General features: G+C 45.7%; 2 protein-coding genes and 1 long non-coding RNA gene across 7 annotated transcripts; 2 read left to right on the forward strand and 1 right to left on the reverse strand.

The window, feature by feature from the left end:
* Positions 1–8,636: 8,636 nt before the first annotated feature.
* CTNNA1 (catenin alpha 1) lies at positions 8,637–128,379 on the reverse strand. Of its 3 annotated transcripts, none has more exons than XM_064458886.1 (18): positions 128,222–128,379; positions 111,953–112,059; positions 109,451–109,646; positions 101,573–101,739; positions 100,653–100,772; positions 98,366–98,632; positions 95,504–95,707; positions 58,189–58,269; positions 57,182–57,334; positions 42,023–42,115; positions 31,040–31,196; positions 25,386–25,586; positions 24,177–24,328; positions 21,248–21,358; positions 19,528–19,709; positions 18,662–18,767; positions 12,387–12,521; positions 8,637–9,839 (listed from the first exon to the last, which is right to left on the reverse strand). In XM_064458886.1, exons 2-18 carry the CDS (start codon positions 112,055–112,057, stop codon positions 9,552–9,554), a joined length of 2,718 nt encoding a protein of 905 aa, XP_064314956.1. In that variant the 5' UTR covers positions 112,058–112,059; positions 128,222–128,379; the 3' UTR covers positions 8,637–9,551. The 3 variants fall into 3 exon arrangements, with proteins under 3 accessions (XP_064314956.1, XP_064314958.1, XP_064314957.1); XM_064458888.1 differs by having other exon boundaries at positions 128,201–128,377; XM_064458887.1 differs by lacking the exon at positions 128,222–128,379 and adding an exon at positions 128,155–128,176.
* Positions 66,805–68,862, forward strand: LRRTM2 (leucine rich repeat transmembrane neuronal 2). The gene is made up of 2 exons (XM_009503467.2): positions 66,805–66,837; positions 67,172–68,862. Exons 1-2 carry the CDS (start codon positions 66,834–66,836, stop codon positions 68,716–68,718), a joined length of 1,551 nt encoding a protein of 516 aa, XP_009501762.1. The 5' UTR covers positions 66,805–66,833; the 3' UTR covers positions 68,719–68,862.
* LOC135314727 (uncharacterized) lies at positions 127,381–148,348 on the forward strand. 3 transcript variants are annotated; one of them, XR_010374190.1, is made up of 5 exons: positions 127,381–127,514; positions 129,504–129,601; positions 130,469–130,536; positions 147,007–147,141; positions 148,192–148,348. It is a non-coding gene; the product is annotated as an uncharacterized LOC135314727 (long non-coding RNA). The 3 variants fall into 3 exon arrangements; XR_010374192.1 differs by having other exon boundaries at positions 147,010–147,141; XR_010374191.1 differs by lacking the exons at positions 147,007–147,141; positions 148,192–148,348 and adding an exon at positions 137,064–137,369.
* Positions 148,349–251,486: the final 103,138 nt, after the last annotated feature.

Raw genomic sequence — 251,486 nt, forward strand, 5'->3', positions numbered from 1 at the left:
CAACAAACCATTGAGTCTTCCCACTTGCGTTCTTCTTGCCCTTGGAGATGGCTTCCAAGATCATGATCCCTAGGGACTGAGGTTGGCCAGCCAAGAATTTTTCCTTGCTGGGCTGGGCTGGGCATCTCCCTTCACACGCCTCTTCCGGTTGCAGCTTCTCCTCTCTTTCCTCTAGGCTCAGGTCCCCTTCCCCCATGAACCTCCTTTGAGGTCCTACTCACGCTGGATGGTCCATTGGAGGAGATGTTCTGCCCTCTCCTCATTGGGCTGATACTGTCTCTTCCCACATCGCCCTTCTTCAGGTGAGGAAGAAACCAAAGTCTTGCCCAAGCCTCTGGCAGCCCAGCCCTGGCCTGGCGATGACTGCCTCCTCCCCTGCCATCAGCAATGATGATGATAAAAGCTAAATTTTTTTCATTAATTTGGCTGTTTAATTTCAGTCCAAACCCCCTCCTTGTTCTGCATCCTTTTTTGGGGAGGGTTTAGTTGGTTTTTTTTATTAATAGAGAGAGATCAATTCTGATTCTCATAAGTCCCCCTGAGAGAGGTGCAGGGTGGGACGCTGCGGTGTGCCCAGCGAGCTCCACGGTGCTGCCCTGCGCCTGGGGCCGGGCATGTGCCCCCCCGGCCACCCTGCCTGAGGCTGTCCCCTGTGCAAGGACAGGCTCACCCGGGCCAGCACCGGGGCTTCGGCATTGCAGAGAAATGGGCACTAAAGGCTAGGTGGTGGCCACTGATTTGAGAGAAGAGGTGAGGAAGAGGAGAGGAGAGTTCTACACTACTGTCCTCTCCTGGTGCAATGAGCATGAGGGGACCCTTTCATACCAGGCTTTTATTGTCTCTTGGTCCACACAGCTGGGATGACCAGTGCCCTACATGGGGACTGTCCTTGATCCTCCACAGGGGGAGCCCCACCCCACCCATGTCCTTGGGGCAGCTGGTGGCAGAGGTCAACTCCACCGGGATTTGGGATCTGCAGAAATGTAGCAAGCACCATGGTGGTCTGGGGATCTCTTGTCTTGCTCCCACCCTGCAGCAGTTGTTTTCCTACAAGGGGACACCGACACAGTTCTGAAATTAAGCAGCAGCTGGGTGCTGGCCACTGGCTTGGGCAGCTTCCAGCGGTTTTCCTGCTGACCCCTCTTCAAGGGCAGCTTTTGGGGGCGCGGGGGTGAAGACGGGGCAGCAGCTCTTTCTCCATGGGCTTTGCCCAGCAGCGCGACAAAAGGTGAAGACAGAGCAAGTGTTGGGGCGTCCCGGTGCCAGACTCCAAAGCTTTCAGCCACAGAGTGATGCTGTGGCCGCCCCTGCACCGGCCAGCAAGGGCGGCCGTCGGACCACGCTGAGCACGCCCTGCTCCCAGCGCGGCAACGAGGGGGTTATTTATAATTCCTGTATTCGCTTTCAGGATTGCTTTCTGGCAATAACAGGTATTTCAATCACCACCCCTCCTGCCGCTGGCTTAATGGGACCTGGAGGTTGCAGCACCAACATTAGCAACACAAGTGCAGAAAAATAAATTAAGAAAAAAAAAAAAAAAGCCATGTTGGTGCCCCACCACCCCCCTGGCCCTGAGCTGGGGCCGGTGCAGCCTGGCGGGGCTGTGCCGCAGCTGGTGAGGTGCCGGTGCCGCCAAGGCCGCGGGGGCTTTGCAAGGACTGCGTCATTTATCCCCCAGTGCTAACCCAGACAGGCACCTCCCCACGATTGATCGGGCTATTTCAAGGCTATTAGCCCTCCTTGACGCTAAAGTATTTCTGGCTACCGTTTACAGCATGTTGTCACTGTTAAGTATCGGGGCTAATTATAAACATTGAAATTCTTTCGTTTGTTTTGGGCTGTCTTTGAATTTTTCTTTTTATTCAGGCTTTTTTGGGGGGATTTTTTTTTTTTTTTCCTGAACTGTATTTCTGAGCCAGGGTTTTGCCTTGGACTAAAAGAAAAAATAAGTATATGGCCATATGTGATGGCAGCGGCCAGGGCAAGCTTGGGAAGGGGCTTTTCTGCATGAAGCCTGAGCCCTTGGAGCGATGCCTTGGAGAAGCCGGTCTCTAGCCAGGGAGCAGGGCTGGTACATGGGGTATCAGAGCACAGATTTCTTCAGCCCTCCCTGGCCTCGGGGCTGCTCACCGCTGGGTTTGACGAGGTAGGGAAGGTTTAAGGGCTGAGCAGGGAGAAAAACCAGCAGCAGCGACCCAGTTGGACCAACCCCTCCTGTTTAGCCCCTAAAGTCAAAACCCCACTCTCTAATCCTAAAGCATTAAAATGGGGAAGTTTCCGAGCAGCATCTCCTTTGCTGTGGGTGCCCCGTGCTGCCGGCGCGGCTGGTGCCCCCTGCTGTGGGGGTCTCGCAGCAGGGGCTGGCTCTGGGAGGGCAAAATAGCCTGCAGTGGCTTCTGGCGCTCGCCGTTCCGATGCCCCAGGCCGTGCGCAGGCTTCGGCCGTGCCCGCGGTGCTCCCGGCGCTGGGCCCGGCTGCGGTGCTGCGCCCAGGGCTGGCACGTGCAGGCCTTGCTCTGCAGCAGCGAAGTGCCGCGCCGGGGAGGCTGCGGCGCGGGTTCCCGCGCTCTGGCAGGGTAACGCAGCCAGGGAAGGGGTAATAGCGAAAGGAAGCAAAAAAACCAGAAATTTAGAAAAAGAAAAAACAAAAACCTGGTGTTGCTTGTCACAAGCCATTTGGAAGCTCGACGATGACGCTTGCGGTGCAAAGGCTTTCTGAGGTCCTTTGCTACCGCTGATGCTCAGTGACGTTTGAATCCAGCAGTTGTGGCCAAACCCCACATCTTCCCTTCCCAAAGGGCTGCAGGCTCTGTGCCGGAGCTGGGCGGGGGGTAACAGGAGCCCCCCCAACCCCAGGCAGTGCCCCTGCGGGGCCAGCCCCACCCCCAGCCCCTGGCCCAGCCGAGAGGCTAGGAGGTGTCAGGGAGGGCTCTCGCTCCCAATGCAACGAGCAGCCGGGCCGCAGGGGGTCCTGAGCTGGGCAGCCTGCCCCACGGAGAGTAACAGCGCTGGAGGGAGCTGGAATGTCCTTTAGCAAATAACAGCCACCCCCCCACCCCCCACCAAGGCCTTGGTGGGGGGTGGGGGGGTGGCTGTTATTTGCTAAAGGCCATTCCAGCTCCCTCCCAGCGCTGTTACTCTCCGTGGGGCCAGGCTGCCCAGCTCAGGACCCCCTGCGGCCCCGGCTGCTCGTTGCATTGGGAGCGAGAGCCCTCCCTGACACCCATCCTCGCCTCTCGGCTGGGGGGGTGGGGGTGGGGTGGCGAAGGGGGTGGCCCTGCGGCTGGGGTGGGGGTCCCAGCTGGGAGGTGCTGCCCAGAGCTGTGCTGTGCCACTGCAGCCCCCCGGCTGCCAGGCACTAACTGCTGCCTGTGCAATGCCCTTTGGTGGCTGAATACAACAACTTAACATAACTCACCTGCAAATATTGAACACTGAGTGCATTTAGTAAAACATAGACAATTTCCCAGGTGGCTTAGCTCTGGCAAGGTGTCGTGGTTCAGCCCCAGATGGCAACTAAACACCACGCAGCTGCTTGCTCAGTCCCCCCAGCCCGTGGGATGGGGGAGAGAATCAGAAGAGCAAAAGCACAAAAAAAACCCCCCAAACTTGTGGGTTGCGATAAGAACAGTTTAATAATTACAATTAAAAATAATAATTATTATATTATCATATTAATCTGGAAAATGAAAAAAAGGGGGCGGGGAACCAGAAACACAAATGATACAACCGCTCACGACCTGCCACCCTCCGCTGCCCAGCCACGATTGCTGCCTCCTTCCCCGGCCAACTCCCCCAGGTAACATCCTGGGCATGACGTTACATGATATGGAATATCCCTTTGGCCAGTTTGAAGCCGCTCCCTCAGCTGTGCCCCCTCCCCTCCCGGCTTCTTGTGCACCCGGCAGAGCATGGGAACCTGGGAAAGTCCTTGACTAGCACAAGCCCTACCCAGCAACAACCAAAACATCGGTGTGTTATCAACGTTGTTGTCATACTACGGCCAAAGCACAGCACCGTGCCAGCTGCAGTGAAGAAAAGTAACTATCCCAGCTAAAACCATGAGACAAAGCCATGCACAAACATGAATCCAGTAGCAACACCTCTGCCTGCACCCCCCCAGCCCCCCCCCCCCCCCCCCCCCCCCCCGGTGACCCCTTCACACCAGCACAGCCCCCCGTGCCTGCCCCAGGCACTGCACAGGCCCCCGCAATCAGGAGTGGCTGGGCCCGCTGCGCAGGCATCGCGCCTCATCTGTTTGCCCACTGGTACTCCACATTTTGGGAGGTGCTTTTGTCTGCCTCCCGCCCTCCTCTGTGGCAGCACAGGCAGCTGGATGGTCACCCTCTCAGGCCTGACCTGCTCATTACAGGTCACCAGCAGGACAGGGTGCAGAGGGAGGCCCCCAAAAGCTGTTCAGCCACCCCATGATGCCGCTGGGGAGCAGGGAGCTGCCAGGATGCTCCGACAAATGCCACCTCACAGCCAGGTCCTGTGCTGGGGCCATGCTCGTGCCAGGCACAGGAGTGTCATGGTGCTGGGCTGGCGTGAGCCTCCGGCACCCGCAGTGCAGCCGCTCCCCCTTTCCCAAAGGCCCCCCCACACTCCCACCGGTGCCCGGGTGCCGTGGGGATGGGCATGACCCAGGCAGGAGTGGCGGAGCTGGAGGGGATGGGCGCTACAGGTGACCCCGCTCCATGCAGGGGGTGGCCTCTGCAGGGGCCACCAAGGGCTGTGCCAAGACCAGCAGGGTTCAGCCTTGTGGGGCTGCAGCCTGAAACGGAGGCAACGCGCCTGGCCTGCCACGGTGTGCCTGGCCCTGCCTGGCCCCAGCGGGCGACGGAGAAGCGCAGGCAAGCACTGGGCTGATTTCCCCGTGCATAAAATCATAGAATCATAGACTAATATAACAATAGTATACAGTCATATAATCATAGACTAATAGAATAGTCATCAAATAAATGTCAGCCCAGGCTGGTGTCCCTGATAATGACAGGCTTGTTCCTGAAATGGCATTGCTGGTCCGAAGCCGAGGGTGATGACAGGGCTGCCGCCCTGCTGCCTGCCCCTCCCTTGGCGGCCATGGGCAGGACAGGGATGGGGACAGGGACAGGCCCGTCCTGCCCCCGTTGCTGCCTGTCCCACCCTCGCCGGAGCAGAGCCTCGGGGTGCCGGGGGCACATCCCACTGCAGCAACTCGCATCCCGCTGACCCGAATTCCAGCAGCTTCCTGCGGGGCGACCCGGCACCTCCGCCCGCAGCTGGGACCTGGGGCTGCGGCTCCTCAGCACTGGAACCACGTCCCCAGCACAACCCCAGCATGGAGCAAGCAGGGGGTGGTAGGGTCCTGGGGGTGGTGGGGTCCTGGGGCAGATGGAGACCCCAGGCAGAGATGGGGTAGGGACTTATTTTCATTCTTAGTTTTGGAGCTAGCAGGGTCCCTCCTGCTCCCCACACCCCCAAGGTGGGGCAAGGCATTAAGCAGCAGTCTGTCCAGGCCAGCATCACGCATGTGCCCAGCCCAGCAACAGTGTTATTGCCCTTTGCACCCACAAGAGCATCATCAGGAGGGTGGTGCTGGCTCAGCCTGAGCTCCCCCCAAACACAGATCCTGGCATGCAGCAAGCAGGGAAGGGGCTTGGAGCGGAGGCCATCAGCCTGGCATGGCATGCTCACCAGCCCCCAAGATCTGCATTGCAGGGAAGTCCTGAGCCTTCACAGTATTGGAGCATCTGATGCCCCTTAATGGATTTTTCCTTCCCCACCCCTTTTTTGGGGTTTTGAACCCCTGCACGCCCCACCACCTGCTCTGCCCTCCTGCACAGTTGCACAGCTGAGGAAAGCTGCCTCGGCTTGTTTTGCACCTGGCGCCCACGCCTGCTGCTGCCCGTCCTGCTACTGGAAAATGCAAGTGAGGGTGCTTTGCTCCCCCCTCTGCACCCATCCCGTCCTACCCACCCGGCTGCCGGCTGCTCTGGCCTCGGGGCTGGTCTCTGAGCCAGGCAGCCGCAAAGCTGGTCCAAGCGAAGGGAGAGAGCTGAATGGAAAAGGCATTTGTTAAACGGCTTTAAACCTCATTGCAAAGCCTTCACACACAATTAAAGCAGCATAAATTCAGAGTGGCTTGATTCACCACTGAATTGAATTAAGAGCACTTGAAATTTAGAACACAACTATCTCCTGGGGATTTAACGTGGTTTCACTAATTCACTTTAGAAGATAATGTGGGTTCATCTTCCTGAGCGTCCCTGTACAGCCAGGTCCCTGCTCCCAGGGCAGACAGGAGCGCTGCCGGGCTGGGGCACGGCCTCACCGGGTGCTGCCATCCCACAGCAGTGGAAAAACCACCAAACCCAAATCCTTCCTGCTCAACATTTTGTCGTGTCTGAGCCCGGCTCCCACCCACCCACACTGGCAGGCAGGGAGGTCCCACAGCCCTTCCCTGCCCAAAGCCACCGCGGGTCCCCCCGTCCCCAGGCCCTGAAGCTTGAACGGAGAGCGATGCTGAGCAGCGAGGGAGGGACGGCGGCTCCGCTCGCTGTGTGCCATTGGGGAACGCAGCTGAAGAGCTTTCCCGCCTCATACCCGCACAGCTTTGACAACCTGACACAGTCCCCCTTGCTCCCTCCTGGTAGAGCAGAGCGTTCCCCTCCAGCAGCTGCAGTGGAGACCAACTGCAGGAGCCCTTCCCAGTGCTTAATTACATCAAGCAGTAATTACTGTTAATTCTTTTCAATTGGCTCTCTAGTAAGTTACAGCTTCACTTGCGTCCGGACCCCCTTTGCTGTGCAGCGCAGAACCGCTGCCCTGAAGTGATGCTGCCACTTTCAGACAAGAGGTTTTAGTCAAGATGGAAATTATCTGACACACCAAGATCCGTGTATTTACTTTTTTTTTTTAAAACCACTGAGCCACCCCCTCGCAGGGTCTCGGGTCTGGGGCTGAACAAGCCGGAGGCCCCGCTGCTGCTTTGCTCGTGGCAACACAAGTAGGCGCTGGTGCTGCTCCTGTGCCGGGCTCCTCCTGAGCTACTGGGGCTTTGGGGTTCGCTCTGAAATAACACATTGCCACTCACCAGCCCTTCTCCAGGCCTGCAAGATCAGTCTTTCATCTACACATCCAACTCTCATGCACAGATTTCCAACGCACCATCCATCCCCCGATGTACAGAGTTAAAACTCCCTCGCAGCCGGCCACTCTATCCCTTTAACCAAGCCCAGCCGCTGTGACGGGGCCCGCTTACAGAGGGGCGACGCAGGAACGCTCCCTGGGTCGAGGAGCAGATCTTTGCTAAGCCAACGTCCGCAGCGCCCGCGCACAGCCATGGCGCGCAGCAGAAGCGCAAGTATCAACAACCACGCACCCAGCCAGTTATACCGCAGCACAGGAACTGAAAATTTGGTAGAATATGACACTAAATCCTCCCTCTGCTTTGGGGAGACAAGGTTTTGCTTTCCCCTCAGTCACCGCTGATGCATTCCTAAACAGAACAATTAAATAAATTACAGCCGTTAATGACCTACCTCTGCAAACCCAAATGCAATTCTCGGAGGAGGAGCGGGGCGAGCTGGGGCTTCCGGGCCCCTGCTCCCCCCAGCCTCCCGCTTCCCAGCTGGGTCTTCAAGTCAGCTGTCACCGGCTGGAACCATATTTTAATGTGCTGCCAATGTTTGCAGCGTAAAATAACATTTATTTAAAAAGTAAATGCGTATAAATTTGTCTGTACATCTTAATATATGGGTTGTTTTTTAAAGCTCATTAACAGATTGCGTTTTGGGGGGAGCAATGTATGTATTTTGAAGACAGCCACTGAACAGCCCAGGGAATGCAACCTTTAATATAATTATATTAATACCAGGAGAGAAAAAAACCCCAAAACATATTGTGTAAAAGCAGTTAATAGTTATATATAAGACAAGATCTGCAGCTTATCTATTTCATTAACTCTTAGGTGTCAGCGGAACAAGCACGTCAGCTTACCCTCCCAGCAGATGCCTGCTTAGATGTTACAGGCGTATGAAAACTAGTATATAATTCAGCTGTTTATTATCTGTACTCAAGAGGCTAAAATGTCTGAAAATATAATAATTTGAAAACATAATAAATAATAAAAATATCCCAAGAACTATTTAGCTTAATTCTGATCAGCGTTTTGGTAACATGACAGCAATAACCTTGATATAGTAAATTATAAGCTGATCAAGATAAATAAAATTATAACATAACACTGCCAAGGATCGGCTCTAAAATTTAGATGCTGTTTAAAACATTAACTACAGAACAGGCTGCTTTCCATTTTAATGGATGCTTTATAGAAACAGCAAAAGCGACTTTGACCCTGTGCAGGCGCTTCTTCTTGAATACTGGACTTTATTGGTACGTGTAAAACACACTGAAATTCATAAAATTTAAATAAGACAGCGAAATTATACCTTGTAGCTATAGTTATCACAAATAATGTATAGTCTAAATTGCAGCCTGAATAAACATTATTTGCTGGGTGCCTTTGGAAGCCCAAGGCGGGATGCAGAGCAATTATGAGAAATGAGTACAAAGCTGATTTGCATCTGAATGCCGGGGAGGGGGAGCAGGGGCGGGCTGGGAGCCGCTCCATTCACAGCACCACAATACACCGGCTGGTAAAAGCAACTTTATTAGTGTCCCGCAGCAAAATACATTAGTAATTTGTAACCAGGCTTTAAAATTCCCGTCCGGTGTCACACAGAAGTAACCAGCCGCCTTCACAACCGTGTGTTTCACTGGATTTGCTCTGCCCCAGCAGAGCTGCCTGTGAAACCCCCCCGGACAGGCCGGCCGCCAGGTAACCCGCGGGTGCCCGTACGCCCGGCGTGCGTGGCAGCGACCCGCAGCGCGTCGGCTCCAACGCGGCGTCGCACAGCCGGGCACCGCCACGGTCTCCAGACACCAGCCCCTCCCGCCACCACCCCCAGCAAAGCCCAACCCAGGCAAGGGTTTATAGTTTTTCCAGCTGTTTTCCAGTCGCGGTCACACTGCTGTGGCAGTGCAGCTAGCGCTTGCTGTATTTTCATGCTCCTTTGAGCGTACAAAGCTTGCTCCCTCTCCACCCCAACAGCAGGAATACACTAATACATACAATACTTTAACTGATTTTTTTTTTTTAGAGTGAAAAGATCTAATTTACCTCTCTTGATCACGATGAAAAACTGCAGTCTCTGAGTAGCATGATTCAGCTATTAGTGTTAACTGTTAGTGTTACTGTAAAATCCTCTTTGGTTATAGAATATTTTATTTAAAGCAAGATTATACAAAATAATTTTCTGCTAGAAATACACCCCTGAAATCTAAAAGCAATCTAAATAAACACACTTCCGCAGGCTGAAGCTATATTGATACGACTTATAAATTTGAGTATTTCCCCACGTAATCTAAACAAAGTTATCAAAATTATATTAAGTAAATACATTCTGAGGAATAGTTAACTTTTGAAAAATCCTTAGAATATTAAAAGTAGAGTTCTTGAAGTAGCAGTAGTGGGCTAGAGAAAAAAATTACCGAGAGGGAGACCTCTCTTTAAATACTCTCCATTGCCTTGAATTCACTGAGAGCCTGCACCGGGTTAACATGTTTCTTCTGGGACGCCCTCTTGATTTTAGTTTGGGTTTCGTCTTGTTTCTCCCTCTTGACCAGGGGTTTCTTCTCTGGAGCCTTCATCTTCCAAGAGACGGCAGGAAGATTGAGCGATGCCATGCCCTGGGACTTCTGGTACTTGGTCGACGCCACGTAGGAAGCCTTCACGGTTTGCACCACTGCGTTCATCAGGTTCTTGGCTGCTTGGATAAGAGACATGGCACTGTCCACCTGCCAGAGACACACACGCAAGCATTATACGCCATAAAACCCACAAAAATACAGGATTCCAGAAAACAGAACAGTCCAGGGGTGTAAAAGCATTCGAAAACAGATTTTTTTCTGTGCTTTCTTTTGAAATCTGAGGTTCCAAATTCAAGGCGGTATTTTCCTTTGGACACTAAATGGTAAAAACCTGGCTTGTGCCACCATAAAAAGCGCAAGGTTTGCCCATGATCTGTGCCTCTTCCATATTAATGGCAATCAAAAAGATGTGTATGTTGCTGTTTGCTTTTGTGACTAAGCTTTAACAGTAGCTTATTCTCTAATGAAATTAATAAAGCTGTCGTAATACCTTAATCACAGATAACAAATATTTAAATCACCCTAGAATATTAAGTTGTATTGGAAAGGAAGGAACGCAACTGCACCTTAGCCAGGCATAGAGCCCTGTCCCAGGTGGTTCCTGATTTACAAGAGCACTAAAATGGGGGGGGGGGGGGGAAGCATTTGCCAAAGCTTTAGCACATGGCAGAGGTGAAGAGCCAAAAGTAGGGCGGGGTGGAAGAGAGGGGAGGACCTCTGTGGTGACACCAGCTGGAACCCCACTCCTCCGGGTGCCAGTGCCCTGCTTTGGGTGGGACCTCCAGCCTGTGAATGCCCAACAGCCTGGGCAGGGTTTCGGTGTTGGGCAGGATTTCTGCATCTCTGCTAAGCTTCACAAGTGCTCAACTACCTCCACACACTTAAATGACAGCATTGTAGACATCTGAAGAAGGTTTTGGGAAAAACCTTGAAGCCGTTGCTTATCTAGCAGCAAAATAAACTGAGCAGGAGGTTGGTTGCTTTTCTTATGGTGCTGGTACCTTCCTTTCCATCGCACTGTGCTCCGAGTACCACCACAGCAGATCTGATCTGCGCCCTCCAGCAAACCAGGGTTGTCTGCTTTCCTCACCCCAGTCATGACGCTGGAAAACACTTTCATTGCATTTGACTATTTCCATGAATCTTCACAGCAGGAAGAATCATATCAAATGCAAGGAAAGCAAGGACGTACTCTGCTAAATGAATTGTCAGATTGCTTAGGGTACAAGCTCTTACTGCCCCGGTTATAGCTCTGCTTTCACAAAATTTCTGTGGTATATGGATGGGGGAGGATGTTGACATTGAAGGGAATTTTTACTTTTAGACAGATGAAGTCCCTGGACTGGCCGAGGTCTTTGCCTGGGAATCTGATAGAAGCTACTGCTGGCAATATTCAGCCCCAGTGGACACACTCATGGAGAACATATAAAACCAGGAGATTAGACTACAGATGCTAGCCTGTTCATATAACTAATTTATGGCAGAAGGGTATGTAAATTCTGAAGACACTGAATAACTGCAGTAAAGCCCTGGAGCACGTATTATTGCATAATGACACATCTACTACTTGGACGGCACGATGCCTTCAGCCTTCCAGCTAATAGGACATCAGGCATGCAACAGAGATGCACAGCAACACATGTTTCATTACATCTCATCACTCAGCTCCGCTGTGCTGGAAATCTGAGCGTGTGGGACTGGCGGCAGTAGGAGGTGCAGCAGAGGAACCCACCTCCCCTGCGAAGGGACTGAGCTTATGCACGTGTGGTCCATCAGCACTGCTGCTTCTGCAGCGGGTTGCTGCAGACCCCCCCTCAGCTGTGGCTGTCCCGGAGCGCTCATTCTACAATTCTAGCTTGTTCGTGAGAAAAAACATGTGCTAGTAAGTTTAAGCATTTGAAATATCTACATGGCAGAAGGTGGTAACTGTTTTTCCATTTGCTTTTAACAATTTGGGTAGCAATATTGGACTATCAGCCACTTCTGTCCCTTCTTCAAACATGACATGGATGGGCAAAACACCAGTGATCAAACATACCCATCTAGGGCAAGGGAGAATATGCCAGAATAAATTAAGAATTTAGCTCTACTTCCCTCCCTCCAAATATCCATCATATAGATTCCTCTTAGGAGGAAGCATTTCATGAACTACAGTGAAAAAAATTATTTGCTAAGTAATGGCTAGAATAAGGAAGCAGGCTGGCATACGGCAGCTTTCAGCTGTCATAAAACAGAGCAGCCACTAAAAATCCCTGCACTCTTCAGGGCACAGCTATTTTGAAATATTAACATCTCTGGAGCATTGCAGGACCCCAGCATGTTCCAAGGCTGTGCAGAGACATCGGGTGGGTTTAGCTACACTGATTAAAGTGATTTAACTCCACTAAGAGTGAAAAACGGTCTGGAAAAACAGTAGATTACACAGAGGTGAAGTGAATCTGTCTACAAACACAGCTGAGTAAGGAAAAATGAAGTCTATTTGTATTTTTCCCCCTTTTCAAACAGTGTTTCCTCCAAGAACAATGAGGCACTGCAGGCAGTATTATGAACTCTGCATACATTAAAACTTCGAATGAATGCTCCAAAATCTCTTGTCTATATTCTATATTGTTTAGCACAAAAGCTTAGCTTGGAATAATTGTTACTCCTGGAAGAAAAACCGCATGAAGTGGACATGTCATAGCTCATACGTACCCCAGATACAACCAGCTCCCCTCCGAGGTTTTGAACTTCAGCCTTCACTTTGCTACAGATATTCAGCTGATGGCAATACAGCGCGATGCGCTGCAGGTAGGCTAGGAGGTCCTGCTTGCACGCAGAATCGGGGCACTGGAAAAAACAAAGGTCAAGTTTTACTTTGCAGTCACAAAAATTGGAACAGAAATGATTTAGGGAGAAGGCAGGCAACACCATTCTGAAATAGCAAATGTGCTTCAGAGATTATTCCAGTTTCCGCTGAGCTTTGGTTTTCAAAATACAACTGAGCAATAAATGGACATCACTAAATACATATAAAAAACCAGAAGCAATAAACACGGGCTATCAGAACACAGGGGCAGCTGCTAGACAAAACTGCTGGGATCATTTCAGCTGCACAGCTGCCCCTGAGGTCCCTGCGAGGAGGAGGAGGAGGAAGGCTACCTAACTTTTCTAGAGCAGGTTTGTTAACAAAAGGTCCTTCCTGTACACTGTACAGGACACAGAAGCAATGATATGACATCCAAGATCTCAAACTGCAACTAGCAGATGCTACCAAATCCAGTCTCAACTTCCAATCTTAAGTATTTTAAGCTAGGAAATGATAAACCCAACAGTTACTCAATTATATCCAACAAAGTAGATAAAGATATTTCTGACTTCTGCTCCCATTTCTTCGCAGTGTGGAAACTAGATTCCTCACCAGCCATGAAATAAAATTTTTAAAGTGCTTGCTGAAGCACTCATCCGTAAGATAAAAGCAACTTTTTCAGCTTTCGAATTGAAAGACTATGTAGGTACCAGAGACTGCAGTGCAGTTCAGAAAGCTGTTTTCTCGGACAGAAATGAAGGGACATCCCTTGCTTTGCAGAGCTCGGTGGCGAGATGATTAATGAGCCAGTCTCGCGCTGGATTTCAAAACAAGAGGAGCCCTGCTGAGGGGGCGGCCACGGTCCAAAATGGGATCTGCAAGTACAAGGCAAAAAGGCTACAGGAAGCCTTTTGCTACGCATGCCAGTCCTGCAGTCTCTTTAAAAATGGCAGTGAGCATGGTAGCCAGCATTGCTTCTCCAAAGAATAACGGGGCATCTCAGATCTATTGGCACGCTCTGGCTGCATGAAGACTAGTGAATAAAGCAGCTGGCACGTGCTGAACTCCACAAGCCCTTTGCCCACCAGCCTCTCATGCTGCTAATAAACAAACCCCAGGGCATGCATGCCACGCTCTTGCCCTGTGCACACAGCGCTAGCGGGGCACCGAGGGCTGCCTGCACCCCATCACGGGGCACCAAACATCTTGCGACTGAGTAAATAAATACTTGGGCTGTTGGACAGCTCTGACCTCCAGGTGTCACTGGCTGTGCCTCAAGCAGTGCCCAAGACAACAGATTTTAAACCAGTCTGGATACATTCATGATGGCAGAAGCTATTGCAATAGGGGTGTGCTGGGGATATTATGGTTCGACAGATCATGCTCTGGTAGACCAAAGGCAGACCCTGCAGTGATCTCCATCATTCCTAGTGGGCTGCATCCCATCCAGAAACTCCTTAAATCTCCAGCATCCAGGGTTTGGTGCACAATCCCCCATCACTAAATGCAGGCTCCCCAGCACCCCGTACACACATGCACTCGCACAAAATCCAAATGCTTTTCCCTGGCCCTGCAGCTTAGCTTGACTCAACAGCGAGCAGGGCACACCATCCTCCACTTCTCCCCTCCAGGCAGCGTGTTAGCTGCAGGTTTGCCCGACCAGCCACTTGTCCCAGAGAAGCCTGTCAACAGCTGCCTCCAAACAAGCAAAAAACTCTACAGAAACCAAGAGTGGCCAGAGTGATTTACCAGTGATTAGATGTGACAAAGAAGAGACTCTTGCTCTAAGCAGCATTCGATTCTCTTCACCCAGCACCTGCTTGCTCCTCCCACCAACCAGACCCTGCTGAGATCCAGAGAGCTGCACAGTCTGTGAGAGCTCTTCTCCACACCCCCCTGTTCACAACAAAACCCCATCTCATCTAGTACCCCAATCCTGTACAACAGACTGTCAACTGAAGATTCATAATAGACATGGTATGCTTGGAAGAATAATCTTAAATGTAGCACCAATTTACTACGCTAAGCTTCACTGAAGCTCAGGTGCATTGCTTATGGCCACACAGCCTCTCCTCTCCTTTCAGAGCAAGGTAAAAATCCCCTCCTGGCTGTCAGCAGTAGGGCCTGAGCCCTAATTCTCACTGCAGACCTTCTCTCCTTGCTACGGTTCTAGCTGTACAAGACAGAAACAGGAACCAAAGTTTCCCTCTATATAAAAGGCACAAAAGGAGACTGCACCAGAACAGACCGTCGTGTTGCACAAGCAGTGGTGTGCAAATAGGAGTCACATTCACATGGACCATTTGCTTCCTACACCAGTAACTTATCTGGTGCAACAGCCATTTAGCTCTGAAAGGCAGGTGAGTGTAGGTAATAAATACATTTGTTTCTTCCAGGGCCAGAACACGTGGGGTTTTGAAGCCAATGTGGTATTTCAGCACAGCAGAGAGAAAACAGCTGTACTATATGTTGCATATAGAGATGCCTCTGTATGGCAGGCTGCTGAGCTGTGATCTAAGGCAGCACACACAAACACACACAATGCACACAACAGGATTTTTGGCAAGCTGGGACAGGCAGATCAGACTGTGTAACACAGGGCTATGGATATTTGGATGGCTTTACAGGCATCTGACCCTGTGCGTCCATAAACTACCAGAAATCACTTTCTTATTCCCAAAGAAAGCTAATGAAAACGCCTGAAGTATCTGCAACCCTTCTGTAAGGACATTGCTTCCATCAGTGAAGTGAAAACCATGAATAACAAAGCAGCAAAGCTTGCAGGTTAATTTTTTAAGCTAATCAATATTAGTCAGCAGTACAAGATGTTTTAGAGAAAGTCCACAAATAGTGTCGGCCAAAGAGCTAATGAAAAGCTGAAATTACCATTTTGGAAAATGCTCTCCATCTCCCAAACAGCTCATCTAACAAAGTGAACGAGCAGCACAGCGGCAGATTGAATTGAATGCTGACAAATGCACAATACAGCACGTCAGAAGGACCGCTAAACAATTCAAAGTACTTTATAGGTTGTGAGTTTATGGAAACCATTTAAGGAAAGACACTCTCAAGGAAAGAGGCTGCCACATGTTTACCAATGGCTAAAGGAGGCAGCAAAACATTAATGGGGGAAGCATCGGAACAGGAAATATTATTCAGTTGTATATATCAACATGACGTGAGTTTGAAAACCACGTCCTATACTGTGTGTGCTAGTTCTACGAGCAGAATAGAGAATTCCGTTCAAAGACAGATGATGTTTGAATAGAGATGTTACACAAGATAAAAAAAGAACATCAACAAAAGGTACTGCAGATGCCTGTATGAGCCCTGTCCTTTCCTACACAGGAACACTCAGATAAAAACAAAAAAAACACCAACAGGCAACAATTTCAACACTGATTAAGAAAGATTACATTATCGTATTAACCTGTAACAGCCATAGACACAAAAACCCCGTCTGCAGACTGAGCTCGGGAGGATTCTACAAGACAGTCACAGAGATAGCTGCATCGTAGACAGAAACAAACGCGTGTTGGGGGGCGCCCCCACCTCCCCATGCCCCCCCAGATGAGACTGCCAGCTGGCAAAAGCTAAGCTGGCTGCCCCAAGTCAAATCCAGGATCCATCCTGGACCAAGCAAACATGCGTGCACATTCACTCCCTACCACCCCAGCTGAGCCTGCGGAGAAGCAGAATCACCTTTTTCCTCCCTTATTGCAAAGAAAAGGGTCGGGGAAAGACAGAAGAGCTCTCCTGCAGTGTGTGCTGATTCAGACAAGCACGCAATCCCCATCCTGACATGTCTGGTAGGTGTAAGCAAGCAACCACACGGACTTTTCTTCCTCCCGCTGTTATCTCCAATTTAGGGTGACAATAATTCACAATAAAACGCCCCTGCCAGTCCTATGTAACAGCTGGGCTTGGCACTGTTTGGTTAGAGAAGCTGAAAGCAGGTGTTTAGGGGACATGGTTACCGCGGCAGGACAGGGGCATGGCAATGCATGCCAGCAGCTGTCACCCAGGACAGGAGTCGGCCTGTGCACAGAGCACATCCCTGGGCCACTCTCTGCAGCATCTGGACCAGTCTCGACAGCAAAAGCCTGCTATATTGGGAAGCGGGGCAATCCCTATGCTTTTCCCCCAGCTCTTTTAAATTTAATGATCAGCTACTGATAAAACCTCTCACCACTATCGAAGAGAAAAAGCAACAGAATTTTTCTTTTGCTTTGTAAGTATTTCAACATTAAAAAAAAATACAGAGAATCATTGTATTGCTGCAAATCATTTTCGTTTCTGTTGTACTCGTAACTAGTTCTTATTCCCCCATTCAAAACAAGCAGACTGCTGCTTTGAGTGAAAGATGGAACACCTTTGGGAAAATCTGCCAGCTGATGGCTAGACACTTTTCAAGAGACGTGAAATACCTTGGATAATAGCTTTTATGGTTTCAAAGGAAACGTGCTGTAAAACTGCCTGACGGCAGGAGTTAGGAGTTCCTGACACACTAACACGAGGGGTCATGATTCACCCGGTGTCACATGGTGAACGGGACATAAAAACCCATCCATTTGTTAAAAGCCTATATTAAGCATAGGAAGGCATTAGTGCTCCGCTGAAATGGTTGCATTGTACATCCTCTGTAACTGTCAGATAGTTCTACATTAACAAGTTTCTAAAGAGTATGTAAGCATATCTAATGAAATATGCAAGCTGAAAGTATTAGTAGAGTATGGAGTCGGGGAAAAAAGCTATATTCTTGTCAAAATGACTAACTGTACAGTCCTGCTCATATTTATCTTCAAACATGTGCTTAATCTTTTACATTTTTAAGGACCTTACTTCTACTGAAAGGAGCCATTTAGTTTTCTTCTATATTTTGAAATTGCTTGGTGCAGAAAACTATATACCCAGTTTGTATAAAACATGTGAATCAAGAAAACAAACAAAAAAGCGCATTGTAAACCTTCAGCCCAAGATTCCCCGAGATCTGTAACACAAACTGTTCCATGTTTCAGTTTCCTACAGCAGCAGCACACCCGATTCTTCCAGAAATATGGTTGTCAAAAATGCTATAGCAAGGAGACCCATTTTAAAAAGCACTTTTCAACTTCACCTCCTCAGTGAGCATTCTTCACTGCATCATTAATAAATTAGGGTGAATACAACATCCTCTGGATGCAACATTTAAAGAGATCTGCATTACAAAGATTTACTTCGAAGTGACATGTTTTTTATTTAAAACCTTGCATTATAAATTCACTTTCAGAGAAGGACTGAAAAGCAAGTGACAGCTGTACAAAATAAATTTTGGTCCATGATCTCAGACTTAACCTACCCGTGCTTCAGGGTCTCTCTTGAAGGCAAAATATTATTACTAATGCTGACATTTCTCTGCAATTTGGGTGTGGACCAAGACCAAAGGTGCTTTTGCACCGCCCAACCCAGTTTCTGAAGTGGCTCAGAATGCAGCGCATAAAGGCCCAAGGTGGCCCGTACTTGTTCTACCCCACAGAATTCTTTTCAAATACCTTGGTACATATAGCACAACATGTACAACAGCCTGGGACGGCGTAGAAAATGCTCCGGTCACTATATGCCTTGCTAAAAGTCTTCATCAACTCTGACTAGACAACGAAAAAAATGCTAGAGGGTTTTGACAATCTCACCATTCAGTCCATGGGGCGTTTGAAAATTGCTAATATTAAAAAGCTGCATCAAAAATATTAAAGGTTGTGCAACAGGCCACAGGCAATAATTATGGTGCTGCCTAGGCAGCCTCATCATTGCTTTGGAAAGTATTGGGCATATTCTGAGCATGACACAAACGACACAAAGTCAGTTTCAGGCCTGTTCAGTTAGAGAAAATGGCCTAGATACTCTGTGACATGAAGCAGTGTTGGCATATTGCTCCCTTAAAATGATAGGTGCTTGATTTAAGCCAAGGAGCTGCTGGTGTTACTACTGGACATATTTAGCTGCTTACACTGCTTAGGGTAGCAGCAGAGCAGCCAGAAAGGAAAAGCTAGAATTTTCCAGCAGCAACTCTAAAAAATCAGTTAAAAAAACCCCAAAACCTCAAAACTAAACATATTTTCTTCTGTTCATCATGTCTGCAGTACTTTAAGATCTCCTATTGCCCGTTCGTGCTGGAGGCTTACAAAAATGAGTTGTGACTTACGTGGTCAGCAATAGTCCGTCCCAGCTTGTCCATCCTTGACCCAGCCTCTGCAATCTTCTTGGCTGCACTAATCACATCTGACGTATTTTTCAGTGGACCTTTACCTCTGCAAAACAGAACAGAGTCTACCTTCTAGAACCAGGAAACTGGAAGAGTCAGCTATATATTGTTTTACTCATACTGTTCTATATAGTACTGGAAGTGATTCCTCACCCAAACTGCATGAATAAGGTTGCACAGAAACAGGCAGGTGTAACCATTACAGCACCTTCATTTTCAAGACAGTTTCCCCCCTTCCAGCCACCCCTAATATTTAGATTAAATCTAGGAATATAAATATCTTAAATTTTACTCTCTTAAGCAACCTAATGATGATAAGAGATAACGTTTTAGAAGACAGATTTGCAATTTTCATGGAATGCAACATCAAGTTTAAAAAATAGTGTTGTATAAAATCTGGGAAATTAATTTCAAAAGGCATCAAACCCCCTCTCTTTCTTTTGCAAATAACTGTACTACGAACTATTTCTGCAGTACAGCAATATCAAGAAGCCCATAGAATTTAATGTTGTAAGAAACTGAGCAAATATATATCTATGTTCCTTGGGACAAAAATCACCCTTTGGAAAGAAAGACAGGCAACAACTGCTGTGTATCTATAGATCAATTTAAACAGTTATTATCACCCAGTCACTGCATAGTAATGCATCTCCCAAGTTAATACATAGGTTTTAATAAGGTAACATTTAAAGGAAATTAGAATAAGTAAGGCTCTTATGAGTACTTGCAAAATATTTCACTGAAAGATGAAGCATCCAAGCCAGTTCTGAGAGAAGGTGTTGTATGCACAAATTAAAAAGACTCACCTGGTGAAGTCTGTCATTTCCATCATAATCATACACATTTGTTTTGCCAGAACAATTATATCATTACCGCTGTCATCCCATTTTGATACTTCAGCATCCAATTTACTCTTTTCTTCCTGGAAGCTGGCGACTTGCTCGGCAATCTTAGCTTTTTGCTCTTGAGGGAGCTGAGCCATGATAGCCTGAAAGAGAGAGTTTTCTCACATTGCCTTATGCCGCCGCTTGTAGAAGGCTTTTTGGAACGTTTCACTAATAATCAATTTAAGTCATGTAGATGGGGGATGAAACTTTTATAGCAATCCTCTACCTAGAGGTTTTACAGAACCATTTCCTTCAATTCTAAACTAAAGTTTATGCTCTTTTAAGAAAGAGTGCCCAGAAAGGCAAGTTGACATCTGAAACGTGGGCATTTGCATGATAAAATTTTTAGACACTGAACGAGTTTGCCAGATATTACCATCCATCAAAGAAAAACTGCATGAAGAGGAGGGACTTGCCTTTTCTACAAAATCTAAGATTTTTAAAAAGAAGTTCCACTTCAATGTCTTTCAGTGTTGCAATGTAGAGAAGAAATATTATGAGTCTCTTCCCTGCAAAAAGCTAGATGTACTATTTTGAAACATGCATACTGAGGAGAGAGTAAGTGAAAATAAAGAGTATGTGCTAACTCCAGAATAAAATCTATTAGACTAGGTTTACAGCCTGTATGAGACTCAATGCCCTTGCCTTCATAAATACTAGGAGCGTTCATGCCTCTAGGAGCTGGTGAAAAGGAGTGTCCAGTACGAAAAAAAAAAGCCTCTGGCAGCAGCAGTACTTAAAGGTAAATTAGGAATGTTGGCATTTAAATAAAAGGGGAGAGAGGGATACAGGAATAGAGAATCCCTGTACAAGGAAGGAGAGCATAAAAAAATACTCTCAGTTAGTGTAATTTCAAAGCCAGTGTGGCAGAAGTTTGATAAATAAGGCCTAGCTATGTCTTGCCTGGTTTCAGCCTAGAAGAGCCTTCACAAAAAATCTTTTCTGGCGCTTTCCCAAGAGTGTAAATTGTTATCGATCCAGAAGGGGACATGTCAAATAAAAACAACAGGTAAGGCATGTTTTTCCTTCAATGTACTGATTTTAAGTTTTCACCTATTAATTATTATACATTGCCTATTCAAGCTTTCATTTTTAACAGTCAGAGGAAAGGCAGTTAGTTTAAATTATTTCATTTTTGAGCTCCTCTCACCATTGTCTTGATTAAATGCTCGGTGACCAAACTCACACCAACACGTGCATGAGAAGACATTTTGTAAAAAAATGCATGAATTGCAGTGATCTATTTCTTGCCCACAAACTTAGTATTTGCGTGTTGAAAATAACATTAGTACACTGAAATGATTTGCCCCGTATCTCCCTGCAGGTGCTCACCTAATTAAATGGCAGTGCCTACCACATCTGCAATGTCAAAGTATAAAGTAGTTCATTGGTATTAAAAGGATTTTGATCTTTCAGAACATTGAAAACAAAACACAGATGTTTCCAATGTCCACCAGACCAGCGCATGCTGCATTTCATTTAATCTCATTTTCAGAAGAAAACTGGAAACAATTCATTTGTTTTCTGATCCAACATTTTCACCACCACCCCCAAAAAATTTAACCTCGATTTTCAAAGCAAGTTGAACTATTTCTTGAAGGCAGGTCACAGTTTTATAATGCTCAGATTTCTTCCTTACCCTCGCGCTTTGTCCAGCAATGAGCTGATCGTCTTCAGTCTGAATACTTGTTCTGCTTCGGACATCAAAATCCTCAGTCTCAAAGTCAGAATCATCCAGCTCTTCAGGAGTCTGAGGAAAGAGTAATTCGGTCAAACAACAGGTTTCATGGCTAAAATCAACACCACCACTGTTTTTCAAGCAGAGAGAATGGAAATAAGTGAAGTCAAAAATTATTCCATGTTTTCAACAAAAAGGTAAATATAAGGACTGTGTCATCCAGCTTGTGAACATGTGATTGTATAGGCTTGACTGCTCATGTTAAACACCACAGGGATCCCCAAAATTACATACCAGTAACTAAACGTCTGAGATTTGTCAGGACACTAATGCATTCAGGATTTGAAACATAGAAAAAAGTTTTTGCAAAACTAACAGTATTTTTGTGACTTGGTTAAATGTAAAAGCTTCACTTGAGATTCTGAAGCTAAAATTACACACAGCTTTAAGGCCTGGTACAAAACCGCAGACGTTGTCTTTAGCACAATTATGAATCAAAGCATTGGCTAAATTAACAACAGATAAAATACATCGAAATCTATTCTTATCCCCCAGGAAAAGCAGAAAATTTTTAGCAAGTAAGGGCCAGCTTTTATGCTGTAGGCTAAACACATCTGACCTACTTCCTGCTTGCCTATGATTTATTTTTGCTACTGCCAGTCTATAGCCAGCGAACTTTTTATAAAGCTTATCAAGTTTAAACAGCATGTATGTCAAAATACTACATTGTTGCCTAGAATGGCACTTCATGACTATTTTGCAGAGCAACAAAGAACTTCACTGATAAATGCAATAAATCATGATTAACAGATAAGATGTAAATAAAGTCCCTGTTCTTCATATTTCTTTCCTATGATTTGAATTTCACAAACTTGTTTTCCAAAATAGACATTTTGTGATACAGTTAAAATGCAGATGGATACGGAAAATAGTTGCCAAACAGCAAAGGCCATTATGCTGACAATAAAGACCTAGGGTATTTCAGCCATCTCCTCTCCATGCCTTGAAGAACAGAGTATATTCAGAAAATAAGCATAAGGACATATGCTAATAAGTAGCTCAGTATATCAATATTTTAAAATTAAAAAAAAATTAAAGAAAACAGCTCTGCTGCATCTTTAGAAACTGTTTACAATTCTCAAGACCCCTTTCTTTTCCCCATCCATCCCAAAGCCCAGACAACCTGGGGTATTCAAAGCGTAATTCTGCCTTTCAACCTGTCATCAAGAACAAAAACTCCTCTGAGAGTGATGAAGGATTGCCTGGGGATTAGGGAGGAAAGAGCTTTACTTCAGTAACCTACGGACACAGTAAGATTTTAGTTTTGAAAATACACTGCATAAAAACAAAAATTAGGTGCTTGATTTTTTTCCTTCTGGTTCCTGTAAACAAGTGCTACCGTACAAAGTTTCAAGTGAAGCAGCTTGTTCGCCCCAGCCAAGTTTAGCAGCATCCCCCCTGCAAGTGTGGTTATTCCTGAATTTGAGACAATGCCCTGGAGAACTGGTGGCCTGGCATCTCCATTTGGATGACTCTCTTATCCTAAATACATTCTAGACCTCACAGCCCTTTGGACAACAAATACTAACATCTTAAGTTTTTTAATAGGTCACTAATGTGTCACCATGAGCTGCCGTTAGCTACTGGCAGCTGCAATAATGCCGTGGCACTCTGACATCAGAGATGTGGTACAAGGGGAAACGTCAAGATTCCTGGCATCGTCAGCTCGGCTAATTACTGACGACGTGGAATTGGCAGTCGTGCTTTCATGTCCTGAATAACAAGGACTTTAGTGGGGGGTGAATCAAATTAGTTTGTCTGCACAGCAGGAAAGCACTGATATCTTCATCTATCATTAGCTGTCTATAAATCCCGAGCTTAAATTTGAAGAAAGAAAAAAAAATATTGAGAGCACATATGTGGTTGTCAGCTTTTCTTCTGATTTTCCATCTGATTCTTTGCTTTAAGCAGCAAACAGGGAAGATACTATTGCAATAGTTACTACAATCACATATATTCTGGGGCTGTACATCCTGCATCTGCCATGGGTACTATTCTGAAAGATGAAGACAGTTTCTCTGCAAGGCATTTACATTTGAGTCAGAGGGGTAGAAGGAAAAAAAAATATACCCCCTATATTTGTTTTTGCTGTGTTTGTGTCCTGCCCATTTTTACCATGCTAAGATTCAAGAAATATACCCATAGGTCAGCCTCAAACGCGACTTCTTCTTCTGCATCCCTTCAGTCAACTACAGGAGTCCTTCTGCGTCTTCCCTGCATGTCTCCTACCATTCTAACTAACACTGTCTGACCTACCAAAACTTACAGCTCCCAGTCACACTCACTGCACCTGAAACACACAAGCACAGAAGAGACAAAGCCTCTATGGTCCCTGTTTACTAAGGTTAGCCAATTAATGAATTACCTGCTCTAGGAACTACAGACTTAACTCATCTAAACCTGTTTTTGACTAACTAGCATCAATTCTCAAAATTTATTGAAAAGAGCCGTCAGGTTTTACCTCTAAGCTCTCAAACCATGAAAAAGCATCTATAGTTAAGAAACCACTTGCTGTTCTTAAATCAAAGGTCACTGATTTTAGCACATTAACAAGTAAGGCATTGACATGATGTTACAAAAGATGCATGAAGTATATTTAACATTGCAGCTCTGGCTATCATTGATGCTCAGATCTGTTTCATGAATTTGAATCAAAACATACTCCTGACGTACTCCATGGAGTGATTAGCAGCTTTTAAGACTCAGAATGTTAGTATCAACTAAACAAAAATCTTACGCTGTCTGCTCTCAGCAAAACTGACGCATGTCAGTTCAACAGAGACGGGGGAAAGTGAGCGGAAAAACAGAAAGCTGTTTAAGTTATGCTCACCCGAATCATCAGTACAGCTTTCCTGATATCTCGTATTCCGTCGTACACCAGTCGCGAAGCATCGATAAATTCGTTTTCATCCATTGGCTGAGCAGGGTCTGAACTCAGTGCTTCCACAGCAGCTTCTACTTGCTCAGTAAACCGCGGCATAACTGAATTAAGAACACAAAATAACAGTCAGTCCCCACCCCAGTGCCATTTTCTCTGTGTGCCTCATTGTTAACTATCACTGGAAACACTGCAGCGGTTCCATTTAATTTCAAAACATTTGTTAGAGAAGGACAACCAATGCTGTAGGTCAAGTCTTAAGTTCACTTCAATTTCTGTTTACTGCTATTTGGTTTTTCCCCCTTAGACAGTGAAAAGTGTATCATACCCTTCTAGTGAACAAGAAAACACCTAGGGAAGCAGGTAGAATCTGTGGGATAAAATATTACGCGTTTAATATTCACTGTAGATGTACGTAATTTTTGTGGAAAAAAAATAATACTACCACGAGAAAGCTCAAGTTTAACAAGGCAGGTTGCACTGCTGTACTTCAGTGACTCACTGAGGCCCAGGAAGAACATCACAGAACCATTTACAGTCTGTTTCTTCAGTGTCACCCTTGATTCTTCATCAAAGTTGTAATTAAAGCAAAACCAACAACTAATAGTTGGCACAGCACTCATTGCAGCACGCAGAATCATTCCTTACCCTATATGGATGTTACCAGCCAGTTCACAGGAAACACCTTAACTTATCGTTTAGGGGTAGGTGACTACAACCTACAACGTTTCTTTAACAGTTATAAAGAAATTTTACAAAATTTATGCTAAATTACCCAAAACATATTCTACTGGGCCAATAGGCAGAAATCTTCCTTCTGGATCCTGAACACTGACAGAACCTGGTACAATACTGCAAGACGATCAGCATAACTTTAAAGCCCTGACTCACTGGGACTCATTCCCCACGTTTAGCTTTCTACAGCCCAGTCAGTGACAGCAAGTACGTTCGGGGAGACCTTGTGCACTGCTGCATTTTAAGTCAGTCACAGGAAAAATGACATTCCTCATTTTGCAACAGCTCTGCAAAGAACTCGCACTAATTTTCATTATAGTATGTAAATGGAGTCTTTAATAGATTTCACAGGTACATTAGCACCCGGTTTCCCATGCGGTTGTAAGCAATATGAATTCAGGGATCTTGGGAGTAACCGACTCTTACCTGTGTTGGACAGTAACTTTGTTGCTTCCAACACCTTTTCAGTGTAGACTCCAGGTTCGTAGTTATCCATTTCAGAAGTGACAACATGAATGACTCTAGCAGCACGTCCTCGAATTGCACCAGCTGTGCGGTCTAAACCATCTACATCTTTTTCTTGGAGAGCAATGACACATTTGTTTACATCTTCCAAAATATGATTCTCTGGTGGTAAAAGAAGGAGGATTTAGATGGTACTATCTTCATTTCTGTTGCAGTCATCAGCATTGCAGTTTCTCAGTTTGTGACCTGCTCTATACAACCTCCAGTAAGATGCTGTAAAGCATTAATTCTTAAGCTTGCTATGACCAGTAAACAGCTGACCTTCCCAATCAGGTGTCAAAAAAATCCATCAGTCCATTCACCTACTGACATCCACACTTCTTGCCCGTTGTACTCGATTTTACCAATGGAAAAGCTTAGTCCAGCTGAATTCTCCCCTAATGTGTTTCTTCCCATATTCCTCCCCTTGACTGCCAAAGCCTTTATTCCAAATATTTGCAAGCCACTCCCCTGTCATTCCTTATGTGTGGGGCGATGAGGCACCCTCACCAGCGCCACACCTAATCCACTCAACGCTTTAATAGGCAGGGGCACTTGTTGCACATTTCTAGCTTCCTAAACAGTGTTTTCCTGCAACCACACACATACCATCAGAGAATATTAAACTGTTAGTCCTCCACTCAAATTTAAGACACATAACATATGGGGTGATTTATGAAGAAAGCGTTCCAGCGACAGAGAACTCATTGCCTCTTAAGAAAACAAAAAATAAAGCCAAGCCCTCTGCTTGTAATTTACTTTTAGAACACACATTTTATTTTTTATACAGAGGTATTGTTCCCCATTTATCAAGTCCAAGAAGCCCAAAATGAGTAAAACCCCCTACAAGATTTCTGAAGATACCTGAAGAGGCTGGGATCCTCATTTGGAGAAACCTACACAAAAGGTCTTCTAAACTCTGCTAGAGACCTCTTTAACATATCAGTACCAACGCTTTGACATTGCCATCCAACATCAGCATTTGGGCTGCTTGGGAAGCAACCAACCTGGAAGCATTTCTGCTCTGTCACTTAAAATAGTTGCCAGCGTTCCTTACCATTGACTAATCATGCTACACTGCCAATCCATGCCACCGAAGTGACTTTTTTTCCCTATGCAGGTAGTAGAAGAGCCATTTTGCAAGAGTTTATAGAGACAAGAATGCATATAGTTGACTGATAGAGGATTTGTATAAACTGGCTGAAAGGATTGCTGCTGGAAGAGCTACGCTTAATATACATAAAATTAACAGAGCCAGGTGCAATATTACAAGACTTCTGTAAGCAACCTGCACAAAAATGACACCTGTGAAATACCTCTTAAGCAGCTCAGCCTGAACAAGTTCAGCTGAGGGCAGAATGCGGCCCTAAGAGAGAAGCACAGGTTATCAGTGATTTGACAGTCAGTGAGCAGGCAGCCAAGGTACAAGAGCAGCAGCAAGGAGCACAGAGAGTTTTAGTCTTTAAAAGGAGAGACAGGCACCCCTGCAAGCTGCAACAGTAAAAAGAAAAAGCATCGGCATCAGGCCAAAACACAGACTGTTTATTGCTTGAATTCCTTAATGAATAAATTAAGCCACAGACCATTTAAAAGCCTCTTTGGATTATATGAACTTTAATAAAAGGCATGGACAAAATGAGGATGAATATTTAAATGCCTGCTGATCATTTAATGTCTTTTGCAGATGCAAAGTTGCCAGAATGATGCTTCCACAGCAAGATAATCCCTCACGGGGCAGTCTGCAAGGGGCCCCGGGGAAGTACAGGACTGCCAGGCACATCTACTCTGGTTATACCCTCCAGTTGGATGACAACAAATCACATTGACACTGTTGTATGTGCTTGTATATACACCCACTGCTACCTGTCCTACAGGCATATGGACCACAAGTGTCTGGCACAAAATGCCATCTGCTGAGGCTGGGGTGGCAAAGCCCAAGAAATGCTGATGCACAGGTTCACCATGAGTACCTTTGGGGACATGATAACGCCATCCTGCATCAAAGCTAACAGCCTTCCTGCTGCTGAGCTGGAGAGAAAACTCACAGCAATAGAACATAAAATATAACACAGGCAATGGCAAAGGGGTCTTGTCTTACCGAAATTAACTATGGGGAAAATCTGGTGTGGTTTGGCAACAAGGTAAGAGGAAAGACATTTTTCCAATAAAAATGATTTTTAGAGCAAACAAGGAAATACATAAAACTGAAAAGCTAACAGAGTTAAAAGACTCCCATGGCTGTCAATCCTCAATCCACCCCCACCAAACACCTTTCACCTCAATCCCTTTAATGGGGACGTGGGTGAAGAAATCCTTTTCCAAACATCCCAAGCAGCCTGCGAGGGAGTCTGGGGGCTACAGGAGACTGCAGCCTAAGAGCCACAGCCAGGAGATAAAGCCACAGGTGCATAAATGTAACTCTGCTTCTCTGCTGTGTCCCCCATAGAAGGTCTTAGAACAATTTCCATCCTGGACCCTCCCTTGACAAGGGACACTGGAAGAACCTGGTCAAGCAGCAGTGTCAGTAGATGTGGTTATGGAACAAGTACTTGAATGTTCGTACACATGTAAATACAGTGTTCCTCTTGTAATGAAGGAGGACAATCATCAGACCCAGGCAACATTCATCCGGAGGCTCTTAAGACAAAATAGGTCCGCTGTGATGGGCAGTCTCTTGCATAAACCTCTGTCAGCAGCAGAGGAACAGAAGGCAGCAAATGGAATGATTTTTTTTAGAGGGTTTTAAGGGATATCCAGGTAATTTCAGAACATTGAACTTGACAATTACACAATCTCTGCTCTAAAGCACAGAGACAGTGGGCACACAAACACATTCAGAGTGCTTAGGGAAGGCATTGACAAGAGGGTTAAGAATTACAGAAGGTACAGAAGAGCTCTGGAATGAGGAATAATGAAACAGGCAAAGACTGAGCAGTCAAAAAATACATCATGGACTAAGCGTTCAACAGAAGACTGTACATTTACAAAAAGCATGAAGAAAAAGAGTAGGAAAAAAACCTCTTCACCATCTACTAGAACTAGGGGCATCAAATGAACCAAACAGGCAACACTGCAAAAATGAAGAGGTTCTTTCCAGAGCACAGTTGAGCTGTGACTTTTTCACAGGATGATGGATATGCCAGTGGTTTATAATGGTCAGAAGAGCAACTAACACGAGCTTAAATGAGAAAAATCTGTCAAGGACTGTTCAGCAGATAGCACCTCCGATGCTGGAGTCCTTGAGCTGCAAATCACTCATGGTTGGGAGCATAAAGGAAAGATCTTCAGTCTACAGGACTCCTCTGCGATTAATCTCCCATGCACTGACAATTAGCCACCACCAGACCATTGCCCTAACTCAACAGGGCCTTTCTCATGCTATGTTCTTCATAAAATGTTGTCACCTGCAAGCTCATCTGTTAACACTGTGCATTTAAGTATCCTTATTCTTGTATGATATTCTGCTATTATCTAAACCCAACATCTCTTTCATCAACCTTTTACTTGTGCATAATTAATTAAGTTCTGTTGCACAAGCTGAACAATGAAGCATACATTTCATGATGGACAGCACAACATGTTGCAGAAACATGCTATTATATACACACACAGACCCACAAGGGCACTTCTTAATTCTGCTTACAGCCCAGTTAGCAACTGATAAAACCTTAGTATGCACAAACATCCCAATAGCCCCAAATGGAACATGATGAATATGATTCATACCAGGATTTTATCTAAAGAGATGTTTAGACTTTTAGCAGATGAATTGCAGTTGTGGCGTTTATATGGAAAACATTTATCAAAGTTCACACACGTAATATTTAAAGCAATATTTATTGATTTAATATTTTTCTAACATCTTTTTGATAACACAGCAGATAGGAATAATTGCTGAATGCACTTGAGGATCTGAAGTAGTCTGAAATTACAGCATTTCCACAGCATCATTTTGGGTGGCAAGCACATGCCCGAGGTGAACTCTCTCCCTGAGTCAGCCTGTCACTGCCTCAGAAAACCAGCGTTCCCGGCTTATTGCCAAGCCCCTGAAACTCTTCAGAGCAGCTCAGCAGTGGGCCAACACCATAACCTGTCCCTCAAAAGCAGAGTACCCATTTCCTCAAATGACCTATACGAGGATGGACACCACTCAGTTCCAGTGGCTCGACCCATTTTAAGCCACACCTGTAAGTGAAATACAGTAAGGCAGCTTTATACAGACTGCGTTTTCACAGGCTAGCAGCTCCTTCTCTTGAAAATGTTTTGTGCACTTGTGAGCAAACTCCAAGTGAAGCCGTGAACTTCAGCACACAATTCTCCCTAAATATATTTCCCCAGAAATAGGCTCCTCGCAGCTGTGCAATTTCAACTACTGTTGCAACAACGAGCACACAGGGAGATGCAAAGAACTAGGACATTCAGTTGCCTGGTAAGTTTATGCTAACTCATTGCAAAGAAGATTTTTATTCAGAACCCAGGGAACCACAATAGCTGTATGATAATACAGGTGACTCTGTGTAGAAATATAACTTGGGTTTTTGTTTGTTTTTAATACTAAAAAACCATGGTCTTTTAATTCAGGCTTGCAAGTTTTTGTCTACATTTCCGAGATATGTTCACCTGGCACTTCTGAAGCCACATATCTTCCTGTGAAATCTCTCTTTAAAACCAGAGGTTTTGGGTCACTTGAGATGCCCATGCCTGTTTGCGCCAGGAAAATTAGACCCTCAGTTTGTAGAGGTAATTTATGAACTCTACTGCAGACACAATTCACGTGCTTATATCACCATGTCTTCTGACTATAGCAGAACTAGAGGATGTGAAAATAAAAATGCCCCCTCTACTTCCAGGTCACAGCAGCTAACAGTGGGGCTTTATCAACGATGCTGATAAAATAGATTTTCTTGGCAAGCCCTTTGCCAAATAGAATTATTAATCTATTATAATTATCTAATCTTTTTTTAAAAACTTTTCTAAAGCTAACATGGCTAAAATATGCCCAGAACATTTTCTATAGGAAGTTTTATTTTAATTAACTTGTATGACCATCGTTTGATATTAATTTTTGTTTACATATGAAGAGTCTAAGGTGAATTAAGGGATCATCTTTTTTGCTAGTTCATAACTTGAACATGAACACATTCTATTTCCCCCAATGTTACTGGTGAGGCTTGTCTTCAGTAGCTAGATGGTAATTCATCAGTAGTTCAGCTAGCAATCCAAAATCTTGAGACATAAAGTGTCTTCCGCTATGTTTAAACCGATCTGTCTGCTGACATGTAAATATATATATTTATGCATGCACACACCGTAAGTGCCATGACAGGTTTCTACAGTACCTGCTGAACTAAACTATTGCTGTTTTCACACTATAAAAATACCTCTTCTTGTGCCAAGATCTCCTGCTTTATTTTCACACCTCGCTCAGTAGAAGATGATGCTTGCCAGGTGAAACGTACCAACACCATCCCTTCCAAAAACCCGAGAAGACTCCAGAACACATGTAGAAACCACCCGTTTCTAGGAATAAGCTGACTTACGAGAATGATTATTTCTGAGATTGAATCTCTGATTACCTGATACAGCCAGGAAGTCGTCAATGGAAGTTATGTCATCGACAGCATCTGTTAGCACACGGACTTGCTTCTCCCACTGCTCTTTGAAGAGATCCATGTTTTCTTGAGCCAGCTTGCTTTGGGGTTTAGCAGCCAGAGCCAGTGCAGCATTAATTACCTGTAAAACACCTTTGGATTTTTAAAACTTACCCTTAAAGAAACAATTAGTTTCCATATGTTTATCCAATGAACTCAACAGCAAACAAAGCAAGTTTAATAAGTTTTCAGGAACTTGATGTTTAAACACAGAAGTGTTTATTCTGTTGCTCTCACATACAACTCACACCTGCTTCCACATTTATTATGGTTAGTTATTACAAGCAAAAACACTTGGCAAGTATTCACACAAGCTAGTTTCACCTTTAACAGCTCATGTTAAAAAGGCGTTGCTTTCTGAGCATGAGTTGTGTTAAGTATTTTAGACAGGATGACATTTGGTACACTGGAAGCTGCATTTTCTAAGCTACTTGCTACCTGAGAAAAAAGGCCAAAAAAGGATTTATCTTACACATCCTGAAGTAGAAACAATATGCAAATACAGACTTAAAGATAAATTTCGTATTTATCTTCTTTTCCTTAAATCTTTACTCTGGACCTTGCCAGCAATTGTTATAGCACCTTAAGATTTCTGTTATGGCTGTGGAACAGCTAGATTAGGCAGGGAACGGGAGGAGAGGATACTATTTGATGCTCCTCCTGAACACCCCCTAACTAAATTTCTTCAAACCCTAAGACTGTAATTTATTCCAGGCCCTTGTTTTTCTAAGCAGAACAAATGCTACACATGCTGCTAGGTAACAAAGCTTATGCTGTGCCAACTAATTGGTCAGTTAAATGACCAAAAAAGCCTCTTTGGGTGTGGGAAGAAAGCAATCTCAAAAGCCTACTCCTGTTCTTGCTGCATTATGCTCTAGCAGAATGACCTGGAAACATGCCAGGCATGAGAAACCATCCGCAGTCAGACTGACATGACAATCCCAGCCTTGTTTTCAAGCACCTGAGAGTTAGAGGTAACGAACTTGTAAGTTCAATGCATAATTTTTCTTCTCTACTTTAGGACTGTATTAATTTCACAAAGTTACTGAACAAAATATGCAAGGACCAGATGTTCCTGGTTTTCCAACATCTACTTTCTCTATCTGCTTCTTTTAAGAGTGTTGCAAAGCATTTAAAAAAAAATATATAACTCACTAAACATGGAAATGATGGTGATGTCAAACATATCACAATGGCACTGAATGAATCAGGCAGGAGAAGGAGGCTGATTCATCTGAGGGATGCTAGAAATTAATAGTGACTGAGGAAAATCCACAGAAAAGCTATTACCTCTCCACGCTACCACCCTGCCTCTGGAGATGGAGGCTGAAAGTCTGGGCCACAAATCAAAACAAACTTGACAGGTTTGATAACACAAACAAATGCGAGAAACAATTTGGCATTAGCTGCAATCTGTTCAGGAGACCTGCGGGGATGAAACACGCCTTTGAACTCTGGCAATAAGGACAGTGTCCCCCGTCCTTCATGAAGAACATGGGGTCCTAGGCTGCTCTCCCTTCCTCAGACCAGATGCTGAAGTCACCTCATGTGTAGGCAGCTACAGTAATCAGGACATCCCCTCAGAGAGAGACCTGTTGCCCAGCCACAGTGCACGCTGCTCTGCTACCTTCACACCACCCATTAAGATCATGGTCCTCAAGTCCTGAAACCCCCCAAAAAGTCCTTGCCACACCCAAGAAAATGATGTTTAAAAATTTAAAATCAAACAGAAATAGAGGCTTTAGAAAGGGAAAGCTGTCCTCTGCTCAAGAGCCCTGCTTCTTAAGTCTAGCCAACACCATTTCTTGCCCCAGTCTGATTGATGTAATGAATTACCCACCTACCAGTCAAAACCTAGATAGCCAAAGTTTTATGATGGTGAATCCAAATAAGTCTCCTAGAAACAAAAAAGGTAAACCAGGCAACACTACAGAAACCTGCTCTTGGCTTTTATCCTGCTAATAACCATAACTACTGAGACAGAGAAGGTGATGATACCAAGGATGAGGACACCTTCTCCTGCTCTCTTCTAGCTACCTCTGCTAATATCAGATATGAAAACATCTTTTAAGTGCTGAGACAGGTCAGCATTAATGCTGAAGGAACAGGTGGCCTGTGTACCTGCATGATGTATGTCTGGACAGCAGCATCTGTCTGAACAATTAATCTTTGTCAACAGCACATGTCGAACCCCAGATGCTCATGTCAAGCAACTCTTCACATGTAATAGAAGAACTATCATAGATAGAGGGCACTGCAAGAGCTCAAGAAACTCAAACAACGCATCATCACGAAATCCAAATGCAGGAGACACAAACTGCACCATCATCCTCCCAACAGCCACCTTGTCCAACTGAAAAAAAGGAAATGTTTTTGTACAGTACAACAGCAAAAACACATGGCCAAGGCAAACGTACTTTTAAAAAATGGCCAAGCAAAACTAGCATGTAACATCTCCCTTACAAGCAGACATGTCTTGCATTTGGAAAGCAGCCAGCAGTGCTCGAGATGAGGACAACCTGTGGGGAAATCAAAGGCTATCAAGTGTCACTGTGGAACTAAAGACAAAACTGCAGCTTAGGAAACCCACACAGGTATGTGTGCACTCAGGAAGAAATTCAAGGCAGCAGATGCAGCTCAACAGTCCCTTTTTGTAGCACATATTCCATCTCCATGTGCAAAGTGGTTCCAACATTCTGTTTTAGCAGGGATGATCAGACCTTTCACTCTGCCAAATATGTACAGCTTAGCATTTACGTAGGCAGGTTATCCTGGACATGTCTCACACGTCTGCTTGGGGTAATAACCCAAGGATTACTGACAAAACCCTGCAAATTATTCAAGTAAATATGCTCTTAGATGATGCCTGGTATCCAGTACAGAGTAAGTGATTTATTTTCCAACAGATGCTTAGACATGGGAAAAGGACAGGGATGCTGGCTCATCTGTGTATGTAACAGGACTGTGATTCCTTTATTATCTACAAATGAACACACTGATTAAAGAATAAAATACACTATTGCTTCTCTAAAGAACATGAAGCATTGGCCAGTTATTTTAAAATATGAATAACTCCTACACTCCCCCACCCAAAAAAAATAGGAAGAACATGGCCAGGCTACCTGAAATGTAGCTGCTTCCATGTAAAACATTTGGCGATTTCAGGGAATTATTCTGTATTTCAGAGCTTTTTAAAATGCTGCCAGATCACTGTGATCACAATGAGTCACTGAAGTCGTATGAAGAAAAGAATCAAACAGGAACATTTTGAGACTATCCAGAAGTAAATGAAGCATGGCAAGAAAACACGCTATTTTTATCGGTGCTTTGTTTCATGTAGCAATTGCAACATTCAAGTCAGACAGCCCAACACTCAGTAACGTGGTTCCAGCAAGTTACTTGGAGTCGCTCTCCTCCGCTTTGCAGCTTCCCGTGGCAGCAGCCAGGACTTGGCTCAGTGTGTGCACTGAGATCGGGGAGGCTTAGGATTCAAAAGACTTGCAACTGATATCTCAATCTCTACCTCAAATCCTCTTCACATGTCTTTCATGGGAAGAACCTTTATTATTTCCAATAATAATAATAATAATAATAATAATAGCAATAATAATAAAGCTGAAATAATAATGTTGAAAATAATAATGAAATAATAATGAAATAATAATAATGAATTAATAATAATAATGAAATACTAATAAATTCAGATTGAATGTATAGATTTATACCTTTGCAGGGCACAACTTTCCAAGGTTCCCTGAAGAGTGACTTCTGCCTCAGTTACAAGACTGCAGCTACTTTGCCCAGAAGCTCTCTTAAAAACCACAGCTTTTCCAGGTCAGAAAACACCTTAACCTTAGATACACTTGTGGGTAAATTAAAGGCACTGGGTCACCCAGAATTAATTCTTTTAGGGTTAATTTAGGACGGCTTCCAGCCTCACCTTTATAGTACCCCATCTGAAAGACTAATAGAGCCTAGAAGAAAGCTCTTATACATGATGGTGTTCCTACAAAGTACAGTTTCAAACACTCGGCTGGCATGGCCAAAGAAAGAAACATCACCTGGGAGAAGAAAACTAACTCGTATCTATTTTGCATTGCAATTCCTACCTGCTGTATCTTGACATAGTCTCATCAGTGCATACAATCTCTGTAAGCCACGTAACTCTCCATTTCAATGGCTACAAGCACTTTTTTTTTTTTGCCTCAGTCTTTCTGATAGGTACTTTTTGCTCTTTACAGGAGACTGTTCTTTCTGCAGCTGATTTAACTTTGCCCTGGTTCCTGTAGTATTGCTTTTAGGATGCTACTGTGCCACAAAAAGGAGTTTTTCAGTTTCAAAACCTCTAAAACAAACACCCAGTCCTCTCCCCTCTCCTCATTACACACCTTTTCTTCACAAGCAAAATATCTGCTTTTCCTAAGTAACTCACTTGTTTTTTTGTTTTTAAATAAAGATCTTAATTTACCGGCTTTCTTGTGGCATTTGGGCAATGAGTTGGAAAGTAGCTCCATGACCTTCGAATCCAGGATATTTTGCATTTGTAAAAAAAAGAAAAAAAAAAAAGAAAAAGCTAATACTGCAAGCACCCACCCATCAGATATCCTTACAGGGTCGGAGAAAAAAGGGACATGCACAAACCAAGCCCCATCTGGGATGTGAAAATCAGTTTTATTCTAGAGTGGGTAAAAAAGAACTTGTCAAACAGACAGGAGAGTCACGTTCGCTTTGGGAAGATGATGTGAGAGTGAGCAACGGTAGAAGCAGTGGTCTGAGCTTTGCCTTTTAGAGCAATAGAGCAACCTCAGTGCAAGGCTGAGTGGAAGAAGTCTCTTACTCCACTTGCCAAAACTGGTAATTGCACAATGCAGTGTCTTATATTTGCTGCCTCACAGAGCACTCCTGTGATACAGAGGGCTAGTTGTAAGGTAGAAGCAAAAGCACAAGCATGATTCTCGGATCTCAGCTTTCCAAATGGTCAGCAAATGAATTCATGACCTTACCACCAAAGCTGCCACACCAGCTGAGCCTAGCTGGGACTGCCCTTGCTCAGGTGGATTTTAACACCCACATTTTTCTGTATTAAAGAGAGCATAGCTTGCTTACTGGCAAGCTTGTAAGAAGCTGCTCCTAATTTAATTTTACATATGCCAGATGCTGAAGTTACCTTCAGCATTCACCCTACTCATGTCTCCTTCCCTGCTCCTAATTGCAGTTTCCTCTGCGTGGGGGAAAAAGCATTCATAACAGGACATTTAAGTCACTTCCAGTTACATCCAACCCCAGGTTTGCATCCACGTCTACGTGTGCTAACCCCTCTACGTACTTCAATACAGCAAAAAGCACTCTGCAGACTCTGATGAGCTGAAATGCCTGGAAGCAAAACATACAGAAGATTGTTTTGCACTTTCTCTAGCTGTAATGGCAGTGACCAGCAAGTATACAGAGGCTGATGCACCAGAAGAAGGAGGAAAAGTTTGCTTTGATTTCCAATACTTTGTTCCAAAGTATAAAAGGTACTTTGAGCACTTTCCTTTCCTGCAAGTTACACACAGAGTGACTGCAGGCATCTCTGCAGAGATACTTACTCCTGTTGTTACAGTGCTATAATGGCCCACAGATACAAACTTTTACTGGAATAACAACCTTTTCCAGTTTAGCATATACTGCTGTCGAAATAATTACTATTTGCATATTGTGTATAGATAATTATCCTGTCAACTTCCCCCTATATGGAAAAAGCATTTTCATTTGTAGCTGAGGACTATATTATAGTACCAGTAAACGCAGAAGCTGCAAGAATTTTGGTGTGATTTGTTTTGGTGTCCATTTGTGTTGCTTCATTTTGCATTTCAATGACTCCAAGTGCTGAAGCTTTGGGAGTTTCAGGGGCTCCGTGTCTTTTCTGCAAACTGTTCTGCTACTGCATTCCACAGATCATACTGTGCCTGCGATGAAAACATAGGGTCCTTACACACTAACATACCTCCTTCTACAGAACTGAATCCCTTTCTCCTCTCTTTGCTTCTTTTTATGCATCGGTAACTGCTTGAGTTTCTAATATTGTTTCTTTGATGGTGACCTCCTGTCCTGTGCTGATTCTTCTTCACAGCAAGCCTGCATGATACAAAACTGCAACTCGAGTGTTGTTTTTTTTTTTTGTAAGTATTTCTACTCAATGCCAATAAAATAATTCAAGCACCTGTAATTAACAGTCTGGAGACAGATCTGCTAGTTAGTACATTCAAAAAAATCTGACAGTCTTTCAAAGAGAATAAAAAAGGGGACAATTGTTCGATATTAAGACTTTACTGCAAGAAAAATGAAGTTATCTCCTTTTCCAACAGCCACCAGGGAACTGGCAGTAATTGGGACTCAAGGAAGAAAGTCTGCCAGTCACGTTTGGGTTTGGTTCATTTGAAGGGGTGGATTGGAGGGGGCTTTTTGTTTCTCTAAAATGCTGCAACTTTTAAACAATAGTTTTCATGCTATTTGGAGCCTCTACATGGGATTCCTTATGATTTGGTATTTTGTCTATCTGTATCAGTCAGTGTGATCAGCATATGTAACCATCTGCTTCATCAGAAATCTGTAAGCAGCAAATTGCTTTTGAAGCATTTCAAAATTGGAATGTAAGGATGTGGAACAGCAATTATTAAAACAAGATGTTAATATGAGAAGAGCCAATTTATTTTTATAAAAAATGTAATTTAATCCAAGAATTATCTGGAGTCTGTTTAATGAGCAACACTCACTTGTGCAGGGGACGGTGAGCTATGCCAAGCATGCTGTCTGTGCTAAGGTAGGGAGGGAGGGAGCGAGCATGGGAAGGACAGGCAGTGTTCTCTGCCTGGTGCCCTCGTAAGGTTTCTAAGGACGATGAGCTATTTAGGCAGCAGAGGAGAAAGGCAACCAGCACTGGCTCAGGGCAAGCCCCACCTTACAGATGGGAGAACAGGCCCTGCGTGTCCACAGCAGGGTGGTGCAGGTCTACCCTGCTCCTGCAACCCGCTTCCCAGAAGATGATCAGTCTCAAGGGCAATTGGCTCCAGCTTTTGCTGGCAGAAGCAAACACCCAACCTGATGGAAATTATAATCCATAATTATTTCCTAAAACTCCCAGCCTGGCTGCAATTTGGTTAGAAGTGCACAGATGAACTTCACAGAGGCTTTAAAGAACGAGAAAGTCAACATATAGCTGGTAAAAGCAGCTGCAAGTGACAGCAGACTGTCACATCAAAAGGCTGGAACAACACTCTTTCCTTTCAAGAGCTGTACCGGGGCATTTTCACTGTTGCTTTCTAAACGCCTACAGCTTGTATGATCAGAAACACTATGGTTAAGCTCTCTTCTCAAGACATTTTTAATGCAAAACATTGTTATAAAACAGCTTTGCAGGCTCCCAAAGCAAGTACTTCTTGGAAACAGAACTCAGAAGCCAGCGTTATGAGCAAGGATCCAGGTTTTCGAGTCGAGATAAACAAAATCTTTCACTAATTTACCATTGGCAAGCTCAGTGTTTAGCAAGAAGGCAAAGGAAACTTCCCCCAGCGCTCTGCTAGGCAAATGGAAGCACAGGCAACTATTCAAAGCATTTCACAGCAGTACTTTTCCGTTTCCATTATCAAAGACATCTTAAGCATTTTTTAAAAAAAACATATAACTGTAGTGATGGAGGACTTCTGTTCCTGCATCTTAACCCACCATAGATGGGCCCATTTCCCCCACCACCTAGCAAGGCATGAAGCTGCAGGACTGCAGGTAACTCCTGCGAGATGCTGGACAAAGTTGTTTCACTCTGACGTACAGACCTTCAGCAACGGATGCCCTCAATAAAAAGAATTCAGGCAGGCTTGTAAGTCAAGGCTTCATGAAGAAAAACACCAGTGACCCCCTAATGCTGCCTTTTTTCTCCCCCATAAACCCAGCCTATAGCACAAGTCACCGAGTTTACGCAGCTCTTCCTAGGAGTTCCTTTTGCACCATCAAAAGAGAGCTCTAAATATCACATTAAGTCTTCAACTTCGCATTAATGTCTGTGTTAATTGGCTGGGGACTCGCAAACAGGAAGAATGATGTTGCTCTTGAGGAAGAGCTGGATTTCCAGTAACATAGCCACAATAAACAACTTTAACTGCTTGCTTTCTTCGACACTTTTCAGATGAAAAATTTCCTGCATCTTCTTTTTCCTCAAATAATTAAATTTCAAACCTGAGAATGCCTGAACTTACAGGTGACAGTGGCAATGACTGACTTCTTGTCTGTACCAACAAAATTTCCAAGTTTTCCTTCACCAGTTTGAAGTGCTACATGCTCCTTCCTCCTGTTGCTGGCTCAAAAAGGCTAGTTACGGCACGGGACCAAATAACTTTTTTGTCTGATACAGCTCTTATAATTAACTCTACAGATTGATTTCTGTAGAAATCATACTTTAGCCAGGAGTTCCCTACTCCCAGAATGGCTACTACTCAGCTAAGCTATTTAAGCTTACTCAAGTGCATTAAATTTCAGTCTCATCCTTTCAAACACAGCAAAACCTTGAATTAAATTCCATACATCATACTTTTGTGTGATATTGATACATTCAGTTGAGTTTCAGAGGCTATTGTAATTACTGATTGACTGGACTCATTCCGAATCCAGCATCTTCGGGGGGGTGGGACAAAAAAAAACCCCAAACCACCCTGACAAAACAAAACACCACCAAAAAACTCAGTCCAACAGATAATGTTGGATTAAATCTGTATTTTATGCCCAATTCACACATTTGTTCAGCACAGCCACCTAAAAGGATTCAAGAAGCAGCTGCGAATTGCATCAGGAATAAACTGCAAAACAAACAGATAATTGTCTAAAAAAGGAAACAAAACCTCACTATGCCGTTTTTTATATCTAGAAGCATTTAGAGATTATACAGAATAATCAACGTTTGGGGACTGTTCAGTAATGCAGTTGAGGAGGACGGTAGTGTGCTGTGTCGCTTAGACTGGCATAAGACAAACTTCTGTATTGTTAGGAGAAAACACAGGTGCCATTTGTAAAACAGTTTAGACAAGTGCCCCTAATTATCTCTCAGGATTCCCAACATGTTTAAATACTCTTAGTGCATTAAAGAATCAACCAGAGAACATGTAATGCAATATAAAAGCACTCTTTTAAGTGCTATGAACATCTACAGTGCCATTTACTAATCTCTTGGTGATGACCTTGAAATTAAGGCAAGAACGTGCAGTGGAGCATCTGAACTGCAGGCTTGGAAGTTCAGATGTGTGACCTTTGTAAAGCCAAAATCCATCAGTTACAGCCCTTGCCCATTTATAGATAATCAAAGCTTCCAATGCATGTTAAATGTATTATCCATAATCCCTGAAGTCAAAGATTAACAACTGCACTTCAGAATATGTGACTACACTTTGTGAATTATTTCATGTTGACTATCATGCTGTTTATTTTATAAAGGACTAGGTTTATTTAAATAGGCAGTTGTTGGAAAAGCACAGATAGAAGAGTTAGAAATACACACAATTTCAGCAATGGGGAGGGGAAAAAACACACCCACAAACGTAGACAACTACCAAAAACATTTAGATTTAAAGAAAACCTAACTAAGATTATTGTTTTCAAAAACATCAGCATTGTTTGGAGCAACATGCAGTAGATGCCTATATTCTTGGAGAGAACTTGGAAAAAAATTACATCTAGCCTAGTTGGTTACTTTAGGAAAGAACAAGCCCTTATACCAGATAAGATGTATTTTTAAAAGCTTTTTCTTCCACATGCTTTGTTCCAACTGTAAAAATTGACCTTTGGTTTTAACAAGCCATACACACCACTTGCCCCAGATATAGGAGGCAAAGAGCTGCACAGCCGACGCAGCTTATACACTGGCCCCAGGGTCTGATCCATGAGTGGGAACTACAGAAGTCCACCCCAGGATTAATAGCACTGTTACTTAAAAATAATAGAAAGGGTAAAGTAGTCCTGCTCTTCACAGCATCTTCACCTATTCCCTCAAAATTACACTCCTGCTGAGGTGGGTACAGGTGTACATACCTCCCTTCCTTTTCACTGGTTTTAAAATGACCAATACATATGGGAAAACCTGAGCAAATTCCAAATAATCCTGAGACAATACACCTTATTTTCTTAAAATGCCATTTGACTAATTTGAGAGTACGTATTTTCCATTAGCTCATTACCAACAACAGCTTATTTGTATGTTTTAGACCTGAATTTCCTGTTGCTTTAAAAAAAATGTAAATGACAAGAACTGACAGTGCACTGTAGTCTTCAGGGGTTCATCCAAGTATCTAGTTGTTGACATTTGAAACATCAGGGCTGTAAAAATGGAAGAGGCTAGTCTAGTGCTCATATAAACTTAACTTCCTTGTTTCCATTAAAACGTTATTAATTAAAGGTAGTCTCAGCCAGGTTCAAACCCTTCATGCATAGCAAGCTTCCTCTGATCCTACTCTACTGAGAAGATTTTTTTTGGCATGTTTATATTCTACTCCAGCAAAAACTAAAATATCTGTAATTCGTCTTACAGCACGCACAGGAGCAGTGATAGCATCTTCACAAGACATCTTCCTGCAACATGAACATGCACAGTAAACCACTGCAGCTTCAGCAGTTTAATATCTCATGGGTTACCAGAATACCCTGGCCAAATGGAATTAGAGCTATTACAGATAAAAGACCCATTCATATCACTAATTACTTGGTCATATATTATAAAGTTCTAAGTCTTGACACCTACGCTGCATTTCACTCTCTACATATATTAAGGGAAAAATTAAGTTCTGCAGCAAGTCCGTAGACAGACACTAAGAGGCCAGAACATGTACTAAGCAGGACTAGTTGCCCAACTTACAAGCGTATGTCTTATGTTCTTACACTCTTCATTACCTGGGGACACAAGGCTTCCAGCTGGCTGGCTGACATGCGAACCAATTTCACACCTTCTTCGTTGTTTGAGATGGAACAGGCCAAGTTGGCAACCTGTGTCAGAGGTGGGAGAAAACAAAACACAACTGTTAGAACTGGGTTTTATTTCCTTCTGCAGGAAACTTTTTACATTCCCCAAGTCACCAGTAACCCGTCATGAAATATAAAGCGTCCACACTCATTCAGTTCTAACCAATTTTGAAACCACTAATGATGTGTGTTCCTTCTCCAGCCATAACATCATAACACATCAGATCATAAACCCACAGTCATTTGAACAGAACAGACAGATCATTGTTACCACTAAATTGGTTAAGTTCTCTCCAGTAAATGGTTCAAGAGCATCATTGGCATTACTTGAAGTTACAGTTAAAAAGCCCATTCCCACTTGAGTGAGACAGCAGCAATCACACAATTAAAAAACCAATCCAGTTCCCATGCACCCGAGGATTAAGTCTTCTCATGTCCGTACGCGTAGGGATGCTCCCTTTTCTTGAAACATTTCTACATCCTGCTGCGTGTCAACACAAAAAGAACTTGGAGGCTCATCAAGCAATTCACCTATGCAAGCGGTGCAGTGCTGTTGCAAAGCTCAAGCTGTTTTGCTGGTGTTGAACAGAGCACACTTCTGCAACAGGATACAGGTATTTGAATGCACTGGCTTAAACTGCTTGAGACAGTTATCTAGTCAAAGACTGCAGTATGAGGTATGTGTTCCTCTGGCCCTCAATTTATGCCCCGATTCATCGAGTAAAAGTGCTACCACAGGTGATCTTGAAGATCTATCCACAATTCTCCAAAATTTGAGTAGCATCTTATGATGCTAAAAACTTTACTCCAAAACCTTGACCTGCTGCACAGCAGCATCCTTAACTAGGTCATCTTGAAACAGAGGACCTTTGGTAAACACCTGCCTTTTAAGAGCACACTGGAAGGGGACAGGACAGAATTTTCTGGTAATTGAAGATATTCCTTACATCGGAGCTACTCTCAGGGGAAGGAAGTCTGAAGTAAGTTACATTTCTTAGTTGACAGGTGAATGACAAGCATGTTATTCTGAGCCATTTGAACACAGAAAGCTGTAAAAATAGCACAGTGAACTGAGATGAACACTGAGTACTGTCCTTTCAGAGACAGAGCAACCTGCAAAACCCCTCAGTAAATGTGCTGTAAAAGCACCATCACAAGCTAGCAGATGCTTAGTAACACTGGCGAACCACGTTTCTCCATATACTTTTCTGCACAAGATGGGGAGATTCCAGTCTTCCTTTAATTAAACTATCCTCTGCATTTGTCTACAAGTCATTTTGAAATAGTATCTGCAGCTACATTGTGTGCTTTTCCCCCCTCCCCAAGCCATTCCCTTATGACAGATGTTCCCACACAGAATACATTACTGTCCCACAAACCATCAACGACATGCCAACATACTTGAATGGTGTTTTTCATCAATCCCGTTATTAATTTTGGGACCAAAAAGCAAGTTCCCATTGCAAAGCACACAGCCTCTTCCTCTCTCCAGTTCCAAATGAAGTTACAAAAGATAGAAGGCCATGCACTGTCAAGAAGACAGGTACATTTCCAACAGTGAACCACCAACTAAACATACGCAACTGCATTTATTTGGATGAAAACAAACTGAAATTGAGAAAAAGACTATTCAGCATCAACACGACATAGAAAACTCTGCCAGCTTTCAGGAATATTAGTGTCCTACTCCTCAACTTTCTTTTCCACTAGTCTTATTAGACAAGAGCTACATATTAAAAGGTGGAGTTGCAGCAAGTTTTCAGTTCATTGCAAGGTCATGCAGCTTGCACCCAGCTTAGCCAAGGCTCTTCTCTCCTTTCTTTCTGTTACCTCATTTGCTAGTCTCCAGCTCAGTTCCTCTCTACACAGCACTACCACCAAACAGCTGCACTCTCTATAATGCCCTATCAGAAGGGGATTTTATTTTGAGCATAGGATTTTTTTTCCTGTAGATTTGCCATGTCTTAAATCCCTAGTTCACAGTGAGCTATAGTGTATTATGCTTTTGTTTAGATGCTCAAAAAAAATCAAAAGAAAATAAGATGCCATGATTTAAGAGTCAAGTGAAGATTTTGCTGTTGTTTTAAGCAAGGTCATACTTTTGAGAAACACCAGTTTGCCAATATTTTTTATTGTCCATATTTCCACGTCATTTCTGCCTCCACAGCAGCAGTTACAATCTCTAGGAGTGAGAATAACACAAAGCTCTATTGAGTAGGGGCTGAATAAAAGCGACATTGAAGCACTACAAAATCAGCCTCTCCGATATCTGGAGATGTTGTGCTCTCTCTCAAGCCAAGTGTGATGAATCAAGCACACAGAAACCCCGCTCTGTCTGAATACAGAGAGGCAAAGAAGTTTATAATTGAGTGTCCCCGGCGTGGTACGATGAAATTTTGCTTTTTTGCACAGTCATTTTTGAACAGTCATTTTTCTTCTGAATACCTCACTGATGGCAATTCTTCTTTAGAAATTGCCCAACTGGGCCTGCCAACCTTTATGAAAGAAGTGTGTGTGCTTCCCTCACTGAGGGTCTTTGGCAGTTTAAGACAATCCAACTGTTGGCTGCCACATCCCATCCTACTGCTCCATCTCCAAATCTCGACGTTGCATTTCAGCATGCTTGTCCAAAAGAAAGCTATTCACTCTGGTGGATTAGTTTCTCTGCCAGATTAGCACACAAACTCTCCAGCAAACTATTTGCTGCACATCAGAGTAAAGCAGGGATGTGGCACCAGCAGAGATGACTTTAGAGCGCTGCAGGACATGGCCCTAAATTCACAGCAATCCAGCATTTACTGCACCCATGGGAAGACTCTGTCAAACTGTTAGAAAACACTCACAAACCTCTCAAAATTTGAAATTTAAGAGCAGCTATGTCAACTAATCAAGTTGTAAATGACATTACAATAAGGTACTTTAAATTGTGGTTAATTATCAGATGCTCTATAGCATGGATTTTAAAATTGCATGTAACTGCTGAGATGGATGGTTGTACAATGAAGAAATTTAATTTCAAAAGTACCTGAAAGAACCCATCATCAATAACTGCTGTGTGATATTTTTCAAATAACTTCACACTCCCTGTCTGTAGAGAGGATAGCGTACTGCTGGCCAGTTATTTGACAGGTACACATAATGCATTGGATTTTGTAGCTGAGGTGAAGATCAACTATGGCCAAACTGGTTTCAAAGCATGCAGAGCACTTGGAAATAACACATTTCTAAAACTTCCAAATAAAATAGAGCACTTCAAGCAAACAAAAATTTCCCTTAAATCAAATGTAAATGAAATAGTTTCTCCGTGTCTCCAGCAACGTGGCTGACTGACATAGTAAGTGGTCAGACTTGATTTAGAAAGAACACTTGTGCTTGAGAGCAAAATAGCAATTGAATCCCCGCTGCATTTGTTCATTCTTACTGTTCAATATAATCAAACCCCTTTACATAAGCACTACTGGCACAGGCATCAAAGGAGACAAGAAAAAAAAATTGCAAACAATGTAATCAGCCATAACGAGTCATCTCTTTAAAAAAGTTAAAAATACATAGGGAATGAAGACAGACTAGAGAAATTAGACTGACACAGTTCAGAGATACCTCTTGCAGCACTGACAGATCAATTTAAAAGCATCTTTTTGATGCAGTATTAAGGCTCTCACGGTTCAGAGTACACAACCATCTCCCAGAGATGGTTTCATGTATCCCAAAAGGCAGGACGGACCCAAAGCAGCTACTGATGTTTAGATGAAGGAGCTTAAATTTACCCCTCGTGGCTAATGCTCGGTGCATTAGCGAGAAGTGCACAGACACAGCCATTTCTACAAACTGAACTAATGAACTGGTGCCAAGTAAAAGTCAAAGCTCGATGAGCTGATCTGAAACGTGGGTTTTATGCACTGATCGGTTTTCAAAACTCAAATCTAACTAGTATTAATGATGACAGAGTACTGCAAGATGAGATGTCGTCTTTGGAGGAGGCATTACTTAGCTGGTTCCTTCTAGAGGTAGGCACCATCTCAGAGCAAAGGGTCAACTGACAATACGTTACTAATAGGAAAATATAATTCCTATACAAAAAAAAGATTGTGCCATCTGTCACAGAGTGATTCCATCTCAAACTCTAGTTATTTTGATTCTTCAGATTTACTAATTTTAAATCAGGAAAAATCTTGACATTTCTAAAGCAGTCCTTTCCTCCATTAGTGGCAATTCGTCAGCCTATGTTTGTGTTGTCAGCTGCTGCAGACAACTGCCGCCTTTGACAATAGCCAGTTTCTACCTTTTTCACCTGAAATACATTTTTTAATTTAACTTGAAATTTGTTCAGATAATGCCTAAGGAGCTGCATTTTTCCAGGAATTCAAAAACTATAGCAGGCGCAACTACATGAGCTTGGGGTCATTGCTAGGCTGCTTAAATTACACTGTTGAAAATAATTGAGACATACTGCTACAGCTTTGCACATATTAAACTTCCTCTTTGCACTGACATCCTAGCTTAGGTACAGGAGTTACTTCACATGGAACTGTTTATTAAAGGATTGACAAATTGTTTTTCCAATAAGAAACAAAAAATTCAAGAGAAAAAAAAGGAACTGTAATCTCTAACACATTACACTTTCTTTTACAAGGACTTCAAGGGCTGACACTGAAAGTTTGTATTAAAGTCTTTGCTTTGTGCACCTGGATTGGCTTCTGAGAAGCAACACCAAGTTTTTCCTCCTTGCTTACAGGTCATGTTTTTAGGACAGCTTCTTCAGAAAGTCAAATACACAACACCTTCCTAAATAGGTGCTCAAGCATCCAGCAATGGGGTAATCCAAAGAAGGTTCTGTAATGTGTTTATTACTACAGAATTTAAAATTGTCAGAGCTGTGTCTGCCACACAGCATTGTTAAAAATAAGGATTAAAAACCACTATGCATGAGACAAATATACACTAATTCTGAGTCTGACTACTCTCATTTGCAACTGCAGTTGTAAAAATAGCACTGCAGAAGAGCTTTCAGTCTTCCTACTGAGAAACAATGTTTCAGTTTAACATTAACCAGTATCCTCTCATAACTGATGCTCACAAACCCCTGTGCAAAAATAACAGACACATAGTCATTATACACAGAAAATTTGGGAATTTAAACATGGAAACTCAGCTGTTCAAAGCTGTTCCTGGCATTTCAATTTCTGATTAAACTTCAAGAAATCAGCTTCTTGTTTGATTTTTTTTTTTTAATTTTATATTTTCTCTGGGAATGCAAATTATCCTTTTAAGCACTTTTAAATCCCCTATTAGAAATAAATAATAATAAAAAAAGGACAGGCAGCCAATTCAACATTTTACTCTTGAGGATTTGCTAAAGGAAAGCGTGCATGTGATATTCTCACAAAATTCAATAACAGCACATCTAATTTCTTCCTCCCCCATATTAAGGAAAGAGTCCAGATTCACTTCATGATGGTCAAAATCCATGAAATTAATTTGTCTGCAGAAAGAACTGTTCTGGCAAAACTAAGTGGCAACTAAGGACTCTCAGAAGAGATGTGTTGATTATGTAATTTCCATCCCTCTTAAAAAAAGGCTTCTATTATTCAGTAAGTCCATAGATTTATTAATTCACGTATACACTACAATATTCAAGACAAATGTGACCTATTTTAATGTCTACTCCTAATAGGTACTGCATGAGGGAGAAGTCTGGGTTACAGCTGTAATCTTACAAACTCATAGTTTTGTAGAGGCATAGCCAAATATGAATTATGCAAAACAGTTTCACTTTTTTAATGTGGGTAGGGACAGCAGGAGGATTTTGGTTCAGGTCCATAGGGACCCTGGAGCAAGTTACTGGGAGTCATGCTGTCCACTACTCTGTGATTTTTATATGACTTACGTAGTTGCAAGCGGCTGCAGCTCCACAGAAGGCACTTGCAAGAGCTTGTTACAGGCAATAGAATCCCAATGTATTAACTTAAAATAGTAAAAGTCTTTGAATAAAACAAGCCACACACAGAAAGACTCCTGATCTAAGGCACCAAGGGGAACGATGGACTAAAATTGAGATAACTGCTATTTCCAGAGCTCTGCAACCTCATGCAGATGATGAGAGCAATTTTAATTTGAAGTGTGGTTATGAACACATGGAAGGGAAATTACAGCTAGATTGAACAAAACTGGCAAGCAAAATATATTCATTTTTTATTCAAAAGTTTTAGACAGTGAGAAATGGGGGTTTCAGAGTTTTTTCATTTCAACAGGCTGGCAACTGATTGAAAGAGGAAGGGGAGTATAGATAACATACTGTGTACTTTCTGCTCCCTATAATATTAAGGCAATTTTAGGCAACATAAGGCAGATTCCTTAATATTTTCATGGGTAACCACCCTTGTTTTGGAATCAAATCTCAAAACTTTCACGTTTGAAGTTGTGTCTGTGTGTCTAAAAATCTCATTGAAGAGCAGAGCTTTGCATTTGGTGCTCAGCCTAAGCAAGCTGCCTCCAACTACCTGTCCAGCTACCTGGCACCATTCTGGGTATAGCTGTCCCATGAAAGCTCTGTTCAACACTGGTGAGCACCTTCCACACCCAGAGGAAACGTCTTTCTCCAACAGAGTGCAACCCCATGTGTTGTTAAGGCTTCATGACAAAGGGAAGTTTTTCACGCAGTTGAGCAAACCCACAGTTTGAGCATCATGACGAAACTGGGCTCTAATTACTGAGCATCAAGTGCAGAAGGGAGAGCACTTCTCTCTTGCCAACAGGAAAGTTTTTCAACCCAAGAGGGGGAGGAGGTGTTTGAAAGGAACTAATACATCTGTAGCATAAAACATATCCACAGTAGTAAAGTGCTAGCGGTACAGGAATACCTTTATTTCCAGACTTGTAGATTATCCTTTCTATAGACCTGACAGAGAGCAGAGCTGGTAAAGAAATACCAGTGTGCTACATGGGCACTGTGCCCCTCGTAGATGCAGCTGTAGCAGCAGATGTAACTACTGGCACAGGAACTATTCCTTCCTCAGACAAACAAGCTAAAGTGATAAAATGTTGTTATAAGCACAAAACACATTAGTTACACAAGTGGATCTGAGCTACCATGACAGAAATCACAATGCTGGTATGTAATGCAGATCTGATCCTAAGCTAAAACTTTCAAAGCGAATCCTCACCTTCGATGCTTCTTAACAACACAAATGTTTTTCTTTAAAAGAGAAGTGTTTCTAGTAGTGACATTTGGACAGTACCTGAATAATTATCCTTACCCAAAAAAAGCCTCCCCATTTATCAAAGCAGAAAGCATAATTCTTTCTGATCTCGTTTTGCTTACCACTCAGAGCATACTCATCATGATCTTACCAAAGGCTTCCAACCTGGTGCCTATCATTAGCTGTTTAAACCAGTTTTCCGCTATTCAGGCAACTGTTCATGGCAAGTCTAACTGTAATTATAAGTACATTATGCTCTTGAAGAAGGTGACAAAATAGTAAGCTGAGCTCTACACAGACTTCAGGCAACTCCTTGATGACACTACATGACTAATATTCCAACATCAATGTAATGGTTTTAGCTGGGATAGAGTTAATTTTCTTCACTCTACCTGGCATAGTGCTGTGCTTTGGACGTAGTATGAAAACAACGTTGATAACACACCGATGTTTTGGTTGTTGCTGGGTAGGGCTTGTGCTAGTCAAGGACTTTTCCAGCTTCCCATGCTCTGCTGGGTGCACAAGAAGCCGCGAGGGGAGGGGGCACAGCTGAGGGAGCGGATTCAAACTAGCCAAAGGGATATTCCATATCATGTAACGTCATGCCCAGTATGTTACCTGGGGGGAGTTGGCCGGGGGAAGCAGCAATCATGGCTCGGGGACTGGCATCATCAGTTGGCGGGTGGTGTGTGGCTACATTATTTTCTTACTTTTTTTCCCCCTCTTCCCCCGGGTTTCATTTCTCTCTCTCAATATTTTCCTTTTTATTACATTATCATTATTACCATCATCATAATCATTATCATCATTACCATTATTACTACTACTATTTTAATTATTAAACTGTTCTTATCTCAACCCATAAGTTTTCTTGCTTTTGCTCTTCTGATTCTCTCCCCCATCCCACTGGGGTGGGGGGTGTGAGGCAACAGCTGTGTGGTTCTTAGCTGGTGACTGGGGCTAAATCACAACAATTGCTAATGACTAAGATGATAAAAAAACAGATATGCATTGAGGCTTTTAGTTATACACCAAGATTTAAAGCATTTATGCCACATCTATAAAGTCTGTATCTAAAAAGCTACTTAAAAATGCTGTTAGACTTACGATTCAAATATCTGGAAAATACAATAGGCCAGGACTCTACTGCTTTTTACCTACCTCTGAAGACATCATGTCAACAGCACCTATATTCAGCTGTGCTTATACTTCCTGACCTCTGTTACAGATTTCCCCTTCCCCAAATGCTTCTGTTTCCAAAGAAGAAAAGGAACGCAGTAAAACTGAGGTGTTTCTAGTGGGGTAAAAGGACAATAACACAGTTTTCCAAACCCTAACCTCATTTACCTCCAGCTTCTACACCCTTCACATCTCCCTTGGCCCAACTGCTTAAAGACCATGCCCCACACATTCAACATACTGACTGCCCCTATGGAAAAGGTAGGACAGAAATGCCTCTCCTCCATGTAGCAGCAGCTAACCAGGATGATTTTCAAATAGAAGAATGTCTCCAAACACCCTGATCGCTGTCCAGATATGTGAAGGTTCAAATTCATCTCCGATCACTTCATCTCTCCCATCAGTTTCACTGTCAGATTACTGATTACCTTGCTTCTCCCGTGTGTACTTACAACAAAATCTGGACAGAAAGATTATTCTGAAGTCTCTTATTCCTCTTCCAACATGATTTTTGACCTCTACCAGCATTCTGTAGACCCTTTCATACATAGTTTGGTGTAGCAATTGAAGATTGGCCTCAAAGAAAACCTTACAAGAACAGAAGTTACATAATTAAAAGGTCACTTGCCTTTATGTATGATGTATTAAATTTGTACATCCAGTTTTGCTGGAAAATGGAAGAACTTTTTTCTGCTGAGGCTTTCCTACTTTACTGATTATGAAGGTAAGGAAAGCATGTTCTACAAGTAGAATTTAGTTTATTTGTGAATTAGTTGACTAGTAAAATGAACTTACAAGGAAAGTGCATCTGTTCTTGAAGAGTGTCAGATTTTAAGGGGGCACATCTGAGTTATACTGGTCATTTACTAAACACATTTTGTTTCAAATTGCTGCCAAGATTATCTATAGACAAATTACAGAAAACGTGCCTGTTCTTTGGAAGAGGCATTTTGCTCTTCCTCTTATAATGGGAAATTAGTCTCAAGTTGGACTAACCCTGCCTCTCTTCTCCAGACCATAGCACAAGGACATTTCTCTTGAAATACATGAGTACCTTAAAAATAAAAGCACGTAAAAGACAACCTTGAGTTTGCAGATTTTTTTTTCTCTGTAAATTAGCTTACTGAAGAGGAAAAATAGGTGCTCAGGTACCATGGTAATGACTGATAATGACCCTAGCCTGGAAAGCGCCGAGTTTTGAGAGATTAATATACCCAAAGATTCAGAAAAACATTCCATGTCAATATTTGATTTGGGTGTCAAGTGCTGTGCTTGTCTGCACTTTTCACCCAAGATACATAATCTCTGTCTTTCAGTACGGCTACATACCTTTGACGGCAAGTATGAAGAAAGAATATTTAAAAATGAGCAAACAATTTACTCCAACCTCCAAAGATGCTGGTTTTATAAGCTTTGTATAAACTTGGGAAATCAAGTGGCTAATAGACACAAAGGATAATCTTGTGAGACTAGATTTATTTCTAGATCTGCTGGACACTTCCATTCCATGGGTCATTTCTAACAAACGTGTAAGATGCACAAACACTAAGTGCATACCTTTACCACAAAGGTAACTAGCTATGTCCACGGACAAAGGATAGGCAAGCTTCAGTTTTTCAAAACCTTTGCTGTATCTGAAGTCCAAAAGCTAGCTATTATTTTAAACCCAAGCTATGTTTTACCTACTTCAGTTTTTTTTAAAAGCCTTTCACATGTAAAAAACCTGCAGCTGTTAGACTCTGAGGAATGTATATAGGCTGCGAGTATGGGCAAATCAGGATAAAGTGTAATAAAAATGTTGCAAATGTGCAAGGCTTTGGGCTTTTGGAGAGGGGTATTTTTAGACTGAGGTCTGAAGAATTACTCTAGGACATCAGGCCAGACAGTTAGGGCAACAGAAGGCGAAAATGTCAGTGTAAGAGGCTATGGATAGCTCATGGAGTTGCAAGTGCCCAAATGTTATTCTTTCCAAGCAAATAAATTTGCAGTCTGCATCTGTTCATGGGTTTTCACTGAAGATGAGAAAATCATCTCTCCATATGCAAGATCAACCCAGTGTATTAAAGTGCATAAAAAAGGCACAGAGCAGTCTTTTCAGATAAATTAAAGCAATTTGGGAAAAAAATTGACGCTTATGAAATATCATTGAGAGCTTTCGCCTCCCTGATCTTACCAAAGTTTCTCTCAGAAAGACTTAAAATTATATTTGAGAAAAACATTTGACACAGGGGTACTGAGTTCCAGAATAAGATGAGATTGTTTGCTGTTTTTAAGGAATTACAAACTCTCCCTTTCCAAAATATTCTTCAACAAGCAAACTAATGGAAGACTTTAACCTGGACACTGTCCTCATCTACCTCTTAACTATCCAGCTTCCTACTGTCTAACTTTTCCATTAAAATTACACAGTATAGAAGTGACAAATTGACAGCCTAACTTGTTTTTCTAAAGCATTCAATAGTGTAACAGAAGTTGCTTAACATTTATGGCTTTTTCACTTTTCAGAGAATAGGCAGAAGTGTCACTGCAGTGACTACAGGGAGTGGAACGAAGGCATCTTGTGCAGAAGCACACCTCAGACAGGGACAAACAAAAAAATCAGTGTGGTACTAAGAGCAATCATTAAAAATGAGCACCAAGTTGCAGGACAGCCTAGTTTCTTCTAGGGAGGAACATTAAATCTAACAATGCCAATGCCAAGCTGTCTTTCCTCAAGAGCAAAGTTACAGGTTGAAGAGCCAAGGCTACTTTACCCAGCATCGTAAAAACCGCTGGAACACAAGTACTTTCAATCTGTAAATTAAGATGACTTTCATAGTTCACAAACGAATTTAACTTTCTCTTACACTGGTTCCTGAAATGCCATCTCTTCTGTTATTCTTGTGTGCTGCATTTAAATTGGTTTCTCAATTCCTGAATTAAACTCTAACAAAATTCAGGCAGACTGCTAGCTAGTTAATGGACTGTTAGTACAGAGCAATTTTGAAAGCTATCTTTGAAACGTATTATTCAACTGAGACAAGTCTCATTTTACTATTTTACTGTTATTCAGTTTTCAAAAGGCAGGATAAGGGGGCTAGTATTTTACTATGTGAGAAACAAATTAGATGGAAGTCCTTTGAGGCATGGCTTTGGTATGGTTTCTCTAGAAGATACAGACCCAGCAGGCAAATCAGATTTTTGTGGTTATTGCACCTTTTTTGTCAAATTTGGCTGCCCGGGCTTTAGGAACCACAAAGCAGACAGTGCTCTGCTGCCAAGAAGGGAACATTTCAGAGTAAAATTACCCAAATCATGTGCTTTCAACTCTTTACAGCTATTTGGAGGGCCTGTAAACACCGCTGCACTGCAGGAGCAAGAACTCCCCATGCTAACCCAGGGCAGAACGAGCATTGTCACTCCTCCTATCTAGGCAACAGCTGCAACAGTTTAGTGTCCACAAACAAAAAAAAATTCAGTCCCCTCTAGTGGCTGGTCCACCAGGAGAGCAGCATTGACTCCTCCAGGTCACAGGACAAAGGGGTACTAAATCCAAGGTGCAAAACTTCTCACTAAATCAGATAGGGTTCTGTCGAGTTACCTAGAGCAGAGCAAGTCTCTTATGTGCATTTCTTCCCATCGCTTAGCATTAAAGGAAAGGACACACTCTCTTCTACGTCTAAAACACAGGAGCCTGTCAATCACAGTGTGATACACAACACAGCTCCTTTCTGCACTGCAGCTGTTTTGTCACATTTGATGTCTTGAGTCACTCAGCAGCATTTCTGAGGATAGTTATGATAAACTCCCCAGCACACTTATCTTCCACTGAAAACAGGTGGAAGCAATCACTTCTCATCTCACCAAGTGGATCATCTTCTGTTCTGCTCTTACACAATCTTTTATTGTTTCTCCAGGTACCTGCAGTTGAATTTTCTGCCCAAGAGCAGAATCATATGGGAACTCGTGAACTTGCAAACATCCTTCTCCATTCCGGCAGAGACACAACAAGACATTGTAAGTGCAACCCACCCCAACCTGTCTTCCTTCACAGTAAATTTGACATCGCATACGACACCACAGTGGCTCTCTATCCCCTCGAGACAAGGGCTCTGCAGGAGCACTATTCCCATTCTGTCAAAGCTAAGCGTATATATTAATCCATCTACATTCATGGAAGAGGTTTATAAGCCATCTAGATCATATTACTCTATAGCTATGGTTACATTTTAGACAGCAAAAGCAATAAGCGAGCCTTCAAAAAGTTGTTGCAGCAGCATATCATTTTAGCAGAACCTTTTGATGCCACTCAGAAATATTGTTTAATGCATACTTTCAGGGGAATAGTCTTTCTTGAAAGACAGAGTGTTTGGCTGAATAGAGGTTCTGTAAAATCCATTTGCAGCTTGGCATTTTGCACACAAGGTAAGGTCAGTAAAAAAAATTGCTCTTACATGCCAGTGAGGACAGCCACCCATTGCTTTTCAGACAGCACACGTATTCTGAAGGAGCAGGGAGTAAGGGCTCACCTAGCAAGAGCGGGAGGGAAGCTCGCAGACGGAGCAGCGCAATTACTCCTTTGTAATTATGCCGATAAACTCCATGTGTGGACACCACACATCCAGCTGAAAGAGGTGGCAGAACTACAGCAAGATAGGCACTGCTGTTGTTATGCCAGTCAACTTTTCCTGTAAACAAGCCCTAAAAATAATTCTCTAGATAAATTAGATTTTCAACATGAAGAAGGGAAGCTTTAGACAAAACCTGCTTCAAAGTGTTCCCACTACTGCATGTGGCACAGCTGTATCCTGCTGCCAAGGCAGGGGCACAGCAGCACTGTCTTCCACCTGCTGTTTTGTTGAACAATGTGAGTTACTTAAAATTCAGAATAAAATAACTTTTAAGCTATATGAAGCATTTACACTGAAATGTGGCAGGCCAAAATCAAAGTACAGATACCTTTCAAGAATTAGAGATTTTCACTGCTTAGACAGCAACTCTGAAGAGCTGGACTAACTTGACACACCCCAGACTATGGGGGCAGTTGTGCACTATGCTCAGAGCCCCTAAGGCTTTAAAAAAAGTGAGAAAAATATATCGAGCTAGAGTCAGAAACTGCTTTCACTGATGTTTGATAAGTCTTATTCTTGAGTAATTTAAATCTGTCAAGTTGTGTTGAAAGTATTCCCAATGAGCCTAGGAGACACATGGACTCAATTATCAAACACAGTGATACCAAGAGAGCAAAAAAACATTAACCGGTATCTGACTGTTCCCAGGTAGCTGCTGAGGTTAAGCACACGAGCCAGATGATGCCTCAGTGTCCTGAAGCACACAGGAGGAGTTTATGAAGTTTATTTCTAGTGGCACGTTTCTTCAACGATGCTTATAGATGTTTGCTCCTTGGCATTTACCATCAGCAGGCACAAAACTCTCACGCAAAAACATTGGGAAAAGGACAAGGTTACCAAGATCTATCTGTGAATACAGGGTATGAACTTACGTTGCTCTTTGAAAATGCACTACCTATTGAAAAACTATCACATTTATTAGTAGAGTCATGATTTTTAATGCATTTTAGTTAAGACAGGTCAGTCCCATGTAAGCCGATCTGCCCACAGACTAGCTTTGGTCCGGAGTAACATCAGTTTAAGTGTCTTTGGAGTTTTATTAGAAAAAGATGGCAGAAATCAGTTTTGTTACTACGCATTTTCTGTTTATCCATTGCTTGCTCTTTACACAAGCATAAGGAGGTTTTAATTCTAAAAGTCTTCACATAAAAGGGCTGTTTATATTCACTGGTATTTTGCTGGAAAGAAAAAGCCTCCAGGCTTCAAGGTCAAATTGTACAGCAAGACAGACATGACACAGTCTTCCTTACTCCATATCACCTTTACTTGATTTGTTAATGGGAGATGGTAACAGCATAATATATTCAGTGTATGATATCCAAAACTAAATGGGCTGTTGTGCTGGTTTTGGCTGGGATAGGGTTAATTTTCTTCATGGTAGCTAGCATGGGGCTGTTTTGGATTTATGCTGAAAACAGTGTTGATAACCCAGAGATGTTTTCATTCCTGCTGAGCAGGGCTTAACACAGAGCCAAGGCCTTTCCTGCCCCTCACCCCACCCCACCAGCGAGGGGCTGGGGGGGCACACAGCCAGGACAGCTGACCCCAACTGACCCCAGGGATGTCCCACACCATATGGCGTCACGCTCAGCTTATAGAGCTGGGGGGAAGGAGGAGGAAAGGAGGCACGTTGGGAGTGATGGTGTCTGTCTTCCCAAGTAACTGTTACATGTGATGGAGCCCTGCTTTTCTGGCGATGGCTGAACACCTGCCTGCTGATGGGAAGGAGTGAATGAATTCCTTGTTTTGCTTTGACTGCACGCACAGCTTTTGCTTTACATCTTAAACTGTCTTTATCTCAACCATGAGTTTTCTCACTTTTACCCTTCTAATTCTCTACCCTGGGGGGGACTGAGCAGGCAGCTGCATGGTGCTTAGTTGCTGGCTAGGGTTAAACTGCAAAAGCTACGTATAGTAGCTGCTGCTTTTTGATAAACTAACATTTTAAATTATTTAAATATTGTCTTTAAATTAATTAAAATTTTAGATGCTAATTTATTACAGAATTTGCAATTTGTTTCAACAAAATTGAAAAATGTGTTTTGCCTAGTCTTGCTTTAATTCAACTAGTGATAATGTAATTTTAATTTGTACCATCTTACCTCAATCAATTTGTTGGCGTGTTCACGGAAAACCTGGGCATATTCTTTAACTTCTTTTTCGTTCCCATTCTTGGCAGCTTCAATCAACACTAAGAGAGGAACATTTGTTTCCAGGAAAGAGTCTGATACGTGGTCCATAACAGCTTTGCGGAGCTAAAATAAAAACAGAAGAATGAGACATTTTTCAGTATTGTTCCACTGCTGTTTTCTTTCTACTGTATTAATACGTAAAGCTTAAGTAGCTCTGTCATTGATCCATTTTCCTTTGTGTGGTCAAGGCTTTCCCTGCACTAAGTCTTGCCTATACACTTTTTGCTTCAATTTAAATTAAATCTACTTAAAAAACTGGATTAGTTATGTAAGTGCAAGTCACCAGTTTGGCCACAAATATTGATTTAGCAGCTCATATTGGTTTTGTCTGAGTAAATTTGCTGCTTTCCCTCAGCTGATTAAACAAAATACTGATTTAACTTTATTTTTCTACTAGAACAAAAACATTTTTCAACAAACTTGATCCATATTCACGTTTACTTGAAAAGGGGAATATAGTGCTTTGAAAACTAAACAAACAAGTAATTCATGTTACATAAATACAGTCCTCAAAGAAAACCAGCTCTCTGAGATGAATACTATCAGAATTATAAAACATACCTGATTATGGTCGAAATCCAGAAAATGTGAGGGTGTGGTGTAGTTTTTTTATTGTTGTTTGCTTGGTTGGGGTTTTTTCCTTTGTTTTTTTTTTTTTTTTAAATTTCTCTCACCACAGGCAGGGATTACTAGGAATCCAGCATTTTTATTAGACAGTTAACAGGGGATTACATTTCCACCCCGTGCTTTCTTGTGAAGGAGGCACTGGAAGTTTCTAGCTTTTAATTCACTGAACACAAACTGGCAAGCCCACTGCCCGCTGGAAACAAACCAACCGATGACGTATTTCCAAGAGGGGAAACATACAGGAATGTACTAATTTTTCTCAACAAATATCAACTTAATGTATTAATTACCTGTCTACGCAAGTCTCTGGTCTTTTTGGTCATTTTATCAATTGCAGAGTTCAGTGCATCACTTCTTTCTTTGCGTCCAGCCTGAAGAACAAGAGACAAGGAGGTAAATGGGTATTCAGGGTCTCAAAATAAACCCAGTATTACTCATGTCAAGTACCTTATCAGCCTTTTTTTTTCTTTTTAAAGTGATTATTCACACTAGAAGTGAAGTCTCCACCTCCCTGATAAAGCACACTCTTCCTGACTGGTTTGGGGAGTACAGGAACATCTGAAATCTTAAGATTTTACCTTTAGATCTCGTCAGCTATCTTTTAGAAGAAACGGATGGTTTCATAAATCCAGATATCTTTTTGCTCCTTATCAGCCAGTGACCATATTCAACCTCTGAGCTTTAGATTTCTGTTTTCTGCCAGCTCAGTAAACCACACCACAGCTGGGCACTGCATCGAGCCAGAACAGCCCTGCTTCGATCCTCGGTCTTTATGGCCTCAGCTGTAGAGATCACCCAAGGTCAGTGGATTGCAAGCAAACATCTCACACCTTCAACCTGCATGTACAAGCACCATGCAAGAAGTCCACAGAGCTGTGCGTCCAATACAACAGTGGTCCTTTACACACCTTCACACCTAACTATCACAGAAGTCTGCTTTTGAGCAGTCAGTCAAAAGCCAAAAATCAATTATGTTAAAGGTAAAATCCTTATAAAACATTTATTGGAGATGAAATTCAACATTTCAAGTAAGCATCTAGGCCCACCCGCTGAGAGCTGGATTTCGCCAAGGTTCGATACAGCAAGTTTCGCATTAGCCCTGTTGTTAAAGAGAGGGCAAGGAGCCAAGAAGCAGTGGCAGTTTCTCTCTTTTTAAGCAGGCACTGGGTCAAAAATATCCTAATTTGTACCAGGTTGGGAGTATTAGATAAAACAGTGGCGGTGGTCTCATTTTGCTAGGAGGGTTTTTTTTCTGTATAATATAGTTTATATTAGAATCTTGAAACACACTTTATGCAACCACAATCCAATTTCTGAAGTTCTAAGCCACAATCAATATAATTATCCTGTTGAGAAGAAAAACCATTTAGCAGCAGTAAAGTGAGGGTATGCCAGTTATCAGTTCTCCAGGTAACAGACTGGCCTGAAATACCTGGATGGGCAGCCTTGAATCTAAAACATGGAGTCCACTCTACAGCAGAAAGAAAAATTAAACAAAATCAGGGGGAGGGGGAAATTAGAATGATGTAAAGTCATTATAGTTGAATGAATTATTGAAGATTTGTCACCTCCCTGATCAAGTAATTTGATTCTCATCACAAAACGTAACTGAAAAGTGACCGAAATTAAAACCAGGAGCTCATTCTGACTACGCCACAGCCTTCAGGAGACCCGGCATTGGCCCGTTCTTCACTACACATTCAAAAATCAAAGCTGAAGTCTGTAAATAAAGTGAAGATTAATGCTACTTATTTATTGAAGAGTTTGCTGTTCCCATACTTGGTGGACATGAAAACCCAAACGCAGTTAGGCTAGAAAGTCCCTGTTCAGCTTGCACTGAACATGATCACTTTGTCCCAAGCTGCAGCTCCGAGCATGCTGGTGGCGGTGGGCGCTCCCTGCGCCCTGCAGTGTGCTCCTCTCAGCCAGCGGTTCACCCGAAAATCTGAAGCCTGCCAACTGGCACGGCACAAACTAAAAGCCTGCTCTGAGACATAAACCTGCAATTGCAGCTGCTCTTTCTGATGCTTTCACACCAGTTTACCTATTGCAATGTGACCATTTTACTGAACCCACAGCACATGTGGGCATTTTTTTCCAGGAATATCTTTGGATCTAAGATATATACTCATCTATTATGTAGAAAGCCAAACATTCAGCTATTCCAAGAAATGCCATTTTACTTCTCCCTGGGTGCCCCTAATTTCATTTTAACACGAAGCAGAAGCACGCTTTTGAAGCGAGTCCACCCATCATTTCCACTTTGCTTTCCCTGGCTTCACAACCCAGAACAGCCTTGGTGCACGAGGACCAGATGCCTTTCGGATGAGAGGAAAACCAAGAGATGGCTTCCGCTAATGGACATTCAGTTCATGAGACTACACCCCAGCCAGTCCTCCGTAAATTGCCCTGAATAGCATGCAATGCATAGAGCCTAAGCAGCACCAATTTCATACTGTTGATCCGTTCCTATTAAGCTACACCACATATTAGCACAGAAAAAGCTGTATAATCTAAACCCATTAGATTTTAACAAGGCAGCTCCAGTTTATTTCTACCTTGTTGGCATTCAGAAGTACAGAAGCTCATCAGAAGTATTAACAGGATTTCTTTCTGAAGGTTGCAGCATAAAACACCCTGCTAATTTAGCTGCAGTAATTTAACAATTTAGCACATATGGCTACTAACCCAGCTCCTTTGTTGGGATTGGTGCAGCAGGGCAGAACAGGACAAATGCGATGGATGCCTGCACCTCTGCGGTTACAGAGGCCCTGTTGTCATTAACATCTTAAATCATCGCAGTCAATTCTAACAAAAGTCCTGGCCTGGAGACAAGGATGTCAAGTTTCCCTCACCCAAAGATTCTTGACCTTTTTTTTTTTTTGCATAAAATGAAACATAACACACTAACTGTGGGACCAGTTATGCCCAGTTAGGTCTAAGTAGAGGCAGCTAGTAGGACAGCAGTCACTGGAAGACATGAAGAGCCATACAGCCTGCAGCTGCACAAACCCTCCATGGCACACAAAAATGCTGAAGATCATCTTTGACCACAACAGTCACCTTGTCCAGGCTCCCATGTGCCCCATGAATTTTAACCCATTAGTTCTACTCTACAGCTCAACAAGTCTTGTTTGAGCTAGTCTCTCCCTCTCTCAAAGTAATAAATCATGTTTTAGAGGCTCCATGTGACAGTTTAGCACCGCTGGGTAATTTGTTCCAGTAACCAATTACCCTTACTATTAAAACATTAGTCCTTGTTTCTAGTCTGAACTTCCACTGAGAAACCAACTAATGATCCGGCAGCACAACACATCCCAGCTATCAGATTCTCTTATCCACAGGATTAGGAGGACTCACAATAGCAAATCCTGAATATTCCGATTACTAATAGGATTTTGAGATATTCAGCACAAAACTCTGCTGAGGGAACCACAAGCTCTGCAGTCAGTAAGCAGCTATTAGATGCAGTAGATTTAATAGGGTCATGTTGACCATGTCAGTCATTTTGCAGTATGATACCACAACTCTGCCCAGGATCATGGATAATAAATTTAGCCACAGTGCAAATTTACTTTAAATTAAATCAGATCTTTATCAAAGGGGCTAGAATCGGTGTTAAAAATTGCTCATTTCCCCCACCACCCGTAATCTCTGCTCTTCCACCATCATTGCTACCCTGCTCGGAAAGCAATGCAAGCATTTACTGTCACATCCTTGCTGTTCCAGCTCACACAGCTATCCCCCCACTAGCATTTGTTTTAATGGCTTAAAGCAAAGAAAGGGGATTTGTATACAGGGAGGCAAGTGGAATCACCATCTCTGTCACAAAGCATTCCCTTTTGTAGGCCTGCCATCTGAATTAAAACAGAACAAAACAAAAAACCCTGAACCAAGTTCTTCCTACAGCTACTGGTGTTAAAATCTAACCCCAACTAATTTGTAAGGTGAACAGCACAGTGGTGGCAGTGGGCAAATGCTGTCTTAAAGTCACCAGGATCAGCAGCACACATATTACAATGAGTTACTCACAAAGCCATGTTCTTATAGCTAAACATTAAAAAACTTTAATTGTTAATCTCAATAGTTCATCATCAGTTTAGGTAAGCTAAGACCACAGAGCAATTGAGAGAAATGGTGCCTCCTGCCTGGCACCAGCCCTCACAGCACACCTATCCCTGCAGAGTCCAGCATCCCTCCTCCCCAGACCAGCACCCATATGCGAACCAGATGTGCCACTGCTGTGTGACCAAGAGCCACCACTGCCCTGTCTGTTACCCACCATGCAATTACCTAAAAAGGATGGTTTGCAGAAAGGTTTCTGCTTCAGGTAAACTGTGAATTGTCTTTTGAGTTGTTTGTACAACAGGCAGCACTGTGGTTAATGATGGTGATTTAATAAGTGAAAAATGAGTGTCTGGCATACCTTCCCCTGGGCAGGCAGTGGCAGAAGCAGTTGTACGTCAGTGCGCCACCGCTGAGCGATGCTTCACGGGGAGGCAGGAGATTCAGTGCTCAGATTCAGTTTGTCACATGCTTCATTTTTGCCTTGACACCCAGCCTAACTATACATCTACAAAGCATAACCATCCATACCCCTCTACTATCATGATACAAGGCTGTAAACAAATTCCAGACATAATAGAGCTGATTCAAGACCAGGAAGGATAAGCAGCTAGGTATGACACATGAATTTCAGCAGCAATTTCATATCTGAGGTCTGGTCATTGAGGAAGCAGGACTACACAGTGGTTTGTGGCAGGAAGGTTTCTCCCATGGCAAGCCCACAGCTCTCTGAAGCACAGGGGCTACATGGCATTGTCTAGGGTTCAACAAGAACCTGAATCAGAATAAAGATACCTGCACTCCCCATCTTGCACAGCTTGCCATGCTGTGCTGCTCCACCCCAACACCCCTCCCCACTGCCAGGCTGCAGCCCCAGTAACCTCACGCTCCCCTCAGTGCCCACAGGGAGGGGAAGGCTGGCTCCTGCACTCATCCTGGTACAAATAGGAGTTAAAATGTGCAACCGGTGCCAGGTGCAGAGAGCTGTCAGAGAGGTGGCAGTCACTATGCTATGCCAAAGCACAAGTGTCCTTTGCTCCCAGAAAGAAAATGACACTGGACCTACGGTGCCCTGTCCTGTCCTTCCCACTGCCCTTGCCCAAAGAACCTCTGCAGCTAGCCTGAAGAGCTCGACACGTCTGTTAATGGTGCAGCACCTTGGACATGTCTTTTTCTCATGTGTCATCTTCTCAGGGCTCACTGCTAACTCAGCTCCACAGTAGCGCATCCGAGTGACAGTATGTGCATGGTAACACTACAGCCACACATCTGTGCTCGTCTCCATCTCACAGCCTTATTGACACAGCACAAAGGCTATCTTTTAAGCAAAAAAAAAAGCAGCAAATAACTCCCATGATCCCCAATATGCTAACGTCCAGCAAAAATTATTGTAGTAATTTCTTAGCCAGAAGGGTGAGCTGTCTGTTTGCATGGCACCACGTGCATGGCTGCAAATCCCAGGTGCCCCAGCCTCGCCTGCAACTCCAGGGATTGCCACCCTCAAAGCCCACAGCACAAGAAAGTCATGCCACCCACATCTACATCAAGTAAAATTAGCTTATTTGTTGTTCTTAATACACTAGGAAGGCTTCCACAAGATGTCAGCCTAACTAAATGACAATGCTAGCCTCAGGGTGCAACTCTACTTTTCCAGTACATGCATTTAGCAGGAAAACCAGTTCTTTTGCTGCTTGAGGAATGGGGTAAGGGAGAAGCCCCCCATGAGGGCTATCTGGTCCTAGCAAGCTTATTCCCAGGGCAGACATGCCATCTATCCTCTCCCTGTTGCATGTGACAATTCAGGACGTTACTTTGAAGCGCCCGTTCCAGCAGAAGTCCCCAGATGGCACTTGTATGTGGTTTTCCCTCAGCATGCGAGTTTTCAGTCTCAGGAGAAATGCAATGGCATGAGTTTTGCGGACAGCTGGGGTTTATTCCCAGCCTATTACACCTTGACACCCCAAGCAGCTCCCAAAGAACAGCATGAATATTACCACAGAGTTCCAGACTTAAGAGAATCAGATGAATGCTTTCAGTAATACCTGTTATTTCATGACAAATGCACATTAAAACACATTTTTCTAAGAAAAGCTCCCATAAAGTTCACATTAACAGTTTCCCAAACAGAAAACTTGCTGGCAAGGTGCTAAATAGCCCTTGTTTGGTTATGGGCCAAAGAATGGAGAGCTTTAGAAAGGAAGCAACTTACCATGTCTGAACATTAACTCTTAACTCCGTGCCAAATTACACCATCTTAATGTGGGAGGAACCTACCAACAGATACTGATGCAAAAAGGCAAAACGTTTCCAAAAGATACCTAATTTCAGCCTTCTGGTAACAGTGTAAAGAGGTACCACAGGAGAAAAGTAACATTTGTACTTATAGCCATTGTCATTCTAGTAATTACACCCTTTGGAGTTTTTTTTTTTAAATATTAACATTCAAATCAACTTCAAATCAGGATTTTGCACCAGATGAGCCACTATGAGAAGCACAGCCACAGGTACTTCGGTGCAGCAGTTCCTTCTGACAGCTGGCAACTGACAGCTACGGCTGGATTTCAGCTTCTGTACTTTTTGTACCGTAAACATTAAATGTGAAGAAACACTTTACATAGGGTTATGTAATTTTTTCTGTATGTATTTCTTTCACTCTAGAGCAAATATGAAAATATTTACTAAGGCAGAGCAATTTAAGAAATTTATCTAGCATTTCCTAAGTTGCTTTATCATTAATGACAGTTACTCTCCTGATAGGTCGGGGGTGGAGATTTTCTGGTTCTACTTTGGTTTTAGGGTGGGTTTGAAGTTTTCTTTTTGTTTGTTTGTTTTTAAGGAATTCACCTTCTCCTTCCCTTTACTTTCCACTTCCCTTCAGTCTGCTCTGGACAGGACAGCCCACCTTACTTTCTCAGTGTCACAATCAGTATTACAATTATGCCACAGGACAGCAAAAGGGAGCAGAAGGCGGAAAACATCAAGTCTTAGTTTAAATAAGTACCACTAAGGAACCAAAGCTTAACAAAGGTAAATGGCCATTTTACTTTAAAATCTTCTTTGACACAGTTCATCATCGTCCTCCATCAGCATGGGAACTTTGTTCTTAGCTCATCCCATATCTTGAGATTTTAAGTGATACCTCGCCACTACAGAGCAAACGTTTTCAAGTGCCTTCTGCTTCATTATTGCTTTAATCTCAATGGGAAAACAAAAAAGTTCATCCAAGTTCCTTGGAGCAAGAAGCTAGCACCCCCCTGACTCCCCCACACCAAGGCAAGGCCAGAGCAGCTGCCCTGAAGGCTTTCTTGTACATGCACACAAAAATCCTAAAAAGTTTAAATCAAGTCTGTTCATTTACCATTTACCCTCATAAACCAGCTGCCTCAGAGAACAGTTTGCTCCAGATAGATGGGCAATGAACTTTTAAAGCAAGCAGCCATGACAGCACTCTTGCCTCCTCCATGTTGTGCATGCACACTCCAACCGGAGACAGTCTCAGCTGTAACAGACAGCATTGCAGGGTCACCGTTTCTGCAAATGCAAATTTCTGCAACTCTAAAACATACAGGATAACTGTTTTTGTCCTAACCGACAGCAAGATGCCAATGGAAGTTATGTGCCCCCCATGAAAGGAGGGCATACAACACCAGAATGTAATCCGTGACCACAAGGAAGCCTTCAAACTGTTGAGCCCCGATGGAAAATGCCAACCTCACAACTACTTCTCCTGCATTTCAGTCGCGAGGAAAAAGCAAGTACAAAAGCCACCATTTGGGGGGAAAAAATAGATTTTCTAGTTTCGTAACTGCATGCTGTCAAGCTGGATTCCAATTAAATTTTTCCTGTGCCCTACTGCAAGCTTTGCTGTTTCCAGATATTCCTCATTGCTTGAAACATTCACTCCTGTCCTTTGCTCCCAGGCTGTATGCTGCACTTTCTGACACATCACCTTCATCTAAATGACTGTTCTCTCCCTTTACCACTTTTGCAGGGACCCACAGTCACACACAGTTGTTACATGTAGTTTGAATCTGCCAAATCCCTCTCACCTCCACGAAAAGCTGGTGCTAACCAGCATCCTCTGTTCAAACCGTCCATACTTCACATCTAAAAGTTCCTTTTATGCAGCAATATTTAACAGAAAACAGGCAGCAGCTAGCACTAATGCACTTCCAACTGCAGCTCTGCACTGCTTTTAACGCCAGCTGAATACAGCCAGCACAGATTGGGGGGGGGGGGGAAGCAGCATGGTGCAAGTCTTTCCTATTTCTTCTATCATGGGGATGAAGGACTCCTACCATTGATTTTTTCCCCCTCTATCAGTGGTCTTTAACACCATCACAATATGCACCACAATGCTTTAAAACAGCAAAGCTTCTGGAAAACCCAAACAAAAGGAACGTCACCAGGTGACGTCAGCCTATATACAGCCCTGTGTGGTCGCAGCGCATAAGCAAATCCATTCTTGTACCGCTTCCCTGAAAAGCTTTTCAGTAAATGCACTCATGCTACTACAGGAGCTTCTCTCAGCAATAAGCCACCCATCTGCCATCAACAAGTTAGGACTAAAGGAAGCCACAGCTGTGGAAAAAGGAAACGTGAGCTTCAATTAAACAGCTGAGCAGCCACAGAGGATGAAAACTTGTATTAAGCATTGATTTAAAAATTGCGGACCTGTCAGAGGAGAGCAAGCCAGTGATTTCAAAAGGAATATTCCAAGAGAGCATCGTGGATTCAATTTTGCACTAATATCAAAGGACACTAAACCCCGTAAATTATTCAAAGGCTATCTTACATTAGAGCCTTTTACAGACTCACTGCGTTGAGTCTAAAACTACGACTGAATGCAACCTCCAATGTACTCAAAAGAATGGGTAAGTTCCTACGTTTCTATATACCTTGTATAATGAATGACCGGCTATGCTTTAAAGGAGCAGTTAGGTTCTAAAGCAAATTTTTCTGCACTGAACCTTACAAAAAGATGTTTTCCGATTGTGACACTGTAATCCTCCGTAATAGAGATAAAGACTCATCTTAAGTGTAATATCCAAGTATTCTGTATATCATAGTAAGTTGTTTCTTGAATTTAGAATTAGCTTGTCGGAAATGCATGGCAATGTTATCTGCAGTGAAATCTTCCATCGTGATGTTCAAAGTATACTGATAAGGCTATCCTATCTTGTTGTTTTCCTAAATTATATTCTGCAGGCTTACATTTCAAGTGGCCATTAGGGGCTCGTATGCTGGCAGCACTATATGCAATGAGTATGGTTTTAAAAATGCTGCCTGCCTTGGGCATGGCTTGTCCACCAAAATGTCGCTGTGAGAAGCTGCTCTTTTACTGTGACTCTCAGGGGTTTCACTCAGTGCCAAACACCACTGAAAAGGGCTCGCTAGGTTTGTCACTGAGGCACAATTATATTTCTGAACTTGAAAGGGATCAATTTGCAAGCTTCAGTCAACTTACTTGGCTTCACTTAGATCATAATCAAATTGCAACAGTCAGAGAAGATTCTTTTCAAGGACTGTATAAACTTAAGGAATTAGTCTTAAGTTCCAACAAAATCTTTCATTTGCCAAACACAACTTTTAGCCAGCTGCTTAACCTGCAGAATTTGGACCTCTCTTTTAATCAGTTATCCTCTCTGCACCCCGAGCTCTTCTACGGCCTTCGCAAGCTACAGACCTTGCACTTGCGATCCAACTCCCTGCGGACCATCCCAGTCCGCCTGTTCTGGGACTGTCGTAGCCTGGAGTTCCTGGATTTGAGTACAAACCGCTTACGAAGTTTGGCTCGCAATGGATTTGCGGGATTAATCAAGCTGAGGGAGCTTCACCTAGAGCACAACCAGCTGACAAAGATTAATTTTGCTCACTTCCTCCGGCTGAGCAGCCTGCACACGCTCTTCTTGCAGTGGAACAAAATCAGCAACTTGACATGTGGGATGGAGTGGACCTGGGGCACCTTAGAAAAGCTCGATTTGACTGGAAACGAAATCAAAGCCATCGACCTAACCGTCTTTGAAACTATGCCTAACCTTAAAACCCTCCTAATGGATAACAACAAGCTCACCACTCTGGATTCCAAGATCCTAAGTTCTCTGACATCCCTCACCACTGTGGGCCTCTCCAGCAATCTGTGGGAATGCAGCCCAAAGATCTGCGCCTTGGCCACATGGTTGAGTGGCTTCCAAGGTCGGTGGGAGCACTCCATCCTCTGCCACAGCCCCGACCACACCCAGGGAGAGGATATTCTGGATGCAGTGTATGGTTTTCAGCTTTGCTGGAATTTATCGACTATTGTTACGCCTGTGGCTACGACTTACATAGTTCCAACTACTGAGTACACAAAAAGAATAAGCTCTTCTCATTTCCATATGGGAGACAAAGAGATACCAACTACAGCAGGCATGGTCGTTACCACCGAAGAACATTTCCCTGAGCCAAACAATGCCATCTTCACTCAGAGGGTAATTACAGGAACAATGGCTTTATTGTTTTCTTTCTTTTTTATCATTTTTATAGTGTTCATCTCCAGGAAGTGCTGCCCTCCCACATTAAGAAGAATTAGGCAGTGCTCAATGATTCAAAACCACAGGCAGCTCCGATCCCAAACACGGTTGCACATGGCAAATATATCAGACCAAGGACCCTATAACGAATATGAACCCACCCACGAAGGACCCTTCATCATCATTAATGGCTATGGACAGTGCAAGTGTCAGCAGCTGCCGTATAAAGAATGTGAAGTATAACAACTACATGCCATCAAAAATTAAATCAGATAAGTAACATTTTAAAATTGTAGGGGACCTACATCAAATTCTAATTTTTACAAATGTTGACATAAAGCCTAATTTTCCAAGCTACTTAATGGAAACATTGTTTATGGAGTGGTGCAGTATTTTTAAGTTTTTTAAAAAATAAATCCGTAATATTTTCAGTGTTAAAGAAGCAATGATTACATTAAACTTGCACTCCTAATGTTTAAGAGTCTAAAAAGATGTTCACCTCAAACTATGTAAAATGTTTCATGTTATGTAATTATATGACTGCGTGTAAACATTTATACCCAAATCTCCATATTCTACTTTTTCTAATGAAAGCAGTCCGAGGGAAAGGATACTGGATATCTGTACAGAGATCTGTGAGGGGAACATACGATCCGTTTGTTCCAGTGCAGCTGTAGAATCCCAAAACACTCCAGCTGGCTCCGCTGACTTTAAAGGCAGCCGTGGAGGCAGATTTTCCTCCTCTGATAATTTCAGTACAGTAAAAAAAAGGGGGGAGGGGAAACAAAAAAAAGGGCAAGGAAGGTCTAGGTGGGATTTAAGTGCATTGGGGACTGGTGAATTTATTTTAATACAGTTTTCCTATCTGCATTCATAGTTTGGCTTGCTCAAATGGACCTTGCTAAAGCTCACAACAGATACAGAAAGGAGCAGTTCACATGGTCACAAATTAGCAGGACGACTCTCCAGGCGCTTACGAAGTATGCAGCGTAGCTTATTTAGGAAACCTCAGTACAATGGGATCGATTCTAAATATTAAGTACATTTAATTCTTATCAGCTCAATTCAACACCTTTTCATGTGTAAATACCCTTAATGCAAGTTTTTCTTAATTAAAAGTAAATATCAACCAGGAGGTTGAGGAGAAGAGGGAAGGAAGAAGCCTCTCTTTGTCCCCCCGCTGCCCCCCCCAGCTGAGGCTTCCTCTCAACTGGAAGCTATTTTCATGCACTAACTCCACTGGTTTCTCTGGAGACAGAATTAGCCCCTGTAATATAAGCTCTCACTTGTCCTCCTCTTCCAAAATTCAAGGTAATTACCAGTTCAATAAAAAAAAAAACCACCACAAAAAACCCCAACCCATACCTTCTGATAAGTTAGGAAAATAAAATTAGTTCATAGAATAGTTCACTGAAAAATGTTTTGTTTCTTACTTGATATGGAACAGAATATAAATCAGTATGCCATTTAAAAAATCATATCTAAATATATATACACACATGCACCTCATTCTTAAGGAGCAATTTGACTTCTTTAGCCAGAAGTACCATATTGCTATTTATATTATATTATAAAATTATATGTAAATATTTGCAGATCTATGCAGTGACAGTGGTACTCGGATGCCACAGGGGCAGGGGGTGGGGGTGGGGGTCTGCAAAGGATTACATTATTTTTAAGTCAACTGCTCAAATATTGTAAACATTCTAACCAAAGCTAAAAGGACCAGAGGGACAGAAATTTTATATATATATATATACAGATATGTACGTATAACTAAAAAAGTGTTGTGTCCAATGCTGCAGTGTTAAACAGTTACCAGCACACACAGATGAAGAAATTCCTCAGCGTTCACATACCTTGAACAAATCAGTAATTACAGTATGCTAATTGTATTGTACTAAACTATTCTGCAAACTTTTTTAAACAGGAAAATCACTACATAAAAATCTGTTTGCTATTTCACTCTGCTTTTATATATCTATATTACACCACTTAGTGAGGTATTTAGGGTGCAATTATACAGCAGTTTGATGTTTTACTGTGAAATGAATTTGTCCAAGGCAATTATAGCAAGATAAGTGTGACTTCTGTTAAGATTTTACATAAAGATTTTTCAATTACTGGTTTTAAAGATACTAATTTGCATCATTTTAATTTTACATACAGTGCCCTTATTACAAAACAAATATTTTATTTACTTCCTGAGTCTCTGTACTTTAATGGAAGAGATTCAGTGAAGCTTAATGGTTTTCCACAGAGATACCTCTGAACCCTCGTAACTGTTTGTACTATGATGAGCTGACTTAGACCTGTTCTAGGAAATCAATTACTGCTTTTAACCGAATACAATAAATCCTGCAGGGCAGGTGGACAAAGAACAAATATTCTGTATGATTAAATCTCATGTGAGCCAGATGGCCAGACCTAAGCTGATAAATACAAAAATGTATTGGTATCCAAGGGTATTTAGCTGCTTGTAAAACGACTCGCTTCATTCCTTGCCACGAGTAAGTGCTCACAGCTCTTCCCTTACGTCCAGACTTGCTCTGCACTGGGCAGGCAAGTGTGTGTCAGTGTCTCAGAAGCAACCTGCCCCTGCCTGTGCACCTCCCTTACCTAGTGTTAGCTAAGAGGATGTTCTGCACTGGGGCCAACTGGAAAGCAGACACTTTTGGGAATTATTTTAATGTACAGCTGTAGGATACCAGCAGAGACAAAGTTATAACTGAGCTCATTAATTATATTAGCAGCCAAATAATCTTGCTACACTATCATCAACCATCAGATGTCAATACTGAACTCTGGTGTCCTCAGCTGCATTTGCAAGAAGGAATTCCACCTCTCCTCCACACCCAGCAGAAACCCTTGTTGCAAGACAGTTTAAAGGTACCACATCAGTCTTCCACATAGTAACGAGAAGCGGCCGCTTGACTGAAGCACTGAGGTTCCTTCTGAGGAGGTGCTTTCCCAACACCCCAGCTACACGCAGAAGCCCATTCCATCTTTACTAGCTTATAAGCATGCCCAGGAAGACAGATATTCCAGCAATGCTGGATTTAATCCTCCTCTCCACCCCAGCCACTCACACTTATTTTCCAAGCATTAAAGCACTGTTCCAGTGTCTCTCAAAGCAAACACACCCAGGTGCCCAACTTCTCTCTCCCACCAGTATCCCCAGTTTCCACTGGTCCTGCAGTGTTGCCTTGGCTTGCAGACAGCAAAGCAGGAGGACAGCAGACACAGCCTAGCACAGTACCATTCAATTTTACTTCGACTCTCTGTACACGCTAATACGCAGCCAATCTCCCAAATGCCATGGTTTATGTCTGCCATTTCCAAAACCATTTGTTGCCAGGTTCCAGGCGTAAGCAAAGCAATTCCGCAAACATTACATTTAGGGTAACAGGTATCATAAAACTCGCAGAATGTCAAACACTAGCAGTGAAGTGAACTTGAATTCCCTTAGGAGGGACAGCAAACAGCAGGCAAAGCCATCGCTCTAGACAAGGACACAACCAGAGGCTGTTAATTTTTGTGTTTTGTTTTTTTTCTTTTCCCCAGGTTTTCTTTTTTTTTAAGTTACTGTCTTCCATTCTCAATTGTTTGTGACTCTTCCAGGCAAGGATAGTATTGTAATAATTGCATTACTCAGTAGTGTCTGATTTATTTTATGGAACAAGAACCATGATGACTTGCTTTAAATTCACTGTATTTCAGAATAAGCTGAATGACAAGAGATTGTTAACTTGCTCTCCCCAAACACCATCTCTGCTGCACAGCCTTAGTTTCTACAGATACTGAGTGGCATTATAGGTGCTTCACCACCTCTAAGGACAGCCTCATGCAAGTGTTCAGGGCCTTTTAGAAATAAAAATTTCTTCTACTGCCCTTGAGATCCTTGTCCCATGCAGAGATCTCCTCCAGCCTCACTGATCTCCAGCTAGCTTTTCCTCTTTCCCACCCTTGCATCAGTGAAATACAAACCTAACAGCACAAGTTCGATTTTTGAGTCATTATACTGGAACAGGTCTGAATGCTTTCAAGTTCCCCTCTCGTTAGTTGCTCTGCGTTAGATCATTGTTTAAATGCACACAACTAAAAATTACTCGATAAAGAGTAAAATGGGTTAGCGTTTAGTCTTCGGCTGAAGTGCTCCTCTGCACAGAGCTCCCATTTCCTATCAGACGGAAATATAATTAATGCCACTGTATCAATGTTTGGTTTTGTTTGCTTTTCCCCCAAGCAGAAATAATCTGATTTTTCAGTGATGAGCCTAGCCTGCATGTAAATCTAAGCATCTGACCTTATGTCCCATTACCACCCTTAGAAGACACTGGCCTATTGCTAACATGTAAAATCAGAAATATCCAGTGGCTTTAAACCAGAAATCTGCACTAGATGGTTTTTAATGTGTCTAAGTTAACTTCTGTACTACTTTAATGAAAATAAAGTTGATTTAATTTTGTGATCTGCGTAGCTATCAAAATCCATCTGTTCAGACCTATGAAATCTACCCAGAAGCTGAATTTTGTCTTTCTTATGAAGTTTTCCATAAAAATTAAAAGTTCAGAGGGGTATACAGTATTTCTCCTCCCCCCCAAAAAAGCAAGGAAACAAACAAAAAAAAAAAATCAAAGGCAGTTGCACAGCAGCAGCTCCTCCCTCCCCGCACCTTTCTCCACTGCAAAGAGTCCTGTATGCTAGAACTAGTGCCAGGCTTTGCTTTCTGAGCCATCATGCTAGCAGAATACTTAAAGATTATTTCAGAATCATCTGGAAATTCAGCATTTCACATCTTGTATAAAGAACTTTTGAGAGGTATCTAGGGAAAGGTAACAGAAGCTTTGATGATATCATCAAGCCTCAGACAGGGCAAAACTTGCACTATCCAAGGGCAAAACACGACGCAGCTTGTGCACCTCTGGTGTAAGTCATGAAAAGCTGTACCTGCCATCCTTCAACCACTCCTCTAAAAAAAAAAACCCAAACCCACCCCATTTTTCTTTTTACCATGATGAAAACATTAGTGAGTGAACTATTCTACCACCTTAGCAACCAGAGATTAAAAAGAAGGGAGTCTTAGATGCATTGTACTTAAATTATGTTTCAAGAGCCACTTTCTGGCGGGAGGGGGTGTAAGTAATGGAGTATAACAAAGTGCAGTGTACAGAAAAATTTTGTTATTAAAATTGTGTATACTGGAACACGGAATTTGCCTCTTTCTTCCTCCCTTTTCAAACAGAGGTGTCAAAGGCTCATTCTTTCACAACACGTAAAGACCAATCTACACCCTCTGCAGTTTAATAGTTCATCGACACTACACAAAGCAGATAAGCCAGGTTTGGGCCAGTCCATGTGCCATAATTGTATCAAATACAGCATCTTCTGGTTTACTACAACAAATGACCTGGTCTGCATGGGTTCTTCTAAAACAAGATGTCTCTTGACTAGCAAAAATTGTTTGTACAGGCAAGATGAGGGAGTGAAAACCAAACCAAAGCCAAACTCCCAGCCCTTGAGACTGAACCCCTGTGAGTACCTGCATCAGAAACAGCACAGGCAGTAGCATCCTCTCTCATGTGCTGGCATGAGCCTCGACACGATCCAGCAGAGGCTGCCTGCAGGGCTTCTGAAACCTGGCTCTAACCCTGGGTGTTTTCCATGGGTCACTGGGTTAGACCAACTGTTGATCATGGTGCCAGCCAGGAGCATGGCATTTCCAACAAAACCACCTTGCCAAGAATTTAGCAATGACAAACAACCTGTATCATTTAGATATGTCAAGCTAGCAAGACATCACTTCAGCTCTGAATTACAGCCATCTAGAAAGTGTCAGAAATACATTCCCTGTACAAGAAGTGTTCTTCATATGGACTACTACAACGAACGTAACACTCAAAATCATGGTGCTTCAATAACATGAGAAAGATTTCTGATTTAGAGAAGTGACAAGTTCACGGACAAAACCCAAAAGCCTTGATAAAACAGCTGAACAAAAAAACAAGTTTCAGGATGTTCCAAGACGATTACATGCACTGAACTGCCAGCTAAAAGTCATTTTAGTAACTAAACCTTAGCTGCATGTACTTTTTTGCAAAAGGTTTGGCTGGAACAAGTTCGAGTTTTAAATGTCAGTTGGCTAACTGCCTCTCAAATCCTTCAATTACTTCAAAGCAGCACATGATAAATCTATTTTCTTGAACTCTCAAAGAGACTAATTTTAAGATAAAAAGCATCTCTCAAATGTAAAGCCAATTGTTTTCACAAAGGTAAGATACATAAGAGAAAAAACAGTATTCTGAATATACTGTGCAAAAACCTTTAAATCCAATTAGTAACAAGCAAGTGTCAACATCACTAGCAACTTACTTTTAAGTGTAGGCTGTGTTAAGACAACTGCAAAAAATTGAGACTCAAGAATCTGACCGCAGAGGACTGCGCAAATGAACTGAAAATTGCAGCACATCTGGGAAAGCACCGACTCCCTCCTCTGGTGAGTGCAGAGGCTAAGGGACAGAATTCAGTGCAAGTATTCATCCACCATAAAACCCTAATGTTAACATTTACTGTAATCTGTTCTTAAGGAAAAAAAGCTTTATGAATTCATAGTTACCTAATCAACAATTTAATTACCATGAAGATACTAGGAAAACAATTGTACTATAACGAATTATAGCTCCGTCTGTCATATTTGACATCAGGACCCATGTGCTCCAGGAGCGATTTTAGACGAAATCCTTTATGATGAGGGTGGTGAAACACTGAAACAGGTTGCCCAGAGAGGTGCTAGATGCCCCATCCCTAGAAGCATTCAAGGTCAGGTTGGATGGGGCTTTGAGCAACCTAATCCAGTTGAAGATGTCCCTGCTCACTGCAGGGGGTTGGACTAGATGACCTCTAAAGGTCCCTTCCAACCTAAACTATTCTATGAAACAAAAAAAATTGACTAGTATTGCATCATTAACAAGATTTCACGTTTATTTCTGTGATGCAAACCTCTAAAGAAGTTTGGCTACTAAGGGCATTCAGCAAACACTTCTGGGCTCAGAGGTAACCAAAACATTATTTTAGTTCTTCTGCCAGTTTCAATCAATGAGGTCTAAGAAATTTTACTACTTCTTCTTTCTTATTCTGCTAAATGGGCGAGACCAAAGACAAATATACATAAAAATCATTTGAGATCTTCTGAATTGACAGCATAAGAAACAGCAGCAAGGAGCTGAACAGCGACCAGAGAGGAATGTATCTTGAGGTAAATACAAGGTCTTCTCCGCAGTATGCAACACACACACTTCCAATATACATGGCAAGCAAAACTGAAGTGGTATTCTCTAATACCAACACATCTTAAGAAACTAGTAAACCTTTTTAAAAAAACCAGAGTACTTATTTTAAATGCTGTTCAAGTAACTTACCCATTTTCTCCAGCAGGCTACCTGTGTGTTGAAAACTCAAGCAAACCAGACAGAAAAAAATGCTGTTTTTCTTTTCCACCAATCCTCACGCCTAAAGAGTACGCAGTGCATCCACTGTTCGATATAGATGTATTATGCTTTAATACCAGTTTAAAAAAGCAGCCTTACTTCAAGACTTTTTATGAAATAAGTGGGAAAGGTTCATCCATCAAGAAGGTTCTTAAATAATGAATGGGTCATAATTCTTTACAGTCAAAAGCAATTAATTTTCTGTATTATAATCAGGAGAATAAATCTGAAAAATCCTTTCTAATGCCTCTGAATCTGAAGGTAGTGTTTCAGCTGAATTTTAAATCTTAAAATACAAGAGCAATGATGACTTCGCCTGTTTAAACATACAATCTTCTACCAAACAGAACAGCTTTACTGCATATTTAATAGGTAGAACAGGTTTTGTGAGACCACATGAGATTAAAGACAGCACTAAATGCAGGAAATGCATTTCAAGTAGAAAGGTCCTTCGAAGATACTTCTCAACTGCATAGCTACAAAAATTATTGATATATCCTTTACGAAGTTTACAAAATACTGCAGAAAAGCTTATTGCAAAAGTAGTTTTACTTACATGTTTGCAAAGAGCTAAAAATATTGGGGAGTGTTAATGCGGAATCCAGCTCAACCCCACAGTAAGCATTCTTAAGATGTATTTGCTCTTTTCCCTTTAACTAGTTCCTAAACAATCATTCATGTACCCAGAACTTCTGCCTCAAACGCCACATGCTGCTGTTAACTGGGACTATCAATTTCTGCCCTCAAATAGATTGTGTCAATCCTGATACCATCTTAAGTTTTCCATCTTTCAAAGAAAAAAAACCTGTAAAAACCTGTAAAATTAATACAGCTCTTAGTAAAGCTAATAATGACAAAAATCTGTTAGCAGTGAGAACATGGGAAAGGGGACAGGGACACAGACTATAACCGAGTTTCCATATATAAAGGCACCACACAACAGTTAACAATGGGGAATCACATACGCGTTCCCCTGCGCTGCAGACACTTCACAAGCTTTGTTGACTTACTCAAAGCAGAGATTGTTAAATTTTAGCTACCCAAACAGACTCACCTGACCCAGAAGGGAGTCACACAGCGAACATCCTCAGCACGCACCTATCAAAGGATGCAAGCCAGGGACAAACTACTAAGTCGGGAAAACCACGCGGTGGGCCACTCTGCAAGCCCCCAGGTCTAACCATGTACCTCCCATTTAAAGAGCAAGAGATATTAAAGCATCATCTATGTTGTCCTCAGGATAAGCCAACATGCTTCAGTAAAGACGTGAAACTACTTATTGAGTCTAGCCCCGAAGCATGCCATCCCCAAACAAACAGCAACATCTGTTGTACCAAGGTCTATAGAGACTTAGGATTAACTCCATGCTTGAAATTCTGGTGGAATTATTTAAAGGTTAAGGAATTCCTCCTCAATCCTTCCAGATAGTCCTGAAGGTGGAAATAGCTGTGTGGCTGCTTCCAGGTAGGACAGACACGTAACTCAGCACCTGAGGTAGCACTGCAAGGCAGACTCGGAGTACAGGCAGCCAAGTTTGGTACCTCCTAGTGACCGCTGGAAGCTCTATAGGTATCAAGTGCATATCTTTAGGGTTCAAGCCTTCAAGAATTTAACAGCCACAGGGCAGGCAGGAACAGAAAGCCCTCTCTATTTTATATTCTTCTCTATGGATGACCAGTTTAGCATGATGGCAGCTGTGGAATTTGGAAATAAAAGCTTTGACCACATGACAGATGCCTTTTGTCTGCAATTAGCATCCAGTCCTAAGACACCAGAAACGTCAAAAAAAGCCTAAGGTTAGACATTTGATTAGGATGAACTACAGGAAAAAAAAAAACATGGTAAGCTTTGGCAGGTATTACATCTCTAACACGACACTACGCTCCTGAGCAGAGCAAAAGTAAAGATACTTTCGACAAGTTACTGTAGTCTATACTGACAGTTAACTTTTAGGAGACATCCATACATCCTTTACTGAAACTCCAAAGTAGTATGCTCAACATTCCAGGTGCTTTTGCCAGGTATAACTCTCTGCCTGTCAGTGAAGAGCAAGTTTCTAGACCAGCTAAAATATGTCAGTCCTTTGGATGAGGGACATCCATTGCCCATAGTTAAAATAATTAAACACCTACATAGTCATCACATAACATAATGTAACAATGAAATCAGAACTAAGGCATTTCAGATATTTACAGACCATGCGTGCAACTTCAATATACCTTCATTGCTGGGAACTGCTAAAGTTGCAATGCCTCTTCCACTCCAAGTTTTGGATTTGTCAGCAATGCAGGTATTTGTTGACAAATCTGAGACTTGGATAAAACCATGACTTTGTTCCAAATCTAAGAAGTGTTTATGGAATTAATTAAAAGTTCTCGCTCCCATGCTGCGGAGATATACCCTTACCAGCAGGGACCAGGACAGAAAACACCACCTGACACACAAAAAGGTTCTTGTGCAAAAAGCACTTGCACAAAAGCACTAACATTACATGGAGACCTGTAACATTAAAGTGCTCAGCACCCACCCTCCTCTAACACAGCTTAAGACTACTCCAGAATCTTCCTGTGACTAACAGCTGTCTGACAGCATGCTGTAAAACACAGCGGACAAACGAAAGCACTAACAAAGTGGAGAACGGCTCCAGTGCACCACACAGATAAATTTCAGGGATATTACCCCTTCATATCTACAACTGTCTATGGACAACAATTAACTTGACAAAGCATGCCAATGTGAGTGTCCAGAGACACATAAAGAAGTTTTATAATACATTCAAATGAGCTGATGCTACTAGACTACAGACTTCTTTCTTCTTCTTAGTGGGCACTCAATCATTTGAATATACAACAGTAAAGCTGCATCATCAAAATTGGAACTTTCTGACACCTACTTTTACTGTCCATTTATTCAAGAATAGTAATCTTCATCAGGCAAATCAGTAAGTGATCATCAGCTTTGAACAACAGTTTCAATTGTCTATGCAAACCTATCCACACTGCAGCACATCCTGTTCACTGTAACTCCCCTGACTTCAACCTGTGCTGTAACAGTCAAGAACAAAATTTAGCCTGTACTTGCTGACCATCAGACACCCACTGGGAACCATGAAAATAAGGAAATCACTCCAAAAAGATGAAGTTATATAAAAAACGAACCCAACCACCCCATTCCTCTAAAACAATAATGATGCACACATATGCAATGAATAAAAAAATAATATAGTAGAGATGTGACAGTAAATCCACCAGAAACAATATGAAATATATGCAACCAGTGATTCTGGGGTACTAACTGAAGGCAATATTTAAACAAAATTGAAATCTCAAAAAATTCCCACTCTTGGCAAAGTTTACCTATGGAGGGCAGAAAAACTTCTAAAAATTCAGTTTGAAGAAGGGCTTGGCTCTAAGCAAACGGGAGACTTTGTTCCAAAACCAAGAAGTGTTTATGGAATTAATTAAAAGTTCTCGCTCCCATGCTGCGGAGATATAGATATAGATTTAGACATTATCTTAGTACCAGAATCCCCTGTTATTATGTTAACCAATAACTCAATTTTATCTTTATCTATATAAGAGTACATCGGATCTGATCATTTAATCTTACTCTAAACTTATGTCTGTTAAAAGTGTGTGACTACTACTTTACAACTGCCTTTTTCTGAGCTTTTTACCCATTACCAGCTGCAGGTCATCCATCTTGCACTTCAGGTGTTTCCTGGTTCTCTAAACCTCCAGCTAGTCTAAGTATTGCTCAATTGCCATAAATAAGTGTAAATGGGTAAACTATGCTAAAAATATTACTAACTTTAATCCTGGGTTTTTAATAACTACTATATACTGTTTCCTACATTTGCTTATGCAAGACAAATGTTTTAAACTACTGAAAGAATTAGGACTAAATGACAAGACCACATGCTTGACACAGGTTGTTCATAGACACAAGGTGCAAAATAAGAGAAAGAACAAGAACAGGTTTCAGTGATCTGAGGTGGGGGGTGTGGGATGTATGGGGGAACCCACACCATTCTGAGCTCAAAAGAGGACTTCTTTGTGGTTATTAAACAGCTTCTACCAAGGCCATTACACAGCCTGATTTCTATTTTGACAAGTGGTTTGGTGGTTTATTTTTTTTTATGTAATGCAGTTATAATCAGGTAATGCTTATTTTACCGGTATGTTATCAAAAGCATTCCACTGCCTGTGAAATAGATATTTCAAATTCGTAACATATTTCCAGTATCTTCATTTATACATACATATATATATACACACACACACATATGTATGAAAAAAGCCTCCAGAAGTCTTACTTCCTCACATGAGAGCTGTAATTTGCAATGTCGCCCTTGCAGTCTGTTCCCTAACGAAAAAAGAGCATCAGGACAATATCAGGAATAAGTTAGTCTTCTTTCAAATTTCGTAACATCTTTTACCTTTAATTGTAGCTGACCAAAATCTTCCAGACTACTCCAAGCTAAAACCCATTCCTAAACCCTGTAACTTGTTCCAGGATTCCCACTCGAGGGCAGTGCTGCAAACAGTGGAAAATGCTGGGTCTGATTAGCAGACACTGGGGCTAGTTTGTAAGAAGTTCACATCTTAAGGACAACTAAATCTTGACCATATGAAGCAATAAATTTCATCCCCAGCCCATGCAGGAACCCAGTTACCAACATGTATAAATCCATCCATACACACACCCCTTGTGCTCCAGCTGCAGGGGTAACTAGCAATTTCATTCAAGCATCTTCACAGGCAAGAATAACTGAACCCACTCTCTTTTAAGCAACAGTTAAAATTACTGTCTAGTGCTATCAGCGTATTATTTCAAGGGGAAAGAGTGGTCTTGCAACAGTACAAAGTAATTATTTTTTTTTTAAACTATTATTGTCACCTGTGATGTGGAGGAGGTCGGGAAAGGATGAAAAGAATTGTCTGTCTGGTCTGGAAAACAACAGATTCTCAAACATTTTATCCTACTTTTGTACCACTATCAGGTAATGGAGCTACCTGTGTTCTCTTAAGGCTTATTCTTATATCTAAAGAAGTTAACAGCATAGGTTCTATGATATAGAGCACAAGGTTCTATACCTCTGCAACACGTTTCCACCACTGAGGCAAAAAAAACCCCAAACTATTAATACAGATAAGTGATGGTAGAAAAGCGCCAAGGTGCCAAGAAAATAATCCTCCAATAACATGCATCTGTTCCTTAAGACCTCAAAAGAAAACTGAAATTGGCAATGATACATCATATGCTAAAACTGAGTTTTCACTGAACTGAGTTTTCTTAGCTTCCATTACATCATGATGCTGGGGCAAAGTTAGGACTCTACGAGCCAGACTTGGAGCCTGCATTAACAGAGCAAGCATCCTAAAAACTCTTACAAAATATAAGAGGTTTAAGTTTCTTGTTACCTTGAAACTGTTTTCTAGTTGAGCTCCAAGAGCCAAGCTGAAGGGCCCTAACTTGCACCTGGTTAAGTGAACAAGGTCCCAACCCATCCTTCAAGCAGCACACTTCCCCTCCTTCCTTCCTCCCCCCCCCCCCCCCCCAGTTCATGCCTAGTCAACAGACAAGAGGCAAAAGAGTGCCTGGGGTCTATTTTACACAACTCCAGACGTAAAGAGTTTATTTTGGGGTGGATCTGGCAACCTAATCCTCAGGAGTTTGCTAGCTTATATTATTCTTCTCTTGCCTCCTAACTGTGATCAGGCAAGGTACGTGCCTGCTGGGCAGTGCCTGGGGCAAGGCTGCACCTCAGAGTGCAAGGGCTGACTGGGCAGGTGTCTCCTCCTGGGCCATCCGGACGCACAGCCCCAAGCCCCAGCTCCCGCCCAACCCAGCAGAGAGCAGAAGAAAACATGCAATGGAAAAGCAGCAAGTCAGCACCATGCTGCAACGAACAGTCTCCACAGTCTTACAACTCAGGTCTACACAGACCCTAGGGATGTTATCAGAATTCCTGATAAAAGCTCTGTTTTAAACCTACAGTGTTTCTTCATGCAGCATGCAGGTGAAAACAACACTGGATCACCCAGCTGCTGTGGGACCAGGTAAGGCCTAAGCCAGGATGCTTGTGACTGACAGCTGAGGAGCTCAAGGAGGGCAGCGCAATATTTTGTCAATACTTACAGCTGTTTCCTCACAAGCTATTTTGTTGAACGACAACTAGTTAAGCTTGGCTACAGGTCAATTCATCTCACTTTCAGTATGGCTGGGTAGATGGGAGTAGCAGGATGGATGGGGGAACATCTCAGAATAGCAAATCAGAGGGACGAAATGCTTCTGCAGGAGCCACGAGACGGCTCTGCTGGGGCTGGTGAGTAATCTGCTACTGTGGAGCCACCTTTACAGGCCTGATTTTTCATTTTTATGTTAATTAGTAACCTGATCTAAAGAATCTCAATTTTTTTCCTTTGCAAATTACATGAACTAATAGATATATCCAGAAATATGATAAGCAGGCTGAAGTTTACACCCGCAGTAATTGTAAGAGCCTTGAAATATTTTTATTTTAATCATACTTTAAATGCATGTGAAAGGCTTTAGAAACAGAACAACTAAAATTGGAACACCACAGACCCCTGTAAAACTCAAATTAAAAAGAGTGAGCCAAGACAGCATATGCCCTTTCCAAGAGGAAGGGAATGCATTATAAATCTGGGAATAAAGCCACCTAACTCCTGGCAAGGCAGCTTAGAGAAACAGATAATAAAAAAAATCCTACAAATACAGTCATAAGACATTCAAAGCTAGAATTAATGTATCTTTTATTCATTATTAGAAATATAAATAGCTTTAGTTTGTGACAGATTTCTAAGTATTTCCTGTAGGAAGGGATTCAGCAGCCTTAACCTGCAATATAGCACAAAAAACCCTAGATATGAAGTTGCCTTCGACAGGATGCAAAGGCCATTAAAAAACTGGAAATAGCATCAAAAGCTGTCTGTCAAGGGACTAGCTACAGAGCACCTCTAGCCTTACCAGCACCAAAAAGCAGAAGTATCTCCTCTCCCTCCCGCACGTGCATCTCAGTAACTTCACTTGCCTCCACAGAAGACACAACTGCTTGAAACAAGAACACCCTCACTGACCACGAGGTTCCCACCACTGGTTGCAGTTAAAGAAAGCCAGCAACCTTATTTGCATCACCTCCATTTACCTAAAGCAAGTGACTCACCAAGGAACCATGAAGGATTAAAAAGGCACTAAAGATGTGGCATATATAACATCATTCTTTACAGAGACACTATCAAGCCATTATTTACTAAGCTAACTAATTAGCCAGCCACCCTTGCAGATAATGAGAATGCATTAAAGTATTTAAAATTCCAGCACAAGCCTGACACATACAAAGTGGCTGCCCTTCTTCAAAAGAAAATGAATGTCAAAGGAAACAAACCATTTAGGAACAGTCAGCACATCTGAGGTGGAGCAGGAAGGTAGCATCACCTATGGAAAGCATTCAGAATAAGACAGTAAAGCAAAGCAGAGAGATATGGGATGCAGAGGTATTTCCTATTTTTATTTTATCAGCCTCCAATTGTAAAGAAATCGTTAGACAGATGACTTAAATTAGCATTAGATAGATGATAAAGCAGCAGCTATTCCAAACAAACAGAATTAACGTACAGAACTATACAATCTGGCACAGAAACAACAGGAAAATTGAATGTACTTAACCTGACAGTGATCTGAAAAACCCAGCTGGTTAAATTCAGTGTTACACCAAAAAATAAGCTTTAACCGAATATACATTTTACACTTCATTGCAGTCTAGTACTGAGAGAACCCTTCCCTATACACAGGCACTGCTCCATAAGTGGGTGATATAACCAAAGTCACAGAGTAAGTTTACAAAATGCATAAATTAAATTAATCCAACTACTGGAAATGACACCAGGAAAACTACCAGGGGATACATGTTCCCTGTGTCCTTGATACAGTCCTGCTCTTTCAAAAAGATTTCCTAAACTCCAGCTGAGATTCCCACCCCACCCAGCACATCATGGCTAAGATGTTTCCACAGTACTACTAAACTGACTGAGGATAAAAATTTAAAGGAAGTTTGGAGATTTCAGCTTTCTAAACTTTTTTATTTTTTAAACATTTCAGTTATTTCTACATTAACTTCTCATTTTCTTGGCTTTTTCAATCCAGTGACCTCTAGAATTGGGATTCTTTGACTCCTGGAGAGGCGCCCAAAAATTCATTCTGCCTCCAAGAAAATTCACAATTTGGCATTTAAAGGGAACAGTATCGAGTGATATAGCTGCAGTCTTATTTTGTACTTGACATCAGAGCTCTCATGTCACCTTCTTCCCCCAAAATGACTCAATAAAGACAGTCCTCAAAGGAGAGATTCAAAGGCATAGCAGGGAAGAGCAAGCAATCCCCACATTATAAATTTTTTCCTACACAGTCGAAGAAGCTGACTGGTGAGGTGGGGAAGATACACATGTAAACCCTTTGGAAAAAGGGAAATTAAATTGAAGCCAGACACAGAAGCCACCTGGGCAATATAACATAGCCAGTTGCTCAGCCTCTATACAAGTAGAATTAATTGCTAGGATTTAGGATATTTTGAATAACATTAATGCATAATTCAAAGAAACATGCAGTATTAGGTTAAAAAACTTGGGGATAGCGTGCCAATGGAGGTATAAAACTTGGGCCACCACTGACATTCACATCTGTAATTCAACTGCTGGGAAGCTTGAAAAGGAGAAACATTCATCAAGACCTTCCAACACTAGATACAGGACAGACTGTGTGCTACAAAAAGTCCCAGGGTTATCTTCCTACTCAGGAAATAGGGTTTTTTAAAAGCATCATATATGAATGTTTCTAATTAGCATCTGGAATGAACCTGAAACCTATCAAACAAATGGTCACAAGTTGACATCAGGAAAGAAAAACTTCAAAACATAGGCAGGTCTCAAGCACATTGTGAAGGGTGCCTCAGAGAAGTCGCAAGAAGATACTTGGATCTCCAGCATTCCTTAATATTTCTGTGTGTATTTCTTTAAATTTTGAGAGAAGTTATGCAACTACATTCATACATCAAGACAACATTAAAAAAATGTAACAGTATTGAATTAGTTGAAGTCTTGAATAGTTTAAGATAGTGAATGCCCTGACTCCCCCAAACTGCCCTTATGTGCAGCCTCACACTGCATAGACAAATCTTAATCTGTCATAATTAAAACAAAACACAAACAAAAAAAAACCCAATCTAAAACAAAAAGCTGGCCGCCTCACTAGTAGGTAGGAAGCTTAATCAAAAATTTGATCAACATAACACAAATGCAATAAAAAGTACTTTTTTTAAGGAGTCCATCTTTTAAATACGAGACCAAAATATATTCCCTAAAATGCAGCAGGTGAAAGGCAAGCTAGAAGGAAAATATGGAGCAGGCAAGAAGCAGAAAGGGCCGGGTGGCCAGAGAATCCCCCACCAAGGGCACCTGCCTGCTGCTTGAACACCTTAGCCTAGCAGAGCTAGTAAATTGCTCTGCAGCCACCACGGCTAACTTGTTTGCATCCGCAAGAACTGTACCTCATCTCTCTCCAGTTACTCCACTGCACACTACCACATCACTTGTGATTCCTTAGCTCCACAGAGATACCCAGCTCTCAAGATATCACACCTACAAAGTTAAACAGTTTCTAAACCAAGAATATTTTGTTTTCAAGGTCTTCCCCCCCCCCCCAAAAAAAAGCTACCAGGCTTCATTTTCCAAGTTCTTTCCACAGGTTTCATAAAGTAACTGATAACATCAATTAAAGTTATCATATTCAGTAAGCCAGAGATGACAGCATACAGAAGAGATTCTGAGCTGAGAAGCAAATTTTTTTTCAGGCCACATATGGCAGCAGTACAGCACCCAATGAATGGCAAAAACCTTTTTTCTTGATAGTCAGAGGTTAACGTATATGCAGAATGAGTCAACAATCCATGAGTGCCTGCACATCACACAGCATTTACTTCAGTCTGAAACATACAGATGTTAAAAATACACTCCGTTTATGAAAGGCATAGTTGTTTGGGAAGGCAGGCTCAGAACCATGTGACTTTGCCTTTTCATTGACCACTGTAAATATTGCAAATGCCCTGGTTTCCCCCTTACGGATTTTTTTTTAATTGACACTGAGGAAAACACATCTTTTACACACCTTTGCAAGGAAGTTCTTGCCCCAGGAGCCTATAGGTTTGTTATTGTTATTGTAAGCAAGCATAATTTTTGAGTATACAGTCAAAGTCATGGAATAAGTCTTTTCAAATAGCTTTGAGAAGAAGATTTTTTAACCCTGGCATATACAAGTTGCCTCTGTTCTGTTTCACTTCTGCCCCTTTGCCTCTAACTCCTATTCCTCCTGCTGAACAAACATGTCCCTGTGCAGACCAGAAGGAAGCCACAATTTTCTCCTCTATTTCAACAGCTTTCCCAGATACAGCTTAACCCTCATCCTCTCCTGAGACATGAGAAGGATTAAGTCACTCTTCTGCCTCTATTTACATTCAAGAGGGCCGCTACTACTTGGATAAGCCTCAAATGCTAATTATTCTGTATTGACTCGGTTGACTTTCTAGGACAAAGTAGATGTCTAAAGCTCGGGACACATTATGATCATTGCAGAACATCAGCTTTCTTACACCGGATAAAAACAAGTTAAGCAAAGAGCACCACATCTAGAAGAGAAATTCTGGGTTCCCATCAAGACCTCTATTGCTTGCATCAAGATGTATAAAAAAAGGTGAAGAGATAGAAAACAAAAAAAACCCCAAACAATAGAGCACAACAGGTTTTGCCTATAACTGGAGAGGATGTAAGTGGTACCAGACAGTAACACGGACAGCCACTATCCTCATTCTCTCACTTCGTTATCTTCTGAATCAAACTTGTAGAAAGAGAGGGACTTAACCCAGATCTGTATTAGATTAAGGCTAAAGAAAAGGTGAAGTCCAGAACTTGAGATGCAAGTATTTTGTTGCAATGCAAGAATTGTGGTATTCCAACTTTGTAATAATTCCATCACCCCTTTCCTCCAACAAGAGACATTCAAAAGCCCAGTTGTGTGTGTAATACTTCTGCATGATGAAAGCATGATCCTGCTGGAGGCTAAAAGACTGTTTATCCACAGATCAGTAGTCACTGGGCAAACTTACATGCTCTATTCCATCTATACGCTTTGATTTTGGCTTTGAGGAGTACTCAAGTATCACCAAATGGAGCTTCATTAGGCATGACTATATATTTAACCTTATGTAGGCAGATAGAGTTCAAATATTTTCCTATAAAATGTTAGAATTCAAATTAGATCACAAAACACAATTTTGAAGTAGAATCCATGTATAGCATTATAGCATATTTATGTAGAATGGTTTACAGCTCAAAAGTAAAATGCTAAATGCCAACTGCCATATCATGAACAAGTGTGCACACATTATTTCAGGTCTTCCTTCCACCAATCTTAAATGTTATTTCATCAACACCCAAATAAGAAAGGTCTGGAAAGGTCTGGATTGATAATGTAATATTAGAAGATATTCGATGTGTTAACATTGGAGATAGACATATGTCTAACAAGAAAGGAAAAACATATGTTCCCTCAATACAAACCTAATGGGGTGGGGGAGAAAAGGAGGGATTTGGTAGGATGCAAGGCTCCACTGCCACACAAGGTATCTACAGGACTCAATTCTCAAGTTTAGACATAGCATTACACTTCAATTCTTCTGCACACATGAATGGAGTGAGCATGGTAAGTGAGGGCAGCAACCTTCCTTCTTTCACGTATATTAAGCATCTATAACAAAAATGCTGAAAAGCATGGAGAGACTGCAAGGTTGAGTACTGCTGTACAAGACAGTTTAGACAGTCTCCGCTACTGTCAAACCCATTCAATTTAAGAGTTATTACTAGCAATTTTGTGCCAAACAAGCAGCAAATGCTGAAGGCAGTGGATGGAGAAGAGCAATGATTTAAGATTTCAATAGACTGCTAAGCTTGTGCTGGAACTAGACTTCAGGTGCGTTGGGCTTTGTTGGGATTCTTTAAGTTGGCATTAAGCCATCCACTCGCTTTTTTGAGAAATGCGTTATGATTGCACAGCACAACCACTGCTTTGGGCCTGAAAAAGTCTTCAGGACTTTCAGGTTGTGCCATTGCATAAATGAATTGGTAGCCTCAGCAGAGGCTGGCTGCACTGACATTTACCACCAGCCATGACAAACAACTGGAGCCCAGGCGTGCTGCCCTCCCTCCCCTCTGAGGCTGAGCACCCTCATCGAAGCAGTTTGGGATCTCTAAACCAGTAATTCCACATGCCCTTCAGGATGAGCTCACAGTAACCACTGGGATGACAGAGAGCTCTGAAGAGCTTTAAAACCCAGTGCTCACAAGGCTGATAAAGCTTTGCGTGAGCTGGCTTCTCTTTTTTCCATAGGCCCTTGTATTACTACCTAAGAAATAAAAGTTCCCAGAATGTCTCCTGAAAACGTAACCCATGCTAAGTTCCAAACCCAGATGATGTTGCATAAGCAACCTGGAAGCTCATTTCTGTGGCCTAAAAACGCCCGACTGATGCAGTGTGAAATTCTCATCGTCTATATCAAGCTTCATTCCAAGTATGCTGAATTATTTATTCTATGTCAGCCTGTAAGCATTAAACTTAAACTGTATCACTTCAGAAATGTTTTGTTTTCGAAAGCAGCATCATTGTCAAGCTGATAATGTCTATGGAAATTAGTGCCCAGTGTAAAAGCTGAGCTCTCTACTGAGCAGCAAAGTCCATGATAGGAAAATCCATCCAGGCTTTCAAACTACATCCATCACGTCAGCATTCAAGCACCTTAAACTGACAGAAATAATATTAAAAAAAGAAAGTGTGGATTATCTCAAGGCAGAATTTTTACCAGCATCTTTATCATAAATATGGATCCGTCTGCAATTTTAATTCACATCTATTTCCACAGAAACAGTTACTTTCATTAAAAGGGCTATGCAAGAGCCCTTTCAAATATGTAGGTACTTGCTGTGAGTAAGTTTTACAGTCATGTGAAAATTCAGAAGCATTCCTTTACAAGCTTGGATCCTTGATGGGGATACAAAGCTGTGGATCAACATTATTAATAAGCAAATTCATAATGAAAACATCTCCATTCTGGAAACCGCAAGTGTGTCAGGAGTAGAAATATCCTTCGCTGGTAGTTCTGAAGACAAAATCTCCCAAAAGGTACTGAATAGATAAGCTAGGCACTTTCTTGCCCATTCATTTTCAATTATCAGAGATGCTGGAAGAAGCTTAGGGAAGAAAAGGAAGAAAGTGCAATTAAGATCAAGGAAACAGTACTTGTTTGGACTAGTGCATTTCCATAAGCTCACTGAAGACAGAAACAGGGTGCAAAACAAGCATTTAGCAAGTTATGAGATCACAAAGTCTAAAACCAGAAGCGTTGAGACCTACTTCAGATGTCCTGAGAGCCAAACCACACTGGCCAACATGCAACAGTTCCTACTAGGTACTGCAGTGCACCAATGTGGGGTTCAACCACCTCACTTACCTTCAAGCTGTGCTATATAATTGTAAATTAGATTAAAATCTAACATTAAAAGAAATATAAGCCCCACCCCCAAACACACCCAGCTATGGTACTCAACCACCTGAGGCCAAATGGAAGATGGGGGGAATACAAAAAAAACCAAACCAAAACAAAAAAACAACCAACACCCACCAAAAAACCCACGCTGAAATATTCTGTGCCTGGGATGCCTGCTCTGAAACCAGTCCCCAAATGTTTTTTTCTCCATTTGCTGCCAAGCACCTCTAATGCAATCCAGACAGTCAAGGACACAGTCAGAATGTTAATATCAAAGCATTAAAATTCCCATTGAAATAGGACCTGTCAAGCTACTTTATGTAACATGATTTATCATTTCCAAATGTAGTAACAAGGGATTTTATTGTACAAGAGCATGTTGTACACAATGGGGCTCTGGGTTCGCATTTCACACTAGCCAAACTTGAATTTCTGACAAAGTTTATGCTAGTACATGTCCAAGTTACTGGTGTATGTATGAAAGGGTAGCTGTATACATTAGAAATTGATGCAGTACAGAACAGACTTAAAATGAGAGCTCTCTGCACATTTCTGTGCATACTAAATAGAACTGGACACCTCTGATCACTGCTGCTGAATGGCTCTAAAGCAGTGCTTATGGAAAGAAGCTGAACTGTCCCCATCCCTCAGGGCACTTGCATCAAGCAATAAAAACGGACTGTCAAAAGCTTAAGGAAGTTTTTATTTCCAGTCTTACATGCCAATTGGATAACTGATGTCTTCTGGAAGTTCAATGTAGTCAAACTGAGAGCAGACTGGAAACTTCTGGTTAAGTTTCCAGCAGATGGCCTGCACTTTCTAACCCACTAAACCCCAACCTCAAAAGCCACACTCTCTTATGTTTACCATAGTTAACACAGCAGTTAAAATCAAGGCCAGCTGCCCGTGTTCTGCACTAACACCACCCATGGAGAGTTACAGCACAAGGCACATATCCTGTCACAACTTATAAGTTTGTGGATTTCTGTGTCTGTAGACACATTTTGTTACCTCTCCATTCTACATATCAACTTCTTAGAAATGCAGAAATATTTCAGCTCTATCAGCCCACTTTTTTTTTTACTACATTCACTTTAAGTAGTTTAGATAGTGTAACTGCAACAAAAACTACACATATAAATTTGAGGCAGAGTTGACTAATACAGTACACAAAAGCAGATGTTGAGAAGAATTGTATCTGCTCTCTACACTGGGAGAGGTATCACACCAGCTTCTAGTGCAAAGGCAACACTGGGACAGCAGTGCCAAAAAAATATTCTGCTTCGTACTTTTTATTTGGAGCAAACTGCAACCCATCAACGTCTATCCACACAAGATGATGGAGTTAGACACAAAAGATTTCTGACGTATTTTGTCATATTGCTGCTCTCAGGATCTTAGCTTTCTTACTAACTTCTTCATTGGTGTACTATTTATCTTGAACATCATTCAAGTAGATGCTTTGTTCTGTCTTCTTCCCCTGCCAAGTCTGGTATCTGTGTCCAACTAAAATATGCTTTGAAATTTTTTCATTTAATAAAATACACACCAAGATTGCATGACTGCAACAGATCACACAAAGATCTGGATCTTGTCATCAATTACTTATATTACAAACAGCTACAATTGATGTGGTCGGTTTATTGCATTCCAGGCATTTGATCCCAGATCCAAGACCTTGGACTACTCCGCTTTTACAATACTAGTCAGAATCAATAATTAATTTTTTTAGGCCTTCCCATCCTTGATCTGCCATTCAGCACTAGCAGTAAGAATCAAGCTCACTCCAAGTAATAACAATCAAATGCATACACACATTTGTGTTTGCTATTTCAACCCAGGAGGGATCTGCAATGCTACTTTAAAAAGGAAAACTATTTTCTGTTGGAATCGTGAGGAGTGAGCAAAAGCCATAATATAAGCCAGCTCTCCCTAGGCGAAGCAGAAGATGAAGGGAAAAAGCTAGAATCAGATGCTCCAATTAAGGGATGAACAGCTGGCATTTTAAGGAATGTGGCTTATAAACCAAAAGGCTGCATAATAAAGTGGCAGATGAAGTTCAGTGGACATAGGAAATAAGTAATGCACAAAGGAAAGACCTTCTAAATTAACATTCACAGAAAAAAGGACTCCTACCACTATGACTTGGAAGATAAATCTTCATGGTAGCTGTTTCATTGAGATACTACCTCGGTGCCCAGCAGCTATCAGAAAGCAAATCAAGTGTTTGGCACTGTTAGTACAGGGCTAAAGAACAACACCAGATCATACCATGACACTGCCTGAATTCTGAATGGCAGATGCAGTTCTGGTCCCCAAATCCCAAAGCGAATCTGAAGGACAAGGTGCAGGAGGAGATGACAGAATGTGTTTACACCAGCATTTTGGCTCAGATCAGAAGTGTCCTTTTGAAACTCATCTCCCAGTCACTGCCGCTTTGCACACTGTGATTCTCATCTCAGAGCCTTCTTCGGCCACAAGCTGGATTCTGAGTGAATCTAAACAAGGAGGCAGCCCACTACCACACCAAACACTAACTAGCAACCCGTCCTTAGGGCTAGGCTAAAATCAGCTGATACAAACTTCTGTGAAATGCAGATAAGCACAGGCATCAAGTCCTAATTCACTCTACAAATCCCATCCTAATCCACTACACTATTTGATTATGAGGGCGCAGCCAAAGCTGAGAAGTGGTGTTGAGTATCTTGTTTATGACAAGCATCTAATAAAAGTAGGACACTTCATTCTGGGGAAGATAAGACTGAAGTCTCCTGCATGACATGGCTCTGAAACAATATAAGTGGCATAGAAAAAGGATGAGCAAGGAGTAACTACGCAGAGTCTTCTCCTAAATGAAATGGAAGAAGTGTCCAACAGAAAAGGCTGAAGTTTGTTCTGCTTCAGAACAAAAGGAGATGTTTCTTCACACAGCACCTATTTAAGCAGGAGAGCTCCTTGCTAATGAAGATTATGGATGCCCTAAGTTTATAAGGGTTCAGAAAGAAACTATACAGATTCACTGGGGGAAAGGCCATCAAGAGCCATTAAACACAGTCAGCAATGCTAGCTCTGGAAATATCTCAGCTGCAGACTGCTAGCACTTGGGGGATACTTTGTGCAAGTAAAACTACATACCTCCCTTGTTACTGTCCTCCTTCGTGGAAGCATCCGCTATTGACCACTGTCAAGACAGGATACTGGCCTTGATGTACAAGACCTAGTGTGACCAAGTCAGGCTACTCTTGAAAATGGCAGAATAGGTGTGCCAGATGGAAAACTAATAAAATGCACACCAATCTAAGAAAAAGAGGATACAACCTTCTGTAACAAACTACTGAACAAGCAAGATTTTCCCTTCTTTTCGGGGTACAATCACAGGCTTCATCAGCATGCCAGCAGATGCAGCAGGGGTCAAGAGACCCTACAACTCACTTTATTACTGAATACTGTTATTCAGATAGAAACTTCTGCCACACATTGTAACACAGCCTGCAACAACTGCAGAGTTACAGACCCTTGGGGACAGGTCCAGAGAAACAGTTAAACTATGGGTCCGAAACACTAAACTTTGAGTTACAAACTATCTAGGAAACAGCCTTTTTATTGCCAGAGATTTGAAAGAAAACCCAAAAGCTAGAGGAAGTCACTAAAACAGAAGGTATTAAAAGCAAAATGGAATCTGCCTCAAGCCATTCCCCTGCTTCAACTTTTCCAGTTTATTCCTCATCCAACCTTCTCTCTCTGAATTTTTACACTTGGCCAATAAACACCTCTTATTCTAGCACTCTGATAAGGTATATGATCACTGCAAGTCTCTGCAATTAACAGATTTAATGCCTGATTCATTTCCTTCTTCAAAGGAGAAAAGCACAACAGGAGACGGCTGGATACTGTAGCTGTGGGTATATCATACATATATACATGATGTGACATTTCCTCTACCACTACTGTAAGTCAGCACATCCCCACTCTTCCTGTAGATGCAGCAAACTTTTCACCATTTAGATTCCCAACTATTATTCATTCTTCAGCTTAATCACTGAGGGTTTTTTTTTTCCTACCCTCAGTATGGATTTTTACACACCATCCCACATTTTCACCATAATTTATCAATTGCTTTTTCCAATCCATTTCACTGAATTTCTAATCTCATTTCCCCAACTACACTGCCTACAATCATAACATAGCAGTGACTTTAAAAAAATCAGTATGCTCCACTAATTTCACAATGTGTTAAAAGAGATAACACGGGGAATACATTCTTTCCATCTCAGTGTGATTACTTTAACTTGCCTATCAGAGACAACAGTACACAGCCGAGGGGGAGGACAGGCATTTCTGCAAAAGGAAGTCAGAGCTCTGCAATCTTACACAGGTATTGACCAACTTTCAGTGAGAGAAATGCCACCAACTCTTATATGCAAGACCAAGCATTTACTTCTTCCACATTTTAACTAGCAATTGGTTGATGTTTTACTCTGAATCATGTTGATAGGGCTTCATCCAATCCAGCAGCACATTTGTTAGAGGGATTATTAAAGATGCATCATATACTAATAAAACACCCTGCTCTGAAAAGAATTTTAAGTGGCACAACTTAGTGGCTTGCTTCCCAGCTGCAGTCTTAAGTTCTACATAATGTCAATGCTAAGTGCAAGCTACTTTCACAAACAATTAAGACAGACTACATGAAGCACCTAGCTGAGCCCACAGGCTATATAAGACTCGGCTTTCAGTTTTGTTCAATGACTTTGTCCTTGTGTTTGGTAAACAGAAATCCTTGTTTTACTTTCTCTCTACCACACACCGCCTCTGTTCTCCAAATTATACTACCCTAATCTGCACATGGCAGCCTTTGCACCAGTTTTCCTCTATGCTGAAGTAGATTCCACCAAAAGATTTGAAGGTAAGGTATGTAAGACAGCAGTGTTTCTAAATAAATTCTACTAAGAAAAAAAGTTCTCTGAATTTTTACCTTACACATGCTCTCAAAAGCATAAATAAAGCTTTGCCTCATTCCATTAATATTTAATTTCTTCAGCCAACTTTACCTGTCACAGTGCTACAACCCATCTAGTTGGCTTACGTTGTTGCCATTTCTGCAACTTTTAATCTGAAATCAACTTTAACGGTATTTAGGTTTATAGACTAGACATAGCCTAAATCTTATGATATCCCTACCTCATCTTAACACAGCAAAAGCTATTCAGATTAAAACCCACAGAGGTAAGAACAAAGAGGTAACGGAGGGGAGGGAAGCCCAATATTATATCATGATGCCTTCAAATGCAGAAGCTTATCCACATGACATGACACTTACTCCAACTGTAGAAACACTCTCAAGCTTCAAATACTGTGTGCAAATTAAATGCCTAAACACTGGAAGAAAATGGCTCAGAGTCCAATATTTATACCAAACTGTTCTCACGATTTCTCACTAAATATTTAACTTCATACATCACCTCTACTCAAACTGAGTAGCGACAGCAATTAACTTGATTCTGAAAATCTACGCCTTTAGCTAGAAAGATGACGCAGTTAAACTTTCCAGCTTCAACAGAAGCTAAGAAGTACTACTTCTTTGCCAAGTTACCCAAATAAACCGAGGCAGGAAAAAGACTAATTCTATTGAATTTCTATACAAAGCAGTATTAAGTCATAAGACAAAAACAGTGCTGAGGGGTTAACACTTTATGGTGATAGTTGCTTGGAAGACTGGAGATCAATTTTAAGACGAGTATCATTGCTGATTTAAATATATTTGATCCTGCCCCCTGACAAACCTTTTAGGACTACTGGCTACTGTTCAAATTCTGTTCAGGAACAGAACAAACCAGTGCTGAGACACACCGCTTTGATTCAACATTTTAGATAGTCACATGGAGTTAAAAACCACACAAACTAAACAAACAGAACAGAAGATACTCACATTTCCCATGTATTCTGAAAGTAGATCCTGCAAGGCCTGTCGCACTGCATTACACTCGGCAACTATACGTTCCCGTCGGTCATCACGTGTGCAGGATGAATCAGCCATCAGGGCTGCTCCGCTAATGATGCTCTCCAGGCGCTCTTCCAGGGAAGGCCTAAAACGTTCTTCACTGAAGGTCGATGGATCCACAATAATTTGTTTCTAGTAAAATTAAGGTTTTAGAGATTAGTAATCAGACCAAGCAGTAAGTTGTTAAGTCATCAAGACAACGAACATTTACAGCAGACCCCTAATCAGGCATAAAAGGCGAACACCACACAATTTTGGCACAGAGGATGATTTTCACATGTAGCTTTGTACAATTACTGAAAAGTTCCCCAGCAGATTACGTTGCTAGTCATTTCTTGTACTGCTTTGACAGCTAAACAAAACTTGGCCACAGGAAGCCTCATTACATGAATGGCAAAAATCAAGTGTGCCAGCACAAATAAGGTTCAAAGCACAGAACTCTTCTTAACTACATGTCAATCCAGACATGCCTTCACTAGTTAACTTGTCAGATATAATTATCCCATCAAGAACAAAAAACCCAAAGGAAAACAAATGTCCAAAATTAGCCCTACATATAGTGCTCTGTTGTCCTAGTTTATCCAGTCTTTCTTCTCTTCACATTATGCAGGTAAATACAACAGTATTCTCAAAAATTCTGAAAGTGAAACATCAGCACGAAATGTTTCAAACAGCACAGAAATCAATTTCTTCATGGCAGAAAACTATCACGCATTTATCTTGACAGAGTATTATGAAGCACAGCTCATACTAAGAGACTGAAGGCTGCAAAAGCAGTACTGATTTATCTGCTTTTCCAGGGGTCAAAACCACCACCCACAGAAGTTCACCAAGAAAAAGCAGTGTAGTATTTATCACCTTGCAAGTACTTTCAGGTGGTTTATTTAAGCAGGTTTGCAATTTGTTAAGGAAAAATTATTGGACCATTTCAAGGTTTGATGGTTTGTTTAGGGTTTGAGTGGGTTTTCTTCCCACTACAGGGGCAGAGAAGGATGTTGCTAACTCTTCATAAAGGAAGCCCCGAAGTTTTTTTTTAAATGGGAGTTTTCGCAATCAGCTTGTATGCCAGCTAACTTCAACAGCAACATCATAACCACTGCTTCTTCTGCCAGCCAGCACATTTCAACTCCCTGAGTAGTAACCGTGCAGCCTTTGCAGCAGGGTTAGAACATGGCACATGTTCTTCAACACGCTCCTCGTTTCCTGAAACTTTTAGCTATGCAGGTAGTACAATGGTAGTATGCTACAACTCCAGAACTGCACCATCAAAAACAGATATAATGATTATCTTGTTATCTTCTGGTACCCATTCAATATTTTACCATCACAGTAAAAACACTGGGGTGTTTGGGGGCGTGTGTGCAAAGGCTCTGTTACAAGAGGGCAATAACACTCAAACATTAGCAGGAAATGAAGTACAGGGATAACATCTGCCGAGAACCGGAACACATTTGTTTTGCCAGTCTCCTTTGGCAGGGGTGACATGACAAAGCTATTGCACACAACATGTTTTGAAGCTGGCCTGCTGAACAAGCCCTGCTGCTATTAGAGAGACTCACAAAGCATATCTAGAAGCTCAAAAGCTCCATGTGAACTGCAACACTTGAAAAAAGTCTCCAGCCATACATTACAGAGTCCATATAGTAAAATATGGCTATATCAGAAATCACATTAAATGGTTTGAGCTAGATTAGCCAATTCATGGACCTGAACTGAATTGCTTTTTCAATTCTAAAGTCCCAAGTCAGTCCTTAACATCGTGTGCTGTTACAGGACCTGCCTTCCCCCCCAAATATACCTGCTCAAACCTGCGACACCCCTTGGGTGCTAGCCTGAGGCACACTCTTAAGACTTACATAGATGAGCATACAACTGATGGAATTTAAGAAAAGCAGGCTTAAAACTGAAGTCATAGTCACAGAGATCAAGACAACCATGACATCCATTTGTTACCCAACAGACCACATAGAAAGGCATCACACTGGGCACAGAGAGAACTCATAGTACTTTATCCTGGTAAAAAAACATGGCAGAGAAAGCATTGTGGAAGAAAAGCAAGAGTGGTAAGAGCAAAAAGGAGAAAGTGAGCAATATCTGGAAAAAAGAAAAGTATTAAATTCCTTTTGAGTGATGGCTTTGCAATATTAAATAAAGTTTTAGAGGTGAGTTAGTGCCAAGGTGTTTAAAATTCAGAGGCTGAATCAGTGGTAGACACAGAATACTGGCTTCAAAAGGAAACTGCTCTCAGTAGAAATGCATGGCTATCCTCAGTAACTAACTGAATGCAAAATAAAGAACATGACAGATCAGTGCAACACATCAGTATGAAATTACTTCATTCCCAACCAAAAATCATATTAAACTTCCCACTTCACATTCTTCTCAATAGGTAGTTTGGGCAATTCCAAATACATTATTCACTTTTAATAAGTCATTTCTGTCACCTACAAGAATACATTACATAAATATATTATAAAATAATCAATTTCAAATAAACCAAGTGCTTACATCTAATGTAGCAGTAGGCTAACTGCTATTTGAGAGCTAGTTTAATTTGACAGCCTTCAATCACCAAGAACTGCATATATAACTTCCTATATTCCATCAATCCTAGCTTGGAAGAAGACTTTTTTAAAAATAAAAGCCTACTTCACCTGGCACTTCCTGTATTTCAATAGAAAATAATCTTTCAGGCAATATAAATAAAAGCAAGCTGTTGTTACTAAATCAGGTGAACTAACGTAAGAGTTGGCGTTATTACTTTTTTCACATAAAAGGTTCAAAACTTACATCAAAGTTGTTCAGAGCATAAGCCAGCTCTCCACCTCCACCCTGCTGCTGGGCAGCATCATCTGATGCGGTTGCTTGAGCTGCATTTGAGATGCCTGTGACCGCCTGCTGAAGCTGTTTGTAGATCAAGTCCCTGTTAGCTTTGTAAGCAGCTACATCAGGGTGCTGCAGACAGGCCTGGGATGCTGTATAAAGAATGGGAATGTTCTTCTGCAGGATTCCTCTGGCTGCCGCCATTTGATCACGGTGACCCACATCTTTCAACTCCTATTAGGAAAATTAAAGAAAAAAGCATTTGAGAACACTCCCCACATTTAACATCCATACACTGTCTCCTTACATCTTCAAAAAAGGTAGGTCCTTTGCCTAGTATGATCAAATCTAACTATCTTCTGATTGAGTACCCCTATTCTTAATGGCTCAACTAATTTCAAAACACAACAGCTTCATAAAGACAAAAAAAAAAAAAGTACTGTAGGGCAAGTCACAACTCCACAGTTCAAAAATCTGAGGTTGGAATTTTGCTGCTCACCACAGCAGAGGACCAGCATTTTGAAAGCCGGTAACATCCTTAAGTCAGGCGGACACAGAATTTACACGCACAGACTTTTTTCTCCACTCCTTCCAGTTTGCATTACATCTACAGAATGACAAAGAAATCTAAATCCTCAAAACAGAATACCTTACATTTTTAGATAACTTAAGAACCAAGCTAATTTTTAACTATCAAATGAACAAGAGGCTTCCCCTGCAATCTTGTCTTGTAGTTGTACATGAGAAGCAAGATCTTTAATTTAAACTCCAAGGCTCACAACGAGAATGTTTTCTTTAATCAAGCCTAGAAGATGGAGTTTACTCTCCTCAAGAGACTCAGGTACTTAATTTTAGAAGAACAAATACATCATCTCATTCAACTTCTTGTTCATCTCCAATGAGACAAAATTAATCCAATCACTATAACTACTGCTAATTTAAAATTAGCAAATCCATAGGTCTTTTCCAAACATTCACTGCTGCAATTCTCTAAAGCCCCATCACCTCTGTTTTGGAACAGAAGCGCTATGAATAGATTAAGTTTCTGAGTCTATCATGAGCAGTAAGTTTGTAACAGGAAGAGTGAACACAGTTATTAACAGTATGAACATTTTAAAGTTACCTCTTAAATCTTACAAAGAAGTGAGAAAAATGAAGAAGTGGGCTGCCTTACTGAAAAAGAGGGAAAAAATCTGACAGACTTTTCAAAATGAATGGGTAATATGTGACCTCTAAGACGCACACTAAGCAGGGAGGGCACTCCAAGCAGGCTTACAGATTTAGTACAACCACTTCCCACAGTGTGGAACAATCCATCACAAAGCAGTTTAAGAACATTTATTGCATTGCCATCACAACCCTACTCCCATTTACTGCAATCAGATTCTAGATACATAACCAACTGGCAATTCGTTTTAGACTGTACCAGTTTATTTTCAAAGATGAATCCGTGCAAAAAAAAAAAAAAACAACCAAGCAGTGTCAGAGGTGCATAAGCAGTTTTGGTTTGTACATATCAGCAGAACAAACCAAAATGCTCTACAAGAGCATTGTGCTATTTCTGATAAATGCCCACACCTCTGCTTCCTTTTGAAAACTTACCTACACAAGAATGAGTCATAAAAGTGCTGTTGAACAAAACAAATTTTACACACAATTTAAGGTTAAGCAGAAGCTATCCAAACACAGAACACACACATAACAAACAGGATTTAAACCCCTTCTTGAATGGGCATTTCAGTGCAATACTAGCCAGCATCACCACTCACTTTCTTGGATAGAGTTGTAATTCTGTGCCCAGCCGTGACTTTTGGTCCCTGTTTAAATGGACATGTTCAGTGCATCTGCACGAACTGCAAAGGCAGGGGGGGTCTAGTGGTGAGTGCACCAGGCACCGAGTTACATCGCAGTTCTCTTTCCTTACCCACACCTGCACTCCTTCCAAATGGGAAGTGCAAGTCTTGGGAAGCAGCATTTTATTAAGGTACTAAAGCATTAACATAAACAAAAGCTACCAGAACAAATTCCATCAGAAGCTGTACGCTACAGTTGAGCAGACTTTCTACATACCAGGCAAAATCGAATTTCCTCAACACGGTTGAGTGCAACACAAAGTACCCAGCAATAAAGTTAAAAAAGTTAAAAATAAAAAGTATTAGCAGCAATGGGTACTGTCCAAGAGCAGCAAGGTTGCTTTATTTTCTTATTTTGAAAAAGAAATAATATACAAAAGAAAGAGCTGCCATCACTATACCTGTTGTCTTTTGGCTGCCATTATGTTAAGCTTGTCCACTTCTGGTTTGAGGGCTTTGTACTGGATACCCAAATCTTGCTCTGTGCCAGCATTTCTTAGTTTCAAGATACCTTCTTCCACCTAAAAGAACATATTCACATGTTTTTTCCAAGTAATACAGTCCACAGTTCAGGAAGTAATTCAGAATGTACTTCATAGCAGACACAGAAAGCAATCTTCCTCTGCCCTGTTTTACTTTTTGGAGAGAGATACTTCAAAGGCTAATAGTACTCAAGGCATAGCTACTACTTCATAGTCACCAGCTACCAGAGACAGCCAAGTACAGGCATTTGAAAGAGTATGAAGGAGCCCAGGGTCCTGGCAGAGCTGCGACAGTGGCTGCTCAAGGGCATGAAGAGAGTCCTCAGAGCCTTGCCGCAAAAGTGAGCCCAGTGTTGAATCTTGTTTCATTTCAAATTCTGTACAAACCACCCACCTACCCTCTTGCTCATGGGAAGAAAAGGCTTCTTCAAATACTCCACGTTCATTTTACTTAGTCTACCAAAGCTACTCATTCCTAGTACCTACAAAAGAGTACTGGTAATAAGAAAGCCTAATTATTTCCTTAGGACAAAAAAAAAAAGCTGGTTATCACCTGCAGTTGGAGACCATAGTGCATTTAGTTTCAGTACTAAAAGTTCAGAATAAAGTGGAACACAATGTCAAAAGCTACTGACAATGAGTGTAAAAAAAAGTGACAAACATCCATTGCACATGTTTTGCTCAGAGGAAAAGCCCTAAAAACCTCCCTGCTCCAGAAGCGAGCTGCTGACAGTGCACACACCAGGGTCAGCACACATGCATGAAACTAAGCTACTTAACAGAACATGCCTGGCATGCCAGGCACAGCAAAATGAATCACAGCAAAGAACTACACTTACTACTTTAAGTTGAACAAGCAGCTTGTAGACATCTGCCATGTCAGCCAAAATCAGCAGTCGAGTAACAGCAGAGAGGAGGGCACGTGCTGCTCGGACCATGTTCCCTCGTTTCACAGAAGAGCAGGGGTCATCTGCAAACTCCCCAGAAGCGCTCTTCATCAAGTCACCTGCACAAGGGGAGAAGATGGTCTGACTTTAACATCACACAACATTTCTTAAGGGATTCTAAGGATTCCTGGGCAAGCCAAGCTAGGTCTTGAAAACAAAATGCATTTGCTTCAATACAGCCTTCAATTAAGATTGCACGTAGCTATGTCTAAGTATGGTTACCACATGGTATCAAGATAGAGGAGCTTGTGCAGGGACAAAGGGCGGGGAAATAACACTTCAGTCCTTATTTCCAATTGGACAGGTGTTTTAACATGCCACAATCCTCTGGAGAGGCAAATTCAGCATGCCTTCGCTATTACATGCAGGACTGCAGTTGTTTCAAACTACAATACTTTTAAAGCTTAAGCAAAAGCTTTGATTTGTGTGAATGTAGGAGTTAAGCAGAAAGCAGCAGAAAGTACCGTAAACACACAAGAAAATGCCACAGCTCATGGGACTGTAAACAACTCAGAGCAATGACCTGGGCTGGATATGCCCTGGTTTGCATTCAAAGCAAAGCATGGTTTAGTAATCGTTTCATAGCCTGTGGGTCTGCATCTGGTGTAGGAGGAAAGAATTTGGGTTTCAGATGGTAATAATGCAATTGGTTAACTATGAAAGGCAAAGGCCACTTTACACAGCTAGAGAAATTCCTCCAGAAGGCATTTGGAAAGCCTAAAAGTAACGTCTGCATATAGTCAGAGGAGTCAATTTTGGATTTCTCCCCACTTTTTCTGGGGCAGCATTTTGCTTCCAGTACCATAGTTCCTACACAGCAGCAAGTTTTGAAATCCCCATTATTATTCTTGGATTGCTCTGCATTTCAGAAACACTTGGTGAACAGCTACAATTTAGTTTAGAAAACCTAGGTACTCAAGGCCAAAATTTGCAGGCAGCTGGAGATGACCAGAAAGCAGGCGAACTGTGTTATAGCTAACTGCTGCGTCAGAGGCTTCCCAAACCTGTATGAAAAAGCGTCCATATGGCCAAACAGGCAAACAAAAATAGCACCTCTCAGACAAGAAGAAAAGAACCCCAAATAGTGCTTTGCAAGTGACAGCTGACAGTGACTCCCTTCAAGCTCAACACCAAATGGGGCTGTGCAAGATTTGCATCAAAATCTCAAGATGATGCAGCAGCAGCATCCTGCCGATGGCTTGTCTGCTCCCACAGCCATGCAAATAGTGAGGCGTATCCCCACTATGGGAAGTGTTTCAGTTATAACTACTTGCTTGGGTTTTGGTTTTGTGAGTTGGTTTGTTTTTGTTTTTATTGTGGTTTTTAAAACTACTATTTTAACTACTCAAAAATACCTACAACTGGAGATGCTGGGGTTAACCATCCACATACTTACCATTAAGCAATTAATATCTTGCCCTGAAAGAGTTGCTAGCACCCAAGCACTCTACGCCTTCATAGCTAAATACAGCCCAAACACAGCTGCCAGCCTGTCCAAGCAACTACATCAAGATACTCAATTTTGTTCAAATGCTCCCTCCTATGTAACACCCTTCCATCATCTTAAAGAATATGACGAAGAGTGGCATACAACATATTAAAGATAAAAAATATGCTACCTCAATGCTGTGACATATGAAAAAAGCTTCTGTCCAAGTACAGACCAGCTATAAATACCAATCTAAAGCTATCCCTTACCGAACTTTTTGAGGAACACAAGTCATTATTTTAAGAAATGTTAAGAGCCTTGGATTTCCAGATGGGTGAAAGATGATGCATCTCCAGTGCTGAGAAACTGCAACGAGCCATGAGATTATAAAACCCCTATACAGCTGACATGACCCTTTCTTTATTCCCTCTGGAAGAGGTTAATAGTAGTGAAATCAATGTCACCACCACAAGTATGAAAACTAATCTCAGGATTTAAGGATCTATGCCAGAATCAAAATTCACTACAAATATTTTCTCCCTCATTTACTTACATATAGAATTCCCACACTGCCAACTCCCAAAAGAGAAATATTGTTTTCATTTATTTTCTATTTAAAAACAACTTAGAGAGGTGGCCACTCACCGCATCCATATCTCAGAAATTGCTGACAAGGTTAAAAAATCAAAATTATCCTCTACCCATCTCTTAAATTACAACCTTACAAGCCAGTCCTGGCATAAAATGCTATGCCTCGTGATCAAGAGAGCAGAGTCTGGCTGGAGGCCTGTAACTAGCAGTGTTCCCCAGGAGTGTGTGCCGGGTCCAGTCCTGTTCAATATATTCATCAATGTCCTGGATGAAGGGATGGAGTGTAACCTCAGCAAGTTCACTGATGATACCAAGCTGGAAGGAGGAACATCCTCACACACCAGTACAGGCTGGGGGCTGAACTACTGGAAAGCAGCTCTGCTGAGAAGGACCTAGGAGTGCTGGTAGACATCAAGTTGATCATGAGCCAGCACTGTGCCCTTGTGGATAAGGCGGCCAACGGTATCCTGGGGTGCATTAGGAATGTGGCCAGCAGGTCAAGGGAGGTTATCCTCCCCATCTACTCCACCCTAGCAAGACCACACCTGGAGTACTATGTCCAGTTCTGGGCTCCCCAGTTCAAGACAGACAGGGAACTGCTTGAGCAAGTCCAGCAGAGAGCTACCAAGATGATGAGGGAACTGGAGCATCTCCCTTATGAAGGAAGGCTGAGGGACCTGGGTTTGTTTAGCCTAGACAAGAAAAGACTGAGGGGGGATCTTAATGCTAATAAATATCTAAAGGGTGGGTGTCAAGAGGATGAGACCAAACCCTTTTCAGTAGTACCTGATGACAGGACAAGGGGCAATGGGTACAAGTGGGAACACAGGAAGTTCCACCTCAATATGAGAAAAAACTTCTTTCCTGTGAGGGTGACAGAGCAGTGGCACAGGCTGCCCGGAGAGGTTGTGGAGTCTCCTTCCCTAGAGACATTCAAAACCTGCCTGGATGCGTTCCTGCTCTAGGTGTCCCTGCTCAAGCAGGGGGATTGGACAAGATGATGTCTCAAGGTCCCTTCCAACCCCTACCATTCTGTGATTCCTTCTAACAAGAGACTTTAGAAGATTTAGTGAGTTCCAAACAGCTTGTCAGGGTGTCAAAAGAGAACCAGCTTCCCAGAATTAAAGGAAGACCATATTTAAATTTGTTGCATATATAAAATTTTTTCTTCTGCAAATTAAAGAAAGCTCGCTTTCAGACTTCTTTACAAAGAAAAAGCAACATGGGGTAGTTATTTTAGCTAGATAGCAAGGGAGGGGACTCAGCCCTGGCTTAAGTAAGCAGTTACTGCATTATGTGTGTGCATTAGCAGTTCAAACTGGATCCAGCATTATCGTCTCATTTTCAAATTTGAACCAGAGGTAACACAGCAAGTTTGAAAGCAGAATTTCAAGACTTAAGAAATACACTGCAGAAGGGTCAGACTATGAGTCTCAGATTATACAGCTGGTACAAATTCTTATACAAGTAATCTGTTTTTCCAATATAACCTTAGATTTTCACTAGACATTACAATGGAAAGATAATAAAACAGAGTTGAGAAAAGAAGAGGCAATGGTAGCCACACTATGATCTTGTCAATAAAGCACTAAGAATTCAATTAAATCTAATGGGACAAAGCCCATTTCAGAAATAGTAAGATTGTAGTCCATCAAAAGAAAATTACCATTTTCTAGTCTCATTCCCACCATGCCCACAGGGTCTGACAGCACTTTCAGACAGCACTATTAATCCTCCTCAGCAGCACAGTACACGATGGCCACAACAGAGGCCTTTCTTTATACCAACGCTGACAGAACAGGAAAGTGGCAAAGACAGGCTAGGCAAGGCATGGAAGACCTAAGACACACACAGGCACTGATGCTTTTTTTTCCAGCTAGAAATTTGTGCCGACATCACTGTGTACCATTCAGCACCTTCCAGTTCAAAGCCTGTCTCCAGGCTGCTTTGCTGGCAGTATGAGAAATATAAGGAGTGCCATCAGGCCATACCTCTACCTGCTCTTAACACCCTATTATAGCTTCCTAGAGGGTGCCTATTCCCCACCAAATGGAGGAAAGCAAGAAATCAGAGATTCAAAACTCTACTATTCTGGATACTGAAGTCCTACCTTACCTCTAATGCCACCTTCAATATCCACCATGAGTATCACAAAAGGCCACCCTTGCTTTCTACTATGAAGGGCAAGGCACTGTATCTCCTTTTGCCATAAACATGGAGGTCAATACTTATGGCAACAAAAGCTTCTGTTAATTCCTAACCTTGTCTTCAATTAAATCCATATACTGCCTACAATACTCCTCCCAAGAGTTTGCCAAGAGCCACCTCAGAGCTCCCTGAGGTTACGGCTTTCCAAAGATCTCTAGTCCTTGGCTGCAGGATTACTTCTAATACAAGTGGTATACTCCTAGAACATTTTTCTTGCAGGAACACAGCTGAGAACTCTTTGCACCCTTCCAATAAATAAAGCTAACTGGTCACAACGGAATTTTAAAGTTGAGTTTTCCAAGAAGAATTCAGTGTTTAACTTCAAGTTATTCCACAACTGGCCTCCTTCTGTTCCTTGGAAATCTTTAAGCTATGCAACTTGTGTGAAGCACAGTTGCCTCACCATTCAGTTTTGGAGAAAGCTTCACTCAAACACAAGGCAGAAGGGCACCACGCTGAATCAGCGGGTTCACTCCCCTGCATTTGCAACCATGAAACACAACCGAAGTCCACAGGATTCACAAGACCATTCATCCATTATCTTACCTCTAACCCTATGCACAGGCTTAAGCTTTTTAATTTTAAACTGGTAATTTTCCATAAAAGACCAAAAATTACATAGGAAGAAACACAACAGTACGAGCATCGCTAATACCCTGGATCCTCACACTAGCATACAGATATAAGAGACAGTGAAATATGGTTGTCAGCACTCCAGGAAAACAAGAATAGACTGTCAGCCTGACCCAAAAGAAATTTCCTTCTTGACCCTGGAGTTTTAAAACTGTCTCAGTGCCAAGCACCTGGCAAGAAACTGGTTCAGTTCCAAAACACTTCCCAACAGCACCAAAAGAGCTGACCATTTCAACATACAATCAGTCTTCAATGCTTCATAAGAAGGTAAAACCCTACAAAGAGCTTACAGTGAGACTGTGCAAGACCAATATTGCCCCTTTTATTACCCAACAGAACTCTAATGGCAGAAATTAATGTAACACACACTGTAAGGATGCTGAAATCTGAGATGTTCACATCAAACATTTCCCCAGTACTAAGTCTTTTTTTTTACAGCCACAGCAGGATCTATTCTGAAAAACACTTTGGTACTTTGTCTCCACTGTTCTGTTCAAAATTTTATTTTAAGAAGTTTCACTACTTTAAAAGAAATCAAAAAAGTCCACAGCTTTAAAGAGCCAGGAATCTTACTTTAGGGTATTTCATTAACTTGTTTAATATTTAAAGCAAGTTGTAATTTATTCTTCCATTGTAAAAATCAGGAAGACTTTGAAGCTCCACTTATATTGATTTAGTATGTAGCCATGCTATCATTCATTCTAAATAGCTCTTTTCACTTCTTTGTTTTTACCCCCAACAAATGGGATTTTATGAACAAGCGTACTCACTAAAATCATGTACCCTCTCAATCTTCTTCTTGCTAGGCTAAAAAAAATTTTTTAATTTTCTCTGATGAGACAAGTTATCTATTGTCCTAATCATCTTCATAACCTCTGTCTACATTCATTCATCTTTTTTTATTATGGTAACTAAACTGCTCCCTACTCTAAATAGAGGCATTATTAATTCTATTTTCCTGTCTTCTGCTGAAGATAAATTATGCTACACATCTATAATCCCACTGCTGTCAGACACACAGATGCTGCCAGTTCATGATCACCCTACTGCTGACCAAGACACCCAAATCCTCCTCTCCACTTTTGCTCCCCCATCACAGAAGGCAGATAAAAAGCACCAACACCTGAAAGTTCTGCTACACACATACACATGCTTTGTATTATATTTCCCTCATTTCTCCAGTTCATGAATTCAACTGGTTTACCACAATACTGGAAACGTTTCTGAAGCACACAGACTGTATATAAACACGTACATTGAGAGTTTGTATCTCCTTGCTTTTGTTAGCACTACTGAGAACTGCATTCCTTCCCTGGGCTTTGGCAGCAATAAGGCTTCCCTCTGCTGGATCTCATTTTTCACCATTTACTTCCAACTTCTTCAGAAGTTTGGTTTTTAATTTCCTTATGAAGAGCTGCTCTGCTAAACCTGACTGAACACTGGCACTGTGATGGGGCGGAGGCTTTTGTCCCTGGTCATGCTGCCCCATCAGTCCAGCCCTGCTGCGACTGCATCCCCCACAAACAGTGGTGGGTACCAGTCATATACAGGCAAATCACTCAAGTTTAATGATCATCCACCCAACTTCAGAAAACAGATTGAGCTATCTTCTCCATGCACCAGACTTGACGCAAGCTGCAAACAGTAAAAAAGGAGGAAGAAGTGAAATGACATTAAGGTGGGAAGTTATTTCACTCCAGCACCTCTCAGCTGTGAACTCCACCTCCTCTGTCAAAGATCAACAGAGCAGCAAGATTTTGGCATCAAGTCTATGTGTAGTCGCAAAACAAAGCAGGGGCCAAGAAACAAGTGAAAGGGTCATCCTGAAGGATTTTATGATCGGCCTCTCCTTCCTACCAGCTTCTCACTGTAACTACAAATTCAGCTAATGGAAGTTCTCAATCCCGAGGACTGAGTAAAGCTCCCTTGCTCACGAATATCACTAAGAGTCATTTGTAGGTACTCACAGATGAGCTCTGACTCTCAATTCCAAGCAGCAATCAAGCAAGCACTGAGAATTAAAGACTTCAGGACAAAGGTGTCTTTTTTGCTGTTGTTTGTTGTTGTTAAATTAAGCCAACTCAATTAGCCCCTTATATTGCAGCCTTCTTCTGTTGATCTTTCTCTGGTCTGTTAACCAGGCTCATCCAGAACTTAGAACCATTTTCAACTAATATTTCATCACTGTGCAACTTCATCTACAAGCAAGTAATTAATGCTAATAAGCTTTCCTTTTTTTACAGCAGCAGCCACCATTAATACCAGTTGACTGGGTTTCACTGAAGCATAGAAAAGACTCATGACTGGAAGAATGATAAATGATTTATGAGCAACAATATTTACTAGTGCATATTTTAGAGTAAGCCAGCTCCATAGGCTTTTCTTGCAGGTCTTCTCCAAGAAAGTAAAAAAGAACATGATAAAAATCAACACTAGATGTGGGGGAGGAAGCCTGGAATATTTAATCAAGGTCCTCGCATTCTGTTTGTTGCTGTTTACATTTTGCATACTCAAGACACCCAGCTCTGTCAAGTCAACACTCAGGTCTTCTTCCTACAATGCTGCTTTGAATACATTCAAATACTGAAGAAGTTATTAGCATATTTGAGACTAGTTCCATAACATTTATAGGGGAGACAGGGGAGTTTGCTTTTTAGCCTAAACTGACTTTTAAATGCACTTTGAAGAATCAGCCATTCTGCCTCTCTTCTCAATCTCTACTTGGGACATCCAATTTCCAGATCTGCTAAGTTCATATTATTCCTCCAGGAACCAGGAAGACAAGCCGAGTATCTACGCAAGTGGAGGAGAGCAGAGTTATGAGAAATAACAGCGAAAGAGAAACAGGAACCATTCTACTTACTCTGAAAAACCATAGTTTTACAAGATATCAGATACATAGCTCTTACCTTGCTTACGAACATCTTCCACAGCTGCTACCAGCTCCTCTTTAAGGAACTGGCTCTCTTTCGCAATTTTGTCTCCTTTCTCCAGGAAATTCTCTGTTGCTTGTTCAACTGAAGCAGCCAAAACATGGGCCTTTTTAGAACGCCCTCGCTTTTTATTAGAGGGGCCCTTGTTGCTAGTGTTAACTAGTGTCGTCACCTAAAGGCAAAGATGGAGGGGGAAAAAAAATAAAAAATGTGAAACAAACTAGAAGTTTAACAATTTGACAGCAGGGTCATGTGTATTTTTTTCTAGACAATGTATCACTAATACCTGCACTATTGCCGGTTCAAAAGGTTAAACTCACAAAAAAGTGTTTTTCACATTTCTTTAAACATTACCATGCTGCTTTGTTCCTTAGATGATCGTTACAAATTCAGCTAAACTGCTTAGAGATTTTTCTTAGCAGAAGCCCTGGATATTTAAGAATTGAGATCTATTTGTATTTTTGAGAAACTGCAATCTCGGTAACAGGCCAGAGCTATTTGGCACCACATACAAAGAAACCAAGTTTGAGATAATTAGTTTGGGATTGCTCTCCAAGCATAAGAGACCCCAAACAAGATTGAAGCTATTATCTACAGAAATCTAGCATATCGTTGCAGTCCAAAACACTACTAGAGCCAATAGACTAAATGCAGAGCAAAGGACTTCCTACAGCTCATTATTTCCCTAAACAACCAAGACTGAACTCTCACAATCCTCCTTCAATCAATATTTCCAAGTTTTGTTTTAGACTGAACCCTGCTAGAAGGTGGTCACCGGCAGTGAGGTGACCATGAGGTACTCCATTAGCTCACGATCAGGATCCATCCCCTTCAACCAAATGCAGATAGATGTCACAAAATCCACACAGGCTTTTCTATTTGCCCCCTGCTTTTTTTTGTTAAGTCTAGGAAAATGCATACAAAGCTACTTCAGAGGGACATTAAATTACAACACTCAGACTATTACTATCCTGTAAAGCCCAAGGACAGCTGACAAAGGTCCTCAGAGCTGAATCCATCTTCTCAGTAGGTTGATTCAGAGAAGGAAAACCATCAGCTGGGAATTTTGCTGTCAGTTAATGGGGAGCATTTGTATTGGGTAGTCTCAGTTCATCATGTACTACAAACAAAGAACAAGTTGCAACAAGGCAACTTACTCCACTTTCCTCTCTGTATTTTGCCAGTCACATCATTTACGAAATATGGGATTGCCAACACAGCCTACTGTGGAATAAGTTACAGACACTGATCTTGGACAATCCTACAAACAAGTTTTCTCAGTTAAGTTTACAAAAGTAGGACAATTTCTCTTAAGAAAAGGCTCCATCAGTAACTCCAGCTAAAAAGCTATGTAGTAGATCATCCAGCTGCCCACCTGAATATCTGCGGGTAACAAATGTACAGACAGAAGCTTGGTGACTAAAGGGACGTTAATACTGGAAACAGAATTTGATTGTTGTAATTTTTGCTTAGCAGGAGTTATGTCCAGTTCACAGTGTCATTTTTAAAATTTCATATTTCAGGAAAACAATGCTAAATGAGTTAACCGTCTTCAGTGCACTTTCTCTTCCAGACCTCCTAGAAAGTCTCTTCCAAGAATCTTCAAAATGCTGAATCTGCATAGCTTCCATTTACAAGACTTACTCTAGTTTTCTATATTCGTCAGTGCATTTCAGTGGGCAATACACGACATGCAGAAATAAGCTTTTATTCTAAAATCCAGCATAAAGCATAGCCAGAAATTAAAGGGAAGCATGCATATCTTGTAAAAGATATCCTGAAACAATAACAACATAAAAGCATACTTCTCGGGTAGAACACAGTTAGGAAGGGTCAGTAATCTATTTACAACACAAGGCAGTTCTAGACAGGTTGCAAACATCCCCCACCACATTTCACCATTTATCTGAACCTCCTTCCACAGGGAACTCTAAACACAGGTAATCTCAAAGAAGGAAAAAAAAACCAACAAAACCCACAAAATAAAACACCTAAAACAACAACCAAAACAAAACAAAAAAATAAACCATACAAAACCCACCACACTTATGACACCCACTTCTGGCAAGCACTAATGGCTTTGTTGCAAAGGACTTCTGTCATTACCAACAGTTTTTAAATGATACATAGCACAGCTTTTTAAAGACTCAACAAATAAGCAGCATACCACCCAAAATACAGGTGAGAAACAGCACAGCATCAATGGAACATTAGTTACTAACGTGCATTTCTGCACTTCTAATTGAAATACATTCTTATCAGATGCTGAAGTAGTACAGTCTTTCTAGATTCATGCCCAATAACTCTCTCACAATAAAACCAAACAAAGAAATTGCTTGTACATTTTTTTCCATCTTCAGTTTTGTAATGTTTTTACTTCTGGAATTTAAACTTTGACAATTACTTAACTGAAATAATATATCAAAACAGGTAATCCTCCTTATGAAGGTTTTTTTTGCCCCTTTTTTCCCCCCCTACCTGTGTAACAAGAGGCTCAAGTAGTCTTTCAACCGCCAGTGTTCTTATCTCCAAGCTTTTGGGGTCCCATTTGAAGTTAACGTTGCCTGCAGTAACAGCAGTCATTTCTAGAAGGAAAGAGCTACATGAATACAATTTGGATTTTTTTTTAATTATTAATGCTGTTGGAATGTATTTTTAAAATAAATTAAAATGGAGGCTATTAAACACACAACACATCCATTCAGTTTAAGTTGATATTGTCTCCAGAAATGAGTTTTCGTTCAACTGATGATAGTTTAAAAATTTGCTTATTGTGACAATATACAGACTTTACCTGTATGTTTTGGTTAGAAAATAAAAACAACCAAACAAAACCACACCAAAACTATTCAAAAGCCACAATATTTTATTGGAGCAATGACAAGATAGGCAATGTTTGGTATATTCACCAGTGGTCTTCAAACAATGAAAAAGGACCTCACAAGTTATGGGGGCACTTTATCCACAAAGCTGGAGGCTAAACAAATAACCCTTCCCAATTTCTGCTGCCTCACTGCAGGGCCAGCTGTCCTGTGCTCCCAGACCAACTCTGAGACACACTCCGAGGTCTTGGGGGAGCAGAAGGGAACACCACAACTTCAAGAGCACCTGAAAGCTGCCAGTTCTCAGCTCCACCATGAGTCACTACCCTGAACATTTTGTCAAACCAGGAGACAGGTTCTAACTCAATTCATTCAACGTACCCGTTCATCTGATTCACCTTTTGGAAGTACAAAGATAAAATTGCGAATATAGACCTTATAAAGCCAGAAAATCCAGTTGGTTCATATTTAACACCTTACATATCTACTATACTTCCCCCTAACATTTACATAGGAGGAAAAAGCAGATTTGCATGGAGAGATCTGTTAAAGGCTGTCACTGAGCCATTCCTTCCCATTACAGTTTTATATCGGCATCCCAATGGAACAGCAAATGATTATGAGAAAAGTTTAGTGAAACTGATAAAATAGCTCTGCTTTTGAAACCAGTAGTCTTAAAAAATAAAAATAATTACTACAACAGATCACTAGATAACATTGTGATGCTGTACAGCACAAAGGAACAATCAAACCCATTATTTCAGTAAAAAATGGATTTAAAGTATTTACAGGTCCACAAAACCAGTTCATACCACTTCAGACATAATAGATTCCAGCTCTACCTGCTTTGGGTTGTCCTCAAAACTCAAGACTAGACTAAAACCATGTCTGTAACTTTTTGTTTTAAAAGATCAGGAAGAGACCTTCCTTCTCTTTCCACCCCTTTTCCTAAGCACCTACTGTTGGTTGCTTTAAAGCTGATTAGCCGATATTTTTAAATCTTACCCTGGACAGGCCATTGTCTGCATAGCATCTCAGCAGACAGATTGCTCTGACAGCACCAGATGTCCCCGAGCTGCCAGACAAGCACAATGTCCCATTATTTTTAAGAAGCAGGAGGCAAGGCACTTATTTTGGTAACCAACAATGTTTGCGACACATACCAACAACCAACCGTTTTATACCGACGCTGACAGTTAAACATACAGCAACAGCACAGACGTGGCTGCTTGTTTCCCACTAAACAATAAAATCTCTCAGGCACTTGAGAAGCTCAGCCTGAGAGGGTGTAAAGAAGTCATGGCTTAGCATCACCTGGCTTCAGTCAACAGCACCTTCATGGCAGGCTGACCCCAAGACATTACCTACGCTTTTGCACACCACTGATACAATACAATAGATTAAGTACTCGCTACACTACTGAAAACACATCTTTGCCCTGAAAAGCCTACATGCTGTCATACGCTTAAGTACAACTTCACAAGGTGCAAACCAGGAATATTCACCTAACCTGCATTCAGCTTTCTACTTACACCCACGCTCCAAGTGCCTACACTGCTGGAGAGAAAGAAAACTTAAAGCTGAAAGCTTAGAAAAAAAGAGAATAGGAAGACTGATCCATGCTAACATAAAACATTTCTGTCCATTTTAAATCAAAAAGCATGAGAGTGCAGATGAAGAGTCCCAGCTCCCGCAGCAGAAGGCACACCAGGCTGCGACTCCAGAGACCCACAGTGAGGTGACTGCAGGAGGGCAGAGGATGGCCACCATCAGTTCCTTGCTCTACCTCTGACACTGAACACTAAGTCCTGTGAACTCACTAACTACCCTTCTCTCCCCATCACCCCTTTTCTGTTGTTTTTTTTTTTTTTTTTTTTTTTTTTTGGTTGTCCAGATTTGCACTAGCTTGTGCCACAGCCCAGGCGCTAGCACAGGGCAAGCTGTGAAATGCCCCCTGGTAACACCCTGCCCTCAGCAAGGAATTGCACTGTTTTATTCCCTCCTGATTAGCTCAGCATGAATGCTTCCTAGGTAAGCAGCCAAGAAAAATAAACCAAAAGCCTTTATGGTTTCTGAGAAACATACCCAGGGCTCTGGAAAGCCCATTATGTTTCTAGGTAAAAGCTGTTCTATATATTTAATGCTGTTACGCCTCTTACGGAAACAAAGTGCAGGACGAGGTAACCATGAGAAGATACATTAATTGTATTAGTATGATAATGAAGGCAATTCATCTGAAAACACGTTAGCATGATAGCTCATGAATTGGCCAAAAGTAATGGTCTATAAAACCACTTAGTTTGAACTTTATTGAAATTTATCTAAAAAGCATATGTTGATATCAAATAGACTGTTTGGTAGCAATGACTCGGATATCATTTGTACATCACAGTAAATATGTTTAATCAATTAAATACTTGTGAGGAACACAGTAACAGGCTATAGCTTACAAAGGCACATGTCAGTGGGGTGGGTTTCAGGGATAAAAGGACGATTGCCAGGGCCATGTTAAAGCAGGGCTGCACTCCTGCCACAAGAATGCTCTAATTCTCTGGAACCTGTCTTGTCCCTGTGGCTGCTCAAGCTCTTGCCTCACTGAATTCAAATGTGGTAACAGGTAGTAAACCCAGACAGAGCATATTGTGGCAGGGTGCTTAACTGTTGGCTCTTGGAGAGCACACAATGATTCCCACAATGCCTGCAGTAACTGCAACATCTCGTAAAGAAAGAAGACATCCTCTGGAAGATGGACCCAACTGCAGGCCAGCATAGCACTGGTTTCAGACAGCTGGGATGACCCAGCTGATATGGAAACAGGTTCTCCACACCACAGACCTACCATGCACAGGACATGCAGCAGCACATGAACTCAGAGCAAGGATTTTAAGGACTAAGCAGCACAGACCACACAGCAGAAGAGAGCAAATGATGCTGTATCTGAAGCGCTGGAATATATAGAAAGACCCCACCACAAAAGGAGTTGCAGCTGCCCAGCCTGTAGTTTCATAAGCAGCATAACCAACACTCACCCTCCCACACCCCCTAGGAACTCATTCCCATCTTCACATCACACCCCCTCTGTACTGGCACAGCTTTCCCCACGGCTGAGCAATTAACCAGATAGGGAAGAACTGATTTGGCTGGAGGGAAAGAAACCCATTTTTGTAGAGTACACCAAGATCCCCATCTGGTTCACCATGCCACCACAGATACTGCTGCAAGCAGAACCAGTGACAGCTATGTCAGCTGGCAACATTGGCAAAGCCCTTCAAGTGGAAACATGGGGCAAAGTTGGATATCACAGCTGAGTGGAACCAGGTGCCACTGAAAACAGAACATCAAGCGGAGCCCGCTGCAGAGAGCCAGAACACCATCTCAGCACATCTAATGCTCAGACACACAAAGGCCCAACCTTAAACCATGCTCACAGCCCAGCACATTAACTGTAAACTCTTCAGGGTTACCCCTTCAGGATATTACATGGCCATCATGGTGCTCATTACTGTCAAGAGTAATGCAATTATATCTTCCTGGGGTTTAGTGCACTTGCAAGGACATGAGGGGTGGGGAAAGAACAGGAGTTTAAAGAAGCCACTTCCAGATTTCCCTGTTGCCTCCAGAAACATCACAATTTCCAGCCAGTGAGCAGCTCCGCAAGCAGAGCCATCCCAGGACAACTTGCCTCTTGCTTTATACATGATCTCAGCAATGGCTAAAGCTTAAGCAGGTTCCCATTACACTTTAAGCAACACTGTCACAGTCCTACCGCTGCTTTCACTGCCACAAACCTGCCTCGAACAGGCACCCATGCTGGCACACACTTGCTGCAGTGAGCTACTTCAGGGAACTAAAATAGGTCTCAGAGTAAGCCAGTAGCTATAAAAATTACCTTCCCAGGTCACTATCCTGAAGGAGGAGATGGAGCTGTACCAGGAAGAGGACGGGACTGCAGCAGCACTGAGATGAGCTCTGCCCCCAAGCTGCATGTCGGGGCAGGTCCCAGCCCTGCTTGGGAGAGAGGTGAGAGCATAGACCTGAGCAGAAGGAAGTATTAAAACTGCTGGGGCTGCATTTACATACCACATCGAACGAGGTGGTCTGCCATGAACACACTGAAGGTGATACGTGTACAGTGCTCTTTCCAAAAGCCACAACTAAAGGTTGTAGGATTCTCAAAAACTGGTGATTCAAGGTCTTCAGGATAATCTCAGATACCTATTCCCAGAATACTGGCATGCAAATAATTTCTAGACTTTGGCAAGTGTAGGAATGTAGCTCTGTGGCTTCTTTGCAGAATTGTCCTGAAGGTACCCAAAGCTTTTTCAAAAAGTCAATGAATGAGTACTATTTTAATAGCGAGCTCTGCACACCAACAGAATCACAGAAGGTACTAGTGCTCATGGTCCTGTTTTTCCAGGTGCTGGCTGTACCTCAGGCACTACTGACCTAGTACATTCAACCTGCTCTGTACAAGAAGATCCCACAGCCTCTCAACCTCTGGACGAGAGCCGATCTCTTGGTTCCACAGCAGAAGATTTAACCGCCCATCTCCTGTGCTGCAACGTAAGTCTCACCACCTCTTACTACATGAAGATCTTTTACATGCCATCTTCTATCAGTCTTCAAATTTCAACTAGCCTGACAGGCTGCTTTCTAAAAGCTTTTAACTGCATTCACTATTCTCTTTTGTTTTTTCTTCGGGAAGACAGTATTCAAACAGTGGCCTCACTAGCACAGCAGGGGCTAACCTGGGCCAAGCACAATAGACCACATGCTGAATTCAAGCATTACACTATCAAAAAAAACTAACAGAAGAGTATGGTACAGGAACATTTTATACCTGGGAGGACATTCTCCATTTTAACACCCTTTCTGCTACCCACCTACTTGTTCCCCATTTTGTGCAGCTGATTGTGCCCGGGCACAGTAATATGTATTTGATTGCATTATTTTGCAGCTTGTTTCTTTTACTCTATTTCTTTAAGTAGTCACAGTCATTTTGAATGATAATCCTATCCTCTACCATGCTTGCAGATTGTCTTTGGATATTCTGTCCAATATAATGAGAATAGCCCTTGTTCCATCACCCAAGTCATAAGTATGGACCATGGTGGGATTCATGACACAATGACCCAGCTCATCTTCCAGCCAGAAAGTGAACCAGCTTCCCTGTTCCCAAGGGAATCCTTTTGGTTTTGTTTGGCTTGTTACTTAAGTACCTAACCCATCTGATAACCAGCAGGGATCCTTCACCCCTGCTGAAGGTGTAGGACAAGACAGAGCAGATAAAGATCTATGGGAACTGGGTATCTAGCATACACCATTAACAAAAAAGTCTTATGACCATTTTTGGTTTGAAAAAGGTTATGGCACACTTCATATTAAACCCAGCTCACACGCAGGGGTTTCATCATGCCCCACTGACAGTTCAAAACTGTTTTTCGCGTAACAGAGTATCCAGAAAAAAAAGATTTCGTTCTGTCCTCTTTCCCTTCTCAGTCTCCAAATGAACATGTCTGCCCCATTCCACAAATAAAGCACTACTCCTCTCAGCAGCTAGTCAAGAATGTTTAGTATATGTGACACTTTTCAGGGAGGATTTAAGCAGGTTTGATTTAGGCTGTTTTTATTTAACACCAAGTATACACAACTAAAAACAGATAGTCATCCTCTTCTAACATAGCCTTCAACCTTAACTTTCATGTGCTTAGCTACCAAATCTTCTCCTCCACCAAATATGCCATGAAGGTACTACCTCCTTAGAAATCCTTACTATTAGAATTTCACAATCTGAAACACAAATACAAATTCAGATGTCGCATTGACTATATTCTTTGATTATCAAAATGCTTCTGTCATTCGAGTATATTCAACTTTGCTACACATTTTTACCACAGACCATAGTAACCAGACTAGTCAAAGGAGAATAAATTCTGGTTCAGATACGCCTCTTTCTCGCCAGTACCATCACAGATCCAGCGCTCATAATCTGTTTTCACTTTTTTTTTCTCTCTGTTGCTCTTATGGAAAAGTCCTATAGAGAGGCATTGGAAACTACTCATCAGAAAGCCTTGCACAGCCAGTAATAAACAAATACTTGTCTACTTCTCCATTTGTTTAGCAAATCTTTAGACCTTGCTTCTGAGTTATGAGATGCAACTTGATCTGGTGTTCCTACAAAAAAAAAACCCCACAAACAAAACTATTAATTAGAATTGCTCTGTTTTCTCTTCTACATGGGTGTTACCTGCTGCCTCATTACCAAAGCCAGCAGCATGCCATAGAGAGCCTGTCACCCTTTCCCATCTAGAAGCACAGACCACCCTATACCATACACCATCACATGAAAGCAGGCATGCGGCATAGCACCAGATTAAGATGCAACACACTTGCCAAAGCAGTTATGTGCTATCTCCTAACAGCTTCTCAACTGCTATAGCGCCGTGGATTCAACTAACTTATTTTCATTCCAAGAACATGAATGCACTCAGTAGCAAAAGGTTTTCATGCCTTCATTTTGGTCTAGCTATCATTAAGAGGATGGAAGGCATGCTATGCGCAAGCAGCTTCATCATGGTGTTCCTGGGACCACAGCAGTGATTTCACAACTACAGACAAACCATTTTTTGGATAAACCAGCAGTGAAAACAGCCCTCTTGCCTTCAGTTATGTAAGTGTTCGGCTCTGATCATTTCATTTTTGCCAGGATTGTTTTGCCTCAAAGGAGCTAGAAAAGAAGTGCATGGCAAGCCAATTCACAGCAAGCACTGGCAATTAGTGGCTTATTTGTGTCATACTAAGGCTCCAGTTCACAGATGACGTCCTAAAAGAATGCAAAAACCAAACTCATGCTTATACCCATTTAACTGTCCAGATGGATATCCTGGTATGTCCCAACAAGCGTCCCATTTATTTCTGCAGTCTTCAGTTTCCAAAACTCAAGCAGGATTCCAACTAAATTAAGAAAACCAATGCTTTTTCTAAACATGTATTCTAAAAAACACTTTTTCTAAGAAAAAAAGGTGTCACGAGCAGTGAGCTATTACTATTAATAAATCCACTCATTCAGTCTTCACAATAATGTTGGTGCATTTTATGCTGAAGACCTGCAATACCAACACCATGAAAGCTGACTTCCAAAATCAGAACAAGTAAACACTAGATTTTTAACAGCTATGTTTTAGCTGTATGCTCTTTGGGTCAGGACTGTGACACCCTGGCCATGCAGAAGGGCAACACACTTGCATTTTAAGCAAAAAGCAACAACTTTGAACTAACGTATCCCTGCAGGATTGATAATTTCAAACTCCCAAACCTCAGCCCTCTCTCAGCCATATTTCTCATATTTAATCCGATAAAGATAGCACTTTCAAACAAAACAAGGGGACTCAGCCTGGAGGCAGGGACAGCAGAACCCAGGTGAGACTTGTACAGCTGCTAGACCACTTTGACTCAACTACTGAGAGCCCTTCCAAACTCAGTGTCTTTTCCCACCCTTGAGGCTGAAAACTTGTGTGAAGCTTCCCTAAAGTCATTAGGAACGAATGGAAGAACAGCTTACTGCCACACTCAGAACCACATTACGTACTTCAGACCCTAAGGATACAGTGTCAGTGAAAATATAATAACTAGGCTGTGTCTAAAGAGCATGGCTCTTCGAACCCCAAACTACGCTAGCACAGGTTCCAATTACCAACCTTAAGTTAGCAATGAATGCAAGAAGGGGCAACCTTTTAACAAATTAATTTTTTCCACAAGTATTCCCCAAACAACAAAAAGTTTGTTATAAATTAGCCTACTTTATCAGTTGGCACAAGAATTTGCCAGTGCTGCAAAATTAATTCTTGCTTAGCTTGCAAAAAAACTACTGATGGCTGGCAATAAAAGGAAAAGAAAACCTGGGTATTTTTGTCTGATCATCTTCAGCACTCAATCGGCAATAAGAAGTGCCGTTTAAGCTACAGAGTCAGAAATAACCAGAATCTGACCCCACTCAAACCGCATTTTCATTCTTGAATTGATATGTTGTTATGCAATACCCTTCAGAGCTTTTAGCTGACCCTGTCTTCTAAATCTAGACCTTCATTAACAATTTTAAAACAGTCAGAAGTATACAAATACTGGAGTTGTTTGAGCTGACACACGTTTTGAAAAAAATGAGACTTCTATAATTAAAGGTTTGATAAGAGACAATTTGCTTAAACATGGAGGAAATGGACAATCTTGTATTAACAGAGACTAAATACCATATTCCTTCTCAGTTGCACGTCCAGCATAGTAGCAACTAAAGACTATGTAATACAAATCCAGTGTTACAAGAGGGGAAAAAAGTTCTCCATAGTTTTCTCCATTTGCAAAAGCTACTTAAAGAATAAGACCTACTGAAGCAAAGGAGAACATGAGCATAAAGACTCTTCAAAGTAAAATGTTTTCTAAAGTTTCTAGAAGAAGTTGTTTAGAATTCCTTTTTCAGTCCTTCATTTTGACTCAGGAACACTGTCAGTCTTATCTAAAAATTACAAAATGATTATTTTTTTAAAGAAAAAAGAAATTACATACCCACAAGTGATAAGGCCAAGAATTTCTCTTTATGTTCACGGGAACCTTCAACAACATAGCTATAAACAATGAATTAGTTTCATGGGAAGAATTGCACCATCACTGCACACCCCCAGACAACTCTCAACTTGCAGCTCCACCAACACACACTGCAAGTTAAGAAGGGAAAAACACACACAAAAACAAACCCAGGAAAAAGAGCGAACACGAATGTAGTGCACAAGCATTGTTTGGATGAGTTAAACACCTTCTAAATGACTGCAATTATCTGGAAGAATATGTAAGGTAAGATGCTCTAACAAACACCATCTCCTCTCCCTGCAAACTGTCAACAAGGCTGCAGACACTGAATACAGAGGGCACCGACTGAGGAGAACTTTGCAGCTTCTCCAGAAGAGCAAAGCAGGTAACAATAAAAACACACGAGTGTGGTTAATTTTTGGATATGCTTACCACAGTTAGCTGCAAGGCCATAACACCACCTTCTGTTGAGTACAAACTCACTAAGGGTGCACAGTGGTGCATGACAATCAGAGCTTATAACAATCCTTTCGAGTCAGTGCCTTAGCATATGGATGACCAATTAAAGCAACTTTTGTTTAAAAAGAAGCCACTGACCCACCCAAGTTTCATAAAAGCTACAGGAAGGAACTGGAAGGTTTGAGGAGTCATTGCTTGGCTGGTCTTGCTGGGAAAAAAAAATTTATTTTAAGCTAGTAACAGCCATGAACTGAGTAGAAACCAACTTATATCTGATTAAATACACATTTTTCTCTCTCCACCCCTTCTCCTCATGCCCAGGAACATGAAGCAAGACAAATCTACCAAACAAAAACCAGATGAGCTAAGAAATCCTGTTCAATTGGCTTTGCACCAGCACTTTGCCTCTGGTTCTGCTGAACACTGTGTCTTTCACCAATAACCACTGACTTTTCCCCAGGCCTATGATAATATTCTGTTAAACATAATAAAATTGTCTTAATGAATTCCTGCAAACGAAGTAAAACAGCTTAAAACACCCGATGCATACAGACCAGAAATTAACTTTCTTTCTCGAGGTTATAAGCTTTTAACCCTGCACAACTAATTTGCATTTTTCTGTCTTACTACAAATAAACCTTTTCTTTTTTGCTACTGTTTGTTGCATCTTATGTCATTTTCCTCCTTAACCCCAGCTGAGGGGGAGGGGGGTGGGACACCACCCATACAATCATACTGCACTCTTCACTGTACCCATACAAAATAAGAGTATTGTGACTGAGGACTCCACCAGCAGTGGAAGTGTCATGGAGTAACAACAAGGGATATGCTCGCATCCCTAAAAGCCTTCCCCACACCTCTGCTTTCAGGATTCATTCTTTAATGTTAGTTAGGAAATGCGTTTTGAGCTGTAACGGCAGTGGTTTGTAATTAAACACATCTTCCAAAAGTGGAAGTTGCAGTAAATACAAAGCCATACTTTGTACAGAAATTTAAATCACTCAAGAGTTTTTCATACAGCAAACCAGATCCTTGCTTTTTACTCTCTCAAAAAAATGTCATGGCTCATTTCACTTGTACCTTGTATGAAGCCTTCCAACTCTCAAGCAGGTTTCCAAATTTAAAAGAAATTAAGTCATTGAACTAAGCCTACTGAATACAGCGAAGGGACAGACAGTCTGCACCTGCAGACAAGCCTGCCAGCATCAGAAGCTGAGCAACACTCCTGCCAGCACTGGGCACTGGCCACAAGAGCCACTGGATAAATATACAGAACAGAAGCGAGCCCAGGCTAAGTCCTGGCTCAGGAAGCTCCTGCACTGCAGGAGCTTGGCATAGCAACTTAGGGAAGCAATGCTACTCAACTGTACTTTTCTCATTTAAAGCTTGTTTTATTGCTTGCCTGTTGCTTTCCCTTTTAGGGATGGCTTTATACACTGCCACCACCCAAGAAAAAGGTGTGGGGCAAATACCAGGAAGGGAAGCCAAATGTTGTGGGGGTCAATAAAAAGAAGGTGGCAAGGGTCAAAAATTACAATCAGGGAACCACAGGGGACACCAGACATTGCCCAAGAGGACCCATCGCTTCTCAAAGGCAAAGGAGCCAGAGGATACTGCTCAACAGTGTAACAAGCAGTGGGAATGGAAACAAACCCCAGAGTCCCTGTCTTACTCGCTACTTCTGGTGTTGTTAACAGCCAGCATGGCCAAGGCCAGGCGACAGGCTTGTAGTTTAGGGCCTCGGTCAAGGGCCAGACTAATAAAAAGTTGATGGGAGCAGAACCACCAAAACCTCACGCTGAGGGTCGTGGAGACAGGACCTCTCTGTCAGTAATCAGACCGCACCAAGTTCCCTGTGTGCAACTTCCAGTTCATTGTTCAACTTCTCATCCTTTAAATGAAAACATAATTTAACTTTTAAGATGCTTAGACTCTGAAACACCTGGACTGGACATGAGGTACTGGGTGAAATGATCTTTATGATAAATTGTACATGAGGTTTATATGAGACTTGTCACTTGCATACACACCCATAGTCCATCATGAATTATCCAAGATTTTGAGCAACTCTTCAACATCAAGCAGTGACACTCGCTAGGTCTTTTAAGTCATGCTAAAGGAAATCAGTTTCTAAAGTATACATTACAAGGACATACTTGCAAGAAAGTGAGTACAGAACAGGCAGCTTGTACATCTTGATTAATTGCATTTACACAGTGGAACACCCACTTGCACCTTCTTGCTTCTCAAAGTACCACCAGTTCTGTCCTCTGCTATTCAACAACACTGTTTCTGATTTTGTTATTCTAGTCAATTAAAAAAAAAAGCAGTTACCCTTCTATGGCTTCAGCTGAAGCTGTCAAGAGCACTTTGCAAAGATGAATACTGACCTGCTTGAAGTTATGCAGGTTAAACACTGTTCTGTAGGCACACAGCTCAGCCTTGTTTACATGAAAAATTAAAACTGACCCTTTTGGCTGCGTAAAGCTACATTGCTAGCACAGCCCTTGTACAGACCATTTATTCAAGTGGATCTTCTGGGCTGAGCTTTTATCATCCAGAAAAAGATAAGGAAAGAAGAATCCTGCCTTAGACCTGCATAGATATCATCTATAAAAGTACCCAGAATAAAACAGTGAATGAAAACTCTCTGAAGCCTCAGGGACGTGGGAAAGGCAGTGGAAAGGGGAGAGGAAAAACCACGCGTGCCATCAAAGCCACATGTTCCTGATAGCACTAATTCTTACTGACTTCTTATTAACTGAAAAGAAGCAAATTTAATATTCACCTAAATGTTCTCTTGATCCTGTGCTGAACAACAGTAAGGACAGAAGTAGCTGGCCTACACTTTTTCGTCATTTCCTTCAGTTAATCTCCAGGAAAAGAAAAATTAAAAAAAAATATATCTTATTCTCCTGATCCTTCATCAGCTACCCACAAGCTCACTAGTTTCAGCCTTTCTTAAAGTAGTCATTGAAGGCTACTCCAGAACAGGGTGCACTAGTGGCTTTACAGCATATTCTACTCTAACATCCCCTTACAAATAATTTGCTCCCCAACACCAACTCCCACAGAAACTCTTCTTAAGCATATACAGTCATACACATATCTGTTCCGTAACAGGGCACAGACAGCTTAGAATACTGGGTGTTGTTTGGAAAAAATGCACACTGTGAGCTTAAGTTGTATCTCATATTATCAACAGTGAAATCCTACCTGCCACGCTGCTGCAAGTTCCTTAGCTTATTTGCTCTCTACGCCCTCACTGCCTTGGAAACACTATAGGAGTTTAACTCACTCTTAGATTGTTACATACACCACCACTCCTTCCTCCTTGTGTCATTCCATGTATTAAAACAGATCTACTGGGGAACCAACTGGCATCCAGCTTGGTTTCATGTTCTCAGTACTGTTCCACTCTCTGCCTTGGTAATTGTTATCCCTCTAGCTATAGCTGGCCTCAAATTTTCTTTTTCCATCCATAGATGCCTTTCAAAAGAGATTCTCAGGAGTCTAAATGTTTAGCCAAGTAGCTTTCTTGTAAATTAGAAAAATTATAACATAAGGGAATGTCAATAGATTGGGGGAGAATTTCCCTTTGCAAACTGTGTTAGTTTAGATCTGTGTATTTAATAATTTCTATCACTTCATAAAGCATGGGGGAAAAAAGGTTATTCCTCTCAGATTCCACCAGAGCTATCTATAAACACACGTCAAAGGACTCAGAGATGTTTTCCGTAGCACATCTGGGATTAACAAACAAAAATATGTAATCATGTTTACAGAAAAGGTAGATGGCTCTTTAAATAATAAAAAAAAAGAGTCAAGGAGGAATTATGAATCATATTCAAGTATCAGATTTGCCAGTAGAAGAGTCTATACTAACCGAGGGCACACCAGAAACCAGAGTTAACACCCATTCACACCCTGGCTGGAAGATAAGGAGTCTCAGTCATTCAAGGAAGAAGATCCCACTTACAGTTGCTGTGACGGCATTCCTCCTGAGATTCCTTTACCTCAGTAAATCTATTTACACCCATTTCTGCTTTGTGGCACAGCAGGTCACTCTCAACATTTGTCTTTTCAGTACAGCTCCTCCCTCCAATAAGGGTGCTGGTATAAAATTTTGTGAGTAGGCTCTGTTTTAGGTCTTACACACTGGATTAAAATAGTATGGAGTGAAAAGTAGTAATTATCAAACATTTGCACTTTCTCTAAAGCTGCAACTTTCTTTAACCAACACATGAGCTATAAACTCTCTGAATAGAGCTATTCTGGGTTAGCTATAAAACTAAATTAGGGTGAATTCCCAGAGTAGTAAAGGATCCAAGTCCTCAAGGTTATGTACATCAAAGTTCCACAGCACAAAAATTTGAGTGATTTTCAGTTAAGGCATGATAGTAGAAAACAACAACAGGCATTCATCACCATGTTGGATGACTGTCTTAATAAGGCACTATCCTAACAAAACACTACTCAGTCCTCTTTTATTCATGTTTCCTTTAATCATTGAATCATAGAATTACTAAGGTTGGAAAAAACCTCTAGGATCAAGTCCACATACGTACTCACTCTAGACTAGCCTTACTATCCACCTATGATGAGTAGGCCGCTTCTGCTGCTAAATATTTCTGTAAGCTTAACTAATTTTCTGCAAAAGAAAGGCAATTTAGAAATCAAACAGTAACAGTAGATAAAATTTCAAGGCAGGGCTGACGTCCCACGAAAGTGTATTTCCATCTCAAACATTTCTACTCATGTGGATTTCTTTGCACAATCAGTTTCTTGATCTTACAGCTGCAGAAGGAGGATGTTCATGCTCCTGTAAGAACACAAATTACTTTTCTATTACATCTTTCAGCTAACTTTATCAGACCAATGGAAGCTCTACAAAGAAGCTACACATTAACGTCTGCCATTACATTTGTCAGCACAGAAATGCTGATGTTTCACAAAGCTTGAAAATTTATTGTGAGGTAAATATTTACATTGGTATCTTAAATCACCTGTTTGCGCACAGGATTTCTAATCTCTGCCCACTGTGCTCCCCCCGCCACGCTGCGTAAACTTTTAATCTCTGGTGCAGAGGCCTATTATTAAAGCTGGGTGAAAAAAACCCGAAGACTGAAGGCACATTGTTTATTATGGAAAAGGTATGGGCAAAGCCTTTTTTAAACAAAGCCTAATAAGCCTTTGTCCGTTTCTCCTGAGGAAAATCAAAAAACATTTCCTTGATGTTTTAACAACTGCTTCTCTGTAAATAAAAACAGCTAGTGACTCAAAAGTTTCAGTTCAGCAGGGAGAAACATATCCTACTAAATACTTAATGTGGCCTTAGCACACCATGACAGACCAAAGTGTACCTAGAAGACCGCACGTATGGTAAAGTAAGCTGGGCTTCCACCTCCATTTAAACACAAACCTGCCTACAAACTAACCCAGGAGCTGAAAAAAACTTAAACCAAACCACAGCCTTTAGCTAGGTTTGAAAGTACTCGAAGCCTGGTGCATCCAGCAGGACTGAGGATGTGCATTAGCACAAGAGTGCAGCTAACAGAGCCCCTCCCATCTCCCCCACTCACAGTGCAGGAAAAACGCAGGAAACGAGTAACTCAAGCACCAAGAATACCTTTCACACAACCCCCATCTCAGGAAAAAAAAAAAAAAGACAAAGGGAAATTAAAAAAAAAGGGCGGGTGGCCAGCAAAATGCTCCCAGACTAGTTCAATACAGATAACCCAGACATGCCTCGAGTCATAACTCCGAGAGCTGGAACGAGAACACGGTCACAGAGGCTCCTAGCCCAGCCTGGGCCAGCTAGCGAGCAATCGATCACCCTCGCAAGACGACACCCATCGCCGCCTGGGCAGGGCAGGCAGGCCAAGGGCAGACAGGCGTGCCTTAACCACATCCAATTCTTCAGAGTGCGCCACACACTTCCCTGCCAGCTTTCAGTCTGAAAGATTTCACGTGGTTTGAACTAGTGTGAGTAATGACTAAAAGCCAGCTGATACACACTTACCAGCGACCCCATGACCACAGGGACAAGGGTTGTGCGTGCATAGACAGGAGGCGGAGAGTTGGTATGCTCTCCTTACTGTTTGGCTGTAAAAAGTAGTGCAAAACTTCTTGCCCGGGAAGGAGAAGCGCTCGCCTTACTACACATCAGCAGATTAGAGGTGGGTGCCAGAAACGTGGCAGAGCTAAGCTAAGGAGAGGAGGGTGTTCCCAGGGAAGAGAGGCCGTTTCATGTACCGAAATAGAAACACCGGCGCGGCCGAGGGGGAAGATGCTCACTTCAGCTGCGTCGCCAAGGGACGCTCAGGGGGCCGAAGGGAGCAGGAGGCGCACAGCAGGGCCAAGCCCGGCCCGGTGTCACTACCCAGGCAGGCGGCCCAGCCCTGCCCGGCCCCGGCCACCCTGCCCGGCCCACCGCCGGAGAACGGCGCCGGGGCGGCCCCGCCGGGCTCTGCCCGGCTGAGCGGGGAGGAGCCTCTCCCCGCTGCCACCGAAACTTCTCCAGGAACCAGGCTCGCCCGGCGCTCTTCCTCCGGAAAATAACGCTCACCGACCCAAAACGCAGCCGGCTCCTGCCCGCCCCGAGCCGGCCTCCTCCCCACCCCACACCGGCCGGGCCCAACGCGGCCTCCCAGCGCGGCCCGCCTGGGCCCGGGCCCAGGCCCACGCCCCGCGGGCGGCGGCGGCGCGGCCCGCTCCGGTCCCCTCCCCTGGCGCCGCGCCCCGCTCCGCTCCCCCCGCCGCAGCCTCCCGCCGCCCCTCGCAGAGTCCCGAGGGCCGGCGGGGCCCAGCCCGCCTCACCGCGCAAAACTTTCCAAGTGAGAGTAGCGGGGCGGCGTGGCCGTACCCGAGGGCGCCACAACTTTACCGGGAGCAGGAGGGTCTCGCCTCGCCGCCGCCTCTCACTCCGCTCCGGCCCTCGCCCGCTTTGTCTCCTCGCCCGCTCCCTCCCGAGGCCGCTCCCGTCCCGCTGAGGAAATCGGCTCTTCCGGGCGCCCGGCCTGGCCTCGCCTCCCCGCCCCGGCCCGGCCCGGCCGCTCTTCCCGGCACCGCCCGCCGCGCCGCCCCCGCGCCCTTCCCGGCACCGCCCGCCGGCAGGTGAGGCGGGCGGGAGCCCCGCCGCAGGAGCTCCTCCCGCCGCAAGGCAGGTTCCCCCTGAAACGCACCCCGCCAGCTGAGGGCCTGGAAGCCGGGACGGATGTCAGTTTTTTGAGGTAGAATCCCAAACTTTTAGGTCAAAACCTGGCCTTGTCTTCCCGACGTAGCGCAGCACACGGAAGGTCTGTAGAGATCTGGGAGGTGGTGGATACCGGATTTTTAGGGAGATGGCAGAAAAATCACAGCTTGGTTCCTCTTGGGTTGTGTAAATTGGTGTTTTGATAATTAGTTTTGAAAAACTAATTATCTTAACCTTCCTGAGAGCTGTCGCTTTTAAGAAAAGTCTTGTTTGCACGCAAATGTCTCTAATAACAAGAATTCAGGGGAGAAGAAACCCCAGAGGCACAAGCAGGGCCACCAGAGCCCCTCAGTGAGAGGGAGGTTTGGGGGATCCAACCTCCATCCAGAGGGGTAGGTTTGCAGAGCAGGGGAGAGCCATCTTCAAGTGGTAATTTGTTTCAAAAGTTTCTTTGAAAAGTCTCAGTGAGCCTCATGTGTGAGAGGGACTGGTTTTATTCTATGACAAATTACTCTGGGATTTTTCATGGTCTGTTTTGAAGAAGTTTTTAATACAAATGTCTCTACAGAATTTACACTTGTACTGGGTTGTAAAAACAATTTAATAAATTGAATAGGTTTCATGACTCATTTGCCAGCACTTCTGAGATACCTGAATCTACTGACTCCATCCTTTGATATTAGGTAAAATATAGAGAGATTGGGCAACCTACCAGGGAAGTAGGTTCATTCGAGGTACGTAATTTAGCTGAGGGAGACGGGCAGCCTGTGCCGACTCCTGAGGGTGCTGGCTCCCAGGTCAGTGTCACGGTGGAGACACACCATGGTTCAGGACTGTGACTTTCCTCCAGGTCATGGTTCAATGGCATTAGCAGGGCAGCATTTCCTATTTTTGCCATACTCCTAAAACCCTTTCCCACAGGAAGACAGACGGTGGCCTGCAGCGATTTAGATTGCATTTTTACTTCCTGCAGGTTTAATCCAAGAAGGGGATCCAAGATAAGGAAATAGACGGAGTGCCGTTGTTTTACAGTCCAGAAAGAAAATAGGGATCAAGAGACCAACCTTGTCGGTGAGCAAAGTTAATCAAAAGAAAGTGAGATCTGTAATTATGATACTGACTGAGGTACACATTATTAAAATAATTTAGGCTCTTCAGTGCCTTAACAAACAGGCTCTCCTCTGGAAACCCAGAGCAAACAGATTTGTTAAGCTCTGTATATTTCCTGCTTGTACAAAACTATTAATATTTTGGTGTCAGTTGCACCAGGGATTCAAACTACTCATTTCTGATCTGTAGCATACTCTCAGTAAAATTGAGTTTACACTTCAATAGCTTGCTTTCTTTCATTACTCCTTTTAATATCATGTCTTGGCCTCCTGTGGTGGTTTCCACATTCAGTGGTTCTGCACGTCTCACATCCTTTCAGGACAAAATGTCAGATTTAAAAAAAAAAAATCCCTTTTAAAACTACAAACTCAAAGGTAGAAGGCCTGGAGTTGTGGAGAATCACACATTCTGCACCGCACTGCTGAAAGCGAAGGAAAAAGTAGGAGATCAGCTGGCAGCCCTGTTGGTTTGTGCAGCAAGTTAAAAACAAAAACTAAAATTATGTAAAAATAGAGCCAGCTAGGTTGAGATTGGACTTTGTCTCTTAATTAACAGCTCTGTCTGGAACAGGGTGGCAGGGTCTGTCAACGAGACTAAAATGCAGGGTATTGTTCAGAAAGGCACCCAGGAACAATAGCTAACGCTTCCTATCCAGTAAATGTCATTAAGACAGCATCAGGCTGTGCCAGCAGCTTGAAATGTAATCCATTTTCTGAAATGAGTTAGAAGTTTTCTGCTTGACCCTAAAACTCCCTTTTAACAGTGACTGTGGTTTTGTAATCCCATTTTCCTGTTTTTTTAAGTGTTTCTCTCGCCCCTTTTCGCTAGGTGAAAACCAAACATAAGCCAGGGGAGAGGATGGGCAAGGAGGACAGGCTGCTGCAGCGATACTGCAGGTAGGTCAAATGCATAAAATAAGCAAACGCTTTCAGTCTCACCTCAGTTGGAGCAATCGGAGGTGTAACACGTAAGAGCAGAACGTGGTTGGCGACTGCGCGTTCCTGGCAGCGTATCCACATTACTCAGATGTGTGCACAAGGGCAAACCCTGACTAGTGCCACCTGAAGACACCTGTGTGAGCATAGTCACAGCAGGAAAGCTGCCCTTTCGCTGTTAAATCCTGGGGTAGGTTTGTGTGCCAAAGGGGTCTTGTTTATGCAGCACCTGGTGTAACTACACTGTCTGCTAGTCCCATCATACACGGGGTCTAAATTATATGCTTCAGCTGGAACATTCTATTTCTGTGACATTGCTGAAATGAAGCAGTTGCTCCTTGTGTACATTCATGCCTGTTTCAAAATTTGTGTTTTTTAAAAAGAGCAGTTCGGTTTTATTTGTGAGAAGTGAGTGTTGAAAGAGAAGTGAGGGGTGCAAAGACAGGACTGCTGGGGTGGGAGATGGTAATGGGAGAATAAAGAGGGAATGAGAGAGGGAAGGAAATAAAAGGAATGAGGGAAAGTGGAAAAGATGTAGGCCAGTGTAATAACAGACGGAAGTCGCTGCAGGAGAGGCTGAATGGGCAGTCATCAGCCAATAGAAAGAGGAAAAGCTAAAAATACAATAAAAGAATCTCAGTGCCCAAATACCAGAGGGTTGAGGCTATCTGCAAGCTGATGTCATGCCATGAAGCAAGGACAGCCCCAGGGCAGCTGCGCTGTGCCACCAGCTGCTCTGACTACAGAGGAGCAGTTACAAGGTGCAGTCTTGTCACCTCTGCTTGTCTCTGCAGAGGTGCCCATCCCTGGTCTGCCAGCAAGGGGGCCAGGAGTCGTGTAGGGACCTCGCAAGCTGGGTGAGCTTCACTTACCCCAAAACGTAGCATCCTCTGAGGACTGGTGGTTCTGATGAAATCAGCAATGTAGCAAAGTTACAAAATTGAGGGTCTGGCACAATCATTGTCTCATGTATGCTGTGGCATCAAGTCCAGTTCCCATGCAGCTGGGAGGCATCATTCTGAAGAGGACTTCAGGGCTCGATACATAAAGAAGTACGATTGTCTCCCAAGATCCAGTTAGGAATCAACATCTGCACAGCCAGGAAGCAAATCCTGATGTCCCGGGCCATGCATGCCTCAGGACTGGGTTAGCAGGGTGGAAACGCACATAGGTGTTGCTTTTGGTAGGTGGTGCTTTTGGTGGGACTGCAGCTACGGCACCCAAGCTCTGTGTTGCAGAGGAATAACTAAAACACCCACCTCAATTAAACAAACCTCAGTCAGGAGGAGAATGGATTTACTAGTACAGCTGCATCTATGCTGGGGATCCTTCTGGCACTGCTGGCTGCCCGACGATCAGACCTGGCTGCCCTGATCAGCACTGTAATGCCTCTGAGGATGGCACAGGCTGTGCCAGCCAGAGCTACAGCCACGGGTGCTCATTGCTCCAGGGCTTATGACGGCTTTGTTCACCGTCACTGCCCACCCTCTCCCAGAAAATCTACTAGAAACGTGCCGTGCCCCGGTTTATACTCAGGAAGCCACTGGATCCTAACTGAAACACTGCCTCTTCCTCCGTCACCAAGTTCTCCTGGAGCCTTTGGAAAGGGAAACCCAGAAGCCATCCGTAACACCAGCGTGACCATGAGCACAGGGGCTGTCAGCACCGAGCAGCATCCCCCAACGCACACACACTACAGGGCGGGCATCCTGAAAAAAAACCAGGCAGAAACCATAACGAGGGGAAATGCTGTCCCAAAAGGCTCAGCATGAACTGATTTCACTGGTTGCTGCTTTGCCAACTAGAGAACAGCCTAGCTGGAGTAGTTTGCATTCACCTCCGGTTCACACAGCCTTTGTGTAATAAACTGTCATAGCCTCAGAGAAGGGAACATTCAAAAAAGCACCCTGAGGCAATGCATAGCAGAAGCTTGAGAATCCTACTGCATGAGTCACTGACCTCCACACACTGCATCTATTTCAGCCTTTAATTAATAAGGTTTTACATTTCTATGGCACTTTCCATCTGGAAAGATCCTAAAATGCTGTGAAGACTAGGGGCATACAGCACCATTGAAATGTGGTTCCCGAAGAGGTGGGCCTGTGCAGGGAAGGAAAGCTTAGCCAAGGGCATTGGGGGAAAAAATTGTTAATTTTAAATAGATCCTCTGTTACATCACTGAGTATTTCATATCCATGGAGAATAGACAATAAGGCTTTAGTTTCTAAGGCACTGCTTGAATAAACAGGCATCGTAGATTGCTTTCTTTATCCAGGGGATACAATGCAAAACAAATACTGGGTGATTTTAATTCAGGGTGTTAAAGGACCACAACGTAAGCTACATATTTATACCATCATTGGATCAAGGTTTTCCTCCCTCCTGACGAGTAAGTTATTCCCAAATGCTAGACACAAAGCAGAAACCAGTGGAGGAAACAAATCCCATGTTGACACTACCTGACCCTACGCTTGGAGCACCAAAGTCCCTTTCCAGCTCCCTGGAAGCTCAGCAGTGTCTAGGAGGCTTCAGCAAGGTAAAAGCTGGCCCCAAGCACCAGGCAATTGAGAAAACAATGTGGAAACAGTCCTCCTGTTCCACAGCTGACATGACCCCTGAGGGGAGCTAGGGCTTTGCTAAACTGGCACAAACCCCTTTGTTTCTATTTCAAAGATTAAACTAGTTGAATTGCGCCGCCCAGCTGACTTCCCTTGGAAGAGACTTAGTTCTGCCAATGAGCAGGGCCTGGCTTGTGCTAAACCGAGGGCAGCTGAAACGACTGTCAGCCTCAGCTGGCATCCCTCTTACTAAGTACTTGGCCAAAATGGGCTGGGAGCACTTGGCTGCACTGAGTTTTCAAAGGAATGTCAAAATTCTCTTTTTCTTTGTGCAATTCTGGCCTATTTTTATCTGTCACTTCCTGGAAGAGATACATGGGCATTGCCATGGCTGGTCATAAACTTTCATTGCTTCCCGAGGAGAAATTGCAGGCAAATTACAGACTAGCATGCACTGGTTTTATGTCTCTCCTGCTTGGGGTATGTCAGCACTACTGCATTCCCTTCTACCCCCAACACATTCCTCCCTGCCGCCGTCCTCTCTGTGCTTACTGACAGACATCGACAGTGTGCCTCCATAATTAACACATCTAGCACCACATTCAGCATGACTCCTCAGTGCTGTGTCAACAGGATGCTAAAGAAGTGCACATCCCATGTGTGCAGAGTGGGATCACTCCCAACTTCCATCTCCAGCCAAGCATCTCTCTTGGCCACGCTCCACCTGCCACGTTAACCCAGGGTGAGGGCAGGGCTGTCTGCGTACATTAAGTCTGTGGTTGCACCGTATCTGATATTCCCTTCCCTGTGTGCTCCTGCTAACTTGTATAGGCTGTGCAAAGCTCCACATCCCTCCTCCAGGCACACAAAGAGGTGGTGTCCTCACCTCTCACGCTGCAGGCTGGTGTGGAGGAGCACCCTCAATCTTTCATGTTTCAGCATTTCCAAGGGGAAGGTATTACTAGCAGATATTGATTGTCCCTCTCCCATGAAGAGAGAAATACATGAGTGTTTTTTATACTGTTGTAGTAGCAGGGAAACAGAGGCAGGGGAGGTTAGTGCTCATATCCCCATTCCCAGCCCTGAGTCCAAGACCAGGGCCGTGCTGCCTGCACTGTACCAAAAGGCCCCGAGGCTTGAAATCCCACAACTATGTGGTTTTTTAGGCATTGAAACTTCATCCAAAGGGAGAAATCCTGTCATTGAGGTGAAGCGCATTGCTACTGAAATGTGATCAAAGAGAGAGTTATCAACTTAAGTGTGCTCAGGAGTTTCTGTTCCAGACAAGAGAATTATCAACGAGAAACCAATCTTATAAGGTAGCTGCTATTGACAGGGAAATAAAAGGAATACAGTTCTTACCAGACAGACCTAAGTTGCTCCAAATTGCTGTCAGCTTGAAATATCTTGCTGGTAATTTGTTTTCAAATTCTTTCTCCCTAAATTTGATTTGTTGCTGTACAGTGGATGATCTATTCTGCACAGCATCTTAAAGAGCATTCCCGTTGTCCTCTCACTGATTGTTTGTGAGCTATCACTTCTGGGAATTGGCAGCATTTATTATAGAAAGGGACATCATCACTTGAAAAGCAGATTTTGTCTGAGGATGCAGTATCTGCTGCCGTTACAAATAGCAGCTAAGATTACTGGGAAGAAAGTCATCAGCGAAAAATCACATTTCGTCCCCATCTTTGAGCTTATCTGCATGGGCAAGCAGCCAGGCAGCGTGTCTGTACCCCAGGGTGGGGGAAGAATGGGGCAGCATTTTCTAACAAGACTTGAATAAATTCTTCTACCAGGATCCTTCTAACCAGGAGAAAAATTAGTAGGGTTTCCCACCTCCTGTGGTATTGTAGCAAGAGAATGAGCATCACACCCAGCAATTTTTTCTGCTGATCTCTGGTTTTTCTTGTGTGAGGGTGGATGCTGACTTATGAAGCATCCTGCTGTGCTCAGTGATGTCACCTATGTGGTATGTCTGGGGCTTTCCCATGCCTCTGAATGATCACTCCCAGCTCTTCAGAAACTTGGTCACTGCAGAAGATATGTTTCTGCACACTTGCACAGAGGTAGAAGTGCGAAGCTCAAGTCTCCCTTATTTGTCTGGATCCATCCAGCCTGTGTGCAGTTGCCAATGAGAAGAGCAGTATCCTTGCCCTGGCTTTCTCATTCAAGAACATACATGTTTCTTCTCCTATCCTTGCCCTGCTTATCTCAACTCACTTTGTCCAATAGTTTAAGCAAATTCAGAGAAATTCTAGTTATGGAATGAGGAGCTACCTCAGGTTAGTTACATGGCTTTAAAGTGTGGGCAGAATGGATGGACTTGCCTGAGTCTGGCTCACAGGTCATGAGGTGCCAAAGGGCTGTCTGTGCAGCTTCCCAGAAAATAAAGGGTCTCACCCATCTAGTGTGTATAGCTGTGTTAGATTAGGAAAAAAAAAAAAAAAAAGGAGATAATATATAAAAATACTTGATTATTTCTGGATCTTTCCAGGAAAGTATTGGCAACTTCCACATATTTCTGCTCACCAGCTTGTTGGTGGTACCTGTAGGTGGAATTGCTGTGGAGAAGGCACCGCAGGCGTGATGTCAGGCACTTCACATCACCCTAAGAGCTTGCGCTGCGCTTTGGACAGGTCTTGATGCCATCCAGAACATGGAGAGAACCGGAGAGTTGGCAGCTGGTGGAAGGATCACACTCTATCCACATAGGTGCTAGAAAACTAATAATTGCTGCAAATGATGGAGGGCAGCAGAAAACACAGTGCTAATTCAGCTGGCTGTAATTTTGCCACACAGTTTACCCTGACATCACATCAGGGAAAGCTCCACTTAATCAATTGTAACATCACTGAAATTGTTGAATTAAGAAAAAAGAGAAGAAACATAAACCTCCCACTATTGTTATTTTCAGAAAGCAACAGCAAGAAGAGCCAGTTAAAAGGCGTTGAGGCTCCGAGCTGTTATTCCTCCCTGGAAATCAGCCACATAAGACACAGAAACACCCTGAACCATTGGGGAGGTCTGCTCCATGCCCATGCCAGGGGACATGGGCCTGTTCCCATGGGCAGGTCCCCACAAAGGGCTACCTCACTGCCCTGCCTTCAGCTGCCCTTGGCATTTGCTTTGCCCTGCTGTGGGATGCCCCAGGCAGATGGCTTGATGCTGTGTCCTGTCTGGATCAGCAAATCTCCCAGGTGCCGCTGCCAGGGCTTGGGACACTGCTGTATCCCCAGACACAAGTATCACAGCGGGGCTGCTCAGGAGCCAGCAATTTTTCCTTTTCGCAGGAGCAGGCTGAGCCTTTCTGAGGTGACCGAATGCAGGTGTCAGCTGGGCAGGAGCAGCACAAATCAATCTCTCACTGCTTAAAAATATACCTGTATATCAGATCCCAACCCTTTCCACTAGAGTCTTGTGGCAGAAATGGAGTTTTAAAAAGCTCAATTATTTATAGCTGAAATGCTGGGGAAAAAACCAACCTCATTTGTCCTGCTAGAGCAGAGCATGCCGGTCCCCATCACCCACTGTTTGCACAGTGTGCGAGAGTAATGAGATCGGGACAGGGTAATGAGGAACAATGAGGAAGGAGTAGTGCCCAAAAGCAGGGTGGAAGCACGCCAAAGCAGGGCTAGTTCACCCAGGGACATGGTCAAACCCAAATTACCACAACCCCGAGGTGTGCCAACTGTTCCTTTCATGTCTGGGTGTTAATTATCACCAATTAGGTGGGGTGGGTGGTTCCTTAAGTACAGGCTTCTTCTGGCAGATCAGGGAGAAAGGACAGGTTTTGTAGACCCAGAGATGTTGTGTCAGAGGTATGCTTTGGAGATTTAAGAGCTTTTAGGAGGGAACCTGTGTGAGTTCTTCCAGAGGAGGAGTGTCTCCCTAAACTTGCCTTTTTTTTTTCCTCCCATGTTTTGGAAGAGCTGCCACTGGCCAAGGGCCCAGCATAGGAAGCGGGCATCACAGGTCTCTGCCTGGTGAAGGAAGGGACCATCATCCAAGGTGACGCATAATGTGAGGAATAACAAGAAGAGATGAAAGGGGAGCAAAGATGAGAGGCCAGAGGATGGAAAGACAGCAAGCATTACATGATTGCTAGACAAGGGATAGAAGAATTTTGTGTGGCTTCTGAACATAAATTAACTATTATGGTTGTGCAGAGTCTCTCTTCTTTAGTGAATTCCCCACTGTTTTTGCCTAGTGCTCGTGGGCAGGCAGTGGCATGGAGAGAACAATCTGGAGGGATGGTTTGAAGCAAGGTGAAGTACCTTCACTTGCCTAATTTAGGCCAGAAGAAGAGAACCTCCAACTGGGGTCCCCCTCTTCCTGTTTCCTCCCGAGGAACAGACTCTGTCCTCACCACCCTGACAAACATGGACATTGGGAGCAGTCTGAAATCCTGGCGTCTTTTGCTTGGCTGGTTTGTGGTGCATCACCCTGAACAGTGGTTACAGACATCAAGGATGATGAGGAAAATGCCTGTAACCATGGCAATCCTCTGCAGCTGTATCCTTCCCTGCTGCAGCTCTAGGGCCAGCAAACATGAGGGCCACCCCTTGCCCTGCAGCAAGTGGGGACTGGTCCTGCCACCTGCATTTTCCAGGAAAAAAGGTGCAATCCAAAGGGAACATTCACCCCAGATGACTTAGAGGTGGTCCCAGGGGTTAAGGACAGCCATACTATAACAGAACCTGCCCAGTGCAAATGCCAGCAAGAAGCTCTTTTGGTCCAGTTCTGAGACAAATATTGCTCTGTCCTTGGGTAACGTTGCCCTGCTCCAGCTCCACAGGATCCATCCTTCTTTCACAGCATGACGCTTGGGCGCTCAGGAGATTTTTGGGCCACGTCTTCCAGTGAAACCAATAGGGTTACAGCATTTGGCAGCTGAGAAACTGGTAGTTTAGCTTTCCATTAGGATAAAGCTGTTTAATTCCTTCCCACCTCATCACTGCCTTCCAGCACAGCTCTGTTAACAAGGTCTGCATGCAGAACATTAGGGATTCTGAGACAGGTGATTAAATACAGTTCTGCTTAAATTCAGTCCCGAGAAGGATGGATGTGGAACTGCCCTGATGTAAATTAAGCAGTAAAGTGGGAGAAAGTAGAAATCATGGTGGGGAAGTGGTTCTGTTTTGTTAGCATTCTAATGCCTAATTATCCCAGTGCCTCTGTCCACTTAAGGTGCTATTGCAATGCAATTTTGATAAACCTGTGCAGACTCTGGTCTCGGCTTACCACAGCTGTGCTGCAATCCTCTGCTGCCCCAGCTCCACTGCCACTTGGCCAAAGCCTAGCACAAACGCTCACACAAGGGCTGGCAATGCAATCAGGAGGGGAGAAAAAGGGCAAAACATGACTTTTTGTTAAACTGGTGCCATTTTCTTGTGCTAACACTTGGTTTAAAAATCCCCTCCATACCACATGTTGACCTCCAACACCTTCTCTAAACCACTGTAGCTGTATCAGCTTAGGAGTTGCCACTGGGCATGGATGCAGCCCTGGGGGATAGTGCAACAGGTACCTTGCGGTGCAGAGCAGCAGCACGTGTTTTTAGGGCAGGCAGAGCCCTGCAGTATCTCCTTACATTTGCAGAAACCATCCAAAACCCTGTGCAAGTCTAAAAGTAGGAAAGTTGGGAAGAGCAATTGAAAACCCCTTCCAGTGAGAGGATTTCAAATCCATAGCTCTCAAGGGGCTCATTAATGGTGGCCAGCACCATCATCCCCTTCTTACAGATGGGGAAACGAAGGAAATTATTTGCCCTGTGTAACCCAGGAGAACTGGGATTGCAGCAAATTCCCAGATTAGGGAAATCTCAGCCCTTAGGCCATAAATGAGTTGTCAGATGTCAGCATCAAAGGCTATAAAATCTGAGCCCTGCTGCCCAGCTGGCCTGTGCAGTTGGGGATGTCTTAATGCTGGCATGTCTGAGATGCAGTCAGGACTGCCCAGCCCCATGCCCTCTGCTAGAAGCTTTGGTTTCCTTCCAAGAGACCAGGGTACTAGCTTCCCATGAACATCACTAAAATTGTTGAGAGCAGATAACTCCAAACCATCCATCTGCTTGCAAATCTCCACTGACCAATAGCCACAAGAGCCTGTACAAACTGAGCTCCCTCTATTCAGGGGCAGCAGTGTGGTGCCCACTTAAAACACCTGAGTTTGTGCTCTTCTAAACCTCATGTCCAGATGAAATGGCCCCTCATGCTGATCAGAAATAGGCTGATTCTTGATTGCACAGTTTCTGGGGTTCAAATCCACATTTTCTCCCCGACTGCCTGGCACCAGGGCATTTTATCCACGCCCTGGCTTTTGCTGCCAGCTGTAACACAGGTATAAGGGACTATTGAGTTGCCTGGGAGCAGCTTGGAGCAGCCTGCTTGTAAACTCGATATGACTTGAGGTTTGCTCAGAGTTCATGCTTCAGGCTGCAGTTTGATGGAGTGAGCCAGTCCCAAGTGCTTCTGATGGATATAAAAAGGATATGCAATCAGATGTGCACTTAAGCAAGTATATTACCAAGTTAAATGACTTCAGTTTTACTAAGCTAATTAAAAATGGAACAAAGCAATGATCAGATTAAGGTCATAATTAATAACTCTATAGGTTCAAATTATCCAGTCACCAAATAAATACCACATATAATCAGAGGAAGCCATGTATGGCAGAGGGAATTTGTGTCTTGCTCATAGGTCTTTGGGAGGCAAGAGCTACCTTTTGAGCAGTGACCTCAGCTCACCGAGACCTGTGTTACCCTTGCTGTCAAGGAGTTCCTCTTCCTAAGGCTTGAGTATCTATGTGAGCCCAAGTTGCTACTTTAAAGGCAATCAAGTGGACTCAGGATGAGTGAGAGCCCCTCAATCCCCACCTCCCAGGTAGTGAGAGCAAGAGCCATCACCCACCGGCAGAGATCTGTCCCTCTTCTCTTTCCATGCAGCCATTTCTCCTTTTGGCCATATTAATGCTTTGAAAATTTCTTAAAATATCCCAATTTGTGGGATGGTGGTTGTTTTTTGGGGGGTTTTAATACCAAGAAAGAATCAGGCTATTAAATATGGGCTTCTAAAGTGTTCCAGTAGCTTTAAACCTAAACTATAAAAGTTGATTGCTTCTTTAGGAGCCTGAAGTTAATGAAAAGTTTCCTAGGCCAGTGGTGGGACCCTACTACACCACGCACAGCTGGGATCCGGCAGAGTTGCTTGCCCAGACCAGTAGAACATCCTTAAAACAGCACTCAAATAAGGCACCTTGCCATAGGCAAGGACAGGATGATGATTCTCACAGGACTTTAATCACTTCTGGGCTGTACCAAAACAATCACCAGCAGCTTCAGCTGCATGGTGGAGCCAGGGTGTAGTTCCCAGCTGCCTGCATGCCTACGGCCGCCACAGCACCTGGGGGGAGGCCAGCGTGGTTTGGCTGCAGGCAGCTCAGCTTCAGGCTGGGCTTACCTTGAACTCAGCAAGGCAGGGACCCCTGCGCAGCCCCCAGCAGCTTTCATGGCACCTTGGCTGGCTTCTGCTGCCTCTCACTCCATTTTCTGCTATAAAGCTATTTCTCAGGTTCTGCTTTGATGCAGAAGAGCAGGAAACATGGTTGTCACTCAGCTTGCAAGGGAGGATTTTGGCAGAGCTTTCGGGGAAGCTGCTGTGGCGGGCGGATAAGCCCAAGGGATGTTTAATGTAAGGAGGGGAACTTGCCTGGGTGGGCTCTGAAAGACAGACCCTTTGGGGGTGAAAACCTTCCTCTTCCACTCAAGCAACCAAACCATCAGACTGTGAGCAAAAGGAGGACCTGTTCCAAGTACTGCCAAATTCGGACCTCACAGCCTTATGATCCCTGGAAGCCAAAACCCATCAGTGGGCTCAGAAGGGATGAGACAAATTCAGGGAAGCTTCATTAATGCTCATGAGAACAGGGCTCCAATGCAGCCCCAGCTCTAAAAACCTTCCCCCTCAGTTACAGGTGATAGCGACCCTCAGTTGCTCACTCAGCCTCCCCAGTGACTGCCACACTGCAGGGGGCTTTGGTCTGACACCACATCCTTTACATCAGAATTGCATCCAAATTTAGATAAAAGGAACATAAAATCCTGCATAAAACCTCAAGGTTTTTGTGACTGCCTCTGCGAGGCTGGTGGGCTGGCATGGAGCAGAAGGCATAAGTGCCTGCCCTGGCCCTGGGATTCTCCGATTTCTCCTCCCGGCAGATAGAGAACAGACACAACCATGGATGCACACCCAGAAGAGCCCTCTGCACCAGCCTGGCAGGGCTCTCCCCTGGACTTTTTCTTTAATGATTTTTAAATTTTATATTATTAACAAAAAAAAAAAAAAGATAAATCTGTTGCAAAACTAGCATTTAGCTGCTTGCACTGATGGAGGGACAGGCATAGGGTAGGGATGCACAAGAAGGCCTGGCAGGCAGCAGGACCCTCTCTATTGGGTTCTGCAGTTGCAGAGCTCAGCTCCACACTGATATCCATTGCCAACATGCAGGGAGCCATCCTGGCTCAGGGGACCACATCCTCTCCTCCCGCAAACAGGCTTTCTGCCTTTGGGAAGATACTCCTAAGCTATCCCCAACTCAGCTATGCAATGGCCCAAGCAGTACGATAAGCCACAAATCAATGCCATGAAAAGCCACAACAGTCAGGTCTCCAGGCAAAAAGACCCAGAAACCCATGTCACCAAGCATCTTGGCTCACACAAACCCGCAACCCCCTGAACGGCCCCAATCCTGTCACCCCTGGCCCTGCTGAGCAGCCGAGGCATGGCTGCCTTGCCTGCGCAGGAGCTGCTTTGCTGGCAGACTCGCCTGGCAATGGCCAGGAGATGATCTATTTTTTTCTCCAGGCCAGCCCTTTTCTGCTGGGTTTCCTTCTAGCTCACCAGCCTGGAGGGAAGACAGCACTGATATGCTCACAGCAGCTTTGCAGCATCCTCAGGCTTCTTAATTAAAGCAGACATAAACACCTTTGACACAGGTTGTGAGGTTTCTGTCCTGTTACTGAAGCACCAAACAAACAGGCTTCAAAAGGAGAGATAATAGCTCAACTGGAGCCCCGGAGCCAGCGCTTCCTGATATACTCGCCTTGCATGCACAGCCACAGCCCCTGCAAACCCCATAGGCTCTTTCAGCTCCCCTTGCACCTATCCTATCCTATCCTATCCCATCCACCTCCCACCAGCCCACTGCCACATCACACTGGGCTGTGCAGGGTACAGAGACCTCACAGCACCCCAACACAGAGGGAAGACAGGCAGGAGCATGGCTACATCCATCCTGCACTATCATCTCCCTTGGCTCCGCACAGTTTTGCTGGCTGCAGGCAGAGTACTAGGGTCAGGCAAGCAAAGCACGTGCTCTCCTTGCCTGTGAGCATAAATCACCCCCTCTGTGTCTTTGCTATGGGCTGGGTGCTCTCTCTCTAAGCCATTTGTAGGTAAGCACATGCAGAGGGCTTCTCACCATAGCCACCAGCTGGGGACAATGACCAGCTCTGCCATCCCTTCCACCTCAGCAAGGGGCAGCTGATTTTGGTCCCTTAAAATGTGATGTGGTGAACATCAGCTGAGGACAAGCAGCACGTGGGGATAACCCCTACCTGCTGTTGGGCAGCTGCTCAAAAAGATGCATTATCTGGATTTTATCTCACCATGGGCAGACCAGCAGCTCCTGGCTGGGGCTAGGGAGGTCTCTGTGCTTCCGACAGAGATGTATTTTTTCCAGCTGGCAGAATCTATCCCTGGAGCTGAATCCGGCCGCCCGTCCTTTGCTGCACCTCCGGACTGTGGCCAGGCTCCAGCAGCCAGCCGGGGATGCTCCAAAAAGACTGGCGAGGAGCCATGTTTCCCTGTGTGGCTGAGGCCAGGGGCCGATCTGCCTGGCAAAGCTTGGAGATTATAATCTCCATGCAAAAAGCAATTTATTTTGACAAATTAAAAAAAGGAAGCAATATGATTAGAGGCAACAAAGCTTTTGTGGGAGCACAACAGTAGAAAAATACCCATCCCTTGTCCCGGCTTCAGCAACCAAGGGAGCAAATAAGCTTAACTGCTTTTGTAAATTAAACGTACAGGTGATTTGCTCATGGCATGTGTGAGTTTTGCCCTTTAGTATTGAATGGAAGTTCCTCTTTCTGCTGTTCAGGGCAGATGTTTAATAGATGCACCTCAGGCACAGGCCTGGAAGAAACACCTCATTCAAGGCTCAGACCCAGGCAGGCTGAAAAATCCTGCCAGGAGCAGTCTGCAGAGCTGGCAGCAGCCAGCCCAACCCTCCCCTACCCTTTCCCATTCCTGAGATGGGGAAATCTCACCTTAAAAACATAAAGAACTGCAGGCTGCTTAGTCTGCAGAGTTATTGCTCTTTTAAGAGCTTGGGGCATAGTCAGTACACTGGGACCCCTCAGCGGTGGCAGTGTCCTCCCCCTGCTGTGACCGTCCATCCTGCTGGGCAATGGCTGGGAAATGCCAGCATGCCAACATGCCAACCAACTTCCTAAAATTTAGTTCAATTTAAGTACATTTTATTTAAAAAAAAACCCCAAACAATTCCCTTCCCAATACACTGTTTGAAAATTAGCAATGATTTAAATCCCCCAGCTGCTGTACAAAGGTAGGCAGAGATTATTTTATTGCTGCCGGTGCCTGCATATCCCCCACCTGCATACCCTCACATATACTGGGGCCAAAGCAGCTCAGAGCAATCATGGCTTCTTTCTGATACCTCCATTTCTTCCTGAATTGCACCAAGACCCCCAAGCAGATGCTTTCAAAGTGCCAGAGCAGTCCTGCCTCCTGCCTGAAAGCTGTGCCGCTCCCTGGATGTGACCTCCTGTCCTCCCACACCACTTTTGGGCACACCACAAAATCCCTCCGGCATTTACCGAAGTAGAAACATCCAACTCCACAAAACCATCCTGCTAGAGTGTATCTCCAGCTTTAAACATGGCTGGAGCTTTTTGCAAAGAGACCAGTGTCAGGTTTGTACTATATTTACACTCAGTGATTTTAAGACCCTCCTTCTGGTTGCTATCCAAGTGGCTGAGCTCCTATGTCCCTCTACCAGCTGATGCCAAGCCCCTGGGGTACCCAGCTGCAGGAGGCAGAGGGGGCTGCCTGACATCTCCCCTAACCCCACTCTGCTCCTCCTCATTAGTCATCTGAAATGCCCTGGGTGCTGGGTCTCTGAGCTGGGATTTGCAGTATTTGCATTCTAAATCCTCAGGATCGGGCCAAGTTAATGTTTTAAGAGGGTTGTTGGAGTGATCTGTTAATGTGTATGGGGTGTATTTGTCCTCTTGTTGCTCAGAGCCTGGAGCAGCTGTAAAGAGGAGCCAAGAGCAGGAGGGTTTGCCAATTACATGATCCTATTGTTAATTATCTTAATTATGATGGATACACTGCTAGGTGACATCTCCACCCGAGGCCTATGCTGCAGCATGCAGCTCCTGAAACCCCAGGACTTGTCCAGACCCTTTCTGGGGCTTCCAGGCAATGGGGGACAAGCCCCGAACAGTGCAGGGAAAACCCCATTGCCCAAAGGTCTCCCCAAAGCAAGAGGGAAAGAGGTGGGAGATGGGGGTTCTGGAGGTGCCCAGAGATGAGCGCAGGGATGCATCCAGCACTCCCTTGGGAAGGTGTCCACAACATCCCTGTGCTCAGGGTTTCTGCAGGGCATTTATGGGGAAATTTGAAATGTCCCTTCTGGTTCTCCTCTACCCCCAGCCCTGGGGCAGCTCTGGCTGGTTCAATCCCTTCCCAGACGGTTTCATAGCCTGAAGTCACTGTTTACAAAATGCAAATGTTTTACTGTTAGCTAATCCGGCTTGTTTGCAAAAGCCCCGAAGGCTCATTTTAATAGCAAGTAAATGATTCTTAACAATATAAATCAGACCCAGCTGAGGCTGGGGGTGTTTGTGATATCTTGCACTGTAACCAGGAGTCAAGAAATGAATTAGTCTCAAATTGAAAAGGGGAAGGTTTCCATCTGAAATTGGGCAAATACGAGACTTCATCAAGGAAAGATAATCACTTTGCAGGATAATAATGAGGCTTCAGCTTATCAGTTTTGCATGGAGAATCCTTAATACGCCTGTAGCGGATTTCACTGCCGTGAACAGTGCAAGAGACAACTCAATAAGAGAGCTAATGGAGAGAGAAGAGCCGCAGCAGCTCGCGGCCCCAGCTCTTCCCTGGCCCAGAGTCTCAAATGCACCTGGCTTTGGAGAAGAAAGTCAAGAAAATGAAAACAAATTATATGGATTACAAAGCGTCTGACTAGGGCGGAAGGCCCTGATGTGGTGGGTCTCCACCTTGCTCTGCCAGCACATCCTGTGTCTTAGTGCAGGGGGTAAAGGTGTCCATCCCCAAACGGGGTTCCTGCCTTGCTTTTCACCACCCTACCCAGGGTCCCAACCAGCCTGGCTGGGATCAGCAGGAGTTTTTCACTTGGTTGTAATGCCAGCTGGATTATCCCCAGAGAATAAAAACCTGACCGCAGGTGTGCAAAGGGATGGGGAGATGAAATGGCCCAGGTTTGGTGTGTTCAGGGTGCTGCTCCTCATTCTATTCCTCTCGTCCAGGGAGGGGTCCTCAAGCACAAGGGGTGGATTCAGAAACACAGGCGCTCAGCATCCCCTTCCCTCCCCTTTGCAAGTGAGGAAGCCTCAGCCAGGGCATAACAGGGCTGTTTGGGAAGCAGCTGGCACAGCTGCCGTTGTGGACTGTCCCCAAGGGGAGTGGCAGTCCCCAAAGTTGTCCTCGCCCAGGGGCTCAGCAGGAAACAGTGGCCATCAGGAACCAGGGCTGGCTCCAGTGCCTGCACAGCCCCTGCTCCAGACCTGCCTTCAATCTGGAAACTCACTTGTAATTACTTTATAGTCCTGCTGGTTTCCAATGAAATTAGGCAAAAGCTTAGCTTTGAGCCAGGGACTTTGTTTTCTCAGGAGAAAAATGGAAAAGAAAAAGGGGAACCTGGAACATGTGATTTGGTTTAGCATTCAAGGAGACTTTTTTTTCCCAAACTCAGGCTGAAAATGACTCAGTATTTTCCTCCCCAAATTGCTCCCATTGTTTGCATTAATTTCCACTTGCTGATGCCCGAAGCATCGCTCAGGGAGATGCTGACCCTTTGCATGGCTGCAAGTGTTCCCTTAGAGCAGAAAAAGCCATGTATGCACCAAGCCAGCTCCCTGCCAGGCCTGGGGGCAGCTTCTCCTGCCCCCGTGGGAACACAACCACCCCACGACCAGGGTTGGGTCCTGCGGCTGCTTGAGCTGGCCAGGCTGGGGGCAGAAGAGAACCAGAAGGGACATTTCACATTTCCCCATAAATCCCCCTGCATCACCCCTGAGCACAGGGATGCTGTAGACACCTTCCCAGGGGGGTGCTGGGTGCATCCCCAGGCTCAGCACTGGGGAGCCCCAGCACCCCCATCTCCCACCTCTTTTTCTCCTGCTCTGGGGAGCCCTTTGGGTGATGGGGGCCTCCCCATCAGCTCAGGGCTCATCTCCCGTTGCCTGGGAGCTCTGAAAAGGGTCCAGTTGAATCTCCATGCGCAGCCCCAGGGATGGGGGACCTAGGACCCACTGCAATGTCTGGCAGTGGGTATGGAGGAGCAAGAGTGAAGGGGTGATGCTGGCACTCACAGTGCCAGGCTTGGGGAGAGGCAGGGACCCTACCTGCCTGCTGCAGAGGGGTCCCGGGCAAGGGTCCCATAGGGAGACCAGCCACAGCCCAGAGGTGCCTGGGGAGTGCAAATGGGGCTTTGATGAAGCTTTCAACAACGCTGTGGCTGTGATGTATAATGGAGGGAGGGTTGTGGAGCTGAGCTTAGTGCAGCATCGACTCATCCGCAGCAGATGAAGCGTCCAGACCAAGCACCATATCTGCGTAAATCCTCCATCCATCTGTGCAGCGCAGGACGAGCTGCCTGACCAGGGGATACTGCTGGGATCAGGGCCACATCGGGAGCACTGAGCAGCCCCTGCATGGTGAGTTCCCCATGTGCCAGGAGGGTGACAGCACCAGCATAGGTCCAGAGGACAGGTTACGCTTGTCCTGGCTGGGCCAGCTCCAATATCATCAGCATCACCAGGAGACCCGGGCGGGCAAGGGCATGGGGCACCCATCCTACCATGGCCACACAAGAGGATGTGAGCAGGCGTTGGAACCAGCCAGACACTGAGGGGTGCTGCAACAGGAGATTTTTCACAGCAGAACCGCTGGACCTGTTGGCCAAAGGGCTCATACATCACACTTGGTTTGCGCAAATGGTACCTGGTAACTTGTGTGCAATTAAAAGCGGGCTGTAATTGCCCTGATGGTAATATCTCAGGCTGTCAGGAGGATAAAACTGGGCTGGCCGGCACAGAGAACCCAGCACTGAGCCAGGCGGTGGGTTTTCAGCCACCAGGGACATGCCAGCTCATCATGCTGCGCTCTGACCTCCCCTGCTCAGAGCCCAGAACACAAATGCACTCCCCATGGAGCATCTCCCCTGGCCATGATGGGGTCCCAGCCCCTCCAGGCAGGGGTGCTGGCCCAGGGCAGCCATCTGGGGAGTGGGTGCAGCTGCTGCTGAGTGAAGCTGTGGGTTCATTACCAACCTTTTCAAAACCCATGCTTAAAAATATCTCCCACTCTCATGGGCTGGCTCAGCTGCGTGGCTGGTCTTCATCTCCCTCTCGGGATATAAATAGACGGCGCTGAAAAGCAATGCTGGCCCAGCGCTTTTCACGCTGCTGCACAAGAGGGGACAGTAGCACAAGCCCTGATGGGTGGCCAGGGACGTTGGCTGAGCAGCCCAGCAGTGTCCCACCAAGTTGGGCTGTAGCTCTGGGTGTCCGGATGGAAGCCGCTTCCAGCAAAGATTTCAAAGCAAAATGCAATTAGGGGAACAGCCAGGAACAGAGATAGTGTGGTTCTGGGATGAAGGCTGAGCTTCTGAACAAGCTTGGCTTTCCTCTCACAAGGTTTCACAGGCTTTTGGGGGAAATTTTATGATAAATTTTGTGACAAAATTACAAATTTGCCATTTGCAGAAGGGAGTATTCCTGCATTATGGTCCTTAGTGGCAGTGGAGGAAGATGCTCCCACACCATGTGTCCTCCAGAAACCCCTGATGTCATGGCAGGACAATGTACCCAGGAGGAAAGAAAATAGATGCTGAAACAAAATAAAAATTATTTTTCCTTTTTTATCTTCTGTCAAGAGCCTGGTATTTAATAATGGAGAGTCAAATGCTCAGATATGCCTTTATTTAAACAAAAGGTGTAAATATCTTTGCTTAATCCTGTGCAGCTATCAGACTAAATGCAGGGCAAAAGATTTTAATACATTTTCTGAAAAAGGATGCTCTCATTCTCTAGTGCAGCTGCAACTTCCTCTCTCCAGGAAGCTCCTCAACTGCTTCATCATGGTCCCCCCTGACCCTGACTAACCCCTCTGTCCCACCAGGAATTCGTCATTAGTCTCCACATATCAAGAAGATGATCCATCATGCAAAGGGAAGAGGAGGAAAAGTCCACGTGAAGCCTGCCCTCATTGTGGCAGTGCACTTAGTCCTTGGAAGCAAATTAGTCGCAGTGCCACCAAGAGATGATGTGAAATAATCCTGGGTGCTCAATGGGCTAATCTAAGCAGAAGGAAAAATTCATGCCCAACGGCAAGGTGAAGAGTTCCCTGGCTGTAAAGGATATTTTTGAATTGCTGGTGAAGTCTTTTCTGGGAAGGGGTTGGAAAACCCACTGCAAATTCAGAAAACCCCATATCTCCACCACTGCCTGTCTGGGCTGGAACTTGGTCTCCAAGAGCCACCAGCAATGGTTTTGATGGCACAGGCAGCGGCTGACCTGGAAGGTGATGCTGAAGCAGGGCGTCCCTTTCACCCCACATCCCTCCAAGCCAGCTTCGGTGGCTCTGGCTGTGTCACCGCACAGAGTGGATGGGGACAGCCTCTATGGTGATGGAGCTGATCGCTGCAGCCCTTGGCATTCCTACCACTGTGTGGCGTCTGGGATGTTCGCTCTTGCTCTGTGTCCTATGTATTTCCACCAGCAGCCAAAATCTGCTCCGTGGCCTCCTTCATTTAATCTGGAGGAGAGGGGCGTTTAATCATCGCACGGCCTTTCCTCCATTTCTTGTCTCCCCTTCCAGCGTCTCTGCTGGAGAAAAGGTGATGCTCTGAGCCAGCCTTCTGCTTCAATGGCCAAGGAGATGTCATGCTTGCTTGCAGGCATCCCTGTCATGTTTGGCCATATTACCTCCACCCCTTAAAAAGTATTTTTCAATGAAAAAGAGTCATCTCATAACCAGGAAAACAAGGCAAAGCTCAATTTTGGGGTTTCCTGCCAAGAGAGGGCTGAATCAGTGCTCAGACTGGGAAAGGCTGTCCCAGGGCACAACACTAGGAAGGGCCACAAACCTCTTCATGGCCAGAAATGGCCTTTACCTCTGTCCACAAGCCAAAAAAAAATGTGGCTTAGTATGATTTTGTGAGTTATCCCCAGCGCATGAGTCACTACTGCTCCCCAGTTTATAGTTTCATTGAGAATGGGCTCTTTTTTGTTCCTCTGCCAAGGGCATGGAGAGGTAGGAGCCAGGGCAGGGTAGGAGGCCGGGGCTGGGCTCTGAGGCCACCCCTCTGGAGAAGACATCTCTCTTCCTAGTTAAGGCATTGAGCCAAAATAAGCCCTGCCAGAGTGACTCTCCTTTGAATCTCTAGCTGCTTTCAGGAAACCTGAAACGGTGGCTACGCTCATATCATAAGAAGATTATTTCTTTTCTACACCAGGCTTTTTGCCTGCACACAGTTGGTTACTAATCATATCTTTTTAGCTAGTTAACTTGGGGGTTTATCGGTCTGATCCCTCACCTTTATCAGATCTCAGTCTTGCTGAGCTGACAAGCATCTCTTACACTTCCTGGGCTCCCTGGAAAATCTCTGCTGCCTGTTTCAAATGTGCTGAAATGATGCCAGGCTCAGGGAAACTGCCTCTTCTGAAAATCCCTGCAGCTCTGAGTGACTGGTCCCCAGCCCAGTGTACAATTGGGAGCAAGTGGCACTGAAAAGCCTTGCACCTACCATGCCGCAGCCCCAGGGGGATCCATCCTGGGCAAAACCTGATCCTGGGTAATTCAGGTTCCTTGCCGAGCTTCAGCCAGTGTTAAAACAATCGCAGCAGGAGAGGCCAAAGCTGCTCCTGGAGCCTGGGCTGCTTTGTGCATGGTCCCCATGTGCACACACACATGCACATGCATGTGCACACAGATGAACAAACACACTCTGCATGTTGGGCTCAGAGCTATAGTTTTTCTCACTCATGATGTGCCCTGAATAATGCTCCTGGTGCCCTGAGCAATGAGGAGATGCTGTGGGCAATGCTCCCCTGGCCCCCATGTCCTTGGCAGGGTGAGGGTGAATGGCCCTGCTTCATGGGTGATCCGAGCAGGAGTCACTAAGGAGGAGGGATGGCTGCAGCAGGAGCAACAAAAAGCACAGCCGCACCACAAACCCCCACTGCAAACCTCCTCCAGCCCCAGGGAGTCACAGTGAAGCCACCGTCCCTGCTTCACCCCCTGGAGAGCTTTGCTGTTTCAAGCCCTGGCAGTGCCAGTCAGGAGCTGTGATTTATTTTCCTGGCTCTGTGAGATACTGCTGGCTCCCAGGGCTGCATCTTGCCTCCATGGCTTTTGGCAAAGCCCCAGCACTGCCTATGCTACAGGGTGAAAATGAGCCTGGAGACCAACATGCAGGTACAGCTACACCTGAGCTCCACTTTGAACACAGCCGTGCCAGGGAGTGCTACATCCTCAGACAGCTCCAATGGGGCACAAGCCATGAGCGGCCGTTTTCCCCTTGAACTGCACTGCCTCAATTCCTAGCTTGCAAAATAGAGATGAAAGTACCTCAGTACATGGCAAGGGAGCTGGGAAAATAGATGGGTTTTTTAAGAAGTGCTCAGAGGCTAATGATGAGCTCCACATGGCAGCCCGGGTAGAAATTGTTACCCTCGGCTCCACTGAGAAGTGCAAAACCTGGGTACTGTAGAGATGCTCACTGCCCTGCATCCTTCTGGGCCAGTCCTCGCAGCATGCAGGCAAAGCAATGTGCATGAAGGGCTGGATCGTGCCACAAGCCATGCTCATCCTGGCATTTCTGGGCTTGGCTGCGTTTGTCTCTGCAACCTCAAGAAATCTTTTCAGGTAGGAGATCACACAGCCCTTGAAGATCTCTTTGGGGGCATCATCACCACCAAGCCCAGGATTTAACACACACAAGGGTATTTCCTCAGCTGCCAGCATCGGGCATACCGTGGTACGCAAGGGTTAACAGTGCAGCCAAACTGCTGCTCGGGTTTATTTTTTTAGTTTAAAATAAGCTTTTTTCATGGGAAGCGGCTGGGTGTGTGGAGCGAAACTCATCACTCCAGGGATGCTCAGCGCTGCTGAAGCCAATTTCAGGAGTAAATACGTATTTTTAATATATTTCTTTTTATGAGCCAGAAAGGTGACATGGCTGGATGGTGGAGAACTTACCTGAGCTAATGGCCCAGCTGGAGCTCTTCCAACCACCCTGTTTTAGGAAATGGATAGTTTGGGGCTTTGCTTGCGCTTTAAATGCTTTTAAACAGTTCTGTGCTATTTACCTGTTCTCTCAGTCCCTGCCACAGAGAAGGAGACAGGTTCTGCTGCCAAGACCCACACCTGGGTGGGAGGTGAAGGCCAGAAGATGCTGAAGGTGGACCTGGTCATGGATGTGCTGGCAGAGGGCTCATTCATCTGAGCCTTGCATGATGCACAGCCAGATCCTGGTCCATAGTTTGCCCCAAATGAAACAAGGACTTCCCCTGCTGGGCAGAGACCCACTAGCGTGTCACCCTCTGTGCGGGCCACCTCTGGCACGGGCTGCTTAGAGTGGGACTTCAGCAAGGGACGGCCCTTTAAGCACATGTCTAAAGGTCCTTGCACTTGGATCCAGACTCCCTGTGGATGTTGGGCTTCATCCCACTGCCGGTGATGGACTGTCCAAGAGGTTTGTAGACCCCTTCAAGGCTTCCTACCAGCTCTGTACCTCCACACAGGGGAGGAAACAGCACTGTCAGAGAGCCAAAGTGATAATTAGCCTTTTCGTTTGGGCCCTGCTACTTCTAGGTCAGTCTTTGGATTATCTGATATTCTGTAATTTCTTAAACACATTGGGAGGTTATTCATAAGACAGAGGTGCTCCTGCTCTCCTCTCATCTGGAGAAGAGGGTCTCACCAGCCTGGACTCTCGACCCTGGTCTCCAGGCTCGCATTCCCTCTTCTCTTATCTCACCCAGACCTCTCTCCTCCTGCAACATGTCCTTGCTCCCTGAGAAACTCACGGCAATTCCTTTCTTGAGTACTTTAGTAGAAACCACCAGCTGTCTGCAGCAGGAGAGCTTTGCATCCAATGACAGCCTCATGCCCAAGTGCCAAGGGGTGACCAAGGCATGGGGTGGTTGGCCAGCAACATGCCAAAGCCAGCTTTGATGTGCTTTGCAGGAGGCTGTTGGGCATTTGCTTGGAGAAATCATCTCTCCAAGCACTGCAGAGAGGGTGAAAGTTTCAGAGCCGTGCTTATGGCTCTTAACATCAGGCTGAAATTCAAAGGGGCTCTGAATTTAGACCCTATATATGAGAGCAAGGTTTAGCCTGATGGCAACAGCCTGCCTCTGCTATGCCACCAAGGATTTCCAGATGGAGCTGGTTGCACATGGTGGAAACAGTCACCCATGCCACCCACAGAGAAGAACCCTGCATAGGGACCAGAGCTGCTGGCTCTTGGTTTGGCCATCCTGCAAGGTGGCTTTCAGCAGCACAACGATTAACTTTATCTGAACTGCAGCACTGGTCTGATCACAGAGCCTGGGAGATGAAGGTGCTGGCTTAGAGAAAGTAGGTCTTCAGCTGCATTCCCCTGCGGGACTCTGTCCAAACAGCTTCAATATCATTTTCAGCCCTGCGACAGGCTTGAAAATAAAATTCCAGCAATGGATTTAAGCAAGCGTGTCTTTGTCAGGCCTGGTGATGAAATAGTGGTGTGCTGCTTTCAGCTCCATGTCCCTCACTCTGATGTGGCTTTCAGTTAGCTCTGGTGTAGGTTCAGCTGCTCCCACTGAGCCGGGAATGAAAGAGCCAAGATAAAAGACACTGGCCCCAGGCCAGGTGGGCTGGGAGAGTGTCAGAGAGCCGGTCTGGGGATGGCAGGGGGAGCTCCCTGGGACCCTTGGGGGAGCCCTTGCTGGCAGCTGGGTGCCTCGCAGCCCAACAATGCAAGCAGTGCAATGTTGTGGTGCATGCTCCCCTCTTGCTGGCTAATTGAGGCAACTGTGGATGGCCACCAGCACCCACATCAAGGGACTGGGGTGGGGAAAAGCAGCTTTGCTGTGTGTCAGTGCCAATGCATCCTGGCTTCGTCTTCTGCAGGGTCCACTCTTGGGAAAAGGGCATGGGCAGAGCCTGACGGCAGCAGAGGAGGAATGGTGAGGAAGAGGAGCCAGGAATGTTGTTATGGGTCATGATCTGCCTTCCATGCACAGACCAGTCGGATGCACCAGGACCTTGGGAACCGCTTCAATGTTTTTGCAAGGAGGGCCAGCAGCAGTGTGCTAGGCTCGGGCCAGCATGTTGTGTCCACACATCAGTACCTGAGCAGCTGCCATCCCACTGTGACACTGCATCCCAGCATGGATGTTCAATGGCACAGCTGGGCACCAGCTATGTGGTGCCGGCAGCCTGTCTGGCAAGGACAATGCTCAGGAGAGCAAGCTGGGATGGAGCATCCCAGCCTGCCTTCATCTCCTCCCAATTAGCGGAGGAGACCATGAGCCCAAGACCTTGCCACTGACTGAAAGGATGCACCAAGCGGAGACGCATGCCCTGTGCAAGGCTGTGCTGGGAGCCAAGGAAGTAATAAAACAGCTTATTTACCTCGTAAAAGCTGTTCTCCTCAATGAGATGCTCACCCAGCTCCTCGTTGAGAACTTCTTATTACAGGTTTGGTCAGGAGTCTCTGATGGGCTTAAACACATGGGCACAGTTTAGAGCTGCAGCCTCCCAGCACATCACCCCCTCCCACCACCTGCCCACTCACCAGTGGAGGGTCCACGGAGGCCTCCGGCCCCTTCCCTACACTGGGTGGACATATATATATATGGGTACACACATATATGTGTACATATATACATAAAATGCTTTTTTCACCCATCACAGCCTTATTCTGGCATTTGAAGGGCCATGAGGACTGCAGGGCACAGCAAGGCTGCAGTCCCTTGGGAGGGACGTGGCCCACAGGCAGCCAGAGCCAGAGCCACAAGCCAGTGGGGCTGGCAGGGTTGTCCTCCCCACCACAGCTTTTGTGTCCTTGTTCACCTGCAGACATCCTTACAACCCTGCCCATTCCTACCTCAACAGCCGCTGTCCTGAGGGATAGCTCTGAAGATCTCAGCAAGCAAATGGCCAGGATTTTGCTGCACCTGCCAAAGGGAATCAGGGGAAATGCCCAAAACAGGAAGAGCTTGGGCTTGTGTTTTCCCCCAGATCAACAAAAGGCGATTTTAGTGGGAACACAGAGAGGTGGAACCTCTTGCAGCAAGCAAAGACCCTTACCCCATGGCCCCCATCCCATGGTGCTCTTAGGACCATTGCCCCACCACAGGCACAACCCTGATGGGCACTGCTGAGGATGGGGGACCCACATGGAGGATGTCAGGAAAGGTGAAATACTGCTTGTGCCAAGGGAAATTAATACAGGTGGGCTGAGATTTTTGTCTCCCCACACGGTTTCCAGCTGAGGTAAACCAGCGGCATTCAGCCACATTGGCAGCGCCTGCGCTCAGACACCAGCATGCGCCTCAGCACCTCTCCAGGTCTGCCGGGAGCCCCTCTGCATTTCCCTAAAGGGGCCTGGGGAGAAAAGAAATCACTATTTCCCCCCCTGTAAATGACAAGAAGGACCAAGACAGACCAGCTCAGAAACTCATTGAAAAACAGAGTATTTTATATGTACTTCTATATAAAAGAAATATTTCTATATAATCTATATATATTTCTATAAAAATAATAGATATGTATTTCTATATACAAGAAAGATTATATTTCTATACAATCTATATATATTAAAAAATCATATTGTTTACCATGGTGTGACTTAGAGCCCCTCACCATGCCTTCCAGCTCCAGAGACACGTGTGCTGTACCCACTCTTGCTGCCCACCCAGAGTCATCACAGTTTCTTGACATGCATGTGGGATCATGGGTTTTGGGGGCCTGGCATCTTACCCCATCCTCATGACACCCATCCCTCATACATCATACCAGTGGCATTCCTACCCCAGCCAGCACAAGGTCCTCCCAGGAACAGGGACACTATGGGGCATCTCACCTGCCCCTGATGACCTAAAGGCAGAAGCCAGCTGTGGCCAGTGCACAGCCCAGCTGTGGGGCTGGATACCCCTATGGCAGCTGTGTGGCTGCAGGAGTGGTGGCAATGCAGGAGGGCATTTCACCATCCCAGAGCAGGGATGCTGGCCATCCCACGGGACACCTGGGGGCTCTAGGGACCTAGCAGAGTGGTGACGCTCCTCTCGCAAGCCTGCAATGAGACAGCATTTGGGGGCAGCCCCCATTTCACTGCTGGTTGCAGGGGATTCCAGCCTTGTAGGAACTGGATGTTTCCTTGCAGCCTGTTGAGCTCTGCCAACATCTGCAAAGCTGGAGTTGAAAGAGCTGGGAAAAGCCCCTAAATGCCGGTACATGCCTGAATGGAAAGAAGCAGCATGGCGGCAGCCATCTGAGCAGCTGGAGCCTGGAGGAGAGCGAGGCAAAGGAGCCTGGGGATGCTCCTGTGCTCCCATGCATGCCGCACACAAGGACTTTAATGAGAAACTGCTTGTTAATATGTGCAGTGCTTTGTGATTATTGAGCTACAGTGCGACATACTCTGCTGACACATTACAGGGCTTAGAAATAAATACAGAGACAATTCTTTAGGTTTATGGCATGAGGGGGCTGCTAATCTGCCAGGGGTGTTTTGTCTCGCCAGGCTCCGGCAGGCATGGGCTTTGCGCCTTTTGTGTGCGAATTAAACATCAGCTGCAATGTCATTCTTTCTGTCTGCTAATTTGGCATCAAAGGGTGCCATGTTATTGCCTAGCGTAGCTTGTTTGCTCCTTTTCCCTGCACTCCAGTAAACCCCTTTGCTAGAGCTGTATCTCCCCTCTCCTCCCAGGAGTTGCTGTGCCTGTGCCCATTGTGGAGCACCAAGCACCCCCACCGAGCATTGCTTTTAATGGCACAGCATCAGTTTTGCAGCGCATGAAGCTGGCTGCCATGACATGGTGATGCTGCCACCATCCCCAAACCTTGCCAAACATCCAGTGGGGTCCCCCCGTGCCACCAAAACCCATCAGCTGTGACGGCTCAGTGCAGGCAGGAATACTTGCAGTAACCCAGTCAAGATGCGGAGTTCATAAATTGCTACAGGCACCTCTGAACTCCTCAGGGAGGTTACCCTAATAAACCACAGGTGAACTTCTCTGTAGCTGTGAGTGGGACAAGCCTGGCTGTATGTGCAGAAAGGGTTACTTTGGGGAGGGGGGTGGCAAGAAGACCCTGATGGTTTCATCTGTGCTGAACTGGGAGCCCTGCTGCCTCTGACAGAGCCAGGGCAACATACAACATCCTTGTCCCAAAGCAGGTGGTCTGTCCATGAAGGAATTCCTGGGACAAGCCACGCCCATGTGTGGAAAAGTAGCAAAGAGATGGAGGGAATGAGGGCTTTCCCTCCCCTGGCAGGGGGATGCGTCCAGGCTGGATGCCTCTGCCTGCATCCCCAAATTGCCCTGCCACGCTGCCAATTCTCTTTCCACAGCTCCCTGCTTAATTATCTCATGGCTGCAGGTAATAACTGGGGTGATTTTTCTGTGTTACCCTTTCCCCTGAATGGCATCAGCTGCTGCTCTGTGGCTCTGCCTCTTGGAGGCTGTGACTCGTGTCCCCTCATGTCGCTCTGTGATGAGCACCACTGGTGAGGGTTAGTGCTGTCAGTCCCCTCTAATTGGTGTGGAACACAGTATTTAATCCAACCTGAAGTCTCCGATGCCCTGATGGGACAGGTCCTGCCACATCTCTCAGGGCCTTTGTAAGGGTTTTCGCAGAAGAGAGAGGATGTGAGCTGGTCTGGAAAAGAAGATGCTAACAAAAGGAGCATGCTTACACCTCGTCTGCATGCCCTTTGTAAGGACTGCATGCTATTTTCCCCAAGGTCTCTTTCTTCCTGGACTCTTTGGGGCTGGCATGCAGCAGGCACAGGATCTGCTCCAGGTCACAGCTGGGCACTTGTTCCCATTGCAGTGTGGCTTTGGTCAAGGTTTGTCCCCAGGGCTTAGATTTAGCACCTTAGGAGCCACTTTCTCAGCTGACTGACAGGGCTTGTGTCCCCGCAGTGGGTCATGCCAGGGACCCCATCCAGGCTGGCAGCAGGGGTATGGGCAAGGAGGAGCAGGGTGCCCTGCCTGACCCTGAGCAACCTCAACCAGGGGGTCTGAGCCCTGAGGCTGCTGGAAGAGCACGGGTTTAAGACACAGGGGTGAACAAGGCTATATATGAGACATAAGAGAATGCCCCACCCCCACAGTTTAGGCACATGACTCCTTCCCCTTCAGCCCCATTCACTCCTGCTCACTCATTCCTGGGTGATGTTTTGGTGATTTGCCACCTGCATTTTGGTAGGAGAGCTGAGAAGCCAAACAAGCCAGCATTTCCCGATGGAAGAGGGTCCCATCCCCAAGGGAACTGACCTTAGGAAGCACCCAGCGTGATGTCTAGTGAAGACATTTGCCAAGGGCACGGTAAAAGCTGGGGCAGGGACAGCATGATGCCCTCGGTCCTGCTGGGTCCCCCTCCTCCAAATGGTAACAACCCCAAACCCAATCCCTCAGTGCACATAATCCCACTGCCATGCAGAGGACCCATGCTGGCCCCAGCAAAATTGCTGCCTAAACAGGCAGAGATGCAGATGCTTTGCTACAGAAGGACAGTCCAGAGCCAAGGCTACAAACCTTGGTGTCCAAATGGAGATGCCACCCCTCAGCCTTACGGTCCTGCCCCTGGCTCCATGCAGTGTGGAGCAGTGGGTGATGGAAGCCCCTTGACAGATACTCACCAAAGCCTGTGCCACGCTTCAGTGGGCATGGGATCAAACTCACAGTCCCCAGACTTTACCCAGCCAAAATACACAAGTGATGCTGCTCAAATGCATCTGGGATGCTGCTTGGCTCCCTGCTAGAGATTGTGTTTGAAGTGGTTTATTTAAGAGAAAACCAGAGTTTTGCTGGATGAAGGCAGATTTTTCTCTCTTCACAATAAAAGTAAGTTCCACTTGCTCCCAAGTTGACCTAATAATTGTAATTCTAAATTAAATGTAAATGTATTGGCTGCTGGTAAAGGTCATTCCACAGAAAATGGCTATGTTTGCCTCTTCTTCAGATGCATGAATACTAAACATGTATAATTCACAGGATCATTAGCAGATAAAGATGCTTCCCACCTCTGCTCCCTAATCCTCACACAAACCCATTTTATATGTCAGCAGGCAAAAGGAAAACTGTTCAGTCTTATTTAATGTCTACAGATCAGTCCCTCTGCTATAAAAAAATGCAGGTGCTCAGCATCATTCAGGATCCATCCCTCTGGAAATGAAATTCATATCTTATGAGAGGCAGAATGACTGCAGGCCACCCTTTAGGGCTCTGTGCAATTGGGACATCTGCTCTGCCAGATCATCACCCTGGCTTAAAAAGGATGGATGGCTGTCCTCTGCTAACCACTGGACTTGAGTGAAGGTCTATGAAACCTCCAACCCCACTGTCAGGGGAATTGGGGAATGCGGGTCTGTGGAAGACTGAGTGAAAGGCACAGATTATCTCTGGGGCTCCTTGCGGTGAGCTGGATTCTGCCGTGCCTGCTCAGAGAGCTCCTAAAACTGGGGATTAACTACAAGGTGCTAGCGGCTTGGGGCTTCGAAGCTGATGGGGACCATTCCACCAATTACAACAGATGCAGCAACAAGCACTGGAGAAGGAAAAACCACAACATACAGCAGAAATTGACCCTTGGCAATGGGAAGAGATGGCTGGGTGGCTGCCTCGCGTCAGGCTACAGCAGCAATTCACAGCATCCTCAGAGAATTGAGCCTCTTCTTGTCTGAGAAAATCGTAATTTCCTCAGTTGTGCTTGGGAGCTGAAATTACTCAGTATGTTAAGTTTTCCCCCCCTGCCCTTTGCTGACTGGTTGCAAACAACCTGCCACAGTCTGCTAGAACATGCCACACTCCAGAGGCAGAATTAGCACTGGATGCTCATGCCAATGGTGCAGCTTTGCTCTTACGGACCTGCTGAATGTTCCTGAGCTGGGTGGGGGTCTCACAGCAAATCTCATTCCCTCCCAATCTGCAAGGCATTTCCTCAGAGCAGCCCTTTGCTGGAGGCTGAGCGGCTGCCAGATCAATTGCCTAGATGCAGAGTCTAATTTTCACTTGTCTCAATGGTGCAAATTAATTGCACATGCAGATGGTCTGGTGGAGTTGGCTGATCTGTTAACCTCTGCAACACCACAGATCCTGTTAGCAGCTTGGGGAGCCATCACCATGCAATGACCCTGTTTGCCATGTGCTCATCTGCTGTTGGCCACAGAAACGTGGGCAGGTGGAGGAGGGGGAAGAGCTCTTCTCTGCCACAAGAGCAGGCACAGGACCAGGCAGAGGAATTTCCCTTCCTTAGCACCACCTGTAGATGATAAACATCTCATGAAACCCTGTTTAGCCCAGGGCTCTGTCACTCCTCCTGCTCCAGCACTACACACAGGGACTGGATGTATTTCCCCCCTCCAAAAACTAATCAAAGGTGAAGCCTAGCTCTCCCCTGCCATACACAAGGCTGCTTTAAAGCAGAGCTCTAACCCTGGTATAGGGATGAGGAGGGTCTCCCTCCCCCAAGCAGCTATGCCAGGTCTGTGCTCTCAGGGCAGCAGTGCCACCTGCAATTCACTCCTCTGCAGTTTTGGGGTCCCTGAGGTCCACTCCTCCATCCCCATTGAATGCTCACTCCCAAAACATGCTGTCCTGGGAAAACACACAAAGGTTTCCAGCTCTGTGTACATGAATGCAGCCCCAAATAATAACAAAGTTGGCTTGAAGATGGATATAGAAGCTGCTATTTGCCCTTCCTGCTCATCCAAGACTTTAAGGTTCTACATTGTCAAATTTTGTGGTCAGCCATAGCTATGGTCCCCACATCACCTAGCTCCAGAGGCCACTGACAGCTCTACTCAGGGTAGGGACGGTTTCATGCATGGTGAGAAAAAGGAGCAAGTCCCTTGCAGTCAAGATGCTACCAGCAAGAAAAGGCTTAGGGAACACATCCAAAGTTATAGCTTAGCAGGAAAAGCTGGGCATGCTTCCAGACTCCAGCTCTAGTACCCAGCACATCCTGATACCAGCCTAGGCTAAACTTGGTCCTGCTCCCTCTTCTGTCCCTTAGTACTGTGCTCCACAAGGCTCAGAGAAAGGCTTCTCCAGTGAGGGCACAGCCCTTCCAGTGGGGACCAGGCTATTCCAGCTACATCAGACATGCTAAGAGGTGCTGGGACCAGAAACTATGAGTGTATTAGCTTCAGCCAAAATCCCTCTAATGCCCATGAACCAGAGCCAACAGCCACTTCCCCCTCCCCAGCAAGGCACACAGTGGTACATGATCTCCATTTACAGCATAGAAACCACTCTGACCAAGGAAGATGTGCCAGGCCCTGCTTTTGTTACTGGTCTTAACTGCCCTGACCAGCCCCACCTGGGCCCCAGAGCTCTATATAAGCTCCAGCTCTTCCCTGTTGGCCTGAGCAAGTTTCTAGGGAGTAGTAGGGGCTGGGCTGTTCTGCTTGGGTGCCCCTAGCAGTGTCCTCATCCTATGAGGCTGAACAGAGTGGTGGTGATACCAGGTTCATCAACAGATGTAAGCATGGTGAAATAACAGCAGCAACAACTGAAAGCAAGGCTACAACGCTAGTCTGAAACCATGCAGGAGATGGAGCTGGAGAAAAAGCCACCCACAGCATGTGTCCATAGTCTTGCAGGAGACCAGTCAATAAGTGAGGACAGCAGCATGACCTTAGCTGGGGTGGGTGTTTGGGCCTCAGTGGGATTCCTGCCTGTAGGCAGGGGGCTGGTGGGGTCCTGGGTAGTGCACCCAGGCTGCAGTAGGACTTGGAGCATAGGTGGCTCTCATTGAGTCATTGCTACTCTTCTAGGCATGGCTGTGTTGGTCCCAAGGGCTGTGTACAATGGGGTGCCTTCCTCTGCATATTGAGGAAAAGCCAAGCCTTGGTGGGGTCTCGAGGTGGCCAGGTCCTTCTGGGTGCTGCTCAGGGGTGGTGAGGCACCTGTTGTGATGTGGCGAGCCTGCAGGTGAGGGTTCCTTCATGGAGTCACAAAGCAGATGGTACAGTCCCTGTCCCGCTTGAGCTGTTCTTCCTGCCCTGGCAGCATCTCCCAAAAACATAAGGGAGGCTGGCAGGATCCAGGCACAGCTCCCCCAGGTTGGGCTTCTCCATCCCTCATGTCCTTCAGCTGGCTGCAGAGGTGTGAAGCAAGGAGGGAAGCTGGCAGTCCCTTTCCTGGAATATGTTCATTCATGCACTGACATGTTTATTTGCATAGAGACATTTTAGGCTTTTTTTGTTGTTGGCTGACTTATTGCACAAGTTCTCAAAGCTGTGATATTGAATTATAAATTGAGACACTGTATCCATGAAAGATTGCTCTTTGACTATAGGCAGCCTTATCGAATATGACAGTCACAATAAATGCATGCTATAAAGCCAAACTAAATATGCTCTGCAATCCAAGATGTGCAAATCAAGCAAGTAGAAAAATAACCATAATATTTTTTTTCACAAACGAATCCCAAACCTTAGGTGATGATTTTGTTTAGCTTTATGTCTTGGCTCCTTGGAAAAATACTCAGGCAGCAGATAATGAAATGACCTACTTTTGCTCTCTTTGTTCATGACAACACATAAATTAAGAATTATGCCCTTTCAAATTAAACTTATCATTTTTGCAGAAATTAGAGTCTAAAGCAGGACTGTAGGTTGGAGGTGAGGGAGGGAGCAGCACGTACTGGTCCAGCTTCCGTGGGGGTCCCCCTGCACTGTGCCCCACTTCCAGGAGTAGGGGCTGAGCATCAGGGTGGTCCTGGGCTGGTACCAGCCACCAGCTGGGTCTCTTCTTCCTATCAGCTTATCTGACTCATGAGGCTTTACCTTCTGGTGAACTTCTGGAGGCCTCAGAGGCTAAGCAGTGCCATTTAGCCGATTATTTAAGTAATGCTCTGGGTTTAACCTAAACGCTAACTCAAAAGCTACCATAAATGAGTGTCGTTTAGAGCGAGCGCCCAGGGAGACCCTCCCTCTTGATGGGAATTGTTTTGCCTCCAACTGCATCTGATGTGCAATGTGTTGTAATGCTTTCTGACTGGGTGACAGGAAAATAATGTTTGCTTTAATTGAATTTCAGATTGGGAGCACGGACTGCAGCCTGCAGTGCTGGGGGGGTGGCTGTTGTGCTGGGGGTGTCCAGGCTCCCAGCAAGGGTGGAGGTAATATTGAGGGAAAGCATAATTATTTGTTGAAGTGAGTGTTGTGCGTGTGACCAGTGTTGCCTCAGAATTGGACTGCTGGGTCAGAGCAAGGTTGTTTAATAATGCTGTATAATTTTTTGAGGATGCCAAAGGCATGTAGAAAGGTGGAGCGTGGCCCGGAAGCACAATGCCAGGTGGCCCCACAGCAGCGTGCTGGTGTGGGGTGAGGTGGGCTGCCAAGTCTGGGATAACTTCTGTCCTCTCCAAACACCACAAATGAATTTAATACTCTACAAAATCCATTATGGAAAAAAAAAAAGTATTTCCATAAACAAGAGGCTAAATACAGCCCTTGGAGCTTTTCATTTCTGGGACTTACAGGCATGTTATTAATCTGTGTGTGCTACAGTTGTAGGAGCGGAGCTGGGTGTGACTGTGGGGTCCCTAGGGACCCTGCTGCCTGTCCTAACCATGGTCCCCTCCTGGGCTGCTGACCCAAGAGCCCATCCAGCCTCTCTTACCAAAGGTCACCATTGGGATACAGAGGCGACATCACCTGGTTGGTCTCCATTCCTGGCAGAGACCAGCAGGAGCCTGGGGCAGGATGTAGGGGGATGTGCAGCAACACACCCCTGTGAGATGATCAGGGGCACCTTAAATACATCCCTGCACCCCTGCAAACACCCCTAGCTTGACAGGCAGCTATTGCTTTCTTGCAGAAGCTCGCTCACAGCTTGCAAGTGCTGGACAAGCTGCATTGCCCCATGCAAGGGCTTTGCTGCACTCCCTGACCCCTGCCCTGGCAGACGACTGCTGCCAACAGCAAGGATGCTGGCTTACACCAGCCCTGGATCCAGCCCTGTTTGCATCACTGACATCGCTGTCCAGGCCCTGAAGAGGTTTGTGCCGCAGCTGCTGGAGCACTGCAGCATGACAGGAGGCTGAGGCGCTTACGTGACTTTCTCCTAAATCACAGCACCCTTGTACTCTTGTTTCCCAGCTAGCTGCTTGCCACTGACGATTTCTCAAAGCTCCTGACTCCCACACACTGGCAGAAGGATTTGAGGCTCAGAGGGAGGTCAGGCCGTGCTGCCCAAGCCCTGTGTGTGCAGTAGGGACAAGTGGTGCTTGGAAGCAGAAAAAGACCTGTCACAGAACCCAAACCATAAAGTATCCCATAGTGATTCTCAACAGTGTCTGCAGCAGGGGCTCAGTGTGTGGCATGGGTTTTGGGGATGCTGTGCCAGTCTCAGCCTGGCTTCAAGCTCTTGCGCGGTTTGGGCAGGTGTAACCTTTGCCCTGCTGGAGAAAGAGAGGGGGAGCAGGGCAGACCCTTGGTTGCTGGTGTGGGATACCACAACCTGCAGCAAAGACCCCACAGTGATTGGGCGAGCAGGGATGACAGCTCTGACCCCACACTGGTGGGACCTTCTCTGTCACCTCTTCAGTACTTTGCATCAGTGCTCATCGTGTTCCTAGAGTTTCCCAGGCTGCAGTGCTGCTCCTGGTCTGGGTGTTGGATGGCCCTGGAGGCAGTACCTCTGCTCCCTCTCCAGGCTGGCTCCTACTATTTTTGAGAAGTGGCTGGCAGGATCACTTGTACTTCTTCCTTTCAGACAGTTGTTTCCAGGTTCAGTGAGTAATTCCTGATGAGCTGTAATGTCTAAAATGAAATCCTTAAGATTACAAACAAGAGACCTGAATTAATAGTCCTGTAGCGTGTGGTGCATTAACTCCTTCTGGCATGTCTCACCTGGTGGCTCTGTCTCCCCTGCAAGCCTCACCCTCCTTCCTGGGACCAGCGCTGCTGTGGCCAGTGAGAGCAGGATGGGACACCCTTGGTTTGGACCTAGACCCAGCTGAGGACGAATGTGTTGCTCTGGACCACAGCTGCTCTCCACACTGAAAATCTCTCATCTCCGAAAATATCTTATTTAGGCCAGATTTTTTTTCCAGGCAGATCTTCTGCCAGTTGTTCCTTAATCTGAGCTGTCTAATTGGGGGCCCCTAATTTGGCTTAACATGCTGTTATCCTCGTTGAAGCAGCTCCGGCCTTGTGGCTTGATTTTTCTTTTCCCTTTTTGCAGTGGATTGATTTTCCTGCCAACATGATCTCTCTCCACTGAAGTTCCCATCACCGCAAAGTTCAGGCTCCTCTTTGTTCTAATTATCACTGTCTCCACACAAAGCAAATGAGGCAAACGCTCTGGTCTATTTTAAGGTGTAACTGAGATGATAATCCTGCACAGCTGGGAAGACTGCAGGAAGCTTCTGCTCAGAGGATCGTTTTTCTTTGCCCAGAATCAAAGGAGCAGCTAGTCTTTGCTTGGAACACCCAGGGGAAGACCATGTCTGCCTGGTCAGGCTGTCCTCACCAGGGAGCAGCATTGTTGTCCCGTGGCTCAGGCAGGAGCTGCTTTCTTTCCCCTGTGGAAAAACTGGGACCTGCAGGCTGCCCTAGGGATGCTCCCTGTCGTCCCATGTAACAGGGGCAGAAGATTAGGGAGAGGAGCCCTTGCCTGGGCTGCTCCAGGGGTTGCCCTCGTCCCAGGTTGGAGAGTAGTGCTCTGGTGAGGAGGTCTTTTGTTGCCCTTGCTTAGTTATTGCTAATTCTCTGGTCAAGTCCCCAGAGAATTTGGGGTTCTTCCTCTTACCAGACTGGCAACAACTGCTGCTTCCCATAATAACATCAGGGAGCAGGAGCAATGCAAACTCAGTTGCCCTAACTCCAGGTGAGACACTGGCAAGCTGGCCATGCCCAAGCGATGGGAGTTGTGCAACTCTCTCTCCACCCACACCAACTTTTAACTCTGACCCCCTAAATCATACCAGACCCATCTCCCCATAAGTGAAATGCCTGGGGAGCAAACAGCCCTGGCAGCCTGCGAGTGGTGAACTCTGGCATTGACACTGTGGACATGTCCTCACCCCCAGGTGAACGGGATGCTGATCTGGGGAAGATAAAATGAAAAGGGATGTTTACACATCAGCTATTGATCCTGTTGTGCATGACAGGAGCTAGAAATAGAGCCTGAAATGATGGGGTGACTCATGTGGCTGAGAAACAGTGATACTGTGTGTGCTGAGTGGGTTGGGCTTGGTGTTGGGAGCTCCAAGCTGCTCTGCAGGTGTAGAAGATTTGGGACCAGAGACTCATCATACAGAAGCTGTCTCAATGCAGGCTGCTTGGGGATGGAGGCTGGGAAACAGGACTGCCAGATGCTGCAAATACCCCAAATACCAGGGCAGCCTGTGTCCACCTGGAAAGCCTCTCCAGGGACTCAGCCAGACCCTAACCTGCTTAGTGTGTTGCCATCCCCACTGTATTTTTCTAGCCTGTGTAGACAAGCTTCACATGAAACAGAAGATAAAATTCAACCCTGTCTAATTGCTCAGGATTTTCTCTTTCTAAATGACCTAAGCAGAGGACCACATAATTTTATGGGAAGAGCAGCTAAACTGGGAGCAAGTCACAGCCAAGTTTGATTTGAGTCGGGAGCATATGACGTTACAGAGCCCACTGAGTCCAATTGCATTTTTCAAGTGAAATGCTCTTTCACAGCTAAGATTCAACTGTTGACAAAAAGGCTATTTTTTTGTGAAGGGTCCTCCTGACAAAATATTTTAAAGTGTTTTAAAGTAGTTTGCTTGGAAACCTAGAAAAACTTAGGCTGGAAGGAGCTGTGGAGATCATCTGTTCTGCCCCCCCACCAAAGACAAACCCTACCAGAGCTAGATCCAGCTTTGAATTTATACCTTAGTTTTACATTTTTCAGTGAAAATCTGAATTTTTTATCTTGAAGCAACCTTCAAAATCTCTGTCAAAAGAGCTTATCTGAAAGGTCTATTGAAAGTAGCTGAAATGGTTGGCATGAAAAGAAGTATTTCAAAATAAAAAGTTTAGTGACCTTGTCTGGATTCCTTTTAGTGATTTTTCTTTTATTTATTTTCTATCTGACTTACAGCAGGTAATCTTCAGGCCTGGAGGTGGGCTGAGCCACTGGAGGTGGGCTGTGGCTGAGCCAGCTTTATCTTGCACTCCCACATATCACGCTTTTGCTGTAGTGAGCCCTTTTGGTGACTGTGGGGCAGTGACTGGTCCAGGGACAGTGGCACAAGCAGCCACAAATCTTGCAGATCTCCAGCAGACACAGTAACTGGATGACAGTATTGAGCATCGCCACAGACTCAGCGCAGCCCTGTCCAGACCTGCACAGCAACGGGGATGGGCTGTGGCAGATGTGGAGCTGGGGAGTGGGAGGGGTGCACAGCCAGACCCCTGCTGCTGTGATTTGGGCTGGCTGTGCCTTGCCCCAGTTCCCCCTGCAGAGCATCGCAGCAGGTCACCGGTGCCTTGCAATGCCACTTGCCATTCTGCAGCTCCCGCAAGGTCCTTGCACCCTGGCTGGTAATCTCTACTTTGATTAAAAATGAAAGGAGTTTAAACCTCTTCTTGCTGTGTAGAGTGAGAATGGGACTTCTAAAGGCAAAAAGACCAGTATGTGCACAAAAAGGATCTGCATTTTATTACTCTCATTTTGTTTTGGTTTTTTTTCCCTGTTACTAATCTCATTATGCTTAGGAATATAAATTTAGGTTGGCACAAATCTGTATTGCTAAAATATTTTACCTGAAGTTCTTAGAAGCTCTCTCCATCTGTGAGGATAATACTAAGTATTAATTAACTAGCTAATCCTATGCAGTGCTTGGAAAACATAAAACACGACACAGAAGCAAGTCCAAAATGCGATTCCAACCTAATAAAAGCAAACCTGTTCTTTTTCCAGAGGAGAAGGCTTCAGGATTTCTTTTTTTTTTTTTTTTTTTTTTTTGAGAACAGCACTCAGCTTGCTTCAAATATCTACCTGAAGCTGCAAATCACTTTTTAAATCAGAAAGAGTGAAGCAAAGTGAGACTGAAAGGTGGACAGGAAAATACAAGCATGCTGTTGGGTGCTTCTGCCCAAGTGAGCCCGGCAGCTATTTCTCTGTCCTTGTCGTGGCAGCACGTCTTGCAGGTGAAGGGCTGGAGATCTGAGCTACAGGCTGGTACGTGAGCCCTTGACTGGGCACTGAGTTTTTGCTCACTAGGTCCGCTCCCCCTACACGTATGGCTGTTCCTGGCTCTGTATCTTGGCACATTGCAATCAGAAAAAGCTCTATTTAGCAACAAACCTGGTCCCCTGTCATCTGAGGGAGTTTGTCTTTGCAGCATAGCAAAGCCACTCTAAGGAGAGCTGTGTCCCTGGCTGTGCCATTAGGATTCAGGCAGTGTCTGAGGAGGCCCCATAGTGAACACACATAAATAACGAGCTGGGCTCTGCATTGACGGGCTGGCAGCCTCCCCTCTGCATGTCACCACCTCGGCATCCTCTGCCACATCCTGAGGTTCACAGGTATATATTGCAATAGTGTGGGGCAGTGTGCATGTTACAGAGAAAATGTTTGGGGGAAGCCCTGAAGCCCAAGTGGTGGTGAAGAAGGGTGAAGCTGGGGATGGAGTAGGGCTCTACTCGGGGGAAAGGGCAGCTCAGGCAGGGGTCTGATGCCGTAAGCAGCAGGAGGCTGGATTTCCATAGCATTGCATGCCAGGTGATTGCTCATGCATCTGCAGGTCACGGGCTGGGGTTCTGGAGAGCATTTAGGGGTATCTTGAAAAATTATGGTGGGCTTGCCCTGACATCACATGGGTGTTTTGGAAAGTCCTGCCTCTAGTGCTCATATATTCACAGGCTTTGCAGAAGTCTGGCTCTGTTCACCTCCAGACTGTGCCAAGTGAAATGATTATCTTCTAATATCGTCTCAAAGTGCCAAGCTTGACATGAGCAGGTTCATTGCATTCACGCTATATATTCACAGCTGCTAATCTGGTCCATCCTTTCTCCCTCTGTGTTCAAAAGAGCTGAGTAAGGTGGTGTGGGTGTAACCAGGGCCAGCATTGGTGCCCTGTATCCCCTTAACCTTAGTTCCATTTGCCAGTGCTGCAAAAAGTATCTGTGCAAAATCTTACATTAACTGGAGTGGGGTAATTGAGCTCCCGGTTGCTGATGAAATCTGTCTTCATGCGCCAGCGAGTGTAGCTCAAGTCTGGAGCTGCAGAGGCAACGGCTGCCAGGCTGAGGCAGGGTGGGATTTGCAGCCCTGTCACCATGCTACAGGGTGGTTTTTGTCACATTGGCACAGGCCTGGAGTATGAATCTATCTCCTGTTTCTGCTTTGTATTGTGTTTTCAAAAGCACTTACGCTGAGCCATCCGTTAGGAGATTACAAGATCGGTTGGCTGGACTTTGCAAGGAGATGAAGTTGGGGTGAAGGTTTGGACGTGGCATAGGAAGCTCATCCATGAGGTGGTGGTGTCAGTGTCCTGCAGAGGGAATGGTTGGGGGGAGCACAAAACAAGTCAGATTGTTCTGTATCCATCCAAATACTCCTTCCTGCCCTTTCTAGTTGCCAAGTTATCTTTAACACCTTTCTCATAGCAACACCATGATTCTCCCACGCGCTACCTCAGTCAAGGGCAATCAGGTTACCTGGAGAAGAAGACTATGGATCAGCTCTGTCAGGACTGGTGCAGCAGGCAGGAGGGGCAGGAGCCTGCAGGCTCAAGCGTCCTTTCCCTCCCTTTGCCTCCTGTATGCATGCATCCAGCCTCCCCAGGAGGAGCTGCAGAGTTTGCCTCTTGTGTGCACCATGTTAGCACAACGCAGTGGAAACTCAGTGGCCGCTTTTGTTGTGTTTATTAGGGATTAAAGAGAGTCAATATATTTGTATGTAGCATTTTTCTATTGGGGAAACAAACTCCAGAGCCAACTGGTTAATAAACCTTGTTGCCAGAGCCTCCACCCATCCATGGTGTGGACCCTTGTTACAATGCCCGCTCATGCAGGGGGAAGTAATCCATGCCTCCAAACCCAAATCCACAGCCATGGCTAACCCAACACCATCCCTCTGAAGGCCACATGGATGTGGTGGCCAGGGTATTTCATTGTCACAGCTGATGTAGTGTGTTCTTTTGGTGCTTCCAGCCTGCTGGGGATTTAGCCCATCAGATGCAGATCTGAATGGTGTCTGCTGTCCCCATGTGTTGGATCTATGTGTTGGTTTCAAACTTCCCAAGGACTCCTGGAGACCTGAGCTGTGCTAGTCACCTTGGTGTTGCCCTGGCTGTCCATGAGCAGGTCAGATCTGGAATGAACCTTCACAGCAAGCGAGAGGGGCTCTCCAGGCTGTGCTTCAGAGAGGTGGGGAGAGAAGGGAGCCAGTGATTCTGTGCAAGAAGCTATAAGCACCTGCCAAAATATCAGGCTAGAGCCTGGAGTTTGGCTTGTTCAGGAAGTGATTTGGAGTGGGGACCCTGGCTGAGAAACAGATGCACTTTGCTCCATCCTACCCAGCACAGGAGCTGTTGGACCAGCAGCGTGGTTCCTCCGCTGCTGCTCCAAGGCAGCTTTGCAACCAGCACCTGTTCCACGTAGGAGTGCTGCTGAGATGTAGGCTCTGTGGGTCAATGTATAAGTGAATGTCTCCTGGTCTGTGTGGGAAGTTCCTCAGAAATTCAGGAGCCCACTGCAGCAAATCCCATGGTCAGTGATGGTCTGGCTCAGCCTCATATTCCAGTGATTTTTGCAAAGACATATGATTTATATGTAGAATGTCACTCAGGCCAGCAGACTGATTTTTGTTCCTTGGTTAGCTGAGATGGTGTCAGCCACTGATGTGATGCTTGCCTGGCATGCAAAGCTTGCAGTGCATGAGGGAGCTGCCAGCACTTGTGCCCCTGGGATGCTCCACACCCCTGGAAAATCTGCAGCCCGTGCATGTGCTGTGGGAAGCCTCTGCAGCACAGCAAAGCCCAGGAAGCTCTGTGGTCCAGCTCAAAGCACAGAAGCCCTTTGGGCAGCACGTGGCTGGATCACGACCAGAGCACTGGTGGCATTTGCTCTTCAGAGAGGCAATATTTTTCTGCAATTACAGCAGTTGTGAATGCTGACACCACTTCTGACTTCAAATCAAACTCCCACACTCTCTCCTACTTTCAGTGCTCACTGTTTTTCTTCACTGTTTTCTACCTTGTAAAATGCTGAGTGCAAAATAGGATGTATGGGGTGATAAACTGAGGTTGGGGATGGGGATGGAGATGGAGGTGTGGTGCAAACCATGGCGTCTAGTGGTCAGCACGACATACAGCAAGCCGGGGCACCTACCTTCAGCCCCACCTTGTCAGCAGCCTCTGGCCAGCTGGTTGATCTCCTTGAACCCCTGTGAAACCATACATGAAACCAGCATGGAGGGGTACTGTGGTATACAATCAGTGGGAAACACTGAGGTCCTGCACTGAGGGTGGACAACTGGAGTGCTGACAACTGGGTGCCCAGTCACCCAGTACCAGAAAGCTCTGCTCTTCATTGCAGGAACCTGTCTCTGGAACAACCTGTCTGCTACAAATACTCCTCTGTTGGTCTTGAATCAGTGTTAGTATTTGAAAAACTTGCACTACTATTTGAAAAACCCAGATCAAAAGAAATATTTCAAATAAATCCAGCCAGGTAGAGCAGTGAGTTGGGGAAGGTGCTCCTCAGTAGCATAAACAAGAGGATTATAATGCATGAAGTCAATTTTGGCCCTGAACGTGGAGAGCAGAAAATCGAAGAGTGTGAGGAATTTAAAACGGGATCTGAGGCCAGGTGTTGCCTGTGTGCCAGGAGTTATAAAGCAAGGGACTATTTTATACAGCACTGTGTGAGGAGAGGCTCACTGCCCAAACAAAATGCTCCGGACATTGCTGCAAGCCAGGACCTTGATTTGCCCCTTGTCCTGGGAGCAAGGCTGGGGCAGCGTCCCCATCCAAACTACCCTGTGCTCGGACCAGCTCTTCTCTCCCTCCTGTTTCTGTCATTTGTGTTCAGACTTGGCAAGTGGCACCTGCTTGAAATTCCTCAGCAGAGCTCTGATTATAGCCCAGGATAGTCCTGCACTACATGCCGGGTCCATGGCCACTACCCCTCAGCAGAGTCACTCCTGCCCACCAACAGGCAAGGTCAATGCCAGCAACACATGTGCCAGAAAAGCTGCTGCTTTCAACCTTCAAATTGGTCATCAGAAGAGCCAGGTCTCAGGAGCCCAAGGCTGTTGCTGTTGCTGCTGGATCATGCTTCTCACTGTCTGCATAGGATCTCTGCAGAAATCAAAATAAAGTCCCATGTTTTTGGTGTTGTGATATTTTTTCCTTTCATTTTGAATTATCAGTCCAAGTAGTACGTCTGTTCCTCCTTCATCCAGAGTTGCAGAGCTGTGGGAAGATTATATAATTATTTTAACTCTGTGGTATTGGCAAGGTTTGGGGTGAAGAAATACCAGCACAAGTATGCAGGGTGCCTGGGAAATGTGTTGGGAAAAGACTGTACCAGCCAAGGTGCTGGGAAATGCATCCGCAGCTCTGGGAAAGCAACATCTCCTGGAGATACATGATTTAAATGCTATACCATCCTGTTGCTTTGCTAACCTTCAAGCAGGCATCAGTGGGAGAATTTTGAGGGTAGTTCCCCTTGCTGGGAGCCCTCCACACAGTCTCATTGCAAGTCACTGCTCGTGCAGGCACGTTATAAGTATTTTAGCTTCAAGCTAATCTGATATGACATGCCACATCTGTCCCACTCACAGTGTAAGCATGGCCCATGCTAGACAAGGTAGCACTAGACCTGCAAGCCCTCCTGGCATAGACTCACCTCACACCAGCTGGAGGTACTTTTGTTGCAGGGCTTATGCCAGTTCTCTCCGAGACATAAGCTGGAAGCACTTTTTGCTGCTCTAAATGCATAAGGATTTCTGCCAGTATCATAATGTCACATGGAAATCTGCTCCTGCACACATACCTGTTATTACTGGACAAGCAAATGATCCTAATGTGAACTTGGGCAAACCTCTCCCATTTGAAGGATCGATGCAAAACTGGAGTGCATACTTCCTCAGAAGGCCCAGTTTAAAGAAACCTCTTTCACTTGCAGACTGGCTGTCGTAGGAAAGCATCTCATCCTGGGCTTGGAAATACTGTCTCCAAGCATGGTTGGGCAGCCCATATGAGGCACTGCCTCCCTGCAGAAATACAGGCATCTACTCATGGCCCTAGGGATGTTTTGGCATCCATCTGCAGTCAAATCTGAAAGCATTTAGTCCCCCAGCTCTGCTCTGGCCTTAGTTCATCTTTATCTCATATCTGAGCAATTTCAGTGCTGCAAACTTGGTGCTGAGCATCAATGGGGGATAGTTCCCCTTCCTGGGGCAGGGTGCTGCCCTCCACGCAAGTTTGCCAGTGTGGCACCCCTGGGCTGAGAGGTGTAACATGGCTGGGGGATCATTGCTGTTATATGGAGATGGAAAACCTACACCTTAAACAGGATCCTTGGTGATGGCAAAACACCAGAAGCAGCCCAAATCGGTCACAGGCAGTGACTGTGCCTTGCACTGTACTGGGATGTAAGTGTATGGAGCTGCTTTGGGTGGCTCAGACACGGGTCCAGCTTCTGCCTGCTGGCCTCAAATGCCACCACTCAGCTCCCTGGGTTGAAACCAGGATACAGCCTGTGTTGTCCACGCTCCCCTGAAGAGCTGCTTCAGATCTGTTTATAGACACCTGTGAAATCCTCACTCTGCTGAAGTCAAAGATGAAACTGTTGACTTCAAAGGCAGGAGGATTTTACACTAGGCCTGCATCTCCCATCCCCTCCTCCTCAGATCCTGGACCTTTAGATATCCTTCTCTTTTAACTCTAGATTTGTACCGTCTGGAGCTATATTTGGGTTGGAATAGGCTGTGTTTGCCTCCAACATCATTTGATGAGCAATTTTAAGCTGGGTTTTACATCACTTGTCAAAGGGCTGTGTCATGTGTAGGTGCTGTCGGATATGTTTCCTATAGGTATCTGCTCTGAGAGCAGATGTGTTTGAAAGCATTTGTGCCCTCAGGGTGTTTTTTTCTGGATTTTAGTTTCGTTCTGATATGGTAAAACATCATATTTCTCTCCCTGGAGAGGCATGAAGTTCTGCCCTGGCCCTACGGACCATTGGAGCCTGGGGAATCTGTTTCAAGGGCAGTCCCAATTCTGCCTGTTTCCAGCTGAACTTGATCAGAATCTCCATGGAACTTCCCAGTTTTGACAAATCACTAATTTCTACCAGAAAACTGTTTAGCTCTGATTTTTTCCAGCTACCAGTGACATAGCCAAACTCTAGGAAACAACCAAGAAACACATTCTCCTTTTCCCTCTTGTGTCCTGAAGACACCTGTGAGCTAGCCAGAGATGCTGGGGTGCCTGTGCCAAGCTGGAAAGACAGCCTGTTCCTCTGGAATTATTTTGAATTTACATAGCATCACTGAAATCAGAATCTGAAACACTATCTCTAATTATAAAGAAGTTTTTCTCTGCCACTTCGTATTTTCTCTCAGCTTCACAATATTCTGATAATTGCAGCCTTTTCCACACCCTTCTAGCTTTAATTTGCAGCCCATCACAATGCTGGTTAAGAGAATCAATCTTTAAGGTCATTACCTCAAGCTCTTTCCCAATATGTTCTCCTGTAGTTTGAATAGATTGTGGTGTTCTTCCTTCAGATCTTTATTTTTCTCCTCTGTGGCTGATTGAGACAAATTATCCCGGGGTGAGGAACAAGCCTGATTCTGTGTCCTCAGCACTGAACATCACCAGCGCTGGCCCCAGCAAGCAATAAGTGGCCCCGACAAAAATGTACCCTCTGAAGCATTGCTCACTGAAGATGTCTGGTAATGATATTGCGGAGTTTCTCATTGCAGCTCCACGAAGGAGTTGGTATTTCTGCAGCTGTGATGCTGAAACCCTAAGGCAGACCCTGGAAACAAGTGGTGCTGAGCATTCCTCCATGGGCACTCAATGCACCAGGTTCCTGCTGACACCCAGCCTTGGAGGGACCACCAGTAAACCCACCTCTGCAGCTGGGTTTACACCAGAATTTGCAGTTTTTCCTGCAAAAGCCACCACAATGTGTTCATAGGCAAGTGCTGGAACCCCAGGCTCCAGAGCTGGCCTGAGAGCATCCTTCCCTGCCCACTGTCTTGTGCCCAGGGCTCCAGCAAGGATCTGAGCTGGGGCTGTCTCCTGCTTCGCCAGCTTCTTCCACTCACAAGAAGCCAGACATACCTGCATCCCCGCAGCGACGTGCTTTATCTAATCGGCGTGGTGTGATCCCGTTAGCAAAGCAAACTGGGAGACATTACCTGTCATGGGTCAATTTGATCTCGGGCTTGGTTTGGGCTTGGGCTTCCCAGTGCGGTGCTGTTGCTGCAGCACGTGGGTCTGATGTGGCGTCGGTGCAATGTAAGAGACGGGCAATGTCAGAAAAATGTGATATGGCTTTTCATTTCCTCTGCCCTTCAGTGTGTAGCAAGGGCAGTTCAGTGTAATATATAATTATAGCTGAGCAACAAACAGGGCTGTATATGGAAAGAGTTTTCCCTCCTGTGTGCTGGCTATAAATCACCTCTCGACACTGAGCCCTACCTGTAAAAGCTGAAGCTTTCCTTCGTGCCTCAGCATCCCTGGTGGGCAGTAACGCTGCACGAGGCTCTGTTTGTATTCAGGCAAGCTCTTCAGTAATTCCAGAAGTCATGTATTGGTATTTCTTTTATTTATAAAGGTTCAAGCTAAGTGTTTTGGCCCAAAATTTGACTGTACTGTTACCACTCCTGGGAACCTTGTTGCTCTTCACCCTGCAGCACTCCGTCCCACCTGGGAAGTGGCTGTGGGTCACGATGCTGCTGCTGCACGGGTGCTATTTTTATTTTCCTGATGGCAGGGCTGCAGAGGTGGCTGCGGGTCTGAGGCTCGCTGTTATAGTCATGGCTTTTTATCACAGTCCTTTGGTTTGTGCCAGGGCTGGGAAGCATCTCATGTCCCACAGCTGTGGCAGCATGTGAAGGACAAGTCTGTGGGTCAAGTTAAGCATCCAGTGACAAACTGTCTGTAACCACAAACAATTATTTTGTTAAAATGTGTTGGCCTTTAGCTGGAGATATAGAAAAAGAAGGAAAATCTTTTTAAAGGCTTGAAACATGAAGTCTCAAGTGAAGTATTTATTTTAACATCACCCCCTTATCCCAGTTCCTTTTAAGCAAAGTGAGTTTTTATAACCTTGTTTGGCCACTGTCTAGATGGTGTTAAGGATGGCAATAACTGTCTTTTTGGGGGTGGAAAGAGAAAAAATTAGTCAATATCTGCTGGAGAAATTGCTGCTGTTCTTCTTCTTGGTGTCTGATCCCGTTTCCCTGAGGACAAAGACTGGGACGGGCAGAGCAGGGGAAGGAGCAGCAGAGGCTTCCTGGTCTGACCCATCCTCGCTGCCTGCAGAGACCCCATTCCCACTTCCCGCCGTGGGGCAGGAGCAAGGAGCATTTGGGAGCCAGGGCACTGAAACCCTGGGCGTCTCTGGAGGCAGGGGGTTGCTGCCTCCAGGACAGGTGTCTGCCCTTGATCCCTCTCCACCCTAGGGGAACAGCATTGCTCCCCAGTTTGGCTGCCAGTGCCGCCTCTGGTTTGGTGCCTCTGTTGAAATGTCAAAATTTGGACAAACTAGTAACTTTTCTGCATAATACAAAATCCCAGTGGATCAACAACAAAACCCGCAATAAAGGACACATCCTCCTGGCCTGCTGTCCCTGGTTCTTATTAGTGGGGATTTATTCCTGCAGCTGGCTTGGAGGGTTACCTGCCTACGCTGTGGGCAGTCTGTGCCGCCCCTGCCCTTTACAGTGGGGTGGGCAGCAGTGGGTGACAGTGTGTTGGCTCCATCCCTGGAAACTGTACCTTCCCAGGGATCTGCCTCAGAGCAGCTTCCCGGCTGCATAAGAAATCAAATTTGCAGCTGATGCCCTGTTCCTTACTTAACTTGGATCCAGCAAAAGCAGGACAGCAAGCAACACTTACTCAGTAGCTGTGCTCAGGTGCAAACCTGTGATGTTCACAACCTCTCTTGCATCTGGGACCAGCGTTTGTTTCCTTCCTGTTTTATTATCGCACCACACAGATGCTGCCCCAAAGCTTTTACGACTTCAGGTCCCATCCTGCAAGCTCAAGCATATGATGACTTTTCAGTGGATACACGTGCACAAGGTTATTGCTGGCTCCGACGTGCAGAGCCGGGTGGCAGGGCTGGCCGTGCCAGCAGTGCCAGGAGGCTCCCCAGTATTTGTTTGCTTTCCTTCATTCCTCTTGTTGACTTTGCAGGAGCAATATGTGTGTGCAGGGGACCTGAATACAGATGTCCCCGAGCAGCTGGGAGTTGAATCATGCGTTTCTCCTTTTTTTTCTTCAAACCCAGACCCCGGTGACATTGAATTAAGGGCTTTTATTATCACTTGTGCAGGGATTTTTCTTTTTCTGACTGTTCTCCACAGAGTGGTGGCTGTGCAGCCTTCTACAAGCGAGCTGCCATCCCGACTGCCCCGCTATTAATAGCTGCTTTTCTCTTTCATGTGTGAGGCCCAGCACTTTTGTTGCAGGCAAGAAGCAGCTCTTTGGATGTACTTTAGGTGTTTCCAGTTCTCTCAGCAATGTCTTCTCCTATTTCAAATTCTTGCTGCCTATTTTTATTTCCTTTTATCTCAAATCCTTTTTTTCCCACCCAGAAATGATCCCGCCAGAGGGCGATTTTGTCGGTAATATTGCTTTTGCATTTTAGACTTTTCAAGGACTAATGAACTTTATTAGATTATAATGAACTTATTACTCAGTGCTGCTGACCTGCTTTCTAAAGAACTTGAATTATTATTTGGAGCAGGCCTGTTGAGGGACTGTATTTTTTGCAGAGCAGTGTGGGTATATTAACTATTCAGGGTTAGATTTTTTTTGCTTGATTTTAATTATCTGAGATTTGTGTGAAATATAGCTGCTCTGCGTTGATGGGGAGCCAGAGAGCAGGGATGTGGGCTACTCCATCCTCCAAGCAGGCTGGAGGAGCTGTACCATGATGTGTTATTTGGTTCTTATCTCTGGCCTCCCTCCAGAGCATCATTTTCCATCCCATCCCCAAGGCTCAGCCCCTCTGGCTTCTGGGATCCAGCTGCACCAGCTCCCACCCTCAGCAGCCAAAGGACGTTCTTAGTGTAAATCCCCAGTGGATCTTGCACCCCTGTGCTGGTCCTGAGGGTGCTTTGATGCCAGTTTCTTAGATTTGGGGTGTCCTTAGCTGAGCTTGAGGGCAGGTGGGTGAGCATGGCGCTGGAGGACAACTGCTCCCCACCACCCCATGGGGGCCCAGCCAGCGGGTGGGCATGCGCTGGACAGGAGCACTGGGATAAAACTCAGGGATGTGGCTTGGTGAGTTCCAGCAATCCCACATCCATCAGTGGCAATAAAATGGCACCATCAAATCCTGCATGCTGAGAGCAGGGAAACGCATCTGGCACGGGAGGATGATAAGCCTTTGCAGCCAACAGTGTGAGAAGCGGGGCCCAAAGGTTGATGTTGATTAATGGCAGCTCCCACCCTAGACACTTTCTTGCCCTGGAAGGCAAACTGGTGTCCCCTTCATGAGCATGAGACTGGCTTGTATGAGTCTGACTCCAACATGGACTCCTCCAGACCTGCTGTTCCCAGCCCACCAGCATGTTGGCCATGCACAGCACAGAGGACATGATCCTGGGTTGACAAGGAGACACAGCTGGAGCACGAGCTGTCCATGAGCCCCCATTGCTGTAGCTTTCCATCATTCCTTGTGCTTCTTGGTGTGGATCAGTTGAGCACCTTACCTTCCCCAGCCATGCTCTCACCATCTTCTCTTGCTCGGTGGGTTTTGGTTCCCAATTTTCACCTTTTGCGCCTGCCTTCTGCTGTGTAAATCCTTGATATTGTCTCTGTGTGCTGTGACCCCTCATCAGTCCTGCTGTGCAGCTTGGGTTTGGGTTAGTGTTTTCTTGAACCCTTTTAAAACTCCTGAATGTCTGTGCTCTCTCACAGCACTCCCTCTCTGCTCCGTGGCATGATGGTTTATGAGCGGTGGGGGGGATGTATGCGGAGTGAATGGATGAGTCAGGCGTTGGCAGGGCACCCGTTCATTGCAAATCAATTTTCACCTGCCTGAAGCCTGCGCTGCCAATTCAGAGGAGAAAAGGGAGTGTGTGTGGGAGGGAGGGGTGAGGAAAGATCCTCCTCTACAACAGCCAGCCATCAGGATTTGGCTGCAGCCCTCTCCTGAGCAGCAGAAGAGAGGAACAGCCAGAGCTGGGGAGGGAGAGAGGAAAGAGGTCCTGGCATGAATCCCCAGCCACCAAGCAGCAAGAGGAAACCATGGGCAGAAAAGAACAAGCCTCTCCTTGCTGCATCACTTACATCAAGGCAAGATCCCACAGGAGAGGCAGGAAAAATGCCCAAAATGTGCCCTCTCTGGAGGTGTTTTGCTGGAGGGTGGGGGCTGAGGTTGCTGAGTGCTCCCAGGATCCCACAACTGACCCCAAAAATGCCAGTGAGTGAGGGTATCACCGCAGAGAGGTGTCTGTAGGACACCTTCCTGCAGCACAGCATCTCCACGATGCTTGGGCATCTTCTAACCCCTGTGGCATGGACATCTATGGGCCTGGGGACAACTTCTATGAGACACTGGGAGCATGTGGGCAAGCAGGGGATGAGAGATGCTGCCAGGGGAAGACCTGCAGCCTTTCCCTCCCTTCCCCCTGCAGTGCAGTGCAGAAACCCACTCTCTTCTGGGGAATCAGCAAATGTTGCTGTTGCATGGTATGGCACCCAGGGCAGGGCCAGCTAGAGCCGAAGGCTCTGTGAGGAGCCTTGAAGGTGATGTTAGGAGGGACCTCTCAGTCCAGCTTTGGGATTCAGGTGCTGCCGATGCTCTTGGGATGAGGATGGGCCCTTGGCATCCCTGCCTTTGCCTCATGAGCACGGTACCCTGCTTTGCCCCTGGATGCTGGCTTGTCTTGAGGCAATGCAGTGGGCTCCTTAACTCTTGCAGCATTCCCTGTTTGCCTTGTTTCAGGAGCACTTGACTCCCAAAAGTGCCCTCATGTTGTGCTGGGAGCGGTTTTTCCCTAATGCTGCCCTGGGATATGGAGAGCTGTGACCATGGGGTGGGTGCAGGGCTGGCACATGGGGTCAGAGCAGTGGGGAAGGATTCACCAGTTCCTGGCAAACAGAAGATGCTGCATGGCAGCGGTGGCAGGAGATCCGAGTCCTGTATGGGGAGACAGCCCCCAATAAACCTGCCCTGCCTCCGGGGCAGAGCTCACCCAGAGCACTGCCGTCACCATGGTCTTCAGGGGAGACCCAGTGCTTAACATAAGCCAGAGAGCTGCTCTGCATGGGGTTTCATAGTGCCTCTTCACTGCCTAGGACCCATCAAGTGCAAGTGCCCTTATTGCAAAATCCATGGCAAACAAGGCACCAAATGCCTCTTTCTGAGGCCTTGTCTGGCCCTGTATTCCTGTGCTAACCTTCCTCCCCAGCAAGCCTTGCTGGGTACCCTGCAGAGTCCAGGAGTCATAAATCAGAGGAATGGGTGTTTTCTTCCTTTAGCTGCTAAAGTTACAAAATAAAAAAAACAACCAAGCAAAAAGCCTCCTTGCAGCATCCCTCTGTGCCAGCCTGCTGGTGGGCACCAGCTAAGAGCAGTTGGGAGGGTCTCATCCCTCTGGTTAGCAAATACACCCCTGTGCCCAGGCCAGCAGGATATTGCTTTGTGGTGTTTGGGAGTCATAGGGATAAAATACTTGTGAAACATGTAAGTGGAATCTCAGGGAGCGTTTGGTCAAGGACAGCCCAAATGCTTTTCATGTGCTCGTGGCAGCCCTGAACCAGTCCCCAAGCTGCCTGTGTTTTGATCAGCCAAGACACAATGCAATAAACAGCTTGGATGACCCCTGACAACAGAGCAAAGATAACAGTGACCCTTTCTTCTGTAATTATCTTTTCTCATAAAAACACCGTGCTGAATTTAGTAAAACAGAGGAGAAGGGAAATGACAATTCCATATATGCTGCCAAATAGGAGCCTAATCCAACCCTCCAAACTCAGGGAGATCTGGGACCCCTCTCAGCACTCAGGAGGAGGTAATGCTGGTGGCTGGCTCCAGTTTGCATGTCAGGCTGATGCTGGCTTTCAACATGTTACAGCTCATCTGGACGTAGGGGAGCTGTGAACTGGGCAGGACGTTTGAGCAGCGGACACCTGTATATGTAGGAGAAACATTTTTTGTTTCAATGCAAAGGGCAATTTGGCCATCACCTGACTCCAGGACCTGGGATTTCACACAGGGTCCAAGAGCCCAGGATGCTTTAATGGCATTGCCCACAGCTCTCCTCAGCAAGGGCAAGCAAATGGAGAAGAATTGCTAGGGATGTCATGTGCCTGCCCTGGATTCCCAGCAAGCCGGGTTTGCAGTGCTGGTGGTTTCCAGCCTCTCCCCTGGGTGCAGATGGGGTGTCAGAGTCTGGCCCTGTGCTGCCTGTAACACAGTGTTCAGCACAGCCTGTTTCTGTCGCAGGCACCTGCCTGCAAAGCTCTCCATGCAGGCAGCAAAACGCAGGCAGGACGATAAATAATGTACTGGAGATTTACGTGACCCTGCAGTTATAAAGCCAAGGGGAAGAGTTAGCTCTGGGCCACTCAGAAATTATGGGGCATTGTAAAACCACCCCCTTCCACACTGCTGCTGAGCTCCCGGTGGGGAAGGATGCTGCTTGAGCTCGTGTCCACTCGGAGACTGATGTTGCTTCATCCTGGCTGCAAGCTGCTGGGGATGGGTGCATGGCCAAACTGGTACCTGTGGGAGGGATCACGGATGGGGAGGCAGCCCTGGGAGAAGGAGGGAGCAGAGGAAGAGGCTGGATGGTGCAAGAGGCAGTGTAGGCACCCGCCTACTCTCTGCCCTGGCTGAAGACAAGGGGAGTGGCGCAGCTGGTTGCAGGGATGTCAGCACACAGGGACCAGTGGTCCCGTAGCAGAGTCTGGCCCCGGGCACTGCTCAAAGCAGCTGAGGGCTGAGCCAAATGCTGTCAGAGTGGCCAAGCTGTGGATAGGCACCCAGGGTGGTAGGGCACCAGGGAAGAGGTGCCTGCAATCCTGCTCGACTCGTGAGCCGGGGCTGGGTTATTAATGGCTGTGCCATATTAGCACCTTGCAAAGCAAGTCAGCCAGCATGCTCGCTCCCAGGCTTTTTTCATGTTTTATTTAAACCTTGCGTTTCTTCTTAGCACTGCCAGGGAACGAAGGTGCCTGTGCCTCTCCAAAGGCTGTGTCCTGATCCTGCCTTTCAGATACCATTAGAGCCCACATAATGTTTACTCTGAGGTGGCGACAGCACTGAAAGGTGGAGGCAGGGTGAGGGCAGATGCCCGCAGGCCTGCAGGAACGGCCCCTTTCCAATCACAGCTGCTTTGCTCCGGAGCTATTGCACCTCGCTTGTGTCATTTATATAGAGCAGCTTTAATTTATAGCACGCCCTGTTTATCACTTGATCTCAGACTGTGCTCTACTACTTAAGACCTCTGTCCACTTCAAATGGGATCATCAGATGTGCCGGACAACGTCATATGCAGAGCCGACGGCCCCTTTATATCCATTCCTGTCCATGCAAATGTTGACTGTGAGCACCCACGTGTGGTGCCAGGGACATTGGGGTCCTTCCCATGGCCAGCAATACCTGTGCATACCTGGGACTCAGCACCAGGTGTTTCCCAAAGCAGCTGGGACCTTTGCAAGGAGGAGGGGCAGGTGGGCAGAGGCAACCACTTGGGCAGTGGCAAAAGGAGACTGATGCTGCTGGATGTGCATTTATAGATGGATATCGCTGGCAATTATGATAATGGCTGGGATATCCAAACTTGACATCTTCCTCGTGGATGATGAATAAGCTGTCTGACTCCTGTTCATTTTTTATTCAAAACTTCAATGCTAGCTAATCCAGAGCTCCCGGTGCTAAATGCTAATGAGAAATGCATTGCCTGACTCCCATACTTAACAGCAAAGCAACTCCCGGGATCAAGGGGGTTAAGTATTGAAATTGTCTCCTACATTAAATAATTAGTAGACAAACAGATTGACTTCTCAAGCCATCACTGGCCCCATCTGTTTTCTGAGCATTTGCTCCCTCTCTCTTTGCTTGATCAGATAATTGGGTAGGGCTTCACCGAGCGGCACTTTCCTTTATTTGGGCAGTTGCAGGGTGTCAGGAGGGGAAATACAATGTTGTGGCTCTAATTGAGGCTGGCTGCAAAGCCAGAGTGCGAGCACACTGCAAGTAGATGGTAGCAGTAAAGCCATGGCTGGATGGCTGGCGTTGGCTCTTGGGTTTGATCTGAGGGCTGAGGTGGGAGGTAGTCAGGCAAATGATGTGAGGGGTGAGGGAAGTGGTTGGGCTTGGTTTGAATCTTTGCTGAAAGAAGGTATGAGCCCAAAACTCTGTGCGTGCGTACACATGTGCATGGACACGCATTTGGAGAGAGAAAGCAAGGGCAGAAACCCAGGAGACATAATCCTAACATGCTTCAGTTCAACATACACTGAAACAGCATGAAATACAAATTCCATGGCCCAAACAGAAGGGGATGCTTTGAAAGGCCATTTGCGGCACTGAAATGTTTTTTAAGATGTTTCCAATGGGAGTTTGAAAGCTTTTATTCTTTTATTTCCTTTTCAGTGCTAATGCTTGAAGGTTTCCTGTAATTGCTTCCCTGTTTTCACTGCTCTGTGGCTTTTCTGAAATATTTTTGTTTTAATTACAATATTGATTTAGATACAATGCTAAGGAGACCCCTGAAAAAAAGTAAATGAAAAGCAATTACTAGAGAGTGCTCTAATGGAAAGGAGCCTCACGTGGGGAATCAGCCTAGACCTCAGCAGTTATTATTATTTATAGAGCCCTGGAAACGAGCACTTGGAATGAAGAGTTATAGAAGGGCACGCTGTTTCCATCAATAAAACACCCAGGTGTTCGCCCAGCGCCTGCAGACAGGGACCTGCCTGGTGGTTGCCATCCCAGGCCTGACTCTGTCCACGTCCAGCTCCCAGAGGAAGGCTGCCCGTACCGCTCCTCTGCATGCCTGGAGCAGCGTTTGCACCCCAAATGAGCCATGAACCACCTGGTAAAGCTGTGGCTTTGGCAGAGCACGGTGGATCCCAGCCTGCAGGAGGTCAGGAATGTATCTGCTAAGGGCAGGACATCCAGGTTAACCCTAACAAAGGCAATTTGAGCATGAAGACACTCAGGCAACCTTTTGTGGTGTGTTTTGTTTTGATTTTTTTATTTTAAAGACTCCCATAAGGCTGTTGCCATGACAGATCACTATTCAGCTGGAATGCTGTGTGAGGGTGATGTGGGCTGGGGAAAGAAAGGCAGGCGTTGAGAGAGGAGGTGAACGTTATCTTGTCAAGGTAATAAAAGAAATGAACCTGAGGCGTGCCATAAAGAGGAAGTTGACTTTTTCCTAAAACACGTAAGACATATTGCTGGGAAAACTCTATTAAGGATTTTAAAAGGTGAAAACCTTTCATCCAGTTGACTCTTGAGAAAGGTTCCTCAGCACCGAATAGATAAATAGAGGCTTTTGCCCTTAGCTATTCTAGCATGAAAGGAAAGTCTTATGAATACTTGCCAGATTAATGAGACAGAGGACTCATAAATATGTCAGAAAAACACAATAGTTGGAGATGAAATAGATGCCTCCTTGGGTTGCAGATTAATATTCATGAGGCTGAGGGGTTTGCCAGAGGTCGTCCCCGCCAGGTTGGGCTGTGCCCCTGGCCAGCCATGCCAGGCAGGATGCCTGCTGCTCCATGCCAGGGCTTGGCCTGGAGGAAGGAGCTTACCCTTTGATGAAGGTTTCACCTCTCAAGGGCTTGGCCAGGCAGACAGAGGAGATGGCCTTTGCCATCCCTCCAGGGTGGCAGGGCTCAGCCATCCCACATCAGCAGGGTGCTGTGCAGCTGGGTTTCAGGTCTGCCATAAAAACCTGCTCTTTATGGTGTGTAGATTTGGATGCTCACAGTTTGCCTGGGTAGGAGCAAGTCCAGGCTGCAGAATAAAGAGCAGCAGCCTCCTTGGTGTGTTCCCAAAATGCACTGTAGCCTGTAGTGGACCACTGTCATGGTCCAGCATCCTACAGCAGCCCCGTAGAGACACCCCTTGCAGCTGTCCCAGACGTTGGCAAAACAGATCTGCTGCAGTTCCTCTGCTGCACCGGGCACCTCCACTGAGCATGGCCAGGGCTATGGGGTCCTCTGCTTGAAACAAGGAGTGCAGAACGAAGAAGGAAGCAGGGGACAGTGCCCTCTGTGCTCACTTGGTGGATGCTTGCAGAGTGGCTGCTTTCATGGCAGGGCAGGGAAAATGAGGTTTTTCTCCTCCTGGGTCTTTTAATTTCACAGTTTGGCCAAGGCATTCAAGCCATGGTCTGGTAGGTCACCACCCCCCCCCCCCACACACACACACCCCTACCCCCAGTGACAACTCCCCCAGGCTGCTCCAGGAGCTCCAGGAGCTATGTGCCCCAGGGGTTGCTGGCTACATGTGTTTGGGCTGGGAAATGGAGATGAGGAGCTACCCTGGGCTCCGTAACTTTTTCTCCTGTGGGTTGCACAGAAACCATGTTGTTTCTTGCTGAAAAATGCCCACAGGCTTGTACCAGGGACAATTCTGCCCAGGATCCTGCATGTAGTCCCCTCCAGCCTCCACATCCCCCAGGAAACACGCAGCATCAGGAGCAGGGTCTAACAGCAGCATTAGTCTCATAAATACTGAATCAGGGCTGCCAGGAGGAAAGCGATCCTAAAAGATGTTGTGTATATGACATGGTGAGGTACTTCATATTGTACAAGTGAGGCAGAGCCACAGGGCCACCATGGAAGCACTGCCCGTCCCAGGGAGCAGCCCCACCGTGAGGACTGCACTCAGGTGGGTTATATTTTGCCATGGCCACACCGAGGTATAGTAAGGTGTTTAACAGTATCAGGCTGGATTTTTAAAGTGCAAGTTCAAGGTGGTGCTTGCTGCTGGCCCGAGGCTTGTGGGCATCTTGCCTCCTTACACCCACCACGCAACCTCATAGCTGCAAGGACCAGAAGGCAGGGTCAGCTCTGCCCTTGCATTCACCCTCCTGCCAGCCTCTGTGTGCTCCAGGGGTTTCTGGGAAACTCCCTGGGGATGTCAATTTGCTGCATGACAAAACAGAACAAGTCCCTTCAGTGGTCACTGTGGTCCTTTCAGGGGCAGGGGATGGGCAGAAGGGGAGGTGGCTGAGCATGGGGCACAGGGAGAAGCCATGGCACAGACTGGGGGAGCTGGGCAAAGGCTCCCAAGGGCTTGGGGAGCTCGTCCCCCATGGAAACAGCCCCACATGTAGGTGTTTAATAGGACTATCACATTGCGCAGCACTGCATTAATCGCCATGGTAACACGGCAGTGGTAAACAGTCTGAAATCATCCCGGAAAATATCACGCCAGTGTTCACATCGGCCCTAATACAAATTAACAACCAAGTTGGCAATGACTCATTGTAGCATAAACTGCAGCCATGGTATTGGCGAAGTCCCCCAAAGGGTAATTGCAGAGTGTGTCAGCCGGGGAGCGAGTCCCACACCCACAGAGAGTGGGGTTTGCTGGGTGCTGTCCTGCACAGCCATCCCCTTGCCTGTGGGCAGCTTTGGGAAAGCTTGAGTAAAGCAGTTGGAAATACCCAGGGCAGAGCATCTCCTCCTGCCAGAGCCCCCTGGGAGGTGCTACGGGATGCAGACAGAGCTGCGGGGCTCTGGCAGGACCTGTCACTGGGCTGCTCAGGTGGCCTTGTCCCCCTCAGTGTCACTCATTGTCACTCAGCGTCTCTTGTTCAATCATTTTCTGCAGCAAAATTGTCCCTTCCCATTGCAGCAGCTGAACCTGCAGCTCACTGTGGAGTTCAGCCTGCGACTGGCCTTTGCCAGCCTGTTCCTCCGGCAGTAGCCCCAAAGGATTTACACTGTAAAGTTCCTTCCTAGCATGCTGTCTGCATTTCATCTTTGACCCCAGCTGGATGAGAGTCCACCATGTGCTGTTCCCCCTCTGATGGTCCCAGCAAGTCAGTGCCTCCCTGGCACATCGCATTAGGATCCCTTAGCATCCTGCCCGTGAGCAGCATCCTACCCCCCAGCCACCAGTGAGCAACAGCAGTAGCTGAAATACATCCTCAAGCACAGTGTGTGCTGCTGGTCCCCAAAACCACCTTCCCTGGGGATGTCCCTAAGCTCTTCTGAGAAGTATGCCTTGGCAGAAAGCATTACACGGGCTTCTGAGGCTCTTGGGGTGTCCTGGAGGAAAGCATCTCTGCAAGCCCCCATGGCAAGGATTTGCAGCTGATTGCAGCTTCACCAAATCGGTGCCTCAAGTCTTTTTCTGTTTTCAAACATCGCTGCCTGAAGGCAACGCCTGCCCTGGTATGTACACAAGATTGTTTCCCAAAATTGCTGGCAAAGGGGAGACGAGGGGTCTGCGGGGAGCTGGGTACCAGGCGCAGGGACCTCCGTACAGGGATCAGTGCAGGGTGATCGTAAGGACAGAGGGATCGTGCCTGGGTGAGCAATTTCATCAAGCACCAACAGCAAAATAGGGAGAAGGGAGGCCTTGAAATTTGTGATTGGAATCTAAATGAAGGTGTTGCACCCCAAGCATCCCCCCCGGGCCCTTTCATCATGCAGTGCTAACCCCACCTCTGCTGCCTTGCCAACCCTCCCTGTGTGGGGAGCAGATGATGGTTGCAATACATGGTCAAGCCTTTCACGTGGCCCCTTTGCTCTTTACAGGACCCTTCAGACATCCCTGGAGGCTACAGAGCATCGAGGATGCTCATGACACCTGTGATTGCATCCAGATCTAGCTGCTTTCAGGCTAAATCACCGCAGTCAGGAGCCAAGCTCTCAGCCCTTGAGTTCAGACTGTCAGGTCTCATTCCCCACTGAAAAAAAGGTTACCAAAAGGGCATACCTCCCATCCTGGGCATTGTCTGACTGACTTACCTCGCACCTGAGCTCCACTCTCAGCCCCAGCCAGGCTCTGTGGCAGGTACTAGGGGTCTTGGGGCTGCCTGGGTGCAAGTGTACCAGGTCTGTGCTGGAAAAGCTACCCCAACCACAGCTCGATCTTGGGTTCAACAAGGAGTATTTTGCTTTTCCTGTTACATTTTATCTCTCTTAGTCCAATAGATGCATGTGTTGATTTGTCTGGTTTCACCCTGCCATGCTCTATGCCTCTCTTCTGTGGTCTGGGTACTCTGAAAGGTGTTGCGTAAATAATTGCAATAGAGTCATACTTGTGCAGCACTTGTGTTACCTGGATGGCAGAGGGCTGGATCTTGGACCTTCCCACAAAGCCTGCACAGGTAACCAACTCCTGTAGTTTGGGATCTTCTTAAGATCAGCTCCAGCATGAAAACAGGATGATGCCTGCTGCACCCCTGCTGTGGGCGATGCTCGCCCCCAAACAAGAATCTCACTTGCACAGAGAGGGGAAATACCTGTAACATGCACGCAGATGCTGTCACTGTGCTGCACCTTTCCATGATGTCAGCCACAGCGTTCGTCATTGTCATGGAAACAGGGAGCTGATGGTAAACAACAGGAACCATCCCTGAAAAGCACCCTGCCACGCAGGTCTGTGCAGCAGGACGGGCCACCGGGACAAGATAACTCAAGGTAATGTTCGACCCAACCAGAAAGCAGCCCAGCAGCTTCCCTCATGGTAAATTCCTGGCCCTGCCAAGGGAGAAGCAAGGAAGGATGGGAACCCTAACTGCCCCAGCCCTGCTGTCACCTTGTCATGCAACAGCTTGCCTGGGCAGGGAGCTGGGGGAGCCACCTGTGCAGCCTGAAGGCCACCTCATTCCCTCCCACTGGGTCCAGCCCAGTGTGTTGCAGAAGGGACCCAGAGCCAGTTTTGGCCAAGATGTGCTGCAGGCGATGCCACACACCATGACAAAATAGCAAATGATGCCCCCGCAGCAGCTGTACCATGCGCCGTGGGTCTCATTCCTGGAGGTGCTGTACAAGGATGTGGCTGGGTGCGTGTCCTGCCAGCCAGCTCTGGGAGCCTGCTGCATGACCAACCATGTGGCTGAAACCTCAAAGCCTCAGCAGTGGAGCAAGGTGCACATAAAATGCAACCTCTTCAGGTCACCTGCGGTTTCTGGGAGGCGAAGCACCATAAAACCTCCTTCAAGCATAAAGAGACACTTTGTGCCATCGGTGAGTGGAGGGAGGCCAGCAACACCCTCTGCACAGTGCAGCCTGAGGCTGCAGGTCCCCATCAGGGTGTCATGGGCAGGGTCACGCAGGGATGTGCAGAGACTATTGCTGATACCTAGCCAGGCTGCACTCATAGTGGGGAAAGCAATGCTTGGCAGGAAATAATTTTTGGCTTTGCGTATGTTTTGCCTTGCAAATGGAGATGGAGCGAGGAAAACCACTCAACATTCTGCCTGGGCAGAAAGGGCCAACAAGGATAGTGTCACCCTCACAGAAAACCACCTCCATCAGGGATTTCATACCACACCTTGTTTTCAACATTTCAGAAACCTCCTGGTTTTCTGATGTCTGCCACAGGGTTTGGGGTGGAAAGGAAGGACATCTCACCTGTCAGGTGCCCAGATGGCTCTGCACCATGGCCAAGAGCTATTGGCAGCCACACCATGTCCCAGGGCTTTGTGTCCATGAGCCCACCAGTCTGGTGCAAGGAAAGGTTTCTTTCAGAAAGGCTTTTTCCACACTGGTTTTCAGTATTTAGTACTTAGTCTTTATATTTAGTATTTAGTATTTAGTCTTTTCATTAAGACCCCAAATCTTCTTCTTGCCCCTCTTAACTTTTCTTACTGAGTTTCTTCATGCCATAATTCAGAGCCAGTTTCAAGGTTAGAGTAAACTCCTTATGCTGCAGTCACTGCAGCTCTCCAGGGGAAGGTTAAAGGATGCAAATTGTTGACAGAGGGCTTTTCAATTTAGCATGCAAAGATCTGATGGTTGAAGGGTGAAGCTAGACAAATTCAGCGTAACAGAATGGGTGATCAGCAGTTGGAACAATTTGCCAAGGCTCATGATGGATTCTCCTTCACCAATGATTTTAAAACTAAGATTGGAAGCTTTTCTAAATGCTGTGGTCATGTTCAAAAAGCATTAATTAGGGGAAATGTTTCAGAGGAGTTCAGAGTGGTCCTACCGATGAAGCCATGAGCCCTGCATCTTCCTTAGGCTTTTCTGCATCTCCTCTTGCTCAGCCTTGATCATATGGTCCATGTGGCTGCCACAGGCCACCCAGCAGAGTATTGCTAACCTCACTAGATGCCTGTGGGTGGCCCAGAGTGGCCCCAGCCAGCTCCTTCAGCTCCCCACCCTCCATCCCACCGCCTCCACTCATGGCTGTTATCACTGCAGCACTGCCCCCGACACAGTGGTTCACCCAGCTCCCTCCTGCCTTGCCAATGCCCTTTGTCACCAAAGCCTCTGGGAAAGCCAGCTGGCCTTGGCAGGGCGAGAGCTTTGGGAAGCCACCATGCTTAGCAGCAGCATCTCGCCTCTGCTCGGAGCTGCCCCCAGCCGTCCATTCAGCTTCAAATGATGGATGGCGTCTTTGCCTCGGTCCCTTTCATGGACCGATCACACTTTTTGTTAAGTCCAACTGCCAGCAGCAAATACCAACTTTTTCCCCTGGCAATATTACTGTATCAGAGCACAGTGCAGAACATTTTGGCTCAGCAGTACCTGTACATATACCCAGCAACCAGCTCCTCCCTGCTCAATGACGCTCGATGCTACAAGGAAACCAGGGAGTTTTTACACTACTTTTATTGTTTAATATTTTCAGTGCATGGTCCCCAAAATGACTGTCCTCTTCCCTACTCTGTAACTTGGATGTGCCTCTTGGGCTCATTTAAACTGTTTGCCTTGCTCTTTCATTTCTTTTTTTCTACTGGAATTTAGTGCCCAGCTGACAGATCATGAAAACAGCATCCCATCCTCCATCCTTCCAGTGCTGCACACACCACAGCTGTTGGCCTCACAGCAAGCCATGCAGCCCTGGCCAGACCAGGGCCACCTTTCCAGGGGTGTAAATTTGTTCCCCCCCAGTTTCTCACTTGTATTTTTGGCTTTTCTACCTGCATGAGTGCCTGGTCATGTCCCTGGGTTCTTAGCAGTAGAAAGCACTGGTCTTCTATGCCTGAAAATCTGTGGGGCAATCTGTATCTAGTTACTTTTAAGTGCTGTTATTTTTTTAGCAATAATTACAGTTGTGCTCATCGTACTTTTTTATTACTTGGGTACAGTACGGGCATCAGCTTCCAGCTGTACACTGAGTCTGCTAGAGGAGTTCAGCCTCTCCTGTGAGCATGCCCCAGTTGAGCACTGCCAAACTCACATGAAATGCAAAGCCAGGGAGTGAGAGTCTCTATATGTTTTCATCATGCTCTTGCTTTTCATTTAATTTAAAGCTCTGTCCTTTGTAACTTTTGAACAAACCACTGTATAGTCTGCTTGAGCATTCAGATCTAAGAATCTTTGTTTTGTGTCATGTGTATGGAAAGAAAGTAATGAATGTCTCTGTCTTAATGGTCTAAAAGTCTTTCTTGCTGTGCAAAAAACCCCAGCTTCCCCAAATCCATTTTTGTTTATAACATTATAAGTAATTCTACTGGCAGCAGTTTTTCCTTCCCGTATATATGTATTAGAGGGAGAAATTCCCTATCCTAAAATAATGCTTTTGCTTGGATCAAATAGGTTTTAAATTCCAACTCCATGTTTAACCCTTTAATTGCTTCCCATGTGCTGTTTTATCACACACTGCAGGATGGAGTGTTCCTCTCAGAAAATATGTCACCTGGGAACACAGAAAGCAGCTTCAGCAGATGACTGAGAAGCAGATAGAGGCAGTGCTCAGAAAACAAAATCAGAGCAGCTTCAGAATGAGCTGTGCCATTTTTGCAAGAGCAGAAAGCCATGAGGACAAGCACCCTTCTCCCCAAAAAGCAATCTTCTGCCCATGCTCCTCAAATAATGCTCATGAAGTCGTGATCAGGGTATTGTGATTTGCATGCAGACACCCTGAGCTTGACCGGGCTGCTGAGGAACACGGGCGGGTGTCCGAGTCCAGCTAAGGGGACTCTGCAGGGTGGGCTGAAGGTATCTCTGAGCTTTTATGGACCTCAACGTGGTTGTAATCACACAATGCTTCATAGCTTCTTCTCAGTGTGGTGGTAATTGCACAATGGTTCATAGCTCCAAAGACCAAGTTGCCTGTGGAGAGGCCACCTTCTAGCTAAGCTTGAAGGTAAGGGGCCTGTGGAGGGGCCTGAGAGGAGGGGTTCCCTCCTGTTTTCCAATAAAATATTCCTGTGGCATGTATTTTTGGCAATGCGGGAAGGAGAAGGAGAGACTCAGCTGTTGTCTGGAAAAAGGAGGATGAGGCCACCATGGACGGGACTAGAGACCTCAGAAATATTGGTCTGCTCTGACCATTTGTTGGTGATTGGGGGCGCCATCTTCTAATGAGCAGGGTATTTTTCATCATGTCGGTGACAAATGGCTCTCAGTTCAGTAGAAAAATGGTTTATTGATTAGCTAGCAGAGGTGCATGCAGGGTTTGTGCCTGTTCTGCTGGCTGCTCTCTGCAGGAACTGCTGGGGAGAGGTGGGGGGACTTTTGGCCTTTTCCTCCTGTGGAAGAGGGGACACATTTGGCATCTTCCTCCTGTGGCCATGGGTCCTGCAAAATAGAGGACAGGGTACAGCAGAGCTTAGGGGAGCCTCATTCTGCTCCTTTCTCTGGCTCCCTTTTGGGGCTTGCTAAGCAGGGACATGTCACTGTCCCGAAGGCAGGGGACTACCTGGCTTCCAGGGACCATTGGTGACAACTACCAATATGCAGCAGAACCACCTTTGCATGTTCCCTTTTGGCAGTCAATCCCTCTGCTTCCCCGTATCTCTCCTTTCCATGTTCACCCAGTCTAAATCCGACCCTAGCAAAACACTCTAATGCTCAGTTTTAAGCATGCGGCAGTCCCGCTGAACTTGGCCGGCCTATTCAAACCAAATGTGTTTGGATGCTGTAGGATGGGAAGCCACACCAGTTGTCTGAACTGCCTGGGAAGACTGCAGTTTTGAAGGATTTCTCCCTACTCAGAGCTTCATTGCTGGAAAAAAAACCGGTTACTTTGTTTTCCATTTATTTTTCATCTTTAGCCTCTGTGTGTCTACCCACAGCACACCTTGAGCAAGTTGAGCATAATTAATCACAGTTTGCTTCCCTGTGTTCACATGGGATTCCTAATCTGCAGTAAATCCTTTGGGGAACAGATGCAATTATGAAAGAAATGCTTATTAAAAAGAACTATATGTGCCATAAAAAAATGTCAGGACAATTGTCCTTTAGTTGTTTGTAATGTTGCCAGCTGTAATATACGATCCTAGTGCTACGTCCCAGCTGTCTACGTCCCTGGTACAGTGTGCTTCAGAGATAGCTTGTGCTGGATTTCACGTGCAGCTGCACAAAGCCCCCAGATTTCAGCTGTTCTTCCTCCTCTCTCCGTCCTGCGAGCACCTATTCCTAACTCATCAAGCAAAAGCTGGTCACAGCCAGGAACCTCCTATAGCAAACACTATTTTTGATCTCTCTTGACTGAAATGGATGATGAACTGCTTGGAATTAATATCTTCTGCACGTGTCAATGTGACCAGCCACTGGAATAAGATATATTTGACAGCAATTTGTTGGTTTGACTGGCTTGGCAGAAGAAGGACCACAGCAACTGAGCTGCAAATGTCTACCACACTTTTCCATCTGGTGGCATTTTCTTGCCTGGTAAGGAGTGAAGGAGGAGGTTACAACCAAAATCCATGTGTTCTGGCTTTGTTAACACTCCTGAAGTGACATTAAACCCCTGAGGACAGTGACTCTGAGGAAATGAGGATTCTGGGGTTGCGCTCTTGGATTTGGCCAACCAGTTTTTCACTCTGTGGCTTAGCTTTTCACCCATAAGACTGGTGAAGTAATGTCAGTCCACTTCCGTAGACACTTTGAAGGAGCAGCCAAACGGATACAGACAAAGACATCTTCAGGAAAGCTCTTTAACAACATAGCTGGGTAGCCCATGACCAAGGCCAAATAATTCTTGTATGTGGGATGGTGCTGGAACAGGGAGCACTTCGTCTTGGAAGAAGAAGCAGAGGAAAAGGGAGATGGTTTTGCTATATATATTAAAGATGTGCATGCTTGCTCTAAGTGCTAGAGGATAAGGGGGTGTAGGACCTACTGAAAAACTATGAGTGATTAGTAAATAAGGTCACATATTGTGAGGCTGCTGACCTATACGTTTTAAGGTGAAGCACATCTTTTTGTGGGCAAATAGCAGAACAATCCAAACCTTAGGAAACAGAAGTATGTCTCAGGTCAGCTCTAGCTCATCACTGACCTGGGGGAGAGGAGGAAAGACTGCAAGGACTAAAAGCTGGGTCATGTTCCCAATGGCAAGTTGGGTGGCATGAGCAGGCAGGGATGAAACCAGGAAGCTCAGGTTGTGAAATGCTCTGCAATCAACAGGGATTATAAACGGTAATAAGGATCAGTTGTAGATAAATAAAGTATTGTTGAACTGGCCAAAGCCAGAACTTTATTCTTCATTAGTCAAGAAACTGGCAGAAGCCATCTCGGGGCTGTTACAATTCTCTGGGAGATTGGCAGAGACGAAGGTAACATCTGTGTTTACAGAGGGGTAAAAGGAGGAGGGATGGAGAATTGTTATTAGCATTGTAATCTAACTGGTTGGAATTCAATTACCAGAAAAATATAATTTCTAAGTACCAAAAGAAAAGAATCCCCCCCCCAAAAAAGAAAAAAAATCACACATGTGTCAAGCCAATCTGATTTCCCTATGTGAGGAGACTAAATATTTTGGATTGAGAAGAAGCCAGAGACATCAGATGTCTTGGCTTTGCTAGGATTTTGCTGTGTTTCACATAATATTCCGTTTAACAAGGTTTGTAAGCAGGTCTCCATAAAACTACTGTGGGAGAGGTGCAAAACATGGTTGGAAACCAGACAAGAGAAGTCAATGATTTGCTGTCAGACGAAAGGATGGATTGAGTGACTTTCTGCAGGAATTTGTCCTTGATCTAATAGGAGTCGGTATTTTCCCTAACGATCTAAATGATGGAATATTCTCTGTTGAATCTGCAGAGGTTCAAGATGGGAATTAGTGCTGCAACTGCAGAGAAGGAGCTTTCTAATCTTGTAACAGTAAGGACAATTAAGCACTGGGATGTTTTGCCTGGGGAGGCTATGGAGTCTCTGTCATTAGAACTGTTTAAGAAGAGTTTGGAGAAGCATCTCTTGGGAATAATACAGAGCTAACCCTATGCTGAGGCAGGGCCAACGCTTGAGGTCCTTTCCAGTCCTATTTTCTGTGATTCTGCAACATTCCAAAAGCAGTGGCACATCTCCTATGACTTTTAGGGAAAAGTATGAAAAATACCACAAAAAGCTAAAAAGGTGTGCTGACTTTAGAAATAAAGCTTTGTGCTTTTATTTACCAAAATCTCAATATATTAACCCAGTTCTCCAAAATAGTGTCAGAAATCAAGTAGCCTGTCTTTTAACCCTCATTATCTGCAGATCTCCCAGAGCTCTTGCTGGCTTGCTCCACCTTGCATTTGGAAAGCCTGGGTGGTAAGGTCTGACTGCTGTGGAAAAGCGTTGGATTTCTAAAACTGAAATATGAACAAGGGTATTTGTATGAAATGGGAATGAAAAAAATTTTTCTATTGACTCCTCTGGCAAAGACAGCTGCGCATTTGGAGTGATGGTGTTTGAAATGCAAAATGCACCTCATTGGAGAGTTGTTTCGTGCAAGTCATCTTCAGAGTACACTCTTACTGCTTGTTTGCAATGTGCAGCTATAAACCATGCTTTCTGAAAATGCTCCGGCTGGCTCAGTGGTAAGGAAGAGGGGAAGGATGGTAATATCAGACATTTCAATCCCCGCTGCAGCCTACATTGCTCAAAGCAAGATGACTTGCAAACATCCAACACAAATGAGGAAGATGAATCGTATGCAAGGTCAGGCGCAATGCCAGGAAACTGATAGAGGCAAAAGCAGTTAATTGCTTTAGATTCCAACAACCCCAAAACGTGCCCTGTGTACAGACATCCATTCTTTGCACAGCAGTGGACCTCACCAGCAAATAAAATAGGCAATGGAGGTGCTCGTCGTGATTTTTAATGTCAAAATTAGATTCACTGTTGCCTTATGGTCTCTGTAATTACTAGACATCACTCATAATTTTCCCCAGCTCAAGGGATACTCTGTTATTGACCTCACTGGGAAGATATAAATACATTACTGAATGGAAATATCACCATTTGCTATTGTGGAAAGGTCTACATCATAGCTCAAAGGACTCTCAAATCTTTATCTCAGTGTACCTACAGCAGAGGAGAATGCCTGATACTATTGATACGTTGGCAAACCACTGCTACTAAGGTCTTATCTTAGAGGAGAAAAACCTATAACAGGTTATTAAAGGAGAGCAACAATAGCAAACCACAAGCTCAAAGGAACTTGCCACAGTGAAACAGCTAAAAATACCGTGCTGGGGTAGCACAGAGCTGCCAGCAATGGAGATGGTCAGAGGGCATGGTGGCCTCACTGGTCCCAAGATAGCGGGACCACAAAATCTCTTGGGAGCATGGCAGGAGTGCAGAGAGCCACAGAAAATGAAAGCATGTTATTTCTCTTGAATGTGATTAGAACCGAAAGCAGGGAGAGGCCAGTGAGATGTTCTTGTGAAGCCTTGTGTGGAGCATCGTGGTGGTAAGGTGCACCTGTGAAGGTGTGCATATAGCATCATGGTGGATGTCCAGCTCTGTGGGTCACCCCAGAGGCTGCCTGTGAAAGGCAAGTTGCTCGCCAGCTTCTGTTTGTCACTCCAGAACCTGCAATGAGGATACTCTGCTGTTGCCTCCCTGCTGGTGGCAGGCCTTGGAGACATCCCATGGGTCTGGTAGTGCTGCCTCAACTGGGCTTCCCTCTTGTCTGCTAGGGTCAGGTGTCCCTTGGGGACCATCTCCTTCTTGAAGAACGAGGTCATTGCAAAGGCAGTGTGTGCCATGGGGTGCCAGCTCTTGCCTGGTAGGCTGCCCGTGCTCCCCAGGACCTGCCTGTTATTGCTGGGTCAGTGGCGTTGCCCACTCCGAGTCCCAAGCACCCTGGAGCTGGGAAGCATCTCTGAGCCACAAAAAAGGGCTTTCGAGGTCGGGATCTTTGGAGAGGGTGAGCTGTCTTCATCTGTGGGGGTCATGCACCTTTGCTTTCTAGGTCTTTGGGCAGCTGCAGAGTAAATGTCTATGCAGGCACGGCACGTGCTCAGCTGGGGACACCTTCCATGCAATCTGCACCACCCTTTAAATGAGAAATCATCACCAATGATGCTCAAGCTGAGATCATGTGTTCCCACACAGGGTTTTGGTTTAGCACCCATCAGCCCCCCACATCCCTGCCTGGCACAGTCATGGCAAGTGGAGGGGAAAGGCCACCCCTCAGATGGGTCTCGCTCTCCTGCCTGCCTGGCTCAGCTTTCTGCCCGAGTATGTCTCTGATGAGGAGGGCTCCTCTGTGCCACAGCAGTTTGTGCTGATCCACATGAGCCCTGCTTGAGCATTGTACCTTCAGCGTGGTACCGCCGGGGGCTGGCGGGAGCCAGCTGGCCCCTGCTGCGTGACAGCTCATGCATTCAGAAGCTGGAGGGCTGTTAGGAAGCTTTGCTGGGACAGGGCTAGCAGAGCTTTTTTATGATTTCCAGGCTTTTTAAGAGGCCCCATAAAAAAGCCCCATCCATTTTGAAGCAGAAGTGGCTGTTTGCAGACAGGCATAGCAGTGACAAAGCAGAAATCAGATCTGCAGACCCTTCGAGAGACTTGAGAGCTATTAGGTTCCTGCTGGTTTTGTGGAGATTCATAGATTTCACCCAGAAATGTCCAGTAGCTCAACATGTGCTTGGCTAAAGTAGGTCCTGGCTGACAAGGACACTGGGACCTGATGGAAAATAAAGAAACGGTGAATCGCACCATCTCTTGGTGACTTGTTCCTGTGGCTAATCACTCCCGCTGTCTAAAATAGTCTTTATTTTGGGTTGGAGTTCGGGTCTTAAAACTTCTCTTTGCTTTAGTCCATGCAGGAGCTGGGGACATGTCCTCACAGAGGAAGGACAGCACCAGCAATTGGCCAAGCCAACATCTTTCTTCCTTAGTCAATATAACTGAGAGCTCAGAAGCTGCTTGAGTTTCATGTCTCATTTGTTTTTAAAACGGTGTGTCACACAAATCTGTCAGCTGCTTTGGAAAATCCCTGCCTGTATTCTTAACCTCCCACAGGAGCCTCCATGCATGGAAAGCTGCACACCTCTGAGAGCTGCTTTAGGCATCAGAGGGAAAGAGGACCCAGCGGCAGGCAAGCCGGAGCCCTTCCCAGGGTGACAGCTGCCATAGGGATGCTCGCGTGCAGGGAGCCATGTCACTAAACCTCCTGGTGTGGCATTGCTGATGGGGTAAACAAACTGCAGGCAGCATCTTACTGTCCCTCCCTGCTGCTCTCTGCACCACCAGCGCCCCAGGGCAGAGCTGCCTGCAGGTCCTGGGGGATGTGGGGGACAGTGACCCGCTCATGGGTTCATGCCAGCAGAGGGGGGACCCTGCTTACTGCAGGGAAAGGAGTGAGGATAGGGGGGAAGGAGAAGGGATGCACATGCAGGCACTCGTTTACCTAGATTTTTTTCTTTTTTGTGGTGCCTAAAGAAACAACTGTGACTGAGCCCCCTGCAAGGGCTGCGCTATGAGTGGATGTCTCTGGTGTGGGTAGCTGTAAATTGGATGGACCCTTGGCTTTAGGCAGGGACATGTGTGGTGGAGGAGACCCCCAGTGAAGCAGTGGTGTTCAGCCCTGCCTCCCAGCACAGCCCCGGGCAGGGACCAATCCCCAGCCTGCAGCATAGATGGGGAAAGGACCAGGGCAGCCTGGGAGAGCAGCTTTGGGGCCAGGCCCCCCTCTTCTCAACCTTGATGGACTGAGATGAAGGCAAGCCAGCCAGAGCCCAGCCGAGCCTACATCCCGTGGGGAGAGCTGGCCCTGCAAATTACAGTTTCTCTGCCTGCAAGTGCTTATTATAGTTTATTGAGCTAGGGAGGTTTCTCTGCTTTCTATTTTGGGCCAAATTCCCCTTATATTTATTTACAATCAGCAGAGCAGCTTGTAGGCATTGGAGCTGAAGAAAATTACTGTGAAAAACAGGAAATTGGCTTCTCACCTTATGAGTGCAGGAGCAGGCTGCACACCTGGGAGCTGCATCTCCCCCCATGGGACCCCAGCCCTGCACTCGCAGCAGCACGGGAGTGCTGTGCCATGGGGTGGCCTTTAACCCCAAACCCATGGCATCAGTGTATTGTCTTAGTCCATGTTGCTATGAATTCAGGTCTCTCAGGCATGCCTTAAGTAACCTCCAACGCTGGCTTGAGGCTACACAGCAGTGTGTGCTCGGCGTTGGCTGCAAAACCTGCCTTAGGTGGTTGGTGCTGCAACTCATATCAAGACACAAGTCAGCAACCATAATGTCAGCTCATACATCCTTTTAAAAGGTTTCTAAAGTCTTTCAGTGGTGTAGTTATCCTCATGGATACATCTTGGGAGGGTGAAGGAGTGGTGAAAGCCCCTGTGGAGGTCTCTGGGGTGCATAGCCCTGTGTAGCCCCATGTTCTCGCGGGCATTGATGCCCACCCAGGCATTGCTGCCCCTAAAGTCATAGCAGTTTCCAAGCTGAGAGATGAGAAGTCTGTCATGTGCTGGGGTAACTGCTCCCAGAAAACCCTGCAATCCCTCTGGTTTAGGAAATGGCTTACCTATCTGGCTTCACCGTGCTAGTGGGGTGCTGAGTATGCAGCCCTCCAGCAAACATTGGCTCCAAAAGCAGAGGGGCTCACTGCAGCTCTGGCTGTCCCCAGCCAAATCAAGTCCCTCAGAAGAGGAAAAATGTGCAAGTGCCTGTGCAGCATCTCTCTCTGGACCTATTGTAAATGTCATGGCAGTGTCTATAAGTGGCCTAACATATTAAAGATCAGGCAGCAAGGGGAGGGAAGATGACCTTTTGCATTTTGCCCAGAGCAGGCAAGGGTAATGTAATTATAATTTCATGTAATTCATCTCCTGACACTGTGTAATAGCTGAACTTCACTTGGCCGAGCCAGGGGTGCAGTGGAGAAAGACAGGAGGAGAGGAGCACCTCAGGCCCCAGCTGGGACAGCCTCCCCCAGGCAGAGCCCCCTACCCTCACATGGCTCATCTGCTGCTCCAGGGGTCCTTGGTCTGGCCCGGGTACAGATGGAGCTTCTCCCTCCTCCCTGGAGGTTGCCAGGGCTGTTAGCTCAAAACTGCTGCGTTCAGAGGCCAGCAGATAAAATGCTTCCCAGCCCATGGAAGCATCTGGCACAGCCGGGGCTGCTTGCTCTGCCAGTCTCGATCTGCTCCTCTATGTGGTTTAAGCTCCCCTCCATCTCTTCCCAACATTGTGTTCTGGGTTTGTGCTTTTTGAATCATACCAAGCACAAAACCGCTCTCTAGCAGCAGGGGGAGGTGAGGGGCTATGCCCCCCGCCTCAAATCCCAGTGCTGCGGATGGAGCAAACCCACCCCCGACAAAAACCAGCCCTACTGTTTTACCCTTAAATAAGGCTTTTCTCTTGTCCAGGCATGCTATACCTAAAGCCCACATAGTGCCAGCCTACTGTTAATTAGTTCTTTGTTAATTTGCTCTGCTGTCCCTGGGCTGGACCGCTTTTCTGAGGTCTGCTCTAACCTGTCCATTGGGAATGGAGTGATGGACCAGAGGACTTGCAGCTCCTCTGGGCCAGTAATGGGGCTGCCATGCCCGCCACACATAGTGCAGGTTTGGGCAGGTTGTGTCTGCAGGATGGTTTATTAACAGAATAGATACCGTGTCTTCAGAAAGTAAGTTACACCTGTTTAAAAGCCACTGCCACCTGAAATTTATTTTTCATCACTAACCGATTAAATTCTGCTAGTCAGATTTTATCTGGGAGAAATCCTCCATGAAGCTCTAATAGCAGAGTCAATCTTCATAACATCGGGAACAATAAAACAAGAGACCTCATTTTGCTGCAGGTTTTATCTGCGGGTGCATGGCTCCGTGTGCCGACCAACCCCATTATCATCCCAGCACCCAACAGGAGTCATTAAATATTTATTTAAAAGGTTTTCATCCCTGAATGGCAAAATAGAAACCAGCAAAGTTTAAAGGGTTTTGTTAAGATAAACAATCTGGAGGAGAGAGCACCATGTTGTGATGGCTCAGGGGACTGGGATGCAGGGACTGGGTCTGGATGCTGCATGATCCTGCACTGCTCTGGGGAAGATTCTGAAGCAGAGTCAGAGAAATTACCCATGGGCTTTCATTACTGCATGAATATGGTGTTGGGTGATGCTGAGCCCAGAGGAGCCTTAAGATCTCCGTGAGCTGACATGGGGACCTGGCACCCAGCACTTGCAGCGTGATGGCCATGGTTTGCCCCGACTGTTTGCCACAGGAGGAAGAAGCAGGGATACTGGTTAGGGGGTTTTGTAATCAAATCTGCTGCACTCTGGACTCTCAAAGCCCAGAAAAATGCCCCAAGGCCAGCTAGAGCAAGAGAAACACCTTCATCAGCATTGGGCTGTATGGGCAACACTGCTTTCCACAAAGGCTCCGTCAGTGAAAACAACCTCATCAGTATCAGCCTAATTCATCTCCCCCTTCTCGCCCCACGTGCCTTCTGCAGATCCATCATTGCAGTCATCTTGAGGCCCTCAGAAGATATATTTTTTCTTACTTAAAATTACCCTGACCTCGGCTAGATGAGAGAGATTTACTGGTGTTTCCCACCCTGTGTGTGCTCTGGGTTCGCCTTCCTGGTGGCAGGGCAAGACATTCCTATCTTACAAGTTCTCTGTTCTGTTCCTCGCGTTAAAACATCTTTTGTGGCTTCTCTACCTCTTAAAAAAAAGGCACTTACAGGCTTCCCTCCTCCAGCTTTCCTGTAACAGTAGCTCTGACTGGCAGCAGACCTATGGGGGTGAAATGGGCTGTCTCAGCACTGGGATTTGGCACCTTTGGTGCCATTGAAGGAATTGGGTTTCCACCAGGAGGTTGAAAAGTGGGCACCGCATCCTTTCTGCTAGTATGAGCTTCTGAGTTATATCCCAGCCTGTTTGAACATGTAGAAAAGTTGGGGTGGGGGACACCAGCAGCTTCAGCACTGGTGAGGCAGGAGCCAGTCCCATGCTGTTTGTACCCCCTGAGCTCTTCTAAATGCAAAAAGAAAAACTCATGTTTTCCACCTTGCTGCTGACAGACAAACTGATTTGCCTTTCCAAATTTATACTCCTAGGGTGCTTTTTTTTTTTTTTTTTTTTTTTTTGAGGAGGCTAGAGGGGAAAGCAGAGCAGTTGAAACAACACAGCACCTCCCATCTATGGATTGAATATAACACTTACCCTGTTATCTTATAACATTGAAAAAGGAAGCATCCTACTTATTTCTGAAGCATAGCGTTTCCTGCATGGTGCATGGGAAGAAGTTTTTTTGGTCAATGTGATTTAATTATGCTACAAAGCATTGAAGAGCTAAGCTGCCCTTCCCGGCCTCCCACACCCCTCAGCTTGCTGGGGAGGACAGGGGGACACTGGCCAGTTTGACATCATCCTACTAACCTCTCCCCCTGCTTGGATTCCTCCAATTTTCTTCCTTGTTGCACTTTAGAAGATGGTTTGCCAAATGCCCTTGTTCTGCCCTGAATTGAGTGCCTCCATGTCAGACAGAGCCAATCCTGTCCCACATGGGCATTCAATCCTCGCTGCAGCCACCACATCTGCAGCAATTCAGGTGGCCATGCACGTGGGACTCCCCAGCTCCCTCCCAAGCTGATCCAAATGTCTATCCAATGTAGGAGCCTGGCCCACTCATCCCAGTGAGCTGGCCTGAACTGTGAAGTCCCCAAAGCTCATTTAAGCTCCAGCAGGACTGGCAGCACTGGCACGAGCAATGCACACACCGAAATCAAAGGGTGCTTTGAATGCTGCAGAACATTTACATTCAAAAGTCTTTGAAAGGTTTGGGATTTATCTCCATCCTGGGAGGGAGCCTTATTAGCGGCTTTTGGGTACACCGCTCCTGAATAATGAGGACAATCCTGTCTTGGGAAGATAAATCCCGATATAATGATGCCATTGTCTTTTCTTATTGTAACTCTTCGTCAGCCCCTCATTTAACTGCTGTTTTACCCAAAGATTTTGACAGCCTGTTTTAGCACAGGAAGGATAATACAATGCTTTTTAATTGCCACCCAATCTAAAATTAGCCCTTTCTTCTGTGGCTAATGAGCCACTGCACAGTCCTTTGGGGACAATGGTTTCAGCATGGCCAGTTACATCTCCTCATCCTCATGGCCATGCAGGATCTCCTGCTGCTTTTCCATGCCCTGAAGGGTCCTGCACATCACCCAACCCCCTGTAGGAGCAGATGCTCCTAGCTCAAATCTCTCCTTTCCTATGCCTGCCCTCTTTGCACGGGAAGAGCAATCGATGGGGAAAGGTTTTTGCAGCTTTGCAAATTCTCCTACAATTATTGCATGAAAGAGAGTGGCTGAGAGAAACAACCTTGGTACCAAAATACTGTTTGGAAATAAATTTGTAAGAATATATTTCTGCTGTGACAGGTACAGAGACCACTGGAGCTGGACTAAGCAGGCAGGCAGCTCATAGGTCATTATGAGTTCAAATCAGTTACCAGGGGGATGCAAAGGGAGCTGGAGACGGATGTATTATAAGAAGGTATTCTGGAGAGGATTTGAGCAATTTCAACTAGCTGCCATGGTTGGGATTGGCTTGAAAGTTTCCTAATGAATTTCTTTGTCAGGAGGAAATTGGGCTGTTGAGTGGAGGAATGCGCAGAATAGAAAAGCAGGCTCTTTCTGTTGAAAATCCACCAGTGAAAAATCCAAATACAGATAAAATTCCTTAACCTTTTGGTGTGGATCCCCAGGAGCTGTAGTATGTTTAGATCATGTTTAGATCTGTAATCCTCCTCCTCAGGTGTTCAAGGCAGCAGTGGGCATATCACTGCTCTGTAGAGGAGCAGTGGGGTGTGGGGGCAGAGACCTGTCCCAGATCAGTGCAGCGTGGAGGGAGTTGGGTCCAGAAACCACTGCCATGCCGGGAAGTGCAGGAGCACAGCCTGGGCTTTCCTTCACATGGGGCATCCCCAAGACCTTTATCTCCGGCCTACAGACTTGTGACACACATGTACCTGGGCAGCAGCATCCCTGAGCCGAGGGCTCACGGCTCCCAGGAACAGCGCTGCAGCGCTCAGCTTGCTGCCAAAAAGCTGCATGCCCCTGAGGAAATTTTGGAGTTCAATTTCTTGGCATAAATTTTCCAGTGGTTTACAACCAGCAGTAGGCAAGAAGCCTCTGCCCTGCACACTGTCCCTATGGGCCAGCGGAGAGGAGCACTCACAGATCCTGGACCAGTATCTGGAAAAGGTATGAATGCTGGGGTGCATGGCTGTTTTGCTCCACTCTAATTTGCTGTGCTGATTTCATTTTGTGTTTTCCCCAGAGACTGGTGTCCTAATGGAGGAAATTTGGTGCAACCTTCAGGGATTAACACCATTCCCAGGAGCATGTCTTGGACTCATCGAGGTATATTCTCCAAAACCAAACAATAGTAGTGCTGCAGTTACCTCTGTTATGTGCATAAATCTCCTGGTCTCACAGGAAGAAAAGGTCCTCAGCCATTACCTGGCTTCTTGGTATTGGGGCCCAAAACCTTTGGAAAGGGTGGTACAGGCTTTGTGTGCCAAGGCAGTAGTTGGTTAAAGGAAGATCCTTCAGAAGTCTGAGCCGTGTTATGTATTTATTGTAGCTCTAGTGCTTTCAAATCACTTCAGAGGTCTAATTTTACTGCTTGTGTCTCCATGGTCCAAATTTAGCAGGGCTGGGTTTATCAGCAAACAGCCACGAGAGACACCACGTGCCTACAGATGGGTTTGCTGTGTAGGTGTTCAAAGGGTTGGTGTTTGTGGTACCTCACTGATACAAAGGACCCATAAACTGGTTCAAGTAGTGAGATAATCTCCGTAGCTCAGTGCAGAAGATAACAGCAAATGATGAATCCAGACCCCTGCCCTGCTGGGGATGCCATTAGCATGTGCGGGATTTGCTGTTGCTGTGGGAAGGTTGAGCTGGATCCCGTATTTGTGTATCTGGCTCTCTTTGCACACATTTTGCCCTGCCTGTGCCGTGAGTGCCGACCCTGCCATGCTCTGCCAAGAGTTAGTGTGATGCCTTTGATACCAGCCAGTGTCTGGACATAAAGGGCAACATTTCTGTCGAAATGGACTGCCTGTGTCCTCCTCACCCTGGAGCATTTCAAAGTTAGAGCAGACTAACTTGTGCTGAAGCTGCTGGCCGCTGCAGCGTTACCCAGAGCTGGATGCTGCAGTGCTCCCTCTCCCAGTTAGCATGGCTGTCAAATGAAAGGCTGGGCTGTGCAGCTGCCTGCAAGCCTGCAGGGCAGTGGGACATGCAGTAGGATGCATGGTGGCAGCAGGGGTTTGGCTGGTGGGGGCTGCAGCCAGCAAAGAGGGTTTGCAAAGGATCTGGCTACTGTGTCCCTGCTGCCAGGGCTGAGTCCGCCAGCAAGAGCTGGGGGACACATTGTGCCCATTCCTGCACAATCCCCGTGGTATTTGCTGCCTGCAGCGGCCACCCCATCACAGGGGTGAGCAGGACACGGTAGCGATGTGGTTTTCCTAATTCCCAATAACCTGCAGGTGGGGTTGCTGGTACTCAGGGTCTGCTTTTCACCTTGCCCCTCCATTGAAAGAGTCATAACCTGTGGCTCTCCTGACCCCGTGGTAGCATTAATTTGCCACCAGTTTCCACTGGAGTGGGCGCATGGCACTGCTGGAGATCTCTACTCAGGGTAACAGGGTGGGGGGATGTTGCACGAGCGTGAGGAGCAGCCACATACCCAGGGGCACAACCTCATCTCCCTGTCCTGCTCACTGGCTGCAGGCGCAGACCAAAGGACTACAGCAAGGCATAGTTTTGCATGGAGCTGCTCTGCTGCAAGCGCAGGCAGGACAAGTTCATGCCAAGGAGCTGGCAGCTTGGAGAAGTGTGTCCTTAGGATGCAGGAGCAGCCTGGTGGCTCCTCCTGACTCTTTTCCCCTGTAATGTGACACTTTATGAATATTGCAAGAATGAAGACACATATGCCCTGAAAAAAGAAAACTCATTTTTTTATGAGGCTATTTGATTTTCTCTGAAATGCCTCATCTAGCAGCCTCCCTCCATTAGAAACCCTCAAAAGCTATGCAAGAAAAAGCCATATCTTATTACTTAAATTAATAAAGCAGCTGCAAATTTTTGCTTCATTCTAAAATATGACTTTAGAAAATATCCTTCCATGGACCATTTTTCCTGTGGTTTTCTTCCTGAATATTCCTAATCATGGCCATAATTAATTTTAATGAGTCACCACCATCAATTCTACAGTAATTTGTAAGTGTCCTGCAGCTGACTTTAAAAAAAAAAAAATTCAAAGCAATGCCCTCCTCTGGCTGCCTCTTTAATGAAACCTGGGATTACTTAAGGAATTGGCACTTGGCTCCAGAAATGCAAAATTGCCTGCTCCTCAGTCAGAGCCAATGCTGTCCACCCATTGATGGATGGCATCATTCAGAGCTTTTATAGGCACAGTGAAAGAGGCCAATCTGTCCAGAACGATAAATCTAAATCTTCTATAATATTTCATAGTTCTACCAGACATATGTATGAAGCCAACGTGATGCTTCATGCTCCCAGGGAAACAGCTCCTCCAAGGCCAATGGTCAACACCAAAGTCCTTGGACAATCTTTGGCCTCTGGGGAAGGAGGTTGGGAAGGTCTGGGATGGAGGTTGGAGGGTCTGGGGGGGTAGTTGGGAAGGCCTGGATGGAGGTTGGGAAGGAAGTTGGGAATGTCTGGATGGAGGAGGTGGATGAAGAGAGGAGGAACAGTAAGTGCTATGGAGTCTCATCTCCATGTCCCAGACCGGGTTAGCATCACATATCTCTACAAGAAGAGATTCCAGCTTCTTGTGGACACCCAAGAGCATGGGAGCCCTTGGAGGGCACCTCAGACTAAACTTTGCCATGTTATTCTCATAAGAGGAAGGAAATTAGGTGAAATACCAAGTCAGCAGAATTTAAGAGCAGGGCTGGCAGGTGGGACCAAAGGGGAGGAAAGGAGGGATTAATCTGCAGAGCAATCCCACATCTTTGTGAGGTCAGCTGCAGACAGAGAGCCCCCATTATGGCACCCACTGCCTTGGTGCCGCTCTCTGCCAGGAGTTAGGGTCACCATTCACTCGCCAGCAAGTGCAGTGTGGGCTGGGCAGTGACATGGTGCCTTCAATCACCTGTTTTAATAAACAGCATCGCTGATATCCTCATTAGAGTCTTGCAGCCCAAAAGCAAGGGCTGGAGGCCAGCAAGTGGCTGCATGTTCACAGGGGCTTGCTGCCTACATTTCAGAGCTAATCAGGCCAGCCACTGCTAGCCAGGGGTTTGACATGGAAAATAAAAATACAGGTAGCAACAAGCTCCTCTGTATTACAGTGTGGCTGATGGCCAGGTCTGTCCTTTAATTCTGGTATGAGTGTATTACTGGCATTCCCCTCCTTTGATTTACCTTGGTTTTGCAAGTACATCCAGAGCCAGTGCAGGTGGCCGTAGGGTTTGGGGTTGTGGCAGCAGAATCTGGGACATGTTCATGTCTACTCCCACAAGTCCAAGCTTGGGCTATTGTGATTGTATGCTGCTGCTGAGAAAATGAATATTCCCTGCTGGGGTGTTGCTGTGATCCTCCTGCAGCACATCCCCTCGTTTAATGCCCCCAGCTAAGCCAGCAATGACCCTGGGTCTGGCTGCAGAAGCAGGGCTGTGTTGGTAGAGCTGCGCAGTGCTGCAGGAAGGTGGAGTTGGGAGGTGCGTAGAAAATCCTGACCTCTTACAGCAGCTATACCAACCATCCTTGTTACAGCCCTTGGAAAAGCACTTATCGCTGGGTCTTAATCTGCAGTAGCTACAAAAGGGATAATATGTCTGTCTGGGGAGCGCTGGGAGGCTTATCAATGTTTATAAAGAGAAGCATGGAGAGGGACAGGGTTCAGAAACCCTGAGTCTGTCTCCAGTGTTCAAGGGACTGGCTTGAAAACTGTGAAAATATTGAAATATGATCCTTTTTTTTTTTTAATCTCCTGGTCCTGCACTGCTGACTGCACGGGTCACATTTGCAGAGCACTGTGTGCAACCAAAGTGTTCCTGGCTGTTTCTGAATGATGTGCTGAGGTTTCTCTGCATCCCGCGGCCAGCACCCATCTCTCCTCTTGGGCTATGCATCTGATACAGGCACCTTGGGATGGCAACACTCCCCAAAGGAGAAATAGCCAGGTTAACATTAGGAAGTCAGAAGTAAAAGGGGACCCGGAGCCATAGTTTCGCTTTAAAGCTTTAATTTCCATTGCATTTGATGGGCATCGGAGGCCCAAGCAGACATCTCAGTGGCAGTGTGCCTGACTCCTGAGCATGAGGAAGTGTGCGCATTAGCATCGCGAGCAAGGAAAGCGGGGAAGGGAGCATATTAAAAGCATTCAATTGACTGAAAAGCCCATGAGGATGTAAAAGACGCTCACTCTTTGCATACGCAAGGTTTAGCAATGATAGCATGAATCCATGAAAAAAATGTTTCCTCTTTACTGCAACTTGAAATGGTGAAATATGGGCTGACCAGCAGCTACGGCAACCGTTTTATCCTCCAATTTACTGCTCTCACTTCCAGCCTGGCCCCGAGAGCCCAGCTCCCTTTGTACCATTTTTCTATTAGTGGGTTTTATTTGCAGCTGGGAGCTTTGTACTTGCAGAGCAAAACCTGTCTTTGCTCCTAAACCATTCTGCCTGGGCACAGCTCCAAGACCCTGCACCAAGGCTGGGGAGAGCTGCTGTACCTGGGTGTGTAGTGCCAGACAGTGTGACTGCTGGGGTTCTGCCAGATTTTAGTGCCACAAGGAGGTATTGAGCCGTGGGAAGCTTTATGTTGCACAGCCATACCAAAAATAGGTCAAAGAGAGCAACTAGATCCAGTGATGCCTCAGTTTCCCCATCCTGTTTACCCCCCCCAGGGGCATCACAGGTTGAGGAGGGGTGCGAGAGGGTCAAAGACCCCATGCGCTGGCATGGCCACCCAGGAGGCACCCCGCCAGCCCAGGTGACCCTGGGGACACCTGGGGCTGCCCACCAGAACAGGGAGCAGCCCCAGTTTTTGCAGAAGCTCGTTTTTCCAACAGACTCCAGTGAGACTTGCTGAACATGCCAAACCTACCTCTAAGCATTGTTTTCCAGCCTCTGCCCAGGCGGGGTCTTCTGCAGCTTTCTCTGGCTTCATTCCCAGTCCTCCCAGTCCCCAAGGAACAAGCCCAGTTGAAGTCGCCTTGTGCTTGGCTGACGGCATTTAATCATTGTCTCAGCATGATGGAAATACAAGCTACTCCTGTGGCAGTCAGGACACGCTCTTCTTGCACGGACGAAGATGAGCAAGGAGCCATCCGAGCATGAAATAGTTGTCAGGCTTCCAGAGGGTCACAAGATATATGGATTATGAAGTAGAGACTCCCACACATCTCAGATTATCAAATATAAAGACTGCAGGAGAAGATTGCTTTGTGTTAGATCACAGGAGCACTGTCCTGAATTCAGAACTGGGCTGAAGCACCATCCCAAAGGCTGGCTGAGTCCATGGGACTCTTGTTCCTAAGCTTTGTGTTCACCACAAATTTAGCCACCCCTGCACAAAGCTTCTTGGTCGTCAGATTTCTATCTCCAGCTCACAGGAATGGGCACGTTTTATGCCCGGACGTTCTGTGTAGAACAGAAGCCGTCTAAAGGTTAGAGTGCTTGAAGAACTGGAGATTGGGATTAAACAGGACACTTCAGGCAGGTTGAACAGAAACTAATAGGATTAGCAGCATTAGGTTTGACATTGGTGGGAGCTGTCTTGCGCACGCGGATCAAGAGCCTTTAGAAGAACAGGCAGTTGCCGGGGGGAAGCCCAGCAGTGTGATGGCAAACCTTGAGGGGCTGTCAGAGACGGGCAGCCCCTGTGTGCCTGAGATCCAAGGGGATGCTTTTGCTGGCAGGAGGACACTGCTCTGTCCTTGAGCCTCTTTCCAAAGTCCCAGAGATAACAATGCCATCATGGGTGTTAGTGCTCAGAGGCTGAGAAAGGCTCTCTGGTATTTTGCCTGGGGTGGGTTTTATCTGCACTTGGCTCCAAGCTGTGATGTGTAATGCCCTCCCACAGGCAATCACTGCACTGTCCCCCTTTTCCACGTTATAGGAGATGCAGCTGAGGTCACCTCCCTGATCCCATATCTTGGTGCCCCATGTGCTTCTCTGGCAGCCTGGAGTATGGCCCTGGCCAGGAAAGCCATGACTCACTGGATCGCTTTCCACCAGGAGGAGCTGAGCCACTAACACAGATGATGCCTGTGAGATCCCAGGGCTGCAAGAGCAGGGGATGGGTTTGGTGACCCAGGAGGTCCCTTTCAGCCCAGAATCCCTATGTCCCTGCCCGCCAAATCCTGAGGTCATCCTCAGGCAGTCCCTGTTCTAGATTTAGGGGAAACAGAGAAAAGTCTGTGTGTAAGCCAAGGAGCCAGCAGAGAGGTGAAAGCATGCCTCCGTCTCTGTGTCTCTGCTCTGCCTATGCCCCCTCTCTTTATTTCTGCAGCCCCACTAGCTGCCCCTAAAACTGGGGAGTTTCACTGATACATTCTTACAGGTCCTGAGCAAGACTGTTCCTCAAACCCAGCCCTAACAGGGACCATGGCTACACACCATCCTCCAGCTCGGTACACAACTGCTTATTCTTTGCTTTCACTGCCACCCACCAGTTATTCTTCCTCAAAGCCCAGGCTCAGCCCAATTTGAATTAATTGCAAGAGTCAGACGTCAACTGCTTTTATGTAACACTCCTGTGTAATTCCATCTACTAGTTTCCGCTCCCCCACTAATTTATTCACTCCAGGTTTGTTTAAATCAGCCCGGCCTTTTTTTTTTTTCCCCCTTCCACAAGGTCTCTTTGTAAACCATGTTCCTAATCCAAGGTCTTGGGACTCCCCAGGTAGCCAGGGTGGGTGGGAGTAAGCCCCAGGGGACTGTAACAGCGGGGTGAGCGCCTTCGCGTGGGTTTCACTGTGCTGAGTGCTGCTCATGACTTGCCTCCTTCCCTAATTACTTCTATTTTATTTCTTTCTTCCACTGCTTCAGCAAAGAGATAAACTAGACTTCCGAAACAGACTCCCTTGCAGTGTTACCATGTATTTTTTTTAATCTATATAAGTATTCTAATATAGAGAATTTCTGGAGATTAGCTATTCTTTACAGTAAGATGAAGAGTGATGTTATATACTTATTGATATTCAGAAAGCCTAATACTTAGAAAAACAATCCTACCAGCGGATTGGGAATTTCCCTTCATCTCCTCTCCCTGGCTCAGCAGAGAGGTGCTGGGACGTGCCAGCGGTGCAGGGACGTAGCCCATGCATGAATCCAGCTTGCCGGCAGAGCTCCAATGGCTGCAAAGCACACTAGTCCCGCTAATGAGCTGCCTGGCTCTGTGCACTGAGAAGGGTCTACCTCTCTCTTATAGCACTCCTTCAAATAGAAGATGGCTCTTCATTTAGCTCTTGTGTTGACAGGGCGCAAATTAAGAGGCAATTCAGGCGGTTCTCAGAGTGAGATATGCACGCGAGTCCTTCTGAGGAGGTAGCAGGACTTGTAGGGAATCCAGTATCCCAAACTCCTGCAGAACTTAGTGGATATTTACCTTGGGCTTCATCTTCACATCACAGTTAACCCCAGCTCCTACTTATGACTTAATCCAACCCCACCTGCTAGCACACATCCTGAGCAGCATCAGCCATGGGCTATCCATCACAATGCTGTAAGAATCTCAGAGTGGGTTTTGCAATACCTGGGCCCTGCAAGAAGAGCTATGGTGGTATTAGGACCAAAAAATATCATCTTATTTGCTTATCGATTTCCAGCAAAATCTAATAATTAGAAAAATAGTCCTGCCGGCTTGTGTGTGCCGTGCTTACAAAGGAAGAAGGCAAAATCATTCAGAGGATGACAGTGCTTCAATACTTGCCCTGTAATTTCTCTGGGCAGACAGACAAGTCTCACTGCAGCTGGCATTAGTCTGTGGCTCGAGGGAGAGAGTGGAGAACACCAGCGTCAGGAGCCCAGGGCATTCCCAGAGCATGTGCAGGGCCAGGAAAGGACTCTTGTGAAGATAGGACTGCCATAGATGGGACCACAAGCCCAGTGCTGTGGCATGGGTACCAGTCCCCTGGGCTAGCTGTGGTGACATTACAAGCCTACACGTGATCCTGACAGGGAGTGGCCACACTGTGTGCTCGCCTCTGCCAGCATCACCTGCAGCTCCTGTTAGCACTGGCAGGGAGATGCTGCTGTGAAACTAGCTGGTGCTGCATCTCCAAGCACGTAGGGTGAGGCTGGTCCTACTGTGAAAGGGCCATTCCTGCAGCCAGTGCCAGCACAGCGGCAAAGGTGACGCTGCTGAGGATCAGATGTGCCTCCTGTGTGAATAAACAGAATATTTTGCTCTCTGCAGACTCCTAATATAGTGCCTTCTACCATCTGTAAATAGCACACTTAAACAGCAGTTTATGAAAAACAAGTCTTGAGGAATTATCTGAAATCAGCCTGTGTGATGAAAGGCATGTGAGCTGGAGGGCTGTGTCCTGCACAGGAGCCTGAGAGCTAAAAAATAACAGCAGCATTGAAGTCAAAACACATTTGCAGCACTCTGCTGTCGTTCTGCCACACAGACTGCGAGCAAAACACCCCTGGGCCCCTGACATTACAGTGCTGGGCACAGTAATGGGCTGTAAACCACAGCTTTGCACACTTTGCATGTGATTGACAAAGTAATCGAGAGTTTTTGGCAAGCAAGCTGATATTTTACCTTTGGAAAATCAAACTCTGAAACATTCTCATCCCAAACAGCTCATCATTTGCTTGCTTTCTGCTTCCCAGCTTTGCTTGCCCCTTCCTGCTGAACTGTATTACCTTTCCTTGTGGCTGCTCTGTGTTTCCTCCATAGACCTGGTTGATCCTCTATATGTAAGAAAGCTAAAGAAGTGTTAATTGATGGAGTGCATTGCACTTTCTGAAGATTTCAGGAATCTCCCAGAGCTGGCACCCCAGCACAGGCATGCAAAAAGTGCAGGGCTCCATGCAGCCTGCATTAGCCCAGGCAGGGCAGTCATCACCACCTCCAGCAATGATAGGCACCATCCTTGGCCTCCAAAAACCATCTGTCCTGTTTGGTACAGAGTGCAAAGAGGTAAAGCAACATGGCTAAACAACAGACAGATGGGTTCCCAGTCCTTGGCTGCTGAACATTCCCATGGTGGTTTCATGGTGCGGGACAAGGACCATGTATCATGCAGCACATGTGCCATGCTCACCCCCAGCCAGCAGTCCCCGGCATCTCAAGGCTCTCCTTGTACCCTCAGAATTTATCAGAGGAGCAATAATTGGGAAAGGAACACAGATGAGGCTCTGCCTGGCTGCCAGGCATGCTCCAGGGTAGAAGCAGAGACAGGCTCTGCGCACAGAAAATAACCGGGAAGGGAGGCTCCTCTCGTTTCAGCTCGAGTTAACTCTTGTGTGGGTCAGGAGCAATAACTTCATCTTGCCAAGTCTCACCGATTAGCATTCTGCTCCAGTCTGGGTTTCATAAGCTGGTCTGACTTTGTAAGATAAAAAAGTAATAACACTGCCCTCTATTATTTATTAGAAGCCTTTATGTCTTCCGGCAAAAAAAATCCTTCCTCATCCCTGGCTTCCTTGCTGGGTTGCTCCAAACAAGGTGCGATGCTGTCACTCCACAGGCCCCATCAACCAGGATTTCACATGGCTCCAGAAAACCCATCTCACAGCTCAGGAATTATATTCCAGACATGACAGATATTTGTTTGGCTCCTGTCCTGCCTTCCTGGATGCTCAGGGTGGCCTTGTGCTCTGGCTGCAGGCAGCCTGGAGCTGCCTACACCCAGCTGGGGAAAGCACAGCAATTGGAGTATGGCTGAGTGGGGTCCCTACAAGAGCACTTGCCTTTTGCCCGGATTTCAGGGATATTAAGCTCTTGCATTTAAAATTATTTTGCCTCCAAACTCTAAAATTACTACTCCAAACAAAACACACATTCATTGTTTGACCTGGGCTGTACAGGTATCTCAAAGAAAGCTGGCTGCTGGATCTGTGCTGGATCCTTTAGGGTCCTATGTATGGTTTTTTCAGTAGATAGGAGTCGCTGGTGCCCTGGCCAAGTTTTCCTGGGGTGTTTGCCCCACCTGGGAGCTGTACACAGGGTCTCCCTCTCTGCGCTCAGCCCAGGTGCAGGGGCTGCTAAACGAGGTAGGTGCCCTGATGACACAGGATGCAGAGAAGGCAGAGTTACTGAATGCCTTTGCTTCAGTCTTTACTGCTAAGGCTGGCCATCAGGCATCCCAGCCCAAAGAGCTGAGAGAAAATCTGGAGAAATGAAGGATTCCCCTTGTTTGAGGAGGATTGGGTTAAAGATCATTTAGGCAAACTGGATCCTCACAAATCCATGGGCCCCACGAGTGCTGAGGGAGCTGCTGGATGCTGTTGCTAAGTCACTCTCCATCATCTTTGAAAGGTCATGGAGGACAAGACAGGTGCTCAAGGACTGGAGGGTAGCCAATATTACTCTAGTCTTCACAAAGAGCAAGAAGAAGGACCTGGGACAGCATCACCTGCATCTCCAGAAAGGTGATGGAATGGTTCATTCTGGAGGTCATCTCCAGGCATGTAGAAGAAAAGGAGGTTATCAGAAGTAGTCAGCATGGATTCATCAAGGGGAGGTCATGCTTGGCCAACCAATAGTCTTCTAGGATGGTGTGACTGCTCAGCAGATGAAGGGAGAGCAGTGGATGTTCTTTACCTCAACTTCAGCAAGGCTTTTGACACTGTCTCCCATAACACCCTCACTGGTAAGCTTAGGAAGTGTGGGTTAAATGAGCGGACAGTGAGGTGGATTGAGAACTGGCCAAACAGCAGTGCTCAGACGGTCGTGATCAACGGCACAGAGTCTGCTTGGAGGCCTGTCACTAGTGGTGCTCCCCAGGAGTGTGTGCTGGGTCCAGTCCTGCTCAACGTATTCATCGGTGACCTGGACGAAGGGACAGAGTGTACCCTCAGCAAGTTTGCTGATGATACCAAGCTGGGAGGAGTGGCTGTACACCAGAAGGCTGTGCTGCCATCCAACAAGACCTGGACAGGCTGGAGAGCTGGGTCAAGGGGAACCTCATGAAATTCAACAAGAGCAAGTGCAAGGTCCTGCACCTGGGGAGGAACAACGACACGCACCAGTGCAGGTTGGGGGTGACCTGCTGGAAAGCAGCTCTGCTGAGAAGGACCTGGGAGTGCTGGTGGGCAGCAGGTTGGCCATGAGCCAGCACTGTGCCCTTGTGGCCAAGAAGGCCAGCGGTGTCCTGGGCTGCATTAAAAGGAGTGTGGCCAGCAGGTGGAGGGAGGTTATCCTCCCCCTCTGCTCTGCCCTAGTGAGGCCACACCTGGAGTACTGTGTCCAATTCTGGGCTCCCCAGCTCAAGACAGACAGGGAACTACTGGAGAGAGCGCAGTGGAGAGCTACAAAGATGATGAGGGGACTGGACCATCTCTCTTATGAGGAAAGGCTGAGAGACCTGGGTTTGTTTAGCCTGGAGAAGAGAAGACTGAGGGGGGATCTTATCAATGCTTATAAATATCTAAAGGGTGGGTGTCAAGAGGATGGCGACAGACTCTTTTCAGTGGTCCCAATGACAGGACAAGGGGCAATGGGCACATGTTGGAACACAGGAAGTTCCAGCTAAACATGAGGAAAAACTTGACTTCAAGGGTGACAGAGCAGTGCAAGAGGCTGCCCAGAGAGGCTGTGGAGTCTCCTTCTCTGGAAATATTCAAAAGCTTCCTGGACGCGTTCCTGTGCCCCCTGCTCTGGGTGTACCTGCTTGACCAGGGGGTTTGGACGAGGCAATCTCCAGAGATCCCTTCCAACCCCAACAGCGCAGTGTCCCTGCATTGCCCCTAGTTTATGTTGACTGTATTGACTGAATTAATTACAGTTTAGGTTCAATTTTTAAATTACTCAGAACTCCAGATAGCCAACTGAAGCAATTAGTTTATTAGCGAGAGCCAAAGCCAGACAAACGGCAAAGGGATGTTGCACTCCTGGAGAGGAGGCAGAGCAGCCACCCCTCATCAGAGATCAGCCCCATTATGCATATTTAAAGCAATCCTTGTGGTTTTGCTCAACACCGTATATTTGTTTTAGCCTTAAGACCCCAATCCTGGCAAGTACATAATTTAACCTCTGCTGTTCGCCAAGGCTGAGCTGTCTCCTTAGACGCCCCTGCAGCATCCTCATGTAAGGCAGTGCACTGGGGGTGCCATGTAACTCAAACAGAAGGGAGCCTTGATGTCTGTGATGTCTGTGACTCACATATATGATATTTCTAAGCCCCAAATATGGATGTGAATAACAGCAATAAAAATATATCACTAACTAATATAAAGATGTAGGACTCGGGTTAGCGTATGGTTATGTGCCATTGGCATGCTTCATCACGCAACCTGGGATTTCTGTGACGGAAAGACTCTCTCTAAATGCGAATGCTATATTCATCTTGCTTATGGCAGCATACCCTGGCCATGACACTGGGAATTAAACTCCAGGTATGTCTCTGCCAGGAGGTATTAGGTAGGAGTTTGGCTCTGCTTGCAGTGTGTTCGGTGCACAGCCCATAGGTGTGCTAAATCTACCAGCTTTAAAATCCATCACCTTTTCACCATCACTGCTCTATCTGTAGAAGCAGCAGCACTTTGCACATGAAAGCAAGTGTCCGACTGGACATTTACTGTGTTTTTGCTGGAGAAGCACCTGGAGGCCTGGATTTCCTGGGGTGTAGCAGACTCCTCGCAGGTGGCAGGGGGTGGCATTGCTATAGCAATTGTCACCTGGGAAACAAAGATGTATAGAAATGTTAGAGCAATGGTATTCTCTCACATCTCTTGAGTAGGTTGGCTCAGTTTGGTGTCCAGCCCTGGTGTGGAAACCCAGAAAAAAGCCCAAAAGTAGACCCATCTCCATGCCCCATCTTTGCAGTCGGCCATCGCACATGGATGGCACAAGCAACACTGCAGCAGATGACCACCATGGCCCATCAGATGTCTCTTGTAGGTGTAGAAGAGGCTCAGATCAAATGGGATGGGCTATGGAACTGTTGAAGCAGGTCTAGAGGAGGGCCATAAAAATGATTCAAGGACTGGAGCGCCTCTCCTATGAAGACAGTCTGAGAGAGTTGGGGTTGTTCAGCCTGGAGAAGAAAAGGCTGAGGGGAGACCTTATTGAAGCCTTCCAGTACTTAAAGGGGGACTATAGGAAAGATGGGGGCAACCTCTTTGGCAAGGCCTGTTGTGACAGGACAAGTGGTAATGGCTTTAATCTAAAGGAGGGTAGATTTAGACTGGATATAAGGAAAAAATTTTTTACTATGAGGGTGGTGAAACACTGGAACAGGTTGCCCAGAGAGGTGGTAGATGCCCCATCCCTGGAAATGTTCAAGGTCAGGTTGGAGGGGGCTCTGAGCAACCTGATCTAGATGTCCCTGCTCACTTCAGGGGGGCTGGACTAGATGACCTCTAAAGGTCTATTCCACCCTAAACCATTTTATGATTCTATGCCAGAGAGAAAAGATCCCAGAATGGAGAAGGGTGCACCCGCAGAGGTCAAGACTTCAGCTCCTTTCCAAGCAGAGCCTCCTTCTTTAGACCAAAAGACTTCTTTCCTTCTCCTGAAACCTCCAGGAGCAGAAGTTTCCCAACCTGCACAGGATCAGCTTCTAAGCTGTCAACATGTGTCTTGCTTAAGTAAGATCTTCACAGGGATGCTCTTTGGATCCTTGCAGTTTTATTTATTTAGTCAGTTTAGTTTAAGATTAATCAGAAATGGGGAAAGAGCCAGAGACACACAAAAGAGGCTCTAAATAATTCTGAGTGATTGAGAGCATCATGATTAATGGGATCTGCCGATGCCATTCGGGTGGAAGCAGCCTTCCGAAAAATAGATTTATGTTAAATGGAAAAATACAATAATGTCATTCACAACAGGAGAAAACATGTGGTGGAAGAACCTGCCTTGAATGGTCGTCACATATAATTCAGGTTCACAATGAACAAAACTTAACTTCTCTAAGCTCTGTGTGTCCTGATTCTAAATTCATTCATTATATTTTATTATCTTCTGTCCTCCCCAAGTGTAATATATTATTTCTTACAGAATTCACCATGCTTCATATCAGGCATGGTTTAATATTTCATACAGTTCATTAAATAACCCATTCAGTTCAGCTCACAATGCCTTATTCATAATCCCATATACATCCCTATGAAACCACAGAGAAACAAAAAAACCCTGATGTATGGAGAAATGGAAGAGTGAAGTGAAATGGTTCTGTAAAAGGACCCTTCACAACCCTGGCAATTATAGGAGCTTTGCAAAAGGAGAGGGAGAGAAGACGGTCCTGCGTCCCTGTCTCTGCATGGGTGGGAGAAGCAGCGATGGGAAGCGTGGCTGCAGGGCAGAATAGCTCTGAAGAGGTCGTCTGGATTTTCCTTTTGGTCTGGGCATGCTGAGTAGGCTTATGCTTCCTCCCTCCTTCCACACTCCAGGCATGAAACAGAGAGAGCTGCCTCTCATCTCATGCTGACCTCGCAGATTTGATTAAAGCAGAAAATACGTACTGCCCTCTTGCTGGAAGCAAGCCAGGAAGATAGTGAACTGATATCCAAGCTTGCTCTGGGGATGTGGACAGTGAAGACTTTCTACAGGCTCTGGGTGGTTTTAGGCACCCGATTTTAGTTTGGAGTATCTGACTGAACCGACCTGAGTGAACCATACTGCCTCAAGGCTCTGTCTGCCTTCATCAACACACTGGGTTTCATTCCCACTTCCATGAACTTCAGCTTGAGGACAGCTCATCCACAGCTTCACACAGGGAACGTGTTATTGCATGGCACCCTCGTGCAGGACAGGGTGCACAGGGCCCCCCCCCAGAGCAGGCAGCAGTGGGACCACCAGCTGCACTGATGCAAGATTTTGCTTGATGGTTTGCTCTCTAAAGCTCACATGTGGACCATTTTAAAGGCCTTCTCACAGGCTTCCACACAGTGAGTAGCATCTTCTCCTAACAGCAGTCTCCTTGATTTCAGGGCAGGACTTTGAAAGGATGAGACCAAGAGGAAATAATTCACTCCAAGCACAAGAAGGTTTTTTTGGCAGGAAGTTAGAAATATCCAGCAGTGAGTGGAAATTCCTTCCCTGCTCCAGAACATGGCAAAATACTGCAGATATCTCCAAGGAGGGTGAATCTAATCATTACATCTGCAAGGGCACTCTATCTGATGGGCAAAGGCTAGTGTGCAGCAGAGTCTGTTATTTCTTCAGGTGATTAAAATTAATAATTTATATGGGGATGAAGTGACTTCCTCTTAATTGCTTGTGAGCTGTGATTCCTCCTCGGCAACACCAGGGATGCCAGAGGAGACCCAAGAAAAAGATAATGGGAAAGGATGAAGATGCCCCTGTGAAGGGCAGAGTGAGCAGCCCTTGTCCTCCTGCTACACACAGTGTCTGCTGTCCCATGAACATACAAGCTCTGTGCTGGGAGCAGACAGTCACCCCAGCAATAAATATCCCTAGTTAAACCATGCATACCAAATGAAGATATACATTATACCCAGTCCTCAAGAGCTGAAAATATCATCCACTGTTCCCTACCAGGATTGTTCTGTCCTTGTCGGGAGGACCCTGTGGAGTGCCTGAGCTTAGAAAGGAGGACCTCAGGGGATACATTATTCAAAGGCCAGGGAACAGCAGCACACCAGGCTGGGACTGTCCATGCCACTGATCGGTGTATGTTCTTGGGCTTGTCTCTCCATTCCTGTGTCTCTGGTTTTTTTCTCCAAGACCCGCTTTCTCTATTTATGCACAAGCTGTCAAGGCAAGAATGGACTTGTTCATTGTGTTGCGCCCAGCAGAAGGGGAGCCTGTCTCTAGGGACGTCTCTGGTTCCTGCTCCCCTGAGATCCTTCCCGGTGGTAACATGCCAACCTGGCAGCAGCGGATAAGCTGAATCCTGCAAAAATGCTGGTTTGAACTATTTGCTTATATACATGTTCATGCCCAATTTTTTTTCTCCCTTTGCAAAGGTAACCTGCGTTCACTAATAATGCAGAAATAGTCAGGAGTGGTTGTATTTAGACATCAGAGCCTGTCTGCAAAAAGCATGCCAGCCCTCCAGGTGGAAGGGCAGATATAATGTCATGCAACAGAGCCGGCCAGTTGCAGATAACTGTTAGCAGAAGCAACAGTTTTGTTAACATCTCACTGGCCCAAATCCGCTCCTCGTTCCCGCCTGGTGCTCCATCTGCCGCAATGGCGGCAGTTTCACTCCGTGTTAACACACTCCCACAAGCAGCTGCTTCGCAGTGGCTCGCCAGCACTCCGGCAGGAGCAGTGCAAGGTGCTGCACACCACAAGCCGGGCAGATGTGGTGGCCCCAGCTGCATGGATGCAGGTGATGCTCCTCACCTGTGCCACCCTGGCTGGTAACAAGTCCCCAAGGGTGCATCCTACATGTCCTGTCCTCGTTAGTGCTGCTTTGCACAAATGTTTCCTTTGCACAAGTGTTTCCTTGCTCTCGTCATTCTGCCCTTCTGCATCTCTCCCTCTCTTTTCAGCCATCCGCTGCCCTGATCCCAGATGCCAGAAGGTGTTTGGTGTTGGGTTTCACCCACCCCCCCATAAAGATGAAAACTCCCCCCAGTGTCTGGCATACCCAAGCGTTAGGGCTGGGAAGAGAAATTTGGACTTGAGCATTTCAAATGGTGGCGGATGGGTTTAGCTCCAAACTCTTTCGCTTTTTTTTTTTCTTTCCAGTGCAATAATCCTGCCTCCATCAGTGGGCTGGATTTTCTGCCTTTTTTTCCTTTTCCGCCTCCCACCAGATCTGCTAGCACAGAATTACAAGAACAGAAGGAGAAACTAGATCTTCCTCCTTTTATTTTTTTTTTTTTGGCATCCATCCCTTGCTCTTTTGCCGAGTTGCTCAAATTCCTCTTCCCCAGTGCCCACACTGCCTGCCCAGCCTGCCCAGCATGGGGGACCCATGGAGCACAGTGCCATGCGTGGCGGCCATCAGCTCCTCCATGGCAAGAGGGGGGGACGGCAGAAATACCAACCTGAAACCCAGGGGAAGCACCTGTGTGGGTTTGAATCACCGTCTGATGAGGAGCTGCTGAGTCAGGGGCTGAGCCGTGACCACTGTCTGTCTCCCTGCTGGTGGAAAAGTCTTGTCATCATGTGTGGAAGACCATGGTGGAGCTCTAGCCTTGGACCTCTCCACCTGCATCCTCATTCCCTGCCCAAAAGCCATTCAGCATGTTTAATCATCCTTCCCACCTGTCTCAAAGCCTTCCCAGCTATACTACATTCCTTTTCACCTGTACAGTGTTCAACGTGTAGGTGTACGGGGGAACAGGGGATTTATACAGTGACGGCATGATTTTTTCTGTTTTGCTCTCTGTTCTCCTCTGAGTAATCCCTAATTCAAGATGCTTTCCCCCCTCCACCCCCCCCAATCTCTGCTGAGCAATGAGCTGATGTTTTCAGAGAACTATCTATTATAACCTCGAGATCTTGCTCCTGAGAGTTAATACTCAGCTCAGAGCCCATCATTTTATATCTGAAGTTAGGAATGGTTTCTCCCACGTGCACCGCTATTTATCCATGCTGAATTTCTCCTGTCATTTTCTTGGCCAGTCACTCATCACAAGGTCCTTCTGCAATTCCTCACAGTCAGCCCTTGTCCTTAATATTCTAAATAATTTGGGAGCATCAACAAAAGCTGTCATTTCACTCTCCAGTCCCTTCCTCTCCTGTTCCAGTGAGCATCCACATAGGGTCCAGGAGAAATCTGGGGGAAACCCATGGACCCACAGGAAAACTGTGACCCATAGAAGCGGATAGGAGAGAAGAGCCCCTGCAGCTGTCCATGGTCCCCGTGGGCATCAAGCACCTGTGAGCAGTGGGGACAGGCTCCAGGCAATCCAAGCAACAGATATCTGCAGGGACAACTTGTTTTGATACATTTCCCCCAAGATTTATTGGCAAATGGGATTGAAGGGCCTTTAATGACCATAAGGAGTGAAAACTTCCAGTGGAGGAATGGCCGTGGTTTTCCTGCATGAGCAGATGCTCAGCAGAATCGATACTCTCCAGGGAATTGTTCCAGAAGGTGGATGGAATAAAGTGATGCACAGTATTAAAAAAATAAAATAAAAAGAGAGACATCAGAACTCTTGGAAGCTGTTCAGTTGGCATCACAAGGTCTGCGAATAACAGACACCCAAGGGAACTAATGTTTTAAGCCAAAGCAATTTGGGTAACAGGACAGGCTTGGGGGGAAAAAACCACAGTGCCAGATTTTGAATTATGCCACACATCAAAGCTAAAAAAGAAGACACACATGTTGTGAATGTACAGCCGAGGAACACATTTTATAAGCATATTCCTAATGTGGCACAAGGTCTTTTTGTTCTTATTATTGATAATTAACTATAGCTTCTCCTTTAGCTTTTCTTCCTGTTCTTCCCCATTTGATGGTAGGATTCAACAGGCCAGTGAAAACATGTGATTCTGTTAAACAGCTTAAAAAATTTCCAGGTGAACATATTGGTTATTTTGAGGGTCTGCCTTGAACTTGCAAGGCTTACATTGCAGAGCAGTTGTGTCCAGGGTGGGATGAATTAATTCGTTTCCTATATTGGCATCCAAAAGGGAGGGCTGGAGAAGCATCTTCCACCCAAGCAGCCTAGGTATCATCTTTGATCAATAAAGCTGTGTGGCAAGAATGGCAGGATTCAATCTGTCCAGAAGTATTTATTTTTAAAATATCAGATGATGCTTCAAGCCCCCACAGAGCTGAAAGTATGTTTTTCTTCTACAAACCAAAATCAAGCCTCTCTGTTCCCCTTTATCCCCACTAATAAGCCCAGAGGAATCACTGGGAACCTGGTCATAAGTCACCTTTTCTGTGGGAGGGGTGGAAGAAATGTTCTACCTCCAAATCCAGCCTCTGTGTTCTCCACATTTCTGTCTCCCTCTCTGATGAGGGATGTGTCACTGCTCCAACGATCTGCTTCAGCAGGGCCAGCAAAGCAACCCTGGACAAAAAATTGGGAAGTTTCATACATCTGGCCAACCATTAGTGTTGTGTCTGCTGGGAGTGGAGCAGGATGAAATGACTGATACCCACCCATGTGTCCTGTGGTCCTTTATATCTGTGTTGGTCTCATTCAAGTGCAACTTTTTTTTGCGAGGCTAGTAATAATCTCAGTGACCTTTCTGTATCTGACCTCAGTTCTATCTGAAACGTCTTAAAATTTATTTTATTAAAGATTTTGGGGAGGTCTATCAGGCTGGTAAAACAACTCCATCCATGTCTGAAATTATGTCCCAGCTTGGGGGACCCAGGAGATCACTGCCTGAAATGCAGACGGTCTGTCACTGCCAGGAAAGCCCATGTTAGTCCCATTGCCACTGGGCTGTGCCTCCCCTGAGAGCTACTGTAGCACCACTCCCCAGGGAGATCCAGCACTGGACCAGGCTGCTCGTCTTTGCTGTTGAGCTGTCTGCAGCCCAGTCTTGGGGCAAACCAGTCCTTGGGAGTACCCAGCGTTGTCGCTGCCAGTGCTGTCCTCACTGGTAGTTCTTGTAGCTTGTGTGGTGTTTCTCCTGGAGCTTTCACACACAAACATCTCCCTTCTTTCCACATTCACAGCAGTCCCCATCTGCTATGTACCTCTGCAGGATCACAGACCCAGTGCTGTGTTAGTGTCAGCCTTGAAGGCCAACAAAAAAATCAGGTATGCCTGCATCTACTCCTTTCCACTTGGAGCCCAGAGATTGGCTGGGTGGTTTGCAGACTAACTGAAGGGCTTTAGTGGTTCTGGTCCCTAAGAGCTGATGCATGAACCACCAGCTAGTGGGGTGGTGAGAGAGCCCCAAGGAGCAGCCCCTTGGCTGGCCATGGGCAAGGTTTTGCAGGTAGGATAATGAGTTTCTGTGGAGACTGGCTTGGCCGTGAGCTGTTGGGTTCCCATGTGATGAGGCGAAAAGGTGCATGGGGGGAGATGGAGCAGAGCAACAGGGACAGAGCATCTCAAAGCTGAGCGTTCATGGTGGATGGCAAAACCACCATCAGATTTCAGAATCTGCCCCAAACCTCCGTTTCCTCCATTTTTCAGCACTCTATGGAGGAACCCACCCCATCCACGTAAACAGGTGCCATGCTGGGCCACCTATCTTCACCGGCCACGGCCAGATGGGGCCAGATGTCACTCTTGAGAAGTGTAGCTCCTCCTAGTCTCCTAGACTGGAGAAGACTGAGGGGGGATCTTATCAATGCTTACAAATATCTAAAGGGTGGGTGTCGAGGATGGGGACAGACTCTTTTCAGTGGTCCCAATGACAGGACAAGGGGCAATGGGCACATGTTGGAACACAGGAAGTTCCACATGAATATGAGGAAAAAATTCTGTACTTTGAGGGTGACAGAGCAGTGCAAGAGGCTGCCCAGAGAGGTTGCAGAGTCTCCTTCTCTGAAAATATTCAAAAGTTTCCTGGATGCGTTCCTGTGCCCCCTGCTCTAGGTGTACCTGCTCAAGCAGGGGGGTTGGACAAAATGACCTCCAGAGGTCCCTTCCAACTCCTACCGTTCTGTGATTCTGTGATTCAGTGTGATTCTAACACCACAGGAAGGCAGCCCCGGCAGCCAGCTCATGTACCTTCCCAGTATCTCCCGGGAGGGAGGCGAGGAGCTGGGATGAAGCTGGGAGCCAAGTGGGGGGCGGTGTGGGGGGACGGAAGTACAGCTCACCCCCATCCCCTGACTCATGGCAGGTCCCCGCGATGCTGCAGGGCTCAGCATGACAACTCGGCTGCCTGCGGTAGTCTATAGCAACTGAACCACCTTGGAAGGCTGCACTGCCTGTGTGGGCTTGAAATTATGTGGTTGTTTTTGTTCCCTCTCAGAAAAAAAAGACAATCTGATTTGTATGTAACTCTGAATAAATTCCTTGTTAACCTTTACAGCCATCTGGAGGGAGAGTCACTCCTCACTGCAGAATGCACCGTGGCTGTGGGAGGGAGCAATGTTTCTGCCAGCAGATTTTGTAGGAGCTGGTGTGGAGGCACCACACTGGGAGGGAGCCAAGAGCCCTCACTCAGCCCAGGAAGAGCCAGGAGGTGGAGGATGTTGGGGTTTGCAGTGTCCTGGGGTTGCCAGGAGCCAGCTGGTGTGCTGGCCTGCCACTTTCACTCCCAGGCCTGGGCACAGGGGAACGGGAATAGCTTCTCACTGCAAGTCTTAGATAGAAACAGAGACGGAAAACACCTTTCTGAGAAGCCAAAGGCTGACAGCAAACTGGGGGTCTCCGTTTACTGTTTGGGTCACGCTGCCCCAACACCACACTTCCTGTGTGCCCCTAGCCCCACTGAAGACCTGAGCTTTGGGGTTCACATTTGAGGATTGAGGGTTCAGGTCTGCTCCAGGTACTCAGAGAGTCTTTCATGTCACACGGGAAGAGCTGCATCAGACCTGAAGGTCCATCCAATCCATCCACGGTCCCCAGGATTATGACTCAGCTTGCCAAAGACACCTCCCTCCTTAGACTTCTCAGCCTTGGAGCAGCCCCCTGGTAAGTCTGCTTTGAACCTGCAGGGCATTCGTTGGCCTCCAAGTGCTTCTTGCAGAGTCTTGTCTCTACTGGCACTGTGTCTGGCAGTCATTACCTGCCATCCTTGCTATTCTGTTGACTTTCTGGACTGACAAGACTGGAAAGGTCATCACCTCTCAGCTGCAACTGCAGCATCCAGCCAGGTAGTGATTTTCTGTGTAAGCCTGGTGCATCCCTTGCTAAGCATGTTTGGTGCTTTCTCCTCCCATAGCTGGCTCAGCAACCGTGTTTTCCCCACACACAGGTGACACCTCTTGAAATCCTTCGTGTGCATTCCTCCTGGCTGGGCTTGCATCCCAGGTACAGTGTTGTCCCAGGGACATGGGGTGAACCAGCAGCTCCCTCCTAACCGTGACATCACAGCAGAAGTCCCACAGGACTCACCAGTGTCTGGATGCAGACACCTTCTGGCCATTTCTATAGCTCCTAAAGCTTTCTTCTTATTCAAACCCAACTGTCAGGCAAGAGAAAAGACTGCTTCTCCCTGGCATTTTGGGGTAGCAAGGGGCTGGGAGGGGAGCAGAGGACCCTATGGAGGAAAGCTGCCCATGCCATCACTATGGAGGATTGTCCAGTACAGGGATTTCCAGCAGCTCCTCTGGGATGTATGTGCATTAGATTGGATTCACATCTGCCCAAAGACCTCAAAGCACTTCCCAAAGCAACGCAATCACAGTAAATCCCTTTAAAGAAGACCCCTGAGGTGCAGGTCAGTGGGCACACAGGTGTGGTGGGGTGGTGGCCCTTACCCTCAGGCGGACTCCCTTACCCCAGTATAGGACCTCACGCCTGGCTGCATCCCTGCCCAGTCCCACCGGCAGTGCTGCTTGGCAAGGAGGGATGAGCAGAGAGGGGGGATGCTGGGCACCCATCTGCCTGCCAAAGGCAGCCCTAAGGCAGCCCGGACAATAGGATGAATTATAGTTCCCGCAGATGAGAAAGGGAAGGGGAGTGCTAGCCAAATAAACACAATGCAACTTTATTTTCTTTCTTTCTCTGCTTCTTTCAAAATTCATAAATATTTTGAAAACTTTCCAAAGGGCGGGAAAAACCAGCAAGTTGCACATCAGTGACTCAATGCAGTGTCACTCTGTTCATTAAGAAAGAAGGAAATCAAATCATTACTGGAATTAATAAAGAAGAATCTCTAGGTTGACTAAGAGAAGGGGAGGGGGATGCACTTTAAAAGGTATATAAACACCATGGCTGGTTTCCAGCCATGCTGAGCTCTGTCTGAAGGTCTTAATTATAAGCAGCTCAAAAAAAGCCAGCAAGAAAAGGAATTTACAACACAAAAGAAATTAATTAGATCTCAGATGCCTCTATACATATTTAATTGTTGGGATGCTGATGAAGAGGAATCTTTAATATTAGCTGCCATGATCCAGCTTTGCTCACGGGGAGCTCTTGGGTGGGCACCGTGCCTGGCTGCTGCTGGATTTGGCCAGTGGAAAGGAGGCTGCTGTGCGTGCGGCTCTCGAGACACGGCCACCAGCAAGCAGCCAGAGAGGATTAAAACACGACCTTTGGGTCTGGGAACTCAGCTGGAAGAACAGCAGGATCAGGCACCTCCTTGGAACACTCTCCAAGTACAATGACTTGGCCTTCAGAGATGCTGAAGGTCAGAGAGATGTTCCAAGTCCAAGAGCATTTAAAGCCATGCAGGCAGGGCACCTGAAGACCCTGGCTGAGGCCTCAGCTGCCACAAAGCACAATGGATGACTGCAAGCAACCCTCTCTCATTTTTAAGCCAGTCTCACTAAGTCCTCTCTGAACTCATTTAATTCATTTTGCCATCTTAGCTCTGATAACCACAAAGATTATTCGCCTTTACCCCATGGCAAATTCTGACTCTCCTGAACCTTCTTCTCATTTATTGATCTCCTACAACCTCCTGGGTAACCGTTTCCACTGCATCTTTTTAAGGCTCAGTTTAGATATTATCTCTCTTTGCTTCTGTTTGTGTTTGCATAGTGCATCCTCATTAATTAGGATGTCTTGTCGGACAGAGTGTAGTCTTCGGGGAGTTCCTCTAGTGATTTGTTTACAGATGTCAGGTTAGCTATAAATTGGGAGAAATAATTGACCTTTCCTGTAAGACTTTGCTAATCCTGTTTCTTCTTAACTGTTTCCAATTTTTAGTGTACTGCGGTGTTTTTCTTAATCAATTGTTCAGACTATGAGAACATTAAGGGAGATGCGATCAGGAACACATCGCAGTGATGCAATTTTAATGATTCATTCTCTGTTTCTCATTAATTCATTGCATTTCATGTTTCTTCAAGTGCTGACTTTGGAAGTTTTCAAGACTTTCAATAGCGGGTTTTTTTTTTTGTTTTTTGTTTGTTTTTCTTTTAAACAATTACAGTAGCCCTCTTGGTATGAGGTGTGCAGGCTGTGGGAAGGATCTGCTCAGCAAGCACGAGACAAGTGCAGAGAGAGAAAAGAGCTCGACCCAGCCTCCAGGACATGATGTCGTGCTCAAACAGATTTCAGCTAACATGCAAGGTGAACAGTCAGCAGAACATTTCTATTAAAAAACTGTTACTTTTAAACAATTTAATTTCCCCCATGAATCAAGCCACTGTAAAGAGAATTCCCAAGTGACAGGCTAAGTAAAATGGTGATACACTCATTAGAAGTGTTCAGATGGAATTTTTGTATATTCTTTTAAACTGAAGAATTCAAACTTCTGGAAGTTAAACAACTTGGAAGAGATCCAGCTTTTGTTTTAAAGGAAATTGATCTGTTGTTATATTGCATTTCAGAAATTATGAAAATGTTTCTGATTTTGAAAATAAAACCTGGAGAAATGAAACACTGCATTTCAAGAAAAGAATGAAAATACTGGGGCTTTTCCATGTTGGTTATTTTAAGAGAGCGATAACACCCTTGATAAACAAGCTGCACTTAGCATCTAATGCTGCTACTAATATGCAACTGCAGGTCCTTACTTCTGATCCTTCACAATTAGCAAAACAACAATTAAGTGTTCTGCAACGAAATCCTTTCTCCAACTAATCCCCTAATTAGAAATTCAGAGATTGACTTAAACTTATCAGATACAGTCAATTCAATGCAGAACTGTTTCTCCTACCAATGGCAATAACCCACAGCCAAGCAGTTTCTGCTGCAGTGCAGGCAGACATGAAGTGAGATCAGCCCTAGGTAACACTGTTAGACCCATCAGTTTATAAATCACACGTTCATTAGCACAAGCTGTTATCTTGTTTCACACAAAGCTGCCAATTTACAGCAACATTGCAAATTATGTGTTATCTCCGGGCTGTAATTGCCTTGGGGATGCTCTGTATTACCATTTCAGGGGGTGAGAGACACCAGCAGTGTCCTCTGCCAGGAGAACTGGGATGAATTTTCCAGTCCCACAGCTCAAATTACCACCAGTGATTTTGAGCATCCTGGGTGCAACTTGTCCAGGAGCAGAAAGACACATCTGCATCTAAATCATCTAGTCTTTTTAACCCAAGAATGTCCTCCATGAGAAATATTTAAATGAAAAGCCAACCCAGTGGAGTAAGACACAGCATCTGCCATTCATCAGGTGGAAGGAGACTCTGGATGTTTAGTTTAGAATTAAAAAGTCATGTTTATAATTAAAACAAAAAAAGATCCTCCATGCATTTCAGGCAGTTTCTCGCCCAAGGCACTCCTGTCGCCTTGGGTTTTCAAGCAAGCCTTGGGAAGATGACTTGGTGGCTGAGCCTTTGTAGCTAGGGGGTAAATCTAGTTTTCTTGCTCTCATTTAGGAGTTTTGGGCTTATGAGGTGCAATTTTTTGAGCACCACTCCCCAGAGCACAGCAGCATCGCCCAGCCAGGGACCAGGGTGAGATGTCCAGCATGCAAAGCCCCTCATTTTGGACTCACTTCCCAAAGCACTTCTTTAGCTGGACTGCACTGGACAGCAGTACAGGTCTGTCTGTCTGTTTGCAAACTCCCAGTCCATAGAAAGCAAGTCTCAAGTGGGCTGAGCACTGGATCACTCCCATGCCCAGGCAGACACTGCTTACCATGCCGCATCCTGCAGGCAGCAATCCCTCCAGCTATGGCTTCAGTTAGATACGCAGTGGGATACAGATGCTAATCATCTAACCTTGCTTTGCTGGGCCTATTTTATTTTATTATTTTAGTTTAGTTTAGTTTAGTTTAGTTTAGTTTAGTTTATTTCCTTTTTCCATTTTTTGCCCTTTTCCCCTTTCCATTTTTTCCCTTTCCCCTTTTCTCTTTTCTCTTTTTGTTTGAGACATGGCTCCATCCCACGTAGCAGGGGCTTTCCATGCGGCCTGCATGCAAAGCCAGGGCTCTGACGGCACCTCCATGGTGGCTGTGCCCCATCCCCAAGGGCAAGGCAGCCTCCTGGGCAATGGCAGTGCAGCTCTTCCAGCAGCCCTTGTATACCAGTGATGGCTGTCTTACTCTTTCCTGGGAAAACCTTCTGATCTGGAAATATTCCTTGCCTGTTCAGGTCTGCTGTCACCACATACGTTTGTGACAGCACTCTCCCCCTCTGTCCAAAATCACCATGGGGAGGGACAGACAGAGAGACACGTCACTGTGTATGTACTCAGAGGAACAGATGGCATCATTGTCACAGAGATTTATGCTCCTTAGGACAAAAAGTTAACCATGTTTAAAACAAGGCCATTTCCAGCTGTCAGGATAATGGAGCGTGCTGGGAGGACTGTGAATGCCTCTGCCTTTCTTCAGTTGCTCATGGCTTCATCATGCTGCTCCCTTTCAGCAGGAACAAAACTCCTCCTCGCCAGCAAACAGCCTGGAAAGGATCTCCTGCTCCCTCCCCAATTAGAAAGTGTGCTCTCACTCCCATCCAAGGGGGTGAGTTTAATTATAAACTAAAACCAGAGCCATCTGGTTGGGTAGGCGGGGTTTTTTTTACCCAAACTAATGGTTTTTGGTCATTTTTCTCTTAATTTTAGATTCAAAGAAATAAAAATTATTAAACTCTGGCACCAGCGAAGCCTACTGTGAACTGTCCCTCACCGAGCTGCTTGAGTCCAAAAATCATTTATTTTGGACCTGATGATCCTTGCAGGACCCTTCCAACTCAAGACATTCTATGATCGGCAGTGACATCTCTTCTGATTTGAAGGCACAATGCAAAAGAAAAGGGTAATGAAACCCCAGTCCCACGTCTCCATCCCTTTCGCCGGTGTTAATTCTCACCCTTCCATCATGATGTCATGGTGAGCCATCAGGTTCCCACAGGCTTTGCCTAGAGGAGCAGAGTGGAAGCCATCCCCCTTCAGTTTTGGTTAATTCAGGGTTATTTTTATACATTTCTAGTTCACGCCTGCTTATGGGTTACAGTCTCCCCTCTCCCATTGGTCTATGCAGTTAGTTGTGGCACGATTATTATGGTTTGTCTGAACTTCTATCTGTATGATATGAGTTTTTTAATGGAGGGGAAAATCATGCAATTGCACAAAGCTAAGCAAAAGTTAAGCTAAAATAAGTCAGTAATAATATAACTAAAATAAACCCAAAACGACAAGATAGACAACAGACATCTGACTGCTTTACAGCTTCGACAAGCTGCACGAGTCATCTGGGCCTACAGAAAGTTGCAGTTATAGCAAAAGTTTCTTAAATAATTTTTGCAAAAATTATTAAAGCTAAAATAAGTATATTTTAAGCTCAAATATGTTCAAAACCAAACAAGGCCTGAAAACTCCTGAAGCTGGGGTGACTAATTACTGAAGATGCTTGGCAACACCAGACTGGCTGGGGCACAGGGCTGCACTTCTTGGGCAGGTACAGTGGGATATTTGCAAGAGCAAAAAGCCCCAAATAGAAGCATGGCAGAAAAGCAAAGGGGTTCAGGCCCAAACAGTGCAAATAAAAATTAGAATATTTAATGGCAAAAGCCTTTTTTCACAGGGCTGCACATGTATGCATGTATGCACCAATGCATCTGAGGTCTCAAGTATACCCAGCTGTTTTCACATCTTGGCAACTCCTTCATGATCTCGCAGGCTCTACTCCTGTGGGGTTATTCCCGCCTGAGGACCTTAGTGCCTACTTGCCTGCCAGAAAGAGTTTACAGGACTGTTGACTGAAGAAGGCCATTAAGTGCTGCAGGTGGAGGGGTTGCTCCATCCATCCCTGGCTCCCCGGCAGGATAGGCTCTGCTGTTACATGGTAGAGGACCATGATCTCTGCATAGATTTAACTGTCTGACAAATGAAGGACCCAAGTTAAGGTATCTGAGTTTAGAGCTTGTTTTATGAGATTGACCATATAATAAATCTAATAGTGCTGAGCTCAGCAGCCTTCCCCAAGCAACTGCAACTAATGACTACCTCCAGAATTGATACAAGTGCAGCACGGTGTGATGTCTGTGAGGCTAAAACAGAAATCTGCAGATGTAAAAACTGCAGCGAGCCAGTGGTAGGAGTCAGATCTTTGCCAAGAACTGTTAGCAGACCTGGGAAAAGCGCCTGAAACTTCGGGGCATGCACAGTCAAATAGAGAGAGAGACACAAAAGCAGGCAGCTTCGCAACACTCAACTGAAAAGTCAGACCTGCATCCCCCCAGCTCTTTCTGGCCTTCTCCATCAGAGAGGATGGTGTGTGGAACCAGGGCCCTTCCCAGCAGCAGTGACACTGTGACAGTCTCCATGCAGTGTTTAAAATCAGACAACCTCCAGCACTTTGGGCTACAGCCTCCCTCTAGGATGACCAAAGCCCAAGCACAGAGCTCTTGGAGGGGTGGTTCTTTCTTGTTGAGTCAACATGATGCAGCCACAACAGGTAGGAAAGGACAGGGGAAAGGACAGCCCTGCTGCATTGACATTGCCTTGGGAAAACAGCCAAGAAACAGCAGCCCCAAGCCACAGCTCCTTCACAACCTTGTTGCATGGTAAAGGCTGTGTCCCCCATTTAAACAGCTCTGCTGTCCCAAGGATGGACCTGGGGGGACCACAGCAGCTGTGCTGGCTCTGCTCCTACCTGTTATGGGTGAAAGTCAAGGCTAGGCACATCACAGCTTGCTTTTTCTGCTTCCTTAGAGTCAGCAAAGTCTTCATCACTACTATACTCAATAGTGTTTGGGGTGGATGTGGGGGAGGACAGCTCTGTCCTCATGATGCCCGTGCTCCACAGCTCCTGCTCCCCAGCCAGCCCCATCTGAGAGATGATCTGAGCTTGACGTGCTTGTGGATCTTCTGCTGATGGGAAATAACTTTGTCTGCTGGTAGTGGTGGTGGTAGGAAATGTACTGAACCCCTCCCATCTCAAAATGTCAACAGGCCTTGGGTGGGATGTGTGTTGGGGCTCTTGGGGGATGGTGAGTCCAATGAGCAGTGTCTGGCATGCACATGGCAATGGGCACCCTCTGCATCCTGTAACTGGCTTTCAGCTGTTTTCCTCTTCTCCTGTCACTATTAGCATTTGGGAGGATAACAGAATGAGAAAAAAATCAGGGACATTTCTACTCTTATCCTGTCTCTACTGCTGATGGCATATGTGGGTTTGGACACCTCTCCATTGCATCTGTTCCTGCAAGCTTAGACCCCTCCAGCAACCTGTACCATCTACGTTTTTGCAGACTAGTGATGTTACAGAAGCAATCAAACACCATGCCCCAGGGCCCGGATTAATTTCCTCTCCCCCCTCCAAGGAAAGCCTTGCGCAGCTGTCATATGCACTGATGGAGACCTGCACTTCTCAGGACCCAGGGTGGACCATTGCCTATGACCAGACCCTCACCTGGTAAACCAGTGCCCTCACCCAGCACGGCAATGACTTCCTGAGCTGTAACATTATGGTGAGTGAGGCCTGGCTAAAGAAACGGATAATCCCTAGGGCAGAAACAAATTATGAAAACCCAGCTACCCTCCATGCACAACTGGAGGGCACGGCAAGGCTCCTCCCTGGCTGAAGTACAGCTTCTTCATTAAGGAAGAGCAGCTGAAACTTACATAGTGTCTACCAAGATACTATGGTATCTATATTCAAGGTCTAACAGGCTTCCCTTTCCTTTTCCAAACTAAAGATGATCATTTATTCAGCTTCTGAGTGCTGACAATCCCTTGTGCCAGTTACTCGTGTCAGAGGAGAACAAATCTGTCCAGCACTGCTAGTCCTTGGCCAGAAGCTCTGACCTCACAGAAATAAGGGAATTTGTGCTTCTTTGATTTGCTCTGTACCCGGCTGGGAGATGCTCTCACCATCCCTCTGTGTCATGGGCAGAAATGGTAATTGGACAGTTGGCAGGCAATCATCGTGCATTTCACATTTTTAATAAGCACTTGCAAGAGAAATGATCCGTTCATCTTCTCAAGCTTTCCATGAGGACACATAAAGCTGTAGAAAGCCTGCAAGCCCCTTCCGCCAAATGCCTGAGCACTAATGCTGCACAGAGCAGGCCTCCTTTGCCAGTGGGTCAGAGGAACCAAACCCAAACGGCACAGTGGTCGCTTCAGTACAGCGTCCAGAAGCAAATACTGGGGTGAGCTCATTAGCTCTTGCCCATGTAAGTGTTACTGAAGGGATGATTTGGGCAATTGTGTCTTAAAAAGAAAAATAATATAGGGTCTGTTTTTAAGAACAGTCAGCAATACTTGTAATAATAGAATAGGTGCTGATGATTTCTTAGATGTGAAAATCCCCTGGTTATAGTATTTCAGGGTCATGGCATATTGTATCTTCAATGTTGAGAGTGTGTAGCTGCAGGGCATGTTCGTTTTCTGTGAGCATGATAGGACCACTCCAGGGATATTCTGATTTAGCTATCAGAGCAGCACTGTGATTTCCAAAGGTCCTTGATTACATCCACCTCGAAGCCAAGACTCTTTCCAGCTCCTTGTTGTGCTTTGCTACCTCTGCAGGGCATTCCTAGCTAATGGATGACCACAATGCCAGCTCCATGGCACGAGTTGAACTCTAAGCTATCATGACATGAAGAAAAAAGAAATTTTTTGTAAAAGAGTCATGTGTAATCTTCGAGCGGTGTCCTGGCTTTTGGACTGCATCTGCCCCTCCGTTCCCTGGTGTAACGGTGCATGACAATTAGAAGCTGAAGACATAAGCAAAGTTGAAGTACAGAAGCAAAGCTGAACTCTGAATCATGCAGAGCCATTCCGAGAGTTTTCTCCGTGCCCTCTGCATGGTACTACCTTATCCTCTTGCTTATCCTCACAGCAAAAATTAAAACCAGGGCATATTTTTATTACCGTTTCTCATCTCATGCACCACACAGAGCTTTGGTAGAAGTGGCAAATGAGTCTTGTTTTTCTCATATAATGTTGCATCTGAGATTGCTGGGACCATTGCTGAGCATGGCTTGCTTTCCTCACCCATTATCCCAACTTCTGTTACTCTCTTCACTCACCCTAGCCCTTTGATGACCTTGTCCTGTTTGCCCAGGAGAAGCGAGGTGGAATTTGTGGTTCCAAAGAGCATGACTCAGAGAGGGAAATCTGCCTGCCTCTGCCCCTGTCCTTTTCCTTCTCCTGCTGAGCTTCCCTCTGAGCTGCTGAAGACCTGGCCACAAGTCCCTGATATACCACAAGACCTCAAAAGCAGCCTGGGAAACCACTGAAAAACAGTATTACATCCATATGCATATGCAAGCCACTGAGTGAGCAAGGGGCATTCAGACTCAAGCCTAGTTTTATTTGCTTATAAATGGGGACAGTCATGGCCATGATGCTTGAGGTGCTTCATGGCTTTTCATTCAAAAACATGAAAAAGCACTTGAAGGAGAAGGAGTGTGTCACAGCGACTCAAAGTGGTGCATGGTCTAGGAAACAAAAAACAGTTGCAAATAATCTGGGGCTCCTACCACAGTTCCCTGCAGAAGAGAAAGCATCTTTCTCCAGCAAAAATGCACAAGATGACAGATAAGCAGTGGTGTTTTCAGAAATCCTTAGGCAGGAGCGATGGCATGTAAAGCTGGTGGACCAGGGGGCATCTCCACAGCAGAGCGTTGCTCTGAGAGCAGAGCGGCCTACAGCGCTGCTCGCGCTGATGAAAATTAGTTTGCAAGTAAGTAACTGCAGCAAAGATGTAGCCACATGGACTTTGAAGTGCTCTGGCAAGGACTGTGTGTCTCCAGGGCACTTGGAAGAGTTTCCATCTGACGTGCTAACGCTCAGCGAAGGCTCTGTGCTCCTGTTCCCTGCTGCTGGTATTCTCTAGCATAACTCAGCAAGCACAGGGACCTTGCTTCGCAGATATGGCCATATACCCAACCACACACTTAAATGGGCACAAAACGTGAGTAGAGGGCGGTGGCAAGTAGCATTTCAAGGGTTAGGTGGCCAATTTTGTTTGCTTGTGAAGTCTCAATATCCCTTTTCACTGGAATACATTGGTCCTACATCTGCAGGAGTAATACATTGCCACAAAGGGACCCAAACCCAATTTTTTTTCATTGCTCAAATCAAGAGTGTCATAGGAAAATGCAGAGACAAAACACTAGGCAGTTTCTAAGTTTTTGGGGCCAGTATTTTTGGAGGACCCTCATGGAGCTGCAACGCCATGTGCTACTGGTACATACGCCCCCGGGCATGCTTTAAAATCCTGGCCTTAAAACTCAGCTTGAACAAAGTGCTACTGTTAGTACTTTTAGTAACAGCAATAAAGATTTTTTTTTATTGTTGTTTCATATAGGAATTTCACAGCATGTCCCTATCGTTATTTTGAGGTCAATCCTCAGATCCAGCTCTACAGCTGCAATAATTGAAGAGACCAACGCTGAACATGTTCTGCACAGCATCGGGATGGGCTGTAACTGTCTATGAAAAGCTCTGCTGGAGCAGAGAAGGATGCTCATATTCCCTTGAAGTGGAAGCTGTGGGAGCGCCTATGGCTGCTTCCAGAGGAGGACTGAGCTCTTGGGAAAGAGCTACAAGGCTTCCTGCAGTGATTTCTCTAGCAGAGAGGCAGGAGCATAGAGATAAATGACAGGATAAATTCCTGTGCTCCCAGTCGGCTCCCAGTCCCTGCTGCGCGCCCCAACTGCCCCACAGTGGCACAAAGTGCTGACAGTGGCTTCACAGCATTCATCCCTCCTGGGCATTCAGCAGCTCAGCTTCTTCACCGGAGGGGTCATGGCACTGCATGAGCTGCCGTTTTAACATCCCTGAACATAAATTCTCTCTTTAATACACAGACAATTGATGTGCACGCTGTTCCTCTTGTAGATCTGCAACGACGCCCATCTGCCGGCGTGGCACCATGCCCATGAGGGTGTAACGCCAGTAGCACGGCTGAGGTGCCAGCTAAACAAGCGCGGAGGGGAACAGCCTGCGCAACACGGAGAGCCAACAGATCCTCCTGTTTGCAAACAGTGCCAAATTTGGGCAGCTCGCTTCACTGCAGAGCGTGCATCTGGAGCGGCTCGTGGGCACTATACCCCTGGCACGCAACTCGGCAGTGCCACTCTTCTGTCCAGTTGCCTCCGCGCCTGCATTTCTGCATGTGGGCAGTGAGCTGGGAAGGGGAAAATATGTTGTTCATTTTTCAGACCCAGGTCAAATGATAACTCATTGGAGCAGAGCTTCTCAGGCAGTATTTGCCAGGCTTGTCAGCTGTTCCCAGTGCTTTTCCTCCCTCATTTCCAGCTGCTAAGCTGCCCATTCTTAGTATTCACTTAAACCATGAGTTTTTTGTGCCTGGGAAAGGGGAAAGGTAGTCTCCGTAGTTGCAGAAGGCGGATTTGTTGCCATTATTCAGGTTTTGCTCTAAAGCATGGTCTTTACCAGGAAGGGCAAATGGAAACTACTGACTTTCAAACTGAAGCCTTGATAGGAAAGTTGCTTGGGTCTTCGTGCCGACAGGAGCCACCTGCCCATTGCTAGGGCAATTTTAAGATCAGAAAGCGCAGTAGATATGGCCAATGCTATTTTGAGGGAGACTTGAGTTTTCCAGTGTGCAGATACCCTCTGACAGACTTTTTAAGTTCCTTGTAATTGGAATGGACGACCTTACTGACAGTGCTCATTCACGGCCTGGTGCTCTTCACTGGCAACCAGAGATGGTAGGAGTCAGAGTGAGGATTTGTTTGATAGTAGGTATCTATCCCAAATAATTATTTTCTGCATTTGCACTAATAATGACTTCTCAGAAAGAAGCAACTGTATGCAGACATAATGATGTTCAGATCATAGCTGGACTTGGGGAAATACTTGTCATCATGAAATCTAATTTATACAGGTACCAGTTAGCCTGGTCTTGTAGCTGAAAGGCATGAAGGATGAGTAGAAAAGCAACTGTGACTAATGGAAGCTTTTCTCAAATGTATGTAGTCATAGGAGTTAATGAAAAGAGGAAAAAGAGCTGGCTCTTGAACTCTCCATCAGGAGAAGTGGAGTGTAACGCTATGCAGGAAAAGTAGCTATCATTTTCAGATTCCTTTCCAGCAATTACTTTGTATTTTCAAGTCTCTCTGAGCTCCCAGATCAGCTTAGGAAATTGTATTTTCTGAATATATCTTGTAAAGACCCAATTCTGCTACAAGAAATCCTACTCTCGCCACTTTTCTACTCTTCCCTACAGAAGCAGCAAGGGCAGGGAACTATAGCCCAGTCAGCCTCACCTGCATCTCCAGAAAGGTGATGGAATGGTTCATTCTGGAGGTCATCTCCAGGCATGTAGAAGAAAAGGAGGTTATCAGAAGTAGTCAGCATGGATTCATCAAGGGGAGGTCATGCTTGGCCAACCAATAGCCTTCTAGGATGGTGTGACTGCTCAGCAGATGAAGGGAGAGCAGTGGATGTTCTTTACCTCAACTTCAGCAAGGCTTTTGACACTGTCTCCCATAACACCCTCACTGGTAAGCTTAGGAAGTGTGGGTTAAATGAGCGGACAGTGAGGTGGATTGAGAACTGGCCAAACAGCAGTGCTCAGACAGTCGTGATCAATGGCGCAGAGTCTGCTTGGAGGCCTGTCACTAGTGGTGCTCCCCAGGAGTGTGTGCTGGGTCCAGTCCTGCTCAACGTATTCATCGGTGACCTGGACGAAGGGACAGAGTGTACCCTCAGCAAGTTTGCTGATGATACCAAGCTGGGAGGAGTGGCTGTACACCAGAAGGCTGTGCTGCCATCCAACAAGACCTGGACAGGCTGGAGAGCTGGGTCAAGGGAAACCTCATGAAATTCAACAAGAGCAAGTGCAAGGTCCTGCACCTGGGGAGGAACAACGACACACACCAGTGCAGGTTGGGGGTGACCTGCTGGAAAGCAGCTCTGCTGAGAAGGACCTGGGAGTGCTGGTGGGCAGCAGGTTGGCCATGAGCCAGCACTGTGCCCTTGTGGCCAAGAAGGCCAGCGGTGTCCTGGGCTGCATTAAAAGGAGTGTGGCCAGCAGGTGGAGGGAGGTTATCCTCCCCCTCTGCTCTGCCCTAGTGAGGCCACACCTGGAGTACTGTGTCCAATTCTGGGCTCCCCAGCTCAAGACAGACAGGGAACTACTGGAGAGAGCGCAGTGGAGAGCTACAAAGATGATGAGGGGACTGGACCATCTCTCTTATGAGGAAAGGCTGAGAGACCTGGGTTTGTTTAGCCTGGAGAAGAGAAGACTGAGGGGGGATCTTATCAATGCTTATAAATATCTAAAGGGTGGGTGTCAAGAGGATGGCGACAGACTCTTTTCAGTGGTCCCAATGACAGGACAAGGGGCAATGGGCACATGTTGGAACACAGGAAGTTCCAGCTAAACATGAGGAAAAACTTGACTTCAAGGGTGACAGAGCAGTGCAAGAGGCTGCCCAGAGAGGCTGTGGAGTCTCCTTCTCTGGAAATATTCAAAAGCTTCCTGGACGCATTCCTGTGCCCCCTGCTCTGGGTGTACCTGCTTGACCAGGGAGTTTGGACGAGGCAATCTCCAGAGATCCCTTCCAACCCCAACCATTCTGTGATTCGCTGAACTCCTGTCCTGCTGGATGTTTATCCCAAATGAACTCTGTTATGACCCTGAGCCTGGCTCTTGCACCTCTCCCCGCAGTATCTGGCTGTCACTCATGCAATAACGTGCTCAGCTACCAATTCAAGCTACCCTTATTTATTGCATTCAGGAACATAAGTCCTAGTGGCTTAACTTTATTGCACTAGGAAAGTTTGCAGGAAAGGTTCCTCTATGAAAGCAAACTGGGGAAAGCAAGCAGCACCACAGCACCAAAAATCTTTTGGTTTGTGTGAAAAATTAAAGCTGGATTAATTATTTCTGTCTCTTTGTAAGAGATTACTACATGTTGTACAGTGAATTTCAAGGTCTTGCATAGAAGAGCTCTCTTCTTACTCTTCAGTCTGTGCAGCAAGTTTGAAGAATTACTTTTTCTACATCCACGGATTAATCTGCACTTAATCGAGTTTGTCCTCGGCGGGTTGCTTGGCACATGGACTGAGCATAGAGCTCACAGCCTGGGAGTCTCTCCACTGCTTTCCGTATCCTCTAGACCCGACCATGTTGCTTGTGTCATACTGATCATTTAGTTAGCATCTGTTTCAGACATTTAAATGGAAAATGCCTCACATGATGCATTTATTTAATTAATGCAAAATATGTCCTCCAAATCCTGAATTCAAAGATCCCAAATGGAGCTTTGCAGCAACCCCCTGTGCCAAAGTAAGCCTTGGGAGTTCATGCTTTCCCAGGCTGGCAGCAAAGCATGGTTTTCTCTGCTCTGGAGGGAGAGAAGCACTCAACACGCTCAGCACTCGGGGTGGGCTGTACACCCCACAAGCCCAACACCCCACGGCTGCTGCCAGCCACAGAACTGCAGCGCAAGCAGAGCTCTTGGCACATCCAAACCCTCCAGTTTGTGGCAGGGCAAGGATAAAAAGAGATTTCTTGAATTTGGCTCTTTTATTCCAGTTACATAAAGCTATGACCCAGCTTCAAGACAGCTGGCCTATACCCTGCTGGCTTTGGCTTGCATCTATCCTGACAGATAAGAGCGAAGCTGCCTGCTTCCATCAGACGGCAAACAATCTGGGTACAGCAGGTGCTTAAAATATCCACAGGAAGAAAAATCAATTAAAGAAATGAAGGGCTGCTGGGGGGAGGCTAGGCGGTTAAGTACTGGAGGAGGGGGAGGACAGGAGCTTGAGGGGGTTTTATGGGTGGGGGATGCTTGGGTAGGGCAGAAAGGAATAGGCTGGGGGGTCTGGGTCAATATTGCACTCCGGGGTTGCTAGCTCTGCATGAGGGAACTATCTCCCTGCTCCTATGTGTAAGCTGAGCCCCTGGGCTCTCTCTGTCTCTTTTATCTCCCCTTGATCCCTGTTTCAGGTCTGTAAGGCAGCATGTTTGTAATGTAACTGCCTGTGTTGCTGGTGTGGAAATAGGGAGGCCTACAAGGACTTTCAACCTGCTTTAATTAAGCTGTTTTTAACAGGAAATCTCTTTGGGTAAAATCTAGCCCTAATAATAGTTAATAGAAAAACTTTATTAACTATAGAGGAGCTGGGATTGTCTCTAATTAGTCTTTGATAAGCCTGTTATTATTTTTCCTGGCTCTCTGGGCCCAAGGGCCCTGACTGTGGAGCAGGGCTCACTCTGATCCTCAGTACAAAAGGCTCTACCTTTTCTGGGGCTGCACAGTGCTGGAGCTGCACAGCCTGGTGTCCTGTCACCATGCCCTGGCAAGCACACGGTGCAAGCCCTTGAGAGGCTAAGTCTCTGCTACCCTCCCCAAATTGCCACATGTGCCTGGGAAATCCATGTGGATGTGCCAGCATGGTGTGTGCCAGGGAGCACCATGTGCCATTAGCTCTGCAGCAAAGGCATGTCCAAGCCAAATGAAAAGCCTATCATGAGTAACTGCTTGAAGCCATCCCTTGTGTTTCTGTCTTCTTTGCCAATATGGTTTTTCACCTGCCCCCTTGTTTGAGGTTTCGGCCTTAAAATCAAGATTACTGATGGCTGGGAGGCAAGTGGTAGCAGGAACCACAGGAAAGGAAAGTGATGGGTGAGGCGGCTTTGGGGATGGACAGGGCTGCAGCAGTGCTCCAGTTTTATTTCACCTTTGCTTCCCCATTTTTTTAGTGCTGGTGAAAAAGTCAGGCTGAATGAGGCTGGGGTTTTACTGCTGAGGTCTCTTTTAATGCTTCTTCCTTTTTCCTTTTTCATCAGTAAGCCAACTTTGAAATAGAGGCAGAAACTTTCCCAGCTGGTTTCTTTGGGGGTTCTCAGTGACTGCAATGACTGTCAGGCATTTACATGGTCCTGCATTTTTTACAACTGACGTTCATCCTAGTGTATTTACCAGAAAGTGTGTTAGATTATGGCTGTATATATTATATTCTGGCTGTTCCTTGTTTTCTAGCTTTCAAATGTGTTGGAGATGCACACTGAAATCAACAGCAGCATCGAAAATGGTTTTGAATGGATTTCACAGTTCTGGTATTTGGTAAAGCTCAGGGTGTTTTTGTGGGCAGAGCTGAGTGACATCAGACATGCACCCTGGGACACAGGGCACCCTACAAGCATGGGGGGCACCTATGTGTCTGTGGGACCTTCAGGCAAATGAGTCAAACACTACAGGTGCTGTGGGCTTGGTGTTTCCCATGTGCATCTCCTGTAAATTATGGTCTGGAAAGCAGCAATGTGCCTTTGTGGATCTCAATGTGAAAATCTCATCTGGCATTTGAATTTAAAAAAAAAATCTGCAAACATTGCTAGCCCTTAAAATTAAGGTGGAAATCCTGGCAGTGTGACCTCTCTGGTGTTCAGAGCTGGTGAATGAGACTTAGCATTTATTTAGGTTTAAACCTTCTGATATTTGAGACCCTCACTTTGCAGGGGGAGCGGCATGCTCATTATTGAATGCTCTTAGTCAGATGTTGCCACCAAAAGTGGTGGTCTCCCTGGACCACTGGCATAGGTGGGTTGGCCAGGACTGCACTTCTTGCCTGCCCTCTCCCATAGGCAGATATTTACACCAAGACAAAGTGGGGGCAAGTTACACCCTCACTGCATTGGTTTAAATGACTCTGCAGAGATGCAAAGCAGTCACTCATTCATGGGCCCTCTCCATCAATAGCTGTGTCCATCTTTGTGCCATTGCCTCTGAGGGGCTCTGGGTGGTTCCAGAACCGGGGTATCAATCCTGCAGCTCAGGTGGCGATGGCCCTGGGGAGGCATCTAGCACAGGGGGATGAGTTTGAAGAGTTTGCTGTTGCTTGGAGTTGCCAGTTGATCAGAATGATGCTGACAACCTGCTGTAGCCTGCCCAGCAGTACAACCAGCAGATTTATAACAACCAGGAATAAACATTTTGGTAAAATGCTGGGGTGAAACTTAAGGACATTTCAGCCCTTTCGCCTCAGGACACATTAAGCAGACACTTTGCTCAGGCAGCAGTAGATGCCTTGTTGGCCTGGCTAAACAAACAGCTGAATCCAGTCCGGACCTCCTTCACAAAACCATCCATCTCTCTTGCTTTTCTTTTTTTTTTTTTTTAAATATCTGCACTTTCTCCATGCTCTGCAGCAACTCTCCTGCACCTCAAGGTAAGCAGCACACCCAGGATGCAGCCAGGCACCAGATCACATGGTGAGGGACATCTGAAGCAAGACCCTGCCTGCTGGCTTCATGCAGAGCCAAACTTCAGCCCACCAAGCACCAGGTGAGATTTGTCACCTTTACTTTCCAGCAGTACAGGCCAGTCCAAGTAGTGCCCAGCAGGGTTTGCTGCCCTGAGTTCTGGCGAAGTGTTTTGCTGGGGGTCTCCCCTGTGGAGTAGGAGGATTTACTGCTCATCACAGGATCACCCACATTAGCTCATGACCTTGTTGGGACCTCGTGTGCCCACCTCACTGGGACCTCATGTGCCCAGGAAAATGCCCAGAGCTCAGAGCCCCTTTTGTTTAGGGAGCGATTCCGGCACAGTCCTCTCCCTGCAGGCAGGCACACTTGTCAGCTCTCCAGAGATGATTCATTAATTCACTCCAGAATTTATCTCATTTTCACATCTGTATGTTTTTGCTTCTTACAGTCAGTCTGGGATATCCTGCCGAAGGCTGAGATGGGCTGCAGGGCCTGAGCCTGGCCAACCCAAGCTCCTTGCTCTCGGGTCCTGCCTTCAGCTGCTTGGTGCAGGGGAGGCAGGGGCTGAAGAAGACAGTGAAATGGCACCCTCCTCCTCCTAATGAAGGGGTTAACTCACAATCTCACTGACCAGGTGCTATCTTGTACTCCTTGCTGAGTGTCCTGCAGCTGTTTTGCTGCTGATTTCAGACTGATCTCAAAGTCAGAGACCCCCAGGTTGCTGTGGTGCAGGGCTGCACAGGGGATGCTGCAGAGCTGTCAGCTGGGATGGGACCCGCTTCAGGCTGCAGTGCTGGGAGGGTGAAGGCTGCACATTAACAGCAGTACTTCAGTGGGATATCCCTTGTGAGCCACATAAGTATCTTCTGGCCATTCTCAGGACACCTCTGGACTGGAAGAATAGGGATGCCCAAACCCTCCACTATCATCAGGTGCCTCTGAAACACATGAAGATGTGTTCTTCACTGACAGACCTATGGCAAGCTGGCTGGGAGACAGACCAGGACATCCCTGTGCTACCTCCTCTGCAGCCTGGCCAGCATGGGTAGGTGCTGGACACCCTTGTGCTGTGCTCTGCTCAGTCTCCAGGCTTTCCTTCCAAGTCACCTTTTAGATATGCTCCTGACAGCCTCATTCAGCATGCTGTAGCTGGAGTACAACATTTTTGCCATCAGCCACGGATCTGCAGGTCCCTGATGTCTCCTGTGCCTCTCACCCATTGGAGGCAGCTGCTTTGGCATCTGGCTCTTGGGGCTGCTGGTGGCTCCAAGCTGTGATGAGCTGCAGCATTTGGACTCTAGGTGTAGGTAAAGCAGATCACAACAATCGTGATGGATGTTGGTGGCCTGGAGAGCAGAGCAGCCTCCTGTCCTGCCCTCGCTCCCTGTGCTGGTAGGACGAGGGAGCAGGCAAAGAGGTTGGTCACTTTGGGAAAGGCCGTAACAAAATGAGAAGTTTCCTTTCCAGTGCCTTGCTGAATTTTTAGGGTTTGAATAAGGGCTGTCCCTGGAGCAGGCAGGGACATCAGAGGCATCTTCAAAAGAGGAAAAATAGATGTTACCTGCTGTTAAACTTAAGAGGAAAAAAATGATGGATCCCAAAGACTCCTAAAGCTCACTCTGGTCGCTTTAAAGTCTCTGAGATGACCATGTCATTATCTACACAGCAGGACAAGCATTATCTCTGCCTTTCAGTTTCCCCAGTTGAGTCATCCAAAACCACAGAAGCAGCAGGAGACGATCCCAGGTGGGTATTTCTGGTGCTGGTCCCTGCAGTGGGAGACGGTCAGCACCGCTGGCTGAGACATGGGCTTTCCTTGTCCTGCTGTCATCACCAGCCCAGAGGATGAAGGACACTAATGCTTTGTAGTCACAAGAATTATTTCTGATTTTTCCCAAATTCAAAAGTGTTTCAGAGTTTTTCAACTGTAAATCACAATCATATTAAGGATTGTTTTTCATCAGTACCTGCACTGCTGTTTTGGAGGCTTACAGCTTCTAAATCAACTGGCTGCCTGGAGAATGTACAGTGCAATTTTGGGATCTAGTGTGCAGGAGTACAGTAAATATTTAAAGCCATCACACTGAGGTTTCCAAAGGACTCAAGAGGTTGATTTCCCCAAACCCCTGTCACTGCAAATGGAAATTTTGTGCCAGCTTCCTTTCAGCCAGCATTTCCCAGAGAGTCTAAATGTAGATCTCAGATGTACTTGACGAAATCGGGACTCACATTTCCCTGGTTAGCCACTGTGCTGAGGAGGTCCCTCTCCTTCTTAGCAGTAGCTGAAGTACATGGGCTGCTAGCAGTGACATGCTGTTCTGCTTAGACATGCCATGCTGTAGTTTTTCCTGTGATTCAGGATGTCTGATCATGTTTTTCCTGTTGGCTCCCTCTGTGCATCCTCCATCCTTTCTTTTTTTTTTCTTTTTTTTGACTGAGGGTAAAATCTGGCACCTAGAGCTAAGCTTAGAAGGGCCAGGATCTGGGGTAGGATGAGGCTCCAGCTCCATTTGGCAGGCATGTGGGAGGCTCAGGCTGGGAAGATGCACTTGGCAGTCAGGATGACACAGTATGGTGGTGGAGCTCTCCTTCTTGAGGGCCTCTACCTCCGGGCAAAGCACCAAGTTGTGCACAACACCACCACCATCACAACGCCAAGGTTCAGCCTGCTCCCAGCCAGTGGGCATCTGGCCCTGGAGCAAAGCCCAGCACAAGGATGTGTGGCCACAGTCCTTCCCTGCAGACAGCAGTGGCCATGCAGCCCCTGTGTTCACACCCATGACACCCCATCAATTCACATGCACTGGGGTCATGTGATGGGGTGTCTTGCTGCTGCTTTCTGGGGCCTCTTGTGGAGCTGCACCTTGGATGGTGGCACCACGAGTTTGCGCTCTTGCTGCCAAGGTCCTTCTTCCCCCTCACCTCAGGATGTTCCCAGTTGGTATGTCTCAGGCATACTGTCCAGCCCCAGCAGGTCACTAGCAAAGGAACAGTCCATGACGAGAACTGTTAATTGGGCAGATGATGTACTGGGCAGGGATTTGGGGAACCTACATGCTTTTTCCCCACTCGAGCACTGACCTGATATGTGCGTTACTGCTGGTATCTCCCTCCCGCTCTGGTTTGTCACAACCCTGCATGTCCCTGCCCAGACAACTTATGCTGTGTGTAACTATGGTGTTTTTCCAGGGCTGGATATTAATATTAGTGAGGAAGGACCTGATGCCAGGGAGCTCATCAGGCTTCCTAAGCACAGGCAGCAGGTGAGGACCAGAAGGGCAGATGCCCTGGAGCCTTCAGGTGGCATCCCTGCTCACCCATCCTTGTCTCACCAGCCCTGGTACCCACCTGGAGGTGAGCAGCCAGGTTACACCAGATGATCACAGGACATGAACCACCACATGGCCATGGAAGGGGTGGGTGCCCTGGGGTGTGGTGCAGGGGGGAGCAGCAGTGACCCCTGCCTGCATGGGGCACCCCAGCCAACTCAGCTTTAAGCCAAAGAAGTATCACATAGGAATTTGGATCACTCCTTGTGATGATAGCAACCATTCCTGTCTCATGGTAGTAAGCTTCAATAATAGTGATGGACCTTTACCTCCTCAGATGCCAGAGCAGACAGGCACTTTATCTCAGTGTTGGTGTTAGGGAAATGGGGGCAGAGAGAAGGTACTGGCTTGGTATGAGCTGGAGCAAGGCTACAAGCAGCTCTCCTGCTCCCAGCTAGGACACAGCCCCTGCGCCAGCAGCCTCTCCTGTTAGACTTGGGAGCATTTCCCCAGCTCAGCCCAGAAACGCTAAAACAGGCTCTGCCTGAATTTGCCCGAGGCCAAGTGTGCGCCTGTGAGCAATCACATGCTGCAGAAGGCAAACTGCAGAATAAGGCCTAAGAGCACTGTCCCCAAACCATGTCAGGGAACACTGAAACAGCACTGGCTCAAAAAAAAATCGGGCAGGATGAAAAGAAGAAACATAATGATGTCAATGCAAATTTGGGCTGAAATGATGTGAGTGAAATCCCCAAAGATGCAATGCCAACAAAAATAAAACCCAACAGAATGTCAGAAAACCAAACTGCAACAAATAACATAAGGGGGATGAAGAGGGAAGAAGAAAAGGACTAATAATGTGGTCAGGCAGAAGAAAATGCAGGCAATTGGCAGAGGCAAGTGGCATCAAACCAGGTGGTGCAAATCCCAATGCCAGCCAGTCACTAGGAAAAAACCCTGGAGGAGATGATGAGCGATGCGAGGCGGAACCAGGGCAGAGCGACACTGCGCAGAGCAGAGACAGGGCTGCGGGCCGCGTGGAGGCACAACGAGCTGGGAGTGACTTGCAAACCAAACAGTGATTCAAGGGCAGGAATAAACTCATCTGAAGAGCAGAAGGTAAACTGCAAAGCAGAGTGATGTCATGCCAAGCGCAAACATCCAGGGCTCCTGGAAATGCAGCTGTTTGAGGTGGATCAACACTCAGTGACAAAGAAAGCAGAGCTGGGATGAGCACTGGGGCCAGGGACCTGGCTTCATGCAAGCTGGGGCATCGTGACTCCCAGGACAGGGCTTGCGAGGTGCCTTTGCCATGGGGCTGCCAAACACCGCACCCACACTTGTTGCAGCCACCCAAGCGAGCGCAGCCACCCCGTTCTACAGGTGGAGAAACTGAGTTACCGGGAGGGCAGGCAGCATGACACACCCCTGCTTTCAGCTGCCCTCCCTGATGTTCTCCCAACCCTGCTGTCATCCTTGGGCCGGGGTGGGAGTGAGAGCATTGCCCAGACACAGCCCTAACGTCACTGTCCTGTCCCTGCCACCCATCTCCCTCAGCTCTCCTCTAAATCTCCGCATGCCTTTTACTGCAACTGGAAAGCCAGTTATAGAGCAAGCCTTGATTTCTGCATTTGCCCTGGTGAAAGCATCAGTAAGCACCTGGCCCAAGGTCAGGCAGTGATGGGGAGGTGGGAAGGGCAGCGTGGATACCGGAGCCACCTCCAACTGCTCCTTCCCGCAGTGCTCATGCCGCACAGGCAGCCCTCCCCAGCACAAAGCCCTCAATGTTAAATTCATGCTGCATGCCTTAAAATAAATGGAGCTGTGGAGACAATAGCAACCCTGGTACATTTAGTACATAAATAACTTTAAAATATCAGTATTGTGGAAGGGAAATCTCTGTCATTTCACTGCAGTACTTTTCCATCAATGCCACGCACTGCCTGCCCCATGTTTCGTGGCTGGGCGGGGAGGCATGTGTGGGGAAGGAGGGATGTGCAGGCAGGAGCGAAGCAGGGCTTTCACAGGTAGGCCAGGCTGTTTGTGTGCAACTGGAGCAGTCAAGGAGGACATGGTTTCATCTTCCAACAGTCTTCTCCAACTTTTTTTGTTTGGGTTTATGCTGGGTTAATTTTGCCCTATTACTCTATAATGAGATAGGAGAAACCCTTGCCCCACCAGTGAGAGGGAATTCAGGATTTAATGAGGCCCTGGCTCAAAGTAGCAAACATACCAATTTTTCCTTTTAATTTCATCAGGAAATCTTTGCTCTTGAAGGTTGAGTGACAGCATGAAAGCTGAGATGTCACCTGGGAGTGATCTGAATCAACGGGTACAAATCCCAAGGGAAGCCTCTCCTCCTGTCCCCTTTCCTCTTATGTTCTCACCAGCCCATTCCTGGGGGCTCAGGGTCAAGGACAACCCAAAACCACCCTGTCCCCATCCCATGCCCTGCCTCTCGACATCCTCGCAGCAGGGACTGACTCAAAAAAGTGTTACCAAAGCCATTAGTCATGTGGGGAATGTAATTCTGCAGTAGGATTCATCCCTCCTCTGTAAAAACCTCCTTCCTGCAGCCTCAGTTGGAGGATTATTTGTATCTGGCATAAAACGTCCCCAGCAGGAGAGTGATAGGAGGCCGCAATGTTCTGGAGAACACCTTGGCATGGGGGATGTTGCCCTCCATGGGGAGATGTGATGGGGTGCCTCTGGACTGGAAACCCCTGCATCTGGGTTCTTGGGCACCAGGGCTGAGCCTGCCTGGGATCAATGCTTTAAAGGAAAAGCTTCTTGTTCTGCCAGGCTTCCCAAAGCCCCAAACCCAGGTTAAAGGTGGTTTTGGGGACTGGTAGCTCCCAGCCCTACTTGGGCTTGGGGGCATGTAAACATACTGAAGGATCCCTCCAGTGCTGGCACTGCTGTGTCCGTCCACACCCACATGCCATTCAGGGGCTGCTGCTTGGGTCTCCACTGAGGTTTGGAGTCAGCACTGCCTCTCAGAGCCAGGAGTTTCATCCCCATGGGTCCCTTCATGCCCAAACATGTTGCTCTTTAGGGCACCATAGGAAATGTAGCTGTTACACCAGCCAGGGGAGTGGGTCCGGTGGGGCAGCATTTACCAACTAGAAATTACTTCCCTTCCCTTTAAATGTTGTGCATTGAAGCTTTTATACATGGAGCCTTCTGCAAATTAAAAAAAATAAGCACAAGAAAAGGAATAAATATTTAAACGGTAAGAAGCCCATTTAGCCTCTCACAAACATCTATATCCCGGAGCAGTTTCTCGGTGAGCAATTTGCGTTTCATTACGAGGAGACTGGACATGTGCTAGCAAAATCCATCCTTTGTTTATACCTCCAGTGACCGAGGGGCTAAGCAGCCTTCCTATCTTTTTACAGCAGCCTCCCAGCAAATCAACCCACTCCATGGCCCATTAAAGCCTTTAATCAGCCACCTCGGTGACTCGCAGCAGCCAAAACACAAACAAACCCCGCCACAGCATTGGGAGGACCCAGTGCCAGGCTTTTGGGAGTGCATCCTGCTTTCAGCAGGGGTTTGGTGTGATGGGGCTCCCAACAGTGTCTCAGTGCCTCCAGGTGCTGCCTCCTCTCTGCATGTGGGGATGAAGATGCTCTCCAGGCACTCACCTGGTGAGGTGGGAGGGCACATCCTCTGAAGAACTGTGCTGGGACCAGGTGTGGAAGGGGCTATGGACATGCTTCTGCCCTGGGAGGAAACCCAATGGTGTGGGGCTTGGATATGTCCCATTGATGGCAACTGGAAGTGATGGAGGGTGAGCAGGAGCAGGCACTTTCATGGGGCTGTATCCCATGGGGTTTTGGATCTGCCCTTCTCCGGGCTTCCTGACTCCCTGATGGAGAGGCTCAGGCTGGCAGGGATGGCACCCAGTCCAAATCCTGCCCAAGCCCTGGCTGCTACAGAGGAAGTAGGAGCTTGCCCCTGCTTATTTTCTGCAGTGAGGATGGGAGAGGTGGGAGCAGCAGCATGGTTTGTCCCCAACCCAGCTGTGGCTGGACTTGTCCCCAGCCAACCACCCACGCCCCAGCAAAGCAGCAGGTAAGCAAGTAAAAGCCAGCTCACACCTATGCATTAATCTGTGCTGTTTTCTGGAGCCCAGACCCTCTGCCCCAAACAAGCAGTCTAATTACAGCCTGTGATACAAGGTCTGCCCACATGCAGATACAGACCTTATGTGCAGCTACAGACTCAAGGAGGGGATGGCTGGGTTTAATCAGCCCTCCATGCTGAAGGATTAACAGCAGCAATCTTGTTTCCAGCCAACCTCCAGATGATACAACATAATAAGACATATAACAGCCTCTTGGAAAAAAGAAAGTTATAGTTCCCACAGCAACCGTAACTCAGCCGTATTACACATATATATATATTAAGGCATAAATTTAACAACATATATTTTAATGCAAAATACCAGCAATGCACACAGGGACAAATAACAGTGGCTGAGGGATCCATAACATTTGGCTCTCCCCGCTTCCTGCTGCTTGAATCTCACCAGCAGTGGCATGGCGAGGAAGATGAGACTGGCTCGGTTGTGGACCCTCTTCCTTCTCTCCCACATTTTGGCACAGGGCGCAGTGCAGGGGCATGTGCACAGACCTGTCTGCGTGCAGAGACACCTCCATCCATGGACCTATAGGTGGTCCCACATGCGCAGACATGGCACGATGTATGGAAAAGCTATATAGGATAATACCCCCTCTCACAGGGCACCAACAAACACACTTGGATGCGGCAAGGATTTCT

The sequence above is a fragment of the Phalacrocorax carbo genome, chromosome 8 (genome assembly GCF_963921805.1).
Source record: "Phalacrocorax carbo chromosome 8, bPhaCar2.1, whole genome shotgun sequence".
Classification (NCBI taxonomy): Eukaryota; Metazoa; Chordata; class Aves; order Suliformes; family Phalacrocoracidae; genus Phalacrocorax; species Phalacrocorax carbo.

Coding starts and splice junctions, on each gene's coding strand:
- CTNNA1 (XM_064458886.1), bottom strand. CDS start 112,057: ATGACTGCTGTTACTGCAGGCAACGTTAACTTCAAATGGGACCCCAAA. Junction 95,708..98,365: donor ATGCTCTGAACAACTTTGAT/GTAAGTTTTGAA, acceptor TAATTTTACTAG/AAACAAATTATTGTGGATCC. Junction 18,768..19,527: donor GAAATGACAGACTTCACCAG/GTGAGTCTTTTT, acceptor TCTGTTTTGCAG/AGGTAAAGGTCCACTGAAAA.